The sequence below is a fragment of the Diceros bicornis genome, chromosome 24 (assembly GCF_020826845.1).
Source record: "Diceros bicornis minor isolate mBicDic1 chromosome 24, mDicBic1.mat.cur, whole genome shotgun sequence".
Lineage (NCBI taxonomy): Eukaryota > Metazoa > Chordata > Mammalia > Perissodactyla > Rhinocerotidae > Diceros > Diceros bicornis.
The window spans coordinates 37153085-37421723 of NC_080763.1; the positions used below are offsets into that span (position 1 = coordinate 37153085).

At 48.8% G+C, this 268639-nt stretch overlaps 3 protein-coding genes and 1 long non-coding RNA gene across 12 annotated transcripts; 1 reads left to right on the forward strand and 3 right to left on the reverse strand.

Annotated features, from left to right (window-relative positions):
- Positions 1-13997: 13997 nt before the first annotated feature.
- Positions 13998-66694, forward strand: DGLUCY (D-glutamate cyclase). The gene is given in 14 exon segments (XM_058567550.1): positions 13998-14538; positions 18341-18493; positions 20213-20412; positions 23117-23182; positions 23185-23269; positions 24404-24530; positions 26980-27179; positions 31851-32111; positions 36982-37043; positions 37223-37260; positions 40248-40396; positions 50164-50283; positions 59127-59282; positions 66549-66694. Coding segments are annotated over 14 exon segments (1869 nt in total). The 5' UTR covers positions 13998-14432.
- On the reverse strand, positions 41934-43499 carry LOC131421027 (uncharacterized). Of its 2 annotated transcripts, none has more exons than XR_009223735.1 (2): positions 43282-43499; positions 41934-42167 (listed from the first exon to the last, which is right to left on the reverse strand). It is a non-coding gene; the product is annotated as an uncharacterized LOC131421027 (long non-coding RNA). The 2 variants fall into 2 exon arrangements; XR_009223734.1 differs by having other exon boundaries at positions 41934-42338.
- A 4863-nt stretch (positions 66695-71557) lies between the features above and the next one.
- On the reverse strand, positions 71558-100507 carry GPR68 (G protein-coupled receptor 68). 6 transcript variants are annotated; one of them, XM_058567552.1, is made up of 3 exons: positions 100447-100507; positions 84644-84843; positions 71558-74796 (listed from the first exon to the last, which is right to left on the reverse strand). In XM_058567552.1, exon 3 carries the CDS (start codon positions 74688-74690, stop codon positions 73575-73577), a length of 1116 nt encoding a protein of 371 aa, XP_058423535.1. In that variant the 5' UTR covers positions 74691-74796; positions 84644-84843; positions 100447-100507; the 3' UTR covers positions 71558-73574. The 6 variants fall into 6 exon arrangements, with proteins under 6 accessions (XP_058423535.1, XP_058423538.1, XP_058423534.1 ...); XM_058567555.1 differs by lacking the exon at positions 100447-100507 and adding an exon at positions 91311-92432 and having other exon boundaries at positions 84731-84843; XM_058567551.1 differs by lacking the exon at positions 100447-100507 and adding an exon at positions 91311-92432.
- A 3523-nt stretch (positions 100508-104030) lies between these two features.
- On the reverse strand, positions 104031-231566 carry CCDC88C (coiled-coil domain containing 88C). 3 transcript variants are annotated; one of them, XM_058567557.1, is made up of 30 exons: positions 231423-231565; positions 230612-230712; positions 223589-223697; positions 180510-180579; positions 166782-166840; positions 165857-165940; positions 163335-163475; positions 162855-163039; positions 162031-162112; positions 161524-161682; positions 151445-151591; positions 150647-150791; positions 147297-147481; positions 142396-142533; positions 140005-141075; positions 137809-137933; positions 136374-136515; positions 135250-135438; positions 133861-134022; positions 132332-132609; positions 128858-129001; positions 126517-126703; positions 124654-124799; positions 121597-121686; positions 119928-120166; positions 114882-115070; positions 112297-112365; positions 109949-110017; positions 108843-109132; positions 104031-106356 (listed from the first exon to the last, which is right to left on the reverse strand). In XM_058567557.1, exons 1-30 carry the CDS (start codon positions 231480-231482, stop codon positions 105346-105348), a joined length of 6066 nt encoding a protein of 2021 aa, XP_058423540.1. In that variant the 5' UTR covers positions 231483-231565; the 3' UTR covers positions 104031-105345. The 3 variants fall into 3 exon arrangements, with proteins under 3 accessions (XP_058423540.1, XP_058423541.1, XP_058423542.1); XM_058567558.1 differs by lacking the exon at positions 109949-110017 and having other exon boundaries at positions 231423-231566; XM_058567559.1 differs by lacking the exons at positions 230612-230712; positions 231423-231565 and adding an exon at positions 211906-212008 and having other exon boundaries at positions 223589-223642.
- Between the last annotated feature and the right edge of the window lie 37073 nt (positions 231567-268639).

Here is a 268639-nt window from a genome sequence, read left to right on the forward strand (position 1 = left end):
CCTAAGAGTTTTCAAGTATGGGTATTGCGTAAAAAGAAGAGTTATCACGTAGTGAATGCTTGCTATATGCCAAGCATTGCTAAACATGTATTATTTCATTTCCTCCTTATGACAACCAGATGAGTTCCATATCCCTTGACTGTTCGGCATTCCCTCTGTACGGGTGATGAAATTGAGACCAGGAGAGGTTAAATAATCTGCCCAAGGTCCACAGGTTAGTAGGTAGTAGAGCTGGAGCTTGGAGTTAAGTTCATTCTGATCTGACTCTAAAACCCGTGCTCTTAACCGCCACGAGAAGTTCTCGATCTTTTATGAAAAGTCTAATTCAGTGGGAATAGTATGGAGCCATAAATTTGCATTTTTAACAAGCACTCCAGGATTCTGATGCAGGTGCCCTGGAGAGCTACACTTTGAGAACACTGCCTCCCGTAAATAGAAACTGAACTGCTTCCAGCAGAAGGATGTAACTATTCGACACCAGCAGCCTCATCCTGGGGTGGAACAAAATGCGGGGCCTACCTGCCTTCTTTGGGTACAAGAGGAGATTAGAAGATGTGATGAAATGAAAAGGCATTTTATCTCTTCCTGTCCCTCAGGCTTCCCTGCCCCACTCCCACCCAAGCCCCAGAGAAGTGCTGCTCAAATATAGCTGAAGAGGAATAACATTCCCTGTGGCTGACAAAGAGCCCTGAGCAAGTGCACACTGGTTATGTGATAACACTCAAAATTGAAGGGAAGCCTGGGTACTCTGAGGAACAATTTCACATCTTAATTGAAAATGCATATTGAGCCACAGGGCAAATCCCCTTTCCTTTCTTCACTAAGTCAGAGCCGGTCTCAGGCTGTCAGATCTGGAACAGTTCATGGCTTGCTGGGCAGAGACAAAAGGAAAAAGCCTTAGTTATAATCTAAACACAATGAATTTGCAATGAAACAAAGCAGCCTGTTCTACAACCATGCCTTGGCCTGCTCTGGCTTTCCAGCAGCAAATCTATGTTTGGCAAGGAGTGGAATGGAAACTTCTCCCCACCTGGTGGCCAATGTTTTCTTGAACTTCTATATTTCTCTTTGGCTCCTGGGTGGGGTTGGCCATTGTCCATGGGGCAGGGGCGGGGAGACACGTGCCTGTGAGGGCCAGCCACTGGTTAGTGCCCAGCAAAGAAGTATAGTGGGGACAGAGCAAAACTATGCCAGGCATTGTGCTGGGTGTTAAACTGACAGGATTTAACCTTCCAACAACCCAGAGAGGTGTTGGGATTGTACCTTCATTTGACAAATAAGAAAACTGAGGCATAAATATGCAAAGTAACCACCCAGATAATAAGTAGAGCCAGGAATCAACCCCAGAGTCCTTGCCTTTTCCACGGAGCCATGTGCCACTGGGAGGGACCACTGCCATCTGTGTTTGTTCCTTGGAATAGATCCTCCACTTCCAGTCAAAACAGGTTCCGCTCACAGACCTTGGCGAAAGGCCACTTGCCCTTGGGTCCAAGAATAATGTAAACACAATGAACCATTTTTTAAAAATGAGATTACATATGTCAACCACTTAGCCTTGTGCCTGACTTTTCAAAGTACCCAGCAGACCTCCGGGCATTGTTGGGCCCCTGGGCCAGGGTGTTCCTGGCTGCAGGGGGTTCCGTTGACCATGTGGCAACAAACACTTCTCAAGTAACTACAGTGGATGGTCAAAACAGGAAGAAAAAATAGCTTTGGACTCAAGAAATTTATAATCCAAGTGGGCAATTGAAATAATTTAATATCTAGAAAAAGAAATCAAAAGTTGTTAATAACTGCATAGCACACAGAATGCTCATTCCTATCCTGATCTTAGCAACTATGAAACGTGTAGCCTTGGAGAAAATGATTTCACATCTTTTTGGGCCTCTGTTCTCCTTGGAAAAATGGAGACACTACGGATCTCAAAGGGTTTTATTGTTAGGATTACATATGTGGTCAATTCTTAATGAACAGTGAGTAGGGGCTGGGGGTAAAGGAGGAAAGAAAATCAGGTGGCCTTCCTTCAAGACCTGACTTTGGAATGGCGCTCTGAATGTGATGAAGGCTCTGAAACTATAGAGAGGAAATAATGTTGCAGGTGCTTTTATCGTCGTGTCACAGAAAATCCAACTCAAATTGGCTTAAACATAAGTAGAATTTATTGACTCATAGACCCGAGAAATTCAGAAGTAGCGCAAGTTTGAGAGCAGTTGGAGCTAGGTGCTCATAACGCCGTCACGGCTCCAGCTACAGTTCTTGACAGGGCTTTATGGGGGGCTCTTCACGTGTCAGCCTTGCCTACCGGCTTCGCTTATGACGGCCAGACGGCCGGAGCAGCACACCTCCCAGCCCCAGCCTCTGAGAGCTTCCTTCCCCGCTTCTCAGGCAGAGTCCTGAGACTCATTCTGATTGGACAAACCTAGGCCACGTGAACCAATCCCTGCACGCGGAGTATGGAGTTACGTGGTTGGCTGAGCTTAGGTCACGTGTTTGGTCCCCAGCGCCGCGGAGTCCAGGTCCGTGGCAGCACGGGAGTCCCCCGGTGGAAACTGGGCACTCCTCGGGGGGTGGGATTTGGCAGGGAGACAGCCACAATGCTCACAACAGGGAAATTGGGTTTTTTTAATCAGAAGAAACCAGTAAGCTGCGTATGAGAGCGAGCCCGCAGTCTTATTTGGCAGAGCGTTCTTGAGAGGGAGTTGTGAGGAACGGCATTTGAGAGGGCAGTGGGGGCACTGCAGGGGGCCGTGCCAGCCCCCGGGGCCTGGGGCCCTGTGTGAGCCTGCGAGTTTTACTGTGGCATTTACCAGCACCACCAGCAAATTCAGGAAACGGACCTGTTTCCTTCTATTATAAAGGCTAATCGTTTATTCATTAAATATTTACTCCACCTTCAGTGTGGGCAACAGAGAAGGGAGCCCGCTGTGTGCTGACTCCAGCTTAAGGCTTTTTCTACATTTTCTCCTTTAATGCTCCCAACCTCCCTCTGAGATGGAAGGCATCACTGCGTTTCACAGATGGGGAAGGAAAGGGAAGTTAAGTGACTTGTCTGGACTCACTCAGCTAATAGATGGGCAGTGGGGAGACTTGAGTCCCCGGGGGTGCTTGACTCCAAAGCCCACAAGCGGGAAATCACGTTGGGATCTTCTCCAGTTCGTGAGCATTCCATTGTCTTGTGTGTCATAGCAAGCACCCAGGCTGATGACCCTTCTGCGTGGTGACACCTGCTTCAGAGCATGAGCTCGTCCTCAGCTGCATTTATTGTGCCCAAGGACGCTGATGAACCTGGGAGTCTGGAGGCAGGGGGCTACTCATAAATGGGGACCCTGTTGGTACCGCCACAGGGACCGAGGGCAGGAAGTCAGGCCCAGGAGGACCTGGGCTGGCTGAGCATCCTTGTCCTGGGCGTCATCGCTGCCCTCCTCCTGCCCACACCCTCCTCTCCAGCAGCTATGAGAGCCCTGCTCAGAGCTTTACATATATTGTCTCCTCAAGTGTCACAAAGCTCCTCTGAGGCAGGTACAATTATTCTCCCCATTTTACAGATGGGCAAACCAAGGAATGCTGAGGTCACAGCAAGTGGCTTGTCCCTGTGGGGTGTGTATTCTCATCCCCATTTTACGGATGAGCCCATTAACCTCTGAGAGGTTGCCCACTGATCTCACATGGCTGGCCAGTGACTGAGTCGGGATTCGAGCTCAAGTTTGACTCCAGAGACTGGATTAAGTGCTCTGCTGTGAAGGGTGACCTCTAACTGAGGGAAAACCTTCAGGGAAGCTATTTCACCTTCTGGATCTGTCCCTGAAGAGAATGTCCCATATGCTCCCAGGATAGCTCGTGGTCCACTTTGTTGGAATAAACACAGGTCCTCTCTTGGGTCATCTGTGTACACTGATGTCACAGACCCTCTCCCTTACACCCTGCTTCTTCTCCTTCCCCAGACACCTTATAGGGGACCCTCAACAAGCCCTGGGAGGAGCCACTTCCTGTGTGAGTTCCCTCCACCCCGGGAATTTTATACCCACAGCAAGTAGACTGCAAACTTCCTGGAGCCACAGGCCACATCACCCCCAAGATGATGCCGATGCTGATAGTAAGCCTTTTATTTTTAAGGCCACCTACAACAAAAACACGGAAACTGGGAATGGAAGAGGTCCACGTGAGCAGTCGTAAGGTGGAACCACAGCTGCAGGGGAAGGTGACTGCGGGAGGGTGGATTGCCCCCCTTTCCTGTACGTTCTGTTTTTAGCCTGTGTTTTTCAGAGCAAGAAGGTGCCATGGTGATAGGTGCCATAGAAATAGATGGAGCACACCGCCCAGGGCCTGGCTGCCGAGCTGTTCCCATGGAAATGCACCGAGCGCTCAGGAGAGCCTGAGCTCTCCTGAGCCACAGATTCTGCTGTGTTCTCGCTGCTGCACGTGGTAGGACCCCTGAAGGGCCTGGCTCCCAGACCTGTCCACTGCAGGGCCAGGGTAGGAGGCATCACTGTAGGACGGCCCCTTGAGGCTCCTGACTTTCTCACTGTCTCTCAGAGGTCCCTGAGAGTCTCCCTCTGAGGGCACCCATGGCGGCCTTCTCTCTGAGTCCTCCCAGGGGACTCGCTTAAGGACCTTTGCCCAGCACAGCAGTCATCTCGGCCAACAGTGACCTCTACACTAGCACTGCCAATGTTCCTGTCCCCACCGTTGGGAGCATGTTGTCCCCATTCTGCCTGGATGTGGAATTGTCACTGGTTTTATGCAATGGGTAATAAAGAGCTTGTAGGGCAGGGACTGAGTCTGGAACATTTTGTGGTCAGGAATAATCGTAAAATGAAATCTCAGAGGATCTCAACCAGAAAGCAGGGCAGGGAAGGGCATAAGCACCTCTGAGATTGGAGTTTTCAGTTTGTGAAACCTCGGGCAGGACAGATTCCAGCCCAGCCTCAACTTTAATGGAGCGAGAGACCCTTTGAAACAGCTACGCCAACCATCCTGTAGCATTTACATAGCCATCTCTGCATAGCTGCTGAGAGATGTATATAAATGATCCTGGTCCAAGCTTAGCTCGTTTTTATTTGGATTTAGACCAATTATATGTTTTCTGAAACATAACACATACACCCTTTAAACCTGTCTTCTATTAGGCCTGGCATAAGAGGATTCAAGGGGATGTGTTGTTATATCTGTCCCGTAATATCTGCTTCCGAATGGGGAAGTTACATATATTTGTTCCCATACATTTATGCTATCAGATGGCGTGCTTCCTTCAGGGCAGCACAAGTATAATTCTGGACCAATGTATGGTTCTGAGACCAGTAATTCTAAACACTGACCAACTGAAGTTAATTTTACTCGCAATTAAAGAAACACACACACACATACCACAAAGGAATTACAAAAAAAAATCTTTACTCGTCAATACCACCACCAACTCATAAATTATGGCCTAAGGAGTTACAGATTATGAAAATCGTAGAACTAGAAGGCGCTAAAGAAATGTCCATCCTGGCATGTCTGGCATTTGACACAAACAGACCAAGGCCCAAAGAGTCAAGGTCCATTGCTGTTTAGTTCAGCATATCTTCTGTGCATGCAGGCGGAGTGGTGGGTCATTACTGCCAGGCAAGCCCTTTCCCAGTGATGGAAGTGCATGGAGCCTCCAGCTCCTGCCACCGGGGAGTGGTGCTCACAATGACCTTGAAGTAGGCTTGTAGGTCATGCTGTTGGTTGAGCCGTGCAGTGGAAGGGTAGCTAGACATTGAGGCAACTGCCTGATTTATCCCAGGACTCACCCATGGAACCATGTGACTTGGCATTTGCTGTTGGTAGCATCACACACTTAACCAACATCTGGATTCCATGTGTCCTATTTTGTGGTTACAGGAACTTGGTCTGACAGAGCATTGCAGAACCTCTGTATTAAATAAGCAAACATATGTGCTCCAGTTCTGCAGGCCAACCAAACTATGAAACACAAGGATTTGCCCTTCTTGCCCATAGCGGTGTCACACCTTGGAGTCTTGCCACTTGGTTGGATTGCTTTATTTGGCTAAGTAACTAAAAGCAGATTTGCTTTAAACAACGAGGCTCTCAAATACTCTATGCTTCTCTAAGACTGGATATCACAGTCACGTTTGGCAGAAAGAGTTTTTCCCAAATTTTCAGAGTCGTAAATTTAATGTTTGGCCATGGGAAGCATACACAGGAAAACCTTCCTTTCCCAAGATAAGCTCCTTTCTGTGGAATTGGAACAGGAACCCTGAGTTAGAGAATATTTGATATTTAATTCAAGACAAACACCGACCCTGGTGTCACTTTTCACACCAACAATTTGAAACTAAACATTTAATGTGAATGTCCCGTAACAATCACAGTTTATTTTTTTAATTTTGATTTTAATTTGTTATGGAGGTAAAATATATCTAACATAAAATTTACCATCTTAACATTTAAAATTAAAACTTAACTTAAAAACTTAAGTTTTAAGTGTACAGTTCCATGGCATTGAGTACTCCCACATTGTTGTGCACCCATCCCCACCATCCATCTCCAGAACTTCTTCATCATCCTAAACTTAAAATCTATCCCCATTAAACACTAACTCCCCATTCCCCCCGTCCCTAGCCCTTGGCAGCCACCATTCTACTTTCTGTCCCTGTGATTTTGACTATTTCAGGTACCTCATATAAGTGGAATCATACAGTATTTGTCCTTTTGTGTCTGGCTTATTTCACTTTGCGTAACATCTCTGTAATGTCCTCCATGCATAACGTTCATCCATGTTTGTAGCATGTGTCAGAATTTCCTTCCCCTTAAAGGCTAAATAATATTCTACTGTATGTGTATAGCACATTTTGTTTATCTACAGTTTAATTTTTCTATAGTTTATTTCTTATTTTTTAATTTTGAAGCAATCACAAAGCGACAGAAAAATTGCAAGGGCAGTACCAAAAAAAGTCTCTTTTTTCTTGAACTCTTTGAGAATAACTCATCCTGATACACCACCATCTTCCGGTACTTTCCCGTGTTTCTCCTACATACAAAGACGCTTTCCTACCTAATCACAAAACTAACGCGGATTCCTTAATACCATTGAATCCTCAGACTTCACTCACATTTTGCCAGTTATCACAATAGTATCTTTTATCACAAAAGGATCCTGTTCAGAATCGCTCTTGCATTTAGCTGTGTCTGTTCAGTCTGCTTCAGTCCGGAAGAACGGCTCCTCAGTCTTCCCTTGATTTTTATGACCTTGACACTTTCGGAGATCATAGACGTAAAATGTCCCTCAATTAAGGTTTGTCTTATGTTTCCTCATGATCAGGTTCAGGTTATGTGTCTTCAGCAGGAACATCACAGCAGTGACACTGCATGCTCTTCCTTGCACCCTACCAAGGGGTTCGCCATTTTGATTTGTTCCTATACCAATGATGTTCACTTTGATCACATGATTAAGGTGATGTCTAGCAGGTTTCTCCATTATAAAGTTAGTCTTTTCCTCTTCGGAATTAATAGGTATTTTGTGGGGAGTTACTTTGAAACTATGTGATATCCCATTCCTCATCAACTTTATTTTTATTTCTATATGGACTTACGGATTCCTATATTAGTTTAGGGAGTTGTACTCCATTCCCATCATTATTTATGTTAAATCTCACATTGTCCCCAATTTGACCAGTGAGAGCCCCTTCAGTCTGTGTCCTTTCTATATGCTCCATCATTCTTCGAGCACGTCCTCACATTTCTGGCACGATAAGATGTTCCAGGCTTATCTTCTGTCTTCCTTGCCGCAGTTGTGGAATCAATCATTTCTCCAGAGAGCCTTGATTCATTTTAATGGAAAACGGTTTTTAAAATCCAAGATCTGAGCACTACATGTGCTTATTCCTATTGAAATGTGTTTTTTATTTTTTTGTGGGGAAGATCAGCCCTGAGCTAACATCCATGCTAATCCTCTTTTTACTGAGGAAGACTGGCTCTGAGCTAACATCTATTGCCAATCCTCCTCCTTTTTTTTTTTCTCCCCCAAAGCCCCAGTAGATAGTTGTATGTCATAGCTGCACATCCTTCTAGTTGCTGTATGTGGGACGCAGCCTCAGCATGGCCGGAGAAGCGGTGCGTTGGTGCACGCCCAGGATCCGAACCTGGGCCACTAGCAATGGAGCACGCACACTTAACCGCTAAGCCACGGGGCCGGCCCTCCGGCCCTCCTATTGAAATGTTTTTGCTCCCAGGCAGAGCTAAGGAATATATGTTTTCCTGCACACATGCACACACACACACACACACACACACACACACACACACACACCCACCCCACACCACACACACGTACACGGATACACTCCTTACCCTCTGATGCCACATGCCAGGCTGCCATTCCCTCTGAAGAATCCCTTCTCACCCTGATCAGTCTGTGACACACAGGCCAGGCCATCCTCCCTGGGGATGTCCTCCTCATCACTGGGGCTCTGACCCCTTTCTTTGGGCCACCATGACTTCCTGCCCTCCATCCCCCACCATCGACTCCTACCTCACTCTGCTCCACCTCATGACTTTAGGACTGAATTGGTTAGAAAGGAGAAGTAGAAAGGACCACCATTGGCTTTGGTGAAAATATTTGTTTTGTTAACAATCCTTTGTGTATTGGGAGCACCTGACCTATTGGAGTATCTGACCTACTAAATAAACAATACTAATCATGACTGTCAGCATTCCCCCAATCCTTGGTCTCTGTTATTGCAATGAAAAAAAATTTTTGTGAAATATTTATACAGTTAGGATGCCTTCTTCCTTACAGCAACATCTATTTTGCAAATTTGCAGTTGTATTTAGGCTACCACCAGCAACTCTCTTGGCAAATGTTGAGCAACTCCCACCACAAAAATTAATGAGTGAAGACAAGGTCTGTACACCTACTTATTCTGTTTTTCCATTATCAACTTGTAGGACTCTGGGGAAGTGATCCAGGGGACATCTATAGAAACCAGAAGTGGAGTTTTGTAATATTATGAATTGCTTATGCTTGTGAATGATGTGATCTTCCTAGCTAGGCTATGAAAGTCAAGGAAGTGGACTGTGTCTTCTATTATTTGTTTGCACCCCTCAAGGTCAAGTCCTAAATACGATCTGCGTACGTACAGGGTGCTCCTTGTGTTTGTTGGCCAACAGAGCTGTAATGACTTTGCCGTGGTAAGGTGAAGAGAGGGAGAGAGAGCATGAGTTACAAATCTGATGGATGCTCGTTGGGCTTTATCCTCCTTGACCTCCATGACTACAAATTCCTCCTTGAAACACTTGCTGCCCTTGGCTTCTGAGCCACATGGCTTCCTTTTCTCCTACCTCCCTGGCTGCCTCTATCTCGGGTACCTTTGTGCATGCCACTTGCTCTGCCCATGCCACTGACAGTGGACATTTATTTGGTGCTTTCCATGTGCCAGGCATTGTTGTAGGTGCTAGAGATACAACAAGGAATAAAACAGATCAAAAGTCCTGCCTTAGCAGAACAGAAGGGAAGCAGAAAACCTTCTCCCTCTTGTGTGTGTGTTGGGTGTGTGTGTGTGTTGTGTGTGACCCCTTGTCCCAGCTTCACAGGAGCTATCTCGGCAGCTCCCCAGGAGCACGCTGAGCGCTGTAACTAAGGGTTAAGGTAGACTCTCTCCTGCAAGCTTCCTTTCTGGGAGGGAGACTTTCTAGATGCTCATCTCTCTGGCCAGGCCTCCCCTCTCATCTGCCCAGCCTCCCACTTTGCCTGCCCTGCAGTCTGTCCCAGACCTGCAGCCAGAGCCATCTTTATAAAAGGCAAGTCTTACCAAGTCATTTTACTGCTGAAAACCTTCATGATTTCCCATCCCTCTGGATAAATCCAAATTCACAAGCCGGCCTCTGCTTACCCTCCCAGCCTCTTCTCCCTCCACCTCCTCCCTTGCATTCTGTATCCCAGCAGCACAGGAAGCTGGTTCCATCCACGGGCCACCCTGCCTTTGCTCACGCTGTCCCTTGGCCTAGAGCACCCCGCCTCCCCACCTGTCTGTAATCTGACCTCTACTCTTCCTTGTAGACTCAGCCCCTTTTCCTCCCCCAGCCGTAGTCCACGTGGTCCAGGCGCGCTCAGCACATGGTGTTATGTGTTATCGTTACCTATTTTCTCTCCCGGGGAGACAGACACAATGGTAATTATATGTTTAACGGCTGTCTCTGGGGATGGTAACCCCCCTGTGAGCGTGGGCCATGGCTGTCTTATTCCTCGCTGTATCTGCAGCACACCAGGCGAGGAGTAATAAACACAGGCAATGCTTCCGTGGCGCTAACTGTGGACCCGGCCAGGAACTGTGCTAAGAACCTCACATGTGTTAGCAAATCTAATCCTTACCACAACTCAGTGAGGTACATGCTGTTATTAGTCCATGCCTGCAGATGAGAAAAAAGGCAACAAGAGGTTAATGATCCCCCCCTAAAGGTAGAGCTGGGTTGAGAATTCAGACAATCTTCCCCCGAATCCATGCTCTGTACCACGATGCCTGTTGAATGAATGGATGGATGATGGATTGTGCCTGGGCACCAGGCACATAGCAGGCACTCAGTAAGAGAGCTGTTATTATTATCACCATGGTGTTCACACTCCCAGGTGTATGTGCCTTTAAAATAGGGATAAGTTCTGTTTTACTCACCTCTGTATACTCAGGGTATCTCCAAGTGGTTGGAGATAAATATTTCCCGAAGGAATGAAAAAACTTGTGAGTGACCCAAATCCTCAGAAGTATAAGGAATGACTTATTTAATTGTAATATTTTATATCTCTAAAAAGGACCTGATTCTACCTTCTTTATATATGTTTAAATTAAATTCCATTTTTCTTTATTAGATACTATTACCTGCATGTTGTACTATACAAAGTTGCAGAAAGGATAAACAGCAGAAAGTCCCTCTTCCATCAGGACCACCCCATGGTACAACTCCAGAGGACGCCATTCACATGAAATATAGTGTGGCAGCCACTGCTCCTGCTCAACTCCCCATCCACCCAATTTCCCTCTCTGCAGGCGCCACTGATACCAACACTTCTCCATCCTTCCAGAGATAGTCTACATGCATTTAAACTGATCTACTCTGTGTGTGTGTGTGTGTGTGTGTGTGTGTGTGTGTGTGTGTGTGTGTTATTCAACATAGAATTCTCCACCTTGCCTTGTTATTGTACGTCTTTGGGAGATTGTTTCATTTGAGGTGTCTAGAGTAGCCGCATTCTTTTTAATGGTTACATAATATCTCATTGTATGGTATGGATGTACCATAGCTTAGCTACTCTTTTATTTAACCAATCCTCCATGTATTTAATCAAGCTCTGTTAGGTTGTTTCTATTACAAACAGTGCTACCATGTGCTCTTATTATTTCACCCACTGAGCACATCTGGAGGATACATTCTTAGCATTGGATTTCTTGGGCAAAGCAGAGGAATGACTTTCTAATGGTGGAATTTCAGTCACCTGGGACAGGCACAGATGAGATTTTTACACTGGAGTTTTGGGTGTGTCCAATCCTGCTAAGAAATTGATTGTCTGTGTGCCCCCTCTGGTATATTCAATACTAAGGAATGGTATTTGTGAGTTTGATAGTTTGTGATTCTCTAAAGAAAACACACCTCACAGCAGAAAGGTGGCTTCTTGGACTCCAACCAAGGCTCACTGATTGGATCCCATCTTGCCTCACTTCTAGAGTAAGACCTTGCTGGGCAGCTAGACACCTGGGCCACTCAGCAGTGAGTTCACAGAGGCCCTGAGGAGCCTGAGAAGTTCAGGGTTCAGTCCCCAAAGAAACATGTACTCAAGAGACTCTGGCCCCAGAATCACCTTGTAGGGGAGAGAGAGAAGGTCCCTGCTATTCCTAAGACATATTGAGGATGTGAATCCTATTAACATCACAGGATGGATGGATGGATGGATGGTTGGATGGATAGATGGGTGGGTGGATGGGTGGATGGATGGGTGGATGGATGGATGGGTGGATGGGTGGATGGGTGGATGGATACATAGATATAGACAGGTAGATATTGATCAAGCAAGTGTGAACTGAGACTTGCTTTTGGATTTGAGCTCTACCACATACTAGTTATGGGACTTTAGGTAACTTCCTTGACCTCCCTGAGCCCCAGTTTCCTTGTCTATGATGGGATTAACAATGTCTTCTTTGTGGGTCAATGGTGAGGAACAATGGTTGCAAATCAATAAGGGTAAAGGGCTTAGCACAGTGCCTGGCACAGTGGGTCCCCCAGTGGTTGTAGTTCCTACCATTTATCATATGACTGGGCATTCTCTGGTTGGTGTTTTGAGGGCATTTCTTTGGCAGGAGCCAATGAGCATGTACTTCCTACTCTGTTTGGCCCCTGCCTTCAAGGGGATGACTCTAAGGTAGGGGTTCTCAGCCTTCTTTCCCTCCCAGCAGGCATGGCGGGTGATATTCAGGCGCCTGGCACACTCCCAGCATGCGTTTCACAGGGCAGGATTTTTGCTACACTTATTCATCTCTAGGCTAAGAAAGCAACATTAGTACAGGAATGACCTAGATCCACTTAAATTTATATTAAAACAATAAATAAAGGAAAGGAAGGGCAATCACCCTCAGATTTTGGTCCTCTGGCTACAATTTATTTGCAGAACAGCACCCGGCTTGCATCTGCTGCCTTATTGAGTAAGAAAGGGGGGCGAGGACTAACAGGGGCCTGTGGGGTCTCTCCTTTCAGTGGGTTTGGGGTAAACTCCATTCTCTTCTCTAGATGTGAAGTGTGGACCATTATCAGAGGGGTCTGGCCACTGCCCCCACATGGTTCTGGAATAGTTCTGTCTTCAACCTTTACCAAGTGTCTGGCTGAGGCGCTAAGCCCTCTGCAGTGACCCCAGGACCCACAGACATCCAGGACCTTAGCTGGGGCCTTGGCTGCTTGGCCAAGAGGTGAGGCCTGCCAGGCCCAGGTGGGCTCTCTCAGTCCAGCCGGCAAGCACAGACCTGCCAAAGCAGCTGCTTTCAGCCTCAGCATCTTGAACTGGGTCGTGGAATCCAACCTCGCCTGACCCTCCCGGCACCCCCAGCCCAGCCCAGCGGGATCAACTGTGCTCTCCTCTGTGCCCCCACAGCACTTTGTTCCTGCAGCTCTTAAAGCACTCACTCTCAGTTTGAAATACATCTCTATCCCTTCCAGGGCAATATGTTTTACATTTTATTTGTTAGAGATTTTACACAATCTCAAATTCTTCGTTATAATGGCCATGGGGTTTACATGATTTGCTATCTAGGAGATTAGAGTTGAACACATACATTGGTGGTTTGGAATCCCATTGGGTTCGTCTCTTTATGTAGAAAGAGTTGTGGAAAATCAGGCCTGTCTGGAACCTTCACCATGGACACTGCCCTAGAATCCTGCTTTTATCCATTCTGCAGTCAGCCAGTCATTCAACAAACACTTACTGAACTTCCACCCTTGTGCCAGGCACATGGTATATTTAGATGAAGAAGATATGGGCTGTGCCTTGTGGCTATCTAGACCTAGATTTTGCTGACACATTGAAACCTCTCTTTCTAGAATAAAGAAGTCAACTTATAGGATTCCTTTCTGAGTATAACTTCCTGGAGCTTTGAGACCATCTCTGTATTTTAAAATCTACAATATTTATCCATTCACCAAAAATCTATGTAGGGCATGGTGCCTAGAGTAGTGGCAGTGGGAGGGGGGGATATAAAGAAGAAAACATAAAATCTCCACCTTCTAGGGACCTGAATGTAAATGACAGAGGTCACGTGTAGACAGGAAATCCAGCCTGTTATTTTGTTGGTGATTGCATGAGGCATTCATTCATTTGTTCATTCGGCAGTAACTATTCTTGGTGTGTCCTGTGTGCTTAGGCTGTGGTAAGTGCTCTGGGAACTGTGGAAGAGCCCTAAGATGTGGCCTTGCCCTCTAGGCACTCGGGGTCACCTGGGGTTGGGGGGAGGTTGGGGGGAGAGACAAACGGGGTTCAGAGGCAAGTAGAACATCAGGCCAACTGTGACTCCAGCCAAAATCAGCAGCTCACAGAATGCTCTGGGGGCAAGGAGGCCCTGCGCCAGCCAGTGTGAGCCTGTTGGCAGCTCCACAGAGGGGGGAGATTCTGACCCAGTCCTGAGGAACAGAAAGGCCTTTGGGGAGAAAGAGAGGGAGGACATTCCAGGTCAGGGGAAGGGCATAAGCAGAGGTCTCCAAGTGTTAGGAATTTTTCATTAGAAACCAAGACCTGAAGGGGGTAGGGGTGGGGGGAGAACTAGCTCCAAACAACACCCACCGCAGGGCAGGGCCAGGAGCAGCCCTGAGGACGGGAGCTGGTAGCTGATGCTCAATCTGTGCCTTCAGGGGCCCTGTGCATTCTCGTTTGTTCCCCTTCATCCCCTCACTCAGATTCTCTGCCACTATTCAAGGATAGCATGACGCCCTTCACACTCTACCTGAAGTCCTGCCTTCCCTCCGCCGTAAGGAGTTTGATTCTGCAAAAGAAACCAAACATCAGAAACATGTCCATTATGGCTGGAGGTAAGTGGTGCTAGATGTTAAAAAAAAAATCCCTGGAAACACCAGCTGTGTAGGACCCAGGAATCCCTGAGAGTTCTAGCTTCTGCATGGGAGACAGACAGTAAGAGCAGAATGACATTAGTTCCGGTCACTGCCTGACTTCCCAGAAGGCACTGGCACCTTGGAGCAGGCTCAGGTGTGAAAACTCATCAGACCTGTCTAGCACCAACCACTTCTGCTTGGTTGCTACAGCTCCATAGGGAGAAGCGCCAATGGCCTCAGGTGATTAAAAGGGGTTTCCCTCAAGTGTCCCCAGATTATGCTGCATTTTAATCCAGTTTTGATTCAGACCAAGTCTCGCTACCTTGGACTAATCTTCTGCTCTGGGTGGCACTGATCTCCCCTCTGTCTCCCAGGAGTGACACCCAAGGCACTAAAAGGTCCTGTAAGAGAAAACAGATATCAAAGTTGTCACTCACCCAAGTCCCAGCAAAATTTCACAATAAGGAAGACTTTTTTGGTAATGGTGGAATCACAAAAGGGAAAACCAGCAGCACGGTTTAAAGTACCAAAGCAGGACAAAGCAGGTCGACATGTCTGGCCTCTGTTGCTATTTGTGGGCCAACAGAGGTACCTATTGTTGCATGACAAAGCAGCCCCACACTGAGTGGCTTAAACTGCAATTCTCGTAATTCTGCAGTGAGGCTGGGCTTAGCAGGGTGGTTCTTCTGCTCCACGTGGTGTCTGCTGGGGCTGGACCATCCAAGGTGGCTGCTTCCTCACGTGTCTGGAGTGTCCACTGGGATGGCTGGAACAGCCAAGATTGTAAGAGAGAGTATTCCAAGAGGACAAGCCTTCATGCCCAAGCACGCACTGAGCCTCTGCTTGCATCACACCTTCTGATGTCCCATTGACCAAAGCCCAGGTCAGAGTCAATGGGGAAGGGGCAGCTCAGGGTCATGACTGAGGAGCATGCTTTATAGAGAGCCATCAAGGTAATAGTCTTCCAGAACCCTTCGTACACAAGAGGTACCAGCAAGCACCAGCTTAACCCCAGGTCGACCACTGCTTGCTGGAACCTCGGGGAGCCGAGAGAGCACAGTGGTGACAGATGGCCTGGCTGTGAGTCCCCGCATGGCTCCTTACTGGCTGTAGCTGTGGGTAAACTGTGTGCCCACTCTAAGCCTCATCTGTGACGTGAAAGCAGCAGAATCTTCCCTGTGGAGCTGTCAGCAGGAGTAACTGAGCCAACACAGATTAAGTGCTCAGTCCACGTGAGCCACTGTCGTGGAATGCTCCCCGAGGAAAGCAGCTCATTCTGCAGAACAGCTGGAACACTCCAGCTCGGACTGTGTCTTCTGAGCCTTTAAATCAGATTAGAGCTCTAAATGGCTTTTTTTTCTCTTGTCATTAAATTAAAGGGAAAAAAAACAGAAACATTGCTTTTTGGGTAAAAGGGCTCAGAGGACTCACTTTATTTCTCTGCACCAAGAGAAAGCATGGTGACCTTAGATGGAGCCCAAGAGACCCAGGGGACACACGAATCGCTTCAGACCTCAAGTGCCCTCCCCCTCGCATACCCACCGTCCCCTCCAAAAAGACACAAGGGACTCCTCTAGTCTGTGTCCTGTTTCTAACGGGGACGAGTTGGGGACTTTCTATGACCAGCAGTGGAGATGCACAAAACCAAAACACAGTGCCCTCTGAAGCACATTTAATTAAAAAGGAAACAAAGAAGCTTTGTGCGCATAACACCTCCCTGATTTATGGTGTTAAAAATCCCGTTTGTGCTTGCAACAGGCTTTGGAGGTAAGAGAGGGGCGGCGAGGGAATGCGAGGCCTCTGGCTGGCTGAGTTCCCTTCCTGCTCACTCGGGATTGTTTTTGGAGGCACGCTGGGCTTGCTTGCGACCAGCATCAGCTTCCTCGAGCTTTCGGCAGCTGGGTGTCTGGCTTGTCCTCATTGTGAAAGCCTGTTTGTAGCACTGGCAGGCGCTGTGGGTCTGAGATAGTGAGTTCCAGGCAGTTAGAGTAGGAGCCGGTCCTGGACTTTTCCCTGCAGATGTTTGCATCTGCTCCACTCATTATCCCCTGGCCATGGTGGTCGACCCAGCGTAGGGAGGCCCCATGCCCACAGCCCAGTGGGGACCTGGGGGGACTCAGGTGTCACCTGTCTCAGGCTTGAATCCTGGCTGTGCCACACACCAGCTGTGTAACCTTGGGACAGTCACTTCATCTCTCTGAACCTTCTTCCCCTCATGGATAAAATACAGATGATTACATATATAAATTATCATAAGCACTCAGAAAATATTAGCTGACAATATTATTGCAGAAAAGAAGTGTCCACATGTTGACAGAGCAAATCTGGCATTTAGGAGAATTGTCCCCAAGGTTATTTCTCTGAAAGAGCATAATTATGCTTTTCTTTGGGATGGTCTTTTTAAAGGAAATACCCCCCCCCCTTTTGAAACATATCTTTTCTTGTTTGTTTTTTCTCCAATTACATAATGATACCTATTTATTGCATAAATTTTAGAATATTGAGAAAAGCACAAAGAAGGAAATTAACATCACCCGTAGTCTTGTCACTGAAGATAACCATGATTAACATGTAGATGTTCTTTCTCTCATAGATTTTGTAAAAAGGAGAATAAGTGGAACATATTTTCTGTTTTGTTACCACGTATTGTTCCTTTAACCATATGTCATAAACATCTTTCAATATCATTAACTATTTCTTCTGTACCATAATTTTAAATGTCTGTATGAGATTCCATTGGATGAATGTAACTCCAACCCCTGCTTCCTGAACACCTGTTAGGTAATTTACACCCAGGAATGAACTCACGGAGTTCCCTTTAAGGTAGGTGTGGTAACTGATGTCTCATCCATGAGAAAACCACTGCCCAGGGCCACACAGCTGGTCAGGTTTGTTTGCCTCCAAAGCCAAAGGACTTCCCATTCCAGAGGAGGGCTGGTTGCCCCCAGAGGCGGTCATAGCATGCAAGTGGAGGTCTTCCTCTACAGCTTCATTAAGACTGTCTCTTTGGAGGCAGAGTCAAGGATTCTGTGAGCCTGCCCAGTAAAGAATCTGCCCAGACAAAAGTCATGAACAGTCTCTTTCCCAAAGTAAATGGCCAATAAACAGAAGAAAAGGCACTCAACTGCATTCATCATCGAGACAATGCAAACTAAAGCCACAACGCGATGTCACTGCATACCTGCCAAATGCCCAGAATGAAAACGGCAGGCAATACCAAGTACTGGAGAGGATTTGGAGCAACCAGACACGCACACATACTATATGATTCCATCATGTGAAGTCAAAGAACAGGCAATAGCAATCTGTGGTGTTAGAAGTCAGGGTATGGCTACCCCTGGGGCTGGTGATGACCGGATGGGGCATAGTGGGGTTTTCTGGGATGCTGATAATGTTCTATTTCTTGACCTGGATGCTGGTTCCATGGGTGTGTTCATTTCATGAAAAGTCATCAAGCTACGCACTTACATGCATTTTTCTGTGTGTATGTTTGGCTGCAATAAAAAGTTAAATTAAGGGGTTGGCCTGGTGGCACAATGGTTAAGTTCACACGCTCTGCTTCAGTGGCCTGGGGTTTGTGGGTTCGGATCCTGGGTGTGGACCTACACGCTGCTTATCAAGCCATGCTGTGGCGGCGTCCCACATACAAAAATGGAGGGAGATTGGCACAGATGTTAGCTCAGGGACAATCTTCCTCACCAAAAAAAAAAAAAGTTAAATTAAGAAGGTTCTACTAAGAAGCAAGTCACTGTGCATCTGTCCCCTCTGTCACCAAACCCAGGGCTCTGACCAGCCAGCGTGGTGGTCTTGCACTGGTCCCTCACCCAGGCCTTTGGAAAGTTCTGCTGGGCCAGCAGTGGCCCTCTGCCCCTGCTAGGCTCAAGTGAGCCAGGCAAGTGGACATTGCCCACCCTGGGCGCTGTCTCAGACACCAGGTAAAATGCCTGGGTTACTGGGATTCAAGCTTGGGAGTGGCCAGGTGCTGCAGCCAGGTGTGTCTGTCACCAGGGACCTTTATGTCCAGCCTCAGGAACACGGAATGTCCTGGCACAAAGCCTCACTCATGACTGTTGCTCAGAAACAAACCATCTTCCCCACTGTTCCCACTCCTGTCCCTGTCCCCTGCCCCTGCCCCGAGTAAAATCTTTGGGATCACCAAGAAAGTCCAGCACTGGAGAAATCCCATTGGCACTGCCATCCGTCCACTTCTTCACCCAAGCCAGAAACCTGTCTGCACAGGATGAAGAAGAAAATAGAAACGCTTGCATCAAGGACACTCAGAGACAGACATCGGTAACACTGTGGCGAATGTTCTCCCAGACTTTTTAAAATGTAACATATCAAATAACTGGCCCTGCTGATTCTGCCTCCGTAATAGCTCTCCAGTGAGCCCCATCTCTCCCACCATCCCAGCTCAGGCTCGCATCCTCTCTCGCCTAGACTCTTAGGACATCTTAAGTGGTCCCCTCGCCCCACTTTCACCGTCTCCTCTCCCTCCCCACCCCTACCTTTTCTCTTCCTCTGCAATGTCGTTTTCTAACGCTGCATCTGATCACGTGACTCTCATTTAAATTTCTTCCATGTCTTCCCGTGGCTTGCACCTTAGCCTGATATCAAGACCTGTGGCCACCTGGCCCCGACTCAGAGTCTCCCCCGGAACCCTGACACTCCAGTCGTCCCCAACCCTCTCCCCAGAGAGAAAGCTCCCCAGGAACGTTCTGCCTTTATCATGTGTGGACTCCAGGGTGGGAAGGTCCTTCAGAGACCCCACCTGGGCCCAGCTCAGCTCCTTTACATTTATTCCTAGCATCTATCGCTGCCAACTTAGGGACTCCTAGAGATCACCCAGTGGGCCACGGTGCTCGATGCCTCCACGCTGTTCACATCCTGCTCCCTCTGCCTAGGACGTGCTTTCCTCCTTGTCCAACTGGTGAACTCCTAGTCATCCCTCAGGACCCAGCACCAGCACCTCCCACTTTGTGGGAGAGAATGGATTTCTCCCTTCCCTATGTCCCTCCTCCACCTAGACTGTTAACACTCACTGCTCTGTATTGCAAGTATCTGTTTTCAATGCAGTCTCATCTGTCAAAGTAGGATTTTGAGCTTCTTGAGGGCTGGGTCAGTGTCCCTCCATCACTATAGCCCCATCACCTGGCCTGTGCTGGCACGGAGGAGTGGCTCAGCAAAATGATTTTGGAGTGAATGAAGAATAGGCTTGCAAACAAAGTCTTTCAACTCCACAGAAGAGTTTCTCTAAGGAAGGAGAAAGGCCTCGTCCACTGCCAGTGCTGAGAGCCTCCTTGAGACACACGTCCTCTGTCCCTTTGGTCTGCAGGCCGTGCTTCGATGGCAGAGAGGGCACTGTTGTTTTATTCTTGCTGGTTTGACTGGTCTTGGGTTGAGGTTACAGGAAATATAATAGGGTCGGGGGTGGGGCTACCTTATAGACATGCTGATTTAATAGTTTCCGGTCAGGTAGGATTTGAAGGATGCCAGCAAGTCTCCCTGCTCAGAACTGTGTTGCCTACCTTGGCGCCAGGGCCTGAAATTTCAGCCCTGGATATCCTCTTCTCTCTCCTTAGTCCTTTATTAAAGGGGCTGGTCAGGGGCTGTATTGGGTCTGGGGGCCTGTGAGTTCTCCCTTTTGTCCCCGGGGCGGGCTGTCCCCAGTTCCAGAAGTGCAAGTTTGCTGTCTGCACAGCCAGCCTGACCTCGCTGGAGGAGTACTCAGAGCAGCTGGAAGACACGGTGGCCTTCCTCCTGGGCTGCAGCCTCTCCCTGGAAGGGGCCTTGGAGAAGGTTAGGCTCCCCAGAAGAGACCTAGCAGGCCACGGCCCCGCAGGTGCATTCAAGGTAGGGACAAAATCTGCAAGGGCAGAATGACTTGAAAATGTGGATCACCTTGTGTTTTCCTGTGGTGGGGAGAACATCAGCATAGGAGGCAGGAGACCTAAACTCTGGCCCCAGCTCAGCCACTTTTCTAGCTGTGCAACCCAGGACAAGCTGTTAACTTCTCTGAGCTTGTTTCTTCATCTGGAAAATGGGACTGCCAGCCTCTCTCCTGCTCACCTTTGGGACTGCTGTGAGCACCCAGCGTGGCCTTGAGAGTGGAGTCAAGCCCTTTTAGACAGACCATTGCAGCTGTGTAAACCAAACCTGTTTGGAATTTGTCTGGCTCCTTTAACTTAGGGCATCTCAGTGAGATTTTTGAAAATCCTCTCTGGCTTTGACTTCCTGGCATCAGGAAGAATATGCCTGGCTGGGCAAATGTCCAGGGATTTGTGGCAGAGCCTTGGCCAGGCCGTTAGCTGCTAGGTGATGTCTCTGTCAGGAAAGCTGGGTCATGTTCTTGGCTGGAGGTGGCCGCGAGTGGTCACGAACGCAGCGTGGTCACCTCTCCTGGGACGTGTCCACTGTAAGGGGCTGCCTTCTGCTGTGTCTCTGAGGTTTTATTCCAGCCACTGCTTGTCACGGGGAGAGAACCAGGTTCTCCCATTCCGCTGACCCCTTGTAGCACATTTGTGTGAAGTCCAAGAAATTATCTGCTGGGTCGATGGTCAGCCAGCATCAACGGTCCACCCCAGGTTCCTCATGGAGGCCTCAGGTTGGAAATTTCTTTCTTTCTTTTTTTTTTTTGGTGAGGAAGCTTAGCCCTGAGCTAACATTTGTTGCCAATCCTCCTCTTTTTGCTGAGGAAGACTGGCCCTGAGCTAACATCCGTGCCCATCTTCCTCTACTTTATATGTGGGGTGCCACCACAGCTTGATAAGCTGTGTGTAGGTCCGTACCCAGGATCCGAACCTGCGAACCAGGGGCACAGGAACTTAACCACTATGCCGCCAGGCCAGCCCTTCAGATTGGAGATTTCGTCTTGGGGTCCTGGACATTTATTAAACTTGCCTGGTTTGGGCTCCTGCCAAAGAGGCCTGAGCTGCCTCTGATGAGACACAAGGCTGCCCACAGCGTGTGCTGCTTTTCGTGTGTAAAACACGTGCCCGAGCGGTTTTCTTGAAGGTCGGGAAGGATGGAGGCAGAACTTCAGCCACTGTCTAGGGCCCAGGGCAGGGTCTGGCCTGGGTACAACCACCATCTGTAGCAAGAGGGCCTCATGGCTCATCATGCACAGCCTTTCATCTTAGATGAGGAAATTGAGGCCTAGAGAGAGACAGGGACTTGCCCAAATCCCAAAGCCAGACTGGAACCCAGGACTCCTGGCTCCCGCCTATAAAATGTCAATAGGAGAGGTGTGAGGATTGAATGATGCGTTGCACAGAGGTGCTCATCGCTGCCCTGCTCAGCAGACCCGGAGTTTTTCCATGACACCTCACTGCCCCCAACGATTACCAAGTAGCTTTCAGTTCAATACTGATGCCTCTGCCCGTTGGCTCCTGGCAGAAAGGGCCGGGCAGCCATCTTGGATTCAGTTGGTGGCCTTGAGGGGATGAAGCGCCCCCAGAAGGAGGCGCCTCAGCCTCAGGGAGCGCTGCCTGCCTCCTGTGAGCATCCCCAGCATGTGCCCCCTCCCGAGTGCTGTTATTCAGACACAGAACTGGCAGGCACAACCAGTTTCATCCTGCTGCTGCCAGGGTACTAATAGCAAGCCCTTCAGGCAGCCGCCAAGACTATCCCAGTGGATTATGGTCCTGGCCATGTCCTAAATCTTTCATAAGCCCCACAGCAGGGACCAGAAACTGTTCAGGGGACAAAAACAACATGACTAGTGAAAGTCACACAGGTCATCCTGGGCGACTTGCGTAGAGGCGGGAGGGGTGAGGCAGGGCGCGGGGCGTGTGGGTACAGGCCTCCAGCCCCTGTGTGGACTCAGGAGGCAGAGGAGGCCCTGGGGCCTCCCGTAAGGTTCCCACTTTCTTGGGTTCCTCTGCCTCTGGTTCTCCTAGAGGGTCTTCACCTGTGGTCCAAGGGCCCCTTGAGGTCCGTGGAGAAAATTCAGAAGATCCATAAAGTTGGGCGGGAAAAAATGACATTTTTATTTTCATAGCCTCAAACTAAAATTGAGCATTCCCTTCAATTACGAATGTAGGCAACAAACTATAGTCGTATCAGCAGATCCTGTGACTTTGTGGCTGCCCGAAGAAATCACAGATACTTTCATGTCACATTACAGTTCTTCCCAAAATCTCAAAAATATCTTAATTGTTGCTCATTACTTCAGAATGACAATGGTAGCTCTGCCGTCTTGTTCCTTAAGCTGTTAGTGAAGAAGCACACGTGTTGCTGTTTCACATATTTTCATAATTTGATCACTGCGTTTGCAGTATGATTGGTTTCCTTTGTAATCCTGTGCATTTCCTCTTAGGCAGTTAAAACATTACTTTGACAAGGCTGGGGTCCACGGCCCGACAAAGTTAAGATTCTCTGTTTCAGACCAATCCTTACCAGCAACCGTCCTCATCTCTATGTCGCATAAAAGTAGAAGCTAAGTTTTGATGATGATTGACAATAGCTAATTGGACCTCCTGCCTACTTCATTCACTGCCTTGAACTCTTGTTACTCGGGGTTCTATTTTTTAACGTTTTTTACTTGATTTCTTGGCAGACAGCAGTGCCTTGCGCCACCATGGCTGGCATTTGCTGCCCTCTGGTGGTCGCGGTGAGGCCCATTTCCCAAGGACAAAGCTGGAAAGGCGAGTGAGGGCCGGTTGCTCCATGGGGGGTGAGGAAGGACAACCCATTCACGTCGGTGACCCAGGTCAGCGTCCACTCTCATTCGTGATTCCGACAGCTGCGCTTGGGCTTCGGCCCGGGGAGACAGGAACTTGCTGTGTTCCTGAGCTCCCACGGCTTGTCCTCATCTTTCCCCGGGGGGCCCCGGGGTCCTGGACAAGGCTCAGACTCCCGCAGCAGGATTAGGGCTGGGTTTACAGATGCCCCTCAGGTTTAAACATGCTGCCCTTGGCAGAATAGCCAGCCTCACCCATTGGCTCCTGTAAACTTCAAGTGAAACTGGGGTGGGGGAAGCCAGTGGTGGAGGATGGCAGCAGAGCTATTTGTCCCAAGATTTGAGCTCAGTGCAACCTCTGATCTAGGCTGCTGTTCAGTGGCATATTTGGGCAGGGATGGCTTTGTTCCAAATGTTAATTTGAACTGAAAGCCATTGATCCCCTGTGCCTTAACTCAGTCTGAGGGCGAGTGAGCAGATCCAAGTGTAGAAGCTGTCCAGGCCTCTTAGAGGCTGTCAGAGGGCCGGACGAGAGCCTGGGATTGGGCCTTGGGTGAGAGCCAGAGTTCAGTGTAACTGAACTTGCTCAGCTGTGCAGCAAACAAAATCAGACAAAGCCTAGCGTTCTACGAAAATCAACCGGCACGTACCGCCTTCCTCAGAGGAAGAGGATCCCAGGACCACTCAAAGCAGAGTGTCTGCTGGATTGTTTGATCGTTGGTGGAGATGAGTTGGACCCAACACATCCATCTTTGTTGTCCTCGTGGGCACTTTGATGGCTGGCCAAGGGTAGGGACACTGTTGGTGGTCAAGCAACAGAGGTTAGGTCTGTGTTATGTGACTCCATCTACCAAGTGCTGGCTTTGTGAGCAATGACGGTGTTGGGCTAAATGCACACAAAACTGCTCCCACAATCACACGAGGGGTTGGAGATTCTGTGTTCTGAAACCGTACAACTCAAAATGGACTAGGAGTTATCGCATCCTGAGTGGTTAAAGTCCCGATTCCCTTTCTCCCTCCCCTCCTTCTCCAACGCCATTTACAGCAATCCAATGACTGGAGTTCCTCGTGGAGAAAGAGCCATAAACTACTCGACATATTCTATTTCCATGGTGCCTGCCAGGGCAGGACCCGACATTATTCCTTTTCTTTTTCCATTTGCAGAACTTTTGGGCATCAAAGATCTTTCCAGACCTGACCACGGGGATCCTGTGTTGTGTCAGCCTGGGGATGTCCCAGTGTTCTGGCCTTCTCAGCTGACCAGTCTCGAAGCTGTCGGCAGCTACGGTATGTCCAGACTTAAGGGGGCAATTAATCTGACCTGGGAGGGGACCTGGTGGGGCTCTAGTCCTTGAAAGCCTAGGCTTACAGTGCAATGATTGAAGGAATAAAGTCACAGAACATAGGCCTACAGCCCACAATGACGATCTCTCTGCCTTCCTTCTTTTCGCTCCTGAGCTGGGTCTCCCTACTAGGGCAGCTTGTCTCTCAGCTCAAATATGTTTCGATTAAATATATTTCTGCCTTCGGAAGCCTCACAGCCCATTCTAACAGAAATACTAATATTTAGCTTGACTTTTTGAGACATTTTGGAGGTTAGTGGGGCTTTGAAAGCAAAGATGATGACAAGCAACACAATTAAACAAACTATTTCGTGTGGTTTTCGCAAGGTATTTATTTGCAAGCAATACCGTCAGTTCAGTTTTTCAAAGGCTAGGGTGATATTACAATGAAGAGACACACGAGGGCGCCTTCACTAGCTCACAGTGAAGTAGGGACGTGACAGTTGCAGCCCATTGTCAAAGACAGTGGAAAATTCTAGCCAGGTCAGCTACACTTGTACTACAAATCATAGAATTCAGCGTTACTTTTCTTTTTTTTTCCAGTGTATTTCTTTTTTTTTTAATTGATGTTTTAATAGTTTATAACATTGTGAAATTTCGGGTTGTACGTTTTTGCTTGTCCATCACCATATATATGTCTCCCTTCACCCCTTGTGCCCACCTCCCGCCCCCATTGCCCCTGGTAACCACAATACAGTTTTATCTGTCCATGTGTTGGTTTATATTCCACATATGAGTGAGATCATACAGTGTTTGTCTTTCTCTTTCCGGCTGACTTCACTTAATATAATACCCTCCAGGCCCATCCATGTTGTTGCAAATGGGACGATTTTGTCTTTTTTTTTTTTTTTTACGGCTGAGTAGTATTCCATTGTATATATATACCACATCTTCTTGATCCAATCGTCAGTCGAGGGACACTTAGGTTGCTTCCACTTCTTGGCTATAGTGAATAATGCTGCAATGAACATAGGGGTGCATAAGCCTAAAAGAACAAAGCTGGAGGCATCACAATCCCTGACTTCAAAACATACTACAAAGCAATAGTAATCAAAACAGCATGGTACTGGTACAAAAACAGACACACAGATCAATGGAACAGAATTGAAAGCCCAGAAATAAAACCACACATATACGGACAGCTAATTTTCAACAAAGGAGCTAAGAACATACAATGAAGAAAGGAAAGTGTCTTCAATAAATGGTGTTGGGAAAACTGGACAGCCACAAGCATTACTTTTAATTTGTTTTTAAAGCATTTATGGACGTTTAGCTATCAGAATGGCCTGATGATATGGAGATTATCTCTAATATGGTGACAAGGCATAAACACCAAGATCAATGGGATTCTATTCATTCATTTCTTTAACAGAAATGTATGGGGCACCCACCGTGTGCCAGGCGTGGGCCCAGATCTTGGGAATAAAATGCTGCATGAGACAAGATGTGGTTCTCAAGGAGCTTGTCATTTCTGAATGTGTGTGTGTACGTGTGTATACACACATCCACACATGTGTGGTGAACATTCTCCAGCATGGTGGCCTCACTCCTCTCCTGCCACCAGCCACAGGGAATCCCCTGCAGAGGAGGTCTCCCTGCCACAGGCACCCCAGGGCATTCCAGCACCTTAGTTCTGACTTGTGATAGCATCTTTGATTGTAAACGAGACCAAATGACATCACTGGTCAGAGATGACCATGAATCTTTCTAATTTGCAAAAATCATGCTCAAACTTCAATATTTAAACTTCTATTAGCAATAGATTAATTGCTGCACACCTCACAACTGAAGGGGCAAAACTCCATGTCACACTCTGAGCTGACTGTTCTGATGTGTACCTGGCTGTAGAGTGACCGATTTTAGGTTCTGTCCAAAACACAGAAAAACAATGGTTGCATTCATCAAAATCCTTAGTTCTTCCCCTTACGCATCACGTCTAAAAGTAAAGTTAGAATGCTTTGTGCATCTATCAGTAGGCTTTCCTCCTGATGGGTTGGCTGACTTTGGCTTTCCATGAGATCTGAGAAATTCTACTATTTTCTGTGAAATCCAAGACATTATTATTTGCTCAATTCACGTCTACATTTACTGGGCATCTTTTATGTGCAAGGCACTGTGTGGGATTCTGAGATGAAGAGGGAGTGATTCCTCTTCTCTGGGAGCATACAGCTAAGTGGGATTAGAGTGTTCAGTCAAGTTCCATGGCCCCTGTTTAAAAGGAACTTGTTTTAGCCATAAGCCAGCTTGTTCTGACCTAGTGCCAACAAGCAGTGTAGGGAGTGCTATTGGCAGAGTTGATGCGTAGTGCCATCTTGCCCATCAACAGTTGACTAGATGAGAATGGACTGGGTTTGATGAAGTGGCTGGGCTAGGTCCCTCCTGGTGTGTGTTTTCGAGACCCCCAGCTTTCACCAGTGCACCATATGGCAGAGTTATGACTGACCTGAAGGACACGGAGACTGCAGCCAGTTGTCTCACCCCCGAGGGAATTCCAGAGGTCCATCACATTTCCCAAGATCCTTTGCACTGCAGCATCGCATCAGCTTCAGCTGTTCAGAAGATCAGAGGACTAGAGACTATAGTCGCCACAGACCCAGGTAAGAAACAAAGCATTCACACCTTAATGGCCCGGAGAAATTCATCACTGATGTAATGTTTAGTAAAAAAGCAGCATGCAAACTGTATCTACACCATGATATTTTAAAAATATTTATACCATGTATGAGTCCCAAAAAGACTAGAAGTAAATGCACCAAAATACTGATGGTAATGGTCTCTGGGTAGTGGGATTGTGGGTGATTTTTGTTTTCTTCTTTATGTTTTTATTTTTTTCTCAAAATTTTCAACACTAAACATGTGAGGGACTTTGAGAGACGAGCTTATTAGCTGGGCACGTTGCCACCAGAACTGAATTGGGGTTGGGTAGGTAAGAAAAAAAAAGGAGAATGGTTCCTAGGTATCAACTACCACCATTTAGACAAAGTCATCCATGTATTTAATAATGTCCCTCATCTTCCTCTTGTGTGCCATTGCCCTGGGGTTGGGCATAGAACTGATTTTTTGTACCGGGCAGCAGGGGTAGGGATGGGGGGCTGCATTGCTACTCCTTGGGGGATCCTGTGGGGCCGGACTCTGCAGTGACAGCCTCACAGCAGTTTGCAACTGACATGCATATTGTATATTGCATCTCAGAGGACAGTCTTTCTGTGGTTTGCAAGCCACTGGCTTTCTAGACGTGGGACAGGGCTGTGAGGATCCACCAGGGGTCTGCTGCTTCCAAGTGGCAGGAGGTTTGCTCAAAGCGGGTTGAGGGGTTTGGAACTGCCAGCTGCATGTTCATTTAAGAGCTGAATTTCTAATCCCAGATGGCCAGAAGAGGGCGCCATTGTGCATGGAAAATTCAATCCATTTGCTGACACAGGCTCAGGAGAGAATCAAGGTGTAGACTTCACAGCCACTCCCCACCTCAGTCTCCTAGTCAGTGTAACAGGAGTCAAGACAGTTATACCTCCCTCTTGGGGTTGTGATAGGTGATAAGAATAATAGCTATCATCTACTGATTTTTACTCTAGGTCAGGCTTGTGCTAAAAGCATTTACATGTTTCATCTTATTAAATTCTCCAGTGACCCTATGAAGCAACTATTATTAACATCCTTTAACAGATGAGGAAACTGAGGCACATAAGGTTAAGAAACTTGCCCAAGCCCACATACCACATAATAGGTGGCCGGGGCAGAACTTGAACCCATACGCACCAACTCCAAGGCCCATGATCAGTGAGTGTTGGGATAAATTGGAATCTGTCTGAAGGGTATGTCACAGTCTCACCTGTGCAGTTAAAAGTATACTCCAGCCTCTCCCAGATCATCGTACCCCATTCCCTCTTCTGCGCCTTCTCACGGGCTGTGATTCTAGACGGGCGTGCTCTTTGCACTCTGAATGTCTGGAGAAGGCGTATGTGGCCTCCCTGCTGGCCCACCTAACACTTGTTTCCCAAGCAGATACCTGGATGGATGAGGCCCCTGCGGTGAGCAGCCCGGGGAGGTCGACTCTCTGGGCCAGACTCCCAGGACCCAAACCAAGCTGATTATGGTGACGGTGGCATAGAGAACAACACCTGGGCAGGGCCATCGAGCAGACAGCCTGGGGGCCCTTTTGTGTTGGCTAACCCTGTGGCCCAGAATCTGACAGTGCAGACCAGCCTTAAAAATGTCTGATCCCTTCTCTGGGCCTGGGAGCAAAGGTTGACCCCCAGTTACAGGGGGGTCTGCAGTAACAAAACTTCCTGGAAACCACAGGGCATAGCTTTTTGCTTGTTTGTCTGTTAGGTTGTTCGTTCGTTCATTCATTCATTCGGCAGAGAATATGGTTTCCCTTACTTACAAACACACAGTAAATTTGGAATATTTGCCCACCACACATGTACCTTTTAGGACACATGCATATAGAGAGGTGAATGCACGTGGCTGTGTATACACAGAGTCTCTTACATAGTTGATCTCCTTGGTGGATATTTTTAAAAATTTCTACAGTACTTTCTCTCTCACAAACATTCTTACCCAGGCTGATGGTTCTTCCGCTCAGCACAGGGGTCATGAGGGAAGATGAATTATTAACTCTGCCATTAGCTCAGATAAGAAAGTAAGTGGGATGTAAATTTGCTGCCGACGCAGTGCACCCATTGCTTAATAAAAATGACCTGGGAGGTCGTCCACAACACCCTCCTTCAGGGCTGTGCAGGCTGCGTGTCAAGATTTGAAGCAGGAGGCTCTGGTGAAAGGCAGATTTATGACTGTCTGGATATGCCAATATTGTCTATTAAGGAACGTCTTAATCCTCAAGAACAACAAATGCTTTTGATTCCTACTATATTAAATAAGCAGACAGAAGATTAATGGAAATGTGCTGAGCATTACTCACCAGGCATGATAATAGAACCCCTCAGTCATTTTTGAGAGAACATTGGCCTGCATTTGAGGTGCCTGGAGAATACGAAGGAATACAAGGCTTGTAATAATGGTGTTTATGCTAATAATAAAGTCATCATAAATGTATAGACTGCTTTCAAGTTGACAAAGTTCTTTCTCCCCTCCTCTCTCTTTCGGTGCCCACCACATCCTATGAAATAGGTTACATTACAATTTTTTTCCTTTGAAAATGTTATTTTTCTCCCCTTTTATCAACAGTAACTCATGTTCATTCTAGAAGCATCAGAAAATATATGAAAGTAAAGAGGAAATAAAAATTACCAGAATCCAATCACAATTAACCAATATTAACAGTGTTTGCCCTTAATGTCTTTTTCTTCAGTCTTGAACCTATAAGACTGAAAAGATAGATAGATAGATGATAGAAAGATAGAAAGATAGATAGATAGATAGATAGACAGGTGGTAGATAGTAGATAGATGATAGATAGATAGATAGATAGATAGATAGATAGATAGATAGATAGGTGGTAGATAGTGGACAGATAGACAGATAGATAGATAGATGATAGATAGATATTGGAATCATGCTGTGATACTATTTTAGGCCTTGCTTCTTTCACTTTTTAATATATTGTGAACATCTTTCCATGTCAATAAATAGACTTCTAAAACGTCCTTTTTAATGTTTGCTTGGAATTCCATTTTACAAATGTTCCACCATTTTATTCATATCTTGTTACTTGACACCATAAACGATGCTGCAATGAACATCCTCATGACTCTATTTGTGTACGTACCCAGGATCACTTTATTAGGATAAATTCCTGGAAGTGAATTGCTGGCTCCAGTGGAATGTTCAACTCTAAGGGACAAATCCCCCTCCAGACAAATGTTCCACTTGCCGCTCCCACTGGCAGTTCTGTGAGGGGCTTTTCCACATAGCCGTCTTCCACCTGGACCACCCCCATGCTCTGTGTAGGAAAACTGAGGTTCAGAGCAATCAAGGGATGAGGCCAACGTCACACAGCTACAGAGTGCCAGCAGCTGGACTTGAATGTAAGTTTCCAGATTCTAAATTTGGAACTATTCCTCCGTAACAGAGATCCAAACCCTGTGTTCCTTCATATTCTCCAGGCACCTTAAATGCAAGCCGACATCCCCTCACATCCCTTAGGCCCACCTTTCATTTCAGCCATAGCTGGGGTGGAACTTCTGAGTCACATCCTGCCTTCACATGGCACAGATATGGTCTGAGGTGACCTCAGTATGGACAAAGGCACAATGGTATGTGACAAGAGTTGGGAGGCTGTGCTGCCCAGCTAGGACCAGCACAATAGCTTCCTGCCTTAGGCTCAGGTCTCTCTGCTCCTCCACAGAGCAGGCTCAGCCCAGGAGTGCCGAGGAGTCTATGCCCGGATGGGCAAACTTCCCCCTGTAGGGGGTGGGAGCTGGTGCATAAATGCCCAGTCTCCCCGTCCTGTGGCAGGACAATCCTGAGGCGTGTACCACACCATTTCTTAGAGGATCTCAAGCAGGCTCGAGCCCAGATGCAGGTGGAGTTAACTGGCTCACTCACACACCGTTAGTGGCTTTCCTCCCTTTCCTGTCTCACTCCTTCCATCTTCTGACTTGTTACCGGGGCTCACGTTCCACTGAGATACCTGCATTCAAGCCCTTGTCTGAGAGCCTTCTTTGGGGGAAGCCCTGACCAAGACAGCACTGTTTCCCTTCCTCCTCCCACGTCCCTTGTATTTGGGTTTGCTAAAATGCTGTAACAAATAAGCCCCAAGACGCTTTGCTCAAATACAGTGGTAAGGTATGCCTCTCTCACCCAACTGTCCAGGGTGGGTCCTCCAGGGTGAATGTTCTAATTCAGCAGGAACGAGAATCTGCTCCATCCAGTCACTCAGGGACCCAGCAGCTCTGCCATCACATCATGAGACCCCCAGGGGGCACTAGTTGTCAACATCCCAGCCTCCAGGAAGCGAAGAGCTTGGAGGAGTGTGTGGGAGGTGTGTGGCCAGACCCAGAGGGGGCGCATGTCACTTTCACTCACATTCCCTTTCAACCAGTCTACGAATGCTGCCTAGAGAGAACCTAGTCTTGTGGCCACTCCTAACTGAAAGAGAGTCTGGTCAGCCGTGTACCCAGCTATCCTTCGCTACTGGCGGTGGAGGAAAAGAATGTTCTGGTGAAGAGTTAACAGTCTCTGGCACATCCCTCAAATCCACTTCTGAAACAAACAAACAAACAAACCAAACTACTGTTTGTGTAAGTTTCTATTTGAAACACAATTACATTATTTTGTGATTTTATTTTATTTTTTTGTAATTTTAGGCAACCTAGGGATCAGGCACCTGCTCTGTAAGGATGAGCTGCTGAGGGCCTCACTGTCGCTGTCCCACACCTGCTCGGTGCTCATCACCCCTGGGTTCCCCGCGCATTTCAACCACGAGCCTCTGGAAGAGACAGATGGCCTGCCAGGAGCCATTGCTCTGGCCATCTTCCTGCAAGCCTTGGAGAAGGGGGTCTCCATCATTGTTGAGCAGAGAGCCTTAAGTTTGTACAAGAAGTTTCTTGAAGAGGCTGTTGAGCAAGGTGGGCAGTGAGATGAGGTCGGTCCATTTCCCTAAATGGGCCTTTGCGGGCAGAGGGTGGAGGGAGTCAGTGTTAGTGGAACTTATGTTGGGCACCCAGGCATTGACATGGGGCTTTTTCCTCAAAGCTCAGAACAACTCTGGTGTAAGCAGCATTATCCCCATTTTAAAGATGAAGAGACTGAGGTTCCAAGGGGTCCAGGTGATCTACCCAGGTGGGAATGGTGAGCTGGAATTTGAACCCAGGTTCACTAGGCTCCAGAGCCCATGATCCCACATGTGCACCTGCTGCCCTGCCTAGGAGAGGCAAGAGTGACCTGCAGAGGACTCTCAGCAATCCCAGGCAGCCCTGGACCCCCAGAGTTGGGGGTGGGCTAGTTGAGTATAGAGTGGTCGAAAGGCTCAGACAGCAGTGTCCCACCCGGCCAGATGGGCAGGGATACCCCGTGCTGCCTGGGTTCCCGGAACACCCAGGTGGGCGTTAGGCTGTGATGCTACTGTCGGGGTGCCAAGATCTCCCTTGGGCACAGTGTGAACAACTGCTCCTCACCTCCTCTCCACTCTGCAGGCGTTAGGAGGTGTGATGCTGTGGGAAAAAACGGACAAGGATGAGGGGATGGAGAGTGACGGGCCAGGTGGCAGGCTGCTATTTAAACAAGATGGGCAAGGAAGGCCTCCTGGAGAAGGTATCATTTGAGCCAAGACTTGCAGTTGATGAAGGAGTGAGGTCAGGGCTGGCTGAAGGAAATGGGTCCCGGGCTGGTGCAACGGCCAGGGCAGAGGCTACTAGGTGGAGTGGGGGCCCTGCAGGTTTAAGACAGGGCAACAGGATGGCCCACTGGCCTGGAATGGATGAGGAGCAGAGAAGCTGGGCAGGAGGACAGAGAGGTTACAGGGAGCAGCCTGCAAAAGGGCCTAGAGGGATACTGTGAGCAGCTGGGCTTTTATACTGGGTGAGGTGGGAGCCCCGGGAGGGCCGTGCTCTGGCGTAAGTTCTGCAGGATCACCCAGGTAGCTACAGGGACAAGGATGGAAACAGGAGACTGGCCAGGTTATTGCAGGAGAGATGAGGCTGGCTTGGAGTGGGTGGTGCCCTGTGGCACGTCCCTTCGGCCCCCTTGTGATTTCAGCTGCAGCGGGGGTGGAAGTTCTGAGTCACGCTGACCTGACCAGGCCCCACCGCAAGCCAGTGCTCCGTGGAGTTTCTCCAAAGCTGTGCGAAACCACTCAGCCTGGAAGTTTGGGGGCTAATGCCTCCGAAACCCCCTCAACCAGTGGGGGACGGGAGCTAGTGCCCTGCCTCTTGTCTTTTGGAGACACACAGGTCCTGGTGGAACTGAGACCCCATTGCCCAGAGCAGTGACCTTGAAAATGCACATAACCTCCTATTGGCTTTTCCTCCTTTTCCTCCTCCTCACTTTCCCGTGCCCCTCCCACCTGACTCCTGGGACAATCTCCCAAATAAAACACCTGCACCCAAGTCTTTGTCTCAGACTCTGGTTCCAGGGGACCCCAAACAGATGAATGGCACAGGTGGAGGTTGTGAGAAGTAGCCAGATCTATCCATATTTCAAAGGTAGAGTCATGATTTCCAGGTAGATTGGATGCAGGTGTGAAACAGAAGAACCAGGGATTGCTCTGAGGTTTTGGGCAGGGTAACTGAAAGGATGGAGTTGCTGTGAACCAGAACGGGGTAGACCATGAGTAGAGCAGGTTTGACCCTTGAGCACTGCTGGTGGGAACATAAAATGGTGTGGCTACTGTGGAAAACAGTATGGCAGTTCCTGAAAAAGTTAAAAATAGAAAATACCATATGACTCAGCAATTCCACTTTGGCGTATACACCCAAAAGGACAAAAAGCAGGGACTCAAACAGATATTTGCAAACCCTTGTTCACAGCAACATTATTCACAATAGGCAAAATGTGGAAGGAACCCAAGTGTCCATCAATGAATGAATGGATAAATAAAATGTGGTATATACATACAAGGAACATTATTCAGCCTTAGAAAGGAAGGAAATTCTGACACATGCTACAACATGGATGAACTTTGAGGACGTTCTGCTAAGCAAGATAAGCCAGCCACAAAGGAACAAATACCGTATGACTCCACTTATATGAGGTACCTAGAGTTACTAAAATCGTGGGGACAGAAAGGAGAATGGGAGTTGCCAGGGTCTGAGGTTGGGGGGAAATGCGAGTTTGTGTTTAGTGGGTATGGAGTTTCAGTTTGGGAAGAAGGAAGAGTTCTGGAGATAGATGGTGGTGATAGTCAAACAACACATGAAAATGCTTAATGCCAGAGAACTGTACTCTTAAACACGATTAAGGTGGTAAATTTTACGCTATGTGTATTTTACCACAATTACAATTAAAAAAAATTTTTTAAAGAGTGCAGGTCTGAGCCTACTAAGTGTGAGATACTCCTTAGACAAACAGGTGGAGAAGTCATGCAAGCAGTTAGATCTATGAGTCAAGTTCAGGAGAGCAGTCTGGGCTGGAAAGATAAATGGGAGAGCTGTTGGCATATTGATAGTCAAGACACTGGATGAGATCACAAGGGACTAAATGGAGACGGAGTAAAGGACCCCGGATTGTGCCCTGGGATGCTCCAAGTTGAGAGGTCGAGGAGAAGGAGGAGGCAGCAAGAGAGACCAAGCAGGAGCAGCTTCGAGGAAGGAGGAAAACTAAGGGACCATGTTGTCATCAAGGAGAAGGGACAGCCAGCTGCTGCCAACAGGCCCGCAGTCACTTCCATCTGACAACCGGTTTGGTGGATACTTTTAGCCGTCCACTTTCCCAGGAGTTGCTCTGCCCTCCTGCTCGCCTGATGGCCCAACTCAGAGGCTTCTACTGGACTCGAACTCAGAACTCAGGCTCACCCGCACAGTGGCTTAGAGGGTGAGGTTTGCTACATTGGATTTTGCAAAGCTTTCATTACATTTGGATGATGAAAGTAAAGGCAATTTGGCCTTTTAGTGAAATTATTTCAGTTCTTTTTATAATTGAAGCCTAGGAGATGTTTAAAGAACAAAAAGCTCGGTCATTTCTTCCTTGTCTTGAGCATAAGTTGACCAAATTGGTTCTTTGTGGCTCAGGTTTGGGGGCCATTTTGCCCGCCCTTCCTGTCCTGAGGCTCTTTCTCTCTGTGTGCCCCACTCACATACGTTATGTTCTCCATCCTCCTGGGCTCCATGGTGCCCCTTCTTGCTAGTAACCTGTATCCTCGATCCAATTTAGAGGAGGTAAGAAAGCACCAGCCTTCATTTAGCACCTACTGTGTGCCAGGCCCCCCAGCTTGGTGCTTGGCACACTTCTCATCATTGTGCCACAGCAATCCTGGGAGGCGGCACGATTAACCTTCATTTCACAGAGGAGGAAACCAAAGCTCAGAGAGTTCCCCTGGCTTGCCCAAGGTCACACAGTTAGAATTGTCACATCCCACCCAGGGTTGTTTGGCTCTAGTCAGTCCTCTTGCCGGGTCACCAGGTTGCCCCTCAGAGCACAGAGAGGGGCTAGGTCTTTCAGCTTGTCGTGACCGCCCTCCATTCCTAGCTTGTTGCGTCACATGTAAAATGTGCCCCGTGTGTACCCCTTGATGGACCAACTGCCCTCTACTGTCTTTCTCCCTTAGACATGGTGTGGGGCTGGCGAGGGAGGTCAGGGGAGCCATAGTGGGGGCGCTTTAGGACCTCTGAGAGTGACTGTGGCTCCTCACCCTCAGCATGCCTCATCGACCCACTGGGGCGGCCGCGATGGCTCCTGGAGGGTTTGGAGGGTGCAGCTGGAGTGGGACGCAGCCGTCTTGAAGCCACATTTATAATACAAGCACGTGCTTTTACACAGATAAGATGCTTCCTTGGGTGGCTTTATGTGCATGGTGTGAGGGTTGATGATGGAGATTAGGGGGTTGGCCAAAGCGCCCCCAAGCTGCTTGCTCCCAGTCTGGGAGCTCCTGCAGAACCAGCGGGACCATAAATGTTGGGTCCACAATCCCAGTCCTGGGACCTCCGTCAGCTGTCTCAAGCTCTGCGTGGAAAAGACCTCATCCCGGGCCGGTGAATATGCAAAGATTCTACCCTAAACTGCCATGAGGTGGATTAGTTAGCGAAAAACCAAATCAATTTTATTTTGGAATTTGTGTGTTTTCCACATATTCTACAATGATATGTAGTATCATTGCATTTTTAAGAGTCAAATTCACTTTGGAAATCACTCTGATACCAGTAGCTACTCAAGGCCCAGACGCTGGGACCTTTCTTCCTCTGTTCTTGAACTGCCCTGAAGGCAGGCAGGGAGATGGGGGTGGGGAGCAGACAAGAACTTGAGGTAGGAACTGGCATCATGACACCGACCTACATACTTGGCTTTGCCCAAGTTATTTAGCAGCTCTGAGCCTCAGTTTTCTTCCTCTGTAAAATGGGGCTAATAATGGTTCTTATCACACAGAATTGTGGTGGAAATTAAATGACAGCGTGCATGTCACGTGCTTAGCAGAGGGCTGGCTCACTGTCACCACGGGCATCTAAATGTGTCTCCAGCACTCATGATGGCAGTGGGCCAGAATAGGCCTCTGTTCACGTGGCATTGTGTGCATCTGCATGCAGAATATTTGCTAGCCCACAATGATGGTGACACTAGCCCAAGTCCACCCCCACCCCCCGCCCACCCTAAGGTTTACTCAGGACTAAAAGTAAACTTAAGTATCCTCTGTGTTGAGGTCTTGGCTTATCTAACAACGTATTCCACAGGCAGATGTCATTCACTAATGGTGATGAGACTTTCCAAAGAAGCTTTTGAAAAGCCAGCATGAATTCCCAAAATGCAGCACAAGGGCTGATGTGTTCACCCTTTGCCTTTATTTTCAAGGTGTTCTGAAGACACAGATCCTAATATTAACCCACCAAGGTGGATCAGCGGGAGATGCTCAGGCATTTATTTTTTTATTTTTATTTTTTTTTGGTGAGGAAGAATGGCCCTGAGCTAACCTCTGTGCCCATCTTCATCTAGTGTGTAGGTCTACGCCTGGGATCTGAACCCGCGAACCCCAGGCCACTGAAGGAGAGTGCTTGAACTTAACCACTATGCCACCAGGCTGGCCCCTGCTCAGGCGTTTCTATGCAAAGATGGGGACCCCAGGTCACCTAGGTGTGTGTGTCCCATCCCAGTTTAAGTGGATGACAATGGAAAAGTCCACCGGTTATTAACTTTGACAACAAAGTTTCTGCATCCTTCAGCCCTCCAGAGAAAACAAAGCCGTGAGCCCACAGGTTCTGATGGGCCAGACTAACAACAAGGCTGGGGGGCTTCAAGGCGTACTGGGGCTTTGCAGAGGGTCTCTGGGAGTAGCAGTTCCCTGAGAGATGGCGTGTCTTCCTGCTAGAGAGAGAAGACAGGAAAATTATGAAAAACAAAAACTAGCAGTTTCTCAAACCCACTGAGTGTCCACTTAGAGTTTAGAAACCCTGCTTTAATAGGCCTGGGGGGAGTAACTCTAGCGCAGCTCACAGCAGAACCTGTTCATAATGAGGACCCTGAGTCACCAACAGAAAGTTCTATTGTGGATCTGATATGCTATTTAAATCTGCAAGAATGTGTGTGGCACATATTAGAAATGTCTATATTCCCTGAATGGTTGGCATTCAAACAAAGCCCTGGCTCCTCAGGGAGAAACTAGAAAATTCTCTTGGGTGGGACCTCTGATGACAGATAACACAAGTGTTGCTCTGCTGAGTGGAGGGAGGTGAACCAGAGCTGACTGTGGGGAGAGAGGATTCTGCTCTCTTCAGAGAAGATGCATTCACTCTTCCCAGGGAGCAGGCTTCCCAGGAGTGAATTACTAGCCATAGCTCAATGGATACTTCTGGCCTAAAAAAAATCAATTCACCTTCACAAGGTACATAACTGAGTTCCCCTGGGGGAAGGTCCAGAAACAGTGTTCTCCTTCCAGAACTGAGGATATATTGATCTCAACTGGAGCTCTTGTTGCAAATCGCCTTTCATCACCATTGATGTAGGTCTGGAGGAAGTTCAGGGTCAAAGCTCCTTCCTTCTGTTGATGCTGCTTCTCAGTGGCTGCCTTTTCCTGTGCTGGGCATGTGGCCTCAGGATCACATTCCAACACTTGCTCATCCAAGTGTACATGATGCCACCACATTCTAGCACAACCGAAGGACACAGAGAGGCATGAAGATTTTCTTTTTAAAAAACGTGTACAGAGAAAGCATTCAGAGTTAAGATTTTTTTATTGTGGTAAAATATACTTAAAATTAACCATTTTAACCATTTCTAAGCGTATAGTTCGGTGTCATTAAGTACATACACATGGTTGTTCAATTATCACCACCATCCATCTCCAGAACTTTTTCATCTTTCCAAACTGAAACTCTGTGCCCATTAAACACTAACTCCCCATTTCCCCAACCCCCAGCCCCTGGCAACCACCATTCTGCTTTCTGTCTCTATAAATTTGTCAATTCTAGTACTGTCACCAGCTAGGTGGCTGGAGAAACACAAAGGTGGGTTTGGAAGCAATTAACTGTTTTTTCAAGTTGTTTCTTTTCCTTTTGCATGTTAAGGAGATGTAACCACCAGCCATCCTGAAACTGACCAAACCACCCAGCAAGAGCCATGCCCATGACCTTTGCCTTATTTTTAATGCAAAGATCTCTCCAGGAGGAGCTTAGGTGTCATTATATGCAAGCATGTTCTCCAACTGAGCCTGTGCAAGTGAATACTCACCTCTCCCTTTTGAGTATTCATTCCTCAACCCAAGTAAAACTTCCTGCTTCCCTTTGTTCCTGACACCGTGACTTTGGAAATGATGCCTCACGGCCTCCTATTTGTTGCAAATACATTTTACTTTGTGAGACAACTTCCACTGGTGCAGTCTTATTTAACTCACCAGGAGGTGAACCCACTTGGTTCGGTAACAGTACCTTATATAAGTGGAATCATACATATTTGTCCTTTTGTAACTGGCTTATTTCACTTAGCAAAGTGTCCTCAAGATTCATCCGTATTGTAACGTGTCAGAATTTCCTTGCTTTTTAAGGCTGAATAATATTCCATTGTATGTTTATGCCACTTTTTGCTTATTTGTTCATCTGTTGATGGACACTTGGGTTGCTTCCACCTCTTCCCTCTTGTGAATAATGCTGCTAGGAATATGGGTATAAATATCTCTTCAACCCCCAACTTTCAATTCTTTTGAGTATACACCCAGAAGTGGAATTGCTGGACCATATGGTAAATCTATTTTAAATTTTTTGAGTAACCACTACAAGGTTTTCCATAGCAGAGTTAAGATTTTAAAGAACTCTATCATGGGGAGGATTTAGAGAGATGTGAAAGTACAATTTTCATGTTCTTAAATTGGATTATCAAAACAATATTCCTCCTAATAATAATAGCACCCACAACCACTAACACTTACTGAGCACTGAGGAGGTGTGGGGCTCTGTGCTAAGCTCCTCCTGTGCATTTTCTCATTTAACCCTTTCGACACCGTACGAGACAGGTACTGTTGTTAGGTCATCTGACAGATGCAGCAGATGAGGGTTAGAGAGGTTAAGCCACTCGCCCAAGGCCAGTGGCATGAGGAGCTGGAACGGTAACCTACACGATCCGATTCCACAGCCATATTCTTACTGCCAGGCCATCTGTGCCCGTTATTTCTCTCTTTCTGTCTAAAGAAGTCTATCTCGTGTTAGATTCATTTGTTGTCTGTTTCGATTCCTTTTTAGTCTGTTTTATGTCTGTAAGCTGAACAAGATCCTGGAAGAGGGCAGCAGCGGGCCAAGAGCAGCCAACACTCAGACCACTGGGTGCTGGCTACCCTGCTGGTTAGCGGAGATCTGGGCAGGGCACCAGCAGCATCCACCACGTGACCCTGACCTTGCTTGCACAGCCTCTGACTCTAATAAACTGCTAAAGATTCGGATACTTTTCTTAAAATGATCTGATGGACTAGCCCCCAGCACAGGCCTTGGCACATGGCAGATGTTCAGCCAAGTTCTGTGGGAAGGAAGGAATCAAAGAAAGAATGAAGGGTCCTTCACACAAACACACACAGGCATGACCCAACAAGGCAGCCACACTCTCCCTGAGGACCCTCTGCCCTTGCTTCCAGGCAGATGCGACCATGTGGTGGTGACAGAGTGCACAGGAAGGGCTGCCGACAGCAAACACTACAATGCGAGGAAGATGAATCTCAAGCACTTGGTTGACCCCGTTGATGATCATTTCCCTGCAGCCCAGAAGATTCCTGGAATCTCATCAACTGGTAAGCAAGGGGCACTGAGAATTTGACAAGAAGATATCAGCACTAAATGCCTTTTTATTGACTATTGAACACATGACAGGAAAGGGTGATATGGGGACCATCATTTTCCACTCCAGAGATGGTCTTTGTTTATTACGGTTGGCATAGACACTAATGACACTGTTATTTAGAAATCTAACGTCCCCGCAGGCAAGGAAGGCAAATGACACTTAACTGAGCATATTCTATTTGCCTAACTCTAAAATATTAAAACTAATAATAAAATAACAACAATAATAAAATCGGGGCATGGCGTATTATTTTGGTCATATAGGACAAATGTATCATGTATAGCATGTATCATCTTATGAAGCATATTAATTTTAAAAATATCTTAAATATAGGATTAATGCAATATTTTGATTGCTAATAATATAGTAATGTCATCATTTGTGTTTGTACAGAACTGTATAGTTTTCAAAGAGGTTTCCCTTCCATTGTATTGTTTAAGCCTCAATAAAACCCTGTGAGTAGGTAAGGAAGCTATAGTGTCCAAAAATGAAGTCTAGTGAGGTTTCTAGAGGTTGCCTAGGTAATTAGTGTTGCTGGTAGAATTAGGTATAGAGTCCAAACTCCCATGACCCCACCCAATATGCTGTTCATGGAATCCTGTTGCCTTTATGTATTTCTGAAAGGCTTCAAGTAACTCCCAAGGAGAACCAGTGTTCTTCCCCTGGGAGTAGGTATCAGACCCAGGAGTAATTAAGGCATGTTTGTCATTCTGTGTTTATTTGTTCTCTCCATTCAAATACTGCAGAGTGTTTCCCAGACTCATTAGTCTCCTTTGGCTTTTGAGGTTTTGATGAGACAATGAAAGTCTTCCGGGCTGAGGAGAAAATTTCTGCAAATTGCCCTGGTCTTTCCCAGAAGAAGCCTTGGGTGTGGTACCCACAGCACAGTTGGCTTGTGCTTCCTGTCTCTCTGGGCCGGGCAGACAGAGGACCTGAGCCTGGGGGAGGCATTCCCAGGGTGGACAAGGAAGGGGTTTCTGAGTCCAGAGGGGCAATCAGGGTCCAAAGGAGCTGCTGGGGCATGCACTCTTCCCCCGCCGTGTGGACCCCTGATTTGTGCAGATCCCCTCCCCTGATGACTCCAAGTGCCCAGTGGAAGCCGATGGAGCTGGCTGTTTGCGCCTTCAAACTGCCCCCTTTGTGGGCCCCAGGACCCTTCTTGGCCTCAGGAGCCCAAGCCCCTCCTGTGGCTTCCCACAGCCCCCTGCCCAGCAGGGCTACCCGTGAATATTCCTTCTCTCCTCTGCTCCAACACCCCTATTCCTTAGTTTCCACAGACAGCTGCCTTGTCATGGACATAGCACTCAGCTGAGAATCAGACGCCCACCTTCCACTTTCTACCCAGATACTGCCCCTCTCAGAGCCTCTGTAAGTTCTGAAAAGTGAAGAAAACAAGGCCAGGGATAGGACAGACCTGAGGGGTGAACAAGATGAAAATCATAAAATGCTAAAAAGCAGAGACAGAAATAGACAAAATACCAATGCTGGGTGGTGTTATCATTTTCCTTTATTCAATGGGCTGTAATGGATCTAGAAAACTGTGCTGAGAAAAGTCCTCAGGGTGTGGCCCTAAGGCATTTGGTCATTCACAATTGTCCAATTCTTTTGCCTAAGTCCAGGTCTCTCATGCTTGTGGTGAGTCAGCTCTAGTTCCTAGTTCTCCTCTGGACCATCTCACAATGAATGCTGCCTCTGGTGGAATTCTTCCACAAATTCCAAGTCTTTGTAGAAAAAGACACAAAAACAGTCATACAATCGTTCTGTAGGCTCGGGAGGCCGGGCCCTCCATCCTTGAGGCACTTGGACGAGCACCTTGGGTGAAGAGTTATCTTAAGGCAGCTGCAACCATCTTCTAGAGGCAGATTCAGCTGATCTCTAGTCTACAGAATCCTCTAGAAATACGTGGACACAGGACCAATGTTGTTGCTAGAGCACCACCTCAAAAGGTACAGGCTCACCAATAAATTAAATAATTTCTAACATTTATTTATACTAATATATTTATTCTAGCATTTATTATGCTAATTAACCAATTCTCTGGTGACCATTATCAGATTGGCCTTTAGACTGTGGTCTTTTTCAAATGCTAACCAGCCACCCCTGGGGTGTGAATTCCTGATTGGCTACTTCAGATGTTAACCAGGCACCACTCTGGTGTAGATTAAATTTAAGTGACACACATACATTTCACATTCTTTAAACAGAAGCCTTTATTTATTTATTTATTTATTTATTTTAATTTTTTGTTTATTGCAGTAACATTGGTTTATAACATTGTAAAAATTTCAGGTGTACATCTAAACAGGAGCCTTTAAAGTAAATTGCAGGAGAGGAAGTCAAGATGGCGGCGTAGGCAGACTCTGAACTCACCTCCTCCCGCGGACACAGCCAATTTACAACCACATGTGGAAAAATTACCCCTGAGACAGAACTGAAAACTGGATAGGAGGAACTCCTGCAACAACGGACAATCCTAACTGAGGTGGAAGAGGCAGAACCTCCCTTCTGGAGAGAAAAACGCCGCCTTCACAAGCCGCAGCACCTCACGGCCGCCGGGAGCAGCTCACAGGTCCACAGCCTCCCTGGAGGCGCGGGGCCCTGAGCCGGGAGTGCCCCCGCTGTGGGTATTTTGTGGACCCAGCACAATGGAGACGAGCGGCATAATATCTGACTTTGCTGCTAATAAAACATTGGGGAGCACCCCCAGAAAACCCGGTTCACAAAGACATTAAAACCGGCTCTTAAAGGGCCCGTGCACAAACTCACCCGTTTCAGAAAGCATCCTAAAATCACCAGAAAGAAAGGTGCACAGTGCTGTGGTGAAAAGAGATTCACCTGATAGGCCCTGTGTGCATCTCGGTGAGAGGTGAGACCTCTCCAGGGACTGGGACATTGGCGGCAGCCATTGTTGTGGCCTGGTGTGGACGTGCTGACACAGGCGCCATTGGAGTTCTCCCGGAGGCCTGCTAGCCCAGGGTCTGCCCCACCCGCTAGAGCACCGATTTAATCCAGCTCAGCCAGGGCAGGCAGCCCACCCTAGAGACTGGGCCCACCCAACAGCGGGCCCTCAGGCAACTTGTGGGCCTGCATAGATTGGTAACTGGATTCTCTGCAGCCTGGCAACTGAGCCGACTTCAGTGGGGCAGGGCGTGCACAAGGAGCCGGTGGAGAGTGTGGGGTGGTGGTGGAGTGTGTGGGGCTCCCGCCGTGGAGAGACTGGGTCCGCTTCGGGAGGTCAGGGCACGCACACGGGGCAGGACTGTGTTGACTGTGTGTGTGGACCTGTGGGCGGCAGGGCTTGTCAGCTGCAGAAGACTTGTGCTTCTCAAAGACCCACATAGGGGGTTTGCCCCACCTTCCAAAGCCTGTAACAATTGGGTGCTCCCATGCCTGAGGCCAGCCCCACCCAGCTGCAATCCTCAGAGAGCTGACAAGAGACCTAACGGTTGGAGGCTTATAGCAATTATAAGGCCCTGAGCCTAACAACCTGCCATGCTGGGGGCCTACTCACTTAAAAGAAATACTGCAACACAAATGTGGTATTAGAACTTGCAGCCAACTGTGCTGGGGCTCCCCACACCTGATAAAGAGACTGAAGGGCCCACAACAACTACAAGCAGCTGAGCATTACAACAGCTGGCCAGGAGCATAACTCGGCCTCCCTGGGCACCTACAGGGAGAGCAAATAGGCCACAACAGAAGGACACATGTAGCCCACATAAGGGTCACCCCTGGAACATTGAGAACTGAGGGAAGCACACTGCAGGCCTCCTAAGCCATCACTTACATAAGGTCACCTATCCAAGAGCAGGAGACATAGCTGATCTACCTAATACATAGACACAAGCACAGGGAAAGAGGCAAAATGAGGAGGCAAAAGAATACATTCCAAGTAAGGGAACAGGACAAAACCCCAGAAAAGGAGCTAAGAGAAACAGAAATGAGCAACCTACCTGACAGAGAGTTCAAACAAAGAGTGTTAAGGATGCTTACTGATCTTGGGAGAAGAACAGATGAACTCAGTGAGAATGTCAACAAAGAAAGGGAAGATATAAAAGAGAACCAATCAGAAATGAAGAATACAATACTGGAAATGAAAAATTCACTAGAGGGACTCAAAAGCAGAGTAGAGGATACAGAATAATGGATATGTGAGCTGGACGAAAGACTAGAAGGAATTACCCAAGCTGAACAGGTAAAAGAGAAAAGAATTGAAAAGAATGAGGACAGTCTAAGGGACCTCTGGGACAAAATCAAGCACACTAACATCTGTGTTATAGGTGTCCTGGAAGGAGAAGAGCGAGACAAAGGGGCAGAGAATCTATTTCAAGAAATAATAGATGAAGACTTCCCTAACCTAAGGAAGGAAACAGACATCCAGGTACAGGAATCACAGAGAGCCCCAAACAAGATAAACCCAAAGAGGCCCACACCAAGACACATCATAATCAAAATGTCCAGAATTAAAGATAAAGAGAGAATCCTAAAAGCCTCAAGAGAAAGTCAAGTTACATACAAAGGAAACCCCATAAGGCTATCAGCTGACTTCTCAGCAGAAACCTTACAGGCTAGAAGAGAATGGCATGATATATTTAAAGTGCTAAAAGGAAAAAATTTACAGCCAAGAATACTCTACCAAGCAAGGTTATCATTCAAAATGGAAGGAGAGATCAAAAATTTCCCAGACAAACAAAAATTAAAGGAGTTTGTCACCAAGAAACCAGTGCTACAAGAAATGTTAAAGGGACTGATTTAAGGGGAAAAGAGAAGACCACAAATAGGAAAAATTATCTATTTCCATTATAAGAGGGTAATGGATACAAATGCACAAAAAAGAGGTTAGATATGATATCAAAAACATAAAATGAGGGAGGAGGGGAGTTAAAGAGTAGAGCTTTCAGACACAGGTCAAACTAAAGAGACCATCAATTCTGTATGGAAGAAGAAAGGAACAGAGAAGGACTACTAAAACACTCAGGAAAAAAAAGTTAAAAAATGGCAGTAAGTACATACTTATCAATAGCTACTTTAAACGTCAATGGACTAAATTCTCCAATTAAAAGGCATAGGGTGGCTGACTGGATAAAAAAACAAGACCCATATATATGCTGCATACAAGAGACACACTTCAGACCTAAAGACACTCACAAACTGAAAGTGAAGGGATGGAAAAAGATACTCCATGCAAATGGCAATGAAAAGAAAGCTGGGGTAGCAGTGCTCATATCAGACAAAATAGACTTTAAAACAAAAACTGTAACAAGAGACAAAGAAGGGCATTACATAATGATCAAGGGAACACTCCAACAAGAGGATATAACACTTGTAAATATCTACGCACCCAATGTAGGTGCACCTAAATATATAAAGCAATTATTAACAGACATAAAAACAGAAATAGACAGTAACACAATAATAGCAGGGGAGTTTAGCACTCCACTTACACCAACGGATAGATCATCCAAACAGAAGATCAATAAGGAAACATTGGCCTTAAATGACACACTAGAACAGATGGACCTAGTAGATATATACAGAGCATTCCATCCAAAAACCGAAGAATACACGTTCTTTTCAAATGCACATGGAACATTCTCCAGGATTGATCACATATTAGGCCACAAAACAAGTCTCCATAAATTTAAGAAGATTGGAATAGTACCAAGCATCTTTTCTGACCACAACGGTATGAAACTAGAAATCAACTATAGGAAGAAAATCAGAAAAGCCACAAATACGTGGAGATTAAACAAAATGCTACTGAACAACGACTGGGTCAACGAAGAAATCAAAGAAGAAATCAAAAAATACCTGGAGACAAATGAAAATGAAAATACGACATGCCAGAATTTATGGGATATAGCAAAAGCGATTCTAAGAGGGACGTTTATAGCAATACAGCCCTATCTCAACAAGCAAGAAAAATCTCAAATAAACAATCTAACAGTGCACCTAAAGGAACTGGAAAAAGAAGAACAAACAAAGCCCCAAATCAGTAGAAGAAGGGAAATAATAAAAATCAGAGCAGAAATAAATGAAATAGAGACCAAAAAAAAAAATAGAAAAAATTAATAAAACCAAGAGCTGGTTCTTTGAAGAGATCAACAAAATTGACAAACCTTTAGCTAGACTCACCAAGAAAAAAAGAGAGAAGGCACAAATAAGTAAAATCAGAAATGAAAGAGGAGAAATTACAAGAGACACCTCAGAAATACAAAAGATTATAAGAGAATACTATGAAAAGCTATATGCCAACCAATTCGACAATCTGGAAGAAATGGATAAATTCTTAGAATCATACAACCTTCCAAAACTGGATCAAGAAGAAGTAGAGAATTTGAATAGACCAATCACCAGTAAGGAGATCAAAACAGTAATAAAAACCTCCCCCAAAATAAAAGTCCAGGACCAGACGGCTTCCCTGGTGAATTCTACCAACCATTCAAAGAAGACTTAATACCTATCCTTCTCAAACTCTTCCAAAAATTGAGGAGTGGGGGAAGCTCCCTAACTCATTCTACGAAGCTGACATTACCCTGATACGAAAACCAGACAAGGACAACACACAAAAAAAAGAAAATTACAGGCCAATATCACTGATGAACATCGATGCAAAAATCCTCAACAAAATACTAGCAAATCGCATACGACAATATGTTAAAAAGATTATACACCATGATCAAGTGGGATTTATTCCAGGTATGCAGGGATGGTTTAACATTCCCAAATCAATCAACGTGATACACCACATTAATAAAATGAAGAATAAAAATCACATGATCATCTCAATAGATGCAGAGAAAGCATTTGACAAGATACAGCATCCATTTATGATAAAAACTCTGAATAAAATGGGTATAGAAGGAAAGTACCTCAACATAATAAAGACCATATATGAGAAACCCACAGCTAATATCTAAGAACAGGAACCAGACAAGGACGCCCACTGTCACCACTCCTATTTAACATAGTACTGGAAGTCCTAGCCAGAGCAATCAGGCAAGAGAAAGAAATAAAAGGGATCCAAATTGGAAAGGAAGAAGTGAAACTGTCACTATTTGCAGATGACATGATTTTATATATAGAAAACCCTAAAGAATCCACAAGAAAACTTTTAGAAGTAATAAACGAATATGGTAAAGTTTCAGGATACAAAATCAACATACAAAATTCAGTTGCATTTCTATACACTAACAACGAAGTAGCAGAAAGAGAAATTAAGAATACCATCCCATTTACAATTGCAACAAAAAGAATAAAATACCTAGGAATAAATTTAACCAAAGAGGTGAAAGAGCTGTACACGGAAAACTATAAAACATTGCTGAAAGAAATTGAAGCAGACACAAAGAAATGGAAAGATATTCCATGCTCTTGGATTGGAAGAATTAACATAGTTAAGATGTCCATACTTCCTAAAGCAATCTATAGATTCAATGCAATCCCTATCAAAGTTCCAACAACATTTTTCACAGAAACAGAACAAAGAAACCTAAAATTTATATGGAACAACAAAAGACTCCGAATAGCTAAAGGAATCCTGAGAAAAAAGAACAAAGCTGGAGGTATCACACTCCCTGATTTCAAAATATACTACAAAGCTATAGTAACCAAAACAGCATGGTACTGGCACAAAAACAGACACATAGATCAATGGAATAGAATCGAAAGCCCAGAAATAAACCCATACATCTATGGACAGCTAATCTTTGACAAAGGAGCCAAGAACATACAATGGAGAAAAGAAAGTCTCTTCAACAAATGGTGTTGGGAAATCTGAATAGCCACATGCAAAAAAAATAATAGTAGGCCTTTACCTTACACCATACACAAAAATTAACTCCAAATGGATTAAAGACTTGAATGTAAGACCTGAAACTATGAAACTTCTAGAAGAAAACATAGGCAGTACGCTCTTCAACATCAGTCTTAGCAACATATTTTCAAGCACCATGTCTGACCGGGCAAGAGAAACAATAGAAAAAATAAACAAATGGGACTACATCAAACTGAAAATCTTCCGCACAGCAAAGGAAACCATCAACAAAACGAAAAGACAACAATAGGGAGAAGATATTTGCAAACCATACATCAGATAAGGGCTTAATCTCCAAAATATATAAAGAACTCATGCATCTCAACAACAAAAAACCTACCAACCCAATTAAAAAATGGGCAAAAGACCTGAACAGACATTTCTCCAAAGAAGATATACGGATAGCCAATAGACACATGAAAAGATGTTCAAAATCATTAATTATCAGGGAAATGCAAATCAAAACTACAATGAGATATCACCTCACGCCCGTCAGAATGGCTATAAATAAAAAGACAGGAAACAACATGTGTTGGAAAGGATGTGGAGAGAAGGGAACTCTCATACACTGCTGGTGGGAATGCAAACAGGTGCAGCCACTGTGGAAAACAGTACGGAGATTCCTCAAAAAATCAAGGATAGAACTACCATATGATCCAGCTATTCCACTGCTGGGTATTTATCCAAAGAACTTGAAAACACCAATGCGTAAAGCTACATGCACCCCTGTGTTCATTGCAGCGTTATTCACAATAGCCAAGACTTGGAAGCAACCTAAGTGCCCATCAAGGGACGAATGGATAAAGAAAATGTGGTATACATACACAATGGAATACTACTCAGCCATAGGAAAAAATGAAATCCAGCCATTTGTGACAACATGGATGGACATTGAGGGTATTGTGCAAAGTGAAATAAGTCAGAGGGAGAAGGTCAAATACCGTATGATTTCCTTCATTAAGTAGTAGATAGTAACAACAATAAACAAACACATAGAGACAGAGATTGGATTGGTGGTTACCAGAGGGGAAGAGGGGAGGGAGGAGGGCGAGAGGGATAATTCGGCACATGTGTGTGGTGATAGGTTGTAATTAGTATTTGGGTGGTGAACATGATGTAATCTACGCAGAAATAGAAGTATAATGATGTACACCTGAAATTTATACAATGTTATAAACCAATGTTACTGCAATAAACAAAAAATTAAAAATAAAATAAAAAAGTAAGGGCCAGCCCCGTGGCTTAGCGGTTAAGTGCACGGGCTCTGCTGCTGACGGCCCAGGTTCGGATCCCGGGCGCGCACCGACGCACCGCTTCTCCGGCCATGCTGAGGCCGCGTCCCACATACAGCAACTAGAAGGATGTGCAGCTATGACATACAACTATCTACTGGGGCTTTGGGGGAAATAAAACAAATAAATAAAATCTTTAAAAAAAAAAAAAAAAGTAAATTGCAGAATCGACTTGAACAACCTATGCCAGTTCCCTTCTGCCAATGGAATGTTCTCTGGTCACACTAATGGGGCTCAGGGCCTTGTGACCTCTCCCTGAACAGGAGCCACTCAAAAGGAGAGGAGGTCCTGAGTGTCACCATACCTGTGTCTTTGGTGGGCCTGGTGCCATCAGCATAGAGGGTGCTCCATCTGAGACTGGCGAACGTTACCCAATAAGGGACATGGCCACGCTCTGGTAAGTTCCAAACTTTGACTCATTTTTAACTACAGAAGTTTCAAGAATACCTGAAGGAGAAGTACAACATCTGGCTGTCTGAAAATATATCCAGAGCCAACATCTTTCCCCTCCCTGAGGCAATGAGGCACATGTGAAGGGGCTACCCTGCCCCACAACCACCCCCCATCTTGCCTGATCCTGTGTACCAACTCAGTTCCCCTTACCTCCAGGGGTCGGTGATGGAGGCAACGAGCTTGGGATGGGCAAGGTCAAGGAGGCCGTGAAGAGGCACATATGAAATGGGGATGTCATAGCCTGTGATGTGGAGGCTGACTTTGCTGTCATCGCTGGTGAGTGCTCAGATGGGCAGCCAGGCCCAAGCGGAGGGAACTGGCTTGGAGCCAGAAACTCATCTCCTCTGTAAGTGGAGTCTAGAGGGCACCAGGACAAGAAGTGGACCTGGTTTTCAGCCTTTGGTCTCTCATTCAGTCATTCAATGAACATTTACTGTGTGCCAAGCATTGTTCTGGATACTGGGGTTACAGCAACAAGGGTCCTGCTCCACACAGCTCTCATTCTACTGTCAGGGGACAGACAATAAGCCCTAACAAATAAAATACCCCAGATAATGCTAGTGACAAGAGCTACAAGTAGATGAGGAAAAGTGACAGGCAGGCCACTTTAGATCAGTGCTCAGGAATGGCCTCTCTGAAGAGGGGTCCTCTGTGCTTTTGTCTGTGACTCCTGTATGGTGGAAAGGAAGAGAACAATCTGCCGAGTGTTTGGAGGATGCAGGAGGCTTCCCACCTCTCCTTTCACTTACCTCTGCCCCAGGCTGCCCTGCCCCTCCCCTCAGCTTCCCTTCCCCATCAGGACCCACCTTTCCTGCATCCAGGTCCTTCTAGGCCCCACTCTTCCTCCCTTGACAGTACCACAACTTTGAGGAATTTTGACAGATACCTGAGAAAGGCCTTCTCCCATTTCATCATCAAAAATAGCCTGGAGATGAGCAGAAACCTCTGGTACTAGTGCCAAGGTAGGAAAACCTGAACTGTAATTGATGAATTGCTGAAGGCTCATTGTGGACAAGTCTGACAGTTCAAAACTCCAGGGGACTCAGTCACAGGGCCCCCCCACACACAATGCTTTTGTGAATTTTACCTCCAGGAGCTCTACCAAGTCTACATGGTGACTATCAGAGAAAAATCCCCTCAGGCAGGAGGAGGGGAAAAGGAACCATTCTGTTCTTAACAACATCTGCTTTCAGGAGAAACTGTTTGACCAGAATCCAACCTACCTAGAGGAAGAAAAATACCCAAAAGTAGACAACATGCAACAGCAGATGGATAATGTGAGCAGAGAAGTGGAAATTCTAAGAAAGAATCAAAAAGAAATGCTAGAGATAAAAAATACTGTAACAGAAATGAAGTGTGCCTTTGATGGGCTCCTTAGTAGACTGGACACAGCTGAGGAAATAATCTCTGAGCTTGAGGATATGACAATAGAAACTTGCAAAACTGAAAAGCAAAGAGAAAAAAGACTGAAAAAACCCAAAACAGAATATGCAAGAACTGTGGAAAAATTACAAAGGTGTAACATATAGGTAATGGAAATACCAGAAGGAGAAGAAAGAGAGAAAGGGATAGAAGCAATATTTGAAGCAATAATGAGTGAGAATTCTCCCCCAGATTAAGATCAGACACCAAACCATAGATCCAGGAAGCTCAGAGAACACAAGCGGGATAAATACCAAAAAACTACACCTAGACATATCATATTCAAGCTCCAGAAAATAAGCAATAAAGAAAAAACCCTGAAAGAAGCCAGAGGGAAAAAAACACCTTTTCAATAGAGAAGCAAAGACAGGAATTACATCCAACTTCTCCTCAGAAACCACACAAGCAAGAAGAGAGTGAAATATTTAAAGTGTTGATAGAGAAAAACCACCAACCTAGAATTCTGTACCCTGTGAAATTATCCTTCAAAAGTAAAAGAGAAATAAAGAGTTTCTCAGACAAACAAAAATTGAGGGAATTTGTCGCTGGTAGACCTGTCTTGCAAGAAATGTTAAAAGAAATTCTTCAGAGAAAAGAAAAATAATATAGGTCAGAAACTCAGATTTAGACAAAGAAAGGAAAAGCATCTGAGAATAAATAGTAAAGGTAAAATAAAAACTTTTATTTTTATTTTTATTAATTGATCTAACAGATAACAGTTTGTTCAAAATAATAATAGCAACAATATATTCAATCGTATATGCTTATGTATATACATGCTTATGAATGAAATGAATGACAGCAATAATAAAAGGGATGGGGGAAGAATTAGGAATATTTTGTTATTGTAAGATGCTTGCACTATCTGTGAAATGGTATAGTGGTATTTTGGGGGTTTTTTTGTGGTTTTTTTTGTGAGGAAGATTAGCCCTGAGCTAACATCCATTGCCAATCCTCCTCTTGTTTTTTGCTAAGGAAGATTGACCCTGGCTAATATCCATGCCCGTCTTTCTCTACTTTATATGGGACGCTGCCACAGCACGGCTTGACAAGCGGTGCATCGGTCTGTGCATGGGATCTGAACCTGCGAACCCCGGGTTGCCAAAGTAGAGCACGCGAACTTAATCACTATGCCACTGGGTCGGCCCCAGTATAGTGTTATTTGAAAGTGGACTTGGATTCATTATAAATGTATATTGCAAAGTCTAGGGCAACAACTAAAAAAAGTTAAAAAAAAAAGAAGTATTACTGATATGCTAAGAAAGGAGAGAAAATAGTGTTATAAAAAAATGCACAATTAAAACCACAAAAGGCAGAAAAAGTGTGGAAGACAAAAATAGGAAAAAAGAACAAGGGCAACAAATAGAAAACAGTAACAAATATGGTAGATATTAATACAACCATATCAATTATCACCTTAAATGTCAATGGTCTAAATATCCCAATTAAAAGACAGAGATTGTGAGAGTGGATCAAAAAACAAGACCCAACAATTTGTTGTCTACAAGAAATCCACTTTAAATATAAAGATACATATAGATTAACAGTAACAGGATGGAGAAAGATAATACTATACTAATACTAATCAAAGGAAAGCAGGAGTGGCTATATTAATTTCAGACAGAGCAGACTTCAGAACAAGAAAAGGTATCAGGGTTAAAGGGGGCATTACATAATGATAAAGGAGTCAATACTTCAAGAAGACACAACAATTTTTAATGTGTATGTGCCTAACACCAGAGAGTCAAAATACGTGAGACAAAAATTCAGAGAATGCAAGAAGAAATAGATGAATCCACTATTATAGTTGGAGACTTTAACAACCCTCTATCAGAAATGGACAGATCCAGCAGACAGAAAATCAGTAAGGACATAGTTGAATTCAACAACACCATCAATCAACTGGATATAATTGACATCTGTAGACTACTTCATCCAACAACAGTAGATTACACATCCTTCTCAAGCTCACATGAAACATTTAACAAAATAGACCACATTCTGGACCATAAAAAACACTTTAACCAATTTAAAAGTATAGAAATCATACCATGTCTGCTCTCAGACCACAAGGGAATTAAACTAGAAATCAATAATAGAAAGATAGCTATAAAAATCTCCAAATACTTGGAGATTAAACAACATACTTCTAAATAACACATGAGTCAAAGAAGATATCTGAAGAGAAATTTAAAAATATTTTAAATTAGATGAAAACAAAACATCAAATTTGTGGGATGTAGCAAAATCAGGGCTTAGAGGGACATTTATAGCACTGAATGCATATATTAGAAAAGAAGAAAGATCTAAAATCAATAATCTAAGCTTCCTGCTTAGGAAACTAGGAAAAGCAGAGCAAATTAAATCCAAAGTAAGCAGAATAAAATAAATGATAACAGAGCAGAAATCAATGAAATTGAGAAAAGAAATCAATAGAGAAAATCAATAAAACCAAAAGCTAGTTTCTTTGAAAAGATCAATAAAATCAATAAGCCTCCAGCTAGGCTAAGAATAAAAGAGAGAAGACACAAATTATTTTATCAGAAATGAAAGAGGGCACATAACTACAGATCTCATGGAAATTAAAAGGATAATAAAAGAATACTATGAACAACTCTATGCCACAAATTTGATAAATGAAATACTTAAGTATCAATCTAACAAGATATGTACAAGATTTATACGAGGGAAACTACAAAACTCTGAAGAAAGATATCAAAGTAAATAAATGGAGAGATATTCCATGTTCATTGATAGGAAGACTCAATGCTGTCAAGATATCAGTTCTTCCCAACTTGATCTATAGATTCAAGACAATCTCAGTCAAAATCCCGGCCAGTTATTTTGTAGATATCAACAAACTGATTCTAAAGTTGATACAAGAGGCCAAAAGGCCCAGAAAAGCCAACACAGTATTGAAGGAGAAGAACAAATTTGGGAATTGACACTACCTGGCTTAGCTACAGGATTCAAGACAGTGTGGTATTGGCAAAAGAATAGACAAATAGATCAATTGGACAGAATAGACAGCCCACAAATAGACCCACATAAATATAGTCAAATGATCTTTGACAATGGAGCAAAGATAGTCTCTTCAACAAATGGTGCTGGAACAACTGGACACCCACATGCAAAAAAAATGAATCTAGACACAGACCTTACACCCTTCACAAAAATTAACTCAAAATGGATCATAGACCTAAATGTAAAATGCAAAACTAAAACTCCCAGAGGATAACAGAGGAGAAAACCTAGACCTTGGGTGTGGTGATGACTCTTTAGATACAACATCAAAGGCATGATCTGTGAACAAAAGAATTGATAAGCTGGACTTCATTAAAATTAAAAACTTCTGCTCTGCCAAAGAAATTGTCAGGAGAGTGAGAAGACAAGCCATAGACTGGAATAAAACCTTTACGCAAGACATATTTGATAAAGGACTCATCCAAAATATACAAAGAACTCTTGAAACTCAACAATAAGAAAACAACAAGCCCAATTGAAAAGTGGGCAAAGGACCTGAACCGACATCTCATCAAAGAAGAAATACAGGGCTGGCCCTGTGGCTTAGCGGTTAAGTGTGCGCGCTCCGCTGCTGGCGGCCCGAGTTCAGATCCCGGGCGCGCACCGAGGCACCGCTTCTCTGGCCATGCTGAGGCCGCGTCCCACATGCAGCAACTAGAAGGACGTGCAACTATGACGTACAACTATCTATGGGGGCTTTGGGGGGAAAAACAAAAAGGAGGAGGATTGGCAATAGATGTTAGCTCAGAGCCGGTCTTCCTCAGCAAAAAGAGGAGGATTAGCATGGATGTTAGCTCAGGGCTGATCTTCCTCACAAAAAAAAAAAAAAGAAGAAAAGAAGAAATACAGTTGGCAAATAAGCATATGAGAAGATGTCCACATCCCACGTCTCTGGTCTCCACCCTGGATTAGCTTTTTGGCTGGCACACCCAGAAGAGGAAGAAAAACTCTGTCCTCAGGCCTCCCAAGTTTGCTTGCTGTTGGTGGACCCATTATCTGCTGGTCTCCTTTATCCTGGCGTCTTGGATCTGAGTGGGAAGGGACCCTCTGGGCATCTCTTTGGAAGTCCTCAGATTTCCTCAAGTTTATCTGCCACCCAGAATGTAAATTCTCCGTATAATTGATCAAATCCCAAGGCCTTGGCCAACTGCATCTCTGTTGTGGTGGTTTTAGCAGCAGGTGGAGTCCCCCAAAGAGAGGAGGTGATCCCAGTTGGCAATGAGGAGAGAGATGTTGTTATTTGGAGTGAGAACTTCAGATGAAAATCTATGGGTTTGGGGCTGAACGAGATGAAAAGGAGCCCCTTGGGTTAGGATTGGGAGCTAATGGGACCTGAGGACAGAGAACTTTGTTCCTTCAGCTCAGTGTAGATGAGAAAAATTAAGGGCTTTGGAATCAGGCCGATGGCACCTCCATTTCCAAGCCTCGCTGTCCTCCCCCATAAAGTGGGTCTCTGTGAGGATTAGAGGAAACTCTTGTAAAGTTGTCCTGGCTGGCCCTGGGCTGGGTGGTCACTAGCAGACTGCTGCTCTTGTTCCAGGCTGGGTGGTCAAGAGGGGGCAATAGGCAGGCAGGGAGATCTCCCAAGAGAGTGAATTAGGAGACACAGCAGCCCTGCCCATCTCCATCCTTGGCTCTTGACACCTGGGATGGCAGCAGCCCCAGGCCGGTCAGCAACTCGTCACGCAGGTATGACTGAAGTGAGAAGAGGAAAGGACCCACCACAGGGTCCACAAGCCAATGGCGCCCTGGCCCTGAAGGTGTGCTGTCCTGTCTTGTTGGGCATCTGCATAGAGATCAAAGTTTGCAGTGTGATTCACGCCACATGGGGCCTATCAGGGCAGGGCCCCTGTACATGGGCTCAAGTCCCTGGTCTTGGGGTCCCTCTCAGCCTCATCTCCCTGATCCCCATTAGGTACCCCATGATCCAGCCATGCATGGCCACTGTCATTGCTCAAATACAGCATGGGTTTAATTTTCTTAATTGAAAAGATGATGTAATAACAATCCTATAGACATTCTGAAAAGGCAGGTAGTGAAGGGTGCTGGAAATACCATTATCTCTCCATAACACGATCGACATTTTTAGTTTTGCATATTGGCTTCTAATTCTCATACTTAATCCATACCCATTTTATATAATTTCTACTTGGTCAACCTGCATTTGAAATACTTCTCTTTCCCTTTTTTTTTTTTTTTTTTGTGAGGAGATCAGCCCTGAGCTAACATCCGCCAATCCTCCTCTTTTTTTGCTGAGGAAGACGGCCCTGGGCTAACATCTGTGCCTATCTTCCTCCACTTTATATGGGACGCCGCCACAGCATGGCTTACCAAGCTGTGCGTCGGTGCGCGCCCGGGATCCGAACCAGCGAACCCCGGGCCGCCGCAGCGGAGCGCGCGCACTTAACCGCTTGCGCCACCGGGCCGGCCCCACTTCTCTTTCCCTTTTATGTTACCTCTCAAATATGTTTTTATTTTCCACATTTGCATGGAGGTTGAGTATGGGCTCTTGAGTTGCACCACAATGTGGATATACTTAACACTACTGAACTGTACACCTAAAGATGGTTAAGATGGTAAATTCTATGTTTTATGTTTTCTTACTGCAATTAAAAATATTTTAAAAAAAATAAAGAGTATGGGCTCTGGAGACAGCAGCCTCAGTTCACATCTCAGGTCCACACTTACTAGCTGCATGACCTTAGGCAAATTACTTAACCCCTCTGTGTCTGTTTCCCAGTTCTGGAAATGAAGATAATAATACCTATACCTCACAGCCTTGTTATAAGGACTCCAGGAGCTAATCCATGTAAGGCATTAGAACAGTGCCACACAATGTAAGTATTCAATCAAAGCAAATTACTCTATTCCATTGACCATAAGATGCCATTGATGACAAGAATTACCATTATTTTATGTACCACTAAGAAAGGAAAACACTGCCAATTACAAGTGTAAGATACTATTGATTGTAAGATGTATCTCAATTTCATAGATGTAAATGTAAAAAAAAAGTACATCTTAGAGTCAGTGAAATACAGTATTATTACCATCACATGGTCTTCATCTGCCATATTTTGATATGCCTTGTATTTTCATGCCACATGCCTTTGTACTCACTGGCTGCTTGGTTTTTTGTCTATCTGAAGTGCCCCCACTCTTCCACCCTTCCTCTAGCAAATTCTACCCAGCCTATAAGGCCCATATTAAATGACCCCTTTCCTGTGAATGTTTCCTAAACCAGTCAGAATGGGTGCCCCCTCAGTGCTCCCATAATCCTCTGTGAACACCTCACTCACAGATTGTCCCCCACTGTGGTCAGCTGTGTCCACAATCCCTCTCTCCCCTGGTTGGGAATTCCTTTTTCTTCTTTAGCTCTAGCACCTAGAGCTTAGCAAGTCCTTAATCAAGCCTTCTTCAGCTGAATGGAGAATTCAAGCAGGTTTCAGAGAAGAACCAATGAGGTGGTCCCCCAACTGGAGATAAGCCCTTTGGGGCTGGCTGATAGAACAGGAAGGGGAGTGTGAGGCTGATCTTCAAGCACATGAAGAGATGATGCAGCACAGCATGAAGGAGCTGTTACTTAGTCCCTGTGAAGATAGGTTTCCATGCAGCATGAGGGATTCAGGTCAGCCATAAGGGAGAGTTTCTTAATGTCAAGAGTTCTGGAATGGCTTCCCAGCGTTATGCTAGCCTGAATCTTTTTCTCTGGTGGTCATTAACAGTACATAACCCAGATGGTTTAAAGCAATGATTCTCAAACTTTAACTTGCATCAGAACCACCTGGAGGGCTTATTAAAACTCAGTTTGCTCCCCAACTCCCCGGCTGAGTTTCTGATTAAGTCTGGGCTAGGGCCCAAGAATTTGTGTTTCTAACAAGTTCCCAGGTACCACTGATGCCACCGGGCTTGAGACTGTTACAGAACACAAACACAGGTTTGTTTACCTGCCACACAGGAGGGCCAAAAATAAAAAACTGGAATGCCAGGCTTATCGCAAGGAAAGGGGCTTTTATTATCAAAAGGCAGCCAGACGAGGAGATGGGAGCTAAAACTCAGATCCACCACCTTGAAGGGAGAAAGGTAGTGGTTTTTATTTGGGGTTTTAGGTAGGCGAAGGGGAGCATGCGGCCTTGCTGGTTGGCGCCTTCCCACCAGCCTGCGTTAGGCCTTGTGAGGCTGCTTGTAGGGAGGGGGATGGTGAGATAAGGGAATCAGCAGGTGGGTGTCCTTGGTTGTCTGCCTCCATGATAGATGGTGAATTCTGGCATCAGGAACCTGAGGAGTTGGTGTCTGGGAAGCTTCAGTTTCTTGATATTCTCTGGACATCAGTTTCCCTGTAATAAACTTCCAGGACCCATAATTAGCCAAAACTTGAGTGTGAGCCCAGCCTGAGGCCACCTGGGCTTTAACAATTTGTAACATCTATTTGCCTTGTGAAGCTCAGGGATACAAAGGTTGAAGGAACTGATATTTACATATGAATGTAACTAAAGAAGCAGGGAAAGGGGATGGGTGCTTTTGGTTTTAACCCCATATATGCTGGGTTTAATGTGGGAAACTGATATCAAGGCTGGGATCAAGAGCATTCTTTGAGATGAGTTCTGCTGCTTAGAGGCAGGGTGACGGATTGCATGACCCTTCCAATTCTGTGATGGAATCTTTTGTTCTAGGTGTTTCTAACTGGGGAGGCTACGCCTTGGCCTGTGCGCTGTACATCCTGAACTCATGTGAGGTCCATGGACGTTACCCGAGGAAGGCAGTTGGGCCCTCCAGAGCATCTGGGGAGCAGAGCTGGACTCAGGCCTCCCATCCATCACTAAGGAAACGTACCCATGGAAGAAACTCTTTCCCTGGATGAAGAGTAGGTATGGTGTTCCCAGCCATAAGCCAAGGGCCCGTACCACTGCTGCCTGTCAACAGCCAGAGGCAGAGGCTGCCTAGAGGCAAAGGTCTCCCAGCAGGCAACAGCAGGACTGGATTGGGTGACCTTTGACCTATGAGTGATCCTAAATCATTGCGGAAGACCTGATATAAATGACCATTTTCCTTCTAGTCTGACTTTAGGCAAGTTGCTTAGCCTCTCTGAGCCTCATTTTCTTTGTCTGTAAAAGGGGGGCCGTCGGCACTGTTGTTGGAAGAACTGAATACTTGAAGCACAGTAGGCACTTCATATTGGTAGCTGTCGGTGTCCTTATCATCCCCTTCCAAGGAGTGTACACCCCAATGAGGGCACTCGGTTGGGACAATTAGCCATTCCACAAAGTGTGAAGGTGTGGGGACTAAGGTGGGAAGAGGATCCTGTGGGCTGGAGGCTGAGAGGAATAAACCCAGTAGGAGGGGAGGCACTCCGGGTAGGAGAGATGGCAGGAACAAGAGCTGGGAGATGAGGACAAGCTTTGTGCTGGTTTGGGGAGACTGCTCTTGAGGTGGAGGGCAGTTGATAGGGGGTGTGATAGGAGTGGAGGAGGGCTTCTGACGCCAATGTTGACAAGGGGGACATCCATGAGCCCCCGAAGCAGTTTGCAAAATTGTTCCTATACATGGATTATCCTAGGCAAGGTCTGTGGTTTCATCGGATTCTTTTGTTTTTTTATAATTTTATTTATTTATTTTTTCCCCCAAAGCCCCGGCAGATAGTTGTAGGTCATAGCTGCACATCCTTCTAGTTGCTGTATGTGGGACGCGGCCTCAGCATGGCCGGAGAAGGGGTGCATCGGTGCGCGCCGGGGATCGAACCCGGGCCGCCAGCAGCGGAGCGCGCGCACTTAACTGCTAAGCCATGGGGTCGGCCCTCATCGGATTTTCCATGTAGTCCGGGGGCCGTTAAGAACCCCTGGGTAGAGAGAGATAGTGTAGCCGGATCCAAGAAAACCACGACTCCCTCACTGAGGGTTCCACTGGAGAAATGATAGGGAGCCATACAAGGGCTATATGAGCAGGGAGATCGGAGCCCCATTGGGTGGCTTGTAGTGTGAGCTCCCCTAACTACATAGCCAGCTCTAGCTGAAGGGCTGTGGGCAGTTCTAGGGATGGCTGCTGTAGACCACTGCAGGGGGAGGGTGTTGCACGCACACACGCACATCTAACTTATGTGAACTCACATACATGTGCAGGGAAGATGCAAAAGAGAGAAGGCCAGCCCTGTAAGTGGTGCCAGTGATTCTGCTCCCAGTCCTGTGGCCTGAGCAGCGAGGTGGGCGGCAGGACTGGCCATTCCCTCGTCGGCCTCAGTTTCCACGGCTGTCGTGGAACAGGCCCTGCCCACTGATGCTGATTCCAGACTCAAACCCACCTCCTCATCTGGTGCTCCTTGCAGAGCTGGGACTGCCCACCCGGGGGAAAAGCTGGTGGTGCGTCAATCTCTTAACAAGGCACCTTCTGGGGAATTTTCCAGAGTAATTTGGATCATGGGAAATTGGGGCCAAAGCCCTGACTTGGCATCTAAATCCCAGGTCAGAAATGACTTCACCTGTGAGCTGACAGCTTCACCTGAGCTTTGCCTTCACCTGAGGGAGGCAGGAGGGTGGGAGGATGGAAGCGCCTCTAGAAACAGTGGAGGGAGCTGGGGTGTTCGGCCTGGAGGAGAGAAGACTTGGGGGGCCTGAGGCCTCACATACCCGAATGGCTTCCTGGGAGAGGGGGACAGACAACCCCCTGGGCCACTTGAGCAACAAAAGGAGGTCAAAAGGCAGAGGTTGTAGGAGAAGATTCTGGTTCGGTGTGAGGAGAAGCTTGCTCTCCTCAGAGCTGCCTGACCCTGCGAGGGCAGAGCTCTTTGACACAGGCCCTGGTCAGGGCGTGGGGAGGGGTTTCCCCGTGCCAGGTCAGGCTGCGCTGCTGACCCCAAGGCCACTCCCAGCCAGGCCAAACCAGTCTCATGCAACTTAAGGCCTCTCTGTCCCAGTCTTGTTCCCCAAAAGGCATAGATTGCTAACTGTAAAAAAAGAAAAAAAATCCTGGAAATCAGGAACCAGGTCTTTTATATCTGCTTTCCCAGCAACTGATACCGGCTCAACACAAGGCTGACATGAGGGAACCCACATTGTAGAAAAGAAACCCTATTGTAACTTGGAATGACCTCTGCCTAACTAACCCAGCTGGATACACACCCTCCAGGAGATCTAACTGCTCTGTAGATTTTATGACCCCTGCTTGTGCATGTACCTCCCAGCTGCCATAAGATGATAACTTTGTTCTTTTGAGTTTCTTAGGAATGTGATGACCCCCGAACAGAGAGTCTATGCTGATAGCCATCATCAATGAAAACTGAAAGATCTGGTGTGGCAACTCCCAGTCTGTAACACCCGAGGGTCAACATTCCTAATCCCCTCCCCCATAACCCACTGGCCTATATAACTGCTGTCAGATCTTCTGCCCACTTAAGATGATTCTTTTGGACATGAGTCGGCCATCTTCCCTCTTGCTAGCAAGATGTAATAAAAAGTCCTTTCGCTCCTACCTCCTTGCCTCTTGAATATTGGCATGTCTTGCAGTGGGCAGACAAACCCCCCTTTTGGGCGTTAACACAACCAGCAGAGGGAAACACAGTGATCTTTAAATGCTTGTTGTACAAATGAATGAAGGAATGAATGAATGAGAGCAGTGCTTTATTAGAGCAGCAGTTCTTCAACTTTGGAGGTATCAGAATCACTTCACAGGCATCTTAAACCACAGAATGTGTAGCCACCCCCAGGGTTCTGGATTCAGTAGGTCTGAGGTGGGCTGGGGAATCTGCATCTCTAACAAGTTCCAGGGAACATTGCTGCTGCTGCTGCAGGGACCACATTTTGAGATGCTGGATTAGAGGGCTGGTTTCCAGCACCATAGAAGAGGATTGGTCTGGGGAGATGAGAAGGCAACCCCAGAGGCAGGAAGGTTCCTGAGCGTTGAGCCTGGGACAGCAGCTGAGACGGGGTGGCAGTTGTTACATGTCCCCCAGCCAGCCAGCAGCTCCGGCCCAGAGCCCCTCACTTCTGAGAAGCATCTGCACCCAGAGCCCCTGGCTGCCTCTTTTCTATCCTCCTTTCACATTGTCGTGCACCCTGTCTGCACCCCTTTTCCTTCTGCCTGTCTCTCCCTCTGTTTCTCTTTTTCTCCCTCCTGCCCCTCACCCCATTTCTCTCCAACACCTGCCTGGATTGGTGGTATTCTCCCCATTTTACAGATGAGGCTCTAAGAGGACAGGCCACCCAGCTAAGAGGCAGGGCCGAGATCTGAGTCTGGGTCTCTGACTCCGTACTCTGGGCTCTTCCCAACAAGGTTCAGAAATTTCCTAGTAATGCCTGGGTGCCGTGCAGGAGGGCGCGGAAAGGGGGGCGTGGGCAGCTGCAGTGCCATTTTCAGGGGAAATGGTCTGCCTGAGAGGGGCCCAGAGGGCCTTCTGTGCTTTCTTTGAACTTCCTGGATCTGAAATGGAAAAAACCACTCAGGGGGCTGCCTTACACATGATTCCTGATTCACACAGACGCAAACGAGTAAACCCAGCCAAACAAATTCAACAGCCCGACACTTACCCTCCGGGGACGGAAAATTCTCCTCTCCCATTTCCAACCAGTCTTTCATAAATATATTAATAATGCGCCATTCTCATGAAGAAAATACAAGGGAACATTTTTTTTTAAATTTTTTGTTTATTGCAGTAACATTGGTTTATAACATTGTAAAAATTTCAGGTGTACATCATTATACTTCTATTTCTGCATAGATTACATCATGTTCACCACCAAAATACTAATTACAACCCATCACCACACACATGAAGGGAACATTTTTAAAGCAAAAGTACAAACCCATGTTTGTGGAACCCCTGGGCTTGCTCTGGGAGACAGTGAGGGGTCCAACCTGGCCCCTGGGTAGGGAACTCAGGATCCACAGGGAGACGACACATGAAAGGTAACTTCAGGAGCCAGGATGGAAGTATGCGCAGCAAGCCACTGTGGGGACACAGAGAACAGGCACTTGGCTCATTCAGAGTTCAAAGAAGGCTGCCTGGAGGAGGTGGCACTGAGCTGGGTCTTGGAGGGTGAGTAGGGTATAAATAGCCAGGTAAGGAAGGGTGGGAAGGGCCTTCCAGGCAGCAGGACCTACATAAGCAAAAGTACAGGGACATGAATCAGTGGAGTGTGCAGGGGAATGACTAGAATCGTCATACTAGAGTTCTGTGGGTCACCCGTGAGGGTCCCCAAGTCATCAAGAGATGCTGGGCAGAACTGTGGCCTGAGCTGGTGGTGAAGTTTGATTGGTTAGGGGCAGAGGAATGTGCCTCATTTCTATTCTGTGAGTTGCTTATAAGCAGGGCCTCCCATATTCAGGGACAGTTCTTAGGGGTCTGACCATGACTGTAGCAGGAGTGGGCACCATGCTGAGGAGCCCAGGGAAGGTGGCCATCGCCATCCAGGGCACACCCTGCCCACTCCGGCTCTTAGCTGTGTCCTGAGGTTAGAGCAAGTGGCTGAGAGAGCATTCCCCAGACCTTGTCAGCGGCCAAGAGTCAACTGACGACTCTTTATAGGAGGGACCAAGGATGGATGGATGGGTGGGTGGATGGATGAGTGAACGGATGGACAGAGGGACTGCTGGATGGATGGATGGATTGGTGGGTGGATGGATAGATTGGTGGGTGGATGGATGGATAGATGAATAGACTGATGGATGAATGGATAATGGATGGATGGATGATACAGAGAGGCAGGAACATGGCTTCCGACCTCATCCTGGGCTCCCATTCTCTTCCAGCACTTTTATCCCACTCCACTTTTCCTTATAACTTTTTAAAAATTGAGATATAACTGACATTGAGTAAAGTGCAAAAACCTTAAGTGTACAGTGGATGAATTTTTACATGTGTATACACCTGTGCAGCCATCACCAAGATTAGAACTGATACAGAACAGTTCCAAGTTCCCAGGAAGCCCCTTTCTCCCACCCCACTTTGAACAGGACCATCACCTAACCATGAACGTCAGCCCACCATGCCGTCAGTGTGCATCAATAGTGACCACCCACACACTCAGGAAGTCATCCTGGGGCCTCTTTCCCCATCCACAGGGAACTAGGCCCCAAGCCCTGTCCAAGCTGCTTCACCTCAGTCCTCTGTCCCTCCTCTCCTGCCCCACTGTCTCAGCCTGGACTGGTGTAGCAGCCTTCAGGTGCTCTGCCTCCAGCCGCCCCCTGGTCAATTCTCCTCCCCATGCCCCACCACCTCCACTGGCTGGGGCCCCCTTGAAGACTGTGTGGCCATTCAGTGATTCCTGGAAATTTGCAGGCAGTCACTGTTGACCCAGCTGGTCGCTGTGACTCTTCCAGGCTTGGTGCCCTCCCTGGGACCCAGAAGAATGAGATTGGTGGGGGCAGGCAGTGTGCGGGGAGGAAATGGGCCCATGGTCCCAGAGGCATTCTCCCATAAAGAGAGGATATGACCCAATGGAGGAGAGAAATGGGAGAATGAAGCCCGAACAAAGGGAGGAAAACGCCATTCTGAGCTGGGCAGCCCCTGGGAGGGGGCTGTGGGACAAAGAGCTCGCCTGGAAACGCCCTTGGGCCTCCCTCCACCTTGGCCCCTGGGGCAGAACAGAAATGCAGGCTCAGGCCAGCTGAGAGGAGAGACAGTTCCGGGGTGACATTTGCCCTCGCTTTCTCCATTGTTTTGGAAAGTTTTCAGTGAGTGCTCCTCATGGCCCTGGCTTGGCTCATTCCCGCTCTTTTGTCACCTGTGGTCCTAGGTGTCCCTCCTCCAGAAAGTCCTCCTTGAGCCACTCCAGTGAACAGGGTTGGCGCCCCCGCCCTGTGCTGTGATCCCCAGGGACTGCCTGCCTGATAACTCACCTAGACTGTGACCCCCACCCCCGGGGACAGGACAGTGTCATGTTCACTACTGTGTCCCTGGCTTAGGCCCTGGCACACAGCAGGTGCTCAGGAAAACCCCGACGGATGATCGAATGAATGAGCAAATGCCTGAGCAGGATGTGAGAGCCCTTCTCATATCTGTCCCAGTCTTCGTGTTCTAGACTCCTCTGTCCCCTCCTCTCAGCCCCCTCCCTTGTTTGTGGGGGAGGAGCAGGGGGAGGACGTGCTTGACTGCTGCCCTCAGAACTGGGACAGACACACTGGTGGCTTAGACAGTGGTTCTTTGGGACCTTATTTTTGGAGGGAGAGAGAAGGAGGGGAATCAAATCACTTTCTTTTTGTAAATCAGCAAGTAAGTCAAAGGAAGACAGCTCTGGGCCAGAGGCCAGGGACCCCAGTCCTGCCAGTAATGAGCCACCTCATTTCATGAGCACTTACTATGTGCCAAAGACCATGCTAGGTGCTTCATTTGCATTATCTCATTTAATCCTCACAACAACCCTCTAAGGAGGCATTATCATTATTATCATCATCCTCCCCATTATGACAGATGAGGACACTGAGGCACAGAGAGGTTAAAACACCTTCCAGGAAAGAACCAAGTCAAATCTGTCTGTCTGATTCCAAACCCCTCTGCCTGCCGGGCCCTGGGCTGCAGCTTCAGGAGGGGGCTGCATTTTCTCCGTGGCCCTGCTCCCTCCAGATGCTCCCACATCCACACTGGGTAATTTCCAGAAGGCAACTGCAACAGGCCTTGGCTGATAGCCCCACAGGAGGCTGACGGTGGGGTCTCAGGAGGAACGGGGGCCTTCCTCCTCAAGTGTGGCTTTCCACATTCGAAGGCCAGTGGCAGATAACCAGAGCCGGGCAGGGGCTAGGTTAGCAGGAAGCAGCCCACACTGCACCTGCAGAAGGAGTGACTCTGCAGTGTTTGTTAACAAAATGCAGGTTTCCATAACAAACATATTATTTAGTTACATGAAGGTAACTACCAGAAGAAACAGCCCAAACTGTGCCAAGTGGCTGCTCTGGGAAGTGGGTTTGGGGGCCAATGAGGTGTGATGTAGGAAACTGTGGTTTTTCATTATGAGTGTTCCAGTGGCATTAGTATTGTTAACCAAAATTTTATTTTTGAAAAAGAGAGCAAGTCAAGCCAAACGCTCTTTCCCCACTTATAAATATATGTATTTCTTCCTTTTTCCTCCCCCTCCACTACTTCTATCTCTGCCCTATTTTTTCCCAGGAAGAAAAAGTGTTGAGCACCCTGGTGCGGCGCAAAGTCCAGAGTGGAGTCTTGGGCATCAGGAGCGTGGAGGTGGACAGGCTGTCCTTCCACAGCACCCATGCCCAGGTGATCCAGAAGCTGGTGGACGTCACCACGGCGCCCGTGTGACCATGCATGTTACAGGCACGCGGAGTGCGTAGCAGATGGCCACGCCAGGATCTCGGGAGGCGTTCCCTGAGGGGCCCCAACTTCTTTCCATAACAGCCTTGCAAATAAACACCAGCCCTGGGGGAGCAACACACTCTACACTCGCCTGGGACGCTGCGGGTCCACTTCCAGGGCCCGGAGGCAGGAGATAGCGCAGGTGATGTGGACCAAGGAATACATTTCTCCAGGGTTTCCAGTTTTTGCTTTTATTCCTAAAGTACTAGAGGCATTGATTTCAAGCCCCCTTCACCCTGCCTTCTTCAGGCCCCCCCACCGTGGTCTGCTCTGAGAGTCTTCTGACCAATCGCTTACGGGGACACCAGCGAAAAATTAACTGCCAGGCAGACACTAGAGTAGACATTACCAGAGCCATGAATAATCCCCCAGGCTAATTAAGAAATAGTAAAATGTACAAATGTGTATATTTACCAAGTCTGGGGCTTTACTAAAGGTTTACTCACCACCACCACCAACAAAATATTTATGCCTTTGAAATGCTGTCTTTTTCCAACAGAGTTTTGTTTACTTAGACAAAAGATCCCTCGAACCTTACGTTAATCACCATCACCTCCCCTCTGTCCCTCTACCTCCCTTCACCCGCACACTTCCTGAGCCCCCACCTCAGAGCCTGACACTTCTCCCACCTCCTCCCCATCTGCTCGCCCCCAGCCCACAGCCAGACTCTTTGCCCTCCCTGCATAGGAGGGCAGCCACACTCCTGGAGCCCGGGGGCGGCTCAGGAGCTTCCGGGGCTCAGGTCACTCAGAGTCCTCCTGAACAGCTCTAGTCAGCTTGTCTTTATCTCTTCACAACCTCCCACTGCATTTCCCAACAAAATCAGAAGCTGAGTCGCTGACCACATCCCATTACACTCCCGTATTGGACCAGACCAATATCTTGTGCAAGTTCACGGCTGAGCGAGGGCTGGCTCATCCAGACGGGGTAGTCCTGCTTCTCAGCTAGGGCCCCAAATGTTTCTTGGGCCTGCTTAGTTTTACTTCCTTAAACATGTCTGCTTTGATTCTTTACAGGGCATTAGTTGTAAAGCATGGGACATATGCTATAGAAATTACCTCTAAATTGTACACCCAACAGTGAAGCCTAGGTTTACAGTGAAGTGATCTGGGGTTAACTTCCGATGCTCCCTACGCAGGGGCGTGGGAAGGCCCTGGCCAGAAGGAGCTGGGGTGGGGACTGTCCAGACCTCCTCTTGTCCTTCTGGCAGGGAGTCCCCACCTACAGGCCTGTGCTTCTGCTGCTGTGGCACCAGGGCGGACAGGCCCATTGCCATGAGCTCACAGTCTCTCCATCTGCAGCTTCTCACGGCTCACTGAACCCACTCAGCTCTAAGCCTCACTGGCCAGGTCTCCTCCAATGACAGTGTGTGTCCCTGATTTGAGACTGCAGAGCTCCGTGTAACGGGAGCCTCTGACTGAGTGTGTACCCTGGCATTTTTGAAATCTTGTTGGCTAGAAGAGAGAAAACATCGCTCCAGTAAAGCTGCCAGAACTCTTCTGACTCATATTTCGGGGGAAGACACTAATGGGCCTTTGGTTTTGCAATAGTAATAGCAGAATTCTGTTCCGGCGTGGGGAAGTTTGAGGCATGACCGTGTAGGGATTATCATCACTGTGGGCAGAAGTTTATGGGGAGATGATTAAGTTGTTTGAGAAAGAGGCTGAGACTTGGATGGAGCCCAGAGAAGGCTGAGAGTAGGGGTCCTGCTCTGGGGAGAGGCATGCAAAGGCCCCGTTGCAGGGAGAGCAGGCCCGTGGCCCTGTAACAGGAGCTAAAGGGCAAGGCAGGGCCAGGAGAAGACCCCTTAGCAGGGCCTGGCCTGGGGACCACTGGAGCTCGGAGTTCCAGGATCCAGTTTTAATGCTTTTCTGTCCCACAATATGATTCCTGCTCAGGCCTTTACTAAAGTTTTGCTCAAGCTCATCCTCAAGGCTTGGCTGTTTTTTGGGGAATGGCCTGTGTCCACGTCTGGTGTGGCAGGGTGAGCATGGCTACAACCTGGAGAAGCTGGTTACAGGGGGACAAGAGGTGACCTACAGGGAATGGTGGGGTGGCCCAGGGTGAGAGATGGGCTGGGGCGTCCACCAGCATGGATTCATGGGGCATGTGAGCGTCCCTGGGCATTTCCAGGAATGTTGGGGGGGATCCTGGTAAACAGTACCTGGGATGCTCTGTGGGTATTCAAGGGCAGGCTGGGAACCTTGGGCACATGGAGGTGCACATGTCCCACAGACCCTGCAGGTAGGACTCAAAGGCAAGCGAGCCAGCTAAGGGGGTCAGGGCTCCTGGCTCCCTGTCTGTCCTCTGGCCAAGTGCCGCCCATTGCTCAGCTGGGCAAGACATTCCTCTGAGGTCATTTCCTGCCTCTCATTGCACCAGCCCTGCTGACCACCAGCCCCACCTTAGGCCAGCCCACTGCATTCTGCTACTTTCTGCCCATTCCATGTGGGTTCCACTGGCTCCACAATGAAGTCTAACTTTCAGATTCAAAAGACCACTGCTCTAGGCAGGATGGAGAAGAGGTAGCTTAACAGCAGTTCACATAACTCAATACATGTCAACAATGTGATATGCTTGCCAGAAAAGCTAATGCATCAATAGAAGCACAGTGAGGTAGGTAGTTCCTTTCTCCTCAGTGCAGATCAGACAGACTTAGTCTCGCTTCAGATCCAAGCATCACGTTTGAAGAAGTGGGTTTTGTTCAGATAACGTACAGAAAAGTGAGCACTTAAAACCTGTTATGTGGAGGTGCCTTTGAAGACGTATCTGTTAGAGACCAGCCAGATGCTTATCAATTCTGCTTCCTCTTCCTGCATACAGAGGAAAACTACATTTCCCAGCCTCCATTGCGGTTAGGTTGGGGCCATGTGACTGGGATCTAGCCAATGGAGTGTGAGTAGCAAGGACCTCAACCCCTTCCAGTCCTAGCCATGAACCTCCTGTGAGATTCTCTTTGGGCTATTTCGGCTACCTGTGTAGACAGAAGGGGAAGACTCCAAGATGATGGAACCTCTTGATGGAAGGATCCTGAATCACTGCCAGAAAGCAGCCGCTCCTTGGACTTTACATGAACAGGAGATAAAATTTTACTGTTTTAAGGCACTGTGATTTGGGGTATATTTGTTCCTGCAGCATAATCCAGCCTTGTCTAATACAAGCTTGGGAGGTTTAGCACTGAGAAGTCGGATATGAGAGTTGTCTTCAAATACCAGTGCCTGAAGGGCTGTGTGGCTCCAGAGGCCAGAACTAAGGTCAGCGGGAAAAGTGGTTCCTCTTTGGCTTGTTAGGAGTTAAGATTTTCTGCCCAACCTTGGAATGACTTGTCTTGGGTAGTAGCGATTGGTGTTACTGGTGGTATTTGCAGAGAAACTGGACCATCATTTTGGGGGGACATAGACGGGATCAGTCATGGAGACGGAATTGGATATCATGACCTCTACGGTACATTCCAACACTGATAGCTAATGTCTAATCCAGCAGTGTCCTTCTGAGGGTTGTTGAATTAAAGCAAATGGAATTGAAGTCCCCCCATTTCCCCAGAGCACCGGGCACCATTGTGACCCTAGGGTGATGGCCATCAAAGACCATCATCTTGCCAGATGAATTCCTGGAGGCTGCAGGATCACCAGCTGTGAGGAGCAAGTTTTTCAGAAAAGCATTGAACCAAGAGCGCCAGATTCTGGCTCTCTCTTGGTTGTACCAGCCAGAGGAAAGCAGCAGATGTGGAAGTATTCTGTGCTGAAAATTTCTCCCACTCTTTTCTGGCCAACCCACAGACCAATGTGTGTAAACAGGAAGATGAGCTCTCATCTTGCTAAGCAATACTGGTGAATAAGAAAGGAATCTAAATGCTTCTGCCACCTTTAGTCCAAACCAGATGGACCTTTTCCTCCACCCATTCTCTCAGGAGAAAAAAGAGTCTTAAGCTCCAATATGTCTTCACTTAGTCCATTTGGAAGAAGGATGACTCTTCCGGAACACTCTAGGACTCCAGGAATCTGACCCAGAGAGGGATTAAGTGACCAAAACCAAATTTACATTTTAATAAGATGCAGTTAATCCTGAGCGATAAACATGGCATCTGCCACTATTGAGAAGATGCTCCAGCCTAAAAATGCTGGTCAACAAATGTGGGCCTCCCCAAACAAAACCCAAGCAGTGAGGACAGCCCCCGAGAGATGAGTGCAACAGGCCTTTCTGCTTGGCAATCTTCTCTAGTGAGAAGGGGATAGTACAGTCTGATCAAGCCCCCTCTCGCCGTGGGAAGCAGCTACTGAGCAGGTAGAAGGGGTCACGTGTCCAAGGACAGTGGGAGTGATATTCTCCAAACCACAGGCCTGGGCTCTGTCCTCAAAAGGGAGGTGGCCAAGTTAAGTCCCAGAGTGGATTTGCAACAACGTGCTGAAGAGCTGAAGACACTTTACGAATCTCAAGAGGAGGGAGAGAAGACCCTGCTTCACTTGAGGTCTTGACCCTTCTTGGCCACTGCTGGGTGATCAAGGGCAGATCCCCTAATTGCTCTGTTCAAGTTTTCTCTGAGAAGGTCAACCCCTGGACCTTCCTGATTCCTTTGGGTGTTTCAAGGGCCCTCTAGACCACCTGGTGTTGGAAGACCCCCCCCCCTCCCTGATAAGGAAGGCAGCACACTCCAGCTGTGGCTGGTTACTTTGCTTTATTTGCAGACTCAAGTTTGCTACACAATTCCATTGCACAGTCCAACATTCGCATACTTGGCATAAAAGAGAGGACGATACAAAAATACAACTCTTGATAGTAAACGGAACTGCCTTCAGCTCATCCCAGTCCATCCCAGTCCATCCCAGTGGGAACGCCCATGATGAAGCTCAAAAGAGGGGGAAATCCTGTGGAATGAGGAAGCCTGCAGGGCTTCAACCAGTGCCATTGCCCCAGTAAGATCCTGGGCTGACACTGGGTGGGCTCTTCTAGGCTGTGTGGCCATTTCTGCCACCTTCAGACCTGGTCACGCCCTCCTCCAGGAATGCGAAGAGAACCTTCCCGGGTTATGGGAGGCACTCCATAAGGGACAAGTGTAGCCCTGGGAGCCCAGTAACCACACTTCCCTGCGGCACATCCAGCCTGGGCTATCTGCCTCTGGGCACCCCTGATGGGAGGGTTAAGAGACGGGGTAGATCTACCTCTCAGAGAAGGGGGAAGAAAGGAGAAGAGAGATTGAGGAAGAGATTCTCCCTGGCTCTCTCTTTAGCAGATTCCAGAAATGTTCTACTGATGCCAGTTTCTACATCTCCAGACTTGAGCCCACTTGAGCTGTGAGGAGCTCAAATCCCAGGCCTTTGAAGGAAGTCAAACTAGCCCAGCCCACTGATCAGGAAATCTGAAGGGCCAGCATTTCGGTAAAGGTGGGCAGGTCCCTGGAGCAGCAAGAAACTCTTCTGGTGCTTGGTATGTTTACCAGCGCAGGGGCTCAACATGGTCAGGCACAAAGTTGCAGGAGAGCTGAGCCCTGGACCCAGCCTTCCAGGACAGAACAAAAGATGGCGGTCAGTGCCCTGGCCTGCACATGGCCCACAGGCCCAGTATCACTCTCCAGGTGGGGGAAGTGGGACGTCTGGCAGAGGAGCAGTGCTGGAGGACAGAGGAGGCAAGGTGAGCCCAGGGCCACCTCCTCTCCTTGTCACGGGGCCTACTTACACCACAGTGGAGCTAAACCCCAGGCCTTTGGGCTGAGAGATGCCAGAGAGTGTGTCTCTGTTTTGTTTGTTTTGTTGTATCTGAGAACTTGGGGAGAATGACATGCTCCTCTCTGAGACTGCTAAACACTCCACAGTGTGTGTGGCAGGGGACAGAGGCGGGGGCTGGGGGGGTGGACACTGCCAGCAGTCATATGACCCTAGCCTCAGTGTCTTGGCACACAGTTGTCACGGGGACCCTGGCATTTTAACCATGAAAACACACACACAAACACATAGACACACACACACTCCCAGGCTGCCGCGTCTGGTGCTTCTGGGCAGATGGAAACAAAATGAATTGGGAGGAATCTGTGTGTAGGGAACTTGGCTTTAGGCCTCTGTCCCGACACCTGAGCTTCAGTACTGACTTTATAAAGAACCACAGACGTCACTCCAGGGAGCCCCGGGGAGCCCTGGGATTTGTTTTCCATCAGCTCTGGGGCTTGAGGAATCTGCTCAACTCTCTCTGTGAAATTGTGATGGGGCTGGAGCTGGGATCTCTCTGCCTGTCACTACCCCCACCGTCCCCCCACACACACTCCCAGTGCCCCAAACGCCTCTCCACCTTCCTTCTCCTCATCCAACCTCCTGGCTCCACTCATCTTCCTTCCCACCCTTCGTGGGGTGGGGCTCAAGAGTTAATCATGACAATACAGCTTCGTGTGTCACCTCCTCAGATAATACCATTGCATTTGGACGGGTGTCATCTGTGACAATGATAGCACTGGAAGGCCCTGGCAGGTGCGTACCCAGGTATCCACTCTCATATCCCAACCCCCCTCCTCCATGTCCTTGCACTCTGCACCCCCAACCCCAGCTTCTCTCTGAAAACCTCCTGGAGGTGACAGTTCACTGTCTTCCTCCCACCAGCTGGCGGCAGACAATACTCGTGAGCTGACGGGGCTTATTCCCACATCCAACAGCCCCCTTGGGCTCAGCAACTGGGGCAGGCTCCCTGGAACCAGAGAGGTCTTGCTGCAGCCCAGGCCCCAGCCCAGTGACCCAGGCCCAGTGTCCCCTCCCGCAGAAGGAGGCACCGGCATTTGGCAAAGTGGGCGGCGGCCAGCGGGCAAGCTCAGGCCTCACTTCGCCCCACACGTGAGTGACCCCGGCTAGGCCAGCCCGCCCGTGGGGGACCCTCCCACTGCAGATGAGTTAGGGGTCTGGAAGGCCGAGTGGAGCTTCATTAACAGCTCCGGCTCCTCGGTTTTCCCAGAGGCCTCGGGGGCGCCCAGCGGGTAGGCCTCCCTGGCCCGGCCGGTCCTGGAGCAGGTGAGGAGGGCCAGGCAGGCCCCCCGGAGGCGGGCCAAGTCCCGGTGGGTGGTCTCGCTGACGAAGCAGTACAGCACGGGGTCGGCGACGCAGTTGAAGCTGGTGAGGAGCAGGGAGAAGTGGTAGGCGTTGAAGATGCCCTTGGCGAACTCGCAGCTGGACTCCCAGAGGCTGCGCACGAGCAGCAGCACGTGGTACGGCAGGAAGCAGGCCAGGAAGATGACCACGGTGCTGAGCACCAGCCGCTGGATCTGGTCCTTGCGGCTCTTCTGGGTGCCGTGGCTCCGGCGCACGGCCCGCAGGATGCCCAGGTAGGAGGCCAGCAGCAGGCAGATGGGGAAGAGGAAGCCCACCAGGAAGCGGTAGTAGTTGATGTTGCGTTGCCATGGCTGCAGGGGGTAGTGCTCGAAGCAGACGCGGTGCTGGTCCTCGTCCTCCACGACCTCCTTGTGCATGAGGAAGTAGACGCTGGTCAGCAGCTCCTTGACCCAGATGACCACGCTGACGCCCACGGCCGCCTTCAGCGTGCGGAACTGGTGGAAGCGAAAGGGATGGGCCACGGCCAGGTAGCGGTCGATGGAGATGCAGCAGAGGAAGCCCACGCTGATGTAGATGTTCTCGTAGAGGAGGATGCCGCACACCTGGCAGGACAGGTCGCCGTGCGACCAGTGGTCGTGCTGCAGCACGTACTGCAGCCAGAAGGGGAGCGAGCAGATGTAGAAGAGGTCGGCCACCGTCAGGTTGCACAGGTACACGCCCAGCTCGTTCCGGGCCTTGATCTGCAGGTAGCCGAAGTAGAGGGACAGGCAGTTGGCTGGGAAGCCCACCACCAGCACTGTGACATAGACCACCGGGGCCAGCGTCTGGTGGATGGTGTGGTCGATGGTACAGCTCAGTGAAGAGTTGTCTGCAGTGATATTCCCCATCTTCGGGCCTGAAGGGGCCTCACCCCTCATGGGCTCAGAGAACGGGCCAGTCTCCCTGCTGCCATCTTGGTTATAGGCTGTGGCGCAAGCTGTATCAAAGGCCGGGCCTCATCGGTGGTGGGTGAGCCCCTGAAAGCTGAAGGTGGGAAAGGCTTAGAATGATGGGAGCTAACACTGATCCAGCACCTACCGTGAGTCAGGCACTATTCTGTGTGCCTCAGTTCATTTAGAAGAAAATGATCCAGCCAACCAACTCCAACTCAACTAGGATATCTGAATGAGTGACACACCGAGACACAGCAACATGGCTCATGTCTCCCCATCCCCCTTCCCTGGCTTCCTGTTTCTTATTATTTTCCTGGTCCCTCAGTGCAGCAAGCAAGCCCGGGAGCTCTTGCGAGCACGAGCCCATCCCGAGCCCGGCTCTCCAAGGGAAGCTCGAGGCAAAGATGAATTCCAACCCACATGCAACAATGAGGGCCCCAGACACGCTCTTCCACAGCAATAAACATCATTCACGTTTTTCCTACTTGCTTATGGGAAAGTACGAGGTTGGTCAACACCGAGGCCGCAGCCTCTCCGGGGGCCTCTCCAGATAGCACAGAAGAGGACAAGCCTTGTCCACATCCCACTGTGCTCTGGGAAGAAACAAAGGCCGAGCTTCCCGCAGGGCATTGCCTGGATTCCTGGGTGCTCATCGGCAGGTACCACCTCTCCTCTCCTGCGCGGAGCTTGGGGACCCAGCGTGGGGGACAGCACAGGACCAGGGACTGAAGATGTGAGCACCAGGTCAGGGTCAGCTGCTTACAAACTGTGCAAGTCATTCACCCTCTCTGAGACTCAGTTTCCTCCTCTGTAAAATGGGGATAAAATCACCTGCCCCCAGGGTCAGTATCAGGGTCACATAAAATGATGATGTCAAAATGCACGGCATTGTTTTTCCAGAGGCAAAGAGGTGCAATAAAAGATGGTAATCTTACACAAAGGAGTGAAAAGTTCATACTGTGAGAATTTAACAAAGGAAATGCTATATATACAAATATGTTTGAATAAGATAGAATAAAATTTTTTGTTGTAAGCCTACTTTATAAATTAATATATCAAAACGAAAGGCCTGAACTGCTCTATTGATTTCACACTTCTGGCTCAGATGAAAAATCTCACTGTGTCTAAATCAGGATTTTTTAACCTTTTTTTTTTTTTTAATAATCATCCTCCCAAGGAGCCTTTTTAGACCGTTTTTTCTAACCACACCCCCCTCCATGAAATTTTAATACCCCATGTCTACTGCATATCTATCTGTTTAAGTAACGTGACCCGTTGAGAGTGACAAATCACTGTAATATCTACAATTTTTTTCACCCCACCCAAGAACCAATTTTCACCCCTCCTTGAGAATGCGTAGTCTGTATGGCTGCAAATTCTGAATGAGTAGGGCCTGAATTAAGCTGTTTTGTGGTATCAGCAGATCAACCCTACGCTTTGGTGTCTCTTTACCATAGTCAAGCTGGGACTCATGGACCAGAAGGGAAATCCCTCAGAGTCTACCACCAACCAACATCTCATCACCCGCTGACCAGAGCACCTCCCTCCACAGTCTCCCTCCTGCCAGCTCTGTCATGGGTCCCGCCTGGCCCTGTGGCCACGGGAGCCAGGGCTCAGCCTGGAAGCTCACGCAGCATGCTGGGAAGGGGCTCAGAGACATCCAGCCCAGCAGTCCCAGTCCTGGGGTTCATGGAGGATAAACTTGAGGGGCTCCCCTGAATTCACATGCTCAATCTTGTAAATATATAAGTATGTGCATTTTTCCTGGGAAAGGGGCCTGTAGCTTTCATAAGTGTCTCTAAAATGGGCAAGAGAGGGGCCTGGTCCAAAGCTACCCCCTTCTCAGCTGGACTCCCTGCAGCTCTCTCCATAGCCAAGCCTCTCCCACTCTAGCTCTCCCACTCCAGCCCCTGACCATTACCCACACAGCAGCCACAGCAATCTTTCTAAACTGCAAACCAGATCCTCCTCTGCCTCACTTAAAACCCACTGAGACGGTTTCTTATCACACCCACGATAAAACCCAAACTCCTTTCGAGACCTACAAGGCCCAGCATGATCTGGCACCAGCTCCCCCTACTTTGCCCACCGTCACCACACTCCAGCCACACCGGCCAGCTTTCCGTGCCCTAGTCGCCCGGCCTCACTCCTGCCTCAGGCCTTTGCGTCAGCAGCTGCATCTCCTGGAGTGCTGCCCCCTGCCCGCCTCCTACCCCCTTCACAGGGCCAGCTCCTTTGCCGCCAGATCTCAGCTTAAATGTCACCTCTTTGTGAGGCCTTCCTTGACCACTCCACTTAAAGCAGCTCCCTCCCCAGTCACCAGCTTTGATTGCTCTGCAGTGCTCCCATCAGCATCTGAGAGTTCTCCATGTTTATTTACTTGTCTGCTTCTTGATGATCTGTCTCCTCCACGAGGACGTAAATTCCAAGAGGGGAGAGGCCCTGTGCACCCTGAACAGTGCCTGGCACATCATAGGCATTCATGAATACTTCTGGAATGAAGGAGTGAATGCCCCCTCCCCATTTTACAGGTGAGGAAACTGAGGTTCCAAAGGGGAAGTGACTTGCCCAAAGCCAGCCTGAGGAAAGAAGCACAGGCATTAGAATCCAGGTCTCCTTGTTTCACGCCCACCTCCCTGCCACATCCAGTCCCACCTGAGACTCACCCCCAACCTCTCGGTCCCCGGAAGACGAGGACTCCCAGTCGGGCTCACCTCCCCGTCCTCTCCAGGGCACAGGCCTGGAGTTTCAGTGATGGTGGTGGAGGGGAGGTGCTTCTTGTTGTTTTTAATTGTGGTTAAATATATATAACATAAAATGTACCATTTTTCGCCATGTTTAAGCGTACAGTTCAGTGGCATTAACTACATTCACATTGTTGTGCAACCATCACCACCATCCATCTCCAGAACTTGTTCATCTCCCCAAACTGAAACTCTGTACTCATTGAACACTAATTGTCCATTCCACCCTCCCCCCAGCCCCTGACAACCACCATTCTACTTTCTGTCTCTATCAGTTTGACTATTCTAGGCATCTCGTATAAGTGGAATCATATAGTAGCTGTCCTTTTGTGACAGGCTTATTTCACTTAGTGAAATGTCCTCAAGGTTCATGCATGTTGTAGCATGTGACAGGATTTTCTCCCTTATTAAGGCTGAATAATATTCCATTGTATGTACAGACCACATTTGGTTAATCCATTCATTTGTTAACGGACATTTAGGTTGTTTCTGCCTTTTGGCTATTGAGAATAATGCTGCTGTGATCATGGGTGTACAAATATCTGAGTCCCTGCTTTCATTTCTTTTGGATAGATACCCAGAAGTGGAATTGCTGGATCATATGGTAATTCTATTTTTAATTTTTTGAGGAACCACCATTCTGTTTTCCACAGCAGCTGTACCATTTTACACTCCTACCAGCAAAGCAAAAGATTTTTGTTTCTGCTTATATGTTTTGATGGTGAGAGGAAGGGAGAGGGGGCAGCTGAGGCCTGTGACCCCTAAACTCTGCCCACAGCCCAGCAAGTCAGAATTTGGCCCCACTCTCCCTCCTCTTCCCAGCTCTCTGTCCCTGAACCCCAAGCCCACACCTGTGGGGCCAAACGGTTCACCTGGTTTAGATATGAGGAAGGCCACAGCAGCACAGGTCCCTGAACAGTCCCTAGGGGCACCCACCCAGGATCTTCCATGTCTCTGAATTTACCTCAGGTTTTCCATAGTCCAGATAAAATCCACCCACAGGAAGATAAAATTCACTCATAAGCCCAGGTCCCCAGATGCCAACAAAACAGGGCAAATGAAGACATAAAGAAAACATGTGCTGTCAGGCCTTAGGAATTCAATGAGAGTCACCAGGCCTGAAGCCTATTGTTTACTAGTGGTGAGTGAATGCATGTGTAGGGGGCACTGGGACAACGGCTTGTAGCTTCCTCTTTCCTAGGCCAACAATAAGCAAATTCTGGCAACCGGAGTTAGAAATTCTCAGCCTGCAGGGCAAAGAAGAAACATTCAGTATGTTTAGATTAAAGCACCTTCTACGTTCACTTTAGAGGGTTTTGAATTCTAGAGCAGTGGTTCTCAAACTTAAGTGCATCTGAGTCACCTGGAGGATCTGTTTAACATTACTGAGCCCCACCTCCAGAGTTTCTGACTCAGTGAGTCTGAGGTAGGGCTCAAGAATTTGCAACAGGCTCCCAGGTGATTCTGCTGCTGCTGGTCCACGGACCACACTTTGAGTAGCAAGGCACTCAAAGGTCTAGAAGATCTGGTAAGTGTCCTACATGAGTTCTCAGGCTGGAGAACAAAGGTGGCTGGAAGGGGAACTTGAGACCCAGAAGAACCTTGTGGGCAGAACCAGGGTGCAGCCCTTGGGAGACAACAGCCTCTCAAGAAATAGTGACTGAATCTCTCAGGGTATGTACACTTTGTATGTGCAAAATCTTTTACAGTGACCAAAGCATTTCACATTTGCCCTCTCGTCCAATCGTCACAACAGCCCTGTTATTTTGCTCATTTTAGGGACGAGGAAACTGAGGCCCAGAGAGATGGACTGGCTTGCCCAACAGTCCAGTACCTCTGGGTTTCATTTGAGAAGTATTTGTGGAGCACCTACTACATTCACAGCACCAGGCTAGACATGGGGGCCTTAGCGATGAAGAAGAAATGGCTCCCACCCTCAGGGAGCCTCCAATCTCGTAAGACAGGAACGTCACATGCACAAAGCACTACGACTCGAGGCGGTGTACGGTGGGTGCTGTGGGCACCCCTCGCACTCACATTTAATGTTGGTTCGCCCTTTTCACCCCACACAAACTCTCTGCGACACGGCATCTCCTCCGTGGTTTCAACCCCATCTACACTTGGGCAGTTCCCAGACCTCCTGCCGGGTGGAAGGCTGACATAACCAGCTTCCGGCCCCCCCAGGACATGCTCTGTGAGGCCCACCCTGCTTCCATCATTTTCTCCGCTAGTCTGTTCTTGGAAGGGGCATCTCCACCTGCCCCGTCACTCATGTTGAATGGCTGGCCTTCAGCTTCCTCCCTCTTCTTCACCCAGAGCATCCAGTTAATTACCCAGCTCCTCCATTTTTAACTCCTAAATATTTCCCACATCCATCTCCCCCTCTTCAGCTCTCTCACCAGTGCCCTAGATTGGCTTGGTCAAGATTTCCTCCCAGAATGCAACAGCCTCCAATCGGATTTCCTGCCTCCATCTTACCACCCTCAAACTTCTGCTTCAAACCCTTTGATGGCTCTCCAATCATCCGTCTGTCCATCCACCCATCTATCCATCCATTCACTTATTCATTCATACAACAAATACTTATTCAGTATTTGTTATAGATACTCATTAACAATAGATACTTATCCAGTATCTATTAAATGGAACGCACTGCACTAGTCACTGGCCCCTGGTGTAACTCAAGTTGCTTTCAGTCTCATGGGAAAGGGGAGAAGATAAGTGAAACCAGCTTCCAAGGAGACCACAGGATTTTAAGGGAGTTTATAGCTGATGACCTAACCCAGCCAGAAAAGCCTTCCCAAGCAGCAAGTTGCACTAAGTCCAGGAGAAGGGGGAAGGGCTGCCTGTGCAGACGGGAGTTTCTGCCTGTGGAAACAATGTGTGCATCAGGCCAAATGCGAGAGAGAGAAAATGGGCACCTTTAGGGAACGGAAAGAAGCCTGGCATGACTGGGTCTAGGTGTGAGGACGCAAGGCCAACGTGAAGCTGTAGAAACTGACAACTAATTAGAAGGGAGGTGGGCAACAGTCAGGGACAAATTTGAGATGTTCCTCAGTGCTTGGTCCTTATAAACTCTCAAAAATTATTTGTTAGATGGATGGATGGGTGGAGAGGTAGGTGGGTGGGCAGATGGGTAAATGGGTGGACAGACGAGTGAGCGGGTGGATGAGTAGATGGATGGATGAGGGGGTAGATGACTAGATGGGTGAGTGAATGGGTGGTTAGATGGATGAACGGGTGGATGGATGGGTGGATCAGTAGATGGATGGGTGGGTAGATGTATGAATAGATGAGTGGGTGGACGTGTGAACGGATGGATGGGTGGATGTGTAAATGGCTAGATGGGTGAGGGATAGATAGATAGATGGATGGATGGATGAATAGGTAGATAGACGGATGAATGGGCTGCTGGATAGGTAGATGGTTGGGGGGTTTTGAGGTTGGGTGCTAGGACAGTGGAGATACCATTAATAGAAAAGGGAGAGGGAGGAATCACTGTGGCCTCCTCTCCAGGAGCATGGCGTCTGCTCAAGCTGCATGAGCTGCTCAGAGGGTCCTGCTTTTCCACTCAGGCCTTATCACAGCCAGTCCTCCCTTCTACCAGTCCCTGAGGACAGGCACCCCCAGATGGAGACTACAGCTAGCCAGGGGTGTCCCTTCTCCACCTGGTCTCCACAGAAAGCTTGCTTCTCAAAAACCAAAGGACTCAGTGGATGCAAAAGTGTTCTGTAAATGGAAAAACGTGGATGGGATGAAAGAACCAAGCCACACCTGTTGAGAGCCCTCCACATGCCAGGCACATTTCCGTACATTCATTCTCTCTTTGAACACCACTCTCATCAGTGCCCATTTTACAGATGAAGAAACTGAGGTTCAGAGAGATGAACCAACCTGCTCAAGATTCCACAGTTACGACGTGATCGGTCAGGTTGTGAACTTGGACTGGCCCACGCTTTCCTTTATGTCACACTCTCTCTCTGTTTGCACCCTCCACCTCCAGGCTTGGCTCCAGTCCTTACAGATGCCACCACAAGGGCCACCAGGCTTGGTCCTGGGCTAGCCCCCTGCACCTGGAGGATGCTCTGCCAGGTCAACCATCTCCACAGCACCCACTGAGGAAAACCCACTGTGCGCCCAGCCCGTGGTTCCCCATGGTGGAGGGGGTTGGGGCAAAGAATCAACACAGGAGCTGCTGCATCTACCTCAAACACTTGATCATCCAGCTGAGAAATGGAGAGAGTACACACGAAGCAACCTGACGCCTAAAAGCAAATCTTTAGACAGAAGCTCATCAGCGTAGAGGTCTCCATGGATTCTAATGACCAAGAGAAACTCAGCCCTGAAAGGGAGGAAGCGCCCCTTTGACGCACGTGGAGAGCCTGATGCATGTTCCCAGCAGGGAGGTGGAGGTGTCTGATGCTGGCGCTCGGCGGGCGCATAAACAGTGATCTAATCCGTCACCGGCTCCCATGTGGTGCACACAGCACGCATACAGACAGTTACTCACGGGGCCGGCGGCCCTGCTCACGGAGCCCTGAGCCCACAGAGCGGGAGGTTCCTGCCAGCCCAGCTTCCCTTCCCTTCTGCTGGTCAAACCTCCACACGCTTGAAACTGGGCTGTTTCATTTCCTAAAAGTGCTTGTCACAGAGGCTGTTTGATATTTCCCTCTGGGGCGGGAGTGGAATCAGGCTGCACTTTTTCTTGGTCCCCATCTTTTCCCCCAACAGCCTCCCTCCGGCAACAACAAGGAGACAGAATCTCATTTCTGAAGCCCTAGTGGCTGTTGCGAAGTTCAGTCCCATCTGGGCTCACGAAGTCACTGTGAGTCAAGTGGGCCTGGCACTGCTAACCCATTTCACACAACCCAGAGCCCAGAAAGGCTAACCAGTTGCTCAAGTTCACACAGTCAGTTGGGCGGATCTGAATCCAGAACCCAGGTGTCAAGGCACCAACTTGCTGCCTATAAACTCTTTTGAACACAAACCACAGCAATAAATACACTTGATGCATCTCACGCAGACAGACACGCACGCACGTACACAGAGAAACAAACTTCCACAGAGCAATACTTACCTTACTACTTGCGACGCATTCTGACTATTTCCATTCTATTTTGTTTTTCTAAATGCAGGTCATGAGCTGTTAATTGACATCCTGAGCCACTAATGGACACGATACCCAGTTTGGAAACGGCTGGACTGACCCCAGCCCGCTCAGACTCCAGACCCCAGGGAGGCGACAGTCTCTGCAGCCAGGTGAGGAGCAGAGAGGGAGCGGCAGTGAAGGGGAATCTGGGTCCTCTCTGACTGCCGGCCCAGCTGAGCTCTGCCCTCAAACCTCAAACAGCCGGGCTTCCTCCAGCGCCTCCGCAGAGGCCTGGGGGAGGAGACTGGACCACCTTGCCTGGACTGGCAGACAACCCTGCAGCCAGGACCCATGCTCCCCCTCCGGTGATTTCCCGCAGACCACGCCTCCCAGCTCGGTCTAGAAAATCCCAGCTGGAGGCTGCCCATTCCTGAGCTGAGGCAGAATCATGTGAACTCCGATCTGGTGTCAGGCTGGGCGGGTGCTGGTTGCGGAGGAACACTTGCCAGCCAAAGGATGAGGGCGGCGGGACTGCTCCCTCCATGCATCCTCAGTCTGCTTTCCACGCACCCCAGAGGCAGGAAGCAACCTTGCTAGGAATGTTAAAGCCTGAACTAGGGACAGGGGACCATGGGGACTCAGGGGGAATGCAGGTAATGCACTAATTCTACCCATCATACCACCTTTGAGCACCTACAGGATAGCAGGAGAGGAGACAGAGGGTGTTGAAACCCTGTGCCAGGGTCCTCGCTTGAGCTACTCAGACAGGCCGACCCTCAAGTAACTAGAATATACCATGAACACCGTGGTCACTGGCGAGAACAATGGGACAACAGGCAAGGACAGGGGGAAGCTGACTGTTTCGCTCCCACCCCCAGGCTGTCACCCGCCAGCCGTTAGCAACCAACATCTAGGGCAGTGGGTTGCAACGTACCTTACAAAATATCTGGGGAGCTCATAAAAAATAATACTGATGTCCAGGCCCCACCCCAGGCAAATTAAATCATACTTTCTGGAAGTGAGGTGCCAGCACCAATGTTTTTAAAAGCTCCCTGGACAATTGCAGTGGGCAGCCAGGTGGAGAAACACTGATGGGGCGGAGGCTGACAGGATCCTGTTCTGCAGACCAACAGAGCGAGGGCAACGGAGTCAGGTTCTGGGCCATGAACAAGGCAAGCACCAGTGTTTTTAAACTGCACAGCCCAGAGCACAGAGAATGCACAGGGCTCTGGCCTCTTGGGGTCTTCTGGCTCTCAGGAGTGTTTACTAAACTCCCTCAGCACAGCAGGGCTGAAGGGACTCTGGAGGTTCACCAGCCCAGCATTCCCCATGACAGATGGGGAAACTCCAGCCCAGAGAGACAAAGGCTGTAGACCAGGGCCTTGCAGCTGAACAAGCAAGTTTTGATTCTCGAAATCTGCTGCCGACTTCTGGCGCCATGCTGTTTTGGCATGACCTCCTCCTTCCAAGGCAGTCTCCTTCGAAGCTGCTCACAGGTTACGTCGCTAGAGCCAGGACACCAACGTCCACCATGCTTGGGAGTCACTGAGGACGTGCGTTCTCCCTGCTTAGTTAGGTGATCTTTGGGACTCATCTTCTCTAGACAGTGAACTACTCTAGTCCTGTCCGAGGACAGTATTGGTAGGCATCCCAGGAAACATCCCCCTCTGTGGGTCGTGGGCCCTCCAAGCAAATGCTACCACACGCAGGCCTTCTTCAGTGGTCTCCTACGTCGGTGCTGCAAAAGCCTGAGCCTTGTTGTAGCGCCATAGCGTGCGTGTAGACACAGATGTTGTTTCTGAGTCGTGGAAGTGTGGTTGGCTTCCCCCGATGTCTCATGCAAGGACAGGTGGGTTAGGAGGGCAGGACTGACTTAGTGGCGAATGCCTGGCTGTCCCACGACACACTGGCCAAAGAGAGCACCTCCAGCTCTCTCCACAGGACAGCCTAGCCCAATAGGACACGCACACACAGGCCGTCTATACAGTCACCATCTATACCTGCAGGAACCACTGATGGCACTGTGTCCCCTCCTCCCCCCAGGACCCCCAAGCTGCTCCCAGGCTGCCCAGCCCCCTCTGCCAGCAGTATGTACCATGCCTCACCTGGAGTGGGGAGCCTTCCTCTCTCCAGGGACTCCCTTTCCCTCTCACCTGGGCCTTTAGGACAGTCGACAGAGGGATTAAGCTTACTTCAGTTTTGTTCAAATCAGCTGAGCCCACGTCCTCTGTGAGATGCCCACTCAATAAGAGAGAAATAGAGCCCATGCTGTGTTCCACTTTGGTGCTAGGATTTTGTCTTTAACCTAAAACAGGAGGGGAGGATTAGAAACCGTGATGACACCCAGCATCAAACAGTAGCCTGAGGGTCCTAGAAACCTCATCACTTCAAGTTCCCCAAATCTCACCAAGTAAACCCACAACTGAGTAAAAGTAGTGAGTTTGTAATAAAAACATAACCTCGGGGCCAGCCCGGTGGTGTAGCAGTTGAGTTCGTGCGCTCTGCTTCAGCGGCCCGGGGTTAGCAGGTTCAGATCCTTGGTGCGGACCTACATACCGCTTCTCCGGCCATGCTGAGGCAGCGTCCCACATAGAGCAACTAGAAGGACGTACAACTTGGACATACAACTACCTACTGGGGCTTTGGGGAGAAAAAAGGAAAAAAGGAGAAAGATTGGCAACAGATGTTAGCTCAGGGCCAATCTTCCTCAAAAAAAAAGAAAGAAAGAAAAAGAAACTGGAAAAAGCAGAGCAAAAATAAGTTCAATAGCTCTTTAAAAAAAGAGAACAAAATAAAACATAACCTCAAGAGAAGCCCCCTGGCCCACCTCCCCCCATTCAGACTTCTGTCCTTAAGCCCAAAATGGCAGGATCTTGGGGCTGCTGCTGAGCAGAGAGGGGCATTTAGTGAAGGGCGAGAAAGCCTGAGCCCTGTGGGGTGCGGTGACCTCACAGGGGCTGCTCGGGCCTGCCTCTGTGGCTCCTTCCACCCCGGAAGGACATAAGGGCCTACATTGGGCCAGGCCTGCCGCCTGAATTCATCTTCTCATTCTCTCTCTCAGCCCCCAGTAACAACAGTCATGAAGCACCATAGATGCCCCCCGGGATGGTAGCCCCAGAAGTTTGGACTGAGCCCTGGACATCCCTATGTGCCCCCACCATAAACGTCTGCTCCAGGGATCTCGGCCCTAAGGCCTTCGGGCACCCACTGGCCGCCCAGAGATCCAGGCAGCCTGGGAATCGTCGTAGGGAGGGCTCTGCAGTCTGCCCTGAGCTGGTGGCATCACGCAAGTCCTCCAGCACATGGCAGCAACCCCGTGGTCACGAGACGGACATTAAGAGCAGAGGCTCTGGGCCAGACCGCTGAGGGTAAGTCCCTGTGCTGCCACTGTCTGGCCACGTGACCCTGAGAAATCGCATACCTGGATGACCAATGGCCTTCTGTGAGAATCAAAGGAGATGAGGTCCAGCAAGTGCTGGCACTGAGTAGGTTCTTAATAAGTGTTGGTGACGACGCAGGGATGATGAGGATGGTGGTGGCGGCGGTGGTGATGGCTCACTCCCTCAGGCTCAAAGGTCCTGCCCCACCATCTGATCCACTCTAGAGAGGGTGAAGGACGGGCAGGCCAACTTGGTAAGATGCTCGTTATGTTGCACCACCTTATTCCCCACGGCTACTCTGGTGATTTGGGGCCAGTCGGGATAAAGGCCTTGGAGACTCCCCAAGGGCTCTGACAAGTACAAGAAGTGCCTGTCCTGAGCCATCTGCTGTTTGACTGCAGGGACCTTCGCTGACTTGCGTGTTGAGGGCTGGCCTTAGCCTTCCCCAGGTGGCAGCCTTACACTTCAGTACATGCAAGGTGCAGCCCTGTTGTAGGCTCAAAGTGGCCAAGTGTGAATTAAGGATGCCTTCAAGGACAGGAGGACGACCAGCAGAGAACCTCCCATAGTGCCCGGCGCCACGGCCCTGGTGGGGTCAGAGAAGAGGCGGGAGCAGCTGAGGATAGAGAAGCACAGTCATTGCAATTTCTGGAGCACGTGCTCTGTACCAAGTACCCTGCTGAGCACCTTCTAAGTGTTTTCTGTTTTAACCCTCACATCAACCCCGGAAGGCGGGCTTCCTTGTCTTACAGACAAGGCAACTGAGACTCAGCACCAGCAACCTGCCCAGGGTCACAGAGCTGGGACACAGCAGAGCCATTTGACTCCAAAGACAGGGCTCTGGACCACTGTATGAGCTTCCTGTGGCTGCTGGAACAAATGACCACAAACTTAGTGGCTTAAGACAACACAAATTTCTTATCTTACTGTCTGGTGGTCAAAAGTCTGATGTGGGTCTTGCTGGGCTAAAATCAAAACGTTAGCAGGGCTGCATTCCTTCTGGAGGGTCTAAGGGAAAACCTGTTTCCTTGCCTTTTCCAGTTTCTAGAGACTTCCAGCATTCCTCGGCTTGTGGACCCTTCCTCATCTTCAAAACTAGCAGTGGCGGATTGAGTCAGTCTCACATTGCATCACTCTGACCTCTGCTCCCATTATCATATCTCCTTTTCTAACCCTGTTGCCACCCTCTTCCACTATCAAGGACCCTGGATCACACTGGGTCCACCCAAATAATCCAGGACAATCTCGCTAGTTTAAGATCAGTTGATTAGCAACTTTAATTCCACCTGCTACCTTAATTTCTTGTCATGTAAGGTAACATAGTCACAGGTTCCAGGACTATGAACTGGATGTCTCTTTGGGGGCCATTATTCTGCCTACCACACCATCACGTTGTACATATTTAAACCCTGTAGAACAGCACTTCTCAAATGTCAGCCTGCACACGCATCTCCTCGGAATCTGGTTTAAGTGCAGGTCCTGGTTCAGTAGGTCTGGGGTGGGGCCCGAGTTTCTGCACTTCTAACAAGCTCCCAGGCTGGTGAGCCCAGGCCCACCTTTCTCTCTTTTGTAGCCCCACAGTGATTAGCACAATGCTGCCCCAGTGTTTGGCCCTTAATAAATGCTTGAGAACTGAAAGAAAGAGAGAGAGAAGAGAGAGGAAGAGTGGGAGGGAGAAGGAAGTAGACATGGGAGGGGATGGAGGAAGAAAGGAAATAAATAAATATCTGGATGTTGCCCCCCACCCCGAACCTGGGACAAAATGTGACAAGGAGAGAGAAGAGAGCAATGAAACCAGAGCCATACAGACCCATCAATAGAGCCATCAGCGATGTGTGGTGAGGGCGCGTTGTGATAGAGTCTCTGGGTGGGGGTGGACTTTGAGCCGTGCCTTGAGAGTGGAAGGTGGACAGAGTGGGCAGAAGACAGCTGAAACGTGAAGGGAGGGAGGAGTATAACTACTTATTAATACCCATCTCCCCCTCTCGACAGTAAGCTCCATGAGACAGGAGGAGCTCAGGCTGTTTTGTTCTCTGCCAGGGAAAACGGTGGTTTGGCCCAAAATAAATCCACAACAAAAATGTGTTGGATGTTTCAAGGAATAAATGAATCGAAACTCCATTTCTTTCTGCAGCCCGCCTGGAAGGCCAGCGTGGCTGAAATTGAAGTTAGGAGCTAACAAACCAGGGGAGACAGTCACGATACAGGATGAGGCAACAGGAAGTGGGTTGGTTTTGACTCGGAGGGCAGGGGTGTGTGGCCATATGAGAAGATGCGTTACAAAGTGGCTGCTGGAAGAGAGACTTTAGTTTCTCTTTCCAGACTCTGTGGTCTGTCTGAGAAGGTCTGAGCTGCCCGGGGCATCCTTCCTGCACTGAGCACAAACCACATGCTTTAGGTTGCCATGGCGACCCCCAGGCCTTCCACCCCCACAGGCCTCCTGCTTCCCCACCCAGAGCGCTCCAACCCATCAATTAATAACCCGATAATGTATGACAACAGTCACTCCAAACACCCAGGCGGCAGCCGTCTTGAAAAACAGACTTCTCCAGAGAATTGAGAGCTGCTCATCACACCCAGCCCGGGCCACCTGCTCAAATCTAGTTTTCTGAAACCAAATGACTCTCTCCCTGGCTTCTCCCTCCTGTTTTAAAGGCATTGGGTTGGCAGAGCCTGGGACTGAAGCCTCAGAGGTCCCAGGGAAACAGACGCTAGAGAAGCCACCATGTAGGATGACACCTGCTCCCTCAGCCCCGAATCAGGTCTAGAGAAACTGCCCCTGACCCAAACAGGCTCTGTGCGAGGCCCTGGGCATGGGTATTTGTACCTCTGCCGGTCTTCTGGGAGAAACCCTACATCCTTTGCAAAGATGAATTAATTTGTCACCATGGCACCCAGAGGGAGAGTAAAAGCAAAAGGGAAGGCTTTCAAGTTGTGGGAGATTCAAGATGGTTGGAAATTGATACTCTTCTCATTGAGAGGTGGGGTGTCCGTCCCCTCCCCTGGAGTCTAGGTGGGCCCTGTCACTACTTGACCAATAGAATAAAGTGGAAGCCACACTGTGCCAGTTTCAGAACCCAGGTCTGAAGAGAACAGCAGCTCCCACTTTCTGTCCCTTGGGATAGTCGCCCTTGAAACCTTGGTGCCATGCTGTGAGGAAACCCAAGTAGCGCCCTAGGGAGGCCCACAGTGAGAGGGACCAAGACCTTGGCCGAAAGTCCCAGCTGAGCTCCCAGTTGACAGCCAGGATCAACTGGCTTGTCCCACAAGGGTGTGATCTTGGAAGAAGATCCTCCAGCCCCAGCTAGGCCATCTCAGCCGATGTTGCAAGGAACAGAGATAAGCCATCCCCACCGAGCCCTGCCCAAATCACAGATTCACGGGCAAAACAGATGAGTACTGTTATTTTAAGCCACTATCTTTCGAAGTGGTTTGTTACGCAGCAATAGGTAACTGGAACCTAAGCGTTATTTTTCTCCACAATCACGTAAGGGCTTCACATGAGCTGGATTCTTTCCCATGGTTATTTGATTTTAATTTTTATAGCAACTTTGTGAAGTAGGTATAATAATCTCCATTTTTCCTATAAGATACTAAGGCTCGGAGAGGTAAGGTATCTTGTTTGAGACCAGCCAGCTAAAGGACGAAATCTGTTTTCCACTCTCTGTTTCCTGTTAGATGAGTCTTCTCTCCCTACTGTGTGCACAGTACCAGGAAGGGTGCAACATAATAGTAACAGCGAGAAGACTCAGGGCTAACATTTAGGGGGCGCTACAAGGCTTTCAAGGCAAGATCTTTACCTGCATGATCTCATAACCACCCTAGGAAGTAGGCTTTACTATCATGCCCATTCCACAGAAGGTGACACTGAGGCTTAAGAAGAAGAAAGGTGATTTGCCCAAGGTAATAGCTCTAATAAGTAGAAGAGCTGAGATTCAGGCTCAGGTCTTCTCGTTCTGGAACCGGGCTCTCAACTGCAGAAACTCTAGTCTACGATGTAGACTAAAGCATCCACATCGCTCCAGCCCTGTTTCCTCTGTTAAGCTCAGTTATTCTTTTCCCTCCTTCCGTCTTTCAGAAGCTTACCTGGGGTTTTGGCGGGGCAGGGGGTTTGAAGCAAAACATAACAAAATCATCTCAGATTTGTATAGTTTCAAACTATTCTCACAACTCTTTTGTCCTCACAACCCCTCTGTGAGGTGGCTGGGGCTAGTATTTATCTCCCTCTTACAGAGGCCTGGCCACAGCAAGTGACCAGCTCCAAGCCAGCGCTCTCTCCTCTGCCCACCGCTAAATCCCAAAGAGCCTTCCCCTGCCCTTTGGCCACCGCATCGCTGTTCCCCAGCCTGAGGATTACCCAGGCCCACTTGACTGCCAGGCAGGGGGTCCTGCCGACCAGCGACCCTACCCGGCGCTCCTTCGGCCAATCGCAGGTCAGCTTTGCCCTCCCTCGGTGGCAGGGGGCATGGTCTAGTCTGGGTAACCCGCCCTGTGCCCGACGAACTGCCCTTCGAGTGAGAGAGAGCGCGCAGATTTGGGGCAAGGGAAGGAAAGCCTGGCCCACATGGAATCTTTGGGTCACCTGTGCCGCCGAGCTCTGGGACATGAAGGGTTAGCTGCCTTCTCTTTTTTTTTTAAGTAATTACCAGGCGGCCACCGAGCCAGCCGAGGGGGTGGCTGCTACACCAAGCGGCAACCGCAGGCAGAGACACCTCACCCGGGAAACCGGCCGACACCGGGCGGGCCTCGCCGCGGCCCCGTCTGCGCGCCGCCGCCACCCACCTGCGCAGCCCCTCGGGGCGCGCCCGCACCTGGCAGCCTCCGCACGCACCCGCGCACGCGGCCGCCCCGCACGCACACGCGGGGGCCACGGGGCCGCGCCCGGGAAGGCGCAGAGCTGGACCCCAGTGGCCAGGATCCGCCGCCGCGCGCACGCAGCTGCCCCGAACTGGCGCGCCGGGGACCCCAGGACCGTGGCGAGAGGAAGAGGGCTGGCCCCGGGGAGGGGAGAGGGAGGAAACGTACCCGCGCGGCGAGGGGCTAGGCGCCGGCTGCAGTCACCCCACGCCTTGCCCGCGCCCCATCCTGTGGCCGGTGCAGAGCAAGCGGGTGGGCACTGCGTCCTCGGGCTGCCGGCGGAGGTGGCCTGGGGACGCCGGCGAGTCCATTCCCCAGCCAGGCCCTCCTCCTTCTCGGACCACGGGGCCGCGTTATGCCCCGATGCCCTGATTCCCCTCATCACCGCCCCCCCACGTCGGGCACACCCAGCCCTGCCCGTCCGCGCCCTGCCTTTCTCTCTGACCACAGGCCACAGGCTAGGCGCCTGCCGGGAAAAGCCGCGGTCGCGCAGACCTGTCCTGGAGGTACAGCAGCCCCTGCCCCCACTACCAACCTGTCACCGGACAGGCCCTGGAGCTGGCAGCGTGGGCTCAGACGGGACCTGGCTGCAAAAGGATAAGGGTCCTTCTCCAGCCACATCCAGAATCCTAGGTGAGAAGCTGAGAAGGGTCCACGATGCAACCTTTCCGTACTATTCACTGGGTAAAGGCAGTGTCCTGTCGCTGCTCGGGTCCTCTCCACCTCCCCCGACCTCAGCCTGGCATCGGCATCTGCACCTCGGTTTGCTGCTTCCTGGATCCCTGCTCTGCTACCGCCCAGGGCCTGAGTGTGCCTGCGACAGGGGTGACGGGGGAGGGCACAGAGGACCTGCTACTGGTTTTGTTGAGGATTCAAGGAGGCCTTAGGGCCCTCTGCCCCACAGACTCACAGGTAACAGCAATACACTAGTCCCAGCTCAGCTTTTGAGCGCTTCCTGTGTGCCAGGCTCTGTTCTAAGCATTTAAATGCATGAACTCATTTGATCCTCACTGCTCTATGAGGTAGATACTATTATTAACCCCATTCTACACATGGTGGAATGAGGCACAGAGAGGTCAAGTAACTTGCCCAAGGTCACACAGGTAATAAGTAGAGGCACTGTGATTCAAACCCAGACAGGCGAGTGCAGAACCCTCATCACCACCTGCATGCTATCCCAAGCCACCCTTAGCTGTACCCTCAGCACCTTCTGCTCTCTCACATCTGCACACCTTACTCCTGTGTCCCTCTCCACCCAAAAGACCTCCTGTCCTCCATCTCCTGAACTCTTGTCCTAGTTTTAAGACCTGAAAGTTGCCTCCCCTATGGAGCCTTCTTGGTTGCCCCAGGCAATTTGTGCTGAGTCCCCTCAGCACTCTCTTGGCTCCCTTCCCAGGATTCTTTGCACTGCCCACTGGGGTCACTGGACCACAGCCATCTCTCTGTATGGTCCTCATTCCCGGCCCAGTGCCTGGCTCAGAGCAGGGTGCCCGTTCCTGCTTGTGAAGTGAGAGTCTGGGACTGGTCGCTGCAGGAGTCTGCAGAAGCTTGTGCAATTGGTCGTCAGGACAGATGGTTAGGGATGGAGGGCAGCTGCAGTGCAGGCAGGGGAGGTAAAGAAAGAGATCAACATCTCACCTTCTGCTAACTCCACTGGGCAGCTCAAAGCTCCACACTTTGTGGCTTGGCCCCTAGGTGAGAAGTGGACACTGGGCAAGAGGGCAGAAGACACCCTGGCAGGAGGAGCAGAGGGAAGCAGGGAATTTTGCTTTTCCTGCTGCGCACATGCCCAGCAACCTCCCAGATCAGCCTCTTCTGCTGGTCCTCATTTTGACATTCCTCCTTCTTGCAAACTCTTCACAAACGGAGTTTTCTGGATGAACTATTCATGCCATAAAAATGCACGTATGCTTTTTAAAAATCGCCAAACTGGAAGTAGTTGTTAAGAGTTTTGCTTCAAAAGCCTGAGCCTGAATCTCAGCTCTGCTACCTACTAGTGGGGTGACCTTGGACAAGTCCCTTAACCTCTCTGTGCCAGGTTCCTTGTGCATGAAATGGGGACACGGCTTCTAAAGGGGGCTGAGATGATGACATGAGTTAAATCAAGTGAAGCCCTTAGCTCAACGCCCAGCACATATTAGGGTTCCATAGATGTCCGCTGTTATTATTTTCCACTCCAAATACCCTTATATAAGGCTCTTCTCTTTTGCATGTTTACCGTGTCCTTAGTGCTTATGAATGATCTCTTTTCATCCCAACAACAAGTAGTTTTAGTCTCTCCCTTTCATAGATCAGGAAACTGAGGTTCAGTGACTTGTCTAAGGCCACTCGATTCTGGGTGTCTGAGCCAGGACTTCAATGGAGTGCTGACTGAAGCTGCGTCTTGCAGCGATTATGTTCTGCCTCATCCTGTCCCCCCAGGAAAGAAGTGGGGGGTTTTAAAGCCCATCATCAGTTGCTAGATCCAGGATTCTGACTCTCAAGGGTACAGTGCATGCCGTGTAGAAAGTTTATTACAAAGTGAATCTTGCCAGGGCTGCCACATTGCACAATTCCAGGGGGGTGTACACACTGTAGCCTATCAGATGGTGGCCTCTGGAGTCGGGGCAGTGTGGCAGTACTTGGTAGCCCCGTCTCCCTGCCTCTCCTTTTCTAGCCCACAGTCTCTGTTTACAGATGTCCAAACATATCGAGAACCATTTACAGTCTAAAAACTCTTCAATTAAAACAAACTCCGTTTTGATTCATGCTGCACTTTTTGGAGACAGACAGCATGGCACCTATACTAGGGACTTAAAGATCCAGCATTGGCCTGTGGAATACAGGGTTGGCATCTCTGGCCACGCTCTCCCTATGAAAATGCCGTATTTGGAGACGCAAAGCAATTCATCGCACTGCCTGCCAAGTCGCCTTTTGGCTAGACTTTGCTGTGTTTTTTGATGTCAAGATGCCCAGTCCTTGTTGTTTTGTAACAAAACCGGGCATTGGCATTATAAACAACAAACAGCTCACTCAGTTAAAATGAAGCATGCATTGTTTTCCAGACTCTTCCTGGACCTAGAGAAGGGTAAATTATGGCCCACACTCTGGAATGCTGATTTGAGACGCTGCCCTAATAACCGTCTTTCTTGCCCACAGAAATCATCTCCCACATTGGGCTGGGCTCCCGAGATGTGGTCAGAATCAGAAATTCTCCATGCCTGGAGCAAGTGACATTTATGTCCATTTCTTCTTTTCCCGTCTCTCGTGGGTGGCTAGTCTTGGCATTTGCGTTTTCCCAGTGTCAGGCCCACGGAGGCACATTGCAGGTCCTCAGAAACAGCAGCCTATGGAGTGGATGAAAGAGGTTGGTGCACCAGGCCAGAAGCTTCTCCATCCTGCTCTATGAATTGTATCACCGGGCTCCCTTGCCCTCTGGCTTCTGTTCAGTTTGGCCAATGGGATGCACTAACTGGGATCAGAAGATGGCAGGAGAGTGGGGTCGGGGGAGTATTTATCCCCCTGCCAGGGTCGCTTCAGGCTGGCTGCCTCCCTTTGCTGAGGTCAGCAGCTCCTGTCGGAGTCCCTCTCCTGCACGGCTGTCCCCCTCCTTCCTCCAGGCCTGGGGATAGTAACAGCTCCCCAGAGATGCTTGTCCCAGGGTGCTGCACCATCCTGTGCTGGTTCCCGTAACCCTGTCTGCACCCTTGAAAACCGCCCCTGTGTTAAATCTCCTCAGCGGCCCTGCTTGAGTGTGCCTCTGCTTTCTGCCAAGACCCTGACTGACACAGAAGTGGTTTACCAGATGCGTCTTCATTGCAAACGCACACTAATGGAAGAATGTGCACGGGTTTTAGAATGTGCACAGATTATCCACTTTAAAAAATGACTTTTTCCGGTTCGTTCTTCCAATTAGCACAGCTGGTCAGCCTCAGAGGAAATCTCTCTTTGTCCCCCAAACAACAGAATGAGTCCCTACTTCCTCACTTGGCTCCAGCGCCAGCTCATCTCTGTGCCTGCCCGGCCCCGGGCCTCCTCTCGCAGAGTCCCCTGCCCCGTGCTTCCCATCACCATGAGCTTCCTAGCTACTCATTCAGGTGGACAACTTTCCTTTTGAGAAATACTTGCCATTGCGGAGTCAAGCACCCCCAGGGAAGTTTCAGGTAGCAAGATGCAGGTTTTTCTGAGAATTATCTTTTCTGGCATCAGCCATACTCCAGCAGGCTTGGGCCTGAGCTGATTAATCAGACGACTGACTTGATGAACACCACAATGTTGTTTCCGCTCCCACTCAGATAATCCGCAGGCTCTCAGACAGAGTGTGACTAATAAGGACACCCAAAGGCAGGAAATTCTGAGTCTGCTGGAGAGTCAGCTCAAGTCCAGGTGAAGCATGAGCACACACATCTGGAGAGCCAGGGAACCCATGTCACATCCTGGCTGGACTGTGGACTCCTGGAGAAGGCCTTAGGCTGGGCTTGCTCAGGCTGAGGCAGTTGGGAGAGGGGGTAGCATCTGAACGTCTGGGCTCAAATCCCAAATCTCTTGCTTTCAGGTTATGAGAGCTCTGGCAAGTTATGCAGTCTCCCTGAGCCTCAGTTTCTTCTTCTTTAAAATGGGGTTAATAATGAAGATTGGTGTAAAAATCAAATATAAAGGTGCTCTCAAGAAATCTGGTTGACATAGAAACCAGGAGACCGGCCCAGCAGGTGCAAAGAGAGCAAATTGTACTGGAAATGCACAAAAGGGGGCTTTGCTGAGTGAAGTAGGGTGGGCCAGGCTAGGGCTGTTCAGCCAGCAGTGACTAGCCTCTGCCTAGGTTCTCCTGTTTATGGAGAATGGATCGAATCCTGGCTCTTCACACTGGCTGTGTGACCTCAGAAAGTCACATGACCTCTCTGTGCCTCAGTTTCCTTATCTGTGAAATGGGGATAATAACACTACGTCGCAGGGTTGGTGTGAGTATTGAATGAGCTAATAAGTATAAACCTCTGAGAGCCACACCTGCCCATAGTGATTGCTCAATAAATGTTAAGGCGCCCCTCTTCATCCAGCACCTGTGGAAGGCATACGTGTCCCCTCTGGCTCAGGTAGGCAGGCTTCTTTGTGGTGACGAGCTGGGGAAACGGGTTTACTTTCTTTGATTTGCTCTATCAGATTTGCCTCCTCTGGGGCTCATCTGTGTGTGGATGCTGGCGGAGGACGGAGGTGAATTTGAGTGGTACTGAGCATCCAAGAACTCTTCCAGACTTACCTGCCTGGAGCCCCCAAAGAGAACCATCGGAAGCTCCCTGCAGCGTCCCTGGATAAGCTCAGATGCCTCTAATGGGGCATGGGAGTAGGAAGGTGAGAAAGGGCTGAACTAGGAGAGGACAGGCAAAGAATTTATAACCTCCACGGGGGCCTCACCTAGAAAATCGTGGTGAAAATCTCCCTCTGTGCTTCAGACCTTGCCTGGCCTGCTCCCAGGCTATCAGCTGGTGTCTTGGGGGTGACAATGGTGCCAGAGAGGAAGTGAAGCCTTGAGGTTAGGAGGGTGGCCTCTGGAGCCAGACTGTCCGGGTTCAAATCCCAGCTCTGCCACTTGCCGAGTTATTTAACCTCTCTGTGCCCCACGCATAAAGTGAAGAAGAAAACAATGGCACGGACCTCATAGAGTGTTGTGTAACGTGCTCGGAACGGCTCTTGGCCCAAAGTGCTCAGTAATGTCAGCTGTCATTAATTATTATTAATTATTAACCACCAGCCACGGCGCCCTCTGACTACCAGGGACAGCAATGTGGTAACTAGAATAATGCCCACCCCAGATGTCCACGTCCAAATCCCGGAACCTGTGAATGTGTTGCCTTACGCACAAGATGTGCATTTGCAGATGTGATTAAGTCAAGGATCCTGAGATGGGAGATGATCCCGGATTATCCACACTGGCCCAGGTAATCATAAGGGAGAAGAGGGAAAGGATCAGGGTGATGCAGAGTGCAAAGGACTCAACCAGCCACTGTTGGCTTTGAAGATGGGAGTTGGCCCCGAGCCAAGAAATGCAGGCAGCCCCGAGAAGCTGGAAAAAGCCATGAAATGGATTCTCTCCTAGAGCCTCCATAAGGGAACTCAGCCATGCCCACACCTCGAGACCCATTTGTGACCTCCAGAATTGTATGAGAATAAATTTGTGTTGTTTAAGCCACTAGGTTGGTGGTCATTTGTTACAGCAGCAGAACTCATACAGCTGCCGAGACCCAGCGAGCTGCATCCTTAAAGAGGACCCAGGGTGAGGGACTCCACAGTAGGTACTGAGCACCTGTGGTGTCACCCATCCTGCTTGCCCTGTGGAGGTGCGGGGAACACAATGGACTATGGAACTGAATGTCCCCTGGGCGTAGGCACTGCCAGGGACGGAACGTTCAGGGCAGCAGAGCTCAGGGTGCACTCCGTTGGTTGAAAACCTTCTCCTGGAGAAGCTGGACCCTCAGCAGGGCCTTGAAAGATGGAGGGTGTGGGGTTTGGACAGGGAGGAGGACGAGGAAGGAAAGGCATCGCTGGAAGGGGCCCAGCAGGATCAAAGTCAAGGAGCTCAACCCAGTTATCGATTCATCATCTGTGCTCCAGGCCCTGTGGGGGGTACCTGGATAGTGAAGTGAGTGAGATAACCTGGTGGTTGTTCCTCTGGAACTTACACTCTGGAGTGGAAGCCACTACGCCATCACAATAAGACTTGACAAGCGTTACAGCAGGAGAAGTACAGCTTGTTCAGGGGGCACATCAGGATGGGCTTCCTGGAGGAGGTGACCCTTCAGCTGATACTCACAAGATGAACTGAAGGTTTGTTCTGTATCACTTTGGGCTCTGTGTGGTGCTCTGCACTCAGTAGGTACTCGCTGATAGCAGTCTAGCCACATATTTTGTTATTCCCTGTCCAATTCTTTCTTAATCCATTTTATTACGCTAAAGAGAAAGTCTCCATTGGGTGCTACTATGTCCTGAGCACCACTTTAATTCTTGCTAATCTCCCTTGGTGACCTAGAGAGCCAGCCTCAGGCATGTTCTGCAGGCAACAGGTACTAATTAAAGTTTAATGACACTGTTTGATTTTCAGTGTTTTTATTTGTTTAATTACCTTCCTCTTGTGGCAGGGGGTACTGATTTTCCACTTCTGGGAGTGGAACACAATTTCCATTTAAAAATAAGTGTATTTAAGTGTAATAGAGCCACAAGTGAATGGGGGGTTCTTCCTCTTGCCCTGGAGCTGACCACTAGGGTCCAGTTGAGGACAAAGAGGCCCTAAGTGCCAGTCAGGGATGGGCCTGACCACTCCTTCAGGACTCCCACATCCTAATCCCCACCCCCAACACACACACTCAACCCTGGGGAGGGCAGAGTGGGAACTGGGATCCGAGGGCAAGCTGCAGAGAGGCTATGAGATTCTCCAAGAGGATTCTCATAGAGCTAGGGGTGGGGCGCTGCAGAGAGGAGCCCAGGGGTCCATGACTGGGTGGACGTCTGCTTAGGCAGGGGACATGCTAATTTGTGCCATTTTGGACAGGAAGAAAAGAAACCTGGAGAGGGGAAGCAGATAGCCAGGGGACAGGGAGTGGCCTATAGGCCCTCCATTTGTCATGCAGGGTCATGTGGCTAAGTGGCTGGGGAGGAAAGGAACTGAGGTCCCAGGAGGGCTGACTGGTGGAGGCAGGAGCTGAGGGGGTGTGGAGGAGATGGTGCTGGGGCCAAGGTTCCCATGTCAGGGATCTGGACAGCAGGGAGGCCCCAGGGGACCTCTGGGGAACTCTGCATTGTGCCCCTGAGGAGCCACACAAGGGCATCAGGGCCAGCGCAGGCTGGCCAGAGAGCAGAGATGATCACCAGTGAGAGGACCCCAATGGTGCTGGCCGCATAATGGGACTTGGACACTAGTCTCTTTCCCTCCTGCCCCCACCACACTGAGGGAGCCAGGCCCTGGAGGAGTGGGGAAGGAGGGGCCCCTGGTCCCTGGTCCTCTCTTTAGAATGTGGGTTCTTAGACCCTCTTTGTCCTCAGTCGGGGGCCCCAGGGGTCATTCTGAGGTATCGTGGCTTGTACCGAAGGGACAAAACAAAGTGATGAACTTTGCCCAAGAAGATGTTGAGGAGCACAGGGGAGATGTGAAAATAGTGACAGCAAGAGATGTAAGTTTCAAGTTTCTCTTCCTTGATAGAGGTTCTGCAATAATCCAGTTTCCCAAGTAAAATATTAAAAAAGACCCCACAAAAAACCATTATGTATATAATAAAATGGAACTTGAATGGCTGAGGTTTTTTTTTTTTTTTTGTGAGGAAGATCAGCCCTGAGCTAACATCCATGCTAATCCTCCTCTTTTTGCTGAGGAAGACCGGCTCTGTGCTAACATCTATTGCCAATCCTCCTCCTTTTTTTTCCCCAAAGCCCCAGTAAATCGTTGTATGTCACAGCTGCACATCCTTCTAGTTGCTGTATGTGGGATGCGGCCTCAGCATGGCCAGAGAAGCGGTGCATTGGTGCGCGCCCAGGATCCGAACCCGGGCCCCCAGTAGCGGAGCGTGCGCACTTAAGCGCTAAGCCACGGGGCCGGCCCTGGCTGAGTTTTTGAAACTCTGATTTAGAAGGGAACATTAGGATTAACACAGCAGGTACAATACTCTGATAACAGCTGATTGGAGGATGATGGGCAGGGAGGGGCCATACCGTGGGAGCCCAAAGCATAAAATCATCTGACCAAGAGCAGGGCAGTCAAGGTAGCCTTCCTGGAAGAGGTGACTTCTAAACTGAAACCTGCTAGGGGACTAGGAGGTATCCTGGGAATCCTCCCAGGGGCCGGTGTGTAAGGTGCTGTGGATACAGAACGGCCCTTTGAGTGTTGATGGTGGGGGCATAGGGATTTCTCACTAGCCCAGAGGTGTACTGCTGGGGCAGATGCCCCCTTAGTTAGATTCTGATCTTTTGGAGCAGGAAGGAGAAGCAAGGTGGACCTCCCACCAGTTACGGCTTGAATTAGAGTCCCAGCTAGAGTGAGTTATATGGGCAGGGAGAGCTCTGTCCACTTCCGGCTACAGCCCAGCAGAGGGCCCATTTGCTGAATGAATGACAGGGAAGGGATGGAGGGATCAACTGAGACAGTTACGGGACAGAACACCTGAGAAGTAGCAGGCAGCAGCAGGCAATCAGTAGACATTAGTTTGCCCCCCCACCCCCCGCCCCCACCCCTCCTCCCACCCCCTCCAGCCTGGGACCCCGTGCTTGGACTCCTCCCCAGTGTTCTTTCCTGGGCCTCAGCTGCGGCTACACAGGGTGAGGCAGGTCCTCAGGGGACCTGGACAGTGTTGGACTTTTGACATCTGCCCTCACCCCAGGAACCCTGGACAGGGCAGCCCCCTCTGGCCTGCTGTGTCCCCAAACGCCACCTTCCTGACACACCCTCTGGGTGGTAGGTCCCTGGGCCCCCAAAGCACTATCAATCTGGACCCCGAAATGCCAGGGACGCACATCCCAGCCCTCCTCCTCCTGCACTCCCCGCAAAGGCCTTTATCCCGAGACTGGATTTTGAATTTTCCGCCCCAGGAGATGTCGGAGAGCCGGCCTCGCTGAAGGTCGGTGGTCCCCTGGGGCCAGGTCCCCAGGCGCTCTCATCCCAGCGCTGCCTGCCCGCTGCCCCAGCCCAAGCCCGCGCGGCCGGGCGCACTCACCTCTCCGGGTCCCGGGCGCAGGAAGCCGGGCCGCGGCGCGGTCCCGCGGGAGGGGAGGGCGGCGGGGGCGCGGCGGGGGCGCCGCCAGCGGGAGGCGGCCGAGGGGCGGAGCAGCCGCCCCAGGGGCCTGGGGAGGGTGCGGCTTCCCGGCGGCTCATTCGGGCCCCTGCTCTGCAGTGGGGAACACGGAGGAAGCCCGAGGTTTCCTCCCCGCTCTTTATTTGGGGGAGGGGAGATGGGGAGCAGGTGGCTGGTCTCGCCTCCGCCAGCTCTCAGACTGCATGCGTGATGTGACTCGATGAACTTCACCTCAGTGGGCTGGCCAAAAAGCCAGAGCTTGGAAAGAGGAGGAGATTTCTGAGCCCTGCCAGGACCCCGCACCCCTCCCCAGGCACGTGCCAGGCGTGCCAGGACGCCCCAGGCTGCTGCCTGACTGTACGTTGTCCACTCTGCCGGGTGCAGACCATTACCCCACTTTACACATGGAGAAGTGATGGGCTTTCCCCAGGCCCTCCGGTCTATCAGCCTCCCCAGGGCCACTCTTTCTGCTCTACCCCCTGGAGAGGGCAAGGAGGGAGGATGGAAGGAGAGAGAAGCCTGGGGCAGTTTCCAGCTTCCAGACACTGCCCAAGTGGCCTCTCTGTGCGCCCTGTGTGGGAAGAACGCTGTCTACACATACCAACGTGGACTAGGATGGTCAGCTCTGTCAAGCTCCTGGGACCCAGCTGCTCTTCTCTGCACAGCCCACTTCTTCTCAATTGTTCTGTCTCTTCCTTTTCAGCCCATCCCTAAAGGGTGGTGCTCCCAGTGGTGTGCGGGAGCCATCCGGTACCGGCTAGTGAGAGCAGATGGGTGAATTTCCAGGAATTTTGCAAGCCGGTTGTTAAAACACACAGCCATCATTAAAAATTAACTTATGTTAACCTACCATTAAATAATTTCTATTGAAAACAAAGGTGACAAATACTCAAAACTTGCCACTTCCTAATTATTTTACTGTTACCTGTATTCTTGAGGTTATTTACACCTATTGCCTCTGTGTGGAGGTGATATTCTATAACACTACATCTCTCGGCACCTCTGTGGTTGGTGACACCACGTTGGCAGCTTGAAATCAACCATAGTGAGAATGATTACACCACAGCAATTGGCTTATGTCACCAATCAGGGCTTGATTTGTTTTCTTCAGCGTCTAGTGTCTCTAGACTTAAAGTGATGGAGAAAATGCTAATGGTGCAGATTAAACTTAAAAGTGTGTCTTGGGTGAATAGTATGGCATGTAAACTATATCTCTATTTTAAAAAAGTGTACCATGTGAAGTTCTGACATACATCATCGGCTTGTTTCACTTTCATCTTCCTTGTTAACATAAAAGAAAATATCAACCAACATTCATGTTGGAACTACACTCATTTGTCAGTTGCAAGCATAGGTTGGCTATAAATACACAAGTTTGGCAAAAATAGATGAGAGCTTTCTAAGAGAGTCACTTGGCTGTATAGATTTTACAATAAAAAGTATTGTATATTTTATTATTTGTAAATTATGTTACACTTCCTTTATATCAGTAAAACTTTATATACATATCCCCTGCCCTCCCCGTTGGTTGATAAACTGGCTGGATATTTAACGTTGGCTGGATGCTTCCCAAGGTTTGTCCGATACTTTCTAATTTTCTTGCTTTCATGTTCTCCCCAGGGTGAGCCTCTCTTGTCCCACAGATGATCCCAAATCTCTCTCCAGGCAGATCTCACCCCTGAACTGTGGGCATGAATATCCAGCCAGCACTTGGGTATTTCCCAGACACCAGGTCATGCGTCTCCCAGGCCAGCGCAGAGAGGGTGGGACCCTGGAGTTAGGAGGGGCATGATCTGGGATGCCCCCTCAGCCCCGCGGTACTGCCCAGGGGGACCATCGCTTGGGGCTGGCTGTGCACGTGAGCGAGGTGTCAGAGTTGGAACCAGCTGATGGAGTAATGGATAGGACTCGGGGAAGAGGGAGGGGATGTTAAACACCCCCAGATGTAAGGGGACAGATATGACAAGATGGGGAACACCAAGAGGCTTTGGGTGGGGAAGAATGGTGATCTGCGTGTTGAACATTCTAAGTTGGAGGTGTCTTTGGGACATCCAAGCTGGAAACACAGATCTGGAAGTTCTGGGAAGATGCTGGGGCTGGAAATGTTTGGAGCCTTCTGGGAACAGATTGTAATTCAAGTTGCAGACGTGTATGAGCTTGTCTGGGGCAAGAGGAGGGAGTGATGAGGGCTGGGTGAGCCTCAAGGTGAGCCCTGTAGAGAGGACTAGTCCACAAAGGGATGGGTGTGGCCAGTGTGGAGGCCGAGGGAGGGGAATGTTCGAAAAGAAAGGTCACAACCTAAGGTGAATGCCCCGAGAGGGGCCATGAAGGCTGAGAAGTTGTCTCAGGCAGGCAGACTAGTTGGCAGGCTACTTCTGAAACCCAGGGCCAGGGGTGCCTGTGTGTGTGCACATGCATGTGTGTGACCTAGGTGGGGTACAGCTGGCTAAGACAAGGGGGGGCCGCATTCCAGACACATTCTCAGGTCCAGAATGTGACCTACAAAACGTGGGATGTGCAGAGATGGGGGGTCAAACCCTCATCACAGGCTTCTGACTTCTGTGAGACAGCTGGTGTCCTTGGGTGAGCTGGGGTGCAGGGAGGAGCAAGGGAGAGAAGCTACGGAAGCCTGCAGTCCAGGCAGGGGGTCTGACGGCCAGTTGTGACTTCAGGCCTGAAGCTTAGGAGTGGTCAGCCCTGAGGGGGTGCTTGGAGGGAGAAGGCTGGAAAGTGGAACCCGGGACTTGGCACACAGGAAACTTTCAATGAATGTTTGTGGAAGGAATGAGTGAATGAATGAGAGGCTGCCAAGTGTGAGCCCTGAAGAGCCACCCCAGAGGGAAGGGAATCATGAGACAAGAGGCTGCGAGTTTCCAGGAGTGACTGGCCAGGTGGCAAATATTGCAGCGGCCGCACAAGATGAAGCCTGCAAGGTGGCCACTACTCAGTTTGGCTCGAAGCATGTGGATGGCAGCTCCCGCTGAGGGGTCAGATACGACAGATGGCAGAGCCTTGGGAGAGGACAGGCGAGGAGGCAAGAGAGGGCTCTTTTAAAAAAAGGGGGAAGTTTGACGAGGAAGGAGACACTGAGGCAGCTGGACAGACAACCATTAGAAGATTCTGTCACGTGTGGAAATTTATATGCCTTCCTCCCTCCCACCCTCCATCTGATTTAAGCATCTCTTCTGCGGCCCCGGAGATCTAAATTCCAGATCTGGCACTTCCTAGTTGAGGAGCCTTGGGAAAACCCAGAGGACCACTTTAAGCTGAGCTCCTGTCATGATATGAATCCCATCTCGAAATGGGATTCAACTTACACCAACTTAAAATAAATGTGAGTCTGGAAAAAGCTATCGTAAGCAGGAACCTTACTCTTCACGTTCTCTGACTTGGTGGCAAAGGTTGCTGTGGGTGCCCATGGCTGGGGAAGGCTCTCTGGGGTGCTGTCAGAGAGCCCCCGCCAGCCTAGTCAATGCCGCCAATACATGTGGTGAGGAAAACTAGGACTCGCTTCAACTCCATTTCTTTTTATTACAACCCTGTCCTTGTGTTCCAGACCGAATGGCTATTTAATACACAACCCAAAGCACTCCTAAAATTGATCTTGTTAACATTCCCATTTCTTTCTCAGTGTATTAAATCAAAAGAAAAAAGATCTTAGAAAAACAAAATCACCAGGTTTAGTACATTCCAGGAAGAGCACCTTTACTAAAGAGCAGGACACATTGTGTCAGGAACCGGACCGAATACACCAAGCAGCAGGTACGATTCCTGATAGGAGAGAACGACTCCCAAAGGAACATAAATAGATCCCCCTCAAAGGACGCGTAATTTCACACGAGTGTGTACATATATATGTAATATATTAGAAAAAATTTGGTTTCTACTGCAAGAAGTTATTCAGAAATAATAAATCAACATCTCGTCTGAGATGGGGAAGGTGGGGTGCAGCGGCCACATTAGAAACCCAGCAGGCACCTCACTCCTGCAGACGCTCCCCTCTGTACACTATGTACACTTGCCGGGAGGGAGCTGGGGCAGGGGCTTCTCTCGGTCCCCCACCCCCAGGCCCAGCAGATCCAGTGTTTGTATACAAGTGAGCCAGTGAAGGCAGGTCCCCGTGTGGCCCCCGGAGCCCACCGTGCAGAGCCCAGAAGCCATGCAGGGGGGAGGCAAATGCCCAGGGCCACCCGCCACCTGCCTGGAAGGCCACCTTGTCCCTGGGGTAAAGGGAAGTGCTTGGGAGCCCAGGAATGGCACGGCAACACTCCCGGTTTCCTGGTTTTTAACAGCAATCTGACTCTGGGGTCCACCCAAGGCCCTCATGATCTTTGTAGTTTGGCCAGTCTGGGCTTCTCCTAGGGTCAAACAGCTTTGGGGAGAGAGAGTAGAGTTTCCAGACCCACTAGGGCTCAGCCCTGTGTGTGTTTGCACATGCACACACACACACACAGGCTTTAGTGGAGGTCAACAGTTGCAAACAAGTGTTCTACAGGGGCACGCGCAAATAGTGTCTGCTTTGGGGTACATCAGTTTTGTCACTGCATTCTGAGTGTCCCCATGCCAAAGTGGATTTGTTCAAAAGATATCAGTTGCTGGAGACTACAGATGCGGAAGACACGTCACGCACCTGGGCGTGTAATCCTCTTAAGGCTTGGCACAGTGTTCTCACTAACAAAACAAAGAGGAGAAATGCATGGGAACCTCTTTCCTCATCCTAAAACCCTTTCCTGACACCTCAGGCAGACAGGAGAAAAGGCCACCACATCAGGGGGTGCGTCAGGAGTCTGAAGGTTCAGGAGATGCAGGTCCAGGAGACAGTCACACACAGCCGTACTCGTACCACACCGTCTGCTGGTCCCCACCTGGCTCTGGGGATGCCGGCGTGCTCTTTGAGCTGCTCCCACGACCGAAGTCCTCAGGGCCCCGGCTGGCATGGGGGGCCACGTCAGGAGACCTACCCAGGCTCTTGGCAGGGAGCCCCTCGCTGTGGCCCTGCCCCGGGACCCTGTCACCCTCTGAGAGGCTGAGCCCTGCCCGGACAGCGGTGATGGTGGCCACCTCCCCTGAGTATGGGGGGCTCTGGGTCTTAGTCCTGGCAGCTGGGGCCACAGCGGGTGACGAGTGCTGGAGCTGGGAGCTGCTTCCACAGCCACTGCCACCTCCAGTGGCAATGGCTGGTGACGTGGCAGACTGCTGTAGGGGGGCCAGCCTCTCTTCCTTTGGGGGAGCCAGTGAGAAGCGCCTTATATCCAGTGGTCGGCTTCGGGGGCCCTGACAGGAGCCGCCAGCCTTTCCTACAAGTGGGGTCCGCTCTCGGGCCAGGCTGTGGGAGCTGGGGGGTGTGGGGCTTTGCAGGGTGTGGCTGCCTATTTCTCTGCCCCCTGAAACCTCAGGGCCCCCTGACTTCTGAGAGGGCTCCTGTTTGCAGGCCTCTGGCCCACTGGCCCTAAGGAGGTCGGCTGAGGCCAGGCTGAAGGCCCGGCTCAGGGACGCACTGCGGCTGCCAGGGGTGTGGGAAGTTGGGGGCATTGTGGCCTGCCGTGGTCGGCCCAGAGACAGGCTCTGGGGAGGCTGGGCCTGCCTCGGGGGGGCACTGGGTGGGACCTCAGCCTCAGCAGGTCTGAAGTTTGGCTTTACACACTGCCCAGGCTTCAGTACCTTTCCCTCGGAGGTGCTGACGGCCATCTTGACGGTGGGGGCCACAAGGCTGGTGGGCATCTTGGCCCCTTCTTTCCTGGTGGGTGGTCCTGGCTGGCCTCCGATGGCCGGGAGATCATTGGCCTTTCTGAAGTAGTCACTTAGCAGGTCATCCCGGCAACTGGGAACGTCCTACAGAGAAGAGAGGGAGGAATGAGAGAGAGGCGGGAGCGAGGGCCAGGCGGGTCCTCGGAGAGCCCTCCTGCCACCACAGCTGTCTGTCCCCTGTGCAGCCCACATGGCCAGGACTGGTTACCCGCTCCTGCTCGGCCTCTTCGAGACATCATGTCCCCCCTACCGCACACAAGCCACAGGTCTTGGGTGGGTGTGCGGTAAGACGTTGGGTCATTAACATGGACAGGAACTTTTATCCAGCGCTTCCCACGCGCCAGCATTGTGGCAGCAACTGCAGGTGTAACGGCAAAAAGAAAAACCCAACTAAACCTCGTTTGATTGTTAAGCAATCTTGCAAGGTTGTGTAAGGTTGTACTAAAACCACCTTTAATAGGTAAGGAAATTTGAGGTCATAGGCGTTCAACAGGCCCTACATCTAGAGTGGCAGATCAGGGATTAAAACCTATAGCTGTCTGACCCCGGAGCCATTTTCTGTACCACCTGGCTCCTTTCCACACACTTCTGCGTCTTTGGTTCCCACCTTCATGAGGCCACCCTCTCTGGCCACCCAGGGAGCCCATCTTGCAACACCCCCTCAGCATCGACAACACTCAGGGAGTGAACATGTCGGGGGGAGGGTGGTGGCACTGTCGTAACTTCCCCAGGCCTGCTCAGGGGAGAGCGGGAGGTGTCAGGTGCACGGGGTTAGTGGGGGTGAGCGCCCTGGGCAGACAGAGAGACAGGTGGGGTGGCTTTCAGGGGCTGAGCATCAGCTTCCAACAGAAACTGCTACAGTGAGATTATTTAGGCTGAAAAGGGACAGGCAATGATACAGAGCGTGAGGAATGGTGACCATGATGACAAGTCTGAGCTGAGCGGGGAGGGGCCCTGCCACTTGCTCAGGACCCGCCCCCCGAGATCTGCAAAGGGAGAGGAGACCTGTGACAGGCATATAATCAGAAAAGGACTGAGAAGGCAAGTCTTGCAACGCAGGCTCCCTGATTTCCAGACTGTTCTCACTTATTCCATTAGATCTGTGCCTCTCAGCGTGTGATGCCTGGACACACACACACTGACACCAAGAGCATCACCTGGGAACTTAGTAGAGACGCACATTCTTGGGGAGCTGCCCGCTCAGACCTGCTGAGTCAGAAACTCTGGGGTCCAGCCTGTGTCCTGGCAAGCCCGCCAGGTGAGTCTGAGAACCACTGCGTCAGACCACAAACTTCTTGAGGGCTGGGCTTCGTCTTTCTCAGCTCGGTTTCTCCAGCCCCCAGCACACAGTAAGTGCTTTGTAGAGAGAAATACAAATGAAGGAAGGGCAGGGACCATGTCTATACTTCCTTTCGGTGCCAATCACAAGACTAGGCACCTACCAAGGATGGGATACGAACTTGTCAATTAACTGGTTTGTCTCGTTTTTCAAGAGCAGGCACCATGGGTAACACACAGTATAGGTGCTCAGTAAATATCTACCAAACAAACGTTTTGTACTCTCTGTGTCACGGTGGCCTATGAATATGGGCCACAGAGTTTACAACATGGCTAGAGCAAGTTCAACTGTGTTTATTTAAGGGGAATGAGATGGAATCAAAGCATTAAAAATCCTTAAACAGTCTCAGTTGCAAGACAGTATAGTTCATCTGCTCCATAACCCAACAGCTCATATGACTGAATTCACACAGTGTGTGAAGGACACACATACAGTTTCAGAAAAGCGAAACTGAGACACTGGAAAGGTGACAGAGGAGGGGACCCCGATACAGGTGACGTCTGGGGGTCAGAGCTGAGAACAGAGGTCAGCCAACCTGACCTGTGGGCCAACTCCAGCTGCTGCATGACCTTGTATGGCCTGTGAGCTCAGAATAGTTCTCACATTTTTAAATGACTGAAAAACATTTTTTAAAAAACAATCTTTTGTGACGTGAAAATTATATGAAATTCAAACATCAATGTCCATAAGTAAAGTTTTCTTGGAACACAGTCACGTCCACTCATCGATAGATGGTCTAAGTCTGCCTTCCTGCTAAAACGGTGGAGTTGAGCAGTTGCAACAGAGACTGTGTAGCCTGGAAAGCCTAAAATATTTACTATCCGGTCCTTTCCAGAAAAAATTTGCGACGCCTGCTGGTGAAGGCTCAAGGTAAGTGGGTATTCAGAGCTCTGCCACGAATCCTAGTGTGAGATCCTAACCCTGCAAGCAGAGTGCTGGCCGCATCATCTTAGGATAAGTGCCCAGTGTTGCTTTTCTACCATCCCTACCCTCCATGTTAGCAACAAATTTCTGCCAGTTCACTTCACAGATGGAGAAAACAGCCCCTGAGGTCTGGGCTGGCTGCCAGCACTTGGTGGTTTGCTGGCTAGTGGTTACCCTCCCCAATCCAAGACAGCCCCACCTCCATCCCTTTCTGTGACTTGGCTGCTACGGTCTCTGCCCACAGTCCCAATGTGGGGAGAGAGTGAGGGAAGACAGACCCACGGCGTCCGAGCCCCAGGCCACTCACGGGGGTGGGGGAGCTACGGTTGCTCTCCTCCAGGAACTCCTCCAGGGTGACCATCTCGCTGCTTGGGGAGGCGGAGCAGGGCCGCGCCCCGGAATGGGGTTGGGCTGTGCACCTCTTCTGGACACCCTCCTGGGGGAGAGGCCCATTTCGGGGTGGGGGGTACTCATGGCGGCCGAGGGCGGTGCGTCCCGGGGTGCTGGCATCCCGCGGCAGGGTGGCTGTGTCCCTGCTGGGGATCAGGTCTTCGCTGCTGAAGCTCTCGGATCTGCCGTGGAGCTGGTCAGAGGAACCTGGGTGTCGGGTGGGCGACACGCAGAAGCACATATCAGTCTCTCTCTCGCCTGCTCCGGGGCTCTGAGCTGCCTCGGGATCACTGACCACAGAGAGAACCCTGCCTGAGAACCCACGGTGCTCTTCTCCCAGGTGGGATTTTGGATGTTAAGGACATTTTGGAACGCTTTAGCATTACACTTTGGTATTTAAAAAGAAAATAACTTGAGATAAAAGCGGAAAATTTCCGCTAAAGCTTCAAGTATTAAGAGCTGTAGACACACACGCGTCAGCTCTCATCCATTCACCTATTCAAGGTTGATCTAGCACCTGCTACCTGCTAGGTGTACTTTCAGGGGCTGGTCTTGTGGACGCTAAGAAGGAAAAATATCTTTGGAAGAGTTTACGGTCTTGGGACAGCACACACATTCTTTTTAAATGCACAGGAAACATTCATTAAGACAGACCATATTCTGCAACATGAAACAGACTTAAAAACATTTAGAAGAATCAAAGTCATCCACTATGTTCTCTGACCTCACCGGAATGGAACTCCCGTTACGGTTCGTATTCTAAAGATGAAGGAACTCAGAGGCAGAGGATGGGAGACTCGCCCAGGTGCCCAGAGCTGGTCAGCGGGGGTGAAGGGATGTGAACACAAATCCATTCAAACTCCGAGGCCTGCGCGTGAAACCGCATGACGCGGCCTTTGAATGCAAATGCATGATGCATCTGCAATCTTGTTAACTGTATTTTTTTAATCATAAAAATAAAATGAGCCCAGAAGCAAAGACCCAGATATACTGAAGAGTGCACAGAAGGAAAGGCCAACCGACCTTTGAGGTTAAGAGGTGAGCTGTCGCTGGACGCATTTCTACTGCTCTCCAAGCTCCCCGGCCGGGACGCTGAAAGAAACAACTACATTTAACCTCAAGGGCCGATGACCAGGTATATCCCAGATGAAACCATCTAATCTGAGACAGGTCACGTAACCAAGTAACTGTACGCCAGGAACAAGGCGCACGCCACCAGGAATGAGGGACTTGTGGATTCTCTACATTCTCCACGAGGAAGTCTAGCCTCACCAGCTGAGGGTGAGGCATAGCACACAGCAGGCTATCCTGAAATGACAACCTGCATTACCTCTTTTTATTAGGTCTAGGGCTGGGGCTTAAAACCATTTTGTTGACAAAGAAGATCTCATTCAGAACTCCAGTACAGAAAGCAGACAAAAAAGGGCTGCTCTGGGTAAGCCAATGATTGGGGTGGGGTGCCCACCCCTATTATTGCATAGAGCTTTCTGGAACACATGAAACCCCCTGCCCAGATCACGTCAGTGCAACCTGCTGAGGGCGGGAGCCAGGAAACAGCATCGTGTGCACACGTGTACGAGACAGTGTGTGCCCGTGAGCAGGGCAGCTTCACTCTGGCGGGAGTGGGTGCTGGGACCCTCAGGAGGAAAGGGAACGCTCGCTCTTCCTGGTTCTTTGCTATCTTTCAGCTCCTTTATGTCATCTGTCACCAATTTACATCAGCCCCAAAGGGAGACATCTTCACAGTGTCGAGTGCCAGAAGAAACCAGTCCTCCCGGCTGCTGTGTGTGCCGGCCTGAGTGTGTCTGCGGCGCTCTTGAATCAGAGGGTAAGTGCCGGCTGCAGGACAGGGGGCCCCACCTCTGCAAAGGGCAGGCCATCCCTGTAGGGCCTGCAGACCCACCTCTCCTGGTCCTCACCTCCAGTAGTGCTCAGTATCACGGCCCTCACTGGCCCGCCCGTCTCAGCGTTTGTCCCGCTGCACCATAAACCCCCGAGGGACAGGTACTGTGTCTGTCATCTCTGCGTCCCCCCATACACAGCTGGTGTGGAGCTGAACAGCACTGAGGACTGGGGACACACTAGGAGATGCTCTGCTTACACCCTCCCACCCCCCACCCCACCCCTAAGGAAAGTTTGTCTTGATTTACTGGGTCTATAGGGCAGCCAGTTCCCAAGTGCCGGTGCACGCTGCAAACAGCAGGCATCTGGAAAAGACTTGTGAGCAAACGGTGGCTGGGGATGAGCCAACAAATACTTGGTTTTCGTGAACAGTGTAAAAGCAGAGTAAGTCCCCTCTTTAAGATAGGAAAATCTGAAATAAATAACGCACATCTCTCTTTAAAAAGGAAGTAAGTTTCACCAAAAGAAAATTGTGATATGCATCAATGGAACCCCAAAGCACGTTTATTCAAGTCTTGCATTGAAAACCCCTTTCTCTTCTTTTTCCTGATAAGAGAAGCTCAAGGAATCAGGATACTTAAGAAGAAAATCCCTTTAGTCAGCTGATTAGGCATAAATCTGGCTTCTCAGTGAGACTTACCAAGCAGACGCCTCCTGCTGTGTTACCCCCACTCCCTCGTGCCACTGTTCCACCACAGAGCCTGTCTTTACTCACAGAAGTCGTAAATGTCTGCATTGGTGTGAATTAACGTAGCATCGTAAAACTCTTTAAGACGCTGGATAGGGTAGGCGATAATGCCAGCTTCCTACACTCACTGCTGATCACTTCAGAAGTAAACTGAATTTGGTGGCAACTTTCTGAGTTTGCTCTTTTTTTTTTTTTTTTTTTTAAAGAGAATTATCTTCCCATCTTTCTGGGATTTTTGTTTTTCAAAAATCATAAAAAGCCAAAGCAGCTTTTAATTTTTGAGAAGACTGGTATATAATTCAGTTTCCCTTCTGCAGAAATTTATGCTATGCCTAAACCAAATGGCAAGTGCTGCTAACAATTTCTAATACTAAATACAACTTGGAGCTACTCTGGGCAACTAAAATCCAAGTGAGGACAGAGAGAGACGTTCCTGCAAACAATACTCCCTGCGTGGGTCACCAAGACATCCTGGCAAACCTGAGGGGCGCTTTAAAGCAGGGGGAGTCAGAGCCTCCAGAAGCAGGATGCTTGATAGATAGCGACTTCCCCGTCACTGGAGGTATGTAAGCAGAAGCTACAGGCTCAGGCCCCTGGGGAGGGCCAGGAAGGAGCTTGGAGGACCTGTGAGCACCCCCATGCCCATTTGAACATAACAATTCCACTTTCACCTGTTTTGTGTGTTGAACTTCCACAAAGGACTCAGCTGGAAGCAAAGGTACTGTTCACAAAAACAAGTCTGAGACCCCAGGCCCAAGGGCACAATGCACTGACCACTCACCATACTGCCTGTGGTTGGTCAACTCGAGCTCCAGGGACGGCTCGCAGAGGCTGTCATCTGAGTTATAGCCTACGGTGGAAATAAGGCTGGTGAGTCAGGGGTTCTGGAACATCCACAGGGAAACCTGGGCCCTCTGCCAGACGGCTACTTCTGATCCTCGCCCGACATCCGAGTCGTGGCAGTATCCAGCTTCTGGGGGTGAGGGAGGGGCATGTGGACCTGAGGATCTGCCTCTACTATCCCTCCCCATTTCTCCTGCTGGAACAGCCCTCACACTCTCACCTGTACAATGACTGAGACTCAAGACCAAAGCCGTGTTCCGGCCTAGGGATGATGCAGCAAAGGGAGCTGCATCTTTAGTACCCTGGGGAGCCCCTTCCAACCTCAGAGGCCAGCTGCACTAGAAGCAGAGGGCCGTGAAAGCAATTCTCTTCAGGTGGCGGGAAGAAGAAAAAGGAAAGAATCCACCACCTGAGAAGAGACACCAAGTCCCTGGAGACTAACCCCTGCCCCAGCAGCTCCTCACCAGAAACAGACCCAGGAACCCACGGGCCATCAGTCAACTGAGAAGGACTGGAAAATGCCCTCTGCCTAAAGCCTGCTGGGTTCCCTCCGCTCCAAAATGACAAGAGGGTTTCCATTCTAAAGACACTTAAATGTCCACTGGCAATGAACGCCCTGAGCATGAGAGCAGGGCTGCCAGGGACTCTCCATGGGCAGTGCCAGGTTTGTAGTGTTGACGGACTCGCATGCAGGCTCCACAGGAGTATGAGCTGCCAGTGACGTTTCTAGGCTTGGGCTCTGGTTCAGGGACAGGATCCCGGCTGAGACAGCCGGTGGGTTAGCCTAGAGGGTTGGGCCTTGAGCCACAAGGGCCGACGGAAGTGTGAGAGGAGATGGTGTTCCCAGCTCCTCCCCAAGACCAGGCAGGGCTTCTGCACGCCAGAGCCTGGGAGACTCGAAGAGATTGCTGACTGCCCACAATGGACACCCTTGCCATACTAGGCCCAAAGCCTCCCTGACATCCAATAGTAAGTGACTGCCACTTTCAGTGTCCGGCTGGGAGTGAAGAAGGATCGCGGGCTTCCCTGTGCCAACTCAACTCACCTTCTCCCCAGGGTGTCTCCTGCTCGTAAGTAACTGGGACAAGGTCATGAAGTTAACCCAGGCGTGCTTTGAGGGCAGGGTCCCTGTTTTGCTTGTCAAACCAAGGTCACTTATGCATGCCCATGGTTTTGGGAGTTGAGTAGGTGGTATTATGAAAAATAATACCCTTCTTGTTCTCTTCGATTTCTAACACCCCCGAGGCAATCACTTTCAGCTCCTTCCACTGCTTCTTTGGATCTTTTCATATCTCTAAATCATAAGCAGAACGTCTTTTTTAGTTTTAAGCTTTATCTTTCCCTTTCTGTTTGCATGTTTTAAATTTCCAAGTGCTTTCTCTCTGACTGCTCCTTTTTATAGCATCCTGTTCTTGTTTCATGGGTACAACAGCTTCGCTTATCTCTGACTGATGACGGGCATTATAAAGCTGTTGTCTTTTAAAGCTTAATGTCTGTTTACTCTGTTGCCCCTCCCATTGGTTTTGGTCTCTGTTTGCTGTTGGAGGCTCTCCTCAGGGGTCTGGGGATCCCTGAACTTCCATGGGCTTCCCCTGGCAGGATCTGACTGAGCCGTTCTGCTGGGAATTTCTCAAGCTAATCAGATGACTCAAAGAATATATTTTGTGTGTGTGTGTGTGTGTGTGTGTGCGTGTGTGTGTGTGTGTGTGTGTGTGTGTGTGAGGAAGACTAGCCCTGAGCTAACATCTGTTGCCAACCCTCCTTTTTGCTGAGGAAGATCGGCCCTGGGCTAACATCCGTGCCCATCTTCCTCTAGTTTATATGGGACACCACCACAGCATGGCTTGACAAGCGGTGCGTTGGTCTGCACCGGGGATCTGAACCTGCGGACCCTGGGCCACCAAAGCAGCGTACGAGAACTTAACCACTACGTCACAGGGCCAGCCCCATCGAAGAAAATTTTAGTCTCCAGTCTAAAGGTGTGAACACACACAGTTACTGGCACCCTGGGAGACACTCCCAGGGCGGATCCCTCATGGAATCCCCTGGTTTTCAGTTTACGACACCCGCCCTCCACCCTATCCACTGAGCTCCAGTTCAGAGACCCCCTCATGTATCCTCTCGAGGATAAACCTCCAGACTTCTACAAGGTGGGGTGAGGGTGGGTGCCTGCTTTTAGCCCAAACTCTGGTTCTCAGCCCCACTTTCACCTGTCTCTGGAGCTACTTGGTGCCACAGTCCAGAATGGTGGTGGCGGAAGTGGGTTCTGGGGCTTTCCCATCAGCGGCTTAGGATCGGGCCTCCAGATGGTGACATTATCTGCCAAGGCCACGCAGCTGGCAGGCAGAGCTGAAGTCTGCACCTCCATCTGAGTGATGCCCAAGCTTGCCCACAGCCTGGCCACTCTGCGTACCACCTCTCAGCCTGAGAGACCCCGCCCGCCTCTGAGAGCCCGGGGTCTTCGGGAAGGACCCTGGCCCCAGATGCTCATCCCTCTTGGTTCTGGAGGGGCCCGTGGCTCACCTTTGGCGCGGCCTGCGTGCCGGCAGATGGGGGTGGAGCTGGAAGGGGTTGTAGTGATGGCTGAGGTTGAACAGGTCCGGGAGCCCAGCTGCAAGGGCCAGGGCTTCAGGGCTGGGTCAGCAGAGGCATCCACGCGGTCAAGGCTGTCGCCGTGCGGGGACCCTCGCTTTGGTTTTGGGTCCCCAGGGCCTGGGGCAGAGAAGGACATTGAGAAACGGGGCTGTGTGATCCTGTGCCAAGGCTGGGCTACCACACCGAGGCCTGGACAAGCAGGGGCAGCGGGGCACACGGACCACAGGACAAAAGCTGGGCGGTCGCGCCTCGCGGGCTGCGGTTTCAACAGGAGGGGCCCTGACTGCAGGCCTGTGTTGGAGGCCCTGAGAGGCTGGCCCTGGCTCTAACGATGGGTCACACTGTGAGCCTGGAAAACTGGGAGAAAACAAAGGGAGAACTCAAGAGGATAAACAAAATGTTGGTCACAACTACTGTGACCTATTGACTACAGGGCACACTTGCTGTCTGTGAAACACTTTAGGTAACTCAAATCCCTGATTTAAAAAGGTCCTGACGGATGTCTGCTCAGGATCACTCTGGACCTGTAGCCAAGGCCCTGAAGGTCCAGGATGTGCGTCCGGCCAACTGGCTTCACTTGCGATTTAGGAAGACGTTTACTGCCACCCTAACGATAACTTCAGACTGACGGCAGGAATGATTTTCACCTCGTGGCTTGTGCTTTTCTGCAATCTCTAAATTTTCTACCATGAACATATACTTTTGTCAAAATCAAATAAAATCCTATATAAAAACATTAAAAAAAAAACCCTAAAACTCCAACTTCCTATTAGGAAAGGGGATGGGGTCTCCAAATACAAGATAAAAATTAATGCAGCTAGAATTCCTAATAGCGTTAGGACAGTGCTGTTTTGCACATGTCCCACTCCAGGCACCCTGAGGGCTGTGGACCCAGAGCCAGGCTCCCTGGGGAGATTTCAGCCCCCATCAGACCTGCCCCCACAGCCACTCAAAGTCTGGACTCACTGTAAAGTGTTAATCGCCCAAATCTTACGACTTGAAATCAAGGGAAAATCTGGATTTTGAAAGACAACCTTGATGAGAAGCAAGATTCAAGTCTGGTGGAATGAATCAGAACAGGCATCCAATAGGTGAAGTTACATGAGGAGCAGAGGGAGGCGGAGATGAGCGAACAGTTAGCACGGATGGCAGAGGCACAGCAGACCCCAGCAGCATGCTCTGAAGACAGAGGCCCAGAGGCCCAGGCCGCGGCAGCCCAGTGCCCAAAGCGCGTGCATGAGAAGAAGTCAGTGCCACGTCAACCGACTTCAACATTTCAGAGTTCTGTATTTATTTTTACGGTTACCTTGTTTTTATGGTGATACTGGATTTCCACTTACAGTACTGATAATAATCTTTCCTTTTAAAATGAATTTAAGTGGAAACGGTGAGTCAATTCAAGAGAAAATGTGTAAGTAATCATACAGGTGATATCAAGATACGGCAAACATCATGAAGATGGCGAGAATGACTGCAGAGAGAAAAGACGGCAGTAGCTAAAGGCCTCTAGCGACCGGCACTTTCCCCGCTCTGGGTGTGAGGTGTGCTGATGTTCTTTCTGTCCTACTGTATTAACGGCAGCACCCGAGAGGTCAGAGAACCACAGCACAGCCATAAAACTTCATTCTGGGCTGAACTCTGGCTCAGCAACATCGATTCATTTATTTAAAATGCTTGAACGGAGCAATAAATCCTTCAACACATAGAACACATCTAAAAAGGGCCTTATTTGCAAAAGCCAACAATTGAGTGCTCTGACAAAGAAACAGGAGAAAAGGGCAGCGGTCTTAAATTTAGCTGCTAAAAATAAGTCTTGGAAAAAAAAAAAATCTCACTTGAGAGAGGCCGTATATTGTAGGAAGCATAGCGACAACTGACCAGGTCTGCTTTACACACGGGCACGACATAAGCCTGCAGGTGCGCGAGAGAGGGGGCAGCACGCGGCCCCTGGACTTACTTAGCACGGACATCCTGGCCCAAGGACCTGTGCATGGATGTCCCGAGGCTCCCCTAAAACTGTGCTGCGCTGGAGAAACCGTCCAGAGGGTGTGACAACTCATCTTCTCTTTTGAAATCAGAATCCACGCTGGCTACTTTAAGCTTGGCTTGGAGGTGGGGTCGGGAGGAGGGGTCCACTAGAGGGCATCTGGCCTTTAGATACTGTTTTTTGTTTGAGTTTCAGAAATGAGGGAGGACACAGGATGAAGACACATGATAAAGGGAAAGGATTAGAAGTCTCCAATTTCTGAGAGAGGGAGAGGCTCGTTAGGAGAGGATGGGATGTCAGAGGAGGACCAGAACCGTAGGCGTTTAGAGAGAGCCGGCTGGGCCGATGGAGACTTGTCTTTGTCCTTGCTTTTGCTTCTCAAAAAGGGACTCTTTTTGCGCTGAGTTGCTAAATTGTTATCACCCGGATAACCCAAAAGAGGAAGGAAAAAAAACAACAAATAAATGAAATGAATAATAACAAATGACTTTAAATTAGCTAAAGGTACTTAGGAAATCAGAATCCTGTCCAGCCTGGGAAAGATGAAAATAATACCCACAACAAGACCAGAATCAGGACTCAGTGAATCATTTATGCTCTGACTCAATTTAATTAATTTAGTGGCATCTTAGTGCCAACGCTTTGCTTACTCGGCACGTGAGGAGAATTATACATTGCTCAAGGAGCCAGTGGCTTAGAATGTTTTTCAATTTCAATGTGTTAAATTATTAAATTAAAATCTTTATTAATTTAGGACCTGGCTTTTCTTACTCATCCATTTTAATGACAGGCTCCCTGACAATTCGGCTCGCACACTCCTCCTCCTGTTCCAAGACCTTGGAAACACTTCATGACATGTTTCTGTAATGAAATGGTCTCCCTGAAGTATTCGCCAATAATATTTGTACATCCACAATAACTTCTTCTGGCAGGAGGAGTTTAAAAATAATGAAAATAGCTCTTTTTCATACCCCCAAACCCTCAACACCAAGAATTATTTCCTTTTAGAGCTCCTACGCATCCTCTAGTCCAATTCTACACTTCACGGCCTTTAAATTAGTCTCATCAGAGCAGACAATTGGTCTAACTTTCTGAACCCATCATATGTTAACACAGCCAATTTACCCAATTTCTGATTGAGGATTCAAGTTGACACCGGAACCTCCGTTATTTCCCCCTCCACAGCACCACCTGGTGGCCGTCGCTCACACCACAGAATAAGGGACCGACTTGATTCAATGCAGACCTATGGCCGGATCCCAGTTCCACCACTTATACCGGGAAGTGCTGACCCTTGTCGAGCCTCCCTTTCTCAGCTCTAAAGGGGATAATTATCACTCTGCAGGGTAGTTAGGACTAAATGAGACAGATAAAGCATGTAAATTAGCTCAAAGGGTGCTGAGCCCAGAGAGAGCGCACCATAGTGGCTGCGGTTATTAATAATTGTCACTAATCTGCTCATTCACGGATTAGCCTAACGGTCTGGACTAGTAAGGCATTTTTCTCCTTCTGAAAGTTTTTCTAACTCAGGCTGCTTATAGTTAATTAAGTCAACGCAAAGAATCACACAAGTTGAGGTGATAAATGTTAAAAGATTTAAACAGCCAATATGAAAACCTGAGGCAACAGAATCCCTCCAGGTAAAAACAAATGTTAAACTTCATTATCATTTACCTGCATGGGCCTTTTACCTAATTTCATCCCCGTAAAGAATAGGAATGAAAGCATTGCTCCCCCAAAATGTGCATTCGTGTGCATATTTCTTTTATGCATTTGAAAGTGACACAACAGGACTTCGAAGTGATGAATGTCACTTCTGAAAGGCTTGTGCACATGTCACACTCAGAGGGGTGGCTTCTCACTGGCCCCTAGCGCTGTAACATCAGCCCCGAGAGAGCACGGGTCTCAGGTATAAGCCTGATCTTCAGAAAGTCCTGGTGTCCTTCATAAAAATTTAAATTACTCAGGGGGCAGATTTGGCTTACGTAAATGATATTTAAAAAGTAAATTTGAAAATTTAACAACATTTAAGGCACCTGCTGTGTTGAATCGATTCTGAGACACACATTTTTCCCCTCTACCTTAACAGCTCTGAAATCAGCATGCAACTTCTACAATGTCTTAGTCACCACTGGCCAGGTGGCAACTGTGACAAAAATGTCACTGTCACAACCAATTTATTCTGCTCACATTTTCCTTCTATGTGTGTGCACAAAAATCTAATTCAGTCTTTTAGAAGAGCTCTTCAACAAGAGTATAAGAACAATTCCAAGTGGTAAGTACCGCATCATTTGATTGCCAGTGTTTTTTTCCCTAGTGGGATATGAAGTAATTGCGCAGCTTATAATTGATAGCCTCTTAGATTCGATGAAACACAGCGCATACAACTCGAAATCCATTTCAGAACCTCGGCAAACTCCAAATGACAGCCCTGAGTGAAAAGGTAAGCCGCGCCCCGTGGTGGGAGGACCTACTGGCCAGATGAGGGGGGAGAAGAAAACCCGATCTACCTTTCCAAGTCATAAAAAGATGAAAGCTACACAAGACTTGCCGAAGACCCTGCAGACACACAGGACGTGTCAGATGCACCTGGACCTCCCTGCAGAAAGAGCTGACTCTACATGTTTGACACATACAAGGAGACCCTAAAACACACGCTATTGAGCTTGTCTCTGTGGTGCCTACGTGGGTATCAGCTTTGGATATTCGAGTCCCAACCACAGTCTATGTGATGAGCGACACTTCTCCTTCTAAAATAAACTTGTTATGGGATGAAACTGTCACCAGGCAGACATGGGTTTATATTTTCTACTTGATCATGAACACACCTAAGGAGGCAGATGTGTGTGTACGCAGCACACCTCCTTCACGCCCCTACACACACGTGTGCACATCCACATCCTATCCGGTTCCACCCCCTGTCCAACGGCAGAGTCCTTCAGATCGTCCCCTTCACACCCCGACTGCAGTCAGGTCGGCACTCCTACCTTTCCCCACGGGCCCGTTGTGGGGCTCGCGCTCTTCTGTGCAGTTTGAGCCGGATGGGGTGGTCTCGGGGTTCTCCGACTGTGACCTGAGAGGCTGAGATGCAGACGGCGAGGCCGGGTCTGGGGACTCCGATGGCCAGGGAGGGCTGTCTGTGGTTGACCTCAATCGTTCTCTGGAACCCTCTTTCTTTGGTTTGATAAGTTTGACTAAGGCTTTGGCTCCAATCCAGTGGTTTTTCCTAGTCAGAGGTAGATATTTAGAAGGACACAACCGACCCTCACTGCCCCCTCCAGCAGGTCACTGGGTGCCCTAACATGGGCCGAGATTTCCGTCTTCAGCCTGGGAAGCCGGCCATGAACTTGGGGTCCAGAATGATGGCACTCTTCACCATCACCATGATCACTAACATTTGGGGCTCAGGAGGTGGAAGGGAATTCTCAATTAGGCATGGGCCCAGGGACAGCAGAAGGGTGCATCGTGGCAGAAATCCACACTAGTATCTCGGGAAAACAACTTCAAATACACGAATTCTTGATTATCATGAGAAATAAAGGAAGTGGGGCAGTGCTAAGCTAATCTGTGTTTGTTGGCGATTTTTCTGTCAAAATGCCATTTTCAGGAACAGAGTCACGGGCCTCCTCATTTTCTGATAAAGTTAGTAATAAGTGAAGTAAGCTGGCATTCTCTGACTGCTCCCTGGCACTGAGGAATCGGGCAAGGGGGAGCAGGGCAGGGAAGAGTGAGCTGTTTGAATTAAAATCAGTGAATGTAAAGGGTGAGTGATAAAGTTGTGGCTAACTGGCAAACAGAGGCATTCTAAAGCAGCAAGGAGACCACACCTGGGTTGTAATCCTGGCTCTGCCACTAAACAGCAGTGCGTTTAAACGGATCACTCCATTCCCTCATCCGGGCCTCATTTCTCTGTCAACAGACGGCAGGGGCAGAGGGTCTGAAATTCTGCAGTTCTGTGATTTCCACAGAGAAGCCTTGCAGGATTCACGGCGATTTTGATTTCGGGGCTGGGCTGGGACAGGACAAGCTGAAGGGCTGGCTCCTGGGCTCAGGCCCAGGCCCAGGGGAGGCCCTGCTGGACGGACACCGGTGTCTCCGGGGACTGAGCCGGCCCCACAACCCGGGGCTGCTGCTCCCTGGAGAAGGGAACGAGTCTGTGAAGCCGCACCCGGGCCCAGTGAATCCAGAGGAATTTGTGTGAGGCCAACCGGTGCCCGTGTTTCAAGACCCCGGGTGCCGGTCCAGGTGTCCTATTCAAGCTTCCTTCCCAAAACAGGAACATGGTTTTCTACGTCCTGTTAAACCCTGAGATGAACCTGACAAGGCAATCCTTCTGTCCTGCTCTAATGGCTCTGAAACCACGGACTCTCTGCCCCTTAAAATGGCTTGTGGATAAATTAGGCCTCGGTCTCATCGGGGTCAGCTGGCATTTGCCTGCCCGCACAGGACGAGCTGGAGTATGGAGGGTGGGGTGCAGAGGAATTCTAAATTCTTCTTGCTGAGGGAGGGATCTGCACACAGATGACCTCCCATCTAGCGGAAGAGACAGGCCCTATATCTGGGCACTGCTCTAGAAGGCTACAGTTCTCTCCCCGCTCCTGAAAAAGGACACTTTTCTGTTCTGTGTTCAAGTTACCAAAACTTAAATCAACTCACTTCTTTGGAGCAGGATCATAGAACTTGTACTGATCCATGATTTTTTCTTCCAGTTTTTCCTTTTGTCTCCGTAAGGCATTTAATTTGTCTCTGTGAACAGAGGGGAAAGAAAAACAATCAACCCAGTTTTTTGTCATCTATTGCGGTAACATTGGTTTAGAACACTGTATAAATTTCAGGTGTACATTGTTATACTTCTATTTCTGCAAGGATTACATCATGTTCTCATGTTCCCCACCCAAATACTAATTACAACCCATCACCACACACATGTGCCTAATTATCCCTTCACCCTCCTCCCTCCCCCTTCCCCTCTGGTAACCACCAATCCAATCTCTGTCTCTATGAGTTAGTTTGTTGTTGTCATTATCTACTACTTAACGAGTGAGATCATATGGTATTTGACCTTCTTCCTCTGACTTATTTCACAATCAACCCAGTTTTAAATAAAACAAGTGAACTGACTCATCAGCCCGGCCTGGGACCGGGCCAGCGGGGCAGGCATTTCTCTGGGATTCAGACGTCATGTGCTCATGACCATCATGATCCCTGAGTTAGAAATATGTGATTGGAAGCGTCTGGCATGGGTCCAGGAAGCCTTAATACCTCGAGGAGACTTACTAGAGACTGAAGATCCAGCTGTGAGTGAACACAAGGGGGCAAATCCCTGACCATCTGGAAACTCGAGCTGGGCAACTCCAAGGACTTCCAAGTCAGGTTATTCAGGACACCGGACACTTGGGGTCAGACACAGGGCTAGCTCCGGGGCCACACTGACAACACCTCTGGCGGGGGAGAGGTCTGCCCTCAGGGAGTTGGATGGGCACCCAGGTTGAAAAAGACAGTTCATCTAAGTCAGACCTCTGACCTTGACCCATTCCAGCGTTGGGTTTCTGAGAACACTTCTACAGGAACAAACTCAAGCTTTCAGGGGCCAAAACAAGACGACAGGGAGCAAAGTGGGCCTGGAAAGACCAGAGGGAGTGGTGGGGACTGCGGCAAGGTTGAGCGCATGGTGCCAGTTCCAGCAGATGGCTGGCACGTGGGAATAAAGGCAGGCCCGGTGGGCCAGATGATCCAATTTTTGTCAGAGAAGCCAGAAACCCAAGTCATGAAGCAAAATCTCCTGATTTCTAAATGTTGGAAAGCAGTTCACATTTTCAAATACACAGAAAGGATCAAAGAGAAACCTCCTCACCCTTGGGCTGCCAGAGGGCACCTCTGCTGACAGGGAGATTCGGGCCTTCCTGATACGAAGGGCATGCTTTTGTTTTATCTCAGGGCATCAGGAGGTGGTGCATGCGGTGGACTGTATACAACGCTGCCCACAGGGCTACCAGACTCTGCCCTGCTCCCACCTCTCACCATCTGTGTGGCCTCGCCAGCCAGCCTGGACCCCTGGTTTCCTTGTTTGAAAATGAGGCCTCTGGACAAGAGGCAATTGCTCAGGCTCCTTCAGCCGTGACGCTGCTGAGGTTACACATCCCAAAGTGAGACTTCCCCGAGAGTTCCCCAAGAAGTGAGCACCTAACAAAAGCAATAGCTCCACGAACCACTGGGCCCCTGACCATCAACCCTGCTCTGCATCCAGCCCCCTTGGTTTGACATCTGTGTTGCTATTCTGTCCTCACAGCTGTGCTGCTGGGCCTTATGCTTTGTGGTTGTGTTTGGCCCCACAGACACACAAACTCACGGACAGCAGGCATCGTGTCCCTCCCAGGGCCCAGAGCGCCCCATGCTCCACTCGCAGCAGGCTCCGGGAAGCTTGCTAACTCCCTGGCCTTCTGCAGACACTCGCTAATGCAAAACCATCATCAAATCATCCCCCCGGGTACCAGGCCCTTACTCGTCTACTTAGCACCTGCCCAACCTCTGCTGGCAATTTTTATCAGCTGGATCACAGCAGGCCAACTTCAGGCAATGGCCATTTCTACCCCCAAATTACAGTGTGGTTTTCAATGTAAACCATCCTTCAGTAGGTGGAGAGCCAACTCTAGATGAGCAGATGAAGCTGGGAGAATAACAAAGGAGCACTGTCACATCAGAGAAAGCTATGACAGTACACCGGCATCCACGTCCCTCTGCCAGTGGGTCTCCTCTTCCCCAACCTGGCTAGCTGTTCCCAGTCATGTGGAAGGACAGTCTACCCACCAGAGCACGGAGTGGTGCAAACCACCCTGGACCCACGAGATGCATCCTGGATGACTCGACTTCCAAACCATGATGTCTCCAGCACCACGGCGCTTCCTCTGGACCTCTATTTCTGGCAGCTTCCTAGGCCCTGCTGGACCAGCATCCCTTAAACTCTTGCCAATGAATCCAAACTTGTTAGCCGGGCATGGAAGCCTTCCATGGCTGACCACCCGCTGCCTTCCCTCCTGACGCTCCCTGCACATTCCCCGCACCCAGACCACTGCCGTGCTCCACCTCACGTCCCTCCACCTGGCCTGCCTTCTCCCCATCCCGTGTCACCTGCAGAACCCCAACTCCCACGACCCTGCTTCCTTCCATGCCTCTGTGAGGCTCCTCAACATCCGTCTGGCATGGACATAGCTCTGCCCACATCTCATCACCCCTACTAGTTCCTGGCCACCAGGGAAAGGGTTCTGTGCACCTCGCAGGGCCCACACCGAAGCTGGCACTCCATAAACACCAGCTGAGGGAGGATAAGCACAGCGCCAATAACCCGTTCCCCAGATGATCCAGGGGAGAACAGACACAGGAGACAGAAAGAGACAGGTCACAGCACCTATGTGCTCAGCCTTTGATTTGAATTCTTTCCCTGAGATACTTCTCGTTGGCACCGTCGTATTTTCAGAAGTGAACTTAACTCCAAAAGCAGATTAAGAAGCTTCTAGCAGTGAGCAGTGCCTTTGAAAAGCAAACAAAAACCAACCACCACCACTTGCAGAAACCTAGAACCATTCCAGGGAAACCAAGAGAAGGATGTGCCAGTAAGATGGTCTGCCCCCCGGTCCAGACACTGCAGGTCTTGGTGTGGGGTGAGGGAAGCCAGGACCCCTCTGTGGACAGGCATCACCCCTCCCACCCCCTTACATGTACTGCTTCTGCTCCTCATGGTACTGCTCCTTGCTCTCCATGTTCTGCTCTAGAAGCATCTGGTTCTGTTGGTTCAACAGCTGTATCTGGCTCAGCAGGTGATGATTTTCTTCCTCCAAGTTCCCCTTGAGACGGGAGAGCAGCTAAAACACAGATCAACAATGTCTCACACACTGCCACCTCGTGACTCCACTGCTGGGAATCTAGTTTCTAAAAGAAGGGAAAGGTCATGTGCACAGAGACGTCCACCTTGGTATTCTCTATACCACTGCAAGGACCAACACTGCCAGTAACACGGGAATAGCTGAGTTCCCTCTGTACCCGCCCTGTCCAATCCGGCAGCCACTGGCAACACGTGGCCACCAAGCACTTACAATGCAGCTAGTCCAAACTGAAATCTGCTACAAGTACAGAACAGATTTGAAGACACAATAATAAAAAAATATGAAATATCTCAATAAGTTTTTGGGGGTTACATGTTGAAGTGATAATATTTTAGCTATATTGGCTAAATAAAATATATTAAAATTAATCCCACCTGTTTCTTTTTACTTTTTTAACGTGGCTACTAGAAAATTTTATATTATGTATGTGGCTTGCATTGTATCTCTATTGGACAGCTCTGCCCTAGAAGAGGGTCAGCACACTTTTCTGTAAAGAGCCATATAGTAAACATTCTAGGCTTTCCAGACCAGACGGTGGTCTCGGTTGCAGCTACCCAGTTCTGTTGCTGCAGCAGGAATGTAGCCAGAGACAACAGGTAACTGCACGGGCGGGGCTGTGTCCAAAAACAACTTTACTTATGGACAATGATTTGCACTTGCCACAAAATATTATTCTTCTTTTGATTCTTCCCGACCATTAAAAAACATAAAAGCTATTCTTAGTTCATAGCTGTATAGAAACAGGCGGTGGGCGGGATTTGACTTGCGGGCTGAAGTTCACCACTCCTGCTCCAGAACATCATTGTGGTTGGGGTGCTAGGAAAATCATAAGCTTTGCCTTCAGACAGACTGGGTTCCAGTCCACTACTGTGGGCCCTGGTCCCCGTGACCACACAGCCCACAGTGGGTGAGGCTTCCTCTGTCTCAGACCCCACCTCCTCCATGAGTCCCTGCCCCCACCCCCCAGCGGGGCCTTCAGGCACCAGCACCCTGGGCCTCGGTTTCCCCATCTGTGCTGTCCCACAGAGCTACCACAAGCTCAAATGAAAAGGCCTCTGAGAGTGTTTCTCAACAAATAAAAGGCAAGAGGAGCTGTGTCCTGCGGTTGCTGGCTGTCCTCAGGGCATCTTGGGGCTGGTGTGGGACCTGGCTGCTCTTTCTTGCCTGATCCCCTTAGCCTGTCTTACTTGTCCTGGGGTCTGCTTACATTTCATCTGAGACAGTTTTGCTCTTAAGATGATACTTCCCAACCTAGTGCCCCAGAAGGGACAGCTCTGCCTTCTGGAAACCAGGGGACACCTGAGTAAGCTCCTCCCAACTGCCTCAGGATCCAGAGCCAGCAGCCAAACCTAAGAATGGGGGCAAATTCATGCCATTTCTCTAGAACAGTGCAGCTATGGACATGAAAAGAAATGGAAAGACACTGCAGACATGGCAGAGTGGACAGAAATAAAACACTGTTTCCATCACCTCCCCTGACCCTGCAAAAGGCAAAGGTCAAATGAAAGGGTGTTTTCTGAGACATCCCTACCAACCATGGTGTTCGTTCCCCTGTGAAACGTCTCTGGTTTCCTCCTGGCCTCCATACTGCCTTCACACAGTCTTCGAGCACAGACACAAACAAGGACCCATCACAACCGTGCTGAGCCCACGGCTGTCAGCCCAGGGGACTCGTCCCGGTGTCCCCAGGCCTCACCTCGCAGTGGTTGTCCAGCTTGGTCAACGAGATGTCCATGCTCTGGTGCTGCTCCTTCAGCTCGTCGAACTGGGCCTGCCAGCGGTTCAGCTCCAGCTGCGAGTTGTTCAGCGAGGTTTTCAGCTCCTTGGTGTGGGCGTGCAGCTCCTCGTACTCCCCCTTCAGCTGCTCGTGCAGGAAACTGACCCTGCAGGGTGGAGAGCCACAGGGCCACGGGCCTAAAGAGAGCTCGTAGGCTCTGTCCCAGCTGTGCAACCTTAGACAAAACCACAACCTCTCTGGGCCTCAGTTTTCTCACGTGTAAAATGAGGTGGTTGAACACAATCAGTGGTTTTCAAACTGTGTTCTTTGGAGTTCTATGGGGGGGTCCCCCTGGTGCCCCACACTGGGCCAGGGGAGACAGAACAGGCAGGCTCAGACATCTGTCTCAACAGGGCATCACTGTTATGATCTGTTAAATTTAAGACTTTGGGATATCTGCCTACTTGGAAAAAAGGGTTCTGCTGTTAAAACATTTTTTTAAAACACTGAACCTGAACACTTTTGCTCTAAAACTCTATGTCTGTGCCCAGCTCTTCTTCTCAATTCCAAGCGCCTTTCTAATTTCAATTCCTGAGATAAATAAAACAAGAGATGCTGGGGTATTATGTAAATCCACTAAAATTATCATCATTGTAATAACTATTATCCAATTGGGGTTTCTCGGAGGAACACTTATATCAGAAAGCTCAAATTACCAGAGGCTCACGGACTCAATTTGGACACAGATGTGTCTTGTTTGGCCCACATAGCTTTATTTTTTTTTAATGAATTAGTTTGTCAACATTTAAAAATTTGAAAGTTTCACATCAATATTCAGATGTCCAGCTTAAGAAAAAAGCATAAACAAAAGGACGATCTGGCAGCCCCAGGCCAGCTTCCCAGCTGACACCTTTAGATGTGTGTATTCTCCATATGACCGTCTGGCCTGTTGCTGGGAGTCTCACCCACGTGCTTGACCTGCCCGGCCACTAGAGGCACTGGAGTTTGTAGCCCCTGGTACACGTTAACATAAGGATGTGAAGAGGAAGCAGCTTCATATGGTCATGCCTCTGGGATGAGACAAGACCTGTATTCAAATCCTAACTCTTCCATTAACTAGAAGCATCGACCTCCAACAAGTTAATCTCTCTGAGCCTGTTATCTCAACTGAAAAAAAAAGGTGGGGGGGGGGCGGGGCCGGCCCTGTGGCCTGGTGGTTAGGTTTGGCGCGCTCTGCTTTGACAGCCCGGGTTTGCGGGTTCAGATCCTGGGTGCGGACCTACACCACTTGTCAGTCATGCTGTGGCAGCAGCCCGCATACAAAGTAGAGGAAGACTGGCACAGATGTTAGCTCAGGGCATATCTTCCTCAGCAAAAAAAAAATAAGGGGAGGGGTAATATTAGTTCAGTCGATTCTCATTATTCACAGTAGCCGTGTTCTATAAAGTTGCCATGAACCATGAATTAGTGAAAATTGAACCATTGCTTGTAGGGAAAACACAGGGGTAGGTTCCTGCAAGTCTCTGGTCACATTTTTGTCAATTGATCAAGACACACCTTGTTTTATGTGGGTTTCTGTTTAAAGACACCTTACGTAATACACTCACAGCCAAGAGCACTGTAACTCAAGCCTAGACAAAGCTTATCTACCACCCGTGTTTTCTCCGTAAGGCACATCACAGCCTTGCACCTACACCATACAGCGCTCTGCTGGGGGCCATTTTAAATAGCAAAATTGCCACAAAAAAGCACAAAAATATGAAAACTGTGGCACTAAATAGACCACGAAAAGGATGTCTGTTTGCAGAATAACAGACAAGAAGGCAGAGGTCGATGTCTTGTTCAACCTCGGCTGGAAACGTGTGTTGGACAACTAATATCTCCCCACTCTGGCTATGTCCATGAAAGCACCACGAGTATTGATTTGGGGGTTACAAATAAATTTTAGCAGGTAGGTGAATTCACAAATAGGGAATCTGTGAATAAGGAGGACTGACTGTACCTCCTTCACGAGGTCACTGCGCAGCTTACGTTAGATGATGAACGTACCTGTGCCTGATACAATCACCATTGTCACAAGGGTGGCAGGTGAGGACCAAACTCAGACAACGCACTGTCCCAGGTCCTTCCATCCCAGCTAGAGCTCCCTGCTCTCTTATCACATCCCTGGTAACACGACAGGGTTTGTAAAAACGCGGTTACCAGGGGACTCACCGGACCCTCTCTCAGCGGGTGCCAAGTGAGCTGGTCTGAACGGAATCCTGGACGGCAGACGCCGCCACATGCGGGTGGGTGGGATCCCTAGAGGCACTGTGCTTACCTGTCCAGCTCTCCCTGCAGCCTCTGGTTCTCGCCCGCGGCGATGGCATTCGTCCTCTGCTCTTGCTGCAGAGCCTCCCTCTCTGTGTTCAAAACCTTCTCCAGCTCGTCCAGCTCTGCCTTGTGCTTCAGCATATCACTGTGCCTGTTGGAGGGGACACACCCACTGGGAGCTTGTCCTGGGACTTCCTTTCCTACAGGTAACACACACCCCAGAAGACTGCAAAGCCCCCCACGAGAAAATGGGATTCCTTGGGCGGCTTCTCTCTGCAGAGCTGAGGGGGACGGGCAGGCAGCGAGGCTGGAGAGAAGCGTAATGGGAGAATGGTGGCCGAGAGAGACATGTGGGCCAGCTCTGGGGGTCTTCCCAGCCCTCGAGCCAGGAGTCCTCTCCTCCCATCTGACATGTCTCCATGGTCCCTTCGATTCCCTGTCAAAGCAGCCTTCCTCCTCGAGCCACCTGGGAACACCATGCCTGTTTCCTGCACTCCAGACCCCTCTCTCAGGGAGTTATAAACAAGTCACTAGGTGGTTCACTACGCACAAATAGGTCTAAAAGAAACCACAAAATAAAGAGCTGAATTCCACTGCACAGAACAGCTAATGTGACAGCTAATCCCTCCTCACTGGGAGCTGTGTAAACCCTCTACTCTCTCCTCGGGAACCTGAGTCTCCCTGTTCTTAGTGTGGCTTTGTAGGAGGGACAAAGGCTTGCCTGGTGGGGCCCCAGCAGCTGCCAGAGGCCAGCTGTTCACACTCACACACACTATACTTCTCCTCAAGGCCCCCCACAACCCCCAGCCTTTGCCCTCCCCTACAATTCTCCCCCTCCTCCTGGGGCTTTTATTCTCTTCTCTGGTCTCAATCTTTATGGGTTACTGCACAGCTGTCCCTGGAGGGCAGCAGAGCACAAGGATGGAGCCCCTGACAATCCCAGTCTGTTCCTCCCACCTGCTGGAAACTTCTGTGTTCACGGATGACTCAAGAGCTCTGCCAAGTCCAGATGGTGACTGACGCACCACCTTTCAATCTTCCCTATTCAGGCAAATCCTTCTCTCTAGACCCCCTTCCTGAGTTTTTCACACTCAGAGACAGTCTAAAAGACCACTTAGCATTCCAGGGTGTCCAGCCTTAAATCTCCAGACCTCCACCCCACTCCCCTAACCATCACTCCCCACCCCAGGCCCCCGTATCAGCTGTATTTGCACCATATGACTGAGCCAAGACTTGTGGGGAGTCAAAGCCAGAAACCTGCTCAGGCAGCTGTTAAAGACAAAAGCTTGTGTGGCCTTAGCCGCGGGGCAGAGGCTGCCCCAAGGTAAACCTGGAAGTTGGGGGCTCTGCCCAGCTTTCAGGGCAGTGACCTTTCTTATCCAGGCTAATGATTCTGGAAAAAATCATCCAGGTTTGACAAATTAGGCCCACTGGCTGACCATTAGGGTTCCCAGCTCCTGCTTCCTGTTGAAATGTCTTGGAAAGCGCATTGACGAAGCACATCTCCAACCATTAGCAACCACCCCACTGTAGGGCAGAAACTGTGCAAGCTGCTCCCCACCGAATCCCTGGTACGAGGCATGGGGCTCAGAAAATATCTGTTAAAGGAATGAACGAGTGAGAGTCTGATTTAAGTGTCAGATGAAATGAATTAAGAGCCAGCATCCCTGTGTTCCAGGTACCTACACTCCTGAACCCGTAGCCCTGCAGCAGACAGACCAAAGGGGCCTCCAGCCATCTGTCCAACCAGCAAAAAAATACTGAGTAACTACGGGATGCTGGATTGAACAAGGAACCTAGGGAAACAATAATGAACTCCTCCTTCAGAGTCACTCCAAATTCCACCTGCGAAAACCATCCCCCTCTGAAGAGACGTTGAGAATATTATAAGACATTATTACAATATATACAGGACGTGAAGAATAAGACACATAAGTGCATGCTGAGTGGTGGGCACCAGGCTAGTTTCAGAGTCATGTGAACACTTTTTTGCTCTACTTCTGCAGTCAACTGGGTACTTCCCCTGCCGTGTCTAGACACAGCACCATGCATACAACAGACACTCACTAACTGTTGCACGAATACAGGATGGGTGCAGGAGGAGAGAGATGAAATGCCAAGAGGCAGAAGGAAGAGAGTCGATGAAGGAACAGAGTCTTATGGGAGCAGATGTCTCAGCAGCTCCTGAAGGATGGAGATCTGGGTGGATAAAGGGGGTGGAGGACTCCAGAGAGCGGCAAAAGGAAGGCTTGGGTGAGTGAGTGAATGAACATCGCCACCCCCGTGCTCAGAGCACCATCAGAGGCCCTCACAAGCCTTCGCCGGCTCAAGGACCTTCCTGGGTCCCTGTGATGGAAACGCCCTGCACTTCAGCTGCTCCCACTCAAGACCCAGTGTGTGATCAGCATCGAGTAGAGGCTGAGTCAAGGGAAACTCGGGTAGCAGGGGCAGCTCCCAAGCACAGGAAGGGGTGATCGCTCCCCCTCTTTCCCCTGCATTAGAGCGACATGCAACCACACCCACCCCAGGGGCCTGGAACAACCAGAGAGCTGCCCGGACGGCAGCTCAGGCGATGCTGGCTGACTGAACACACGCAAAACCCAGGACCCTGATTTGTGAAGAGCTCAAAGTCGAGATCTGTGCATTTCAATATATGTAAATTTTACCTAAAAAGAAAAAAAAAAAAAGAGTGTGGGGGTGGAGAGTGGGAGGTACAGGCGGAACTTGAGAATGGTAGAATAATGATAACTGCTAAAGCTGGGTGATGGGTACATGGGGGTTTCACTATACTGTTCTGTTTACTTGCTATATATTCAAAAGTTCCCAGGCTGGCCCGGTGGTGTACTGGTTAAGTTCGTGCGCTCTGCTTCAGCGGCCCTGGGTTCATAGGTTTGGATTCCGGGCACAGACCTACTACCCGCTTGTCAAGCCATGCTGTGGCAGCATCCCACATACAAAGTAGAGGAAGATAGGCATAGATGTTAGCCCAGGGCCAATCTTCCTCAGCAAAAAGAGGAGGATTGGCAACAGATGTTAGCTCAGGGATACTCTTCCTCACCAAAAAAAAAAAAAGAAAGTTCCCATAATTAAAGGTTAAAAAAAAAAACAGCCCAGTTCTTGACAGGGAAGAAAAAGCCTGGGAAGCAAACACAAAGGCATGTCACTGTAAACTGGCCGCAGGGGTGAACTTCCTCCTTACTCCCGGTTTGGAGAGGAAAGGGAGAGGAGCAGGGACCCCATGCCAACATGGCGTTTCCCCGAGCAGAGACTGGCCACGGCACCCCCTTCTCCACTCAGGCCCCTCCTGCCGCTCGGTCTCCAGCTGCACAAACCCCAAAGCACTGGGGCTGACGTTCGAGTTATTTCCCTTCGGGAAAGTTCAGGTGCCCCAGACAATGTGGAGCGGCGGGCCAAGAGAAAACGTGGGGGACAGAGTGGAGGCGGGGACACAAGAGCGCTGGGGGAGCCCCCCCGGCCGCACCTCTCCGCGAGCTCCTTGTGCTCCAGCTCCAGGTTCCGATGCAGCGTTTTCAGGCAGCTGTGCTGGCGGATGAGGGCCTCGTACTCGGCGGACTGGCGCTCGTGCAGCGCGCCCAGGTGCTCGTGGTCCTGCAGCAGGGCCTCGTAGGCCGCAGAGAGCTGCTCCTGCCGCTTCTGCAGGGACTCGTTCTCACTCTCCTTGGCCGTCTGCTGGTTCTGGAGCAGCGTGTACTGAGCCGTGAGCGAGGCGCTCTGGGAGCTCAGGGTGGAATTCTCCACCTGCCGAGAGGGAGAAGGCGACGCCCCCTCACTGCGTGCAGTGCGCAGGCCCCAGGGAGCCACACCCAGTGACCCCGGCCAGGTGCTGGAGGAGGGCACCGAAATAACGGGGGCCCTCAGGGCAGGCAAACCCCAGCCAGCCGAGGACAGTTCTACCAGAACTTAAGGAACTGCGCTGGAAGAGGCCAAAACAGCATAAATGGACCATCAAACAGGGCTTTAGTCCTGAGGCCCTCTGCACAATGCACCTTTTTTGGACAAAGTATGTCCTTTCTCTGAATAAGCATACTGAGCACCCGCCTTGGCTACCTTTAAAAGTCTTTTTTCTAGAACAAGTAGACAACAAATCAGTAAGGATATAGAATACCTGAACAACAGGCATACCTACCAACCAATTTAACCTAATCGATATTTACAAAACACCCATCCAACATGCAACATTAACAGAAAATTGGAGGAGAGCATCCTTCCTAACTCATTCTGAGGCCAGAATTGCCCTGATATAAAAACCAGACAAAGACATTACAAGAACCAACAAAACAACACTAAAAACCAATATTCTATTTTTTTGTTTTAATAGAACAAATCTCACCCTCTTTGCCAAAAAGTTTCCTGTTTATTGTCCCTGACTTGTAAGTTACATATTTTCAAATGCTTTTCTCAGAAACTGCATTAATAAACAGTAATTCATTTTCCCACAATCTATTAGCCATAAATAAAAGCCAACATCCTAAATAGGTGGCACAGAACGCTAGTTTTGCTAGATGCTCTCAACAGCCTGGGAGCCACTTCAGACCCTACTTCCCTCGTGGAGATAAAAAAAATTCACATTAGCTTAAAAAATGCTCTGCCTGGTTCTACAGTAAAGAAACCTGGTTAACTCTGTTGAACCAAACTTATTTGATCCCAGAACCTCTTTTCCAAGTCATGCCTAGTTACATCTCAAGGAACAGACTTTGGGAAAGAGACAGACTATAAGTAAAGCAGAGAAGTGAAGTTTTAGCCCGTGCAGCCATAGGCTCAATCACTGAAAACGGCTTACAAACCATCACCACCTTCAAAGATCCTGATGCTAGGAACCACTGTTTACACTGAGTCTATTAAACATAAAACAAAACAAACCCTGAAGCTCTCCCATGCTTTGTCCAGCTCCTATGAGGAGTCCAAGTGCTCCCGGCTGGTCTCCAGGAGACGCAGATCAACATCCCTGCCGGGCTGGGGACCTGCTAGGCCTGCAAGCCGAGCCCTCACCTGCAGCTTGGCAGTCTGGGTCTGTAGCGTGGTGTTGTGCTCCTGCAGGAAGGCGCTCTGCTTCTGCAGGGTCAGGATCTGACTGCTGAAGGCCACGTTCTGGGTCTCCAAGTGCTGCAGCTGTTCCTTGAGCAGCTGCTTCTCAGCCTGGAGAGCCGCATTCTAGGGGACGGGGAAGCATGAGGCTGATCAGAGCCCAGCTTGGAAAACGCTCACCGGCCACAGGGACTTGTGTTGTAAGGAATGCTCAAGAGGTGATGCTTTGGGGGCCAAAGCCAGAGTTTACCAGGTGAGAGAAGTAACATTTCCCTTTTTGGAAAAGATAATAATAGAGTTGGCGGGGGGGGGGGGGTGGGGGTGGGGGTGGGGGTGGGGACAAGTTTTTTTTTTTAATGTGCTTCCAAGATAAAAATGAACACACATACTGGGGATACTGTATTGAACCTGAGTGAATGAGTGCAAGTCATAGGCAAGCTGGAGTTCAAGCCGCCTCATCCCTTCTCTCTCTAATGCTTTTCTTTGTTTTCTGTTGACCACCCCAAGATTGTATTTCTGTGACCTTCTCACACAGGACGGGGAGGCAAAACCTGCAGCCACAGCCTCACCCTACTCAGGAGTGACAGCAGGTAGATTAAGGCGGTTCCTGTTCCAGGAGACTGATATAGACTGCATCAAACACTTCACCAACTGGGCCAGGGGCCAGGACCTGTGGTTGCAGTCTTGTGCTGTCCCTTACCAGCACGGGACTCTGGGTCAAGTCTCTCAAACTCTGTCTCAGCTTTCTCAACTGTCAAATGATGAAAATCATCACTATCTACTTCATAAGGTTGTTGGGAGAGTCAAATAAAATCAGTGGTTTAGACACGCATTGGCAAACTTTCTCTGTAAAGGGCCAGGCAGTAAATATTTTTGGGTGTGCCACCCATGTGGTCTCTCTCTCAACCACTTAACTCCACCGCTGCAGCAGGAAGGCAGCCCCACACAATGCATAAACAAAGGGTGTATCTGTGGTCCAATAATACCTTATTTACAAAAACAGGAGGCGGGCTGTGGTTTGCCAACCCCTGGTACAGAGCATTGAAACAGACAACACTACGGAAACAGAGTGTTGGTGTACAAGCTACACACCCAGCCTGATGGGCAGGCAGAGGGCAAGTTGCCGCGGGAAAATGTGAACATGCCCCCTTATGCTAGAAACACTGAGGAACCTCAAATGAAAAGGAGCTCATGGGACTTGCAAAGACAACTCAAGAAGTGTCCAACTAGATCTGGATAAATCTCAACAGATTCCGAGATCCTGTGTCCTTTACAGTAATGGTATTCTATCAGTGGGACGATTAACAGGATGGTCTCCCTCTCTGAGTGACCACGGCTGGGGTAGCCACTCACATTCCGTTCCAGCTCGATGGCCCGGTCCTTCACTCGGAGCAGCTCCATTGTGGCTTCCTTGTGGCTGGGGCCCCAGGGCTCCTTCCCTTGATGGCCAGTGACCAATGTCCCCACTGGGTGCTTGAAAGAGTTCTGCAGGTGCTTCCCCTCTTCCTGGTTCTGCCTGAGCATCTCACACTCCTTCTTCAACTGTGGGGATGAGAACACAAAAGCAGGCTTGGGGCAGGAAGGGGCCCAGCTCAGAGGCCCCCGTTAGTGGCTAGAGAACAGCCCCACGCCAAACCTGTCTCCTCAGCATGCCCAACCCCTCACCCGGCACTGGTGACAAGCCAGCATTCAGCTTTTGCTTTTGGGGGAAGCACACATCACCTCTGTCCTATGTGTTGCCCCCCTCCTTCCAAAGATGACAGAAATGGCAGTGGCCTGGGACCCATCCTGCCTCAGTCCCAACTCTAGCCACGTGACTGTGGCAAGACTTCTCATTTCCCTGAGCCTCGGCTGTCCCCTCTATAAAACGGAGGTGAGCCAGGGGAAAATGGGCCAGGCGGTGTCATTAAGCCCCTTCCAGCTCTAGAACTGCTTTGCTTTAAATTCCTTGTTCAATCACGTAGCCAAGAAATGTGCCAAGGATCTGAAGATGAGAGATGGAAAAGCCCTGTGCACACACACATGGAAAGCATGTCTGTGGAGAACACGGGTGAAGTGCGCATGTGGAGAGCATGTGTGCATTGAGAGCAGACGTGCATATCCTTACAAGCCCCTGTGCACCTGTGTCTGTCCCTGAGGGTGCCCATGAGACTCTGCAGGCCTCTGTTTGGTGCCCAGTGCTCACAGTTTCACACGGGGCTCTCAGCACTGTTCCCAGATGCTGCCCAGCACGCTCGGTGCCGCTCTGAGCTGCTGCCTCCTTGCCCCCCAAGCCTCTGATTCACACTCTGGTTCTGTCCAGCCCTGACGCATATGATTCTGAGGGTAGCTCCCTCAGCACCCTGTGGCTTACCCACAACTGCTCCAGGAAACAGGCATCCAGGCCCCCCACTGCTACCCAGGTGAGGGGCCGGGAACACAAGGCAGGGACCTCGCAGCTGGGACCCAAAGCCTGTCCCTAAGGGGCCAGCTCTTACCACTTGGAGCTCGTTCTGTAACTGGTGATTCAGGTTGGTTTTCTCTTCCACCTGCGCTTCTAAGAACACAATCTTTTCTTCTTTCACGGCTAGTGTTGTTTTTAATGCTGATTCATTTCTGCCCTCCAAAATCTTGTATTTTCTGAAAAATACAAAGATACAATAGTATCATTTATCTGCCGCTCCCACCCACAAGCTCCCCATGTCCCAGCTGCCAACACCTCCCTCGTCCATCAAGCCGGTTTCCTTCATCACCCTGCAGTAATCGGCCCAGAACAGCTCTAGGAGCTGATACCATCAACCAGAGCCCTTCTCGAGAGTCTCCATGTACATACACCTGTGACACCTTCAAATGAACCATCACTGCTGCAGTTTTACAGCCATCACCTCAGGGAGTTATTATATTATGGCCCTTCTACAGATGGGGAAACTGAGGCTCAGCAAGTTTAAGCCATCTTCCCAAGGTCACAGTGCTAGGCTAGGCGGTAAGTCCCTGTGGCCTTTTCACTACCACAAAGGTGTCATGTCATCTGGCACGTGGATCTTGTCAGATACGAGTCCAACAAAGTCCAAGACATTGAATTTCCTTGAAAAATGAGATCATTTAAGAAAGCATTGCAGGGCCGGCCCCGTGGCTTAGTGCTTAAGTGCGCCAGCTCTGCTGCTGGCGGCCCGGGTTCAGATCCCGGGCGTGCACCGACGCACCAAGTGGTGCGTCCAGCCATGCTGAGGCCGCATCCCACATGCAGCAACTAGAAGGATGTGCAGCTATGACATACAACTATCTAACTCGGGCTTTGGGGGAAAAATCAATCAATAAATAAAAATTATAAAAAAAAAAAAAAAGAAAGCATTGCAGGCAAAGGCTGCAATAAATTAAAAAAAATTTAAAGGGCTGGGGTGAGGGAGAAAGGGAGGGATAAACAGGTGGAACAGAGGGTTTTTAGGGCAGTGACAATATTCTATGTGATACTATAACGGTGGATCCCTGTCATTATACATTTGTTCAAACCCACAGAATGCGCACCACCGAGAGTGAAGCCTAATGTAAACCATAGATCTTAGGTGCTGATGATGTGTCAATGTAGGTTCACAGACTGTAACAAATGTACCACTCTGGTGGGGGATGTTGATAGCGGGGAGGCCATGCATGCAGAGGCGGAACTCTCTGCACCTTCCCCCCAATTTTGCTGTGAACCTAAAACTACTCTAAAAAATAAAGTCTATTAAAAAAATAAAAAGAAGCCTTTTTATTGGACAAGAGAATCTCCTTCCACTCCTCCCTGGGGACCTCCAGGAAGACGATCTGGAATATAAGGAACAGGCCCTCAGCTGTGAGGAGCACACGGAGCTCTGAGCCGAGGGCGTGGAGCACGCGGGACACGGGGTGTGGGCTGTGGAAGCCTGCAGACCACACAGGGCAGGGAGGTCTCACGTGTCGTCGTGGCTGTTATCATCCTGCAGCAGCTCCTTGTGGAGGCCGACCTTCTCCAGCTCCTGGCTCAGTTTGTCCAGCTCGCTGGTGAGCTGTTGGCTCTTTAGCTTTTCCAGCACCAGGTCCTGCAGGGACAGTGAGAGGACGTGTGTGGGACGGGAGCCCCGCAGAAACAGCAGGGAGGGCCGGGTGCAGAGCCTCCTCAAGGCTGAGCAGCTGTCTTCTCACGTCACGGCTGACTCAGGTGTTGTGAGGGCTGAGCAGGGGGTTCAAAGGGGACGGGTGAGGCCCGGGGACGGAGCGTCTTCCAAAGGGGAGGGATGAACGTACTCTTCCAGCCCCCTGGCGTTGCATCAGGATGGATCTAATGTGCTCTAAACCATCTAAACACATTTAAAATACCATTTATGTTGACCTTTGAGCAGCGGGTTTGATTTCTGATAACACAATTGCCTTTTTTATGGAGTAATGTAATTAAATGATCACTGCAGAGAATTTCCGACAGAAAAAAGTAGAAAGAGAAGCAAGATTTTATTTTAAACCCTGGTTTGATTTATTTTTCACAAAAGTGTGTGTTGATCTCATGTAGGCGGTTCACATACTCTAGTCCACCTGACTTCCACACCTCTGTAGCCCTCCAGGTAGTGACCGCTTTCTGTCTGGTGTCACAGCTATTCACGTACATGCCTACCTCTACCAAATCCTAAGGCCTGGGATGGCAGTGTGACAGAGAATGGTGCTCGCCAAACATTCTGTCCACTCCCCCCAAATGTCCCGGACACCGTGCAGTTAGGGGAAGCCAGGTGACCCATTCTAGCCAATAGGCTGTGGGTGGAAGTGATGTGGGTCACTTCCTGGCTATAGCTGGTGTGACCCTGAGCTGCCTTCCCCTGCCACAGCAACCACCCAGACCTTGTGTTGAGATGGTGAAGCCATAAGATCAAAGCAGCCTGGACTCCTGAGTCACAGCACAGAGGACACGCTCCCTGGAGAGTCACGTGGACCCTCGTAAGAAGCCTTTGACGTGGTAAGCTGCTGTGATCCTGGGGTCATCTCCTACTGTGGCATAACCTACACTTAACCTATGCATGACCTGTGCTTACAGAGGCAGGGATTATGGATCGTATTTGTGTTTTCTCTCCCCACAACAGCAAACTGACCTGCCTGCACTGATAGTAATCTTTTTTGAACATGGAGACCTCTCAGTGTTCACCAAATCTATTTCCTCACCTTCCTTGGCACACAGCTGGAACAGACTTCCCAGCCTCCCTTGCAGCTGGGTGCAGCTGTGTGACCGAGTTCTGCTCCGCGAAGCACGGTCCTTCTTGTTCACTCTCTTCCTCGTCTACTCACCACACGCAGAGGAGCCAGAAGAGGACTCCACTACGGGATGGCCGAGCCACAGGACAGAAGCAGCCAAGTACCTGAATCATTGCGCTTAAGGCCACTCGTGAACAGCCACACTGAACTCCCACATGTGTGAGACTCAACTTCAGTGCTGGGCCACACAGATGCTGCAGTTGTTCACTAGAGCCGTGCTTCACCCTAACATACTGAATGAATGCCCAGACGACACATGCAAAGAGTGCCAGGGAAAAGTAGGACAAAACATTTAGCAAGAAACTAAACTGTTCACACCCTTTGATCTTGTAATTCCACTTCTGGGAACATATCCTACGGAAAAAGATATACTCATGAAGGTGTATGTGTACAAGAACGTCTAACAGTATTTAAAATAATGGAAAGAACTGGAAACAACCTAAGTATTCAAAAAATTACTGAAGTAAATCTATAGGATTAAATACCTTGCAGCCATTAGAAATCGTGGCTTTGAAACGTATTTAATGTAATGAGAAGGCATGATAAGGAAAAAGGAAAAAAAAAAAAAGAATAGAATTAGGGTGTAGAATTTAGGATATCAAGCACGTGTATACACATGCACAGGGAAATAATGGAATAAAACAAGCCAAACCATCAGGAGTGGTTATCTCTAGGCAGTGAGACTACAATAGGTGATTTTCACTTGGTTCTTCCTACCTTCAGTCATCATTCTGTTTACCATCAGGAAAACACTCAGGGCGGACACACACAGGCCATTCTATTGTGGAAGCACGCAGCATGCAGCGCCCGTGCTGCTCTGGGCAAGCACGCCAACCTGCCACTCCCCCGTGGAGACGCTGCCCGTACCCAGCTCACCTCTCTCAGGGTCGTTAGCGTCCTCGTGTGCATGGTGACTTGCTTGGTGAGGTCCCTGTTGTCCCTCTCCAGCTCCTTCAGCTTGCTGGCCGCGTCCCTGCAGCGGGCCAGCTCCTTGTCCAGGGCGCGGCTCTCCCTCTCGGCGGCGGACAGCTTCGCGGAGCTGTCGTCCAGGACGGCGTCCTTGAGCTCCACCTGCTGCCACAGCCGCTTCGCCTCCTTCTCCAGCAGCTTCTTGTCTTTCTCCAGCTGGGCCACCTCCTGCTCCAGGGCCTTCCTGTCCTTCTCGGACCTCTCCAGCTGCTTGTTGGAGAGCCGCAGGGCCTCCAGGTCCCGCTGCAGGGCCTGGTTTTCCGCCTCCAGCTCCCCGAGCTCTCGCTCGAGGGCCTGCGCTTTCTGGCCGCTGCTCTCCAGGGTCTGCTGCAGCCGCAGGTTCTCGGCGCTCACGCTCTGGTAGCTGAGCTCCAGGCGCTCCGACTTCTTGCTCAGGGCCTTCAGCAGCTCCACGTTTCTCTTCAGCTCCTCCTTCTCCCGCTCAAGCTCCTGGTTCTCCCGCTCGATCTGAGCCATCTTGGCGCCGGTGAAGCGCATGGTCTCCACCATCCTGCGCAGCTCCAGGTTCTCCTCGTCCAGCTGCCTGTTGTCCCGCTCCAGACCCTCGAGCTGCACGGACACGTTCTGCAGGGTGTCCAGAGACTTCCGCAGCTTCCGGTTCTCCAGCGCCAGGCCCCGGCTCTCGCGCTCCAGGCCGTCGACCTTCTCGGCGGCCGTCTTCAGGGAGCTCACCTTCCCGGCCAGCTGCTCGTTCTCCTTCTCCAGCCGGCGCAGCTCCCTCTCCAGCTCCTCCGCCCGCCCCGCCTTCTCCTTCACCTGCTCCAGGTCCCTGTGCAGCTGCTGCTTCTCGAACTCCAGCCTGCAGAACTTGCTGCTGGTCTCCGTCAGCGTCTGGTGGAGGACCTTGTTCTCCTTCTCGATGTCTCTCACGCGGGCCTCGCTGCTGACCTGCGACCTCTCCCGCAGCGACCACACCGTTTGGTTGAGATGATCCTTTTCTTGCTCAAGATCTTTGATCTGCGGGAAAGCAACGGGAACGTCACAGGCTGCTGCAGGAATGTATTTCGGTGATTTGGGTCCAAACTGGGGGACTGAAGTGCAGGCCTCGAAAGACCATCCCACAGTGTACCCCAAAACCGTCTGAACGTTTCCCAGAGGCCTGATGCAGACACAGGTGAAGGGCACGGGGTTATTACTTGGTTCAAGTCAAAACACATTCACAGCAGCCAGGACGATTTAGGGACGTAAACCACATCTCTCCCTTTTCCTTAAAACAATGAAAGTGATGTCCCTTGGTACTTTTTATCCTGCCGGCAGGACCCCCACGACCAGCAGCCCACCTCTGTGGCCTCCCCCTACGCCACTCTCTCCCTGCAGACTCCCTCGGCCTTGAAGACTCACCACCGTCCACGCCCGGGCCTTCAGCGTCACTGGCTCCTTCTCATCCCTCAGGGCTCAGTGTGAGCGTCAGCTCCTCAGAGAAGCCTTGCACCGCAGCTCTAAAGCACCCAGCACCCAGTAGGATTCCCTCCCTGGGTACCACGTTTATTCCCTCAATAGCACAAGCCTGAAGTTACCCTGCTTGTCACCTGTCATTCTGCCTTCTAGACTGTAAGCCATATCTGGGCAGGGGCCCTGCCTGTCTTTTCACCATCTGCAGTACCATCCCAACCTCTTTTTTTTTGCTCTACTTCAGAGGCTGAAAAACTCAAATACTTGATACTCAGCCTCCCTTGCAGCTAGGGGTAATCATGTGTCGAGTCTGGCCAACGAGATGTTAACAGAGGGTCCTGGGGAGGGCTTCCCTCTACCCCTTTGCCCTCCACCTTCTTCCTGCCCATTCCTTGAGGCTATGCAGCAGCCACTGCTAAGGCTGGCAGAGCAGGAAGACAGGCCTGGCTCCCGGTCCACTGTACCAGTACTGGATTGTCTGCCCAGGACTTCTTACAGTAGAAGGCAAATAAACCCCAGAGGTTTGCCAGGGTTCTCAGTGTGACACTATGGACATTTGGAGCTGGAACATTCTTTGTTGTGTAGGGCTTTCCTGTACACTGCAGGAGGTTGAGTAGCATCCCTGGCCTCCACCCACCACATGCCTGGAGCATCTCCTCTCTCCTCCCCCAAGTCATGACAATCAAAAACGTCTTCAGGCACTGCCAGTGTCCCCTGGGAGGCAAAATCCAACTTCTGCCCTTCCTCCACTGCCAGGTGAGAATTGCTGGTTTGAGCTGCAGCTAAGCTAACTAGTAACCCATGTATCACTGATAAATTACCGGAAATGGCTATAACTCTAGACTCTCTCTCTTCCAGGAGAGGCCTTCCTTCTGGAGAACCTACCTGCCTGGCTCTGTCAGCCTTCAGGGTCTCCATGTCACTCTGTAGCTGTTCTTTCTCTTTGATCAGCTCCTCACTGAGGGTCTCCAAATCCTGGTTGCTCTGCTTCTCTCTCTCCAGCTGGGTCTGCAGCTTTTCAATCTGCAAAGCCAAAGAGCAGCCCGTGCAAAAGTCAGTTGCACACAGTGAACGTTAAAACAAACCAAAAACCCGTCAGCCCCGCAAAATCTTTTAATAGGCCTTTTCTCAAGGAAAAACATCCTGGCTGCTCTGTAGCGACCTCTCTCCAAACCCTGACCAACTGTTAACCCATGACTTGCACTTTCAGCCCCTGGGAGGGAGGAAGGTCACGGGCACCCATTGGTCAAGCCTCCCTCCAAGCCCATCTGTCCTCACTCTCAGCCCCATGTGCTCAACTGCCCCCAGGTCCCTCACTTCCATCTCAGGCCTTGTCCACTTTCCTGAAGGTCAGACCACATGCTCTAGGGCCCCTGGACGCCCTCTGGGGACTTCACTTGGTTGGTGACACTCATATTCACCCAGCTGCTCAGAGTGGTCTTCTCACACGTCTCTCCTTCCTCTTTCACCCTCCAAGTAAATCTGTCACCAAGTCCTGTCTTCTCTACCCATGCTGCGCCCCCATCCCCACTGCCTGCCCCAGGCTGGACCGCACTCTGTCTTGCCTGGATGACTGCCCCAATTGCCTCCCTGACACCAAGCTCTTCTGCTGGGATCCACCAGCGCCCAACCTTCCTAAAACATGAACTCCCGAGCCCAGTGCTTCTCACATTTTATTGTGGCTAACAACTGAATAACGTGGTAGACAGAGTCTGACTCAGGAGGTCCAGGGCAGGGCCTGAGGTTTGGCTCCCAGGTGATGCCCGTGTTGCTGTCTGCATCACCGAGGGCTTCAAGGCTGCTGCTGTCCTTTCTGCCGACACCAAACTCCTTAGCCTGGGGGACAGGAGTTGGGACAGAGGCATGACTCTGGTCCAGAGTTCAGAGTCTGGTCCCTTGCTACTAACAATGAGACAACGAGCACGTTTCCATAACTGACATGGGGCCAGCAGTGTGCACTGTCACGAGCTTTTGTCAGCGTGAAGTGCTCAGCACATGTCTAGCAGGCAGCAGGTGCGGCAAGGCTAGCTGACCCTCCCTGGGAGGATGCTGGGCCCACCCACTCCCGCTCCAGAGTTTCTGACCTAGTTGTCTGCGTTTTGACGTGGTCCTAAGTGATCCTCATGTGCTGGTACGGGATGACTCCTCCAAAAAGATGTATCTCAAAGATCAGATGGTTCTCAAAGCTTTGAAAGATCCCAGACCCCAGGGCACCAGGCAGAACCTCAGGGGTAGAACCCAGAGATGCCCAGTGATCCAATAAGCAGCCAGGATGAGAGCCTGCTCTAATCCAACCTGCAGGGTGAGGTCTTGCACGGACAGCTTTACAAAGCTCCTGGAAGGATGCTGCCCTAAAGCCGACTCTGCCTGCTTCTCCTCGGGTGAGGGCCGCCCTGCCCTCCTGACTCACAGGTCCGTGCACTGTCGCAAACCTCCTGGGGAGGAAGCAGCCGGCCAACCTTCTTCCCCCACCCGTGGGGAGAGCCGGGCCCAGTGGGGCTCACACTTGTGTTCCCACATCACACTGCCAGCACATCAAGCCCCCTGCCCCAACCCGGGGACCCCAGGACGGGTGAGCCTCACCCAGCCAGGGCGGACAGGAAAACACGCTATAACGCGCCACGTGTCTGAGTCTTTCTCAAAAGCGAGAACATCTTATCCTTCCTCATCTCTGCCTGCCTTCCTAGCACAAGGCCTGGGACTCAGCAGGAACCTCCTCTGACGGTGGGCCTGCACCTGAGAGAGTGGTCATGAGGTGTAAAGGCAGTAAGCGGTTGTCATTATTGACCATCACATAGGACACAGGGCCCAGAGGGGCTCCACGATTTGCCTGAGGCCTTACAGTGAGGATGAAGCAGAGCTGGGACGCACACCCGTGGGCCGATCCCCAGTCCTGCTCTCACTCATGGTTAGGGGCCTGCAGTGTGTCCCCCACTGTTAATACTCTACCCTTGCTGCCCCTTCTCTCCCAGAGAAAGGAATGTTATTCCAACCTTCGCATTTCTGATTGTTGTTGCTTCTAGTCTGAAGATGTGATTTCCTCATCCCACCCACCACTGCTGGATGTCCCCCACCCCCATCTTTCTCCTTTTCTGGTTCCTTTTGCTGTGGAACTGAAGCCCCTACTCCTGTCCACCTCTGAAGGACCTCAGTGCTGCTGGGCAAGCTTGCTGGGCTAAGATGTGAGCTGGCTGCAGGCCTTCCGGTCCTGAGAGGGTTTGCCGTCCTCTCCAAAGCACCCGGCTCAGGCTGCGGGCTCACATGGGGCACCTCTGGGTTCCCACAGCACATGCGTGCCAGGGACCTGCCTCTCAGCCCCTGGACTGCTCTTGCTTTCTCCTGAAAGGCCCCAGAAGAGCTGCCCCTCCTTCTCTAAAAATAGATTCTTTTCTTCTTGGCTCAAGGAATGAACTCCTATGATATCAACACGAAGTTAAAGACACAGGAGAAAGGCAGCTTCTCTAAGGTCCATGGAAGTTTCGTGAGTCAGAGGAAAGGATACTAACTTTGGGGAACTATGGTTTCCAGACATTTCACACCTAAGCAAGCTTACAGCCTGGGCTGCGCTTGGGGTGAGGTAGGAGACCAGCATGACACCAGGGGATCTGGGCCTCCAGGCTGACGTGTCCTGGCTGACCCTCATCCCTCCTTCTCAGACACCTCCCAGAGTGGCTGTGCTGTCTGGACTTGTTCCAAAACTGTGCCTGTCCTTGCTCCAGGAAGTCAGTGTTGGGGCTGGTCCCCTGTGGGCTCAGCTGGGCCTAGGGGTTCACCAATGGACTGAGAAATGTCAGCTGGTGGCCCAGACATACCATATGGGGAGGAGAGGAGGGGAGTGGGATTGCTGAGGCTGGAGAAAAGAAATTCAGAACGAGCTAAGCTGGGTTAGGGTCAAAGGGGCCCAGACTGTGACCCCCCCTGCTGGTGCTGAGGTCTTCACCCATCGAATGTTAGGGAGTACCTGTTACATGCCAGGCTCTGGGGGAGAAAGCAAAACCACCTGTGCTGGACCAGGACAGACCCAGCCAGGCCACGGGCAGGCTGAGCATGACGGGGAGAAGAGACGCTCCAGTGGGCAGAAGGGGTGCCTTCCCAGGGCTCCTGGCACTAGACACAGGACAGCTCTGGTCTGGGAACTGTGCCACCTCCCTTCTACCAGGGACTCTGTGCCAAGGGCTGCAGCAGGAGAGGGCTGGTGTCTCCCCAGGGAACCAGTCCAGAGAGGAAGCAGGACGTTGGGACCTGAGGCAGGGGGCTAAGGAGTAACGCCGGGCAGGCAGCACCCCCTGCCGATCCTGTTTGTGCAGAGGAGAGGCCCGAGTGGACCCTGAGGCGGGAAAGGCATGAGCGGTCATCTCTGAAGCCTTCTGGGAGCTGGGCCAGCGAGATTACTCTGCAGGCTTTCTGTGGCAGAGCTGTGAGGACCCATGGAGTTGGAGGTTCTCATCTTTCTAAAAGTCGATTCTTTTTGATCTTGCCCGAGGTCAGACTGCCATTTATAGACACTTCCTGTGCCAGGCCCACATGAATCTAAAAACCAGAACTGTCTAGTCACCTTCCCCATGCTGCCCTGCATCAAGAGACACAGCATGAGAGAGAAGGCTTTTCCATTGTCCTACAAAAAGAGGTCAAACTATTTGGCAGCTAACACGCTGCAGGGCACACAATGCTTCAAAGGGATAGAAGAGTGAGTAACCGAACCCGGGAGGTCCCAGGAGGGGACTGGAGAGACCACTTCACAGAAGGAGGGGGCTGTCCCACGCCTCACCCGGAGAGAAGGCACCAGCAGAGCCAGGACCGGTGGAACCCACTCTGCTGCCTGCACCTCATGTTCCTCCCACAGCCAGAGCAGCCCCAGGAAACGACACTGGCAGGACACATGGGCAGGTGGGGACAGACACCCAGATGCCCCAAAGCGCCAGTCCTGCAGGGTGGGCAGCTAGCAAGAGTGCTCTGTCCTCTCCCTCGGTTGGAATCTGCTGTGTTCAGAGCCCACAATGCAACTGCTGTACGCAGTGTAGGCGAGGTGTACTGATGCCCTCTGACCCGGAATGACCAAGACGTGGAGGCCATCCTCAGCCTCTCGCTGGCCCTTCCTGCACCTGAGCCTGCATCCCCGTGTGAATGGGCGTCCTCGTAACTGTAGCACGAAGACCGTAAGCTCTGTCTGTTTGCCCAGATGTCTGAGTTCCCCTGGCTACTGGGAAGACCCAGCAGTTGTCCTGAGAGGCAAATCCAGTTCAGCCACCTCTTCTCCCCCGTCCTGTAAACCAAGAGGAAGGAGAGGGCACTGATCTTGTTTTACCACTGATGCCCTAAGATGGTCCATCAATGGTCACACACATATAAGTGTGTACGTCTTACATGATCACTTCCTCTCCTCATGCCCCATCCCGTGCCTTTGAACAGTGCACTGCTCTCTTCGCATTAAGCACTTCCTATGTGCCAGACTCTTTACACACACCGACTCATATAATTCTCACAACACCTGTTAGGTGGGTTCCCCATTAACTGCATTTCACAGATGAAGACAACAAGGCACACAGAGGCCAACCGTGTCCGGGTCACACCCTCAGGCAGTGCTGTAGGGACATGCCATGCTGCCTCTTGACTCTTCCCAACGATTACCGTTGCTCCTCTTTACAACTATGGCTGCACTGGATTCTGCATTTCTCCCAGCTGTGCATCCTCACCGACACCTGAATGCTCTGCCTGGCGACCTACCTGCCTATATACTGCAGACCAGGGCTGGGGGAGAGGAAACCTCCAGCCCCGGCCAGAGTTACCTTCTTGCTGAGCTGCTGGTTCTCCTTCTCCAGCTCCCCGCACTTGAGGCTGCTCTCCTCCAGCGCCAGGGACGCATCCCGCAGCCCCTGGATGGTGCTCTGGAGGCTCTGGTTCTCCTTCTCCAGCTTCAGGATGCGGCTGGAGGCGCATTCATTCAGCTCAAACACGAACGATTTCCTGGAGGCTGAAGCACAAAGTCGGGTCAGAGCCCGGGTTCCAGGAACCTCCGCTCCCACTCTTTGCCCCCCAGCCTTGAGATGGGGGCACCAGCCCCTGCACCCTAGGTTTGACGGGCCTGGGAGGGGCTCCCACGGGTCAGCTGGGTGCCCGCCGAATTCATGGGGTGCTGTTGCTATCCATGTCCAAGGGTCCCTCAGGCAGTTATGGCCCCTCTGCTGGCTCAGCTGGGGTCTGTTAGGGGAGCCACCCAGAGCTTAAGAAGAAAGCAGCTCACGGTGGAGAGGCTGAGGCAAAAAAGACTGTAACTGCTGGAACTGCTTTTTACCAAGCTGCTAACCTAACTGTACAAATCAAGGATTTTAGAGACTTAAGAGAGATGGCAAACAGATGACATTTTCTGGGCCAGCTCTGAGAGCAGTGGGATTCTGCGTGGCTCAGCTGGGGCGGGGTGGGCACCACAATCGACTAGTTATGTCTGCCAGGGGTGGTAAAGGCTGTGTGGGTCCGTATGCCCAGTACTTGCCATCCCTGGATAAGGTCCTTTGGACACAGATTTCACTTTGTAATTTCACAAGTATATTGGAAAAAAATGAGATAATACGTGAATCACTTTAAAAATTCTAAGCGAGATGAAAACATAAACAAAAGGTAGAAAAAGGCAAAGTATATTACTATGCTTTTAAACAGCCTGAATGCAAATAGAGAAGGGAGCACAGACCTGAGAGTCAGGAATAGGAGTTCTTGGCCCCATCCTGCCACGAGCAGGTGCGAGACTTTAGGTAAATCACAGGGCTTTTTCAGGAGCAAAAAAACAACACAGGTGAAAGCCCTCAAAAGACGGGGTCAGGGTTGTTTGGTCCCCCACCCGTCCCATCAGTACCACATATTCAGCTCTGGGAGCCTCATCACACTGTATTGCTAATATGGCTGCACCCCCACCTGTTCCTTATTCGTCACCCCAGGGGCTGGAGGTACGTACAGGGGATGGTTTTCAGAGCAAGCACAACAAGCTGGAAATAACACGTGTGTTCAGACTCTGGGTGATCATAAGGACTAAAAGGAGACTGCATCTCCCTCCGAATTCTCATCATCCACCAAGGACAGCAGTACAGAACGTCCTAAAGACCCCAAGCAACAATGGGCAGCGCAGCAGTGGAGATGGACAGAGCGTCCGTGGCGCCGACCCAGTCCCAGCACTGACACACACATAAACACACGTGCTCTAAACATATGAAGACACACGGAGGGCTTCGTCCCGACTATGCTACAAATGAAACTAACCTAAACTAAAACTCCACAATGCAGACCCTGTGATCATTCAGACAGTACTTCTGCAGCATCAATGAAAAAAAGAACCTTCTTTTTATTGCGGTGAAATACACATTTACCATTTTAACTATTTTTAAGTGTGGTTTTGTGGGATGAGATACATTCACGTTGTTCCGCAATCATCACCACCATCCACCTCCAGAATTTTTCATCATCCCAAACTGAAACTCTGTACTCATGGAGAATAATTTTGAAGGCTCTCCAAGTTAAACAATGGAATTGATTACAAGCCTCGCTTCCTCTTCCACAAAAGCCAGTGCCTCAAAGACTATTACGATGACACAACAGTTTATTACAAAAACAGCCAATGGTCCTTTACTGAGTGCTATGCTCATTAGCACCCAAGCAACCAGAGTAATGGGATATGTTTTAGTCAGAGGAGGGCAATAAAAACAGCCGTCCTTTATTGGTGCCCCATGGGCCGGCACGGCGTAATGTTTCTCTGTCTCCTCTCACTGGATATCTACAGCAATCCTGTGAGGTGGCTTCATCACCCCCATATTGCAGATAAAGAAACTGAGGTTTAAAAGAGGTCACCTAGCTGACTAGTGGGGGAGCCAGGACTTTAAGTCAGGTCTTTCTGACTCAAGAAGCCACCAACCAAACGTGCAAAAGTACATTTACGTTTTGCTTGCATTATGCCATCATTCAAACCAATGCTCATTAACAACTAGCGAAGCACTAGGAGTTGGGAACACCAAGAATAAATCACAGTCACTGACCTGAAAGGGCTCACCAACTACACCGAATAGTCTGAACCCGTGAGGCTTTCTGACCCCACCAGCCACCCTGGCCTCTAATGGAAACACATTTGGTCTGAGACTGTTCCAGGCAGCCTGCACCACTTCTCCTCTCCGCCAGGGGGCAGTGGTCCTCTCCGGTGGACCCGAGCTTCTGGAGCTGGGAACGGCGTGGTCCCACCTTCCAGCGTCCTTGGGCCCCAGCACACCGTCTGGGCACCAAAACACAGACACAACTAACTTCTCACACAGAGTAACAGTTTAATGAACTGAGTTTAGGTTCAGAACTGATGGGACCCCTCAAAGACAAGAAATTTCCAGCTGCTTTTAACAATCTTTCCATCATTTGGGGGGATGTTTCTCAGAACTGAAAAAGCCACCCCAAACCAGCCCAAAGCTTGACCTCACTCTGTAAAGCTCTAAGTAAACAGTAACTTATACTGTCAGGTGCATATGTGCTATTTCTGAACACAGGAACTGGCCTATTGTTTGCCGGGTGCTGAAGCTTCCTGCTGCAATGCCGGCTGCTGCCCCACCCACCTTCCCCTGGCCGACACCTCGGCCCCGGTGCTGGGCAGGGGCAGCGGTGCAAGCAGAGGAGGGAGAGGAAGAGGCCTGAGAGAAGCAGCCATTTAGCAGCCCCCACCCGGGGAGAGAGAGAACAGACTGCATCCATCTTGCCCAATTATGCAAATGAATGGAGGAAATCATGCCCAGGGTACATTTATAGTGGGGATTAGTGACCACTGGGGACATCTCCTGCCATCCAGAGCTTTCAACCATCCATAGACAGGCCTATGATGTCCTCCGGGTGTCAGCGTGCTGTAACTTGGAAGCTCCTGGGACTGTCCATATGGGAACTGAGAAACCTGGCAACAGTGAATTTGTATTTTATGTCCTGACATCAAGGCTGCCAGACCCCTCATGTTCTCCCTGGGGAGAAATGCAATGAAACGGTTCCAAATGGCACTGGAAGGAAACCATATTTACTTGGGGTGAATGGATGGGCTGACACGGAAGGTTGAGAGCCAAGGGCTCAGCTCTTGGGACGAGGAAGCAGCCGCAGTCAGGCTGGCTCCCAGGCACCAGGCGCTACCTACCGTCTGACAGGTCTGCATTCTTGGACAGCTGCTCCAGCTCCCAGCCGAGGTGGGCGGACTCGTTCATGCTCTGCTTCTGGGCAATCTCGAGGACCATGTTTTCTTCCATCAGCTCCTCAATTCGCTTCTTATCCATGTCCCGGTCCTAGTGCAGGAAGAGGGAAGGAGTGAGGAGGCAGCCGGGGGCACCTCCTGGACAGGCCCTGGCCCCCACGCAACCATCCTCCTTCCCTGAGGATGAAGGGACTCCATGTACCTGCTCACTGCCAAAAAAGAAAGCACAGCTGCATAGAAGTGACCCCAATAAAGGGCCCAGCTGTGAGTCTCAGCCACTAAAATACACCTTGACCCAGCAACCTAGGTGACGAAGCGAGACCCGAGGTCTCTAACTGAATGCTGTCTGAACAAAGTGATGTACCACACAGGGCTTTAAAGCAAGTAATATAGGGATGGGCAGCTTTGTGGTTCTCGTGCAGGCCTAACACGCCTTGAAAAGGCTGTAGAGAGACTCACTAACCACAGCTCAATCCACACCACAGACACCAGCCAAGACCCTCCTTGCAAAAGTCACACATGTACGTCCATCCTCATAGAAAGGCAATACAGCATCAAGTCCTGTCTGTGGGTGTTCAGTGGGGCCCACTCAAGCCCGCTGAGCCTAGCAAGCTACTCTCTGCAGTCAACAAGTCACTGTGGTGGCAGCAGCACCAAAGCCAGTAGCTGGAAAATCAGAGGAGGGCACAGCATAAACCTGAAACTGCCCCAATCTGTTTGAAATGTGACAACAGCTTGCAATACCAATTCCAGGTCGTGAAGCTTCGATTTCAGCTGCAGGTTCTCCTTCTCCAGCTCGTGCACTTTATCGCCCCGGGCCCGAGCAGCAGTCAGCTGTTCCTCCAGCATGGCCTTGGTTTCAATTAAAATGATATTATCTTCTCTCAGCTCCTGGTCAGCAGAAACATACATGAGAACCATCAGATAAAGGCACCCACTTCATGATGCCAGATTCTAAGACTAAAGCGCTTCCAGGCACCTGGACCCAAACAAACAGTCTAGGGATAAGGCTGCTGTCAGGGGAAGCTCTGTCTCCACTTTTAGCACCTTTGCCTCTTCCCTGAAGCCAAACGGACTTTCTCTACTGAAAGAAAAAATCCACGAATCAAGGAAACATTTAAACGTGGGAAGGTGACACTTTCTCAGTGTCTACTGTTTGCCGGGCATAGTGCTAAGGCGTCTGACACTTATAACCTCGTCTGGTGGGAGAAGTGGACTCTGCTGACATGTGGGGCCTCACTGAGGCCCCGTTTCTTTAACGAGGAAGGGGTAGGGCAAGAGTCTGGCCCGGGTTCAAGGGCTGAGTCTAGTCTTCTCAATTCACCATTCGTTCCACTGATGAGGGTCCTGGAAAAAAATGGCTATCTGGACAAGCTTTCGTTTAATACATAATTCCTATTTGAACATTTTACACACGTACTGGTGGAAAAACAACAGTTCTTCGTAGTTTCTTGGAAGTGGGGAGTCTTTATGACAGTTAAGTCACAAACAAAGGTGAACCCCACAAATAAGTACCACAAGCCTACTGTTTGTCAGGCATGTGCTGGGTGTGGAATGCGATAGCTGGTCCCTCACAGACCCCCTCAACAGTGAGAGGCCGGCTGGACTCTTACCCCTGTCCCAGGCAGCCCAGCACCCATGAGGGAGGTCAGCTCCATCGCCTCATCTCTGCTCCCCCCTTGTTAAGGGGCTTCTCGGTTTCTTTTCTCCTCTGAGCCCTCCCACACCACTCAGGATCTTGGGGGGACTGATTCTCCCCAAGCGCCTTCACAGTCTGCGAACACGCACACACGGGAATGTGTCTGTTTCTCTCGGTGGGCAGAGTTTTCTAAGGCTTGCCCCACTCCTGGGAGTGGGGCCAGGACCTCCTGCTCACCCACCACAACTTCATTTTCCCTGCATGGGCCAGAATCCAAGATTCCTGGCAGGAGGGAAACCACGTGCCTTCCGGTCAGTGGACAAGGCTCTGATCAAAGCCTGGCTGTCAGGAAGGGTCTGGTCATTAAGACTCTGGATCCACCTGGGTGCCCTCTCTCTGCGGGAGACCGTGTCCACTGCGTGGCTGGCTCCGCACTAGGCGCTCCCTGTCCCTGCCTCACGCACTCTTCACAACAGCCCCCAGAGGAAGGCAGGGACAGTCCCTTCCTACAGATGAAGAGGCTGCCTTGGGTAAATTAAGGAACGAGCCCCAAGTCGCAAAGCCAGAAAGGGGTGAAGCTCGGTCTTAAACTTGGGCCAGAGAGCTCCAGCTCTGCGTTCTCTTCACTGCCCTCAGCTGCCTGCACCCCATTCTCAAGGGGCTTGTGTGGGTGAGAGGTCCAGACCACCAACAACAATGTGAGCAAGGGCATATAGAGGGGTTTCAAGCAGGAAGAAGGCCTGGCTCTCCGTCTCTGGCCATTGCCCCCACTGTTCTCACTCAGTGTTCCAGCAGGTCTACCCACCAGCACTCACCAGTATCACCGTACTCCCACAGCACAGGCTGCCCCTTCAGCTTCACGACCAACTCTTATTCAGCCTTCAAGATCCTTCATGAGTTGCCCCCTCTGAGAAGTGTTTGCAAATTCACTTTGTCCCGCCTGCTGAGTCAGGTACTTGGGCTCCCAGAAAGCCCTGTGCACACTGTGAGGCAATGGTGAACTGGCCTGTCCTCCTCCCCAAGACCACAAACTCCTCAGGGCAGGACTGCTCCACTTCTGCTCTTGTGGGCCTCACAGAAGTGTTCAATAACACTTGTTGGCTGAATCACGCCATGAGGGGGAAACAAAGGTGGCATGTGACTCAGAGACTTCCAACAGGCAGGGACAGATAAGGGTGTCCAGAAGGGGAATACAGCATGGAACAGGATGATTTCTAACCACAATTCAAATCCATCTCTATTTTCTGGCAGTATCACCCCCCACTGTATATGAGGCAACAGAAATATCTCAACTTGCCTTGCACACCCCACCACCTCAGAAGTGTGAAACCAGATCTCAAGGAGCCGTGCCCAAGCTCCCAAAGCAGCCAAGGGCCCAGCCCAGAGGACGAAGAGGTCTGATTCCTCACCTCTGGGCAGCTGCCCGAGGCCGGCCAGCCTGCCCCCTGCAAACCTGACCCCAAATGAACTGAGAGGCTATTTAAAGGCCTGACCCAGCCCGGCGAAACAGCTGAAGGGCCACGTTTAGGAAGTCACAGGCCAGGCCTGACGGCTGGTCCCTCAGTGGCTCAAGAGCTGCTAATCTGCCACAGTGACCGGGAACAGCCATTGGGAATGTGGGCTGACAGGCTCTGACTCCCAGGCCTGCCACGCGCACCGTTAGCCATAGGACCTGAAGTAAGCACATGTCCCTCAATTGTGGACCCCTCCTTCCTACGACGGGCACAAAAATAGGGCTGATGTGGGGATCAGATGCAATAATGCATGTGAAATACCCAATGCACGGCGCCTGAGGCCCACTGAGCAGGTCGGGTGCCATGACCACCATCTCTTCATGCCCCTGTAAGACACTGCTCATCCAGCACTCGCTGAGCATCCACCAAGCAACAGGCAACACTCGTTTCCAGGGGTGTCTCCTGACCCCAACAAGCACTAACACACCAGACGGGAGGCGGGGGAGGGCAGGTGGAATCAAATAACCAACCAGTTCCTCCCCACTGTCCTCAGGACCGCAGCACCCAAAGGATCTCTAAGGTGTCCAGAGCAACAGGAAGCCCGGCCAGTGGTGTCCTGAGGAGGAGGGAGACTCCGGGTCACTCACTCAGGGCAGGCAGACCTCCTCCTCACTCAGTCAAGATCGCCCCTCGCTCAACTCCACCTGCTCGTCCGGTTCCGCAACAGTCTGTTAAGCTTCATGGAAGACCCACCTGTTTTTAAACTTCACCTGATTAGAGGAGTGTGGTGGACTGAACCATGGACCAAACATCAGGTCTGTCCCGCTCTAACTTCTTAGTGTCCTGAATTTTATCTAAACGCCTTAGAAGTTATTAAGAAACCCAGAGAAACACAAAGTCCCAAGTGGGAAGAGAAGATCAAGGTGTGCTTAGTTCCCTGAACTGTAATGTTCCCCGCTGAAGGCATGATGTCCGAGGGCCGCCGCGAACTGCTGGAGGTCGGGCCCTCCCGCAGTGCCTCCACGGCATCCAAGGCCACCATCACCCCTCACCCCTGCACCTCCATTGTCTCCATGACTCGGCCCCTTTTATTTCCTTCTTCCTCGTCAAGGCTAAGGTCCTGGAGGCAGACAGAAGTGTTTCAATGCCAGGCCCACCTCCTCACCAACTGGGATGTTGGGAAAATCATTCCTCAATCCTCAACTCTCTCATCTGAAAAAATGAGAGGAACTAACAGTGGCTGCTAAACCTCGTGGGGCCAGCAGAAGGCTTAAACGTGATGATGTAGTTGGAGCTTAACACAGTCTCTGGCGTGTGGAAGCAGCTCTGTACACACCCAGTTATTACTGCTCATTTAGAAACCTCACTGCGCCCCTACTATGGGCCACACCATGGGTCTGTAAAGGGCCAGACAGTAAATATTATCAGCTTTTCAGGTCTTAAGTCTCTGTCACAACTACTCAACTCTGCAGGGGCAGCAAAAGCAGCCAAGGACAATATACCGGATGGGGGCAGCTGTGTTCCAACACAACCTCGCTGATAAGAACTGATGGCGGGCCGGACTTTGCCCTGGGACTCACTGCAGTTTGGCCATCTCGGAGCCAGACAATGTGCTGAGCACTGAGGTCTCAAACTCGGGGTCTGTGAGGCACAGCCCATCTTTAAGGAGCTCCTGGTGTGGGTGGGAAACACAGTGGAAAATACATCATTACAAGGCCACGTGATGAGTGCTGCCTGCCGTAAGAAGGGGGTGTACAGGAGGCTGGGGGATGCAGCCCGTGGAGCCACCCACCCTCATCCGGCCCTGCGCTGGGCAGATGTCCCTTGGGATATGACTCTTGAGCTGAGTCTTACTGAATCTGAAGTTGTGAGTCAGGAGGAGGTGGGCTGGGCCAACGAGGCCTCAGAAGGCACTGGGGGACCTGAAGGGGGTGCGGTCTGGCAGGAGCAGAGAGTTCCCCAGGGACGAGAGCGGGGTGAGTGCCAGATGAGGGGCAGAGTGTGGGTTTTATCCAAAGAGCAATGGAGAGGTGCCTGAGGAGCTCTCAGAAAGGCCAGTCTGGCAGCAGGACAGAGGGATGGGAATGAGGAGAGACGGAGGCAGAACAGCCAGTTCAGATGTTTGTGGAAAGCCATTCTGGAATAATAATATTATTCCTGTGCAGGCACTGGAATAATATGCTCAAGCCACGGCGGAGAAGGCCAGCACAGCAGCGGCTCTCACTCACTCAAACATGCCTCGGGTCAGGGACATGCTGGGAGGTGGGAAAACAGGTCCTGGAGGAGGGAGAGCCCCTGGGGTCGCGTAGAGTGGGGAGAAAGAGGAATCAAGGTGGACCCCTCTCTGGTTTAGGTACCTGGGTGGGTGGATCGTGACTCTAGTCTACAGACAGTACAGGCAGGTCTGGGGGAGGAAGGAGACACTGGGTTTGGACACAGTGACCTTGATATTCCTAGGGACTGTCCACATGGACCGAGGCCTGGAGGGTGGGAGAGACTCAGGCTAAAGATTAAGACTGGGACTCGGTCTGCATGTGTTCGATAAAGGAAGTGGGCGGGAGGCAGAGAAGATATCCATGGAGAAAGCCCCAAGGGGGGAGCAGAAAGCCGGAGAGCTGGAGGAAGAGGTGGCTGAAAGTGCATGGAGGGCCACACAGAGGGCGGGCAAGGGAGGCTGGGAAGTGCTCACTGGACATGGCCACCCAGATTCTCCAGCACGGTTTGAGATGAGTGGAGGTGGAGGTGACAGCTGGAGGGAGAGGGCGGGTCAGAAGGCGAGGAAGTAAGACCACACTGGTATTCTCTTCTTTTAGGCAGGCTCAGCTGTGAAGGGAAGGAGAGGGATGGGGTAGCTTGAGAGGTCTGGGGCACAGTGGGAAGGGTTTTGTTTTAATTAAAGGTGAGAGCATTTGAGGATCCTAAGGATCACCACACATTTCGTGAGCACCTTCTCCACTGAACCTGAGCACTGTGGGGATGCTGTAGGTGTGTGTTTGTGTGTATATGTGTGCACCGCACCCCAGGGCTATAATTAACCCAGCTCCTAACTGCCTCGCCAACACGCCACCCTCCTCACTTCACGGATCAGTTCCAGGGGCTCCCATCTCCGTGGACAGGGGCTCACTGGATAAGCTCACTGGAATGTGCACCTACACCACACAATGACAGGGCACGAGGGTCTCAGAGATGCCCAGACCACCCCTCCTTTTACAGATGGGGGACAGGGCTTGTTCAACACCCAGCAAGTGGTGTGGCAGCTAGGACTCAGCCCTGCTGGGTCTCCACCTTTCAGACTACTATTTATCCTGAAGCCAGCGCTGCCTACAAAGCTATAAATCACAGAGGAGCAAGACACGGCCCACCTTGTGCTCACTCTGCTCAGGACACACACAGCACCCACGCCCCTGCCCTCTGCTGCTGGGAATTCCAGCCAAAAACAAAACACGGGACAAGAGGCACCTTCCAGGCAACCTCTTTCTGCCCTTGTCCTCCTCCCACGTGGCCCTCTGGACAGCAACCCCCGCGCCCTGGCGGCTGTGAGGTGGGACTACTGTTTGCAAAGGGAAGTCAAGGACCAGCCGGTGTACCTCCCACACTTCCCACTGTACCGAGGGATGCCCACGCCGCTCTCCTCCTCTTGTTGTTTCAATTCTTATGTAAACCAGAGTAAGAGCCACACAGAAACTGCCAGAAGTTTAAAAATAAAACATGGAAATTTGTGTTCCATATTTTTCTAATCAAAATTAACCTTGCCCTCGCCCTGAAGCCCCAGCCCTTTATCTTTTCCTCCCACATGGCACTAACACGCTCTCCCCTTCATGATATGCATTTATGTGCGTCTCAGCGGTGAGACTGGACAGGCACTCGGGCCACCTGTCATTCTCCCTGTATCTAGAAGAGTGTTCCCTACCCAGCAGGCGTCCACAACGTGAGCTGGCACCAAGGTGACAATCATGCTCCTCTCTCTGCCCTCCTGCCCATCACACCTAACACTTGCTGAATTCCAGAGGAGACAAAATCATGATTCTTCCTCGTCCTTTCCCCCAGATCAAAAGCCTTTTCATTGCTGAGCGATGGGTTTTTACTTGACTTGTAAGACGATTATCAAGTGCCTTGTGTGTGCCAGGCCCCGGGCATGCAGTTAAATAAGACCCAGTCCCTGCCCTCAGGGGCACAAAGTCCAAACTAGAAGCCTCTGGCCACGTTCCACCCACAGAGGGAAGCCAGCAGTCAGGAGCCTCAGGAGAAAAGCACCCTGCCTACCTCTGACTGTGGTCCTCAAGCTTGGCAGTGCATAAAAGCCACCTGGGAGAGAACCTGCAGAACGCAGATTTCTGGGGCCCACCCCCAGGGTCTAGGGTGTGGAATCTGCATTTTGAACAGGCATCCTCAGTGACTCTGATATGGGTGGATACAGACCACATCTTGAGAAATGAAGACCTAACACTTCCAGGGAGCTGTTTCATGGCTTTAAACTGATTAATATTTTCGATTGTTTCATTACTAAATTGATGTTAACCAGGTATTGGCTTATCCAAAACATTTAATGTCCCCTATTATCTTTTTACTTGGGACTTTCTGTCTCCCCACCAATATTTTATCACGAAAAATTTAAAACATACTGAAAAGTTGAAATAAATATATTGTGAACACCACACACACACCACCCAGATTCTAGAATTAGCATTTTGCTGTATCTGCTTTATTGCAGGTGCATCCATTTAGCCATCTCTCCATCCATTTTATTTTTATTTTTTGGATATATACTTGGGTCTTTTCTAATCTAAGATTTTATCACATGCAGGTCAATCTCAATTCATAGACACATTTCTGCATGGCCCTGTACTTTTAACTGTTTAGAAGTTACTCCTCAGGAATCTTGTGAAGCCCCTGGAAATGTGTGTCACCATACCCTGGAAAAGCCGGGTTTTCATATAAAGCTGGGCAGTTATCTACTGAAACACAAACGCAGGCCCATCAAAGCCACCTGTGCGTCAAGGTAGCACTGTCCCTGACATGAAGCCCACTCAGCATGAGCAGGACTCACTGGCCCAGGCCCAGGTGCCCGTGTCTGGGGCGGGGGGGCACCTCAATCCTTGCAGGCCCCAAGTACTACCTGGCTCTGCTCCCAAAGCGACCTGTTTCCCGGTCTCGGAGGTGCATTCCAGGTTAACTCCAAGACACACCTGAGGGCTCAGGCAGGCAGCCAGCCAGGGGAGGCCTGTGCAGGTTCCTCAGAGGTGGGGGCTCTGCCACAGCAGGGCAGCAGCCAGCTCTACAAATGCTGCCCAGAGAAAACCCCAGATGTAATCCTTCCAACAAGGGTTTACCAACACCTCCTACGGACCAGGTCTGCTCTAGACGCTGAGAACGTACCCACAACTAAAGCAAACAAAACCCCCGTCCCAGGGGGACTAATGCCTGTGGGTTCAGGGGAGCAGCAGGAGAAAGCAAGGCTTGAACACCAGACTTGGGTCTGCATCCTCCCCGAGCTCAGCTCCTCCTCCGCAGGAGAGGGAAGCCTCGACCTAGCAGGGCTGCTGTGCCAAACAAGAGATGGCACACAGAAGGTGCTCTACTAATGCTCCCTGGGGCAGGGAGTGGGAGGAAGCTCAGTCAGGCCAATGGAGCAGGGCCTGCCCAGGTCCCAGGCTGATAAGAGGGGGTGCTGGTCCCAGGTGGGCCCTGTCTGGCTGCAACAGCCCACAGCATCCTGACATCCCTTCTGATCCCTTCCCCACAAGGCAACCCGAATGAGCTCTCTGAAATACAAACCACACCACTTCCCTCATTAAAACACGTCCATGGTGGGGGCCTATGACCTCCTCCGGATGGTTGGCAAGGCTGTTGAAATTACTCCAATCTAAGGATGAGTGCACAAGCACTCCTGCCCTCTGCTGTCATCTGAGCCCTGAGGTTACAGGCATGCGAGAATAGCGTGACTCATCCTCTCTATAGCAGCCTAGACTCTGCGGACCAGGTCCAATTCATCAGCCTGCAAAGTGTCTGCAAACCCACGTGTGTCACTGCCTGCGCCCTAGCACACGTCTCATGCAGACACACACTATTTCTCTTGTGATACACAAAACCAATGCAAAATTTAAGGCATTACTAACCTCATGGTAACTCTTCTCTGTGAAAATTATTAACCAATATGAAAAATATTGCTATTACTATACAGAGGCATGAAATTTGAGAATATGGAAAAGAGGCGCCCACGGAAAACCCCTCTAAAAGTCTGGAAGTTCCCTGAATGCAGGGAGCATGTCTCGCGTCTAGATCCCCTGGTCCTGATGCAGGGCTTGGCACCACGCAGGCACTAAGTCACCGTGTCTGCATGCCCGAGCGAGGCTGCTTAGACAAGGCCAGGAATGAACACGGAGACTAGGGACTGGAGCCCGAAACCTACCCCGCTCCATGGGACAGAGTATCAGGGTGAGATGTGGGAGCCACACTCCATCTGTGGTCCTGTTTGGGGGCTGCATAAGGTCCCCAGTGTGCAGGAGGGGCTGCAGAGGCAGCAATTGGGGGAAACTTGTGCATGACCGTCCCTGATTCTCCCAGCTGTGGCATTCCCAGGAAGCAATGGAAAGCCCTGGGGTGTGCCCATGTCCCAGAACCTGTCTGTGCCGGGTTTTATGCCTCTCTCCACCAGAAGGGCCCGTGGACCATTTCCAGGACAAAGCTGAGAGCCGGTCTCCTGCTCCATCCCTTGCTCAGGCTGAGGCTGCTTTCCCTCGGCACCAAGGGCACCTTCTCCGCAGGGAGGAGGGCGAGCCTGTCACTAACACTCCTGGGGGAAGAGACACTCCCTGAGCACTCAGAAGAATAAACAGGCCCTGGACCACAACCTTCCCCAACCCGCCTCCACCCGGCCCAGGGACCCAGGGCCCGCCTGCAGCAGGAGAGCAGCTTGAGGTCTTCAGCCTTCCCCAAACACGCCTGCTAGCGGCTCAGCAACAGGGGGCAACACTGTGCTCCCCAGATCTGTGTTCAGTCCCCTCAAAAGCCTCTGGTAAGAAGAGATGTGGGGATTCTTGCTCACCATCAAAGAGGCCCACTGGGCACATGCTGACGTCCCAACTTCACCCAGCTCACGTTTTCTGAGTGGAGTGAGTTCATACAGCTCATTAAAACCACCTCAAACGCCCTGGGATTGGCAACGGGGGCAAAATTCCCAAATCCTCATAAAAGAGGCTCCCGGAATCCGCTGCTGATGTGAGGCAGTCGAAGCAAGTGTCAGTGACCCCCACCTGAGTCTTGATCTCTGTCCCCTCTTAACCATGACGCCCTCCCCTGCACCCACCATAACCTCGGTGTCAGAGGAGGCTCCATGACTGAGGGCTTACTACGGGAGCTGCCCAAATACCAGGTCTTTTACCCCCTTCATCTTAAAAACCTCATGAAGTAGTACAATTATCTCTATTTTATAGATGAGGAAACTGAGTCCTGGCAAGATTTAGTCACAGAAATTGCAACAAATCTAAAACAAGAGAGATCCGTGAATACAAGGTCATCACTGTGGCCACCAACCAAATTCCCCCGTCACCCACAAGGATACCTGGAAAGGGAGACGGAGCAGAGGGAGGCAGACGTGCAGAGGTTCGGGAAAGCATCAGCTCAGAAACCTTGGGCTTCCTCTCCCAGAAACCTCCAGGGACAGAGGAGTCCCAGTGCACTCCCGGGGAAGTGTCCGCCCTGCCCTGCCCTGCCCCCGGGCGGGGCCTCACCTCCATGCGGGCCTTGTAGAAGTCCACGTCGTGCAGCTTCTCCTTGCAGCGCACCAGCTCCATCTCCAGCCTCTCCACGCGGTTTGCCTTCTCCCTCAGGGAATCCAGCTCGTCGCGATAGGCTCGAGCAGACCGGGCATCAGCCGCCAGCTGGATGTTCTGGGGGGTGGGCAAAGGCAGGGGAACCCCGTTTAGGGCATCCTTCTGGGGGAGGAGGAGGAGGAGGCCAAGTCCCCACATAGTGGAGCTTCCAGGATGTCCCAGGAGAAGCCAGTTCCTGGTGGCCAAGTGGCTCCGTGTACAGGCCACTGTCACTAAGACACATGGTCATCCCCACAGCAGTTCTCAGGATGACTGGCTCTCAGGCAGCATCGCTTTGAGCAGGAAGGAAACAGGCCTTTGCTGGAAGATCCTGATGGTGCATTCCTGAACCTCCAGACCACAGTTACTGGGGCATCCCAGCCACCACCACCCCGTCCACACGTGTACACAGGCCTTCCCACTCACCTCCTGCTTGACTTTCTGCAGCTCCAGCACCAGCTGATCCACCTCATGCCTGGCGTCCACAAGCTGCTCTGTCTTCTCCTCCCTGCAGGCGATTCGGAGGACGCGTGGTGAGAGGGCTTCCTCGGCAAGCACCCGGGAACAGCCCACCCTGCAAGACCACAGCAGGGAAAGGAAAGGGAACCGGGCTTCTGGGGCGAGGAGGGGAATCTGCATACGGGGCTTGCAAAAATGTTCCCCACTCAAATGTTTCCTTTTCTAAGTTTTCAACACCTGCCCTCAAACTACATCCACCAGACACAGGGTTTCCCTGTGAGGGTGTGGGACGACAAGAAGACCCCAGCCACAGCGGCACAACGCCACAGCCAGGCAGGCAAGGCTCACTGGTGGGGAGGTAAGGCGGGCAGCTCCTGAGATGACGGGCAAAGTGACCTTCTCCAGCTGCAGGAAACAGAACAGGTTCACCAGGTGGAGTGAGCCGCATCTTCCCTTCAGCCAAGAAAACACACCAGCGTGTGGTCATTCCAGCCCCAAACTGGGCCTGAGTGTGGACAGTAGGCTACTTCTGTAGATAACCTATAACTTGGACTTGTAGGAGCCCTAAAGACCTGGTAGGACCCCTAAAGACCTGGTAGGACCCCTCTGTGTGCAGGCCTGGGAGGGAGGTGACTAGTCCACGTTCAAACAGTGACCGAGCCCAGAGCAGAGCCCAGCTGACTCCGGGGCCCAAGTCAGAGCTCTCCTGTTAGTGAACCGCACAACAGAAACGGGCAGGGGTTTCTGCATAAAAGCAGAGAAAACAGCCCAGGGGCCACCGGAGGACTCACAGCTCCTGCCTGACGCGGCGCAGCCTGGCCTTGGTGTCCGCCAGCTCCACGGCCAGGTGCTGCTTATCCTCGCTGGAGAGGCTGCTGGTCGGGCTGGGGGTGGACTCGGCGCTGGAGGACTTGACGGGGCTGGGCGGGTGCTGGGCCTGGAGGTAGTCCCGCTCCTGTGTGAGGTCCACGATCAGCTGCAGCAGGGCAGGGAGAGAGGAAGCGAGCGGGGTCTCACCCGTGCTCCTGTGCCCAGCACAGTGCTAACACTTAAACTGGGCGCAACACGGTCGAAAGACAAGAAGAAAGTAAAAGAGAAGATGTCAGCGAGACTCAGAAATCAGGAGGGAGGCAGGAGAAAGTGGGTGTAAGTTTGTAAAAAGAGATGAACTCTTTAGTGGGACACAAAGGAGCACATGGATAGAGGAGGGTCCCCACACTGGGCATTTCGATGACCTTCTGTCCTCCCACAGGTGTCGCTGAGTGACGCACCTCCGTGCACTCGTCCCGCTCGTCTATGAGCCTCCGCAGGTGAAACACCATGTTCCTCGAGAGGGCCTCCAGCTCTTCCGGGGCCACGTCCGGGAGCTCCAACCACTGCAGGTCAAACACGTTCTCCTGGTTGTGGGTCACCTGTGGGCGGGCACACACGGCGGGCGCTGCAGGGGTGCTGGGGGACCCTGAGAGCACCTGCCTCCCCACGGCTAGAGGCGAGGTCACAGCTGACTCACCCCACGGACGGGATTAGCCCCTCAGTGACATGTTCTGCGGTGAGCAGGGGGCTCCTTAAGCAAGTGCAGCCAAATCCTCTTCAGCTGAGCGCCACTAACATAGACCATGGGTTCACAGAGGACACTGATTTTTTTTAAATGCCAGAAAGCACTCCTTACAATGTAGTATTTCCCTAAATAGTCTTCAGATACTTTTATTGGAGCACCATCAATTTACAACACAAAGAAGGTAAGCCTTGGGGGGAGGGAAGGGTAAGGACAGGGACTGCATGTTATTTCTTAAAATAAAATCTAATGTGAATATGGCAAAATGTTAAAAATCTTATTTCAGAATGTTGGGCACATAATCTTATGTTATTTTTAGGAACATATTTCATAATCTAAAAGAATTTTCAGGTAAGTCTGTATCCCATTCTCACAGGCCACATAAAACCATCTGGTTTTTCCCTTTCTGTCTGGCGTGAGCAGAGGCCCATAGCTTTGTCCACACTGGACAGCTTCTTGATCGACTCTGCTGACCTGACCTTCTCAATCTGACCCCCCAAGACCTGCCGGGAGGTGGGGGGTGGGGGGCAGGAGACCTAATTTCGAGTCCCTGCCCTCTCAGTTTGGGAAGATAAATATTAGCACACTCAGGCCTCAACCCGGGAAAACGAAAAGAAACCAGGAACATCCACTCAGTAGGCACACCAAAAAAAGTTCATCAACTTTTCAGAGCAGTAAATGGAGGCACAGAACAGCTTTAAAAACAAAACAAAACAAAACAAAAAACAGAAAACCAAAATAACAAACAAAAGACAGGACCCTTCAGTTTCTCAAAAGACACCCACTTGCTTACCTCTCCCCACCTTACAAAGGAAAATTTGGGATTCAGCTGATCTGGGACAAAAAGGAGAAATCTGATCCCACGGTACAGAGCTGGGGCCTGCTCCACACCAATGCTTGGGAAAGGCCTTGTATGTCTCAGGGCCTCTAAAGGGGGTTCAGGGATGCAACCTCACCCACACAACAGTCACCCAGGAAGCTTTTAATTAAAGTCTCACGCCCTCCTCCTCTGATTCTGACTCAATGGGTCTCTCATGGGGCCCAGGCACCTGAATGTTTAAGAAGCACCCAACGAATTCTGAAGCCCAGTCCCCACTGTCAGTCCCTGAATTTGATTATCACGCAGGAATGACAGTGAGTGGCAAAGAACTGGCTAGTCTCAAGGACACAGTCCCCAGCTAGATACATTTTCAGCACACACAGAAACACAAGGAAAATTAAAAGGCAGAATCGTTCTTAGGCTAACAGGTGGCCAGTCACCAACATGACTGGTTGAGAATATTTACTACAATACTTTCTCCTGATGCCAGCTTTGCTGGACCCCCTACCCACAAGCAGCCACATCTATCTCCTGCTTCAAATCCTGACTCAAAACCCACTATCCTACAATGCCCTGGCAGCTCTAGAAGCCCATCAACCCAGCCACAGCCTGTCCCCACACCGGCGTGGGAGGGTCTGTGTTCAGCTACCTCTGCCAGTTACACACCTGCTCCTATGTGCTCCTGCTCATGTCTTTTTCATGCATTTATCTCGTCTGTCCAATTAGATTGAAGGCTGAACCAGATCTCCTAATTAAAACATACACGCTTCCTTTTGGAGGGAGGGTGAGGGTTGAAGTCAGTGAAGTAAATTTCCAGGTAGGAGCTTGCCCCGACAGGCTCTGTTTCCAGGGAAACCGCCTTCTCAGTTGATACCACCTCCACCAAGGTCAATGGCAGAGGGGCTGCCCTCAGTACAGAGCCCTCCCAACCCCATCCCAGGGGCTGAGTCTCTGGGACTTGCTGGGTTTTTAACTCCCCAAGAGGTGGTAGCTTGTCTCTCTGCCATGTCACTGACAGAAGCAGACAGATTCTCTCTCTCTAAAGATCAACCATTCGAAGCAGGGTGACATTTGCCAGAATACATTTTCAGGGTCTATAAATCAAATTCTGAGCCTAAACCACTTGACAGATTTTAAAAATAGTCTGAGTCCATATTAGGCAAGAAGAAGAGGCAAAAGAAGACTTGATTGAGGTTTTTATTTTTTTTAATTTTTATTTTTACCCTCATTTTATTTTAGCTTGCTGATGGCTACCTTTCCAAATAGAATCAATTTTTCTGTGGCGTCCGAAAGCTAAAATTAGCAAAATCGTTCATGACTGATGTATTCTTGAAACTTTTCACTGGTGGAGAGCGCCTGCCTCCTGGTTGCCACGGGAGTTCCCGTCCACAGCTAAGCCCAGAAAGCCACACACCTACCTCCTGGATATGGGCCACGATCCCAGCTTGGGTCTCAATGTCCAGCTGCTTGATTCTTTCAATAAATTCCTCTTTCCTCTCACACTGCAGAGGGGTACACGCATTAATGGAAGCATTTTGTGAGTGAGGGCAACCCGGGGCCACCACAGCCACAGAAATACAGTTTCAAAATGAACAGCCCACCCAGTCCCTGGCTTTCTCCTTTCTAACCAAGAACACTCCTGTCCTCCTACCAGCCCTTATACCGAGGTTTCTCTAGAAGTTGCTCAGATCACCTACATCAGAATCACCTGAGGGGTTTGTTTTTAAAAAGCCCAGTCCAGACTGAAAACACTGGGGTGGGACACAGAAATCTGCACTTTGAACAAGCCCTCCAGGTGATTTACACACGTGAAGATCGAGAACACCTGGCTTAGGTCAGAGGGTGGCAAACTTTATTTGCAAAGGGCCAGACGGTAAATCTTAGATTCCATGGGCCGTTTGGTCTCTGTTACAACTATTCAGCCTGCCGTTGTAGCGTGCAAGCAGCCATAGATAACGTGTCAAGGATGAGCGTGGCTGTGTTTCACAAAACTCTATTTACAAAGATAGACGGCGGGTCAAATTTGGCCCACAGGCTGTAGTCTGCCAATCCTTGTCCTAGACGTTCCTAAACTGGGGACAATCTGCTAATGGCACATTGACCTGAGGGATCCCCATCTGGCCCAAGGGATCCTCACCTGGCCTCTTGCCCAGGTGCCCTGGTGCTAGAAATGGCTGTCACCTAAGATGGTGGTCACGTCTCTCTCTGGAACCCAGCGACCTCTGTCATGTTGGGCTAAAGGCAGCTTCACTCCTATCTCACCTAAGGGGGCATTTTATCCCCACAAATCCAAACACATGATGGCTAAGAGTGGACCCTCTCCAGCCCCCGCCCAATCCCTACCTGGACAGCACAGCCCAGCACCAGTAGCAACACCTTCTTAATCTCCTCCATACTCTTCCCTAAAGCAAAAGAGCAACATATTTAATTACACACAACTGTTTATAAAATGACAGCGATACATGCCTGTTGTAAGGGAAAAATGATCAGATAAGCTAAAAAAAATAATCTCTCTACCCTGTGACATCCCCTTAGGTATACACACGCCATCTGTTTTCTACATATGGGTTTGTTTATTTTTTAAACCAAGTGATAATTCTGTACATAACTATTTGTGGCCTGTTCCATTCAACAATATCATAAATATCTTTCTATGATAATTAATGAACATCAGCATCTTTTGTTAAGCACGTGTGGTATACAAGCAAAGAACAAAGAGAATAATCCCCACAGGAAATACTGAGTCGACTCGAACACAAGGCTGCAAGCAACCTGACCTCCTCATGACGCAAAAAAAAAAAATTTCAAACAGAGAAGAGAGAACAGTGTAATGAACCCCCCTACTCATCACTCAGCTTCATGTTATCAATCTTTTGCACATCTTATCGCATTTCCTTCCTCCCTCTTTCTCAGTTTCACTGTTTGGCTAGAGTATTCTAAAGCAAATCCCAGATAACACATACACATCATTTCTGACAGCCCCATACTTGCTTTGTACAAAGGCCACAAACTTATTCAACCAATTTCCTTCTAGAGGTTCAATTTTTCGATATTTTAATCTAAATGATGCTACAAAGAACATCTTGGTGGCTAATTCTTTATGCATACCCTTATTTCCTTCTTTACGAAAAACTCGTCTTTTTTTTATTTTTGGTGAGGAAGATTCACGCTGAGCTAACATCCATTGCCAATCCTTTTTGTTTTTTGCTTGAGGAAGATTAGCCCTGAGCTAACATCTGTGCCAATCTTCCTCTGTTTTGTATGTGGGATGTCTCCACAGCATGGCTGACGGGTGGAGTAGGTCCGCACCTGGGATCCGAACCTGGGAACCTGGGACGCCAAAGTGGAGCGTGCGGAACTTTAACCACTCGGCTCCGGGGCCAGCTCTGAAAAACTCATCTTTTAAGCTTTTCCTATTGCCAAATTGCCCTGCAGAAAGGCTTTACCATTTTATTCTCTCACAACCAATATACAATAAGCCCCATTTCCTGACACCCAAACCAATACTGTCCTACCACTCTTTCTCAGCTTTGTCAATCCAATAGGCCAAAAACTTATACTTTATCATTTTACATTGTGTCTCTTTGATTATGTTTGAGGCCGAATGTGTCTTCATCTGTTTATGAGTCTCAACCACTTAAATAAACAGAGTCAGGATACCAGGGCTCCAGACCTGGCTTGGTCACCAGGAGTCCTGTGACTGTACACTCTGTCTCCCAGCCTCAGTTTCCACATCTATGAAACGGAGGGGCTGGTCTGGGTGATGTACAGGCTTTCAGGTGAAAAATTCTGCAGTTTTGTACATTTCTCATTATATCCTGTGCTAAGTGGGGGAGAAGGGACATGCCAGAAATAACATCGTTTTCTTGAAAGACTTACCAACACCCACTCACATTGTGTTAAATGGCCCCAAGCATTACCAACGACCCCTGGGATGGAAAAAAAACGAATTCGAGTCCCCAGAACTAGTGCTTTGGTTCATTTCGGGTGCTTGGGTGAAAGGGGTGTATGGAGTAACAGGTGACCTGGTCCTGATACCTCTCAACTGAGAAAGAGCTAAAATGGCTTTTCTCGAGATGATGGCGTCATGGTCAAGTCTCAGAACCGGGGGCTGCGCATTCACTCAACCAAAACCACATCCCCCTTCCCACCTCCCAGCCCGAAGGTGGGCGGGAGGGGCTGGGGCGCTGGGCCACACAGTCCCCTGGGAGCATTCAGATTCTACACTCGTACGAATAAGGTTCGGTCTTGTGGACCAATCTACTGTGGGCAAACCCTCCTCATTACCAACATGTGTAGAACTTCATCAACCTTTGAAATGGAAAACTTCTCAAAGACTGAGTTTTTTTTCACTTGTGGCCCTTTATTTGGCCCAAGAGGGTCTAACCCATAGACATGAACATATCACCACAACGACTCACTTCTCGATTAACACTGAGCTGATGATCAGTCACAATTTCAGTTTTGATAAAAAGACAAGGAAATGCCCCCGAGTACTAAAAGCCTCCCATCAGTCTCACCAAAATCTTTCCCCGGCCATGGCACTCGAGCCCACGTGAGACCGTCCTCCCCTCAGTCAGTCCTCAGATGACTGGCAAGTGACCCTCGTAAGCCTCTGGTGGATAGAACAGGTACGGACCCCTCCCAGTGGCCACTGGCTCCTCTTCCCACGGCGATTCACCTTCAGAGGCCACGTACCTGGTACTGTAACCAGCAGAGCCGACACAGGAGGAAAGGGCCTCGGATCAGCCCAAACAGAAGGCAGAGTTCACACAAAGAATCTTTACTTTGTTCACTGCAAGGCCCAAAAGACCTGATTATACCATACTTTAGATCAATTTAAACAACTCCGATGATCCATTTCCCCAGCCCACAGCAGATGAAAAGAGCAAATTAAAGGTGGGAATGAGTACTGGACCGGCCTGCTGCTCACAGCAAGAGCATAAGCCAGTTAAACCACCCACCTACCCACACCCACCCACCCACACGGGCTCAAAACTACATCCTGAGGCTGTTCAGTGAAAGAGCAAAGCGTCCTGCTCCCGCAGCACCCTGCAGTTACACACAATGACAATCGTGATTCACTCATTCATTTATTCATAAACACCCATTAGACAGCAAGAAAAAACTAAATCTGATCCAGAGCACTGTTAGAAAAGTATGGAATCTGTGTTTGCTAAGTTTTGTAACAGATGGGGAAAAAGGTTTTAAAGGTAAAGAACTGTAGAAAAATTTTCATGAAAAAAATTATTTAAAATAAAATTTTGGTGATGAATGAGGTACTAGGAAATTCACCTCTGCCCTCATTCAAACAAAGCAGTGATGTCCTTGTGCTCACCAGTCTAACTGAATAAAAACATCTGCTTATAACAAATGCATCCTGTGATTCTTACCCCTATACGGATTCCTAGGAAACTTAAAAAAAAAAAAAAAAAGAGAGAGAAGCAGCATTTCCCTCATTTCTCATGGGAAGCTGATACCCAATTTCTCTCAGGATTTCAGGAGTAAAAAGAACTACTGCTATTTTCATAAATCTACCAGACTGTAGGTTTTGAGTAGTTTCAAAACACACCAGAAGACTCTCTACTGGGTCCCTGCCAGCAAGACTAGCTCAGTGACACAGTTAAGCAAAGAAACACACCTACAGACAACTCCCTCTCGAGCACCCACTATGTGCTAGGTGCCTGCTGGGAACATACCATAATCAACACGGTCCTCTGAGCTCAGACCAAGAAAACCAGCCACTGTAAAAAGCTGACAGATGCTATGGGAACCCAGAGAAAGGACATCTAGTTTGCAGTAAGGATCAGGCAAGGCTTCCTAAAGGAAATGACCTCTGAGCTGAGACCCAAGGATGAGGAGAAATTTGGGGGATAGGTGAGCGAGAGCTTTTCAGGCCAGGGAACAGCAGTGCTAAGGTCTAGAGGTAAGAGGACATGTTGTTTGTCAAATTATAAATGCTTTGTGGTTAAGCTTACAGGAGTTTTCAGAGAGAAATGGGGCGGGGTATGAGGCGATGTGGATTTCTGTACCGAGTGAGTCACAAGCAACCAACCAGTGGGGGAGAGCTGAAAACATTAGACACCCTCTGTGTCTACCCACATCTACCCACAACCCCGGGGGAAACCCATGACAGCCTGAGCTAATGGTTGAGCCTAAGAAAAACCTTACTTTACTACCTGCTTCCTGGAGTCTTGACAGAGAGAAACCCACATCAGCCTTTCTTAGCAGAAATCGAATGCATTTATGCTGATCTAAGCTAAACATAAAGCTACAGATGTCTGCAGCAATCAGCTTCCAAAGCAGAAGGGAAACTATACTATCTGATATCGCACGTGTTGTAAGCGTCGATGTGGGGATAGAAATGTAGTTGGACAATTAAAGTACACCACCTCTAAAATGTGGAGGTTGGATTAGATCAGGGTTGGAAAGTTCTTTGACTTTCTAATCTCGTGTCAGTGGCAGACATGGCTAGTCCATCACGACACTTTCTTATTGAGCCTGCAATGAGGCCTCAGAATCCTTCTGAACACAGCACTCTACAGCCACTGCCAATCAATGGAAGTTGGCACATGAAACAAAACCTATATCCCACGCCTGGTACACGATCTCTAGGGTCCTTTTTCACTCTCCTCTTTGATTTTCTAAGATGTAGCTATTTGAATGTTCATACTTCCTGGTCTCTGGATATGGAAAATAAATCTTGATGTCCATAAATAATCACTTCGGTATGAGGGTGGAGACTTAGGCAAAGGAAGGCAAAAAGCCCTTTCCAAGAGGGAGCTCTTCCTGCCCCGAACCGCACACCGTCTGCTTGCTGAGGTCGGAAGGCACAGCGATTTACCTGTAGAGACGGGGTCTAAGAAAAGCAGTGACTTTGACTTCTCCGTCTTGCTGACTCAGCTCTCCACAACCAGAGGCCCCGGGGCCTCACGTCGCCAGCCAGGCTGAGGGTTTAAGCCTCAAAACCTGGAAGGACTGACGGATTCAGTAGGTAATTCTGCCCTGCTCACGTGCCCTCGGTTCCTACAGAGCATCACTGCACTTTCATATAACATGCTACTGCTTGACTTAATCCCCACAGCAATCCCCCGAGGACAGTATCATCTCCATCCTTCAAACAAGGAGAGGCTCAGACAGGCGGAGTCACAGAACTAAGACCTGATCCCGGGCCCAGCACCACCTGCTCTGTCCTAACTCCCTGCCATCCCCTTCCCCCCGAAACTGTCATTACGTATTTCATTTCCTTCCAGCGCAGGGCACGATCCTGCTTAGCTTCTGATCGCAGGGCCACAGTGCAGGAACTGAATGAGTGACGTTAATTGTGAGCATCAAGTCCCGGGTACAACAAAGAGAACTCCTTGTTTGTTGGGATGGAGATTTTATACATATATGTGTGTATATATATATATAATTTTTTTCTTAATAATTCTACATTCTACTCTCCTCTGACTTATGTGCTCGAGTCAACTACTAACTACGCCTTCCCTGGTTTCTTATTTAAAAACCTGTCATTTCACAAGGATGACTATGGGACTGTCTCATTGATTTGAAAACAGAACTGCATTGAACACGACCCCATTTTGCCTCAGTGTATGAGGACACCCCAAGACTCACCCACAGGGGCACAGCTCTGCAGGCCCTCCTGGGGGCTCTGCTTACACTGAGAACAGCTGTTTGTTATCATTTTAAGAGTCAGGTCACCTTGGGTTCCACCAGCACTGCTGAGGATCAGTGTGGACAGTGACTTCCTCGTGGGCGGGTACATCGGGACCACCCATCACACCTGTGCCGGTTCATGGGGTAAGCAGCCGGTACCTCTACATGCCACCTCACAGCCTGGAGAGCAACTCTTGTGAAACCCTCACCTAGATTTCCTATACCAAGAACGTTACAGATGTGGCCCCCACCAGACATTAACATAACCATGTGCTCCCCCATTTGTTAGTCATTCAACAAACATTTATCAAATGTGGACTTCAGTAGGCACCTAGTCACTTGTCCGTGTGAAACTGTTCAGGGGTTTCCCGGGTGCACCTTGCCCAGTGGCCCCCTTATCCCAGCGTCATTCCATCACCCACATCAATTCTGCCCCCACCCTGGGGAATCCCAACACGACTGTGCGGGTAACAAGAAGCCTCTGCCCAGATGACGGAAGGCAGCTCTCCCACGTTATGTGAAACAATTTCAAACACCCACATCAAGCCCCTCAGACAGCGTTACCACCAAAAATGCCTCCCTCCCATCAGCCTGCCCAGGCTGCTGAAGCTGAGAGCTAATCCATTCCCGCCACCAAACAACTGAAGATCAGAAAAGAGGAATCAACCACAAGAATTCAGCTTGCGACCCAGCGTTGGCACTGGCTGCAGGCAGGTGGTGGCACAGGCAGGCCGTGCTCTGAGACAGGGTCCTTCCCAACCACCAGGCAGAAAAGAAAACTCAAGGCCCAAATATCGTCAGCGAACAGAAAGACCTTTGACACACAACATCTCGTCCCTCCTCCGCGGGCGGCCGTGGCCACAGAGAACAGTGCCGCCGGAAGCCATGGCGTGGTGATCGCAGCCAGGGGAGCATTCTCTCTGTGTACAGACCATCGCTAAGAAGTTGACTAAACAAAGTCTGGTATCTAGGCAGATCCACGGGCTGTCTGGGAGGCCGGCATCTGGCCGGGTTGTAAGGCTCGCCTGCGCTTGGTGTTAACCAAGCTTTTCACGTTCCTAGAAAGGCAAAGTGCTAGCTTTCAACTCAAGGACCCAGCAACCCCTGTATTCCAGATGGACTGGAAAACTCATTTCTGAGTCCAGCAAGCAGCACAGAAGCAAAGTAGCAGGCCGCAAGCCACGACATAAATTTCAGGGGTACATCATTATATTACGATTTCTGTGTAGACTGCATCATATTCACCACCCAAAGACTAATTACTATCCGTCACCATACACGCGTGCCTGGTCACCTCTTTCGCCCTCCCTCCTCCCTCTTCCCCTCTGGTAACCACCCATCTAATCTCTGTGTCTATGTGTTTGTTTGTTTGTTGTTGTTGTTGTTGTTCTGAACCTGCTCTCTCAAGGATGAAACAGGAAATATTAATAGGATCAAATGCCTGCAAGATTAGATTTTCTTTACTTCTTCCCTCCTCATTCACCGGACCTAAGGTTTTTGCAAATGCAAAAATAAAAGTGTATATATAGAAGATTAAAGCATTAAGGAGAGATGAAAAAAATAAGGTTGGGGGAAAAAACACAAGAACGGCTCATTATCGCCTACTGGTGGACCCTCGACCACCTCGTCCTGGGCAGGGGGAGCGCAGAACCACAGGAAAACAGCCGTTCCACTTTTCGAAAGGACACTCTCAGCGGCAAGAAGATTAAGGCTGTTCCTGATGAACCAGGTTCTGAGCCCTCCTCCCCGGGTGCCACGGGGAGGAGAGCAAGCCTCGGGTACAACAGCCTCAGAGGTTCCCAGGTCATCATCAAAAGGCAGAGCTGTGTGGTGGGGACTGTGAGGGAAGGTCTCCATGGGATCCGAAAAGCACTTCAAGGAAGCCCTTAACAGGAGAGCAAGTAAACACTGAGAGGGTTAAATATTAAATTGCAAGGAGTGTCAGGAGCTCTGTTTCCCTCCGGCCTTTGAAACCTAAACTTTAGCTGTGACAGAAGACTTCCGCCCTGTGCCCTGAGCTCGCCGCTCCTCCTGGGAGCCCTACACATTCCCACTCCTCTGAGCTCCTCCCACCTGGGACACCTTCCCTCTGCTTCTCCGCGAGTTCTACAAGGCCTTGCCCACACACTGCTGCCTCCTCCAGGAAGTCTTCCTGACCTGCCCAGGCTGAACTCATCACCCACTCTGCACTCTGAAGCGTGCTCACACCACTTCTCACCCTGGAACAGACATAGCTATGGACACTGTCTTCCTCCCCTCCCTGCCCCAACACAGACCGGGGGCTTCTTGAGCAGAGAGAGCCTGTTCGTCTCTGGGGCCCCTGGAGCCAGCATGGTGGGCATTTGACAACAAAAGCTGGAGGAGAGGCTTGGGCTGAGCTCCTCTGGCTGAGGGGCAGCCAGCCCAGAGGAGGAAGGGTGTGAGGGCATTCCCCTCTTCTATTTGCGAGGGTCAGGAACTGGCTCTCTCGTTTCCTCAGCCAGAGCAGACAGAACGGTGGCCTGCACTGAGCTGTGAATGATGGACAGTCACAGAATCTGTGGGCACAGAATGCCCTGACTCCTCAAGGTACCTTCTCTGTCACCAGACACCCCTTCTGCAAACCCCGTAAGAGGGAGAAAACAGGGCTGAGGGCCAGACCACCAAAGAGCAAGTCAAGGAATCCGCACGGCTATTATCAAACGCTCCAGCTGTATTTACAGAAAGGACCCCCTAGCATGGGAATACGGGGTCAGCCCCTCCAGGGACCTAGGAATCTTGCCTGACATTTCGAACGCAAGGAACAGCAGCAGAACAATAACAGTGGCCGGTCCTCCTGCTTGGGACCAGAGACCGACTGCCCACATATACAACCGTCTGCACAATTTATGGTCATAAATACATCTCTTACCTATGGGACCACCATGCTGTGTGCCTCTGAATGAGGTCCCTCCCTCTCTGGGCTGGGTTTCTGCACCTACATGGCTTCCTCCCTTCCGTTCCCAAGGGCTTAGGTGGGACCAGCAATTTACAAGTCTGAAAACCACTACCGCACTTGGATACAAACTTGGAAGAAAAAACAATGCTCTCCTCCAGCAGGACTGTTCTATGATTCATCACAGAAATTAATTTGCTAACACCCTGGCTTCCTGTCAGACAAATCTAGTCTTCTCTGTGTGCATGGCACAGTGACAGGCCTGGCTGCTGAGAAAGCCGAGCTCGAAGGACCGGGGAGCTGGGCTAGTTCTGGTCTAACACCCTCCCTCACCCTACGGATAAAGCAGACATCGTGATTTCGTGGTTCCATACAACTTCTTGTAGAATACTCCTTTCGATAAACCATGTAAATACGTTTAACGGATATGCAGCTGGTAAGACGGTGGGGTGAGGGCAGTTCTCTCCAGCCAAGGGGGGCCACACACATGGTGCTGGGCAGAGCCACTCTCACTCGACCCTGACCACTGACACTTGACTTCTGTCTCTGTGACAGCACGTAGTTAACACTTGTAAGGAGTACTAGCTTGAAGGAGTAGGGAAGTGGGGAGAGAAGGAGATACAGGTGGGTCTCCAGCATTTATGCTATATTCACTGAGCACCCACTATGGGTCAGGAACTGCTCTTGACACTTAGAAGACACTGGCAACAATAAAAACACAAAACCAGAGATTCTTGCCCTCACGAGAGATTACATCCTAGGGAGGGAAAACAAGCAACAGATACAAAAAAAATAAGTAAATTCTATAGCATATTGGAGGGTGATGAATGCTGTGAAGAAAGGGAAGGCAGAGCAGGATGGGAGGACTGGGAGTCCTGAGGGAGAGGCTGCAGCTGGAAACAGCGAGGTCAGGGTGGGCTGCACTGAGACAGCAGCATCTGAGCGAAGACTTGAAGGAGCTGTTCTTGTGAGTATCCGAGGGAAAAGCGTTCCAGGCAGAGGGAACAGCCAGTGCACAGGCCCTAGTGCAAGGAGGATGGGGACAGAAAAGTGACATAATCTGACTAACTTTATAAGAGGACCACTCCAGCTGCTGCGTTGAGAACAGACTGCAGGGGCAAAGGCAGAGCGGGTAGCCGGTTAGAAGCTACGTCACCTGGCGAAGGACGGCGGTGGCTGGAAGCAGGGTGGCAGCGGGGCAGGGGGAGGGAAGAGCTCAGATGTTTTGACGGTAGAGCCTGAAGCGTGGGACATGGGGTAAGAGAGGAGGATAAGATTTGGCCAGCCAGAAACAAAACAAAGGTGACCCTACAACACCCAGTCCTGCGAGCCTGCACATGGCCCAGCCACCAGGGAGAAGGCTTTGGGCTAAGTGCCATCATATGCAAGTGAGAGACGGGTTCAGAGCAGGGTCCTGTGGGACCCCAGGCCGGACCCCAGGCCGGGCTCTAAGAAGAGGGGTAATGAGGCACCAGACAGACACTTCCCCAGAAATGGGTATCCAGTTGAGAGAGGTAAGCCATGGAAATCCAGAGAGATGACCCGAGGTACAAAACAGGAAATAAGAGAAGGAGGATTTTTGGCCAAAAGGGGCAGACACTGAGGAGAGATTTTAAAACCAATTTAAAGTATGAAGGGCTTTCTCACATTCACTGATCTGTCCTTGAATCCCACCCAGGGCAGGAAAAGAGAGAACATCCTTTTGTCCGACGGATGCGGGGAGGTCAGTGAGACATACAGAAAAATCACCTAACAGTATGAGTCGTGACATCTCCCTTTTTTTAGATCAGAGGAAGGGGAACAAATGCTTGGCGTCTTAGGATCTTTTAGCATCACTGTGTGTGTATGCGGGGCGGGGCGGGGGGTGGGGGGGAGGCGGTTGGACTAGATGCTCTGCTGGGATCTGTCCAGCCCCTGGCACCTGACTCCACTGTGGTGCATTTGCCCAAAACAAAAAATAACCAAAAACTATGAAATGTTATAAATAACAGTACAGGGTCAACATCAGCCAAAAAGAGCGCAGGCGTGCTCCTGAGCCATGTGTGTGGCAGAATTAGGAAAAAAAAAAAAGAAGCCCCCCACCAGCCACTTCCAGGCAACCACACAAAAAAGAAACCAACTTTGTTCTTTATTTAAAAAGAAACCCAAATGTTTCACATATCTATTTTTAAAACTTAAAACAGAAAACTCTATTCCATAAATATGCCTCTCCACCCCTGGCACTCATGTTTGCGTCTTCTCGCTGGCGGATATCCCCTGCCAACCTCCTGTGCTCTCGGAGCCCCCCTAGGACTCCTGTCAAAACCTAGCCATGCGTGCACCCAGCTCGCACCCCTCCAGCCTTGACATCACGGTGAGGTGGCCCCTCCCCTCTCTGCGCCGCCTGCCTGGGGGCCTCTGGGCTTGCTGCGACGGTGGGATTCTCGTCCTTAACTTCCCCGATGCTCACTGTCTCACCTCACCAACTTCTTCAGAGCTGGGGCTAGAACCTCTCTGATGGATGGGTACTGGGTCTGTACGGTGCTGGGTAGCAGGGAGCACTCTATCCACCTGTCACAGTTTAAAATCAGCTTCCCCACACTGTTCTAAAACCGGATTACGGTGCAAGTTGCACAACTCCGCACATTTATGGGAAAAAAACATCACTAAATTGTATGCTTAGAATGGGTGAATTTTACAGTGTTCAAACACCTCAATAAAGCTGTTTTTAAAAAAAACCAGCTTCCACGTCTCTGCAGATGTTGCTGTTCAGCACCAGACCAAAGGGGGGGGACCTCTGTTCTCTGCATATGGACAGTTTCTCGGCCCCGTGTGGTTCAGAGAGGCTGGCACAGAGACTCTGCTGAGGGGAGGGCTGGAACCACGGTTCTGGTGTGTGGAGGTGTCTGGTGGAGAAGGGGCCCCAACAGGGCAGGTTTCCAGATAGCAGCAGGAAGGTGGGACACCGACAGGGAATAGAGGGGGCATGGACGAAGGGAAGCTGCACAGTATGATGAGCAGGCTGGGTGGCGGATGAGGATGTGTTTAATATTAAATTGAACCATACACCACTGCCATTTTTGTAGGTGAAAATGGCTGAACATTGGCAATCACCTGCGGCTCCACCTAACACATGTCCGTGTGTGATACCAATGGGGAGCTCAGGCTCGGGGATCAGAAGGAGCAGCTTTCCAATCAGCCCCTCTACTTACAGGCTAAGTGTCCGAGGGCTTGTCACTGCAACTCTGTGAGCCCCCGTTCTCTCATCTATAAACGGGATGGCACAGCCACACCCCAGGAGCATGTTTTGATTCCCATTCTTTAATACGTGCACAATGCCCAGCACACGGTGGGCTCACCAAGGGCTCCAGGAGGGAGCGTCCCTCTTTCCTGCTCCTCTGCCTCCCTCTCGCCACCTTATGTGCTATCTCCAGAGCAAACGGAATAGCAGAACTAAGCGTGAACCACGAGCCTCTCCAGGCTTCTCTCTCGCCTCTCTCCCCTTAACAACAGCCCCCAAATAAATCAGGAGAGGCAGCACAGCTCTGCTCAGCAAAGCAGACCCCACCTTCCTGATGTTACTACAGAAATCATGAGAGTCCCAATCATCCCTGGGGCTCAGGGCTCCAGCTGGCATGGACTGCATCCGGCATCCTCTACCGGCGAGAACCATGAAATAAAGCCAGAAAACAAACAGCCCACAGGCAGAGCCGGGGGCAAGGCGAACCAAAGGCTCCCTGTCACTACTGTGTGGAGTGGGGAAGCACGGTCACTGCCAGGAGCCACCAGGAGGGCCTGGCTGGACTCTGCAAAGCCACTGCGCAAGGCTGAGAATGTTCATGGGCCAGCGTGCTGAAGACTCATGGGAAGTCAAGGAAATCTCTCTTTCACGGAGACAAAAGGTGGACGCATCAGCCAGCTGGGGCCCAGGAGGACCCCCGCCATGAGCCAAGTGATTCAATGCTCAGCTGTACCTGGCCCAGTGCCCCCAGAAGCTGCTGCTCTCAGGCCCCAGCACTAAAGGAGAACCGCTCCTCTACAAGAACAGTTATGTGCTGCAAAACGACATTATAGTCAACAATGAACCACATATACGATGGTGGTCCCATAAGATTAGTACCATATGGCCTAGGTGTGTAGTCACCTATATCATCTAGGTTTGTGTAAGTACACTCTATGATGTTTGCACAACGATGACATCGCCTAACACCACATTTCTCAGAACGTACCCCCGTCGTTAAGCGATGCGTTGACCGTAATGTCCTTGGTGGTCACTCCCCATACTCTCCTTTTGGTCTCAAGGCAACTTTGGCTCCTGTCATATGGACAGGAGCAAGGATGGTCAGACTCCAGTGAGAGCAGGGTGAGGAGACGCCAATGGTAAGAAGCTTCAGTCCCTTCTGTAAAAGCCTCTAATGTGTGGGATCTCTCCTGCGTTTCTTGACCCCTCACCTACTCCAAGAGGCCCCAGACCTATGCTAACAAGGTCTTCACCAGAACAAGGAAATGCCAGCTAGCAAGGGCCTGTGAGCTTATGTCCATGAGCCATGGGTGCAGGTAAACGCACACGAATGTGGAAGGGAGGAAATCCAGCATGCGGTGAGTTAACTGACAGCTAAATATTAAGCTCTGACTTCTGACAGATGTCCAGGAGCACACTTCATTCAGTCTTTCAAAGTCACACCGAGTACCCAAGACTGGGACTTAGAACTCTTGCCCGCTCAGGCCCCCGAGTCCAGTGGGAGACCTAAAAACAGATATACGACAGGACATCCTGGTGAGATCTACTATGGTGTGAAGAAAGCATCACAGGATCCCAGTGGAAGACAGACATCAGTTCCCTCAAAAGGCTCTTACTTTCGGCGCCCGCCCAGTGGCAGCGGCAGTTAAGTTTACGTGCTCAGCTTTGGCAGCCCAAGGTTCGCAGGTTTGGATCCTGGGCGCGCACTGATATACTGCTTGTCAAGCCATGCTGTGGCAGTGTCCCATATAAAGTAGAGGAAGATGGGCATGGATGTTAGCCCAGGGCCAGTCTTCCTCAGCAAAAAGAGGAGGACTGGTATCGGATGTTAGCTCAGGGCTGATCTTCCTCACACACATACACGAAGACTCTTACTTTCTTTCCAATAGGTACCACACCCCATGACGGTGTCATCAATGCTATGTTTAGTGAAGAGGAGAGACCCCATGATAATGTCATCAAGTCCACATTTACTGAGGAGGAGACCCCGGAGAGTCTGCCATACAACTCAGGCCCCTAAGCCCCACAAAGCAGTGGCCTCACTTGCCTCTGCACACGCATCTGAGGGGTCAGGAGGATTCATTCTTAAGGAAGAAATGTGCTCTTGCCTTAATGCCGCCGAGTAATAAACCCACCCTTTAAAATCTCACCAAAATGATCACGTGTTTTCACTGTGCTGGCTCCAAGCTGGCAGCCAGAGCTGTGTATCCAACAGCTGCCCAGAGCCGATGGCCTTGCCCAGGCACCATGGTGGGCAGGGCGGATGGCTTTCACTCACCAGACAGCGGGTCTTTGCCAATCATCAAAACATTGGGCAAATTCATTACGATCAGCTGCTGGAGAACTTCCTACAGGAACAAAGAGGGAAAGATACCGTTAAGAACAGGAAACAAAAATAAAGAACGATTAAGAAAATTACAGTTTATCAAGTCACTGGATCAGCGTGCAGCCATTAAACAGGAAGGAATACTTAGGATATAAATAGACGCGAAAAATCAAAGCTAATTGTGCTTCTGCCTTGACCAGTACCAAAGAAATTATGTCTGCCTGTATTCAGAGACCTGGGGAAAAAGAAGATATATGACATGCTAGGAGAGCAAGATTAGGTGTGAGTTTCTTTTCTTTTTTGGTGTGGAACATTACCCCTGAGCTAACTTCCGTTGCCAATCCTCCTTTTGCTGAGGAAGACTGGCCCTGGGCTAACATCCATGGTCATCTTCCTCTACTTTATATGGGACACCTGCCACAGCATGGCTTGACAAGCAGTGCGTAGGTCTGCCCCGGGGATCTGAACCCATGAACCCTGGGCCGCGAAAGCGGAGTGCACAAACTTAACCACTACGCCACCAGGCCAGCCCCAGTGAGTTTCTTTTTAAAAGACCTCTTTAATTATTTTTTATCATATGGTTTGCTTGTGCAATTAAAAAATACAGAATTGAGATTAAAGAGACGCTACTGAGTCTTCATAACTAATGATTCAGGATCCTAGCGTTCAGCAGGTCCTTGGTACAAGTTGTAAAGGAGAATTCTCTCATTGACAGCAGCCACTTCCCCAGGAGAGGGATAAATCACAGCAATCTGTACCCGTCAGAGAGGTGGTGCACAGGAAACGAGCTGCCTCCCAGCCCTCACACCACGGGCCTTTGAAAGAAGGCCCAGGCACCAGCCATTGGTCATGGCCCCTGTCTGCACGTCTTTTACAAGCTCTCGTCGGAGTGTGCCAGCTCGTAGGCTGACCACCACTGACGTTTCCCAGAACGGGTCGGTCTGCCCTGCCCAGATATGCCTTGTTTTTCCACAAATCAGAAGATAAAAACTCAGTTTTACAGAAGACAAACAAGGGGGTAGGTGTCATAAGTATTCTTGGTCTTACAAAAGTGGTCACTATAGGGGGACAGCCCAGTGGCACAAGCGGTTAAGAGCACGCGCTCCACTGCGGTGGCCCGGGGTTCACCGGTTCGGATCCCAGGCGTGCGCTGACGCACCACTTGTCAAGCCATGCTGTGGCGGCATCCCATATAAAGATAGCCACGGATGTTAGCTCAGGGCCAGTCTTTCTCAGCAAACAGAGGAGAATTGGCAGATGTTAGCTCAGGGCTGATCTTCCTCACAAAAAAAAAAGAAAAGTGGTCACTATAGAAATTCTTCACCAACAAAGATCCTCTTATGCCTTTTAAAAAATGTTTCCATTGAGACAACTTTCTTCAGGAGTTGCTCCACTGTATGTGTGAGGAATCTCTGTATTCAGTGTACTGCCAACTAGCACTGATGAAAACAGGCGGACAATTACACAATCGGCTGATTCCACAGGCCCTGGTGAACATCTCAGAACTCTGAATCATCAGATTGGAACGGAGGCCCAGGCAAGCATGCCAGGAGAGGCCAACACCAGCGAAGAACGTATAAAATGATTTTATCCTCCCCTCCTCATTTTCTTTCTATGGCTCCTGTCCACACCAGAAACTGGGTGGAGGGGATGCTAAGCCATGAGGTGTACCCCACTCCCAAACACACTGGCCCCCTCTCCACTCAGTGTTGGAGAACATCTTTATTATCTGGGGTCACATGTCACTGCATCAGGGATGGCTAATGTTTTCTCAAATGTGTCTCAGTTGGTAAATATCTGTGTGGGACAGAAGTCTGGGTTGAAGCCTCAGCCCTCCTTCAGGGCTTGGAAAAAGCCAACACGAAAAAATTCTCTCTCGACTGAATGCGCTCACCAAAGGATTCCATAGTCCCACGCTGGGGCAGAATACACACCACCAGTAAAACGGCGCAATCCACGTGCCAGCTCACTCATCCAGCAAGAGGAAGGACTCCCAGCCAGATGAGCCCGTTCTGTCATGGAGTCCCTACGCTGCCTCGATATAAACTCAAGTGCACAGCCCAACTTTCAGACGATTCATTTGTAACCACTGTCCCTTTTGGTGTTGGCTGGTTTCCCTCTGCCATTGTCCAAGTGTCTGGGGCACCAGCTCTCTTAACAGGGCGCTTTAAGAAGGGCACACACCTTTACAAATGAGATACAGAATGTAAAGTCATCTTGAAGTGCAACAGCGCACAGCAGTATTTTTACGCTAATGATTATCTAAGCAAAAGACTGTGGAAATATTGCTAGAAAATATTGCTAGAAAACCCACGGTTTCTCCTTCCAAAACAGGATGTTTAATTTTGTCTAATGAGTGCTTTCTAACTTTCCCCACAAGAAATGTGTCACTTGTGCAACTAAGAAACAATGTTTTATGAACACACGATGATTTTTTTGATTTGTTCCTTTCAAAACATCGTGTGTCCCCTAAAACCTAATCCTGGGTCACAAACAATCCCCTAGCCATTAACTGTTTCCCCTAAAAGACCATCAATCACATTTCTAGCAAAAGCGGGCTCAGAGGTGTGAGTGTGGACTGAGGTCAGAGCTGTCCAGTAGAAATGCAACACGAGACACACCTTAACTTTAGATTTTCTATAGCCCCCTTAAAAAAAGTAAAAAGAGGGGCCGGCCTGGTGGCGCAAGCGGTTAAGTGCGCGCGCTCCGCTGCGGCGGCCCGGGGTTCGCTGGTTCGGATCCCGGGCGCGCACCGAAGTACTGCTTGGTAAGCCATGCTGTGGCGGCGTCCCATATAAAGTGGAGGAAGATGGGCACCGATGTTAGCCCAGGGCCGTCTTCCTCAGCAAAAAAAAAAGAGGAGGATTGGCGGATGTTAGCTCAGGGCTGATCTCCTCACAAAAAAAAAAAAAAAAAAAAAAAAAAAAAAAAAGTAAAAAGAAACAGGTGAAAATATTCTAATAATACACTTTAAATAATGCATTCTATTCAAAATATTATCATTTCACCACATAATCAACATAAAATCACAAATGAGATATTTCACACACTTTTTTCATACAAGTCTCTGAAATCAAGTGCATAGTTTACACTCACAGCACATCTCAATTCGGATGCTGATTTTCCTTGGAAACACCTTGATCTGAAAAAACAGCTTCGCATACCCAAGTTGTTCCAAACACGCTTTTTTAAAAGTGTCCCAATAACTGAATCGAGTATCAGTTTTTAAACTTAATTAAAATTAAAAATTCACTTCCTCAGTCACACTAGCCACAGCTTGAGGCCCCGACAGCCACGTGTCTAGTGGCTGTCATGCTCCCCAACACTGGTGACGAGGGGACTCAGGGGCTGTCAGTCTCTGAGCAAAGCTGAGCAAACCTGTCCCTTCCGGGTGGCAGGGCCTCCAGGACGACAGGCCGGGCCCTCTGTCTCTTGGGGACGTGAGGAGGTTACTGACGAGTAGACCCTCCTGCTTGGCACTTGGAACAGAAAGACAGTGTGGAGATGGCAGCTGACAGTGGCCTGCTCAGGGTGCACCTGCTCACACCCCAGTGGGCTGCACGCGGGGTACTGAGCAAGGCTGGAGAGTCCAAGCCCAGGGGTGCGCTCTGAGCAGCCCCGAGATTTGCCAGTGAGCCCTCTTGGTGCCACCTGGACCTTCACAAAGGCAGAAGCAAAGGCCACCGTCACACCTCGAGGCAGGGATGAGGGAGGCGGGCACACACAAGCCTTGAAGCAGCCTCTGTCTTGTCACCTGGTCCTTGCGGCCTGACAGGCAGTAGAGAAGGGTCCGCCTTGGGGTACGGCCCTCCCAGAGGCCCCCCCATCTTCAGAGCATGCAGGGGTGGGGGGTGAGGGGTGCTAAACTCCGTGATGCATGGTGGACTTTGTGACCCCTTCAGGTTTGCTCTCAGATCCTAAAAATAAGATGCTGGGGAAACCCCCAATTTTCCTTTTCATAAATGAAACTGCACTAAGTGCATCCTGGAAGGATCCCATGGTAACGGCTTTAAACAAACCAAAAGTCACAAAAACAGATCAAAGGAGGGTGCGTGTATTTGGATTTTCAGCAGCAGGGGCGCTAGAAAGTGCTCTGTAATGTAAAAAGGGGAGGGAACCCAGCTGACACCACCCAGGCCCCAAATCCAAAATCTAGGATCTTATCCATTCCCACGTTCCTCCCAGGGCTGTCTATATACAAGGCCCTATATGTGTTCAGGTTGGGGTAGGACAGGCCAAGACACTCCCCAGGAAGCATCTGTCACCCTAGCCGACAGGTCCCAAGGGCTACACCTGTGTTTGCACGCAGCGTCAACAAGCCCAGTACGTCACTGCCCTCGGATTCCCAGCTTCCTGATTCAGATCCACAAGGCAAACTGAGGGTGACAAGGGGAGTACAGCGTGGCCAGTCCCGAGGCCTGTGGCACTGGCTCTCAGAGGTTACTGGTGGAGAGAAGTTCTAAGAACAGAACCAGGAAGCCGAGGGGAAGGAAAACGCTCCCTTCCTATTAGAATCCTCTTATAAGGGCAAGCACAAAACCTCAAACTACAGATGACAAATGACAGGGGCGTGCGGTCAGGGAACAGCACTTGAACATTCTGGCTGCAAACCGACGCTGGGGAATGGTTAGGTAATGGAGGATATGGCCACCCAACCTGGTTAGGAAGACGACAAAAAATGCTTAAATGAATAAAGACTATCTAATTATACGTACAGTATTAAAGATAAGCTAAAAAACAAGAAGAAACCCTCAAAAGACATATACCATAATGACAGAACTTTCTTTATTAGGGTGATCAGGACTAGAGCAAGATTTCCCAATGGTTCTATAATGTGGTTATATCACCTTAAAATACTTGAACCCTGTGGCATGGCTCCCCACACAGAGAACATATAGTCAGAGGCATCTATTTACCAGACATCGAGCTGTGAACATGACAGGTCCAGTAAAAAAAACACATTATCCTTTCCTCTGAGACAATTCACCAAGTATCCAAGATGAAAAACGAAATAGATTACCTTTTTTGAAAAAAAACACCACCACCACCACCCGCACCCCCACCCCCCACCCAAAATCAAACTGCATCTGGCATCCTCCATCAGGAAATGCAAAGCCTCCACCAGCTGGGAAGAGGAGACACCAGCCCAGCCGGGAGAACCCGGGCAGCTTGAGCAGGGATGAGGACGGGGGCTGGCCTACAGCCCTGAGCCCTGTGCAGGGGCACGAGGGCAGGAGGCCCTGGGGGGCGGGGTGGCTCCCAGAGCACCAGCCCCTTGAAGACAGAGGCTCAGGGGTCCCAGAAAAGTTCCACTCACTGCCTGAAGTAATGTAGGGCCTCACTGAAATGGCTTAAAGTCCTGCCAGGGCCCACCTTGACCTCTGTGCCTGCTCAAACAGAGAGGTCATTTCCTTCACTGGAAGAAGTACAAGGTCTCGGAACGTTACAGGGTGGAAACGCGCGCGCGCGCGCGCGTGTGTGTGGTTATCTTCAGTTTCCTTTGAAAACACTGGGGTTGTTGGATTAAGAACAATGATTTCATGAAGAAATAGGAGGAATTCTTTCCCCCCATCAAATGAGACTGAATTTTATGGCTCAATATTTTGCCCGGAAGAAAAACTAAACGCTGTTGAAGGCGCAGTTTTTAGGTCCACAAATGACCCTCCACAGGGGTTTGACTGGGAGCTGTTAATGCAGAGTTAATGAGAAGGAAATCCCAGAAAAGTTAAGACAACCATCCACCAGAGGCATCCAGGGGGAAGACGAGCTCACGGCTGCCAAGATCAGGATGGTCCAGACGGCAAAATGTGCCTTCCACACAGCCAAAGAAACACAAAGAATGTTGCTGTTGACCTAGCCACATTCTCAGAGTCAATACTGAAAATCAGAAACTTGAGTGCTATCAGCTTTGAGTGTGCACCCAGCACACACACAGCATATCTTTAGGCTTGCAGTTCAGATATTCAAAAGACACACAGTGAGCACCTTGCTGTGAGCTGAAAACTCTAAGCTTGGCTGGAAAGGCAGGGAGGTAGACAGTCACAGCACAAAAGGACAGGTGTCAGAGCAGCACAGCACGGGGAGTACTGCCAAACTCTGCCCAAGTAAGTCTGGGAAGGCTTCCTAGGGGAGGTGGCTTCTGAGCTGGGCTGTGAAGAATGGTTAGGAGTCCCACAGGTGAAGGAGAGCCCAGAAATGTATTAACTGCTAAATGTGGTCGTCAGGTCAAGCCTCTGGTTACACTGCACTACACAGTCTACATTTCCCACTAGGGCACTCTTTCTTCCTCACACATCCCCAGCCCGGATTACCACCAGTCAGAACTCTACTCATTCGCCTAAGCTCATAGACAATGCCACCTCCTCCATGCAGCCACCCTTGACACCCTTAATCGCATATGATTTTCTTTCCCCTGAACTCCGAATGTTTCATCTGCCCACTTCTGTGACACTTTCACATTTTGCCTTGTCTATCAACTTCCCACTCAGAGGCAGCAAAAAGCTATTGAGTTACTTCCTATACCTCGAATCATAACAAAATCAGCTGCCATGTGTCTTAAGATTCCAAAGCTTGTAGATGTTAGCAAAAGTTAAAAACATCTCAAAGTGAACTTGTAATGCTAGTTTGAACACACCATGCCTTCCAATTATAAAATCCCAAATGTGATAATTTCATGAGCAAACAAAGCAAAGCAAGGGTAATTTAAGATTCCTAAACTACAGAAGTGACTCAGACAGGAATGGCAGCACACGAATTCTAATGTTCCCAACATCTTTTCCAGGACTCTATGAGAGGAGAGACTTCTAAATCCCAGTGCGATAACCCTTCCAGAAACTGCATAGAACCAGCTGAAGTTCATACAGGTGAGATGCCTCTGGGATTCCGAAAGGCCGAGACGCCCACAGGGCACCACACAGAGAGACCTACAAAGTCAGGAGTAGTTCTCCAGGGATCCTCTGCACACACTATGGGGTCTATGCTCATGCCATCAATCAGCACTCCTCATGTGACACATCTCACCACCCACCCGGACCTGGCCGGGAAGGGTTCTCGAATGCCCTTCAACAACGTCAGGCCCAAACAAAAACTGCCTGACAACCTGGACTTGGCAAACACACACCCCACCGCAGGGAGGGTCCCATCCCTTCCCTTCTCCCATTCACGTGAGGTGGTCAGGACAAGAATTACTAGCATTTCCAATCTGGGGGCACGTGGCACAACACTGATGATGGGGTTTAATGGCGGGATCCAGTGCCAGGGCAAGGCCTGGATGCTCTGGGCTGGTGATCTGTCCCCTGTACCACAGCGACTTCCCGATGGCCCAGATTGGGGCACCTTCTAGAGGGCAGCCTCTAGCTGAGGCTGGCCTCGTACCTTCCATGGTGACTCCTGATGTTTACAACCAAGCGCCACAGCCCACTTTCTGGGATGTTACAGCCAGGAGCATGATTCTCTAATTTAGCTGCTGAGAGGAGACGTAAGCCGGGTGATTTATCCTCGGCCGCCTGTTCAAAGCCCGGCCCACGGGGCCATGTGCTTGTAATTCCATCTGGACAAGGGGCTCTGGTTTCTGCCGCATTCCCGCCTGGACGGGGGCAGGGAGCCCGGCAAAATGAGTGAGTAATGAAGTGCTTTCACGTTAAGAGGCTGTCACGTAAAGCTGCTGATAGACTCGATCCATCTGTTCCACCTCGTGTCAATTAATCCTGGGGTCCCCAGAGCCTGAAACCAGCCCGGATCCGCACCAGCCCAGGAGCACCGGCTTCCCTAATTAGGCCGCACCGTGCCTCAGCATCCAGCGATTTAAGGCCACCAACTCGGGCCGTCCTCAGTTGCTACATCATCAGAACCACCGCCCCCCCCCGACACTTCATAACTGCCCGTCCTCATGGCTGTGTTCACAGAAACAAAGCCCATTCTTTGTTCACACAAACGAAAACAAATATTTCCTCTGAGCTGACCGAGGAGGAGGAGAGCTGTGGGAAGGAGCACCTGGAAACAAACACCACCATGTGAGGGCAAAGCTACTTGCTGTGTGGCCTCAGGCAAGTCACAGTCCCTCTCTGAGCCGCACCCTCACCTGTAACAGGACTAGCACCATCTCTAAGGCATGTTTGGCTCTTTCAGAAGTGGGGAGAGGGGCCTGGAAAAGAAGACACAGGGCTGGCACAGAGGTGCACAGCACACCTTCAGGGAGTTCCTGACTCAGGGCTGCCAATTCTGAAAACAGGCAAGAGCCCCCAAGTCCCTGAACAACCCAGCGGAAACCCAACAGGAGGGACTGGAGGACACTGCAAGTGTGCCCATGAACACCTGCCACCTTCCCTTCAGGGCTGGCGTGATGCCTGGGGGTGCTCTGTGGGTGGAGTCGTCTCATCTGATGCCAGGAAGTGCCTGCTCTGAGCCCCTGGATCAAGGATGGTGGCGGGGCAGCCCCGGAAGCATGGGCAGGGCACCACACTCATCTCCTCTGAGAAGAACTTCTGCCCATCAATGGTGTCTCAGGAACTACTTTACACGCTGAATAAGCCCAGTCACCAGCAGGCACAGGTGGGCTCTGGGGAAGAACTTCTGCTGTGACGTCATCAGCAACCGCAGGTGCAGGGGGAGGGGACCTAAGACGGACCAACGGGTGGACACACACCTGTGCGTACAGATCACAGCCAACAGCAGGCGGTGGTGAGACTCTGCATTTTACAACTGGAAGAGCCTTAACGATTACCTCTAGAGTGGGGAAACTGAGGCCAAGAGAGGGAAATCACAGGGCGCAGCATCGCATGTGGGTCTAGAAACCCAGGTCTCCTCAGACCCCATCCTAGGACTCCTTCACCACACCAAGAAGCTCACTTCCACTCACCAGAGTCTACTGAGGGCCTACCACGTGTCAGCACCAAGCTCCAGCAGGGATTCCACGGGAGGGGGAGGGAGGGAGGGGTGGCGCTTCCAGGCCTGGAGTGGCTCAGGGCCACCCTATCGACTCCTCCCGGCTACAACAGCAGCAGCCCTGTTGCAGCTGATGCGAGGAATCGTATCTTACGGCAGCGAGGGATCTTACAACTGTGACTCAGCTTCTTGGAAAAGCCAACATTTTTGTTGATGGGCAGGCAAGGGAGGGCATGGGGCTCACAGCTGTCACCACCTGTCAGCCAGAGTGCAGCGTGCGGGGTCACAGCAGGGTGGGGACACCCTTCACGCGGGGCTGGAGGAGCCATTAACATCACCAGGTCCATGGGATGCAACCTGCTCCCTTGCACCCTCGTCAGGTGGCGGGGGGGGGGGGGTCTAGGCTGATCTCCTGGGCATGCTCTGCCCTGGCCGCGCCCACGGAGCTCAGAGGGAGAGGCGTGGCCTTCCTGTCCCAGCAACTAGCTGGGCTGGGGGAACATGGCGTCTATGCAGCCACCGTGACCCACTCTGTTCCACCCCACCTCTCACCCCAGGCCTGTGGGCAGCCCCCAGGTGGGGCTGGGGTGGGCACCACACCCTGGCAGCCCTCACCCGCTGCCTGACGGGGCAGCATGGGTTCCCTCACTCCCAGGGTACAAGTCGGAGCAGGAGGGCAGAGTGTGCCTGGGAGTCTCCAGCTGCAGGTGGCAGCCTGCTGGGACCTGTGAGGGCTGGGAAAGGCAGGCAGGGGTGCCACCACCCCACAGCGTGAGTGTCACAGGACGCGGCATCCTGAGTCAGCCAGGCCTCAACATCCATCTCCCCAGGGCAGGAGGCTGGCGGGCAGGGAGAGCAGAAGGCAGACGTTCACTCACTTATTTACAGCACCGAATCTCCTGGGCTCCTACTAGGTGTCAGGCGGTGAGCTGGTCAGGGGGAGAGGGGAGAGTATGTAGACAAGACCTCTGCCCTCAAATCTAGGAAACGCAGACAGACAGACAAGCTCAACCAAAGGGGCAGGTGAGGGCACCCCTGGTGTGTGCATGGGCCTGGGCCCTGCCCTCCGGAGCTCACAGCCTGGCAGAGGACAGACTCGCTGGCAAGTCCGGCACCCTAACAGAGGGGATGTGTGGCATCTGAGCTGGGGGACAACGGGAGCACACGGGAGGGACTAATCCAGAAAGGCTTCCAAGGAGAGGTGGCACCAAGCTGAAATGGGAATGAAGAGGAGCAGGTGCCATCCAGGCACGTGTCTATGTACAGGGGTCGGGGCATATACAGGTGGCAGGGAGAAGTGGCAACAAGGGCAAAGGAAGAAGCAGAAGGTGTTCCCCCTCCTCGTGTCTCCCAACACAGGTGCTGGAGTCACTTCCCACTGCAGTCCCACGATGGAGAACCAGAACCTCTGCTCATGGAGTCAGGGCCCGTGCCCAGTCTGTGCTTATCTCCACAGTGGCAGCCATGGCCCCAGCCAGGTCCACCACCAGACTGTAGCGGCTGGGCCTCAGCTTCAACCCCCGCCAGGTGGCATCACTTCTAACCTACCGGAGACTGAGCACAGCATCTGGCACATAATCAGGCCCCCAGCAGGTGCCGCTCCAGACGTGCTCAGGGAGAACACACAGCCTGCCGCCTGCTGCAAGGGTCCAACTTAAAACAGCTATGTGGTGCATGAACGCAGGAGGCCGACAGTGACCACAGAGGGAAACCCATTCAGGAAGATGCGACAGCTACCTGCGTGTGGCGGTTCACGCTGGAGGTCTCAGGAATGGAGAGATTCTCCCCACTCCCGGGGCTGAGGACTAGGCAGGAAGGACTGAACAGGACCACCTGAGTGCCCTCTCCTTGCTCTTAGTTCCTTCTTTTTCCCTCTGGTCTCTAGAGAAAAGCACACACACGCCTGCCTGTTCTGTGAGGGTGGCAGAGGTTTCAACTCCCAAGGGCTGGTGGGGTGCTGAGAAGTCAAGGGCAGGTCAGGGTCTGGGGGAAAGTGTGCATGGTTGATTAGTGATGCCTGCCCCGGGCAGAGCAGCAGAATTGGCGCCTCATCTGAACACAGAGGAGCTGCGTGCAAACTCTCCGCAGCAGATAAGTGAGCGAGGTAAGGCTGTTACTGCCTCCCTCACCCCCACTCGCCCCTCTGAAAAAGCTGCAGATGAAACAAACGGTACAGGCAAACAAACCTCGCCAACCAGTCACTTCTCAACGTTACAGGAGTTTGCAACAAAGGATCAGACTTCATCTAGAGAGCAAGAAACTCTGGAAGGTTCTTTTATTCTATCACCAAGAATTTATTCTATAGCAGGAAACGGGGGGGAGGGCAACTCAGGACACAGCTGAAAAACGGGTGAGGAGGAAGGTTAAGAAACAACAAGTTTGTAATGACTAGCATCTCAGCAGGAAGTGAAAATCTCAACAGATGGTATCGACGCCAAGGCAGCTGTCCACGGTGGGGGTGGGCAGGGGCCGGTGGGGGCCTGACCCCCCCCAACACCTGATGCAATCCTCCCGACCCTATAACACCCACCGCCAGTGCCTTCCCCGACCCAAACCCCTTGGCTGGCAATGATCACTTCTTCGTCTATGCCCCCCGAGCTCAGCACAGTGTACCCCACATTCGAGGTGACTGGGAACCTCAGGGTCTCAGGGGCAGGCGCTGCAGCGTGCTCACCTCCGAATCACCCCCAGGCCTCTGCACCTGCTGCCCATAGCAGATGCTCACCACCTGCTGGCTAAACTGAACCAGCTGACCATAGGGAGAGAACAGAGGCCTCAGGACCTCAGACAGGCCACTGAACACACCCTCCCCCATCTAGAGTGCAAAGAACACTTTCTTCTGAACAACAATAAATCAGAGGGCCTAATAAGCCAGGGGCTGGGCTAGACACCGTGTGCATTATCTCATTTAATCCTAACTGGCAGCTGGTACTCCCGGTCCACTAGCCATTTGCCAACACAAGGTCCATTTGATCAACAAGTGTTTTTGATGCTGGGGATACTGTAGTACACGAGGGAGATAAAAAGGCAAATAAATACGTCATACATATGGGCCAGGAAGCACTAGGTGCTAAGAAGAAAAATAAAGCAGGATGATCAAGAGTGATGGAAAATGAAGTTACTACAGACAGGTGCTCAAGGAGGGCCCCCCGATGAACGACAGTGGAACAAACACGAGTGGAGAGAGGGTGTGAGCCAGGCGGACACGTGGAGTAAGAGAGGTCCAGGCGGAGCGAACAGCCTGGGGAGGTCTTGCGGCTGGAACACGCTGTGCCATCCTACTGAGCACGATGCTGGTGGGGGCCCAGCCTAACCTTTGAGGCCACTGCCAGCAGTGCCTGCAGTGGGCTTCCGTGGCCCGATGGCCCATGCTGAAGCCTCGGGAGGCACAAGGAGCTCTCACATGAGTGACCCACCCTGATACCAGGGGTTATAAAGAGGGTTCAAGCCTGGGCGCCAGGTGGTGGGTAGTGGCTATCCAGAGCGCTGTGTTGAGAAAGATTCTGAGGCCAAGTCTGGGCTCAGAGGCAGAGAGTGCCACCATCAACTAGTGATGTCTGCCTGAGCCAGGCATTAAGACAGGATGGCACTCCCTTATGTAACCTAATGTGACAAGCACGGTAACACATCTGTGGTATAAAACGCTGAGGGAAGTGGGGAAGGGACCCGTAATCCTCTGTCACTAGTTAAAAAGTCGCAGACTGAGCTTCCTCTGCTAAACCAGCTTGACTTTTCAAGTCTGTGCACCGGGCTGTGGGCTCCCGACGGTGGGGGGACCATCTCCCTCCCCACTGCTTCCCAGGGCCCGGCACCAGGAGGAGCTCACTCGACACCCGTCAAATGAGCTGACGAAGGGCCACCCGTCCCAGGGCTGGCGCTTGTGTCCACTGCGTGAACAGCTCCAATGTGCATCCTAAAGGATGGGGACAGACACAATGCCCTTCAATTAGACCAACTGGGCCCCCACCGCACCAGGCTCCGAGCTGAGGACTAAAAGAACCCCCCATTTTTCTTTGTTCCTTTCTGTTTCTTTTAAAAAAGAAAAGAGAAGCTTTCCTTCAGAGGGGGTAAGCTGGGTGAGAAGACCACCAGAATCCAAGAACACGTGGGAGGAGGTGGGAAAATTAAGGCATGCAGACCTGCCCCTGATCACAGGGCAGGCCAGCTGCTCTGGCTTCCTGCAGGGCCAGCTGGGAGCCTACCCTCCAGGCCAATGGAGGGACCCTCACCAGCTGTTCCTGAGCCCAAATCGGGCAGGATGACAGTCTGCACCCACTCCGCCACCAGGGCAAGTGGACTCTTCCAGCCTGAGCCAAAACAAGATGAGAGAGGATGCAACATGCACATTAACTGAGCACCTACTATGTGTAGGACTCTGTTAGGCAAGGGGTGAGGGGTGTGTGTGTGTGTGTGTGAAGAACATCTCACGTGGTCCAACACTTTCCAGTCTGTACACATCCTCTGGTGCTCAGTGGGGCAGGTGCTTGAAGTGTGCTCATTTTACATAGGAATAAACCGAGATGCATATGATAATGATGTGCCTCAGGCCACATGGCAACTGAGGATGAAGCTGGGGCTGGAATCTAGATCTTCCAACTCTGGGAGTTCACAGTGTGGCTGGCAAGAAGAGGCATGAACACACAGTGAGCCTGCAGCCCAAGGGCTGAGGAGCTGGGAGGTGGCGAGGAAAGGCTTCACTGTCACTCAGGCTGACGCCCAGGAGAGGCTGTCAATCAACACGTCAAGCTGCCTGCCCTGAGCAACCTGTCCTGTGCCCTCAGAGCCTCAGAACACCTCCGTGCTTCTCTTAGGGCATCTGCACACCTGCCTTGAGGGAGGGCTCTGTGTTTGCATCTGCCTCCCCAAACTCAGCCACAGTCCTCTGTGCTTTGTACACTCATAAATGGCCTCACTCTTATATTCATTCATTCATTCATTCACTCAACAAGTATTGACCGAGCCTGGGGCTATTCCAGGCAGCGTGCTAGGAGCCGGAGATGTGATGGCGAGTGACAGCAGGCAGGACCTCTGCCCTTCTGGAACTCAGACTCATGGCGGAGACGGGCATTCATCACCTGCCCTCACTAGCGAGCTCGGAGTCAGGAATGGGCAGGCATGGGGGCGAGTCCTAAATAAATGTTTCCTAAATGAACACAAAGGAGAGAAGAAACCCTGGAAAGCCAGCAGCCGGTCATCATAAACCCCAGCTCCCATCCAGAAGCAAAGAGGAAAGACACAGAAAAGCGGGATGTGCTGTGCTGTGCCCTCCCAGCCAGGGCCACGGGCCGGAGGTCAGACGGTGGCAGCATGATAGGGTGCGGCGTTGGACACTCCAGGCCCGCCGAGGTGGGAAAGGCCTTTTCTGCCAGCAGCCACGCCCTTGGCCACTCAGACCCAGGAAAAAGAGGCCAGACGCCAGGCGTGGTACAGAATTGCTCTGGGCAAGCTGGCGGCCGCTCTGGCTGCAGCACCCCCGTCACACAAGCTGGCCCCACTTACACTAGCACGACCATTTACCCCTCTGCAGGGTGGCTCTCACCCGGTGTCCACCGAGACACTAGTCTTTGTTAGAGGAGGAGCAAAGAGAAATAAATAGAAGCCATGATAAAGCACCCCCCACCCCACCGAAAATGAAAGGTCATCTCATCTCAGACTGTCCGCCCTGACCTTTCTCTAGAGAATGGAGGGGTCGCAGTGATCACCGAGGGCTGGCAGCATCAGGCCAGGATCAAGCTCCTGCAACAGGCACAGGTGTGTCACGGGGGCCCCTTAGTCCCTTCCTGGGGAGCAGTGCCACTGCTTGGGGCAGGCCGGCGGGAGAGTTCACGCCTCTGCAGTGGAGCTCCCAAGCTCGAGGGACTGCCGTGAAAATGACCATTCACGCAAACGAGCGCCCGGGGCACACAGCACTGCGTGTCTGACAACAGGCTTAACGCTGGTGTCAGCAGGTGCAGGTCCTAACTCCCTGAACTAGTGGAGCTCAGACGGGTTAAGTTTGTCCAGGTCACCTGCGGGTGAGTGGAGCATGGGACCCAACACCAGCTTTTTGGAGTCCAGATGCCAATTTAAGATCCTGCTGCCCCTTTTAATCCACAGGACTCATGATGCAATCATTATGCACCTCGAATTGCTAAGAACCATGGGGATGGGGGGTGGTTACATGACATATCCCTGAGAATTACAGTAATCTGTGAGCAACAAAGGCCTGAAAATAGTGACTTCCACAAGATTCAAGGTATCAGAAGACAGGCAGACCATGATCGTCCCCCACCCCAGGGTGTCAGGGACAGGGGCACTGTGCTGCATTCCGGGCAGTGGGGAGGAGGGAGTGGGGAAGAAACGCACGAGGCCACCTCCCTTCAGGAAGGCTTCCCAGAAGGAGCACTCAACACTGCCACTTCCGTCTCACTCGGCTGCAGGGCCATGCTGAGCTGGAGGGGAGGCTGGGGGTTCTTTATTAAGGAAGAAGGGGAGACTGGAAGGTTGCTGGGGAGTAATCGGCCACAGAAGAGGAGATAAAACACGACCTCTGGCCTCGGGGAAATCACCATCTCGTTAGAAAGATATATACATGTGGAAATGATTAGTGGGTGAGGCCATATATAACAAGGCACTGATTGTGTGACAGATAGGAAACAAGCAGTGAAGGACGAGCAAAGCCACAAGCTGGTGTGGTCACTACAGCCAGCAGGCGTCGCGGGGGGGGGGGGGGGACCTGAGCTGGATGGACAGGCGGCAGAGAGACGTGGCGGGGGGGGGGGGGCAGCTATAGGAAAGGAGACCCCACTCCACCCACAGTGAACACTGGGCCATCACAGCCTCTGCTAAAACTAACTCAGCAGTGTGTGTGTATGTGGGGGGAGTACTGGACCTCACATGCACAGAACTGGGTTAATTATTAATCATAATCCTTGGCTCATGACACTTCCCTGTGGTCACACATGGCTCACTTTCATTTAGTGACTTTTCACAATGGAATAACCACCTGCAAACCCACCACCCAAAACAAAGGCTCGGACCTTGACAATAACCCACATCTAGCCAGATGGTGCCCCATCCCACCCCCGCCTCCCCCCATCCAAGATACCATCGACCTGAATCAGAGGCACACATTCTCTCACTCTCTTTTACAGTTCTACTGCATCTGTAAATACTCCTAAAAAGCACATTTATTTTAGTTGCTCTCAACTCTAAGGAATATGCTCTATGTAATCTTCGGGAGCATATGCTCTTGTTACCTAATATTTATGATATTGCTAAAATTTATCTACATCAATGTGCGTTGCTGTAGTTAATGTGTTTGGACAGCTGTATAATATTCCATTGTGTGGTCACGTCTCAGTGTATTCATCCATTCCCCCACTGATGGACATCTGGGCTGTTTCCAGGTTTCTGCGGTTGTGAACAGAAACGCTGTGAACATTCTCATACAAGTCTCCGAAGTCCCCGCACGGGAGTTTCTCTCGGCTATACACCTAGGTGTGAAACCAGCTGGGCCGTAGGGTATGTGCATGTTGAACTTGAGGCATTAATGCCAGACAGTTTGCAAAGTGACTACACCAAGTTGCACTCCCCGCTCAGAGGTTGAGAAACAATGGCGAACACTGGCTTGCAATACAGCCGAGTTCACCAAGAGCTTTGATCCTCCCCAGCTCCCTTGTGGCGGCGTCCCCCTCACTGGGAGCAAACATATGACCCAGCATCACAAGCTAATGTGTGGAAGCGCCAGGTCTTCACCCTCGGCCAGCCTGCCTCTAAAACCCGGTGCTCCTCCCAGCAAGGCCTCCCACTCAGCAGGCCAACTCTTGCTGGAGGGAGAGAGCTGAAAGGGCAAGGATGACATTGCAGGCAGAGGATGACATCAAGAAGGACACCCCAACAGGGTCAAGCTCAGGGTCCAGGGCTGAAACACACACCCCCAGGCCAGTGTGTACAGGATCCAGCCTTTGTCTCTGGGGCTAGGGAATGGGCCCACGGGATGAGCCATTCCAAGGTCTGACTGGTCTTGCACGGCCAGCGTTTTCTCACTCCGTCACCTACTGCCCCTCACGTGCCTCCTTGCAGCAAGCCCACGTGAGCAGGATGGTGACGGTGTAACACGAGAACAGACTCCAGTGCAAGTCTGCCTCCTTCCACGCCATCCCAGCACCTGCTCTCCTTGTTGGCTCCAGGGCCAGGTGACAGCGATGGCCTTCCACAGCCAGGTCTGGTACCTACACCGGTGCTTGGGCCTCCCACTGCAGTGCCTTATTTGTTTCCCATTTCCAGTGGGCCTGCTTAAAACCAACACGAAAAAAACCTGAACTTTCTCCGTCCTAAGAAGTTTAATTACTGGAGAAAGGATCTACCCTGAGAACAGGATGAGAAAACTTAAGTAAAGGCAAAGGGGTGTGGGGCCAAATACAGCAGGTGTTATGGGATATCAAACCGCAGCGAGGCGGCAGGGGACTGGACAAGCCCACTGTGAGAGAGCACCTCCACGCTGCGGGGTGGGATCCTAAAAGGACCCTCCTCCTCCCGGGGCCACATCTTCAGGCTTCTAGTGAGATCTTCAGACTGGCAGGACCCCTCCCCCATCACTCATTTCCTCTCATTTGTTTTGTCTTCACACATAGATGCTCAATAAATGTTTGTCTAATAAAAACAAAACTCACATTACTATTCATACAAAAGTCCCCAAAACCCCTTGTAAAATGTTATTGATGAAATTCTGGTCATCTTGGGGTGGCTGAGTGCACTGCAGCTTTTCAGAAAATGTTACATAAAGAAGCACATCCCTGTTCACCAAGCAGAAGGGAGTAAGGACCGAAGAGCAAAGTGCGGGCATACAAGGGAGACATGCAGCTCTCAGGAGGTAAACAGCACCAGAAATTATACACAGGCCAAGAAGTCTGCAGCAGAATCCTATACACTTTTAAAACATTTTCATTGTGAGAAACATCAAGTGTAAATGAAAGGAGACAACAGTACAATAAGCCCCCATATACCCATCACTCCAATTCAACAATGAGAAAGATTTGCTTCATCTTTTTTCCCTCTGCTATAAAACAAAGAGTTTTAAAGCAAACTCCAGCATCATGTCATTTCACCCCTGATCAGAACGCATCTCCAAAGAATACTGGCATTTTCTTACATAACCACAATTACAAGCTTTAAATTTTTTTTCCTATGTGCTTCTTAAAATGAAGCACTCTCTGTTTTTGGAGGTCAGCCTAGAAGCGGGAAAGAAAGGTAGTGGAAGAGAGGGAGAAGGGGCGAGTGGAGCGTGGATATAGAATTGGTGTTGGTGCACCTGCAGAGGCTCCAGGGAGGGTTCCCAACTTGCACGCCCCAGCAGGTTTCTGTTTCCTCCCTTCTGCGACTCTAACCCCTGGCCAAGGAGAATGTGCAACCGGGGGAATGACGACACGCCCGGGTGTAGTGACATGGTTGGTGGAAAAATCAAGCAACTCTGGTAAGTGCCAAACTGACTCCCCTCCTGCAAGAAAAATGAGCTAAAACCTGGGATGTGAAGCAGGGTGTGCCTTAATCCACCCTTTGTTTAACATGCTGCTCCCATCATGGAAAATGCCAGACCTACATCACACAGTGGCTCCGGAGAAGCACCTGGCTGGGCAGAAGCTAACACTTCAGGGGCTTTCCCTATGGGGAGTCCCAGTCCCCAACGCTGCCTGTCCTCTGAAAGGGGCTGTGACCCACCAGACCCATGACAATTACCAAAGGGGCTGCACGGGGAACCACCCCAAGTCTCTAAAACACCAGCACGCAGGTGCTGGGGACACGGCAGATGTGACAAATCAGCCAGCAAACATGGGGAGAATCTTTTGGGTTTTGGAATTATCTTCCCTGCATTCTCTATGCCCATGAAGTTACACATTCTTCCTACCACTGAAGGAAACACAGTGCGAGTTGAGGATGGCAGCTTCTGCACGGTCTGTCCCAGGTGTAGCTTCTGAACAGCCCATTTCATCAGGGCCAGTCTGACATTTTCTCCTTACTGTTTCACACTTCTATGTCTGGCGTCTCTAGCTAGGATGGGTTCTTCAACGTCAGAGCAGTAGAAGGGGCACTGGGTTGAGATTCAGCAGCCTGAGTTTCCAGTTCCAGACCCACCATTAAACACACAGACAAGTCACAACTGCTCTAGGCCACAGTTTCTTCATCTGTAAAATTAGAGATAACACACACTGTGCAGGGAACGCTACTATCCTCCTCCAGCTTCCCTGGCAGACATCACTAATCAATTAAAGCACTCTTTCCCACAGATCCAGGTCAAGGCCTCCTAACTCTTCTCAACACAGCACTCTGGGCAGCCACAACTAATCCATCTGCACCCAAGAGTAAATCTATCTTCCACTCCCTGGACTGGATGTTTCTTAAGGACACTGTAAATGTGGTGGGGCCCACAACACAGCACCTAGAAGACCATGCAAGAAGTGGGAACAATTAATCCTTCTCCAATTTATCTGACTCTAAATTGGCCTTCTTTGTTAGGAATAACAGACTCTGAAGGGTTCTTCCAATTAAGGCTCAACCTCTGTCTTTAGGACAGAGTTTAGGAAGGGTTCTTCCTGTGTCCTAAAGTATCGTAACCATCAGCTCCTCCAGAGCAGGTATGATGTGTGCTTATCCCTCTATCCCTCCTCGGGGCCCAGGGCCGAACCCAATCCACGCTGGGCCCTGAGGAAGCCATCCAGCAGGTGAGGGAGAGAGGACAGAACAGATGGGAAAAGACACAGCCACCAAGGCTCTCTGACTTCAGCCTGAGAAGTGGGTGCAGGCAAGAGTGGATGCTCCTCGGGTCCCAGAGACGGTCTGGTCTCCTACAGAAAATTCAAGGGGAGACCACAGCCTTTCTGGACACGAGGCACAGACTCAACCACACCCTCCAAACCCGGGCCATGCCACCAGGTTTTAAATCCTGATTTCTCCAGCTCAGGATACACAGCATCATCTGACCGTGCCTCCTTACCAACCTGTGGCAAAGGTCGGAAACCTGTCATGCTCCCAAGCTGCAGGGACTTCCAGCCAAACCGCATAAAAAGCTTAAAAGCCCACAGGTGCCTTGCAGGAGCACCCTTCTCCTCACCATCAGCTGCAGAGTTGGAGATGGGTGAAAGATTCGCCCCGTGCCCTGGCTCGGCCAGGTCCCTGTGCCTGGAGCAGGCAGTTGGGCAGAAAGGCTCATCTCCCAAGGAGTTTGCTTAAAGCCTAGGCCTCCCTTGCTCCAGTGGGAGGGCCAGCCAGGAACTTCAGGGGCCATAAAGGCTCCTGGTAAGGCTGGCTTTGTTTGATCAGCCCTCCTCCCCATCACCAGGGAAAGGGAAGGCCCTCCCTCATTCTGCTTGCGCACTCAAGTGTTAACAAGCAGGAGGAAAGGGGGTGGGGAGGAGGAGGTGAGCAGCCAGGGTCAATCTGCCTCCTCAAAGGGCCGCCCCATCCTAATTCCTGGAGGATACCCACGGAAGTATCAGTTTACTTTGCAAAACCAGTTTTTGCTGCTTAAGAATGGTGTGGGGCTTGGTGAATGGCGGTGGGAAATCGGACACCCCTGGGAACAGCGCCATGCTTGGGGAAATGAAGCGCTGGGAAAAGACACCAGTACTCCCGCAGGTTATAAACCACTTTATTGTCAGCTATGTGCTGGACAGGGAACGGGAGTCTCCAGTGGAGAGGATGCACCACCGAAATGCAATCGCCTCAAACTACAAGAGGCTCGTTTATCTCAGTGAGACAGAAACAAATTTATCTGTGTGTAAACTTTCCCAGTAACAGGTGACGCTGTGAAACCTATACAAAGGCAGCATCCCTCTACTTCCAATTCTGCACCCCACGCGAGGGGAAGGCCTTCTGGAGAGCCACACCTGGAGACTACAACGTACCAGTGCAACCTGGGAAGACATTCCGGAGGTACCACACCTGGGGACCACCACACACTAGTGCATCCTGGGAAGACATCCCAAGGGTACCACACCTGGGGACCACCACACACTAGTGCATCCTGGGAAGACATCCCAAGGGTACCGTACCACACCTGGAGACTACAGTGCACTGGTGCATCCTGGGAAGACATCCCAAGGGTACCACACTTGGGGACCACGGCACACTGGTGCATCCTGGGAAGACATTTTGAGGGCAACAAACACCTGGAGACTATGGCACACTGGTGCCGCCAGTAAGACTGAGGTGAGAGAGTCAATGCATCAAAATCCAAGCCATGAGGACCACCCGAGTATTCTCAGGAGCAAAGACCCTCACTTCTACTACTGTGCTGTGAACTATGCACTGGCACAGGGAGGGAAGGGCAGCCCGCTATCCCCCCACCACACACCTTGGACCCCCATCAGCCAGTCTCTCCTGCACGTCCCGCTGCTCCATGGGCCAGCTGGTAAACCAGGCTCGTCAGTGTGGTGCTAGTGAACCACATGCTGGACCCTGGGCCCTGCAGTCCTCCCTTCCCTCCTCCCTACCTGCACACAGACAGCCGCCAGGTGGCTCCAGGCCCATTGGCGCACCCTCGGTCACAGGATAAGCCCAGGGGAAGGCCACACGGCTGCATCTGGTGATGCCCCAAACCTTGTCCCTCAAATCTACAGCACTGGGGTGGCTCTTAGGTCATCATCCACTCAGCAAAGGACAAGAAGGTCCCTACTCTCTAAAAACAACAAACGTGTTTCTTTCTTGTTTTAAAACCAACTTTTCCCCATGAAGCAATGCAATGTGACCTTGTAGATCCCCAAGAACCTTTTTTTTTAAAATTTTATTTATTTATTTTTCCCCCAAAGCCCCAGTAGATAGTTGTATGTCATAGTTGCACATCCTTCTAGTTGCTGTATGTGGGACGCGGCCTCAGCATGGCCGGAGAAGCAGTGCCTCGGTGCGCGCCCGGGATCCCAACCCGGGCCGCCGGCAGCGGAGCGCGTGCACTTAACCACTAAGCCACGGGGCCGGCCCCAAGAACCTTTTCTAATGACCTACACGGTAAGACCAGTGCCCACAAATCCTCCTTTTCTGACACAGAAAAGGGTCACCAGGAGCACAGTGCCTGCTTTGAGCTTTAGGTTTGCAGGATGCCAAAGCATCAGAATCCCAGGTGCAAAGTGCAGTCTGTGGGCCAGGGGTTTTATCCATAGGACTCTGGATATTTCTAACGATCTAGGAGAAAAAGAAGTCTACCAATGAATGTCATCCAACCAGTCAGGGTCTCAACATGCCTTTCCGTCTCTCTCTCCTACCCGGAGTTCTCTTGTCCCCTGAAAGAAGTGACTTTAACTCCAGAAATGCCCCCGTGGCTGCACTCCTGGCCACCCCTATCCCATCAGGCCCACAGTCCACATCGCCTCCAGTTCTGACAGCCAGTGGTACCCAGGTGTGCATCACAAAGGTGGGAGTCTCCCGCAGCCTCGAAGAGAAAGGGAGCCAATGGGCAGGAATCAACAAGGTGCCAGGTGTCTTGTAACTTGCCCAGCCCTCCGAGGTGGGGGCTGCCACCCCACTTGGCCCACAGGAAACCTGTGCTTGGAGACAGGCTTCAGGTCACCAGGTAGTGGGTGGCTTTGAAGCCAGAAGCTGTTTCCCTTCCTGGATAGTCCAGGGTGTGCCGAACAGGGTCTGGATATTTAGGGGTTTTAAAAGTCTATTTTAGTCATGGATGGGGAACAGGGCTTGCTGCTTGTGGCACACCTCCACCCACTTCCTCATCTCCTAGAAAACTACCCACATGCATTTTTTTTTTTTTAATTTTTATTTTATTTATTTTTTTCCCCGCAAAGCCCCAGTAGATAGTTGTATGTCACAGCTGCACATCCTTCTAGTTGCTGTATGTGCGATACGGCCTCAGCATGGCCAGAGAAGCGGTGCGTCGGTGCGTGCGCACTTAACCGCTGAGCCACGGGGCCGGCCCCCCACATGCATTTTTATTTCAGAGGCCACACAGCACAGAAGAAACATTGCACCAGGAGCAGGAAGGCCTGGGTCCCAATTTCAGGTCTGACACCCACTAGCTGTGTGTGACCTGGAACAAGCCACTTAACATCCCAGGCCTCAATTTCTCATCTGTAAAATGGGGGCGATCGATAAGACCCGAGCCATCTACCTCATACTTTTTACAGAACCTTTGATGACAGAGTGTTCTCTCTCTCTCCTATGACAAACCTACAATTAAAAAAGTAAATGCAGCTAGCAGACTCATGTCAGAACCAACAGGGCCTGTGGATGTATGCACACGTGTGTGCACACACAGCCTCCTCATGTCACATCTCGATTCCTCATTGCTCTGGTAGCTGAGCTGCTGTTCCACAGGCCAATCTGTGTGTTTCCTGCCCGTGCAGGCTGCGTGGCATGTAGACTTCCCATGATGCCCGCATCACAGTGTGGGACATGACTGTTCAAAGAGGAGGGAACCCTCGCTGATTCTCTAGGCCGGCACCCTCCCTCCTCACGTCCAGTGCTGGAATGACATGAGGGCTCCGCTGTTGTGGACTATGAACCCGTCTAATCCCCGAGACCACCTCAGGGGCCTCGGAACCAACGATGGCACCTCTGCCAGGGAAGGCAACCAGAACCTGCTGCAATGGACTGGTTCTGAGCATCCTCTACTACCAAACGCGATAACGGCAGTGGTTGCCAATACTTACATACCAAGTGCCAGCCACTCCTCTAAGTATTTTAAATATATTGACTTATTTATCCTCAGTCCAACCTTGCTGTGATTCCCATCTTATAAATGCAGAAACTGAGGCACAAAGAAGTCTAGTGACGAGGCCCAAGGCGATATCAGTTTTTGGTGCAACTGTTCACATCAAAAATGCATGGCCTCTAACACGAGGACTTGTGTTGGGAAAAAAAATTTCCAACACAAGCAGGGTTGGAAACAAAATGTTGATGCAAAGATCAATTAACTCGTTTGTGGAATTTGCCATCAGATAGTTTTGGCCCTGAACCTGGTGAAGGCGTTTCCTTGGCTGAGTTGTTACAGAACCTCTTGGGGTTGCCATGGAGAGGGGTGCGCACTCAATGGAGGGAGGGCCTTCTGAGAGGCAGCCAGCCTGGAGCTGAGTGGTGACTGGCAGGCAAGGTGCCTCGAGGGTTTTCTGCAAAGGCCTTTCAACGGAGAAGGGGCTCAATGGGGCTAGAAGCATCTGACACTCTGGAACAATCTCTCTGGACAGCTGAGGCTTAAAACAAGGTAATTACACCATGTGGCAACCAAACCAGGAGCAATAAACTTCCTAAGGACAACCGCCCAGGTCTCTAACAACGGTGTACTTTCCAGCCTTATTGTTGGGGGCTCTAGGACAAGCCAGCCAGGTTCAAAGACCCCATGTTGATAAGGTGAGCACCTGGAGGCCATGCCTGGTCTCCTGCTTTAATAGCGCCACGCTTGCCTGAATGCTGTGCTGAGAAGACCAGGTAGATGAGGCCAGGCCCCAGCCCAGGTATGTTTACAGCTCCACGGCATCTTCTCCCAGAGACCCGCTCAGGCCAAGCCCCCCGGGCAGCATGTACTGTAGGAATCACACTCCAGACAAAACGCTCCTGGGACGGTGCTGACAGCTGCCACACGCCTATGAGCACTCTCCTTCTATCTCCCCCAAAGTTCCAAAGCCAGATGCAAACTGAAAAACCCGAGCTCTCTTGCCCTGTCTTGTGAGGCTGGAAAAAGGCACCAGGAAGCCGACTCGGTGTCTCCAGTGGATCTGTGCACAAGAGGCACACGAGCAAGCCAGAGCCACTCCAGTGACTTCCACAGGCTTTCCGCAGCCTCACGAAGATCCATGGCTGATGCCTGACAGGGAAACAAGGCAAGGAGGGGGTGGAAGCGACCTTAGGTCCTGAACTCAGCGCCAGCTGCCTTCGAACTGCGGAAGGGACAGAAGAAAACCCCTCAGTGGCCCCGAGTTTCTGTCTTCCTGTTTGCTAAATGAGGAGCAGGCTGAACAGGATCAGGGGTTCTCAGCCTGGCTGCACATCAGCATCACCTAATTAGAAGCATCTAAGAGAGCTTTTAAACAACACTGATACCTGCCCCCCACCCCAGTTAAATCAGAATCGCTCACTCTGCAGGGCGGGGTCCACACAGAGCATTTCAGGAGCTCCCGGGTGGTTCCACTGCGCCACCTGGGGAGCACCATACGGAGTCACTCCTCATGTCCCTTCCAGCTTGAACATTCTCCCAGCCACACGCCATCAGGACTTGTCCTGAAACAGCCCTCCATTAGGGCTGCCTGAGCTGTAACACCACATGGGCACATTGACCTAGCCCCAGGGATGTGCCACTGTGCCTCTGGCCAGCAAGTAGGAGAGGATCGGGGTGGTGAGTGAGTCCCAGTCAACATGTGACCAGATTTCTGTCCTGTCACAAGGGAGCTGGATTCCAGCTCTGCTATTAACTCGCCGTGTGGCCATAGCCAAGCCTCTCTTCCCTCTCCCCACTCCCTCTCCTGTGTAAAATGAGGGAATCGGGCCTTGCAGCTCTGGGCCACCTCAGCCCGGCTTTCCAGCACCCTCGATGCTGGCTCTGACCCCTGGGCCTCATGCACTCTAAGGTCCAGGCAGGTACCAGGTAGTGCCTGCTCTGGAAACAGCCCAGGCTAAGGTGTCTGCCACGCTCTGCCACAGCTCTAGATCCCGCCTCAGGGCCTGAGCCTTTCCTGAGCAACACCAGCTACAGCAACCTCAAAGAACAAACTGTGACTGCGTCTGCTGCCCAGGACTTAACTCAGACGCTCACAGTGCGCTCCCAAATGGATCTGTAAATAAGCAATACACATGGCAAGCTGTCAGCCACTTGTGAGACACAAAAAATGACTAAAAAAGGATCGAAACACTCCAACACATGACGTCTCAACCAAATAAAGACAGAGATCTGTTCTCAGAGTGGGCCGTGCCTCAGAAGCACGCTTAGGGAGACAGATGTTAACTCCTCCCCTTTGGGGCCAGTGTAAAGGACTTCCTCGGGTATTAATAGCCCTCAGCTGTCCCCACGAAAGCCACAGATTCCCTTCCCAGGGAAGGGCCGCAGGCTCGGAACTACGAACCACTTTAATGTGCTGAGGGGGCAGGAGGGTGGGGGAACATCTGCCTTCTCTCTTTTTATGTAAAGTTTTATTCGATTCCTATCATTTATGTGATAAAGATCGAAGGCAGAAAAGAAAGCATCCAGGTTCCCGATTCTGCACAGAGGGCCAAGGTCTCTTCCAGGTGGGGTGGGAAGGCTCTTTCTGGATAGAAAAGGACCTCTCCCCTAGCAGCTGTTCACCAGCCCAAGGCAGGATAAAGTCTGGATGCCAGACCAGCCCCAGATGCAAGGAAAACCGAGGTACGCAGGGAGCACCCCTATCATCCATCTGGATGAGGGTCAAATTAGTTCACTTTAAGGCCTCAGCAGCTAACAGCCAAGTGGAGTGGGGCCTTTACAGGCCAGGTAGCCGTAGGTACAGTGAGAAAGAAAAAATGGCTCCATGTGTCCTCCCTCCAAGTCGAGACACTAAAATGGGAACAGGGGCATTGTGTGCCCTGACCTCAGCTACACCATCCTCCTCACCCTCCGCAGCTTCGTCAGGGGTAAGTCACCAACTGCTCTTTTAGAGGGATGTGGTTCCAAGTTCAAAGCTGAAGTCACCGACCTAGACCCAAAAGACTTCAAGGGGAAAGGGATGCTTCCATGTATGACAGTTTAATCTGGTTTGATTTAAGCATGAACTTCTAAGGAGTCTTCATATCCTAGGACCATCCATCAGCCACAGGAGGATCTCGGCTGCAGGGACTTAAGATTAATTGCTTCGATGTGGAAAAACCCCTACGCTCACTCCAAGTGAAAAAGTTTTTCCCTTAAAACAAAAAAGAAGAGGAGGAGGGAAAAGAAAGGAAAAGGAAAGAAAAGAAATGCTGACTGATGCTACTCAACCAGCCATGCGTGGTCATTTCGCCACCTAAGTGGGGCAGAGACACGCCACTTTTAAAGCTGGGGCTGGGGTTTCAAGTCCTTTCTCATTAACATCACACACATTCTTATTAGATGCCCTCTTCATTCCTTCCGAAAATATTTGAGACCAACGTCTGGCACATAGCCATATGTTCCACAAAAAGCTTCTATCTTCCTCAATTTACGCTTTTAGCATCTCCACCTCATCACCATATTAGAGAGGGCGTGGACCCATCTAACTCAGTGCAACATGCACTCTGTGCTAAGTGCAGAAATAATGCAAGCTGGCATCTCAGAGGGATCAGTGTTCATATAAGCCTCTCAACGCAGAAAACCTCTGGGCTGTAACGCAGAGACTGCCCTGGGGCATTGGCTCATCCAACCTCTTGGTTTCCTAACTGGCTGTTCTAAATCCACGCTGCCAAACGCTAGAAGGTAAAGGCCACCTACACCTGCCGCATCCTCCTGAAGATGTCACAGAAGCCACCTTCCAGGTACCATATGCAAAAAGCCAATAGTGGCCTCATTCTATTACAGGATTCCCAGGGCCTAAATGAATTAAAAACAAACAAAAAATCCAAAACAACACAGAGATTCCCAAAGCCCAGAGAACGGAATGGAAACATCCTCCTTCCTCTGCCCGGGTCACTGTCAACTATTAGAACCAGAGTGGAGGGAACAGCGGCTTCCAGAAGGTAAGGGTGTGATTTCAGTCCTCGGGCTCTGCGACAAGGTTCCTGGGTCTTGGTTTCCCTGAGCTCTCGTCTCCTCGTGTTTGAGATGGGAATAATGCCATCTTGTAAAGGTGAAGACTGAATGAGGAAGGTATATGAGGCTGCCTAGCAGCGGCCCCCTAAGTCCTGCTGCCTTCAACATCAAGCACTTAGAGCAACAGTAGTCACAAACCGGAATGTTCTGGAAACCTCAGAAACCAGCCCATTCATTAGGCATCTGTGTGCCAGGCCTCATGCTGGACCCTGAGGATGCGGCACTCAGTTCTTTTAGTTTACTATCATCCTCACAGTATAAACCCTCTCAGTGCAAAAAAGCCCCAACTGTGTTCCCTGACTTTTTGGCAGAAAGTTTATTGCAAATCAGCATAATCCTTCTTTAAAAAAAAAATATGGTAAATTACACATAACATAAAACCACATAAAATACACATTAACACTTACCATCTTAAGCATTTTTAAGTGTACAGTTCAGTGGTGTTAAGTACATTCACATGGTTATACCAATCTCCACAATTCCTTTCATTTTGCAAAACCCAAACTCTGTACCTATTAAACAATAACCCCCATTTTCCCTGCATTTCCCCCAGGCCCTGACAACCACCATTCTACTTTCTGTCTCTATGAATCTGACTACTCTAGGTCCCTCATATAAGTGGAATCATACAGTATTTGTCTTTTTGTGACTTGCTTAATTCACTTAGCATAACGTCCTCAAGGTTCATCCATACTGCAGCATTTGTCAGCATCTCCTTCCCTTTTAAGACTGAATAATATTGCATTGTATGAATGTACCACGTTTTTCTTTTTTTTTAAAGATTTTATTTCTTTCTTTTTCCCCCCAAAGCCCCAGTAGATAGTTGTATGTCATAGTTGCACATCCTTCTAGCTGCTGTATGTGGGACGCGGCCTCAGCATGGCCGGAGAAGCGGTGCTCGCCCGGGATCTGAACCCGGGCCGCCAGCAGCAGAGCGCGCACTTAACCGCTAAGCCACAGGGCCGGCCCAGTACCACCTTTTGTTAATCCAATCACCCACTGATGGACACTTGGGCTGTTTCCACCTTTTTGGCTTTTGTGAATCAATCTGCTATGAACATGGGTGTTGCTCCTTTTTAAAAGTCAAAGATGGTTTCTAAAATCAGGCAGCTTCCTAACCGACTAAAAGTTAAACTTTTCTGAGCATACCATATTCCTTTTTCTAATTTTTTTTATTTTTGGTCTACTCTGGAGTTTAAAGTCTAGTTACCCCTCACATTTTCTAAACTCTTTCCAACCAAATCTGAACATACACTTGGATTTCAAAGTCACATCATGCATTCACTTCTCAACTCCATCTGGCTGCTCCCAACCCTCCGGGGACTCTCATGGTGGCAGCCACTGGGGCCACCACGACAGTTGCTCCCAGTGGACCCTCTTCCCGCCAACCTGGCCATCTCCAGCGGTTTAAGCTCTCCTTTCCTGAGGTTGTACCTAGGAGGCGTTCAAACACACCGGAAACTTAAATGACCTATGAACTCTAGCATCAAATCACCCCTCCCACCATGTGCACCCAACCCAGTCAATTTGGAGGTGAGGGAGGATCACGGCCATGGAACTCGTGAGGTCCTGACTTCGACCTCTCAGAGCAGAGGAGGAAGGCTCAGTCAGAACTAGAGGAGAATCCTTTCAATAGGAAACAAGAAAGGAAGAAGGCTTCACTGGTCACATTTCCAAAGTTTTTCTGTTTAAAAAGGCTGTTTGAGTTTAAAAGGACGAGATGAAAAGGCCTGCCAAAGTGTCTTTGCCTTTAGAAATCAATGTAGCTCACCTTTTGAACCCCAGGGTAAATAAAGCCCCAGAGTTTCGATACAGGCAATGCATTAAAGTAGGAACATTTGAGTCCAGGCCATCACATAAACCCCCCTGGACTCGGGCCAGGAACACAGTCCAGCCAGTTGCGTTGCCTCTTCCAGACCCAGCTCCTGGGACTGCAGCACAGGAATCCACGCAAAGTATCAACAAGCATTAGGGTGGCCCTTCAGCCAGCAGAGGAAGCCTGCAAACCAGTGCAGGACACAGAGAAAGCAGGAGAGAGCCAAAAGGTGTGATGATGGTGGTAATGACAATAATTCAGGTTCAGAGGATCTCCACGGGCTTCACAGAGGCGGACAAAGGAAGGTACTCCAGGCAGAAGGTGCGAAGGCAAGATGCATGAGTGCAGAGGGGCCAGACTTGGAGGAGAGCAAAGACCGGACAAAGGAAGGTGCTCCGGGCAGAAGGTGCGAAGGCAAGATGCATGAGTGCAGAGTGGGCAGACTTGGAGGACAGCAAAGACAGTCCTACAGTCTGGTAACACACACAGCCCATCCTCACCAGCTCCAGCTCTGCGGCGGGCACCGTGCTAGGCATTTCACATGCGCTGTCTCACTCTCAATCGTTGCAACTCAGGGAGTTCAGTTATCATCCCCACTGGACAAAGGAGCAGACAGCTTGGAGGGCTCAGGCCGCTTGCCCCAGGTCACACCGGTGGGGCCAGCATTCCAATTCATGCAGGGGAAATGAGGAGCCTTAGAGAGGCTGTGCAGGGCAGGGGATGAAAGACCCAGCCTCTTGCTGTTTGCAGAATGACGGGGAGGACAGGGAGGATGCTGTCCTGAGGCCCCCTGGGATGCGGGCAAAGGGCAGACAAGGTAAAGGCAGCCTGAGGGAGTTTACCTCCCAAAGAAAGACACCAGGGTCATGGTAGGTGATGGAAAGAGCAGCAGGACAGAACCAAGCACCTCCATCCTCCCAGGTGACTCACTCCTCATCGCCCATCTGCTTTCCTCTGAAAGTCTGGACAACTGTTTTGGATTAACTGCCCCAGGCAGCTAAAGAAGAGCCTGGAGTTACCAGAAACCACCGGCTCTTCTTTCTTTCGGCATCACAAGCCTGGGACATCCACAGGACTTTGTTCATTTCCATCCGAAAAATCTGACTTTGTAAGCCCTACTCTATAGTATTCGAACGTCTAAATTCTCACTCCAACAATGGGGGGTGGGGGTTGCGGGGTGGTGTGGGTGGAGCCTAGAAGACCAACAGCACAAAAAGTGCCAAAACTGCTCTCTGGTTTCTGATACCTTAAGTACCCATAATCCCACAATTTAAAGGGAAATAAACTATTCTGGCTGGCTACAAGAACAGGAGGATGAGCCTGTTTGGTTACTATGGTTTGGAAAGGAGGCGTTTATTTTTAAAGTTTTAAAGTCATTAAGCCTCAACATCAGAAAGCTCAAGGGAGCCAACCTGGCTAGACAAAGTTGAAAACAATCAATTTAATTTCCACCCCCCAGGGACTGAGCTCCTGGGTACATGACATATGGCATCTCCATCAACAAACCAAACACCACATGAAAAGCCTGCAGGTTGGTGTGAAAGCAGCGGGAGACCCCTGTCAGAGTGGGGTTCAAAGGCTCCAGGGCCCCCCCCACTGCACTGCATCTCCGACCTGGTTTGTCCCCATTGACGCCCTCAATAGTCAGGTCCTGAGTCTCTGATACGTCAGGCACTCAAGAGGCGCAGAATGAACAAAGCAGGGGCCCCTCCTTCAATTATTCAACAGTCTAGAAAGGGGCAACAGGTAGGTCAGGGACCTTTGTAGGATCATTTAAGCCTAGAGATAGGATCCCAGGCCCAGTGCAATAACGTGTTCCCTGAACGCAACGACTTATTCTCTGAATTACTTACCCCACTGAGTCACGGCTTCTATTGTTCTGTATCTTGTCACTAACAAACATTGATGACAGACATGTTTCCACGCTGGTGCGGTGAGAGACAAAGATACAGTACCTGCTTTTAAGGCGTTTCATTGCTGGTGGCTGATAAAATTGTGGGGCTTCCAAGAGTCAGTAATATACGTGAGATGCTCAGTCCACTGTAAGCACACAGTAAGCTAAAAATAAGATCATACAGGAGAAAAATATGTAGGGCAAAAGTCAAGCACATTAGTGCATACCTACTGGACTACTCCAAGCAAGTCAGAGAGTGTAACCCTTGGAAGGGTCCCTCCATAACTCGCTCACTAATAAAGGAACCAAGCACGCCCAGAGAGGCAGGTCTGCCACGACCCCCTCTGCTAGACCCTCACTGCCAGCATGGTACCTGTACAAGCCTTTATTCAACCTTCCCTACAATCCTTGAGGCAGGGATCATTCATATCCCCACTTTTCAGATAAGAAAGACTCTGGGAGACAAAGTTACCAAGGCCACAAATCTAAGCGGTGGGCTCAAAGGAACCCAAGCCTCCACCTTCTGCCTCTGCAGACAGAGATGCTTGAGGTTCCTTTTCTTACTCTTTCTACTTGTACTTGGATTGTGTCTCCTGTCTCCCAAGTCCTCGCATGTCCATCACTTCCAAGTGACTTGGCCCTTCCCTCTGCAGAACACAGACCAATGAGAGCAGCCCCCGCAAAGCCAGCCAGGGAGCACAAGCTATCACTATCAGTGCTCACAGACTCAAGAAACTTGGTGTTATTTTATTTGAGCCTCACAATAATCTATAATATGGTTTTACCAATATCTTAAAGGTGAAAAATAATGCACCTTAAATCACACTGTTGGTAATAGTTACACACAAGTTTCTAGACCCTTGAAAGAATTATAAGACTCGACTTGACAAAGCAGTGGAGCTCGCCTTATTTCTGCCCTCCCACCTCCCACCTTGTTCCTCCCCCTCTGGCTTCACCTTCCTGGCCTTCCGGGGAACCAGAGGAGCCGCCCCACAGAGCTCGCTCATCCACTTGCACGGGGCAGTGGCTAACCTCCTACCCCCAGCTGAGAAAGCAAACCTAACGACTCCCCCTGGAGCCAACGCCAGGGCCCGCCCAGGTGGCAGCTAATGGAAGCAGCAGGAGGCTCCTCCCTAAAGCTGCACTGTGCCCCATCCCTTCCCACGGAGAGTGGCCCTATATTTAGAACACCATACCTCTCCCCTTAACCTGCTGAACCCAATCCCAAAACAATGGAACCCTTGTGACATAGGGCTGGCAGCCCCTTTACCCTTCCGAAACCTCCACCTCCCCTCAAAATATCACCAACAAACTCAGAATTGGGGGTGCAGGTTGTGGCCTCTTCAACACCTCTACAGTCCTGGCTGAACCCACCAATTTAGGACAAGCATTTGCTCATCCTCATACTTTGCCTTTCTCCTCCTTACTAGAAAAACAGAACTGAAGTTATATTGTAAACAAGGCCCTGAATGCCACAGCAAAGTAGCAGAAAAACTCTGCCTTTCCAAGAAGAACAGTTGAACAAGAAAATCTGTTATTAGCCCTGGACGCGAGCCACGCAGCCGGCTTTACGGAGGGGCAAAGCCTGCCCGGGCAAGTTCTTCAGAGACTCCCTCTGACAAACCAGTTATAACATCAAACATGCTGATCTTGGCGTTTAACACCAAAACCCAAGGCAAAGGAGAGACTTTTTTTTTTTTTCTTTTAAAAACCTGAGAAATCCATTTCCCTCCTTTTTGTCACAAAAGGAACTGGTATCTCTTACCACTTCCTACCTCTCTGGAGTTCAGGGTACCATAACGTTAAGTTGTGTTTCTAACTTCAGTCATCAACACTACTTGATTCTCACAGCGTGAACGCTTATAAGCACAGTTCTGATTATGCGATGAACAGGACCTAACTGAACACGAGGCCAATTCGCTCCATCAAAAAGCAGCACAGCTCACTCTGGGCATCTGAGGGCTTCACAGTCAAGGTTTTAGCTGATCTTCTGCTAGAAGCACAAATTCAGACCTCTTGCCCAAGATGGGGTGACCACCCAGCTTCCACCCCCAATACAGGCTTGCTGCAAAAGGACCCTCTGGGAAAAGCTCAAAAACACAGTGCTTCTTAAATGAATGGCCACAAATTAAGAGAAAACTCAAGCAGAAGCGGAAAAAGTAAATACATGATGAGAGAACATGTTTCAGACACACGAGAAAGTCCAGATTTGTAAAAGCAAGGATTTAAGCAGGTCATTGGGTGAATCACGTCCTGGGCATTTGGGCTCAGTGTTGTGCAGAACAGACCCAAGCAAGGTGGCAGCCCACAGGGGCCTCGGGTGGCATCCTCTGCACTGGGGAGCAAAAGGTAAGACTCTGAAGCCAAGAGCCGCTTCTTTTCCGCGAAGGCAAAGGAGTGTGTGGCAGCTTAGGGACAGAGGGAAACCACGAGCAAGTCAAGTTCTGGACTCAAGCCCAGGAGGAGGAGCCCACACAGACCAGAAAGATTGTGTCTACTCACACTCACACTCACACACTCACTCACTCTCTCCCTGCCCCCCATCTCCTTGCTTTAAGCCTCCATGGCCGAATTCCAGCTCCGATAATTACATCAGACCCACCTTTCACCACTCCCACCCTCTGCAATTAGCCCTGATTCTCTGCTTCCTGCTACTCTGGGAGGTGCCCCGTAAAGTGTAAAGCGTGGGGCCAGCTGCTCCCTCCATCGTCGGTCCCACCCATCCCCTGCCCAACCCCGGAAGTGCTGGTTTCGGAGGTGCCTGAAGCAATCCAGTCCCTTCCCCTGGCACTCCCGCTGGTGTGACATCTGGTTAACAAGGGGGAGCGAGCCCAAGCCGGAGCCCCTCAGGAAGCAGCACTCTCAGCCTGGCCCACGACAGGAGGCTTCTGGCTCGGGATCCACCCCGCCCTGCGGTCAGTGCAGATCCTGCCAACCTTCACAGAAAGGCGGTGCGCCCACAGCAAGCCATCTCCCCACACAATTGATTGAGGAAAGCTTGATTTTTAGCAAGAAGTTTCCCCAAGCGGCCGATGACCTAGAGAACTTGCAGCTCTCTGGGACTGTTTCCTTATCTTACTCAATGAGCCTTGCTTTCCTCATCCGTAAAATGGGGAGAGCAATTTCTTCCTCACAATGACAGGTCTAGAAAGCTCCTAACTAGAGCCCGGCTCACGGGAGGCACTCAGTCATTTTCTCTCAACCTTCTGATTCGGGCACAGGGCTGAGTCCCAAAGATCTTGGTTGCAATTCAATATGCCTCAACAGCAGTTCTCCTAAAAACAAAAAGGAGAAAGAAGAAAGGAAACCAAGTCCAAGTGGCACTTGGTCTCACGTTTTGCAGAAACAAAACCTGCCTTGGAAAGGTCTGGGACTATGGGGAACATGACCAGGTATCCTCAGCCCGGTCTGCTCTGTCCTGGCCAGCAGGGCACAAGAGTCACTGGTCAGGACCAAATGCTTTCCCTTGAGTGTGGAAAAGGGAATTCTAGCAGTCCTGAAAGCTGCTGCCCTCCTGTGGCCCCTGTCCAGCTGACCTGGAGCCACTGCCACTCAAGCCCCATGGGCCCTGCCCTGAAGCCTGCGGGGACAGCAGATCTGCTCAGCTCTCCTGGGCCTGGGAAAGCATTTTATCCTCCCCCCAGATGCTCGCTCCAGGTGGGGCACCGAGCAAGCTGCTGTCCACGGCCCCACGTAGCCAATACCCCACGTGAGTCTCCTGGAACTTGTTCCCTCTCTTCTCTGCCCCTGCCTTGGTCCAGGCCCCCAGGAGCTGCCCTGACTCCCCACTCTCTCCTGACACCAATCCACTCTCAATATGGGTGCCAGAGCTTTCTTTTTTAAATTTTCCCTTTAAAAATTCTCCAAAGACTCCTGAGTCCTTCAGGATGAAGCTCAAATTCGTCAGTATGGCATCCACCCGCTGGAACCTCGCCATCTTCCCAGCCTCATGCATCACCACTCCCCAGCCCCCAGCCGCTCTGAAGTGACTTCATCAGTCCTCCAGGTGTTTTCTGTCTGTATAGTTTTACAGGTGCTGCTCCCCTCCCAGGACACCCCATGTATCCCATTATCTGCCAGAAGGCTCTTTGTCAATCCTTCAGGACTCAGGTCAAGTGCCACCCCCTTCGGAAAGCTCCCCATGAGTTCCGCTCATTCCCGGGCTGAGGAACCCCCTCCTCTGTCCTGTGTACCCACAGGTGTTACAGTGGTTGGTTTACCTGGCCTCTCTCTCCCCACTAGACGTGAGCCTCTCTGGCATGGAGAACAAGAAGAGAAACAGAAAAAGAACTGGGTGACCCCTGGTGACTCACACCCACCTCTCTGGGCCACCAGAGCTTCCTCATCCCACATTTCTTCACCCTATGCTAGAGAGAATGGGGGGACGGGAAGTGAGAAGAAGGAACGAGGAAAGGAGGGGTCCACGCAGACCACTGTCCTCCTCAGGCTCACTTCCCAACACAGTCTGGAAGGTTCTCTCTTGAACTTTAGACTGAGAGCAAACATTCACAGGGAAGCCAGGAAGCTCCTGGGTCAAGTCCGTGGCAGACACAGAGCTCCCACTGCTGATATGGGGACAAGGTGCGGGGCCCTCTCTGATGAAGGCCTCCCGGTCCTGGGGCTGGGCCACCCATGTTCGGTCACCACGCCACAATGGCCTGCAGCTGTCGTGCTGGAGATTCCAAACCAGCATCCAACGATTCCCCAATGCAAGGAAATTCGCCCAGACGTCCGGTGAAAATAATCTCAGACCTTCATCCGCATGGCAGAGACACAAACCTTCAACATTCAACAGCAATATGAAACACTGGATTTTAACAGGTATAGTCACAATGGGTGAAGGAGGGGCACAAATCGGCATTTCAGCAAAGAGAAACAAAAGGCCTGTAAAAAAGGCAACTTTGGCAGTAAGTAGCAAAAGTCCTCCAAGTATTCATGCCCTTTGACCCAGGAATTCCATGTGAAGAATTTATCCTAAGGAAATAAGACCAGTTGTTGAAAGATTTATATACCAAGTATATTCACGGTGGTATTGTTTATAATTCTAAGACAGAAATAACTCAGTATCAACGACAGTGGTATAGCTACATGATGAACTGCAGTGTAGACACTAAAATTCATATTATGAAAGAATATTTAATGACATGGGAAAATGCTCACTACACAGTAAATGAAGAGAAAAGTTACAAATAGTATGAACGATATGATCCACACCTTGAAACAAACATACCCACAAACATGAAGTCAGAAAGCACAAATACCAAAATGTTAACAGTGGTATCCCTACGTGAGATAATGGGCAAATTTTCTTTGTTCTTCCCAATCTGCAATCATAAACTATTTTTATAATCAAAAATATTGCTTTTAATTTCCTCAGAACATAGATATAAGCTACAAAATTGAAACTATCCACCTCACAGCCCTCTTCTTTAACTTTTCAAGTCAAAAGTAGAGGAAGTAATTTCTCCCCTGAGAATTCAATACAATGTATTATTCACAAAGCAAATTCCACTTGAACCTGTAGATATGGCCGGAGCGGACTATAAGTTCCCTTAACCTATATGTTATTATGTTCCCACTAGCAATGTCAAATGTACATTTCCTTCTATTCTTACTTTTGACAAAAGTCTTTCATTTTTCAAACTCAGCATGCACATTTCTAAAGATAATGCTAATTTTTAGTAGTCTGCCCATGCTTATCTAATACAACTGCCAGAGAGAGCTGACAGATGTCAAAAACAAGGCTCATCGGGGAGAAGGTACAAGCAGTGTGGAAGTTTTATCTCAAGATATCACACAAAACAGTATGCATGTGTAGAAAGATACACATACATATATACACACACATACACACAGAGCAAGAGTATAAAACCATGAACTAGACACCCACCAAATTAATGACAGGGCTTCTCTCCAGGGAGGAAGGAAGGGTAACTGGCCTCAGTGGAGGCACACTGAGGACTTCTATCAGAAAAAAATTTCTTAAAAAAAGGTCTGGGGGGCCAGCCCAGCAGCGCAAGAGGTTAAGTGCACGCACTCCACTGTGGCGGCCTGGGGTTCGCCAGTTTGGATCCCAGGCATGCACTGCTTGGCAAGCCATGCCATGGCGGCATCCCATATAAAGTGGAGGAAGATGGGCACAGATGTTAGCCCAGGGCCAGTCTTCCTCAGCAAAAAAAAAAAAAAAAAAGATTGGCAGATGTTAGCACAGGGCTGATCTTCCTCACACACACACACACAAAGTCTGAAGCATATATGAAAAATATGCACATATGTTCATATTTATTTTGAACAGACACACGAGTGTTCATTCTAACCATTTGTATTGTTTTATTTTTAACTTTTCAAAGCCATGAAGAAAAAAGAGATTACAGAAGATAAGGCAACCCCGGACTATTTCCTTTGCTGTTTCTTTTGAGAGAGAGAACAACATTCCGGGTCCGTTCTGGCATTCTGACCACGGCGAGAGACCAGAAGTCAGAAGGGCTGAGTTCAAGGAACTCGTAAAACAAAACTTCCTCGAGGTGATCTTAAACTCTCAATCTTGGTTGTCTCTGGCCACCAGGGGACTGCAGAATTGCAGGCCCACAGGGCCCATCCTCTTCTTGACAGATGAGAACTCAGGAGGTCCAGAGAAGGAAAGCAGCCTGTCGGTCAGCGAGGGGAGAAGCTCGAAGAAACAGCAAATTTCCCATTTCAGAGTCAGTCCTGCACCTAGGTCTCCACATCCACCTCAGCGTCCTGATTCCAGGACGGAGAGATATCCATATGTGGACTCCACAACCAAGACGCACGTCTCCATTGACACGCACTGAATTTATCTAGGCCACTGTCTGAAGCGCTTCCCACCAGCATGAACCCAAAGAAAACTCAGAAACTTCACATGACCCTGAGGCCCTACCTCTTGGGAGAAGGAACAAGATCGCAGGTATCCAGGGCAGGACTGGCAGTGGGACACCAGGCACAACCCCCAAAGAATAAACATGTGTCAGCCACTTGCTGCATGGGGGATTTCTGCTTATACCAGCCTTATTCTCCTACGGGCTCCTCTAGCAAATGAACATGCATTTTGTGTGTGTGTGTGTGAGGAAGATCAGCCCTGTGCCAACATCCATGCTAATCCTCCTCTTTTTGCTGAGGAAGACCGGCTCTGAGCTAACATCTATTGCCAATCCTCCTCCTTTTTTTTTTTCCCCCAAAGCCCCAGTAGATAGTTGTATGTCATAGTTGCACATCCTTCTAGTTGCTGTATGTGGGACGCGGCCTCAGCATGGCCGGAGAAGCGGTGCGTCGGTGCGCGCCCGGGATCCGAACCCAGGTCACCAGTAGCGGAGCACGCGCACTTAACCCCTAAGCCACGGGCCCGGCCCTGAACATGCATTTAAGGTAAATACTCAAGGCTCTGAATGTAAAAAATGAGCCATGCTATAAATCCAAAATTTAACTTAAAAAAGACTCAGATGAAAAAGGGCTTGGCTGTTGAGCAAGTAAAACAAGCTTCATGTGACACTGGGCTCAGAGCTGACCAGCCAGCGGCTTGAGGCGGCTTGCAGTTTTGGTCCAGGCTCGCCTCTCCTCCTGGCCTCGCAGCAGACGCCCCATTCGCAGATGCCTGTCCTGGAGCTGGCGCCTCCACCTCGAACTAATCAGCCTTTTCTTTTCTGAAATGCAGAGACTGAACCAGGCGCTCTCGACAAGGCCCTGTCCAACTCTGGCTTTCTCGGCCCCTTGCCAACAACTCCCTCAATGACACCCCTGCTCCTTCTAGTCACTATCTTATCATTGCAGCCTCTCCTCAGATGGCTGCCAGGACCTGCCTTCCTGTCCCGGGGCGGATGAGATGTGTGTCCGCTGTGTGTGATGGAGAGGAGTCACCTGGTGAGAACTGAGCGCGCTCTGCCCCAGGAGACCTGGCTGAAGGTGCGTCTTCTAGACTTCACTAGACATGCTCTACCCAGTGGTTCTCACAGGAGTGTGCATCAGAATTACCCGGAGGACTTGTTAAGCTAAGACTGCTGGACCTCCACAGCAGGTCTGGGGAGGGGCCTGACGATCTGCATTTCCAACAATTTTCAAGCGATGCCACCGCTGCTGGTTTGGGGACCACACTTCGAGAACCACCACTCCAGCCCACTGATTCCCAATCCTGTCGGAAGGAGGAGTGACTCAAACAGCTGGGGAACTTCTGAAAATGCAGACTGCAGGCCCCACCCCAGAAGAGTTCAAGCAGCAGGTCAGGAGGCGGCCTGAGACCTGGGCCGAGACACAGGTGGTCAGACTGAGCCCAGCCACGCTGGTTTTCACCCACCGTCTGTCCTCTGCCCCAGAAAAAGGTCAAGAACCCTTTGTCTCCACGGGTTTTCAGAGGCAAATTTGAGCTTCCTTGTGAAACAAGCCCATGCTATTGAAGAGAGGCCCCTGTCCCTCCTAACTGGCCCTGCCCCATGGAGCCTCAGAAAAGAAGGGGACAGCCAGGGGCACAGAACTGTTGCCTGCCAAACAAGACCCAGGGCTGGATTCTGTGACGTCGATATGTCTACTGAAAAAGCCACGGGTGAGAGGGAGTCCCACTCACTTGGGGGGTGACCTTTCCCTCCCCGGCACCCCAAAGTAAGGAATGACATTTGTCTCGCTTCATTCCAGGCCCTCATAACCTGCAGGGCCACTTTCACAAGGGGACATCGGGCAGTCGGTCTTTTGGAAAACTTTCTTGAATGTCTCTTTGCAATAATAACCAATTATGTTTATGCCATAATGTCAGCTGGGAGGAAAAAAAGGCAGGATATGCAATTGTATATACAGCATGAACACAACAGTGTAAAACAAAAACTATTCAGGCAACAACTGGAAGGAAACACTAAAAATGTTAATAGTGATTGTCTTCTGGTGGTGAGATTATGGGTGTTTCTTTCTTTCTTGCTACTTGTTTGTTTTCCAAGCTGTTTATAAAGAGCACTTACTACTTATATGACCAGAACTTTATTTTACAATAAATTGGAAGGAAAAAATACTCAGTAGAACACTGCCCACACCAAACCTGTGTCAGCCCAAAAGGCAGGTGTCCTGCCAGCTTTCTCAAGTGAGCAGGACTGACTGAGGGGCAGGGATGGCTCACAGCCCTTAGCAAGTGCTTTCAGCAAACACTGACCCTGGGCAGGGGCTGAGGCTGCCAACACACACCAGCCCTGCTCTCAAAGAGCCAAGAGTGCAGAAGCAGAACAAGGATGCACGGTCCTCGCTTCTATCTGTGAGTCTTTCTGGGCCCTGAGAATGAACTAGCCATCTTCTCCCTCCTGTGACTGTTTCCCATCTTCTGGAACTCTACACAGTGCCCCAAGAGCAGCAGACTGCCTCCAAATCGACACAGTCTCAAGCTGGTGTTAAGCCCTCTCTGGCCAGCCCAGACCTGGACCATCAGAGCTGCCGATCACCACCGGCGTCTGTCCGACTGGGCCAGCAAGACCGGGACAGCATCTGTCTGGCCAGCCAGCTTGCAGCAAGAGCCTGACGGCTCCACGCTGCTCAGAGAGCTGCAGAAATGCTCCCCTCCACCTGAGACCATCAGGGAGAGGTTACCACCCACTAGCCACACCTGCGGTAGGAGACACACCTGTCGAGAGTTATCACTGTTGGCTCTGGCCTGCCTGGCAAGCCTGTTTCGAATCTGAATTTCTTTATCTCTCAGGTTCACACCTCCCTGCTTTTGATTCATCTGAAACTTGGCAAAGCAGACCTTCACCCAAGAACTGTGGAGGATGCTGACCCCAACAGATGGAGGACAGAACTGTGTTGTGCCTCCATGCCTTCCTCCACCTCAACACCCTTTCCCCCTCTCTCCTTCCCATGACCTCCAAACATGCAAACTCAGTCACCTACCAAAACTCCACTCAGCTGTCCCCTCCTCCAAGAAGCCTTTCCCAACCACCCTTCCCCGCCCCCAACAACACAGCCTTAGCTTAGTGGCACTTAGCACACGGCATTGAAAGCACCTGCTTACCACGAACGGTGCCTGCAGACAGGGATCAAGCCCTGAGTTCCTGCTTAACTGCCAGCACAGCCCCCAGACAGCCCTCTCCACGCCCAGACCAAATTCACTGGCAGCACCATGGCCCTTGCCCAGCTTCCCCCGCCTGTGGTTGTCACTAGCTGAGACCTACCGGCCTACAGCATGCCCATCCCTGAGCGTGGCTCCCTTCAGACAAGGAAATGAACCCACTTCAACCCCAGCCAGGCCTCCCCCTGACCCTCAGCCCCTCCTCAGTGCAGCCAGCACCTGTACCTAAAAGGATGGGGCTGGTTCTAAGCCTCCAGAGGCTGCTCCGAGTCCGCGGCGCTGTGCTACCAACAGTCCACGGAATGAGCAGAGGTAGCTTGCTGAACTGGCCACACAGGCAGAACATCCCAGCACCCAAGCTCCCTCTCACGCCCCAACCCCAATGGGAGGAGGATGGAAACAATCATCTCAGACATCCCAGGACACCGTCCACTCCCTCCCTCTCCTATCCCTTTTCAAATTCATGTTGAGCCAGAAGGGCTCCTGCAGCAACCAGAGCCCTCGGCAGGAACGGGGCCCAGCACACAGCCCAACGCCACGGCACAGACTCCGCCCGACAGCCTATCCAGCGGTCCCTCAGCTGACCTCAGAACAGCAACCACTACCTGAGGGCAGAGAGGGGAGCCACGGCTGGCCTGAGGGCTTCCTCATGTTCGCAGGGAACTCATGACTCAGAAGATGCTCCCAAACCTCAGAACCAAGACTAAGTTACTGCCCAGGAAGTTGAGTGCTAGGAAGAGGTTTCAGAGGCAGAATCTGGTCGAGAGGTCAGTGAAACCCCAGCATGCATCTGGAAGTGACTTGTTTTTGAGTGGGGGTGCTTAAACTGTGTTCCCTGGCATCCTGATTACCCACAGAGATGCCCTGGAGGGCGAGGAGGGGGTTGAACAGAGGGCACTAAGGCTCCCCACCCCCAAGTCAATCAGAGTCACCAGGGCTTCACCTGGGGTTTCAAGAAAAAAGATCATATTTGGGGAAAAAGTTTCACTGCTAAGAAAAAGTTTGAAAACTAGGGCTCCGAGATGCACAGTTTAAGTCTGTATCCCATCAATGCTGGCCACATAAAGATCATGAACATCAAAGATTCACCTGACCTTCCCAAGGCTGGGCTGAGGATTTTAACAGCCCTTCCTCATCAGGCCCACTTGCCCAACCCATCGAAATCACTGAGACACAGTGAGCACCTGACAAGTGGACACTCCATACCATGAACCCCGGTGGTCCCATCTGCAAGCTGGGGGCTCATCAATTATATTCTTGGGCCAGACGTAACCCTCCTGTGGTCACTCTCTCTCCCTCAACCCTTCGAATTGCTCCTGTACAGACACACTGAGCCGTGGGCGATACGTCACGGTGCCCCTCACAGAGCCCGTTCTAGCCAGTCCCCATTTGACTGCATGCTTGGGGCCACAGCTGTGAATTGAGGCTTCGCTCTGGGGCCCTCACAGCACCAGGCACGATGCTTTGCACACAGTTCAAAGGACCTTCACTGGACAAAGTAAAGCGATCCAACATCTGACCCTTCTCACAATGCCAAAAAAAAGGTGCAAGTGAGAACACAGCAAGCAGCAGCAAGCAGATGCCTAACCATGAACAGCATTTCCTCTCGTCTTCCTGTGGGGAAACCGTTTGAGTGACGATATTGCCAGATGCACAGCAGAACTCTAGGGGAACAGAGAACCGCCCTTACCTGGTAGTAGGTCTTTATGTTTCTCACCAAGATGGTCAAGTTCTGAATGCGAAGGTTCACATCATTGTTGACGTGCTTGTTGATGCGTTGATTTGTTGGCCTGGGATCTCTAGTGGAAAAAAGATGAAAGTGGAAATTATATCTCCCAGCATTAGCCACACCCTCTTTCCCAGACGAGATGGAGCGCTGGCTTCTCTCCAAGCATAGAGGTGTGACAAGTGTGGCTCGAATCAAATCCTAATTCTGCCACTGCCAAGCCGTGGACCTGAGGGGGGCCACATCACCTTTCTGCTCCCTGCGCCCAAGTATCTAGCCCACCACAGTCCCTTCATCAATGTTATTTCCGTTCCCACTGCTAGTAACACCCATAAACAACCACCAAATGTCAACACAGACCCAAAAATCTACACTGTACAAAAATCAGTAGTCTATACAAAAATATATTTCAAGATTAAAGGGATTAAAAGCTGAAGAACCCAAAATATGTGAAATATCAAGAAAGATAGAAAAGGGGAAAAAAAGGTACATTTCTGACTTACTAAACCAATAAAATCATTACTGTTCCATTTTACCTGGGGTCCCCTCCCTGCCACCTGAATTGGTCTTGGGCTGGTCCTGCCTGTGATTTACATTCCAGGAACACAATTCTATCTTGAAAAACGACATCATCCGTCTGTGACACTATGGTGTACAATGCCCCCTACGAGAAATGCTAACAGAGACACAAATAACTCACGTGGGAAACCCCCAAAGTGTCATTTATTTTCCGATCTCAGGCTGAAGTCAGGACTGGTTGTGATGAAACTAGAAATCTGAACCAAGTGATATATAATTTCACTCATCTGTGTACAAGACATTTCTCAAAATTCTCAGTGTCAAAAAATATTTTCTATTTAAAGAGAACAGACTCAACAGAATTAGGCTTCCACCCCTCCACGAACCCCACACTGCTTTTCACAACAAAGCCCTCCCTCCCTTTCTACTGTCCCAAGACACCGAGAAGGCTGTCTAATTCAAATGAGGGCTGTCTTCACGGTTTCATCCGTCATCCGAGCCCTGTGATACGGGTGCTGAGCCTCCTGGGGGCTGGTATGACAGAAGACAGGCAGCCTCGTCCTCCTTCCTCAGTAACCACGTCCCTCGACGATGAGGGCCGCACAGGAGGGGGAGTTTGGGGAGTTAAGGAAATCAATCTCAATGCCCTTTGGCTCATTCAAAGCCAATAATTAAGAGAAAACTGACAAATAGAAAAAAAATCTACAAACAGAAATCACTTCAAATGTCACTGGAAATACAATTTGTTTTTACAAAACACAAGCTGTTCAAAATTCAACGATTAGGTAAATATTTGATAGATCCACTATGAGTCCCTAAACTGTAATGTGTATACGCAAACCCCTTTACACATTACATGCAATAATCAGCCATGGATTTTATTCAATCATCCTGTATCCCCTAAAACAGTCACATGGGTACCTTGGGGCAACCAGAGAACCTCTTTTCAATTGTCATGTGACAACATTTCTTGTTGTCCCCACAGAGTAATGGAGTCTAGCCAAGCTATCCACATGTTACAGGTTTCTCTTGGAGCCATCCGTTACTGAGAAAATAAAGGTTAACAGTTCAGTGGAAATTAATCTAGGAATAGAGGAGGCATTCAGAATATAAACCACAAAGGCATTTTAGCTACAGAAGTGTACCTAACATTACAAAATAATTTATCCTAAAGGTACAATTCTCCTCCCTTTATGGTAGATACCTTAAGAGATGAGGAGCAATTTTATCAAGTGACAAATGTGCTTCTTAAAATTGCAGAAGTTACAGAACTGCAGAGCTTTCTCTGTTTTATTGTTAGTGCAGTCCCAGCTTTCATTTAGGTCAGACGGGACCACCCCGGGAGGGCCAGGAGCCGCAGGGCCTCAGCATACATGGGGACGTTCACCGCACATGCAAAGGCACCACACACACCCAGGGTGGGGACGTGGGCGTCCGACAGGTGACAGCAGGGAAGCCTCTGACCATCCCTGCTTTTATTCTCCCCAGTTCTGGGAAGCAACAGCTAATTGAAACTGTACTCCAAAAGAGCCTTGACATTTACGATATGTGTAATTAGACTAATTATCATGATCATTAGTGCTCCCTCCTTTAACTAAGGCTCTCAGGGTAAAGAGAGGTTATTAGGAAACAAATCGAAGCAGAAGTTAACTACGGTTAAGGAAGGCCTATCCCCATTCTACCCAGCGTAACCCCCGCCTCTCCGTGCGGCAGGAAATGGGTCAGGAGCCGCTGATTCCAGTCTGGGAGCTGGGACTGGCCAAAGTTCTCTGGGCCACAGTTTGCTCACCTTCCAAATGACTACAGGATGCTTCCAGCCCTAAAAGGCTATCATGCTACGAAGGCCAGGTCTGTACTGGCAAACTTGGACCGTACTTGGTCCTATGTCCCAGGAAGAGGGCATCATAGAACCATTGACCTGCAATTCCCCTACATTGATAACTAGGATCCTCTTCACTTGACAGCCCCACGTCAGGACCCTAGAGGACACAGGTGTAAGCATCTGATAAGTTGTCTGAACTTGGAGAGTTCCAAGTTGGAAGTGTGGGGCCCCCCAGGGCTTTCTTCTCATAAAAACTTCTAACTAGAAAAAAGGAAATCAGCTCTCCCTAGAATTTTAAAGAGAGAGTTATAATTTACATTTATATAGCAACCTTGCCCCCCTCCTTTGTGAAAAAGCCAGCCCCCAACTTTTGGTTATATTCCAAAGACTTCCTAAGTTCAAAACCGAATCAAGAAACTATGTCTTGATACAGATAGTGGAGCTGTTTATAATATAGCAAGGTGTAAAAAAAAAAAAAAAAAAAAAAAAAAAAAAAAAATAGAAAAAGGATGTTAATAGTAGCATGAGCCCAATTTGTATAAAAATACATTAGGAACATATATTAATATATATACCAGAGACAACATCTGGAAGGCAACAGAATATTAATAGTGCTACGCCCACATGGCAAAATTATATTTTGGCAATTTTTTTTTTTTTTCCGCTGAGGAAGATTGCACTAACATGCATTACCAATCTTCCTCTTTCTTTTGCTGGAGGAAGATTAGCCCTGAGCTACCATTTGTGCCAATCTTCCACTAATTTCTATGTGGGACACCCCCACAGCATGGTTGGTGAGTGGTGAAGGTCGGCACCTGGGATCTGAACCCACAAATCCAGGCCACCGAAGCAGAGTGCCTGAACTTGAACCACCTGGCCACAGGGCCGGCCCAGGCAATTTTTATTTTGCTCATCTGTATGTTCCTACTCCCCTATGATGACCATGAATTTTTTGCATAATTTTTAAGGACTCAAAGTCCCCGTGAGTGTCACATGCTGCAGCCAAAAAAGGAAATTAAGTTCATGAGTAAGAATCTTTTTTTGCTCCAATGCTTTTGCACCAACACAAACGCATTCAACTAATAACTATTTGCCCTTTTATCCTCAGCTTTTATTTCTGAAAAATGGGAACATAACTCCTCTTCCAGCACAGTAGGGGAAAAAAACTACCCTTCAAAGGCTTTTAGGAAGCTTAAGAAACTCTCCCATTGGCCTGATATTTCCAACCTCTGGATAATTAATATATTACCTGGAATTCTGCAGCTAGCACCAGGGGTTAGAAAAGAGTCTGAAAAAGCAAATCATGTCGGATTTACCACAGGCCTTGCACAGGCACAAGCTCTCAGCCCCAGTCAAAAGTCCCCAACTGCACTCAACAGCCATCGCATCAAATCAGCTGTCCACTCTCACATGCACAGTTGCACACGGGCAGACACACACAAACCCAGCTCTGGGCCTCACTCTAATAATGATGACTGACATTTGTTGGGCATTTTCTATATGCATAATCTTATTTAATCCTCCCCAAATTTATAAAATACCATCCCCTTATTACAGATTAGGAAATTGTGGCTTAGAGAGTTTAAGTAATTTGCCCAAGGTAACAGAACTAGTAAGTGGCAAAGGGGGGATTTGAACTTGTCTGCCTGATGCTAGAGTCAAAGCTCTTAAATAATTTTCCTACGAGACAGTGCAAAAGGTGTCCACACTGAATCAGACACCTCGTGTTCCCTTGGGTACCAGCAGTACCCAGAGAAACCGCATTTACAGAGGAACTATTCAGCAAGTTTCCCATGCACCTCCATCCACGCCACTCAATGCCACACTTTCATTCAAGAATTCTCCTAGACCTGGGCCTCCCCTGAAAGCTGAGCTCACAGGGCTTTCCTGCTTCCAGGCACTGATGTCACCGGGAGGCCAGGGCCAAGGGACTACTACCGCAGCCTACTTCAGTTGCCAGAGACAATGCCCAGGTACAGTCACGTGACTTTTAGCAGCTTCCATATGGCTCTGAAGTGTTAGGTAACACGCCTCTCATCTGAGCTCCAGTAACCGAGTTAGCATACTGCTCTCTGCAATTTTCTCAGGTCCTACCAACTTGGGGAGAATTTATCAAAAGAGGCAAATAGCACCCAGTTGGAGGTACCAGCATGGGAGATAAGACAGACTAGCCTTATCACTTACCTGCTGGTGAGCCTGACATTTCTCCATTTAGCAGAAGTGAGAACAGAGGCTTCGCTTAAGTATGGTGTTAGCCTCGTTCGTCCCAGAGTCCCGTTTTGCCCTTGATCTCGTTCAGAGAGGGCTAAGGCTAAGAACCATGCAGTAATCTAGGAGACTACGAATGTGGGAGAAAGGCAGACCGAGAAAAAAACTTTTATGGGGTGCCTCAAATCCTTTCTGGATTAAGATGGTGAATACACAACTGACACCAACCCCTATTAAGTGGCAGGCACTGATCATTCCATTTAATCCTCTCAACCAACTCTTAAGGGGGGCACTTCACTCCCTATTTTACAGATGAGGAAACTGAGGTGTTGAGAGATGTGCCCAAGGTCACATAGCTCGTATGAGAGAGACTTACAGATCGAACCCAGGCTGGCTACCTAGGCTGTCGACACTAGAGCTGGAATTCTTTTGTGTGTTTTTCTAATTGAGGTAATTTTTACATAGAATGAAATGCATATATCTTAAGTTACAGCTTGACGAGTTTTGAAAAATAAAACATATGCTAGTCAATACATAGAACATTTCTACCGCCCCTAGAAGTTCCCTGTGCCCCCTTTCCAGTCGATCCCCACCCACTTCGAGGAGCAAACAAAAAATTACTATCACCTGGAGCAGGGTTTACTCTGATCACCCTATTGGTAAGCTGTGTGCTGCCAGTGCCACTTTCTCCTTGATTTCTTCCTTCTGGAAAGCCACCCAAACAGCTTCCCCGCAGCCCCTTCCTCTGTGCCTGACCCTGGCCAGAAGGACCCAGAAGCACTGCTTGAGGCCTTAAGAGCTGCTAACTGATCAGTTCCCACTTCCAGAACGACTACCTTGGCATATTACAGAGGAGAAAATAACATTTGAAACTGTCAAGGGGAGGAGAGAAGCCCTTCAAGCAGAATGTAGCCATGGGCCAAGAGTGAACAAGAGACGAGCTGGCATTTCTCGAAGGAATGGTCCAACAGGCTCTCCTGATTTACAAGCAAGTGGTAAACGCTTCAGGAATTCGAAAGGTCAGGGAAGAAAGAGAAACAGTCTCAGAGCTTTTGTTCTCCCCTCTGCCTGGGTGTAAAAGCTGAATGAAAAGGCTGGGGATACTGCTGGTTTTTTTAATTAAACAGTCTTGGGCTTGGGTAAGGACAGGTTGAAGTTTCACTGGTCACTGCACCAATGGAATCCTGTAATTTTCGGGGTCTACCAGAACGGGGGGAAGAGCTGCCAGAACTTGAATATGCCACCAGACAACCCCAGGGAAGCTCATTCTCATCAGTGTTCTCGGAGAAGTGCTGCCAAGGCTGACAACAGATTTGTCATTTTAGAATCTAATCAAACACAAGATTGGGAGTGCCTTAAAAAAAAAAAAGACATTAAAACTAAAGTGTCTTTCCCACAGCATGACACCAAATGACTTATTAACACAAAAAGAGCAATGTTCTCGGGAAATTTTTTTTAAAACAGACCGTTGCAGGTAGACCTATTTAAACCACTTTCTGAATATGCCAAAGCTAACTGTTCCTCCTCCTGCGTGGGCTACAAAGGGAGTTGATTCTCATTAGCTAATGGGCTCATACTCAAGTAGGACAACTTGCTTAGTTGCAGGTGAGCATAAGGGGCTGATCCACAGAGAACATAAGACTGTTTTATTTTGCTTCAAGAGCCTGTGAATCATACTGACACACAGTTCCAATATGTTCCCTGCAGTTTCTGAGTTAAAAACAGACTACACCGGTAGGAGCCAACACCTACATGTGGCAGGCTGTCAATCAGACAGATAGACAGGCCCAGCAGAATTCAGCAACAGGAAAGGATGTGGTCAGATACACATGCTAGCAAATTTAACTTCCACCAAGACCCTGTTGAAGCTGCATGCTTCAGAACAAACAGTACCACAGCGTTCTGACTCCCCCTGCCTCTCTTAACACAATGACTTGAAATCCAGTTCATAAGAAGGGACTTAACCAATTGCACTTGCTATGGGGCCACTGAAAATGGAAGATGAATGAAAGGGAGCTCAGAAATGCACCCATCCTAACTCAGAATGAAACTTTATAGTCACTCACCGATGCTCCCCACCCATCCAGACACTTCCTGTAACCAGACACTCTCCGTCACACTTCCTTGCCCCCAAGATGAAAGAGGGTTTTTTCATTTCATGGCTCAAATCACAATTTACCCGAGTTTTAAGTCAACTGCACTACTTACACCATGTGGATGACAGTCATTCAATTCCAAATTTCCTTCATCAAACAAGCCGCCAACATGCTGTCCTGAAGTTCCTCATACCCTCACGAATGGCGAAAAGGCACCTTAAATGTTGCGATACCAGTGGCCCCACGTGCAAAGAACCCTCCTGTTGTAACCTCACATTCCATTTCCACAACCTTAAACTTTCTAAAGCATCATTCTTTCCTTCCTCCCTGAACAGAACTTACATTTGCAACATGATTTGGTTCAAAAAGATGCCGTCCGCTAAATCCATGTACATTGTCAGGTTGTCCTGGCTGCCGCTTCCGAATGGGCCAAAAGTTTTCACCTGCGGGGAGGAGGCGGAGAGAAAAGCAGGAAAAGTCACCCCACGCGCACAGTCTAGAGCTCTCCGGGGGAAAGGGCAGGCAGGGCCCGGGTGGGCAAAAGCGGGTCCCCCACGCCCACCCACCTTTCAGCAGGCACCAAGCCCACCCTTCTCCAGGGCCTCTCTTTCCTCCCCGCGCCAAGCAACAGACGCGAGACAGCAGGAGGAAAACTTCCTCGCCACTTTTCTCCAGCTTCCCAAAGCGGAAAAAAATAAAAGGGACTTTTCAATAAATTTCTCACGTCTCAAATCCACTGGAAATCACTGCGCCCACCCCAGCCTGTATACGTTCCCACTGGGAGCCCCCCAATCCCCACCGCCATCCGCCCGCTGGTCTCAGGGGTTCAGAAACTACACGAGGATATTTTTGGGGAGTGGATCCTTCTCCTGAGTGGTCAAGCAATGACACTCAGGGTGACCGCTCGGACCCTGCCACTCCAGGGCCGCCAGCCCGGCGCCCCAGTGGGAACAGGTGTACCCGCTCAGCCCCTGGCCGGGCCGGGAGAGCCGGCTCCAGAGCTGGAAACGCCTCTGGACCCCGGGACGCGGCCCCCGACCCCGGCCGGGAGCACTTGCTGAGTCCCCCGCGCCGATCCGGTCTGCGGCGACCGCGGGCGGCGGGGAGAGGAGCCGGTGCACCAACAATGGGGCGGGGAGCCGGGCGCACTCACCCAGGTCACCAGCGGGCTCTGCAGGAAGAGCTCCATGAGCTCCGAAACGGTCACGTCCATGCTGAGGCTGCGCCCGCCGGCTCCGCGCCCCGCGCCGCGGCACAAAGCGGCTCCGGCAGCGAGCAGCGGGCGCGGGGCTGCGGCGGCTCGCGCCCGGGAGACAAAGGCGGGGCGCGAGCCCACGTTCCGCGGCTCCGGCGGCCCCGCGCCCCGCCCGGGGCTGGGGGAAGGGGAGGGACCGCCGCTTGGGGAGGAACAATGCGGCGCGCAGCCCCGCCCCTCGGCCGCCCTGGGCAGCCAGCGCGCCGCCTCGCGGTGCCGGGGCCGGGAGCCGGGGCGCGGGCGCGGCTGCGCGGGGCGCCGGGAGGGGGCGCCGGTCCGCACGTGGGTGGGGGTGGGCTGCGTCCGCGCGGCGGGTCCCGGCAGCCCGCATGTGGGTCGCCGCCGCGCGTACGCCGAGCGCAGCCTCCGCGCGCCTGGGGCCCCAGCACGTGGCGTCTCCCTGCGCGCGTGCGTCCGCTGCGGGGCCCCGGCGCCAAGTGCGGCCAGAGCACCCGTCTGTGCCTTCCGGGCTGCGCGCGGGAGACTGGGCACCCCTACCTTCTGAGGTCGCGCCCCGCCCGCCGTATGCTGGGGGCACAGCGGGGCCCGACCCCGAGACTGCCGCCCCAGGCAGGTGCAGCCTATCGGCCTCCAGTGCCGCCGAGAGGCCCCGCCCGGGCCCGTGGCGGGAGAGCCAAGCCCGCGCGCCCCACGTGCCGGGGTCGGTCCCGCGGGCAGGTGGGGCACAGGCCCGGAGGTCAAAGGAGGAAACTTGGTGTTGAGTTTAGACCGTAGGAGCGCGCGACCTTCTGCGCCCCACCCTGCCACCTCCCGGATGCTTGCCTTCTGCAAGTTCCCGCAGGAAGCCCGTGATGCGGCCGCACCGACCTGGGCCTGCCCCGACTGTGACACCACTCCCACCCCCAACACCACCGCCCCTTTGCCGGAAAGGAGCCACATTTGGATTCCAGCTTGGAGCACATAGCAGCAGCTTGGTGGCAGGCGACAGGAAAAAGGACAAGGGCCCCAACGGGATGGAAAACAGCCCTGGGCCCAGACCTCCCTGCTGAGTCAGCTGCGGTGGACCCGAGTTCCGGCCCGTCTCTGCCACCTCACCTTGGGCTGGTAATAATTTCACACTAAGATTCAGTCACTGTTCAAAGCACTTGATACGATTTAACTAATCTGTCTATTGCTCACGCGTTTCCCAGATGAGCCAGCAGTGCGCGGTTGACCTGAAGGCCTTGCGCAATGCTTGGCAAGTATACAGTAGGCACTAAAAGCCTGCCTGTTGGGTTCACAATTCGAAAGTTGGCCCTGTCAGGTGTTGGGGCTGCGGCATCTGCCGGTGAAGTGTGGCATTGCAGCGGAGGTCTGTCGCACCTTGTTGGACCGGTGAGGGCATGAGATTGTGGCCCCAGGAGTCAAGTGGGCAGTGAGGGGTCCCTAAAGAGAAGTGTGGAAGTCAGGGTGACAGAAAAGAAAGTATGAGACTGCGGAGGAACTAAAATTTCGAGTCTGTGTGGTTTTCTTGTGCACCAGAAATTCATTAATTCCTTAATTGCCCGTATGGTAAAATCGGTTGGAAAATAGATATAATATTTATCCACATGCGTATTGGTTTAGAAGGTAAAGTAAAGGATGCCGGTGGGGCCAAAATTGTTTTCACATTGACCCTAACTCTTTTGGAAGGACAAGAAGGGGATCTTGGAAGTTATTTTTTTGGTAAGGTAATCTTTCACACTAAGAAATAGGTTGGATAAATGCTTTCTGACAGTTGCGGTGAGACATTTCTCGCCGTGATTAGAGAATTTGTCCCCGGGGATATTGACAGTCCCTGGACCACAGCCAGGTCAGGAATTTATGTTTTGAGGGTCAGTTAGCTGCTGTGTTGATTCATAATCATTGATGTTATCAGCAGTTCATGGGCTTGAGCCGCCTCACCCGGTTCAGAAGGAGTTGACTCAGCATCCTTGTTCCCTGTGAGGCAGGGGGTCAGGTAAACTGGATGGTGCCCAGGTTACAGGCCTGGAAGGCTTGGAAAGGCTGGATGACCTGGACAAGTTACTTGCGATAGAAGTCTCTTAATTCATAAAATCGGAACAAGAACATTTTCCCTGTGTGACTTCACAAGATAATTTTGAGGTTCACAGTGATACCTGTAGAAGACTTTATAAATGTATGTAATCACTGGCTCTTCCTCATCTTCTGCCCCCTTTTTACCACTACTTAATAGGAATTATTTCCCCTAAGTCTCCATTGGGTGGGGGCTTAAGCTTCAGGGAGCAAATGCACAGACCATCTTCCTAACCACTAAGCAGTGGCCCTCCATCCCCCCAGAACGTCCCTGGGCTTTCACTTCATCTGTCTGAGACCTAACTCTTTATTTTTAAATTTTTTCTTGTTCATTTCTGCAAAAAAATAATTTCTCTGCTTTGTACATTGCTTCCTAGACAGCCGTATTTAATTATATTCTTCATTGTGATAAAGGAATTTTCTCCCCCTCTCAGAAGATGCTGGCTCATGGGCCACCCGGTGGCTTAGCGGTTAAGTGCGCGCGCTCCGCTACTGGCAGCCCGGGTTCGGATCCTGGGCGCACACCGACGCACCCCTTCTCCGGCCACGCTGAGGCCGCGTCCCACGTACAGCAACTGGAAGCATGTGCAGCTATGACATAACAACTATCTACTGGGGCTTTGGGGGAAAAATAAATAAATAAAAAATTATAAAAAGAAAATGCTGGCTCAGCAGTGTAGGCTAATGGCATCTCTGTGTTACCTGATAGGAGCTTAAATTATTTGTACAACTTGGGGGAGGAGGCAGTGGCTATTTGTCAATGTGCCTCTGTATTTGATTTTTGTCAGAATAAGCATATATTACTTTCATAATTTCAAATTTTTTTTTTTTTGGGTGTGGAAGATCAGCCCTGAGGTAACACCTGTTGCCAATCCTCTTTTTACTGAAGAAGATTGGCTCTGAGCTAACATCTGTGCCCATCTTCCTCCACTTTGCATGTGGGATGGCACCACAGCATGGCTTGGTGAGCGGTGCATCTATCCGCACCCGGGATTCGAACCTGCAAACCCTGGGCCACCAAAGTGGAGCGGGCAAACTTAATCGCTCGCTATGCCACCGAGCCGGCCTCTTCAAATTTTTTTTATGTTAAAATACACATAACATAAAATTTACCATCTTAACCATTTTTAAGTGTACAGTTCAGTAGTATTAAATACAGTCACATTTTTGTGCAGTCATCACCACTATCCATCCCCGTAACTCTTTTCAACTTGTAAATCGGAAACTCTATGCTTATTAAACAATAATGCCCCATTCTCCCCTCCCCCCAGCCCCTGGCAGCCCCCATTCTACTTTCTGTCTTTATGAATTTGACTACTCTAACTACTGCATATAAGTGGAATCATACAATATTTGTCTTTTTGTGACTGGCTTATTTCAGTTAGCATAATGTCCTCAAGGATCATCCATGTTTATAGCATATTGCAGAATTTCTTTTTTAGGGCTGAATAATATGCCATTGAATGTATATATCACATTTAACTTATCCATTCTTCAGTGGATGGATACTTGGGTTGCTTCCATGGTGAATAGTGCTGCTATGAACATGGGTGTACAAATATCTCTTCGAGACCCTGCTCTCAGTTCTTTTGAGTATAGACCCAGAAGTGGGATTGCTGGATCATATGGTAATTCTATTTTTAACTTTTTGAGAAACTTCCATACTGTTTTCCACAGTGGCTGCACCAGTTCACAATCCCACCAGCAGTGCGCAGGGTTCCCTTTTCTCCACATCCTCACTAGCATTCGCTGTCTCTTGTCTTTTTGATAATAGCCATTCTAACAGGTGTGAGACTATATATCTCATTGTGGTTTTGATTTGCGTTCCCCTAATGGTTAGTGATTTGAGCATCTTTTCATGTACCTGTTGGCCATTCAGATATCTCCTTTGGAAAAATGTCTATTAAGGTCCTTTGCCTATTTTTTAATTGAATTATTTGTTTTTTTGCTGTTGAGTTATATGAGTTCTTTATGTATTTTGGATATTAACCCCTTATCAGACATATGGTTTGCAAATATTTTCTCCCATTCAGTAGGTTGCCTTTTCATTTTGTTGATGATTTCTTGCTGTTTAGAAGCTTTTTAGTTAGATGTAGTCCCATTTATTTTTATTTTTGCTTTTGTTGCCTTTGGTTTTGGAGTGAGATCCAAAAAATCATCACTAAGACCAGTGTCAAGGAGCTTACCGCCTGTTTTCTTCTGGGAATTTTATGGTTTCAGGTCTGAGGTTCAAGTTTTTAATCCATTTTGAATTAAGTTTTTGTGTATGGTGTAAAATAGGGGTCCAGTTTCGTTCTTTTTGCATGTGACTGTCCAGTTTTCCCAACACCATTTAGTGAAGAGACTGTCCTTGCCCCCATTGTATATTCATGGCTCTTTGCCATAAATTAATTGACCATATGTGCGTGGGTTTATTTCTTGGCTCTCTGTTCTGTTCCATTGATGTATGTGTCTGTTTTTATGCCAATACCTTGCTGTTTTGATTACTATAGCTTTGTAATAAAGTTTGAAATCAGGGAATGTGATGCCTCCAGCTTTCTTCTTCTTTCTCAAGATTGCTTTACCTATTCAGTGTCTTTTATGGTTCCATACAAATTTTAAGATTGTTTTTTCTATTTCTTTGAAAATTGGAATTTTGATAGGGATTGCATTGAATCTCTAGATTGCTTTGGATAGTATGGACATTTTAACAATATTAATTCTTCCAGTCCATGAGCATGGAATATCTTTCCATTTATTTGTGTCTTCAATTTCTTTCATCAATGTCTTAGAATTTTCAGCATACACGTCTTTCACTATCTTAGTTAAATTTATTCCTAGGCATTTTATTCTTTTTGAAGCAATTGTAAATGGGATTGTTTTCTTAATTTCTCTTTCTGATAGTTCATTATTGATGTATAGAAATGCAACAGGTTTTTGTATATTGATTTTGTATCCTGCAACTTTACTGAATTTGTTAGTTCTAACAGTTTTATGGTGGAGTCTTTAGGATTTTCTCTATATGATATCATGTTATCTGCAAATAGTGACAGTTTACTTCTTCTTTTCCAATTTAGATGTCTTTTATTTCTTTTTCTTGCCTAATTGTTCTGGCTAGGACTTCCAATACTATATCGAATAAAAGCAGTGAGAGTGGGCATCCTTGTCTTGTTCCTGATTTTAGAGGAAAAGCTTTCAGCTTTTCACCATTGAGTTTGATGTTAGCTGTGAGCTTGCCATATATGGCCTTTATTATGTTGAGGTACGTTCCTTCTATACCCACTTTGTTGAGAGTTTTTATCATAAATGGATGTTGAATTTTGTCAAATGCTTTTTCTGCATCTATTGAGATTATCGTATGATTTTTATTCATTTTGTTAAAGTGATTATCACATTCATTGATTTGTAGATGTTGAACCATCCTTGCATTCCTGGAATAAATCCCACTTGATCATCGTGTATGATTCTTTTAATGTATTATTGAGTTTTGTTTGCTAATATTTTGTTGAGGATTTTTGCATCTATGTTCATCTATTGGCTGTAAATTTTTTTCTTGTGGTGTTCTTGTCTGGTTTTAGTATTTGGGTAATGCTGGCCTTGTAAAATGAGTTTGGAAATGTTCCCTCCTCTTCTATTTTTGGAAGAGTTTGAGAAGAATTGGTATTAATTCTTCTTTGAGTGTTCGGTAGAATTCACTGGGGAAGCCATCTGCTACTGGACTTCTTTCTGTTGGGAGGTGTTTTTTATTGATTCAATCTCCTTACTAGTAATCAGTCTGTTCAGATTTTCTATTTCTTTATGATTCAGTCTGGGAATGTTGTATGTTTCTAGAAATTTATCCATTTCTTCTACGGTGTCCAGTTTGTTGGCATATAATTGTTCATAGTGATGATCCTTTGTATTTCTGTGGTATTATTTGTAATGTCTCCTCTTTCATTTCTGATTTTATTTAATTGAGCCCTGGTTTTTCCTTGGTTGGTCTAGCTAAAGGTTTGTCAATTTTGTTTATCTTTTCAAAGAACCAGCTGTTAGTTTCATTGATCTTTTCTTTTGTCTTTTTAGTCTCTATTTCATATATTTCCACTCTGATCTTTATTATTTCCTTCCTTCTTCTAACTTTGGACTTTGTTCTTCTTTTTCTAGTTCCTTGAGGTATAAAATTAGTTGTTTGAGATTTTTCTTGGTTCCTGAGGTAGTCATTTATCACTGTGAACTTCCCTCTTAGAACTGCTTTTGCTGTATCCCATAGATTTTGGTATGTTGCATTTCCATTTTCATTTGTGTCAAGGTATTTTTTTATTTCTCTTTTGATTTCTTCTTTGACCCATTGGTTGTTCAGTAGCATATTGTTTAATATCCATAAATTTGTGAATTTTCAGTTTTCTTCTTGTAATTGATTTCTAGTTTCATACTATTGTGGTCAGAAAAGATGCTTGATCTAATTTCAATCTTCTTAGATTTATCAAGACTTGTTTTATGGCCTAACATATGTTCTATCCTGGAGAATGTTCCATGTGCACTTGAGAAGAATGTGTATTCTGCTTTTGGATGGAGTGTTCTCTATATACTGGTCAAGTCCATCTGGTCTAATGTGTTGTTTAAGGCTGATGTTTCCTTATTGATTTTCTGTCTGGATGACCTATCCATTGATGTAAGTGGGGTATTAAAATCCCCTACTATTATTATATTGCTGACTATTTTTCCCTTTAGGTCTGTTAATGTTTGCTTTATATATTTAGGGACTCCTATGTTTGGTGCATAAATATTTACAAATGCTAAATTCTCTTGTTGGATTGACCCCTTTATCATTATGTAATGCCTTTCTTTGTCTCTTATTATGGCCTTTTTTTAAAAGTCTGTTTAGTCTGGTATAAGTATAATTACCCCAGCTTTCTTTTGGTTTCCATTTGCATGGAATATCTTTTTCCATCCCTTCCCTTTCAGTTTGTGTGTGTACTTACATCTGAAGTGAGTCTCTTATAGGCAGCATATAGATGGATTTTTGCTTTTGTATCCATTCAGCCACTCTATATCTTTTGATTGGAGAATTTAGTCTATTTACATTTGAAGTAATTATTGACAGGTATGTGCTTATTGCCATTTTGTTAATTGTTTTTGGGCTGATTTGTAGTTCCTCTCTGTTCCTTTCTTCTTCTCTTGCTCTTTTCCTTTGTGGTTTGATGGCTTTCTTTAGTGGTATGCTTAGATGCCTTTTTCATTATCTTTTATGTATCTACTGTAGGTTTTTGCTTTGTGGTTACCATTAGGCTTACATATGCCAACTTCTATTTGTAATAGTCTGTTTAATTTGGTAACAACTTAAGTTTGAATGCATTCTAAAGCTCTACATTTTTACTCCCCCCCATTTATGTTTTTGATGTCACATTTTGCATGTTTTAATCTTGTGTATCCCTTGACTAGTTATTGTAGTTATAGTTATTTTAACAACTTTTATCTTTAACCTTCATACTAGCTTTATAAGTTATTAATCCATTGCCTTTACTATAGATTTACGTTTACCAGTGAGGTTTATACTTTCATATGTTTTCTTGTTAATAATTAGCACCCTTTCTTTTCAACCTAAAGAAGTCCCTTTAACATTTCTTGTAAGGCTGGGTTAGTGGTGATGAACTCCTTTAGTTTTTGCTTTTCTGGAAAACTCTTTATCTCTCCTTCAATTCTGAATGATGAGTTTGCTGGGTAGAGTATTCTTGGTTGGAAGTTGTTGTTTGTTGGTTTTTTTCCCAGCACTTTGAATATATCATGCCACTCTTTTCTGGACTGCAAAGTTTCTGCTGAAAAATCTGATAGTCTTATGGGGTTCTCTTGTGTGTAAAAAGTTGTTTTTCTCTTGCTGCCTTTAAGATTCTCTCCTTGTCTTTAACTTTTGACACTTTAATTATAATGTGTCCTGGTATGGGTCTCTTTGGGTTCATTTTATTTGGCACTGTCTGGGCTTCCTGGATCTGGATGTCTGTTTCCTTCCCCAGGTTAGGGAAGTTTTCAGCCATTACATCTTCAAATAAGTTTTCTGCCCCTTTCTCTCTCTCTTCTCCTTCTGGGCCCCCGATAGTGTGAATGTTATTATGCTTGATGTTGTCCCATAAGTTCCTTAAGCTATCTTCACTTTTTTTGGTTCTTTTTTCTTTTTGCTGCTCTGGTAGGGTAAATTTCACTGCCCTGTCTTCGAGTTCATAGATCCTTTTTTCTGCTTCATCTAGTCTACTGTTGAACCCCTCTAGTGTATTTTTTTTTTTAAGATCAAAATTGGGGTGAGTTTATTATGAGCCAACCTTTGAGGATCATATAGCCCGGGAGAGTCCTTTCATGAAGAAATGGAACACTGCAAAGAAGTGAGGTGTACAACGTGGTTATATACCATCAAAGAGCATGTACCACATGTGATTGCAATGTCCCTTTTACAACAGCCGCGACATTGACCTGTTGGCACGTTGATTGATGGACACTGTGGGTATCAGGTCTGCTGTCTCCATGGGCGTGGCTGTTGTCTCGAGTTGGGTGGTCACAGGATGAGCACAGCAATCAAATCCTAGCCTGTTTTTTCATGTGCTTTAGTAGAGATGACACATTGGAAGACTCGGCAGGTACAAAAACAAAGCGTTCTGTTTGAATGATCGCACATGTACCACCTTGGGATGCTGTAAGAATATCTAAGGCCATTCTATTTTGAAGGACAGCTATTCTCATTAAAGACATTTCAGTATTTAATAAAACTATTCTTGCCTGACTATCATTAAGGGCTTGTTGAGTAAATTTTGTCAGAGCCTGTCTATGTGATATAACATCTTCTAGCCCCAAGGAAGGAGCAAATGTAGCTGCTAGGTGATCATACCAGTGGAACACTGAACGAGCCCATCTGGCCTTCAGGAGAGGCAGATTGGCATCAGATGTTAGCTCTGGGTGAATCTTTCCCTGTATCCAAGGGAAGCCAGAGTGCAGCGCCCTAGCCATCCTGGTGGCAGCCAAGGCCAGAGGTTTGTTCCACATAACCATCGAGTTCCATTAGGAGCCATCCAATAGACGCCTGGTCTTTGAGACCAGTCTGTTCCAAACCAATCACTTTTTTTAAGTATAATGGTATTTGACATGATTCGGGGGGTATCCAGCCCATCTTCTGAATGTAATTTGGTAGATTTAGTTTGGAATGATTTCTCTGTTCCAAACATAAAGGTGCTGGTATGTTTAAAGATTCATGGCTAGGAGTAAGCCAAACATATCCATCCCAAATTTGTGTGAAATCTTCCATAGTTTTAACTGTAATGTCTGGTTTCTTTTGTTTATCTGCAGTTTGTTGGGATAATTGAATGGTTTGAGTAACAGCAAAAGAATAGCCGTGTCCTGTGTTATTTGTAGTATGGGCTACTGGCCGTGTTTCAGGATCATAATTAGTAATATCAGACGAACTGCAAACATTAGAACTAGATCTTTCTATCACAATAAATTGCTTTAGAGCTTTCCAATCCGTGCCTTGAAAGGGAGAGACCCACCAAGGCAACCCAGAGGTGTTAGAAAGTGGAATTTGGCTGCATATCCAACAATTGGACTGATTTTTGTGTGTAGCAAAGGAATGTGCCCATTGCAGAAAAACATTGCCATCAGAGGTCCATTCAGATGTAGATTGGAAAAACAAGCATAGCATTAGGAAAACCTTAAATGGCATTTTCTTTTTTGTAATTAACAAAAGGTTTTGTAATTAGGTTTTAATCTATCTTATAAATTTGAAGGGTAAAGTATTGGTGTAGGAAAATGGTAAGGCAATCTAGACATTGATTGTTTTAGCAACTACATAAAGCTTAAACATTACCAGGGTTTAAATGAGGAGATATAATGTTAGGAATACAGGCCTGGTCCGGAGTCTTGGGACAGCTGTCTACAACAGATGTTGTCTTCTTCTCATCCTGGTTTGGAGATATTAGTCTTGGTCAGTCGAAGTCAGGTGTCAGAGACTGGAGTTGAAGTCCATTCAGGTGGAGAAGCCTTTTGCTAATTGCATAGGTCGTCCAGTTATTATTTCGAAAGGAGACAGTCGATGTTTGTTTACCAAAGGGCGTAGATCTAAGATTGAGGAGCACTAGCGGAAGAGCATTTGGCCATGAGAGACTAAATGCTTCTGAAAGCTTTGCCAATTGAATTTTGATCGTGCCATCAGTTCTTTCCACCAATCCTGAGGATTGGAGATGGTAAACGCAGTGGAAATGCTGCATTATTGGCCAAATATTACAAATAGATTTAATTATTTGTCCAGTGAAATGAGTTCCCCGGACACCATGTAACTCGGTGGGAATTCCCCAATCAGGAATTGTTCTCTCTAATAGTAATTTTCCTACTGTTAGAGCCTTTCCTCGCTTTTCTGCAAGGAAAGGCCTCAATCCAATGTGAGGACATACAGATCATTACTAAAATGTATTTATTTGTTTTTTTTTTTATTTTTTGTTTATTGCAGTAACATTGGTTTATAACATTGTATAAATTTCAGGTGTGCATCATTATACTTCTATTTCTGCATAGATTACATCATGTTCACCACCCAAATACTAATTACAACCCATCACCACACACATGTGCCGAATTATCCCTTTCCCCCTCCTCCCTCCCCCCTTCCCCTCTGGTAACCACCAATCCAATCTCTGTCTCTATGTGTTTGTTTATTGTTGTTATTATCTACTACTTAATGAAGGAAATCATACGGTATTTGACCTTCTCCCTCTGACTTATTTCACTTTGCATAATACCCTCAATGTCCATCCATGTTGTCACAAATGGCTGGATTTCATCGTTTCTTATGGCTGAGTAGTATTCCATTGTGTATACCACAATATACACAATGGAATGTGGTGTATACCACATCTTCTTTATCCATTCGTCCCTTGATGGGCACTTAGGTTGCTTCCAAGTCTTGGCTATTGTGAATAACGCTGCAATGAACACAGGGGAGCGTGTATCTTTATGCATTGATGTTTTCAAGTTCTTTGGATAAATACCCAGCAGTGGAATAGCTGGATCATATGGTAGTTCTATCCTTGATTTTTTGAGGAATCTCCATACTGTTTTCCATAGTGGCTGCACCAGTTTGCACTCCCACCAGCAGTGTATGAGAGTTCCCTTCTCTCCACATCCTCTCCAACACATGTTGTTTCCTGTCTTGTTAATTATAGCCGTTCTGACAGGCGTGAGGTGATATCTCATTGTAGTTTTGGTTTGCATTTCCCTGATAGTTAATGATTTTGAACATCTTTTCATGTGTCTGTTGGCCATGTGTATATCTTCTTTGGAGAAACGTCCAATTGCCCATTTTTTAATTGGGTTGTTAGTTTTTTTGTTGTTGAGATGCATCAGTTCTTTGTATATTTTGGAGATTAAGCCCTTATCAGATGTATGGTTTGCAAATATCTTCTCCCAATTGTTAGGTTGTCTTTTCGTTTTGTTGATGGTTTCCTTTGCTGTGCAGAAGCTTTTTAGTTTGATGTAGTCCCATTTGTTTATTTTTTCTATTGTTTCTTTTGCCTAGTCAGACATGGTGCTTGAAAATATGTTGCTAAGACCGATGTCGAAGAGTGTACTGCCTATGTTTTCTTCTAGAAGTTTCATAGTTTCAGGTCTTACATTCAAGTCTTTAATCCATTTGGAGTTAATTTTTGTGTAGGGTGTAAGGTAAGGGTCTACTTTCATTTTTTTGCATCTGGCTATCCAGTTTTCCCAACACCATTTGTTGAAGAGACTTTCTTTTCTCCATTGTATGTTCTTGGCTCCTTTGTCAAAGATGAGCTGTCCATAGATGTGTGGGTTTATTTCTGGGCTTTCGATTCTATTCCATTGATCTGTGTGTCTGTTTTTGTGCCAGTACCATGCTGTTTTGGTTACTATAGCTTTGTAGTAGATTTTGAAATCAGGGAGTGTGATACCTCCAGCTTTGTTCTTTTTTCTCAGGATTCCTTTACTTATTCGGGGTCTTTTGTTGTTCCAAGTAAATTTTAGGATTCTTTGTTCTATGTCTGTGAAAAATGTTGTTGGAACTTTGATAGGGATTGCATTGAATCTACAGATGGCTTTAGGAAGTATGGACATCTTAACTATGTTAATTCTTCCAATCCAAGAGCATGGAATATCTTTCCATTTCTTTGTGTCTTCTTCAGTTTCTTTCAGCAATGTTTTATAGTTTTCCTTGTACAGCTCTTTCACCTCTTTGGTTAAGTTTATTCCTAGGTATTTTATTCTTTTTGTTGCAATTGTAAATGGGATGGTATTCTTAATTTCTCTTTCTGCTACTTCGTTGTTAGTGTATAGAAATGCAACTGATTTTTGTATGTTGATTTTGTATCCTGCAACTTTACCATATTCGTTTATTACTTCTAAAAGTTTTCTGGTGGATTCTTTAGGGTTTTCTATATATAAAATCATGTCATCTGCAAATAGTGACAGTTTCGCTTCTTCCTTTCCAATTTGGATCCCTTTTATTTCTTTGTCTTGCCTGATTGCTCTGGCTAGGACTTCCAGTACTATGTTAAATAGGAGTGGTGACAGTGGGCGTCCTTGTCTGGTTCCTGCTCTTAGAGGAATAGCTTTCAGTTTTTCACCATTGAGGATGATATTAACTGTGGGTTTCTCATATATGGTCTTTATTATGTTGAGGTACTTTCCTTCTATACCCATTTTATTCAGAGTTTTTATCATAAATGGATGCTGTATCTTGTCAAATGCTTTCTCTGCATCTATTGAGATGATCATGTGATTTTTATTCTTCATTTTATTAATGTGGTGTATCACGTTGATTGATTTGCGAATGTTAAACCATCCCTGCATACCTGGAATAAATCCCACTTGATCATGGTGTATAATCTTTTTAACGTATTGTTGTCCTCTAGTGTATTTTTCAGTGCAGTTAATGTATTCTTCAGTTCTGTGACTTCTGTTTGGTACTTTCTTATATTTTCTCCTTATTTTTTGAAGTTCCCACTGTGTTCATCAATTCTTCTTCCAAGTTCAGTGAGCATCTTTATGACCATTACTTTGAACTCTTTTATCAGGTAAATTTCTCATCTCTGTTTCATAAAGGTTTTTTCCTGAGCTTTTGTCTTATTCTTTCGTTTGGAACATATTCCTTTGTTTCCTCATTTTGCTTGACTCTCAGTGTTGGTTTCTATGCATTAGATGAAACAGCTGCCTGTCCTAGTCTTGAAGGAGTGGCTTTGTGTAGGAGATGAACCTTATCATTCAACCCTGCCTCAGCTCTTGGTTGTTTCTCAAACCTTTGTGGTTGTCCAACCAGCCTATTTTATTTTAATAGCTCCCAGTATTTGAGTGTATGCCAAGACCTGTCAGTGACCCAAGGGGAAGATGTCAGCCAGCACCTCTATTCAGGCTGATTGGAAGCCAGACCCTCAGGCAGCAGCTTTTAAAGTACACAAATATGTACAGTCATGTAGGACTGCAAGCACAAGCCCTGCTGGCCACCAGAGTGAGGTGATCTGGAGGTGTCCCCTGGGTGACAGTCACAAAAATTGGAGCTCCAGATGAGTGTAAAGCTCCTATCTGGGAAATACTGGCAAGCTGGAGCGAGGCAGAGGGAAGTGTGAAGATGGAGTCTCCTGGCCTGTGTTCCCTGAGAGCATCTCCATAGGCCTCTAGATGTGTGCCAGATCTGAGGCCTGCCCCCAGACCAAAGCTCCAGGACAAAAAAATTGGCCTCTTTCTCAGGAAGACTGGGGGTGTGTTTCAGTCTGCTGTCTGTGCAGTGCCCTGGGGCTGGTAGCCTGCCAAGAACTGTCTCTCTGATTGTTGTAGTCTTGTGGGACCCAGGAATGCAAGCCCCCTTGGCCACCGGAGCCAGGTGATCAAGGGGCATCCCCTGGCGGCAGCTGCAAAAACCTAGGCACCAGAGAAAAAACCAGGGTACCAGAGACCTGTAAGAGCTCCCCTCAGAGATACTGGTGCTCTGGAGCATGGCAGAGGAAGAGCTTAAAGATAGCGCCTGACCTCTGAGGTCTCTGCAAAGGATTAAAGAAGGCCGTTAGCTGTGTGTTTAATTAGAAGCCTGCCCCTCAGGCTGCCGCTATGATAAGCTAAGAGGCATCTTTCACAGAGAGACTGAGCTCCTAGGTCTGTTGCCTTTTGCTGTGCCCTGAGGGTGGTAGCTGTTTAAGAACTCTTTCTCCTTTGGGTACGGTCCTGTGGGACCCGTGAGCATAAGCCCCGCTGGCCCCCAGAGCCAGGCGATGTAGAGGTGTCCCCTGGCCAGCAGCTGCAAAAATCAGGGCACCAGACACGTAAATAGGCTCTTTTCTGGGAAATAGCAGTGAGCTGGAGCAAAGCAGAGGGAAAGCTCAAAGATGGTGTCCACCAGCCTTTGTTGCCTGATAGCACCCTGTGTGCCCCTAGAAGTATGCCAGAAAAGCCTGCCCCTCAGGCCAAGGTCCTGGACAAGCAAATAGTCCTCTTTCTCAGATTGACTGGGGGTGTGTTTCAGTCTGCTGTCTCTGCAGTGCTCTGGGGTGGTAGTCTACCAAGAACTGTCTCTCTGATTGTTACAGTTCCATGGGACCCAGGAATGCAAGCCCTCCTGGCCTCCAGAGCCAGGTGATCAAGGGATGTCTCTTGAGTGGCAGCTGCAAAAACCTGGGCACCAGGCATAAAAACCAGGGCAACAGATACATGTCATCTCCCTCTGGGAGATACTGGTACTCTGGAGCTTGGCAGAGGGAGAGTGTGAAGATGGTGCCTGCTGGGCGGGGGGATGGGGGATGGGGGATGGGGGGTGCGGCGTGGCAAGAGATGGCATCCTCCAGCTTTAGCAAGGCAAAGAGAGAGCGCAAATATGGTGCCCACCAGCCTCCATCCCCAGAGTATCCCAGTAGGTCCTGGCCCCTGCCCTGCGCCCTGGGGTGAGTGAGTCTATGTGTGAGCCCTTTAAGAGGCCTTTCTCAATCCACTACAGCCCTTCGGGTCTCACAGATGTGAGCCCCATTGGTTTTCAAAGCCAGAGGTTTTGGAAGCTTGTCTGTCAGGTGCAGGTCTTAAAAGTTGGGGTGCCTGATGTGGAGGACGAACCCTTTGCTCCTCAGGGAGAAGCTGCAGGTTTGGGAGTTCCCTCCTGATTGTGGGTCACCATGCCAGGGATGGGGTTTATGGCAAGATTGTGTCTCAGCCTGTCCCACTTGCTTCCACGCGGCCTTTTTCTCACTTACCTGATGCGAGGGAGTTGCTCAGCTAGTTTTCAGAGGAAATTGTTCCATATGTAGCTGTAGATTCAGGGTGTCCTTGGGAGGAGGTGAGTTTAGGATCTTCCTGTGTCACCATCGTATTGATCTGATTAGTATAGCTTTGTAATATATCTTGAAATCAGGAACTGGGATGCTTCCCATTTTGTTGTTCTTTCTCAGAATTGCTTTGGCTATTTGGGGTCTTTTGAGGTTCCGTATACATTTTAGGATTGTCTTTTCTACTTCTGTAAAAAAAAAATGCCGTTGGAATCTTGATAGGGATTATTTTGAATCTATAGATGGCTGTGGGTAATATGGACATTTGAACAGTTTTCTTCCAATCCATGATGAACATGGGATACCTTTCCATTTATTTGTCTTCGATTTCTTTCATCAATTTCTTTGTTTCTTGTAGTTTTCAGTGTACAGCTCTTTCACCTCTTTGGTTAAATTTATTCCTAAGTATTTTATTGATTTTGATGCTATTTTGAATGGAATAATTTTCTTTCTTTATTTTTCAGATAATTCATTGTTAGTGTTTAGAAACACTACTTGTTTTTCTGTGTTAATTTTGTGTCCTGCAACTTGACTGAATTTGTTGACTAGATCTGACAGTTTTTTGGTGGAGTCTTGAGGATTTTCTCTATGTAGTATCATGTCATCTGCAAATAAAGGAAATTTTATTTCTTCCTTCCCAATTCTGATGCCTTTTATTTCTTTTTCTAGCCCTGTTTCTCTGGCTAGGACTTCCAGTACTATGTTGAAGAGGAGTGGTGAGAGTGGGCACCACTTTCTTGTTCCTGATCTTAGAGGAAAGGTTTTCAACCTTTCGCCATTGAGTATGATGTTAGTTGTGGGCTTGTTTTATACGGCCTTTAGTATGTTGAGGTACGTTCCTTCTATACCTAATTTTTAAAGAGTTTTTATCGCGAACGAATGTTGAATTTTGTCAAAAGCTTTTTCTGCATCTATTGAAATGATCATATGATTTTTTTATTTGTTCATTCTATTATTGTGACATATCACATTGATTTATTTGTGTATATTGAACCATCCTTGCACCCCAGGGATAAATCCCACTTGATCATGGTGAATGATCTTTTTAATGTGTTGCTGAATTTGGTTTGCTAGTATTTTATTGAGAATTTTTGCATCTATATTCATCAGAGATATTGACCTCTAGTTTCTTTTGTGGTAGTGCCCTTTTCTGGCTTTGGTATTTGGGTAATGCTAGCCTTGTAAAATGAGTTTAGGAGTCTCCTATTCTGTTTTTTGGAAGAGTTTGAGAAGGATTGGTGTTAATTCTTCTTTAAATGTTTGGTAAAATTCACCTTTGAAGCCATCTAGTCCTGGGCTTTTCTTTATTGGGAGATTTTTGATTACTGATTCAGTCTAGTAGCATTTGGTCTATCCAGATTTTCTGTTTCTTCCTGATTCAGCCTTGGTATGTTGGATGTTTCTAAGAATTTTTCCATTTCTTCTAGGTTATCTAGTTTGTTGGTATAGTTGTTCACACTAGCCTCTTATCCTTTGTATTTCTGTGGTATTAGTTGTAATGTCTCCTTTTTCATTTATAATTTTGTTGATTTGGGTCCTCTCTTTTTTCCTTGGTTAGTCTGGATAAGGGTTTGTCAATTTTGTTTATCTTTCTAAAGAACCAACTCTTAGTTTTGTTATTTAATCAGGAAGTGTGAGTCCTCCAGTTTTGTACTTCTTTTTGAAGATTGTTTGGCTACTTGGGGTCCCTTGAGATTCCGTATGAATTTTAGGATGGATTTTCTATTTCTGCAAAAAACATGATTGAGATTTTGATAGGGATCGCATTGAATATGTAGATCACTCAGTAATATTGATGTTTTAACAATATCAAGTCTTCTAATTCATGAACTTGGGATGTGTTTCCATTTATTTATGTTTTCTTTAATTTCTTTCAACAGTGTTTGGTAGTTTTCATTGTATAAGTCTTTCACCTCCTGGGTTAAGTTAATTCCAAGTATTTTATTCTTTTTGATGTTGTTGGAAATGGAATTGTTCTCCTGATTTCTTTTTCTGGATCATTCATTGTTAGCATATAGAAACACAACTAATTTTTGTGCATTAATTTTATATCGTACTACTTTGTTGAATTCATTTATTCTGTTTTTTTGTAGAATCTGTTTTCTACATTTAAGATCATATCATCTGCAAACGAGATAATTTTACTTCTTTCTTCCCAATTTGGATGTCTTTTATTTCTTTTTCTTGCCTAATTGTTCTGGCTAGAACTTCTAGTACTATATTGACAGAAGTGTTGAAAGCAGACATCCTTGCCTTGTTCCTGATCTTAGAGGAAAAACTTAAAAGTATTTTTCTAAAAATCAAACCCACGTAAGAATTGGACCTTAAAAAAAGTAAGCTGAATGCCTGCAGAGTTTGTCACAAATGTCCTTTAAATGATCAGTTCTCAGTTGAATCATTTAACTTGGTCATTTCATTTTTAATTTTAAAGGTTTGATTTAAATACAACTTTTTAGGTATACATTTCTGCATAAATCAGTTTAAAATAAATAATGAAGTATAAACATACTACAAAAATTATATTCTGATAGTTTTATATTCTGTCACAGATCTGACATTTTTGAACATTCTTAAAATATTGAAATAAGTTAATATTATTGTCAAATGCAGGAACAAAATAGGGGATTTTGGGTCCTTTGTGATGTAATGCATTAGAGAGTATCTATTCCAACCTACTCTTTGGTAATGGCAGACTGCCGCTTTGGGGAAAATTTCAGTGAACTATTTCAAAGAAATTTTTTTCAGAGAACAGGAAGTAATACACTAAAACATGGCAATACTGAAGTGTAAGTGTTAAATTGAAAACCAGGAAGCTCAAGTAAACATATTTCAACTAATTTCTTTTTCCTGGAACTTTCTCTTAAAGGTATAGGTTGAATCATATGAAATGGTTGATATTTGTCAAATTGTGACTACAAAAATGGCAATTTTATATGATTCAACCTAAAGAATAACAATAATTTATAGTGAATATATACTGAGTACTCTCTCTGCCAGCCAGTATTCTAAGCACTTTACGTTACTCATTTAATCCTTATAACAACCCTATGAGATAAGTATTATCATTATTCATGTTTTACACTTAGGAGACTGTGTTCCTATTGGATGCATTTAATAAACATTGTTGAGCCTCTGCTGAGTGCTAAACACTATGATAATCCCTTTGAATAAGAATGAACCTTTTCTCAAGAGGGAGTAAGGAATGAACATAAATCAAGTTAAATCTACAGCTTTTTTTTTTTTTTGGTGAGGAAAATTGGCCCTGAGCTAGCATCTGTTGCCAGTCTTCCTCTATTTTGTATGTGAGACACTGCCACAGCATGCCTCAATAAGCGGTGTATAGGTCCATGCCTGGGATCTGAACCTTGGGCTGCTGAAGCAGAGAGTGCAAACTTAACCACTACGGCACCGGGACAGCCCCCATCTTTAGTATTTTTAAAAGCTGCATGTAGACCAATAAAAATAAAATCTGTCATTTAATACAAAGCTGGATTATTAAACGATGCAGTATACTTTTATGTAATGTGAAAACCTTACATGAAACCTTACTAGAAAATGCATACATTTGGAACCAACGAAGATTTGGGTTTGAGTCCTGGCTCTGCCACATTCCTAGTGGTGTCACTTTAAATAGAATTCTTAACTCCTCTTAGCTTTGCATGTCGGTACAATGGGCTTAGGTTTGCCTGTCTGTACAATGGGCTCATACTACCTGCCTCACAGAGATGTCATGAAGGTTAGGAGCAATCAGTGTAACGTGCCTGGCATACCCAAAGTGTTCAACGAGAAGTGCCTTTTTTAATTGGTAAAACAGCACTTGATATTTTTCCAAGCACTCTCACTTATATTGTTGTGTATCATAGCATCTCAATGGAGGACATAGGTTAAGTGATCTGCCTAAATTTGCTGAGCATTGGCAGATTTGGGACTTAAGAGCCAGGCATCCCGAATGAGTCCCCTGCTCTCTCTTCCGAGTACATTGACGACATGTGCCATACTGCAAAGCTGTGTGTCCTCTCAGAACTCAGTGTCCAGTGAGAACGTAATGAAGACTAAGACGTGGTCCCTGACATTAGGAGCCTTATGGTATGTCAGGGGGACAGTACGTGAATAAGTTAGTTTAAAAGAACGTCTTGGAAAGCCTCTATAAGGTATAGAAATAGTACGGGGGAGGGTGTGATTAACCCTTGGCTTTGCTGAGGATGTGATATTTGACCAATGTTTTTAAGGGTGAATAAGAGTTTGTCTCGCAGAGACGTGGCCACACCGTGTGCGGAAAAGTATGCGGAAGGAACTGCAAGTAACGCCACGTAGCCGAGACCTAGAGGGGGTGCTGCTGGCGAGGCAGGCAGGGGCCAGCTTGTGAGGGGCCTAATGGGCTCAGTCAAGAAGTTTCGACAGTGTTGTAAGGAAGTGGGGAGTCATCCAAAGAGCTGAAGCTGGGTGAGACTTGGTGAGGCTTGCATTTTAGAAAGATCATGTCTGTGCAATTTCAAAGAATGGATTAAAGTGGGGGGGAAAAGGCAGGGAAGTAAATCAGGAGACTTGCAGTAATCCACCTGAGGGCTGATTAGGGTCCAGACTAGAGCAGGGGAGGTGGAGAGGAGGGTTGGTGATTGATTGAATGTGTAGGGGTGGGGCAGGAGGCAGGGAGACTGAGTTGTGCCACCAACCCTGGAGAGCCTACCCAAATGTCTTTCGTGGCCCCTTGCTTTGCAAGGTCCAGTCTGTGACCCAGCACATTAGCATCACCAGGGAGCTTGGTAGAAATGCAGAATCTTAGAACCCTCCCAAGCCCGACTTGAATCCGAATCTGCATTTTAAAAAGATCTCTAGTTAATTCTTGTGGACCTTGAAGTTTGAGAAGCAGGGCTCTAGAAACTTTGCTTCCATTCAGCCTTTCATTGCCAGCTGGCCTCTAGCATGAGCCTCCATTTTGGCAAAGGTGGAGTTACTGTAAAGATGCAGGATTAAAAGACATCACAATATAAACGTGTCCGATGGCGTCTGGCGTCAGAAGTATATGGGTAGTGGAGGAGAAACAAGGGTGAAGTGTACGGGGCCACCCAGGTGTCACAGAGTGAGTAGATAGATGGCAGGGAGAAGCAAAGAGGGCCATTCCTTTGAGTCCCAGACCGTGCTGGTTCATTTCAAAAGTCCAGACTTGTAGTATGTTTTCATTTGTAACAATCTGTAGGTGAGACTAATGTTTATTGTTATTGTTCAGCACCTAAGAGTGAGCGTATATTTAACAAAGGCTTACTTGTTTAAGGGAATTTTTAAAAAAAATCAACCAGAAGATGACTTCTCCACCTTGCCATTGAAAAAGTTACCTCAAAATCTCTGCTCATACGGCCAAGGCAGAACAGGACAAGGCGTTTTTAGGGCCCATTGCAGGCTCTGAGTGGTGTCCTAACTCTAGGGTCCTGAAAACACCAGTTTATGATCAGATGTTAAGGCCTAAGTGAACCTCCACAATGTATGCAAGTACCTGTTTCCCCACCACACTACCAACAAAGGTATTGTCAAGCTTTTGAGTCTTTGCGATCTGATCAATGAGAAATGGAATCTCAGTGTGGTTTGAGTTTGCGTTTCTCTAATTATGAGTGAACTTGAACATGATGTTTAGAGGCTACGTTTTAATAAGATTTTTGGATGTCTAAAATTTTTTTAAATGTTCTTCATATAAATTAGGGTTTTTGCCCCTTTATCTGTGATATATGTTGTACATATTTTCTGCCAATTTATCATTTATCTTTTTTTTTTTAATTTTGTTTTTTTTGGTAGGGAAGACTAGCCCTGAGCTAACATCCATTGCCAATCCTCCTCTTTTTGCTGAGGAAGATTGGCCTTGGGCTAACATCCATGCCCATCTTCCTCTACTTTGTATGTGGGATGCCTGCCACAGCATGGCTTGATAAGTGGTGTGTAGGTCTGTGCCCAGGATCCGAACCTATGAACCCTGGGCCGCCGAAGCGGGGCGCACGCCCTTAACCACTATGCCACGGGGCCAGCCCCGTTATTGTTTATCTTTTGACTTTGTTTATGATGTTTATTTGCTTTTGCCATGAGACAGTCATGTATTTTTATAGAGTCACATTTATTAACATGGTAGGTTGCATTGATTGATTTTCAAATGCTGAACCAACCTTGCATTCCTGGAATAAACCCTAGTTGGCTGTGATGATTGATTCTTTTTATGTGTTCTAGATTCAGTTTGCTAGTAATTTGTTGAGAATTTTCACATCTGTATTCACGAGGGATACTGGTCTGTAGTTTTCTTTTTCCGTAATGTCTTTGTCTGGTTTCAGTGTCATGTAATGCTGACCCCATAAAATGAATTTGGATGTGTTCTTTCCTCTATGTATCCTCCAAGAGTTTGTGTAGAGTTGGCATTATTTTTTCTTACGTATTTGGTAGAATTTACCAGTGAAGACATCTGGGCCTGGAGATTTTATTGCTGGAAGGTTTTGAACTACAAGTTTAATTTCTATAATAAATACAAACTATTCAGGTTATCTATGTCTTCTTGATTAAACTTTGGTAGTTTGTGTCTTTTAAGGAATTTCTCTATTTCATCTAAATTGTCAAATTTATGGGCATAGAGTTGTTTCTACTAGTCCCTTATTATCTTTCTGGGGCTTCTATTGATGTTCCTTTCCTCTTTCATTTTTGCTGTTTGTTATTTGTGTCTTCTCTCTTTTTCCTTGGTCAGTCTGGCTAGATGTTTGTCAACTTTGTCTATTGTTGTTCTGTTCTTAATTTCATTGATTTCTGCTCTTTATTTTCTTCTTTCTGCTTGATTTGGTTCAAATTTCCTCTTTTTTTTTTTCCTAGTTTCTTAGAGTGGAAGATAGATCATTGTTTTGAGATCTTTTCTTTTTTTTAAAAAATAGCTTTATCGAGATATAATTTACATACCCCATAATTCATCCATTTGAAGCGTACACTTCAGTGTATTCACAGATATGTGCAGTAATCACCACGATTTTAGAACATTGTCATCACCTCAGAAAGAAACCTTGTATCTTTTAGCTGTCACCTCCTTATTCCATCCTTCCCCCAGCCTTAAGCAACCACTAATCTACTTTCTGTCACTATAGATTTATCTATTCTGGACATTTAATATAAATGGAATCATATAGTTTGTAGTCTTTTGTTACTGGCTTCTTGCACTTAGCGTAATATTTTGAAAGTTCCTTCGTGTTCTGGTTGAATAATCCATTGTATGGACATACCACATTTTGTTTATCCATTCATCAGTTGGTGGACATTCAGATTGTTTCCACGTTTTGGCTCTTATGAATAATGATCCTATAAACATTCATATTTTTGTATGGACATATGTTTTCATGTCTCTGAGGTATATACCTAGGAGTGGAATTGCTGGGTCATATGGTAACTCTTTCTTTAATTTTAGGAGCTGCCAGACTGTCTTCCAAAGTGCATGATTTTATGTTCCCACCAGTTATGTGTGAGGGTTCTGATTTCTCTCTATCCTTGCCCACACTTGTTATTATTTGACTTTTTGATTCTAGCCATCCTATAGGTGTGAAGTATCATCTCATTGTGGTTTTTATTTGCATTTCCCTGATGGCTAATGATGTATATAGCATCTTTTCATGTGCTCATTGGCAATTTGTATATCTCTCTTGGAGAAATGTCTATTCAGATCCTTTGCCATTTTTTTAGTCAGGTTATTTATCTTTTCATTTTTGAGTTGCAAGAGTTCTTTATATATTCTAGATACAAGTCTCTTATCAGGTATATGATCTGAAAATATTTCCTTCCGTTCTGTGGGTTGTCTTTTCACCCTCTTGATAGCGTCCTCCGAAGTACACAAGTTTTAAATTTTTATCAAGTCCAGTTTATCTGTTTTTTTATTTTGTTGCTCATGTTTTAGTGTCTTATCTAAGAATTCATTGACAAATCCAAGATCAAAAAGATTTACCTCTATGTTTTCTTGTAAGAATTCCATAGTTTTAGCTCTTACACTTAGGGCTTTGATTAATTATGAGTTAATTTTTGTATGAGGTAATGGTACAATTTCCTTCTTTTGCATGTGGCTATCTATTATTTCAGCATCATTTGTTGACAAGACTATTATTTCCCCATTGAGTGATCTCGGCATATATATTAGTCAGTGTTCTCCAGAGAAACAGAACCAATAAGATATTCTGTGTTATCTATATTTATATCGATATCTATCTATCTTATATACATATGTGTGTGTGTGTGTGTGTGTATATATATATATAGAGAGAGAGAGAGAGACAGAGACAGAGAGACAGAGAGAGAGAGGTTTATTTTAAGGAATTGATTGATGCAGTTGTGGGCCTGTCAAGTCCAAATCTGCCGGGTAGGCTAGCAGGCTGGACACCCAGAGAAGAGGTGATATTGTAGCTCAAGTTGGAAGACAGTCTGCAGGCAGAATTCCCTCTTCCTCAGGGGCGTCAGTCTGTTTTCTCTTAAGGGCTTTAACTAATTGGATGAGGCACACCCACCTTATGGAGGGCAATCTGTTTTACTCAAAGCCCACTGATTTAAGTGTTAATCTCATCTAAAAATACCTTTACAGCATCATCCAGATGTTTGATGAAATCTCTGGGTACTGTGGCCTAGCTAAGTTGACACATAAAATTAACCATCACAGGTCCACCATTATCAACTTGGCCCCCAAACACATTTCATTAAACCATACTTGATCTCTGAATAAAGACAATAACAAGGTTATGCTTCCACCAACATGATAGCAGTTATCCTGCGTACAACCAAAAATGTACTAATCCTTTCCCCAGAAGAGGATGCAAAGTCCTTGGGTGATGTTCACTCTTCTCCTTGAAATTCGGTAACTTAAATACTGTGATGTAGTTAATAACACTTACATATCAAAAGTCAGAACATCTTACATTATATGATAAGGGGATAAAAAAGGGAAGACAACAAAGCTATTTGAGATACACACACACACACACACACACACATTCATAACAAACTAACGAAGAAATAGTCATGACAATTATAGTCCTCCTTTTTGTGAGCGATCACATGGTCATAGCTGGTATTGATAACTGTCTTCGTCCACTACCCATTCCATAGTCCCTTTGCCCTCAGCAACACCTCAGGCGGTCATGGCTCTTTACCTTTATTAGCTCGTTGGAGTGACTCAGACTTTGATTCCAGAAGGGGCTGGGCCATTAGAAGTCCTGACCAAATTGGCTTGTAGTTTTCCGTTGACTTTGATCACAGGGCATGGTAATACTAAGAGATGCCCTAAGGGATCTCCTATATTCCAGACATACACCTCCTTACATGCATGGTGGAGGAGTAGTCCAATTTCCCCTTGGTAATCAAGATCAATCACCCCAGCCAGCACGGAACTCCTTTTTTTGCCTGTTGATTCAGAGGCATAAGGAGCCCAAAGTGGCCAACTGGCAGTCTTGACTTCCAGTTTATTGGAATCGTCTTTGTGTCTCTTGGTGGAAGCATTCCTCCCTTTGGGACTAAGACCTCTAGGCCAGCAGACAATAAGGTTGTGGGGACAGGAAGCAAAATTTTGCTAGTGGGTCACCAGGGGTAATAGTGGTGGCAACCTCATTTCCAGCCCTTGATTCCTGGAGCCTTGAATCCTGACTATGGGAGAGACAGCACCATGTATTGGTTGCTGATTCAGAGCATATATAGCTTGCTAGAGAATCTTGCCTCTCCCCTGCGAGGTATCGCCACCTAGCTGATGCTGTAACTGAGTCTTCAAAAGGCCATTCCAACATTGTCTATCAAGCCAGCTGCTTCAAGATGATGGGGAACATGGTAAGACCACTGAATTCCATGAGCATTAGCCTGTCCATGCACTTCATTTGCTTCACTTTCATTTCATTTGTGAAGGGAGTTGCTTGATCAGAAGCAATGCTGTGTGGAGTACCGTGATGGCGAATAGGCATTCTGTAAGTCTATGGATGGTAATTTTGGCAGAAGCATTGTGTTCAGGGAAGGCAGATTTGTATCCAGAGTAAAGGTCTATTCCAGCAAGAACAAAACGTTGCCCTTTCCGTGATGGAAGCCATCCAGTGTAATTAACCTACTACCAGGTAGCTGGCTGACCACTCCAGGGAGTGGTGCCATGTTGAGGACTCAGTGTTGGTCTCTACTACTGGCATATCGGACGCTCAACAGTGGCTGTAGCCAGGTCAGCTTTGGTGAGTGAAAGCCCATGTTTCTGAGCCCCTGCATAACATCCATCCCTGCTACCATGGCCACTTTATTCATGAGCCCACTGGGTGATGACAAGGGTGACTGTGGAAAGAGGCTGATTGGTATCCACAGAATGGGTCATCCTATCCACTTGATTAAAACCTTCTTCTGCTGAGGTCACCCTTTGGTGACCATTCATATGGCAAACAAGTGTCTTCATGTGTTTTGCCCATTCAGAGAGGTCTGCCCACATACCTCTTCCCCAGACTTCCTTGTCACCAATTTTCCAGCCACGTTCCTTCCAAGTCCCTGACCATCCAGCCAAACCATTGGTTATAGCTGATGAATTGGTATATAATCGTACACTTCGCCATTTCTCCTTCCGAGCAAAATGAACAACTAGGTTCATTGCTAAAAGTTCTGTCCACTGTGAGGATTTCCCTTCCCATGCTGTCGCCTGGCCCCTGCCACCCCAGAATCCAATTACTCCTATTACATTTAGGTTTCCAATTCAGTGGCAGCAGTTCCCACTGAAATTTCTGACCTACAGAAGAGCGATCACACAGCTTTTCAAGGATGCTGGGGCTCCACTCACAGATTTCTCACAGTCTTGGTGAAAGGTGTATCTGCCCAGGGTGGGTGAGCAGATCTTAAATGACAGATGTCTAACATTCCCATCTCCCTAAGCCTTTGAATCCTTTGCTCTGAAGTATACCAAGGCAGATCTGACATTTCACCTTCATTTACTGTAAACACTTTTTGGTCCATGTTTCAGCCCACCAAACTGTTAGAATGCTTTTTCACCCGCTAAGGTGCAACATTAAATGCAGAATCTCTGCTTAGTGGGCCCCTATAAATAAATGCAGCTTGATCCAACTTTATGTTCCTTCCACCATTAGCCCATACCCTAATATCCATTCTCACACATATTCCCTGGATTTCTGTCTTTATTAATTGGAAAAATCATGTAGCTTTTTTGGAGTGTAGCATACCTCCTCATGGGTCACACTTTGTACCTCACCCTTAGGAGCCTGCAGGGGCTTGAGTCTAGTTAGAGATCTAGAAGCAAAGGTGTGGTGGGGTGGGTCCTGAGGTGAGTCAGCAGTGTCTTGCAAGGCAGCTCTCAAGGGAGACCATTAGGTTTCTCAGACAAAGCATATCCTTAGAAGGGAGTGGAGCGGCTGCTTCTACTGCCAAAGACGACTCATCAGAATTAAGGACTTCAGTGTCCCCAGCTTCAACAGGATCTTTGCATGTGTCCCCATTCCAGTTTTCAGGATCACATTCCTTCCCAGTTGTATTAGTCTGCCATAACAAAATTCGTATTTTAAAGCCCTAACCCCCAGTGTGACTGTATTTGGAGCTAGGGAGGTATTTAAGATTAAATGAGGTCTAAGGGTAGGGCCCTAATCCGATAGGGCTGATGTCCTTATAAGAAGAGACACTGGAGCTCTCTCTACACTTGCACAGAGGAAAGGCCATGTGAGGACACAGCGAGAAGGTGGCCACCTGTAACCCAGGAAGACAGCCCTTACCAGAAATCAAATTTTCTGGCATCTTGATCTTGGACTTCCAGCCTCCAGAATTGTGAGAAAATAAATTTCTGTTGTTTAAGTCCCCCAGTCTGTGGTATTTTGAGGGGACACAGTCCAGTGCATAACACCGGTTCTGGGTTTTATTTTCAGCAGTATCAGCTTTGCAGCTACAGGAAATAAGGATCTCTTTCAGGGCAGACATAGACGGCTTTGGGTCATTTATGAGGGTTTGAGCTGGAAATTTGAATCCCTGAGCCCACCCTTTTCCTTCTTACTTTGTCCAGTGAAGTTAGGAATAAGCCGCCAATCTCACTAGACTCATTAGTTTGACGAAAATGTTCCAACGTATCATATATGTGGTTGCCCAGAACCTTGCCTCTCATAAGTATTTAATTAGAAGTACCCACTGGTGATAGTTTGCATATCTCCATGCCACATCACACCGTGGACTATTTGTGCTTTCTTTGTAATACAGTCGTTAGTGCCTTTAGTCTAATCAGATTAGAGAACCAATTCCAGAGATCTCAGAACCAGTTAGAAAATTCTGTTAAGAATTTAAGATTCTCTTCTTAAGATTCTGTTCTTTAGAAGCACTCTTGGCACAAAACTGTTATTAGTTTGCTAGGTCTGCCATAACAAAGTACCACAAATTGGGTGGCTTAAACCACAGAAACTTATTTTCTCACAGTTCCGGAGGCTAGAAATCCAAGATCAAGGTGTCAGCAGGCTTGGTTTCTTCTGAGGCCTCTCTCCTTGGCTTGTAGATGGTCGTCTTCTCCTCCCTGTGTCTTCATATGGTCTTCCCTCTGTGTGTTTCTGTGTCCTAATTTCCACTTCTTATAAGGACACCAGTCATATTGGATTACGCTCGCTCTAACGACCTCATTTTAATTTAGTTACCTTTTGAAAGACCCTATCCCAATAACAGCCACAATCTGAGATACTGGGGGTTAGGACTTCGACATATGCATTTTGGGGGGACACAGTTCAGCCAATAACAGCATCCTTGTTGCTGTTGACCATAGATACATGGTTTTATGTCTGAACTCTCAATTCAGTTTCATTGATCTATATTTCTGTATACCAGTAACACACTCTTGAATACTGTTGCTTTGTAGTAAGTTTTGAAACTTGGAAGCGTGTCCTCCTCCTTTATTTTTCTTTTTGAAGATTGTTTTAGCTATTTTGGGTCCCTTGAAATTCCATATAAATTTCGGAAGCAGCTTTTCAATTTCTCTAAAGAAGTCAGCTGGGGGTTCTGATAGGGATTGCATTGAATCTGTAGATCAGTTTGAGGAGTATTGCCATCTTAACAATATTGTCTTCCAGTCCGTAAGTGTGGAATGTTTCTGCATTTATTTAGATCTTCTTTCTTTCAACGATGTTTTATAGTTTTCAGGGTATAAATTTTGCATTTCTTTTGTTAAATTTGTTCCTAAGTACTTTCGTTTGTTAAACTTGTTCCTAATTTCATATGCTATTGTAAATAGAATTGTTTTATTTCATTTTTTGGATCATTCATTGCAAATATATAGAAATACAATTGATTTTTGTATATTGATCTTGTATTCTTAAAGTTTGCTGAAATCATTTATTAGTTCTAATAGTTTTGTAGTGGATTCCTTAGTATTTTCTAGATGCAAGATCGTGTCATCTATGAATAGTTTTACTTCTTCCTTTCCAGTCTGGATGCCTTTTATTTTATTTTCTTGCCTAAGTGCCCTAGTTAGAACCTTCAGTACAATGTGTTGAATAGAAGTAACAGAAACATATATCCTTGTCTTGTTTTTGATCTTAGGTGGAAAACATCCATTCTTTCATTGTTAAGTATGATGTTAGCTCTAGGTTTTTTGTAGGTTGAGGAAGTTTCCTCTCTTTCCAGTTTGTTGAGTGTTTTTATCATGAAAGAGGGTTTAATTTTGTCAAATAATTTTTCTGCATCTATTAAGATGATCATGTAGTTTTTGTATTTTGTCCTTTTGATATGGTGTGTTACATTGATTGATTTTCAGATATTAAACTGACCATGCATTCTTGGGATAAATTCCACTTGCTCATAGTGTATAATTCTTTTTATTTGTTGCTGGATTCATTTCTTAGTATTTTGTTGAGAATTTTTGTGACTATATGCATGAGATTGTTTTGTAGTTTTCTTGTGATGTCTTTTTGTCTAGATTTGTTATTAAGGAATACTGCCCTCACAGAATGAGTTGGGAAGTGATCCCTCTTCTTCTCTTTTTGGAGAATTTCTGAAAAATTGGAGAATTTAGTGCTGAAACCATCTGGGCCTAGGCTTTTCTTTATGAGTAGTTTTTTGATCACTCATTCAGTCTCTTCACTTGTTATATAGATCTGTTCAAATTGACTAGTTCTTTTTTATTGAGATATAATTGACATATAACATTAGTTTCAGATGTGCAACATAATAATTCGATACTTGTATATTTTGCAAAATGATCACCACAAAAAGTCTAGTTAAGGTCCATCACTACACATCGTTGCAAATTTTTTTCTTATGATGAGAATTATTTTTTAAATTTTATTTATTTTTTCCCCCAAAGCCCCAGTAGATAGTTGTATGTCATAGCTGCACTTCCTTCTAGTTGCTGTATGTGGGACACGGCCTCAGCATGGCCGGAGAAGCAGTGCGTCAGTGCGCGCCCGGGATCCGAACCTGGGCCGCCAGCAATGGAGCGCGCGCACTTAACTGCTAAGCCACGGGGCCGGCCCTATGATGAGAATTTTTAAGATCTACTCTCTTAGCAACTTTCATATATAATACAGTATTATTAACTATAGTCACTCTGCTGTACATTACATCCTCATGACTTTATTTATACTGGAATTTTGTACCTTTTGTCCCCCTTCACCCACTTCACCCACCCTCCACCCCTCGCCTCTGGCAACCACCAGTCTGTTCTCTGTATCTATGAGTTCAGTTTTTTTGTTTGTTTGTTTTGTTTTTTTAATAAGATTCCACATATAAGTGAGATCATATGGTATTTTTCTTTCTCTGACTTATTTCACTTAGCATAATGCCCTCAGGGTCAATCCGTGTTGTTGCAAATGGCAAGATTTCCTTCTTTTTTATGGCTGAATAATATTCCATTGTATATATAGACCACATTTTATTTATCCATTCATCTATCAGTGGACACTTAGATTGCTTCCGTGTCTTGGCTGTTGTAAATAATGCTGCAATGAATATGGGGGTGCATATATCTTTTTGAGTTAATGTTTTCGTTTCTTTTGGCTAGATACCCAGAAGTGGAATTGCTGGATCATATGGTAGTTCTATTTTTAATTTTTTGAGGAACCTCCATGCTGTTTTCCATAGTGGCTGCACCAATTTACCTTCCTACCAACTGCACACACGGGTTCCCTTTTCTCCACATCCTCACCAATGCTTGTTGTCTCTTGTCTTTTTGATAATAGCCATTCTAACAGTTTTGAGGTGATATCTCTTTGTTTTGATTTGTATTTCCCTGATGATCCGTAATGTCACGCACCTTTTCACGTGTCTGTGGCAATCTGTATGTCTTCTTTGGAAAAACGTCCATCCAGATTCTCTGCCTGCTTTTTAATCATATTGTTTTTTGCTGTTGAGTTGTATGAGTTCTTTATATATTTTGGTTATTAACCCCTTATCAGATACATGATTTGCAAATACTTTCTCCCATTCTGTAGGTTGCCTTTTCATTTTGTTGATGGTTTCCTTTGCTGTGCAGAAGTTTTTTAGTTTGGTGTAGTCCCACTTGTTTATTTTTGCTTTTGGGGTCAGATCCAAAAAATTATCACCAAGACTGATGTCAAAGAGCTTACTGCCTATGTTTTTTTCTTCTAAGAGTTTTATGGTTTCAGGTCTTATGTTCAAATCTTTAATCCATTTTGAGTTAATTTTTGTGTATGATGTAAGATAGTGATCCAGTTTCATTCTTTTGCACGTGGCTGTCCAGTTTTCCCAGCACTATTTATTGAAGAGACTCTCCTTTCTCTATTGTATATTCTTGGCTCCTCTATCATAAATTAATTGACCATATATGCATGGGTTTATTTATGGGCTCTCTGTTCTGTTCCATTGATCTATGTGTCTGTTTTTATGCCAATACCATGCTCTGTTAATCACTATAGCTTTGCAATATAGTTTGAAATCAGAAAGCATGGTGCTTCAAGCTTTGTTCTTTTTCAAGATTGCTTTGGCTATTTGGGGTCTTTTGTGGTTCCATACAAATTTTAGGGTTGATTTTTCTATTTTTGTGAAAAATGCCATTGAAATTTTGATAGGGATTGCTTTAAGTCTGTAGATTGCTTTGGGTAGTAAGGACATTTTAACAATATTATTTCTTCCAATCCCATGTGCATGGAATATTTTTCCATTTGTTTGTGTCTTCAGTTTCTTTCATCAATGTCTTATAGTTTTCAGTGTACAGGTCTTTTACCTCCTTGGTTAAATTTATTCCTAAGTATTTTATTCTTTTTGATGCAGTTGTGAATGGGATTTTTTTAAGCTCTTTTTGATAGTTTATTAAAAGTGTATAGAAACACATCGTATTTTGTATATTGATTTCGTATCCTGCAACTTCACTGAGTTTGTTGATTAGTTCTAACAGTTTTTGTGTGGCGTCTTTATTTTTCTCTATATAATATCATGTTATCTGCAAATAGTGACAGTTTTTTACTTCTTCCTTTCTGATTTGGATACCCTTTCTTTTTCTTGCCTAATTGTTATGGTAGGATTTCCAATACCGTTGAATAATAGTGGCGAGAGTTGGCATCTTTGTCTTGTTTCTAAAAAAAAAAAAAAAAGTTTTTAGCTTTACAGCATTGAGTAAGATGTTAGCTGTGGGCTTGTCATATATGGCTTTTATTATGTTGAGGTAAGTTCTCTCTATACCCACTTTGTTGAGAGTTTTTATCATAAATGGATGTTTAATTTTCTTAAATGCTTTTTCTGCATCTATTGAGATGATCATATGATTTTTATCCTTCATTTTCTTCATGTGATGTAACACATTGATTTGTAGGTGTTGAACCATCCTTGCATCCCTGGAATAAATCCCACTTGATCATGGTGTATGATCCTCTTAATGTATTGTTGAATACAGCTTGTTAATATTTTTTTGAGTATTTTTGCATCTATGTTCAGCAGGGATAGTGGCCTGTAGTTTTTCTTGTGGTGTTCTTGTCTGATTTTTGGTATTAGGATAATGCTGGCGTTGTAAAGCGAGTTTGGAAGTGTTCCCTCCTTTTCTAATTTTTGGAAGATTTTAAGAAGGATTGGTATTAATTATTCTTTAAACATTTGGTAGAATTCACTGGAGAAGCTGTCTGGTCCTGGACTTTTTTTTTGTTGGGGAGTTTTTGACTACTGATTCAATCTCCTTACTAGTAATCAATCTGTTCAGATTTTTGTCTATTTCTTCTTGAGTTAGTTTCAGTAGTTTACATCTTTCTAGGAATTTGTCCATTTCATCTGTTATCTAATTTATTGGTGTACAATTATTCATAGTATTCCTTTATAATCCTTTTTATTTCTGTAAAGTTGGTAACAGTGACCCAACCAAATGTCTTTCATTTCTGATTTTAGTAATTTGACTTTTTTTTTTTTTCTTGGTCAAGCTGTTTCTGTAAACCACTAGGGGTGTGTATGTTTTTTCCTTCACTCCAAATCGGCCGCTTCTAGTAGTGAAACTGCCTGTTTTCACAGCTGTCCTGCATTGGTAGAACTACTCAGCCAGCTGAGCTGAGGAAGGAGTGGGAAGTGGGGAGAACCCCACACTGGAATGCCACAGACTCTCACTGCTGTTACCGAGATTCTTGAATGAACTCTTCTCAATTTGTTATATGCATTTGTCTAATTTCCAGAGTCCTGAAATGGTTGGTTTTGACAATTTTGCCCAATTTTTAAATTGCTTTTTTTGGGGAGGGTTTGCCAAGCTCCTCACTCTGCCATTCCCAGATGTATAATTTTAACCAGTATACTGTATGCTGACCCCCCACTGCACAGACTATGAATGACTCCTAAAAACAGATACTTTCACATTTTAAAGAAAAAGTCTATCATAGCCATCTCCCTCCAGATTTGGACTATATTAATATATTAAATAGCTCCCATCTACTGAGTATCTACCATTGGGATAGTTGCTTTATATATACATCTGTTCGACAGTCCTCACACTTGTAATGTTACTCCCATTACAGATGGGGAAACCAAGGCTCAAGGAACTTGCCTAAGGTCTCAGTAGCAAGAATTCAAACCCAGGCGGTTCTGACTATGCTGTTCCATTCAACTTGTCACCACTTACCAGGAAATGTGTTCTTAGAATCAATTGATCAACCATCATGCATGGAACACATATTGTGAGTGAAGTTTCCTGAGTGCTCATTCAGCCTCTTGTTTATTCTATCCCCTCCCTCCCATTCTAGTCTTCCAAAACAGGTCATCACAGGAGTTGAATGGAGGGGCTTTGGGTGAAAGGTTTTCACTAATAACAATTCTTCACATTCTCTGCCCTGACTTTTTGAAAGCCACCCAAGCATTCTAAGTGCCGGATGTTTCTGGGCTCTTAGTTTTGGCGGGACTCCTACCTCTCACAGTGTGAGCCAAACAGAACCATCTTGGAGGTTGGTTAATAAAGTGTCATTATTTCCTTATCTTCCTTCAGATTAGTGCTTGAGAAGTTAGGATGAGAAAACCCGAAGTAGCAATTTCTTTATGAATCACAGTAGCATTCAAGTAAAATTAATGGATCTTTTTTTGTTTTCTGCAAGAGAATAGGAATACATTCCTGTATAAAGGTATTTAATGCTAGAATGAAATGCTATAATTTTTGAGGGATCACATTTTTCAGGCTCTAATATGAGTTATTCTTTCAGAAATGAAGAAAATGCATCCCTTTCGTCATTCCTGTGGAAAGTGTCCATTGAATCTGTATAGGAAATCTATCTACCCACCTACCTATATATCGAATCACCATCTACGTTGTACTAATAGCTGTGCAAAGAGAATCCCATAAATCTGGGCCTGTCTTCTAGGAACTCACATTCCAGGAAATATACCAAGATGTAAAAGTTTAAGAGTATGAGATTTAAGAAACATCAGACCAATAGATGAGTGGTCTGTGAAATCTATAGCTCATGGCTAGGCCCAGCAATAAAAGCAGAGGTCTGTACTTACACGTGAAGACCTATGACCAAAAGAGCAAGAAGAGAGTGTCAGGGGCCGGCCCTGTGGCGTAGCGGTTAAGTGCGCGCGCTCCGCTGCTGGTGGCCTGGGTTCGGATCCCAGGCGCGCACCAATGCACCGCTTGTCAGGCCATGCTGTGGCTGCGCCCCATATAAAGTGGAGGAAGATGGGCACAGATGTTAGCCCAGGGCCAGTCTTCCTCAGCAAAAAGAGGAGGATTGGCAGATGTTAGCTCAGGGCTCATCTTCCTCACACACAAAAAAAAGAGTGTCAAGGATTTGAAGGTGCTGGAGCCAGGGATGAATAGACCAGGAAAGCTTAAATAAGTATAATTTTAGGAGTTGTTGAAATGACTCTAGGGTAATTCTGTGAACCTAAAATACCCCATTAATATTACTAACCTGAGGCTCAACAAAGGACAGGACAGAGGTCTCGAGTTCTTCGTTTATCAAAGAGGGAACTTTATGGTCAAGAATGAGTCAAACTCTTGACTCTGTAAGGGCACCAGCTAAAAGACTTTCCCAGTCTGTATATTGTGTGCACATCACTCAGTCTTTCCTTCATTCATCCAGTAAGACTGCAGAGATCCATCTGTGGGCTAGGTATCATGCTAGATACTAGGGATACAAAGTTGAAAAGGATATAACCCCTTCCTTCAAGGAAGGAGTAGAGTGTCAGGGCAACACTTTTGAATGTTAAAAGGTGAATGTTGAGTCATCAGCAGACAAGCCAGGAAGAAGAGCATTCGGAGGCACATGACAAGTTAAGGCAGTCTTTTCCGGCATGGCATGCTTGGGTCAGGGACATAGAAGTAACGTGGCCTGGCTGGAGCTTGGGAAGATGAGCGCCCAAGATGGAACCCTAGTGAATCCCAGCATTTAAGGGGTAAAGAAGTGAGCTGTCAGAAGATAGAAAGGTCAGAAATGTTCAAGCACATGGTATCATAGAAGCCAACAGAATGGTATCACTAAGACAGTAGAGAGATAGTTGCAAATGCTGCCTAAGTGTCAGGTAATATAAGGATGGAAAAGGGTCCATTAATTTGCAGGTGGGACGTGACCTACACTGGAGTAGTTTCTTTGGAATGGTAGGAATAGAATGAAGTTAAACAAAAACCTATTTAGCATCATGTTGAAGAAATCACTATTACCTATGTCCATGGAAGAACTTACTTAAGAGAGCGAAAAGGTCAAGGAAAGTTCTTTCTCCAACCAGAGCTATTTTAAGGACTAAGACATCTGACTACAGTAGTTAAGACATTTATCTATCTGAAGAGAGGCTCTCTAGTTTCCTTCCAGAATTACTCTAAAGAGCCCAGATGAAGCATTAAGGCCAAAGAGAAAAATCAAACTGATTTAGCATTGGGTATCACAACATACTAATGATTGCCCCATTTCCTCATGTTGTTTCAATGTCCCAGTATAATGACAGACAGTAATCCATTGTATAAAAATTTGTTTTTATAATCCACTTGCTCAAAATGGATGTTAGGGCAGAAAAAGTTAATATAACCCTGTATATAAGAATTTAAGGTCTAAATTTTCATCCAAAAGGGATTTTGACAATACTGTTTAAACAAAGTTCTTTATGGTTGACAACCTGAAAAGTTTTCCACTTAAAGAAATCTTCCAGTTTAAATTCCTTGCTGTTCTAATCTTGCAAACTTTATAAAGACCACTGCTAAATCAATTAAGAACAAAAACAGAAGGAATGTCCCTGCTCCACGCCTCCCCGCTTTATTTCCAAATTCACAAAAATTGACTTGCAAATTGAAGTTCCGGAGAAAATTATGTGCCAGATCTGAGTACAATCAGGCAGGGAAAAACCATCAGGCTTCAGTCTAGCAAAAAAATGCCAGAGTACCATTTCTGGACAAGACAGGATGTCAAGGTGTTTCCTGCAGTAATTATAAATCTGTGTTTTTCAGAAATTGAGTAATCACTGTGGGAAGTGAAATTTGTTTTTCCTTTTAAACATTGCAAAATGAGCAAAAGAACCAACAGATATTATTAAAATGGAAAATAACAATTTGTAACCATTCACATTAGTTATCGAGATAGTGTCTGTGCTTAAGAGCATGGACTTTTGAGTCAGATGGAACTGTGTCAGTTCAAGTTATATTTCTAGCAATTTACTGCTAAGTCTTCCTCCATGAATTGACAAGCTACTTTAGACCTCATTTCTCCTATTACAGCAACTTGTGTCAAGTGTCTGCTTCAGTCACCATAATTACTAATAACTAAGGAAATGCACAGTCCATCAATAAAAGGGGATCTCTTGAAGATTGAAGGCCTAGTAGTTAACATCGTTTTTTTTTAATATACCAGACCACGGTTTATGAAGGCAAGGGATGCTTCTTCCCTCCACCCAAGAACCCTCAGAATATCAAAACAAATAAGTGTTCCCAGAGTCAGTCAGAAAGGTCAGTTTAAACTGGATGTTTAAGGCACAAACATTTCACATGGAACCTTCTATGTAACAGAGAAAGACATAATTAACTTAGATCCTATTCAGTTTTTCTTCTCTTTATTTGCAAGATAAGTTGATTAACTTCAATTGTTAATAGCCAGAACTTCGGACCCAGAAGTAGCTCTATACTGTAGTGAAACAAACTTAAACTCTTATAGTTAATGATGTACCCAAGGTTTGTTTAAAAAAAAAAAAAATAATCAGCCAACAAAACTCTCTTCATGACTGTAGCAAGTTGTTGCTTTTTGGTTTTCTATCCAACTATTCAATATAACCTTATTTTTGGTACCACAAGTTAGAACTTACCGAGGGCTTAGAAGCACACAGTGCTTGCTAGATACTCAGAGTATCTGATGTTTAAATAGTATCCTTTCTTGGATATGAATTTTTATTCACATTTGTAAATACATTCTTCAGTAAGTTCTAAAATCTTTACTTAAAAAAAGTGAGGGTGTGTGGAATTAA

Excerpts from the sequence above, each read along its gene's own strand:
- CCDC88C (XM_058567557.1), bottom strand. The coding sequence starts at position 231,482 with ATGGACGTGACCGTTTCGGAGCTCATGGAGCTCTTCCTGCAGAGCCCG. Across the intron at positions 126,704-128,857 it reads CTGCAGGGAGAGCTGGACAG|GGTCAGTTTCCTGCACGAGC; the intron begins GTAAGCACAGTG and ends TCCACCCTGCAG. Across the intron at positions 110,018-112,296 it reads GACCAACCACAGGCAGTATG|CGTCCCGGCCGGGGAGCTTG; the intron begins GTGAGTGGTCAG and ends TGTTTCTTTCAG.
- GPR68 (XM_058567552.1), bottom strand. The coding sequence starts at position 74,690 with ATGAGGGGTGAGGCCCCTTCAGGCCCGAAGATGGGGAATATCACTGCA.